The following is a 288,358-nucleotide window of genomic DNA, read 5'->3' on the forward strand; positions in this document are numbered from 1 at the left end:
ACCACACAGACATACTGGCTTGTCCCTGCGTTTGTCAGGTGTATTGAACTGTCTTTTAAGAAACCAATCACATTGTATTGAACTGTACACTGTATTAAACTCTGTATATTTAATGTCCTGTTCCCATTTGATATACACATGAAGTGCACCTTATTTTTTACATTTTCTGAACTTCTGCACATTGACAGATTGCTATTTAGGGACTTGCATATTATTATGCATTAGACTCAGGTAAAAGTAATATCTTCTGTTCATTTATAATGCTTGTGAATTAAATTAACCCATGTAAATTACGGTCCCACATTAAATTTTAAAAATTAAACCATTAAACAATTTGAGTGTTTGAAAGGTTATTTTATGATTAAATGATCTGAATTAATGCAAACACTGAATACTAATAGTATGTGTGAAAAGGGAAACCACTACAAAAATCACTCCTCAGACAACACAATGCCAGAAATAAAGAACATTTTATTTGCAGCAGTTTTATTAATCAGTCAGTAATCAGGACCCACATAGGCTTACACCCCACCCACACAAAGAGCCAGAGAAATCCATGGCTCATGAGAAAATTCAAATGGTAAAAGATTACAAGAATGTCTCCATTTACAAAGCAAAGTTCACTTGATCTAATTAACAGTAAAAGGCTTTAATTTTTTTTTTCATGAATTCTTTGACAGAAGCAGAGACTATAAGGCAATATACTGTAAGAAGATAAATATACATGGGGTCAAATGAACTCAATTCCTGTTCATTTTCATAAGCATACAGTTTAACTGAAGGTGCAAATGTTAAGTCTTTCTAACACCCATGTTCACCTAGCTACTTCCTGTAAATCAGCTACAAGTGTACACTATACTGTCTGCTGAATGACTCAGTACAGAGGATTTCCCCTTGGCTTGTCTACTACAGTGTAAAATTTGTTCAGAGTTAAGATGCACCACAGTAGATAAAGCCTCTCCCAGAGTTCAGCCCATAAAGACTCAAATCACAGGAAAGACTGAGAACTCCACAGTGTATACGACCTTATTGCATTGAAACATTTGGCACAAGAGCAATTCTCAAAGTTTAAAAACAATCTGAATGTGGATAATGTGTATTAATTCCTTGCACACCTTGTGATCAAAAATAAAAGCAACCGAAAACAATATGACGAGCAATAATGACCTTAACAGAAATAAAAAAAATCACACAATGTCTTATATATCTGGTAAAACAGCTACAAGTAAAGTACTGAGTCATTAAATAAATTTAGCTAAAGGCTTGGCGGGGGCTTGGTGATGTATTCTGATTCCTGACCAGCTAACACGTGCGTCCAGCTACCATCAGTGAGCCTCGCACTGATATCAGCTCATACAGCAGGATCACAGTTCATGACTCATAATAAAAATATGGAGGGCCGCGTGTCCTTGGAAGTCTGACACACTGGAATCCAAGCTGGTACGTCTGTGTTTGTGAGTGAAGGAGTGAGTGAGAACAGGGTAAACTGTTGTTAATCTACATGCCAATAGAGCCAGCTCTTTGCATATCAATGTGAGCCCTAACAGCTCAAAAATATATATTTTCATCAAAACAGTGACAAAACACAGTTGTGTCACAAAGTCGAGCATAATATAGGTATATAAATTTAGATTCTGATTGTAGCAGCGACTGGCAGCTAGTGCTGATAAAACTCTACATAATAGAGTAGCATGCTTCTAATCCAAATTCCCTACTAATGTTAACACAACCAAATTTTAAATCTTGAACCAGCCTTACTAATATATTTAATACAGTGATACATTCACAACAGTAGCAACAGTAAAATTATGGAGAAAAGTGTTGAACTGAAATGTCATTTCTTCTGAATAGAATTCTTCTGAATTTATTCTATTCTTTTTTTTTCAAAAAAAAAAAAAAAAACTGCACCAAAAGTTCAACATTTATGACCATAGTACATGTTATTCTTATTTACCTACATTTTGTCATCATTACTTGCAAAAGTTTAACTTTATTTGAACATTATTGAAGTAAATGATACAACACATACTTTGCAGTAGTAAAGTAAAAACAAAGTTCCAAGTTGTTACAGAAAAAAGAAAGTTCAATATGATTATTTTAGGAATCTGTGATATAAATCTACTAGTAGCCATTTGTGTTAAGAACTGCTGGGCAAATAAATGTTGGATTACTGTTCCACTGGGAATAAATGAAGTTACATGAGCATGAATGTGAACATCTGGGTTCATTTTCATAGGAAAAATAGGACAGTAGAAAAATAAAAACTCATATCTTAAACTGTAAAATGCACCTTAAGACGGTCTCATCAAGAGATCTGCGGTTGGAGTGTGCTGAGAGTTTGAACTAGTATTTTAAAGAAGTGAAGAAGAAGGAGTTCAGTGTGTGTGTGTGCATGTACATATGGGGTGTTTTCATGGTTATTTTAAATGGCACCTCAATAGTTTCCAAAACTAGAAAAATACATCTTTTTCATAGATTATTCCTCACTGGGCAAGCACTGGTTATCCAACACTCAACATATTTCATGACTGCTTATTGTAAGTCAACACTCCATGGTCCATGCAATCAAGCAGCTGACTCATACCTGCATAAAACTATTTCACCCTATAATGCAAAGTGTTGCCCTGCAATGGGGGAATAAAACCATTTACAAAACAGGGCCCTAAGGGAGTCTAAACGCTACCCTCATATGCTCCTATACATCAACACGCACAAGGGGGAAATTAGCATCTTTTCTTTGCTGCACGCAGCGCAGGAATAAAACTCTAAATAAAAATCTCTTTGGGCTCTGTTAAAATGTCTTTAGCAAAAGTGTGAAATGCCAAGCCTGAGAGGTTGGACAGCCAGGGAAGTCCCTTCAGTGTCAAGTCAAGAATTGATAGTCAGAGAGACATTTTTCACCCTTCTACATGATGTGATCCACCACAACATGAGGCCCTCTGTCTCAAAACAAACTGACTCATACATATCATGTGAGTGCACACACATCCACACGTGCATTTAGACATGTAATTAAATGTGTGCATGGCTGTACACACAGTCTAACTGAAGAGTTTAATAAAGCAGCCGTGGCAGTAGGGCTTGTCATTCTGCTCCTTAAAGGTGCCCTTGTTGAGCTGCTTGAGGCAGAAAGCGCACACAAAGTGCTCTGGGTGAAACTTCTTGCCCATGGCTGTGATGCAGCGGCCAGTGATGGCCTTCTGGCAGCCAGAGCACAGAGAGCCGCGCCGCTCGTGGTAATGCGACTCGCAATACGGCTGGCCCTCATGGTCAAAGAAACTGCCATTTATGAATGGCGTGAAGCACTCCTGGGAATTAAAAGATGAGAGGAAGAATTTATTATGAGAGGTTGACAGAATGATCCAGTGATTTCTTTTTATTGTAATTCATTACAGATACAAAAAGTGTCTCACCCTGCAGACAAAGCATTCAGGGTGCCAGAGGGAGTTGAGAGCTGAGATGTAGTTCTCCAGAATGGCACGGGCACAACCCCCACATTTAGGGGCAAACATGTCAAAGTAGTCCTTTCTGCAGAAAGCCTTTCCATCCTTCTCATGGAAACCTAGAGGACAGCAAAAAAACACACACTCACCCTCTCTGCATGTTCCTTTTGATAATGAAAATTAAACTCTGCTCTTATTCTACACAAGCCAGGTGATGTGACACAAATGAAAGAGCCGCTGGTTACCTTCTGGTCCAAAAAAGGCTCCACATTGGGCACAGAAGAAGTGCTCTGGATGCCAAGTCTTGTCCAAAGCAGTCACTACTTTCTGTAAAACAAAAGAAGGGATCAATCAATCAATTTCTTCTAAAAGTGTGATCCATTAACACTTAAGTGATTAAGTGATTTCTCATGTTGCTCTAAAGGAAAGTCAGCATTCTGGCATGTGTATCTGTCATTACGGGATAAACTAACACATCAGTGATTCATAGGCCAGTAGAGGGCAGGCGAAGTCCACAGAGACAGTGTGGGAGGTGCTGGAATGCTATGACTGTTTGCTCATGTTTTCCAGGCCTGATAGCATTTTTTAGGAGCTTCATACTCATACTGTGTGACAGATGATTTTAAAACTCCACAATAGTTAAGTTTCTGCAGCAGGCCAGGCATTACTCATTATAAACCACTGTTACCAACCCCTGGACATTTTAAGCCCACAGTTGATTCTTGGCTTTACCACCAGAGGGCGCAATGTTGTCAAAGATTTTTTTAAGGAGAATTTTTTTTTTTTAAGAATAACAACAACAAGCAACATCATTGTCTGTATAGGTAAAAAGGAGCTACTAAAATGACAATATGGCAAGGTATAAAAATATTGAATACTACTGAGTATCACCAAACTCATTACACAACTGAGGAATTCACAATCAAGAAGGATTTAAATGTGGATATGTACGTACAGGCCAGAATTAAAATATTTTTCAAAGGTAGTAATAATCTGAGATGTAGATGACAAAAGGAAGTTCAAAGGTGACTTGAGAAAGAGAGGCAATTTCCACCATGTAGTGATTTTTCCAGCAAGGGACTTAATCCATTAAGTTATGAATAAATAAATATCATTATCCACCCATCCATGCTGGTGTTTGTGTGTGTGTTTGTGTTAATGTATGCATTACTAACATCCAGTATGGGTCCATTACAGTAGTGGCATCTCGGTGAGAACAGACTGTGATAGTCTTTCTCGCAGAAGGGCTGCCCCTCACGCTCAAAGAAGTTTCTGGAGCCTATCTCCTCCTGGCAGTGGGTGCACACAAAGTGCTCGGGGTGCCACGTTCTGCCCATGGCAGTCACCACCTGGAGTGGGGACACACAGTGCATTAAATTGAAATGAGCTGCAAAAGGAAAAGCCTTGCTCAGCAGAGAAAATCGACAGAGCTCTGCATGCAAGACGTAAACGGTAGAAGGCAAAGAGCGGCAGATGTAGACAATAAAACTCAGAGCTTAGAAAATTTTAAATTACAGTTTTTTAATTCCCAGAAAACAAAATCTTTGTGCTTCTTGCGAACGGATGTCTTGATGTGCTTTCCTTTCATCTCACTTGGGACTCTTCAAATTAAAATATTTTTTAAGTCTCATCCTTTCTGATAAGTTGCATGCAAAACCCGCAGGGAATATCCTGTATACTACCTGCTGTCAGAAATAGTCATACAAGTTAAGTGGTAGCACACATGAGAAAAGCTAACCTTGGTTACTCTTAATTCAAAAGCAAAAATGTGGCCTTCACAGAAATGGATTCATGAAGTGAAAGTCTGATAAAACACAGAATGTATGCTGCAAGTTTTATATTACGCCACTTATTGGTTGAATTATTGATAGATTAAGCGGCTTTGACCTCAAGCAATCAGCACCACACCGAGATATGCAGAACATGAGCCAACGCTGTACATCTCATCCAACTTGGGAAAATAAATCTTGACTGCAATCTTCATTTCACCACATTCTTAACAACAAAAAAAAAGCAGCTATAATGATGTTTTATAAGCCTATTGGGTATTTTAAATGATGTTTCAGTTGGTAATTTGTGTGTGCAGACACAAACTTGTGTATGCAATAGGTATCACATGGTATATGTTTAGTATCTGCACAACTGACTTGTTTGATTGTGTATGATTCTGTATTATCATTACCTGTCCAACAATGGGTTTCTTGCAGGCACCACAGACGCCTTTAGCCACAGTCTGGACTCCAAGTCTGTTGAGGTCTGATTGCAGGCTTCCCAGCATGTTGTCCAGCTTGTTGGCTGGTTTGGGTGGACCAGTGGGAGAAGTCTTTCCCTGCGACTGGATCTGATGGAGATGGAAGACCAAAATGGTGTCATTATACCATTCAGATACACAAGGGGTAGACAAATAGTGCCATTTGTCAAATGGCCAAATAATGCCATTGTTGGCGTGGGTGTAATGACCATTGTTCCTCTTTGTTCATTGAAGATTTTTTTGCGTTTCACATTCAGTATACTCTCATCATTTTGGTAATTACCTCATCACATTACATACTTGTGTAAACCTATTGAATCTCCTTTACGTAGCTGTCTTTGTAATTGTGATGTACAATAGTCTCTGCCTGAATGTCTGGTAGTACACAAGGTGAACAATTTCACAGTCACACAATGGTAATATGCTGCACTAAATGCAGGTTGCTATGAGTGCAAATGCTATTGTATAGGAATACCAATCTGTATAGCACTGAATCTAAATGTCATTTGTGTTTAAGGGCACTAAAATTGAATATTGTTTAATAGGGTTTAGACTGAGTTAATGAGCAAGAAGCAGACATCTTCATTTTCATTCCACTGTAAGTCTCTAAAGGCAGTGGTGAATGTACTGTAGAGGATGGTATCACTCCTCTTTGGGGAATACAAAGATTGAGCTGAAGCTGAAATGGAAAAAGAATACCAAGACCCACCTAAATCATGGACAAATTAACCATGACAAAATATGTTCTGATGAAACCCTGATCCATGTTGATGTCTCTTTGGTTATCATATGATTATAATGTGTGTGTGAATGTTTGTCTGGATTAGTAATGCAACTACTGTAACGTAACAGACCTTCTCAGATGGTGTGGTTATTGGAGCTCTTACATTCCACTGAGAGAGAAAATAGCATCTCTGGTCCATGTAGTCTCCCTCACACACACACACAAACATACACACACACACAAACACACACACTGACGCACCCTTTTAACACACGCAAACACAAAATGACCCACCTTACCTTTGACCAAATAAAAATAGCCAGGCTTCTTACTGGGCCTTTGACATACAAAACACTACTTATGTCAATCTAGTACTCCTCAAGTCTTCACCAAAACTACCTCATTGAAGACACTGTGGACTCTGAAAGAGGTGATGGTACATGGCATTCAACATGGACATGCTGGTCCTTAACCTAGTGGGACCTGTTGACGGAAGTCCTGTGAGAGATGCTATAAGTGTGGTGGTAACAGTGCTGTCATGTGGCAGATTAGGTTTCAGTTGCACTGCGAGCCTACCATTCCTGCGCATGACTGGACAGTTAGTGTAACGGGAACATAGGGGGATACACTCAACCCGCCTCTAAGCTCTTAAACTCTCCACTCCACTCTGAACACACATCTCTTGGCGCCATCAGATGTCAGAATTAGAAAATGGGCTCAGTGTCTCTAGCCTGAATGTCAGCACCACTCATAACCTGGACTGACTGGATTTCAGACAAAGCTTTAAAGAGGCTACCTGTTTCCAAGCTGGCATGAAGACCAGATGCCAAAAAAAGACCAAGTGACCAGACAAATTCTGTAGGTCACATAGATACAGAGGCACAACTGACCCACAAGCATGCTCAAGTAAAACAACTCAAAGTAACTCTACAAACCAGAGAAAAGAGTTAAATCATTCCAAGTGTGAAAGAAAGTGGATGATAGAAAGTGGAAAGAGAAGTCAGAGAGAAGGAGAGGGAGAGGTGAGAAAAGGTGAACCGTGCCTGCAGTGGTGGGAAGATGGGGTCGTACTCGGTCTGACAACCCACTGATACAAACTCCTTGGGAGGAGGAGGTGGCGTGACGGGCTTGGGAGGGGGGCTAGGTGATGGTGGGGGCTGGAGAGGGGGAGGTGTGGGCTCCCTGGGGGGAGGTGTAGGCTCCCTCGGGGGAGGAGTAGGCTCCTTGGGAGGGGGAGGAGTAGGCTCCTTGGGAGGGGGAGGAGTAGGCTCCTTGGGAGGTGGAGGGGTAGGTTCTCGAGGAGGAGGAGGGGTTGGAGGGGGAGGAGGTAGTGGTGGAGGAGTCTGCTTGACTGGGGGTAGCTTTTTGGGTGCTGGGGGAGATTGCGGAGGGGGGAGGACTTTTCTCTGTGGGGCAGGTGATTCAGGAGGGATGATGATCTGAGGGAAAGAAGGAGAAAGGAAACAGCCAAGAGAGGAGAGCAAACAAGTAAGGTAAGGTACAAATAAAGGGGTAAGAAAGAAGAAAGGCAAACAGTAAAAGAAACAGTATTCTATGGCAATGTGATATATGTTTAAAATTTGCCAGTTAGTTCCTTGACCATAGGCCAAAAAAACATAAGCAAAACCTTATCCACAGATGGCAGAGCCCTTTCTTCCCGTGCTCGCTGTGGGTTGGACATCACGATGACTCCTTCTGTCAGCCAATCATCTGGCTGTTGTTTACGCCGGCGCTCCACTCGCCCAATTCCCAGTTTCCCCTGCAGCTCCTCAATGAGTCGGTCTTGAGAGTTGCTCTTATTCACAATGACAGGTCCCATTTTACGTCGCAATAGTCCCTCCCTGTACATCGGATGCACATTGGAAGTCTCTTTGGTGCGGCGGATAACCGACTTGAGCTGGAGAGTAGATGATAAGGAGGTGTAGGAAGCTGAGGTTGCACCATTCACCAGAAAGTCCATGTTGAGTTACACACACAGGACAGGCCCAGCGCAGGAAAAACACTCAAGAACGCTCTAGATTATTCTTCTGTCAAAATTCTCAAATTTTTTTTGTCAGGCACGCATGTATCCAATTCAATTTGCTTGCAGAAGCTAAGTACAGCCTTTTATTCAAAATCATTCTCTACTACTACTACTCTGATGTCTGTGGAAAGGCATGCCGGATAACTGAAGTCAAGACAACATAGTCCATCACAAAATGCTTGCACATAAGTCTGCACGTGCCAAACAAGGCCAAGGATCAAAGAAGTATAGTTCTTACATGTTTTATAAATGTTCTTGATTAATGCATATATGCATTTGCCAAAAAGAAATAGAAAAATATCTGCCCTACTGTGGAATCTTCTTGTCAATTGTTTTGTATTGACACAGTCAGTGATTTAAAACACATTGTTTGCATCATTCGTTGGTTGCATAAACATGACAGGCCAGGCCCTGTGACTAACACACCAATGTCGACTGAAGCAAGTAGGGGCGTGCATAGACATCCTTTCAGCCAAGCTTTCAACATCAGCAACAAGAAGCCTCTACAGGGAGACTTCTCCCTCAAGTCATTCTGCAATTGCTAAGCAATGACACTACATGCATCACACCACACAGACAGATGAATTTCTCCTCATCAAAACACTGTGTTTTGTACTTCTGCACAGCTCCTAGAGTGTTTGCAGGAGCTGCTCTCCCAAAATAAGCTTGTTTTAGGAACTAGAGATGCGTTCTGCTTGAACGATCATGTGACAAAGTCATTCTGCCATTACTGTCAGAGATAATTAATATTTTAGGCCACATGGTCAACCAAATAATAGAAAGACCACATGGGGTCCTAAAGCCTCTCCAGCTTCAACACCAGCAGCTTATTTTGGGAGAGTCAAGTTGAGCCTCGTACTTGGCCAGAAGCAGATAGCCGTTCAACAGCAGACGGCTGCTGTGTGGGCAGTTCCAGCATTGCATCTGGTGTCCCGGGGCAGGTGGAGGGGGTGAAACACTCATCTATCCAGCTGGATTCAGTCATGGGTGTCAGGGTTCCCTCTCGGCTGAGATCAGGGTAAATTCCATCTTCCTCCTCCCAAGGTCTATCTTCATCTCCAGACATAAAGGATGCAGGTGGCTGGTTCTCATCAGGTTGGGTGGAGTCAGGGGCTAAGAGTTTGTCTAAGGTATCATCTAATAAAGGCTCCCGACATGGCCATGATAAATCCAGTGCTTCACCTCCCTGCTTTTCTGTAAGAGGGGAAGACTGGCTATTTGATGGCACAGCAGCAAGTGAAACTGGCGAAGCTCTGGGACTACTGCTATCTGAAGCAGTATACGTTTTTTTAATGACTAAAGCAGGACTCTTAGGCGCTGCAGTTTCATTCTTTGGAACTGTTACTGGACTACAAAGCCTTGGAAGTATTACTGGGTACGCATTCTTTTGGACTGTTTCTGGACTAAAACTATTGGGTTCAGTTGTTGAACTAGAGATATAGGGGACTGTCACAGGACTTGTGATCTTTGGAACTGGACTTGAAAGTCTTGGAATTGACACTGGACTAGCACTCTTGGGAACTGTTTCTGGACTAGCATTGTTTGGGATGGTCAATGGACTAGAGGTATTAGGGACTGTCACAGCACTTGCACTATCTGAAACTGGACTTGAAAGCCTCTGAACTGTTACTGGACTAGCTGTCTTTGGCACCGTTTCTGTAGTGGTTGGCGCCGTCATCTGACATTCATTCTCTGCAGCTGCTTCTGGACTATGACTTATGGGTACTGGACTGCAACTTTTAGGGACTGGGCTGGAGCATTTAATGTCAGGTGAACTGGGACTTTTAGCTCTAAGAATGGGACTGAGGTTTTTAGACACAGTGACAGGACTAGGGCTCTTGGAAATGACCGCCGGACTAAAACTCCTGGCAGTGGAGTCTGGACTAGAGCTATTGCCAATAGTAACTGGACTTGAGCTCTTTCCAAATGGACTTGAGGCTTCATTGGTAGAGACTTTAGTGACTGACACATGCGTAGAGCTGTTGACTTCAGTTTGACTAGGTTGCATTAGGGTATTAGAGATACTGAGGGTCTCTACATGTGAGATCTCAGAAGTAACACTGTCAGCATCATCTTTCTGTTGGATCTGGGAGTACTGAATGCTCTTGGACGATGCAATCACTACAGTAGAACCAGTCAAAGATGTAGTGGCTGAACAACCATCTTCATCTATATGGAGTTCCAATGGTAGAGGGGTACAGGAAGGTGTAGTGTCACTAGAGGGTAGAACATTATCCACTGAACCAATATGAGGACTTATAGATGGGGCAGTTAGTGTTTGGACAACCGGTGTACCAGCAACCAATGAGGGTTCTACAGCCTCCTGATTCACAGACAACTGAGAGCCAGACTGTCAGGTGCAATGATGTAATGATTGCAATGTACATACAAACACAAGACACACAATGGTAGAGAAAAGAGAAGAGACCAGGAGAAACACGTTGAGAATGAAGTGTCTCAGTTCACTCAGGTGTCTTATCTCAAAAGTATCTGCTTCTAAAATACTACAAAAAAATTAGTTAAAAATCTTCAAATCTCAAAAATTACTAGAATGCCCATTCCATTGAGTCATTATGGATACAGTACAGTCCACTCTTTACCACAGTCTCAACAAAAATTGTAATGTTCACGAAGATAACATTTATTGCTATGTGTAAATGGGCTTCAATGGGAGGTACATATGTTGATTTTGCTGCATTTGCAATTGCACAGTCATACATTCAAAGCATAATAAAAACTACTATATATGTTATAAATTAGTTTTTCGGTTTGGTGCGAAAAATATTGAAGTATGTTCTGAATTAAAAGCTCTTTCTTCAGTTGAACTAAATAAAAGCCCCAGCCACTATATGACAGTTGCAAAAGTTCACTGAGTGAATTCTGTGCAAGCTTCTGTTGAAGCTTCCTTTCAAGGAAATCTAGTATTTCTCCATTTCTGTGAAACACTGCCAACAACAGCTATCTAAAGTATATATAGTAACATGGTAAAAACCACAAATAAGGAAGAGAAACTGAATAAAAAATAATATAATCCACTGCGTTTTTACACATGAGTATGTAAAAACATGATTGTACACATAAAGTGTGCAATCTCTACCCACTCATAAAACATACTTACATTGCTTTGAACTTTGAAGTCAGACAGGGAGGCCATTAGCTCATCTAGCTCTCGTGTGGCAGAGGATGCAGACATTCTGGCTTGCTGCTGTGCTGGTGTTTCCTCCTGTTCGTCGGACACCACCAAAGGTGTGGGACTAAAGAAGAAAAGATAAACTAAAATTACTGTTTTCACATTAAAATAGAAATATAAAAACATCTACAGTAAAACAGTGCTTTATGTTACCTTAACATATGCAAGCACTTATTTTAACATCCACATACTTTTGTAAAAAGTTGTCACTTACATGGGCGTGGGCACAGAACTTTCCAGCTCATCTAGAAGGCTCTCTACACTTGGTCGTACATCCTCTATTCCTCGAGCTGCCATGCTGCGTTTGGGCTTCTCCAATACAGGTGGAGCTGCCTTTCCTGCAGTAGAGACTCCATTCTCCTGGATATGGTGGATTACGCTGCTGGCAGGCAGCGGTGGAGCTGCCTCTTCTATTGCAGAAAAAAAATATGAATATGATATCAACATAGTTTATCATCATGCAAACTTCAAGACAACAAAATACAGTGGAGGGAAGAGACATTTCTGTGCAACACCACAGAAACAGAGACATCCAAATCAGGTGGTGCCATCTGAGTTTCATCAAATAAATGTAAGTGAACATTTCAAAAATTGCAAAGTAATCTATGTGAGAACCTTCTGTGGCAAAAGCAGGGGTGCTTTGCTGGACAGCGTTGAGCTCCAACAGCAGGCGGTCCAGTTCTGACAGGTTGCTGCCCAAGGATAAGGTCATGGCTGATGAGTCACTACTTTTCTGCTTATTGGGGAAGCTGTACACAATAGAGAGACAAAATTCAGAACTAATTCAGCACTAATATCTATCATTAACAAAGGGCCAAATAATGCAAATGTTATAGACTGAAAATGTTGATATATTTTAATACTGGTATCATTTGAACAGTCAGTGCAGCTCATTTTAGACATTGATGTCTAAAATAAGTATGTTAATTTATACTCCCAGAACATTCTACTCACTTTTAGGTTTAAGTTATTGTGAGACTGCTAATATACTGTTTAACCAACTAATATAGCCTCAAGTCCTACCTGTATACGTGGTCCTCCTCACCAATGGGTTGGGTCGGACTGCTGCTATCTCTAGACCAGGGGCTTCTCTGAGCTGAGTTGAAGGACTGAGGAGAGGAAATGAAGTTTTAATTACTATGAAGTATGCAGAGGACCATTCCTAAATGGAGCAACTAATGTATACAGACTTGTATTCATCAGCAAATGAAAGTGTTTTTTTTACAGTCAGGAATTCATGTTGAACTTAATATCTTGTTAAGGGCATAAACAGTACATGTACAGGTGCATTTACCTCTGTTTCGTCAAGTCCGTTCAGGGTTTGCTCTGAGGGAGTGGGTGGGACTTGGGGTGGAGAGCAGATGTCTTGCTGGGTCTGACCCCCAACAGGGAGGGAATAGGCGTTCTCGTCAGACAGAAACAGTGGGCGCTTTGAAATGTGGGACGTTGTGGACTCAAGGTCCGCCAACAAAGCATCTATGGAAACACAAAATGAAGATTTTATCATCACAGGCCTGAAGACATTCAGACAGGGTTGGAAAATATGACAATTTATACAGTGAAATGACAGAAAAACAATACGTCAACCATGATGATGATATGATTTATTTATGGATTACAGACACAAAAACAAGAATCCAAGGGATAATATGTTAAAGTGAAAACACTTATTTCCAAAAGGGTCCCAAGATGTTAAACCATGATAACATCATCCATATACACAAGACCAAATAATTACAGCTTCTTTCGCAATCATCAAAAACAATGTGCAGTGACATCATTGGGGATTGGAGTTGTAAAACTTGAATCATGCAGACTGTCATAGCCACTCCTTTGGTTACTCATTGACCCTTGACTTCCTAGAGTCTAGACATGTGCTTTAACCCAAGAGTCAACCAGGTATACAGGTATATATATATAATATATATACCTGTATATATATATATAACCAGGTATATATGCTGATATTTACCATCTACACACCAGAAGCTGCTATCTCTGCGTGAAGGGGCTACTTGGTATTTTGAGCAGAATAAAGGCCTTGAAAACAACTACTAATTTAGCAGTCTTAACCAGCAGGTAGAGAGAGACATAACATTATAGGGGATTTAATGAAGTGCACAGACTGTATTACTGAATACTTGGGCTTATTTTAGCGCACTCACTCACCACACCAGTGTTTAGTTTCTCTTGCAGAATTTCACAAGTCCTAAAAAATAAAAGCCCAAATTTAATAACAATCTTGCCCTAATAAGAGATGTCTTATATGAATAAACTCTTTGTACATAACTGCTGTTTGTACATAAATGCATAATTTACCACTACACCAACACATCATAGGCTACGGAGTTCCATTCAAGACCAAAGCCAATAAACCATAGTGAGAACAGCAAATATACAGCTATCATTGTAGAAATTAAGTATTATTCCTTATAGTTGAAAGCTATAATATAAAGCTATAAATATTCAAACTGCACCTCATTCGATGAGCAATTCTGCTTCTACTGCAGTGTTGCCAATTTTGCTAAGGTGTACCAAACAGCAATTACAACTACATCAAGGCTCCATCCTAAAATAAAGCACTGGAGCAGAAAGACAAAACTATAGGTAAAGAAAAATGGAGATGAGACATACCTTAGAAAACGACAAAAAAGTTACACCCAGGGAAGTGGAGAAGAACACAGAGAAAGAAGAAGAGGAAGAGGACAACCCAAACAGACTGTCTGCCAGGCAGGAACTGCCTTTCTTAACTCTACCATCAGTACAGGAGAACAAGAGAGGAGGAGGAGGGGGCTGAGTTGGGTGCAAATGAGAGCAGAGGAGAGGGTCAGGGTAAAGAGGAGAAGGAGGGGTTAAAATGAATGGCAGCAGCTTAGGTTCACCCCCCAGCTATGCCAATTCCAACCTAGCTGCCTGAAAGCTGAAGTAAGAGATACAACTCACGCAAATGACGACCCGCTGGAAACAGTCTCTGACTCAGGAGCTGTCCAACTTTGGCAGACTATGCACGTTACAGCAGATCATGGAATACACGCTGTTGTGAAATAAGGAAAGCTGAGAGCAAGCAGAGCTCTTATCAATAGTGGCATGCCCAACTAAGGGAGTGGTATGACAAAGGTATATAGAGGTATAATCAGCCCCTCCTTCACACTGGTAGCACAAACTGTGCCTCAGTTACTCATGACTCACACTCATAGTTACCACATCTTTTCAGTAATAAAACTTATTGAAGTATCAATTATCTTGACCTTGACTGAGAGGCAATGTTACATTAAATTTAGTCTTTAAATACAGCAAGAATCAGATTATTAAAACAGGATCTCTTTTATAATGTCAAGATTCTGTGTACAACAAGGTTCTATCAGGGACTTTTTAACCTGAAAATTAATGCTTAGTAAACCATAGTATCATCAGTACAGTGGTTATGTGGACTGCAATGTTTCCCAGACAGAGAGGAGACACAGCAGAGGCAGAGCCAGATTCATACCTGATCCACTTGGACCATTAGCATGGCTAACATGCCAGTTGACTGGGTTTCACAGCAGAGAGACTCCTTTCTGGACACAGAAGCCCAGAGACATTCCTCAGAGGTTCATTATGGATACAGCACAGCCCACTGTTTACACTACTGCAGCCAGCACTCTGTGTGTGTGTGTGTGTGTGTGTGTGTGTGTGTGTGTGTGTGCGCGCGCGTGTGTGTGCATCCTCATCTCTTACTTGGTAGTAGCAAGAAAATACACCAAAAGAAGTAAGAAGGCAAAAACAACACAAGCATCATTACTGATAGCCTTTACCAAGTATGGTGTAAAATTTAACATCCATAGATGTTTCAAGCCAACAGCAAGATCAGTATATAGACAGGTGCACTCAATAGTGCAGTCTCTAAGTGCAACTTCTAGTACAGTAGAAGGGGAAGTCAACATGATGATCAATATATACTCTGAGGTTTTACTGGATTTGAAACCTAGAGGTTACCACTTCTTCTTTGCAACATTTCCCACGAAGCTGCTGATTGTTTTTTTATCATTTTAAAATGGCGATATAGGCGTACAGCCTACGCAGAACATCCATCAGCTTATTCTTAGTTATGATTTACAAATTTACACATTAAGAAATACACACTAAAAAAAGATGAGATCAGACTAGATCAGAACAAGTCAAGACATTCATCTAAGATAAAATGAAAACAGGCCAGAACATAATTTAGATTTCATCAGTTACTTCTCAGAAATACTGCATAAATAAATTGCAAACATATCTGGGCACATATCTGTTGCTGATGTCAGAACAAAGTTTTACTGCAGCTGGTGGAGCCCTCATTCACCAGATGTTAGTCCAGATGGTTTACACAAGAGTTGTTAATCAACTTAGCTCTCTAGCTGAACTGGTTTTAACCCTGGTTAAAAAGAATTTGCTGTTCCAAAATACAGTTACTGCTCAAACACAAACCCTCAGGCTAGATGAAATACATATTCTGTTAGGCACTGATTTTAATGTAAATTTTAAGAGGTCTTGCATCAAAATGAAAGCAAGTTAACTGAAATCACAGCTCATTTCCCTCAAAGTGGTTCGAGCACACTCCTAATTAAAAGGATATAGACAATAGAAAGCTAAATAAGAAGACCTAACAGATTCATGATTGCCTGTGTTCACTGAACACTGTGTTAGGCATGCTCTGGCTCATCTGCAAACTACACAAACACACAGAGGTGTGTCAGCCTACTCTGCCAAGAGGACATACCATGACACACAGACTCTACAGCAAAGCACAGTCGAGTTCCCCAGTGACCAAAAATGGAACTACAGTAAAATGAGGAACTCATGAGAGACTCATCTGTATGCTTTGTAAGGAGAGGCAAGAACTTTTGGAGAGTCGAGCATATTTTAGTATTTTATTAGTTAAAAACATGTCAGAGCACTCCCCTCAATTAATTCCACAAGGGATATAATTTCTGTTGGATGTGTTTTAAGAACAAAGCTATGTAAATCCCTTAGAGACCTGAGTTCCCGAGAAGCTGGAGGTTATGAGAGGGTGAAGGATCTAATACTCACCACCTAAAATAGACTACATGTAGATCTAACAAACCACCTACATCAATTAAACACAGTCAGCCCTCTTCAATTGCAGCCAACACACTTTATGAGGACAGAAAAACAACAGCATTCTGTAAGCTTCCATGTCCACACACCACTATGTGTGACACAGTAGGGCACATCTGGGCTGAAACAATGATAAATGGCGGTGAGATAGTGAGTGCAACCAGGGAGCGTGTATGCGTGGCGCAGCAGGCAAATCCTCAGAGGCTAAAATGTGGGTTGACGCAGATTAAGGAGACTCCCTTCCTCCCAGATGAATGGTGTGCATTTTAATTACACCAACGCTGCTCGGCATAAGGGTTCATTACAGGAAAAGGAGAGATAGAAAGAGGAAGAGAGAGGGAGATAAAAAGGGGACTGGGGAGATTGGGGTGGTAGGAGAAGGGTTGAAAAAGAGAGGAAAATGGAAATGAAGGGAGGGGGATGCAGGAAAATGAGGGAATGTAAACGAAACCATTTAACCATTTGAGGAGTCAAATATGTAAACAGCGCAGGGCAGGACAGATGTTGGACAAGCACATATTTGATGTTGATTACAGTCAAAATCAACGTCAAATATGAGTGTGATCTAATTAGACAAAAGAATCCTAAAGCACAACTCTTATTCTATGAGGTTTAATCAATATATGTCCTGGACTTCAACAGGCACAAGCCTTCATTATCCCTGACAGGACATCCTGCCTACTTGACACTGCACACACAGCTTGAGCCCCTATCAGTGCTGACGACTGCATAGAGTGAATCAATGCTGTCTACTACTCAACACATCCACACCGTGTAACATTATCATTGTAGCTCCAGAGACTTTGTTGCTGATAGTGATTCATTACAGGAAATAAGCCCTTATCAAATGCAACGTAACAAGATACCAGCCTTCAACAACCTGCAGGGGGTGATGTCGAGTTGTGTGTGAGAGCCGAGCAAGCCTCTGGCTTTTTCTTCTCAAGGTTGATAGACAGTACAGGCTTGCCAAGCTCATAAATGCCAAGGCATTTACAAAGCTGACACCAGAGTGAAACCAACAAGACTGGATAAATATCAGCTGTAAACCTGCAAGATTGTCTCTGTGCTGCAAGTTCACCTATGTTTTCCTGTGTCCTACTTTCTACACCTCCTTCCCCTTCCCGTATTTTTTCCCCTCTGTATCTGATGTGTTTGCAAGGTGCACACTGGCTGATATGAATTCCTAACATGCCACAGCTCGTCTCCCATATATGAGAGACAGAGAGAAATAGGAGTTGCGCACCAACTGAGCAAGATAGTGTGATAAGGCAGAAAAGAAAGGGCTAAAAGCAAGATAGGACAGATGAAATAAAACAAAAAAATGTCAGCTTTTAGACAAATACATTGTGTGTATAATCTGTTCTCATTAAAAGGGAGAGTCTGAACGTAATATTTCAAAAAATTAGCATGTAAAAACAATCTATTGTGAGCACCAACCCTCGGTTACAAGTCGGTTGCTTCAAACGTGAGTGTACGTCAACCTAAAGTGACAGCCTCATGTTCTGTTGTGAGAGAGATGGCCTTTCAGAGCGACACAATCTGACAGACCATCACAGAGATGATGAATCCCCCTCTTTGCTTGCACCAGATGAAAAAAAATCAGGACAAGATGGGTGCACACTTACGCTTTCCTCCCCTCTGGGCTGGTGTTAGACAGCAGATGGCCTGTGCCTGTGTTCATTTGGAGCGCTTCGGCGGACACCCGAGCACAAAATTAAATCACACTAGAAACACACAAACACACACAGGTGCAACAGTACAACAACACTGTACACAGGTGCCTCTTTAGTTAAGGCTGCCTACACATACCAGAGACAGACTGAGGCATTCAGGCCCACTATAAATACCTTCCCGCCCGACCCTGACCTGTGGGAGTCAAGACATACAGTAGATGATGGATGGTAATGCCGGTCAAAGAAACAGTACAGACCACCCAACCAGCTGATGCTATGTATTAGATTACATTCACTGTACTGCCTCATAGCCATAGTGTAAAGAAAAGCCTGGTTCCAGTTTCCTTACGCTTAAAATCAATGAAATGCTGCTATGGGGTATTAAATGAAAATGGCACCACAGCCCACACTTGCAATAAAGTCATATAACACGACTGCTTACCCAGCAGCTTACGCTCCACTCTAAACTATTCAATACAATTACGACACATGCAATCCATAACTATAGTCAACACTCAGGCCCAGAAAAGTCCGCTAATCAAGATGCTAAGTGATGCAAACCAACTGAATCCCCTGCGAAACAGAGCCAGTGTTGGAAGACACTGCTAGTGATACTGTGGACGTGGTCATATGGGAATTTTCAAATTGTGGAAAATGACACACTCCTGTATGTGTGTAGATAAGACAATATGTGACGTTGAATATGGAGCTAGAGCCAGGAGCCTTCATGCTAAGGTAGTACAAACACTGGAAGCAGGGGGAAACAGCTAGCTTGAATGGCTTTGCCCAAAGTTAAGAAACAGGCCTACAACCTCTCCACCATTAGTCATTTTTACATTTCTGTTTGTGTGTGGATTATGTGATAATTAGTGAGCTTGGTAGGTATATTTTTGAACTTTGAATATAGAACTATCAATGTTTTTCAACAACTTTGGTACATTCTCAAAACTAAAACAAATTGCATTCACCCAGTGCTTTTCAAACTTATGACAAGGGTTCAGCCACAAGTTGACAGTTGACCACAGATGTAGTCATGAATTTGAAACCGCATTGCTTGTCCTTTTCTAACCCGAAAGTAACACCCTATTAGTCTGCTCATGAGTAGGTTTTTTATCCTCATACATATGTACAAAAAAGCTGTTGTGTTGTAGGTGTGAAAGGGAGGGTTCAACTACCCTTCCTCTAACTAATAGTCAACTGCAATAAGGATCTGAAATAAAGAGAGAAATTAAGAGCAGGGTAGCAAGTAAACGCCCTGACTCATGTGGGTGAATAATTGTTGTCTGCAGTTAATCTTTCCTGACAACTTAACTCAAGCCATGCTGCTTCTCTTTTGTACTGTTACAGCAACGATGCCTAAAACAGGATAGTGTGGGATTTTGTTTAATTTATTAGTATTTTGATGTCCTATTACGTCTTGCACCCTCTTAAATCTACTACAAAAGTGAGAGGGAAATCCATATTAGGCACGCCTGGCAATAAAATTTCTTTATTACTTTGTACAGCTCTAGAGCAAAACATACTCACTACAAATCATATCTATCATCACTATGAAGAATTGATTATTTTTGTTTTGTCATCATCATTGTCATTCTGAGGCAGTTTCAGTTATTAACATGCACTTTTCACTTGCTTTCATGTCTCTTTGTAAGTCATTTCTAATAATCTTGCTTAATGTTTTTATACTATCTTTTATGATAAATGTTTTAACTGCTTTTGGTGTTCTGATATGGCTTGTATTGTTTTCTAATCCTTGCTGCAAACCAATTGCCCACAAGGGACACTAAAGAATTACCTAACTTAGCTTAATTGGAGGGAAGAGTAAAATAACTGAATAATGCATCAACCTCTACACATGAATAAAGGGTGTAAATTGAAGGAAAAATGTGAGACAAGAAACTAAAATAATACAAGTTAAAAAGATAAAACACAATCTACTCTTGCTATCGCTCACCTACCCCACCTTTCTCTCCCCCCTCGGTGGAAGGCTTAGAGAGGAACACAAAATGTAGTTTGTGAGCACCGTGGTTTACATATTGCCTGTGTGGTTATTTTTGTGCAATAGACATTGGTGAAAGCATGTTTGTTTTAGCAGTACAGCATTTGTTAGAGAGAGTATGAACAATATTGTAGAGATGTTCATTTTGAAGGGTTTTGTTGAATTGCAGACTTTAACAAAAATGTGCATCTTTATTTTGCTTTTGACGTTCTACACGGAGCACAAAGGAAAAGAGCAGTTTTTCTGAATATCTGCGCAGAGTGAAGTCATTCATCAAGATTTTACAATGGCAAGTGGGAGTGAAACTATCCACTCAACTATTGTTGTGAAACTAAAGACATTTCACCATTCATCCACAGCTTCTTCAGCTCTATTGCCAGACAGGAAATTCCCAGCCTTTGTCCTGTGGTGATACCACTACGCCCACAGAAAGAAGCTGTATTTTTAGGCCACACTAGAGGATGAAACGTGCACCAACAAAATTGGGGTACTGTTTGAACATGACATCCATTCCGTTGGTGATTTACACAGACTTTTAAAATTTTACATCAATACAAATATTGCAAATCAACATCAACATTGACTTTTAGAAGATTCTATCCTTCTTTCTCTGTGATAAAATGTGAAACTTTTAAAAATATACATTAAAATATGTTTATTCTAAAGTAGTACTAGAAGTAGTTTATTCTAAAGTAGATGCCAGAAGGAGTAGACACCATTTTAAAGATTTTAATGTGATAATCATACTTTTTTGTGGAAAAAATACATCAGACACACTTTATTGTTCCAAGCAGAGCATTTTTATACATCTTAATACATGTCTGGAGGATATCTTCGACTCAAGGTCCACTTCCAGAGCTTTCAACTGCGCATACTCCATCCATTTATTAAGAGGATGAAATGTGGTTGAAAGCTCTTGAAAAAAGCTAATAAATGGACTTTGAGTTCAGTTTTTTTTTAGTCTAAATACTATTTATAAGGTCAAGAATGATACTTGATTTTTGAGCCACTTCACTTAGCTTGCTACCATCAATAACCCAGACACGCATAAGTAGCCAAAAATAGATAGCAGGATAGATGGATGGATGGACATCTTTTTCCTCATCTATAATCAGTTCTGTCTGGTTCTGTGTCTTTCCTGGGTTGAAGTAGGTCACAGCACCAGAAACAAGCTGCTCTTTGTCCCCCTCCGGCAGGACAGGGACAGAGGGAAGAGGATGGAGAGGAGAGTTAGTGAGGTCTGCAAAGCAGGCCAAATCATTCCACTGGAAAACAATCAGCTCTATCTGTGCGCCCAAACCCACATATGTATGTGTGTGTGTATATGTGTGTAAAGTCTTGTTAAGCCTACACCCTTATAAACCTGTGGAGGAGTAATCCTGACACAGTGTCACTGATGCTGTCATTAACCCGAGTGGGGTCTAGATTGAGCTTCCTGAATGATCCCCTTTAACAAGCCAGATGCTGACTGTAAATCCAACTGAAGCACAGGCAATCAGAAACACACACACACACACACACACACACATATACACACACATGCTCACTTTCGCTCACATGTGCACACTCACTCGTCCTCCACCCCCCAACCTTCCCGATTCATCAAAGGCCTTCATTGTGGTAGCTTTATATCCCAAATAGGCCAGTACCAGCAGTGTGTTAGTGACTATTTAAACCTGTGCCAAGGCCAGAGGAAACCTGCTGAGCATAAACCCATTTCCTAATAAAATAGCAAAATAAATGTTATCTAAAGCCGCATTCACGTCAACCATACAACCTCTTAGTAAAACAACATTTAAGAGCCAATTAGAGGAAACACAACAGAACCACCCATGTGTATTCAAAAGGCCATCTAACACTGTAAGATATGATGAATAAGCATTTCTTACACTGGAGCAAAGGACCACTATCATTCTACTAACAGCAGTTTCCTTTTGAAACACTGTGAATACTGTGCTTGATTCCTGTTAGTGCTACCAATAAAAGTTTGCAATTACTGTGGCATCATTCACTGTTACGCAAAACTGTTACACCCGCTTGTTTTCCCGATATAGCTCGCATTAGAGGATCAGCGGCATCACATCAACCGAGCTGTCAGTCACTGTTGAACAGAGTGTGGGGATGAGAATCCTACATATTCAGCCGGGAACTCGATTCATCAGAGCACAACAGGATGGCGGAAGGCTGAAGGCTGATAACAGCTTTAGGCGTGATTATACTGTAAGCATATAGTGTAAAGGCTACATTAACATAAATATAGTATGAATTTAATGAACTGCTCTGGTTGCCTGGAGACAAAGTGGGAAACAGCGTGAGAGGGGGGGAAAAAAAGGAATTTTAGGATTTAATGAGGCAAAAAGCAAACCAGTTCCTTCTCCTAAGACATCACATTAAGGAAGTCAACAAAAATAGGACAGGATAAGGCATGTCCACACGTTAGTATGACTAACATTGTGTCTGTGACCTGCAGGAGGCTATTCTGTTGTTGTCGGCACAGAATCCTCATGATTGCCACTACAACGGAGAGGTCAGTAAGGGCACTTCCTGCCATGAAGTATGTGTTTAGCTGAATTATGAGCCACTACTCAGAAAAGGACTCACTGAGCTCAACTGACTTATAGCAGGACACAGGAAAATGACTGCATATACAGTAACTATACAATATAATATGCTGCTAGTCTATAGCCTAAACAGACCAGATTTAGCTTGAATCCATATGAGACGTATGTTTTTTTTGTTTGAAGGCTTATTTCCACATGAACCCTGGTTCTAAAAACCTACAGTAGCTGTCTGGGTATCGACCCTGCAGGCTGTTGTTATGCTGTGCTGGGCCCGTGAGAGATGACATGACGGTTGGCTGAGTGTAGAGCTGTCGCTGCTTAGTCAGCTTCCCTTTCAGAGCTGTCTGTCCACACCAGCAGTCTGTGATCAGGAGCGCGTATGAGTGTTTTGTGTGTCTGTGTATGTGTGCGTACACCATATGTTTCAAAGCCCGGCAGCATTATTTTCATTTTAAAATCGAACAGATGGACAAACCCTGGAGGATGTTACAAGGGATTCTCTCAAGCCTTCGGATGCTACATTGATTCTGTGTGTGATTTATGTGCATGTGTCACGCACAAGAGACTTATCATCTAGTGTAGGCTTGCCCCTTGTTGCGTTAAGCAGAGCGTCACTGGAGATGTAATTCGCAAAACCCACAACCTGCCAGGTTTCTGAGTTCAAGTAAAGAGGAAGTTATGCGGAGGGGGATTTTTAATAATGGGAACTTCCAAGTACAGACTGACTTCAGAATTAGAAATGTATTCCAGTGATTTAGTATTGTACTTCCATAAAGTAGCAGCAGAGGCTAAGAAATAATTACTTTTAGTGCTTAGAATGGGTCAAGCTCCAAAAACGCAGGATCCTACACTTCCTGTAATGCAACTCAGTAACATCTTTTGTTAGACTCTCACTGCCTGGTAAACACAAGTCTTCCAGGCTGGCTTGACTTGGATATGTAAAATTGTCAGATTGCCCCTTTACAGATTAAAGGAAAAATGGCAATTGTTTTCATTAAAATTAATGTAACTGAAAGTCCTGTTAATGACTTCCCCTATAGAGCATAATGTCAATTTTAAAACATGGGTTATGTGTTTGCATAGTCACTCTCTGCAAACAGATTCCTGAAATCTTGAGGTAATTCATCAGTTATTACAATGTAGGCACTGTAGTGTTACTGATGCATTACTGCGTCATAAAGCTAACGGGAATATGAAGGTCAACTATTGTTGAATACAACAGTGAGTGACAAGGTTTTTCTGCCAATAGGGAAAGAGAAGATTAGGTTATTATAGAAACTACGTCCCTCCCTGATAAAGTGACAACCTACCACTCAGGCATGAATGACATGTGTGTCACAGTCTAATATAGTATGTAGAGGATATGACAAATGCCCACATGTATGCTGTCTGACTTTTCTATCGGTGTAAAAACAATGAACCAACCTAAATTTAGACTCAGTTGAGTATCTAGGCTACATCAGATCTCATTTGGAGTTAGTAAAGAAGTACTTCGCCCACTCCATGAGTGACATTTCCAACGCTGCAGCTGCTGCGCTGACAGGGCTCTGGGGAGTCATTTCACTTCAAATGATGCAACTAAAGTGACAGTGGGACAAATCAGTGAGAGAAAAAGAGAGCAGTTACTGTATATGCAGACCTAAAAGGAAATTCTGAAAGGTACTGCTGATCAAAGTCAGTGAAAGGAAGTTAACTTGGGAGGCTATTTGACATTCATGTCTTGTTGGTGCAGGCCCAGAGCAGTGAAGCAAGGAGCAACGCTTGGCAGCGCTGATAGCTGAGGAGGGGAGGTCAGTGAAAGTTTGCCTCGGAACATGCCACAGCATCTTAACTGCAAAGACTGCACAAATAAAAAGAGACATCAGTGACATAAATCTGTCTGTCATACTCAAAAAAGAGAGCTTTTTTGTATAGTAATTCAGATGACTATATCCAACACTGACTACGGAGTAAAAACCCGATAATTTCCAGCCATCAAGCATCACAATGTGCCTTGATCCAAACCTTCCAAAAGGCTAATCTGCTCTCCTACAAACTCAGCCAAGCTCTAAACTGTCAATAGATTGCAGCCTGCAGCTTCCTATGTGGTTCACCACAGGAATGATGGGGAGTGGGAAGAGAGAGGGTGGGGCAGTGCAGTGTTTAAGGAGGATAAATTTTGGCTCAGGCCCAATCCCTGCATGTGGGCCTGATCCACCCTGACGTCCTGCCTGCGAGCAGCACTAGTCTGCTCCCACGGCTTGGTGCTGGAGGAAGCGTGCAGATATAACGGACGAGTGTGTACACATGCAAATCACAGCTTTTCAACTGGAGGGGAAGACGCTGTTAGGAGAAAGCAGACCTGCCGGTGTCGCTCATTTCATGTCAAGGGGGTTGGGGGCAAATGTGGGGATAGTGAAGGTTGTATGAAAATCAAACAATAAAAATGAGGGAAAGGGAACAAAGTGAAAGAGAGGGAAAGAAAGATGTCAGTTGGTTAGTAGAAGGTTTCAAGTTGCTGCTGGCTCAGCTCTTGAGAAAAGGGGCTCTTCTCTGCTAAAAATATATGTAGGATTTGTTGTCCTGGAGGTGGATGAATACCTTCACCGCCTCCCGTCAAGTCTGCTTAAGTTGCTTCTTCCTCTCAGATCTCTGACTGCATTTAACAACTTCAAAGCAGAGCCGGACTTCAATATATTCAATTTTCATTAACTGATGGAGGAAAAGATGCTAGGGGCTGTGCACATTTCCCTCTGTGATTACCATCCCAAGACCATAACGTGCATACACCACTGGTCTGTAGCCTACATTTCTCTAAGTTTGTGTGCCATATGTTTATAGGTCTCTGCTAAAATGATGACAGAATTTACAACCCCGTGACATAGTAATTACACTGGGTTGTGTGACGCTCTTTTTTAAGCAACTACTTTAAGGAAAGCCCTTCACCCACGTAAGCTGAGAGGGTATCCATAAATATTGACTGGATATAGAATGACCCATAGTCTCACCCGCACCACCGAGATGTCACTCACAGAACTGGGTTATGGCCCAGATCAGATACATCCAGATGTTCTGCAGTGGGACAGGATGGTCAAAATTGAAGAAAACACTATACTGAGATTGCTTGTAATGAGCTGCTCTGCTGTAGTTTCTATAAATGAAGCAAGGACACTCTGTATAGCCTTGCCCTGTCTGGAATGGGAATGAATGGGAGTTGTATCCACCTGCAGCTCACAGAGGGTGGTTTTTGGATAGCTTTTACGAGACATTTATCATCTTTGACTTTCCGAATGCATTCTGTGTTATTTTAGCATCCAATGAACCTGACTCCTTAAATGCACTTTACGGATGTCCTGCTAAACTTAACCTAACAGTTACCGGGGTAAAAACTACACAGAACACAAACTTTACAGTCAATGCTTGTAAATTAATACAAACATAGAAACCTCAAATCCTGTCAATACTGTGTGAGCTGCATCTGAGATTTCCCTCTGTGTTTCATTACAGCACACACTTTTACATCACTGACAGGGGGCCTGTGTAGTTGGTTATTTAAATTATTCTACTTTTTAAAAAAAAATAAACTTGTGAAAGATCCTACAAGGTTTGCAGCAGTCTCATTACAACCACTGCACAGTTCAACTCAAGCCAAAAGAGAGAGGCTTGTTATCATGTGGTGTATGGCTTAAGGCAGGAATTTTAAATTACTAAAATAATAGCAAAGAACTGTCACAGAGGAGAACCGGGATATTGTTTGCAGCAACAACAACAACAACAAAAACTGTGCTGAGCTCTAGTCTACACATCCTCCCTGTCACCACAACCTGCCCTTTAGGCATTACATTTTCTGCTGTCACTAAGTGTGCCATAATTCACCGCATTAACCTCATCCTTACAGGCAGGACGACAGACCAGCTCCTCTGCATCAATCTGCTACTGCATGTGTGAGCATCAGCTGAGACAAAGGCTGGAAATGATCTGCTTTAAATGACTACAGGGGATCTGATGATCAAACTGAAAAACAGCCTCCCTCTCTCTTTCTTTCTCTTTCAGTAATGATTGTTTTCATCACTGGAGCCACTGTTGCCATCTCACCTGTGTTAGGGGCAGTTATGTAATCCTGACAGTCAAGTAGGAGGGGCTCAATAGGTCTCATCAAATGTCAGGTGACCCATGGTTCAATTTATATGTATCTGCTAGTATTGAGCATGGAAAAGTTGCGGTAGCCCATATCATGCCTGGTTGAGTGATGTGGAGGAACTAAAAGAGGAATAAGTCGCCCAAAATCACTACCAGTGCAGCTGGCCGGAGCACCGTGTTCACGCAAACACGTTTTAACGTTTCAAATACTGGCTAATAAATATCGCAATGAGCCTGATTGTAACGCTTCCTTATGTCAGCACGCGGGGCCTTTCTAGGCATGTAAGCTCGCGCTGCGCTCAGCTGAACTTAACCTACCTGGACACATTTAACATTGCTGACCCAAACTAACAACTGTAGCTATCGAGCTACTGAAAAAAACACACACACCTTTATTCGGTGAAATGTAGCCTACGTGTTTGCGCTACAACGGCACACAATCACACACGCGCGCTGTTTTAATGTTGCGTTCAAGGCGAGCGAACTTACCTAAATCATCCATGTTGGCCGGAAATCGTTCCAATGCCGAGAGCCGCACCGGGTCCTCCTCTGTCGATCACAGCTGGACTGTAGCCGCCGATTCAGCGCCCGATCACTAAATCTCCGATCACGGATTCCCTGGCTGAATGCGGTGAAGTTCTCAAGTTCCCCTCCTGCTCGGCGAGCCTCAGACACACTCGCAAACACACACACACATAACCAGCTGCCCCCCTGGAGTCTCCAGCAGTCCACAATCCAGCCCCCTGCCTGCCCACCGGCCCCCAACACACAGGGACCGGCGACATCTAGTGGCAGTGGGAGAGTAGAGGAGAAGAAAACAAGAAAAGGGAGAATAGACTTGGGGACTTACATTTCATTTAATGGTGTAATTGGCTGCATTAATGTGCAGGTAAATAGAATTTGTCTTCCAATCGTTTTCTTTATTTCACAATGTACTTTTTTCACATCTAGGTCACATCACAGGTCTACTATTTACCATCTAAATGACAATTTCCCAGTTGCACTACTTGAGTCATTATTTATGCATATATACAGTATATTCGCACAAATATTTGCACAATTCTTTTATATATTCGGAGGTATTGTGATTTACAGTAATGTATGTAGGCTAATGATGTCATCTCTATTTTTTTTCTTTCACAAATTTATGATCAGTCTAGGCTGAGCTTGTGATTTGCAAATTGTTGTAAAATGTATAGACAGTGTTCTTTTTTTAACCACGTTGTATCCTCATTTGATGGTGATCTACTTGGTGGCAAAGAATCCCCCCCCATCCAGCTGTCTCTGACCCCTGACCCCTGATTGTCAGCCTGGACCTCAGCAGACTTTCAACCTGGCCCAGAGGACTTCAGCCAGAGTTGAGGTGACCATCAGCCACTAGTTCAGTCCCCCGCTTAGGGCCACAGTCACACCAGAAATGCAATCTTCTCCATAATTTAGTTACAATTAAAAGACACAATTAGAGGACAGGGTCACTCTGGCACACAATAGCCTTGAACAGCTCTGAGAAAGTTCATGCCTTCCTACCTGCTGTCCATTAAAATGAAATACACACACAATAGGCCTGTAGAAAACAGGCCTTTTCCTTAAATCCACTTCCTACCAACAGTGACCAAAAAAAACAAACAATTTTTCATTTTTTTTTTTATTTCATTCAAGTAAAAATATAACATTTAAAAGTCATACAGTGATAAACTCAACGGAATTCAACTGCATTTCAGCGACTAACCTATTTGAAAATGTGAGAACAGTCTAAGGTTTGTCAGTTGCCAGTTTTTAACCTGAACGCCTTTTAACTGCAAATCACCAAAACCATGCTTAGTAGGTCAGCCTGTAGGCCCATAATACTAACTATCTGAATCTTGCCAATTGTCAAACTTCATTTTGTCTCCAGGCTGATAGTAGGTCGCTCTTCTTTTCACCTGGAAAATTGTGTTATGTCGCGGACATCTTATTTTGTCGCGCAGTGTGATTAGATAGTGTTACTAACGTCGCCATGGAGATAGTAGTTTCCACTAAAGTTCCTTATTGATATTGTGGTCTGTAACTTTAGATAACTTATAACGTCCTTGTGTAATTAGTTCCGGTCGGAATGATACAATGTTACTAAATAAACTGGCTGGAGGATAGCGTCCGGTTACCATGGAGACGACTGAAACCTTTCGCAGAAGCATAAATTGCAAAGGTCGCGCGACCCTTTAATTTCTGTTGAGAGACACTTATCAAAAGTGTCGAGCGACCTTCCATAAATCAGCTGTCCATCAGATCGGAGCTGAGGCTAAATAATGACATGAGCTAAATAAGAACAATCTCTCTATTGAACAATTAGGAAACCCATCTGATAGGCCCTGCTCAACAAAATAACAAAAACTAGTGTAACAAACACATGGACTCTCGCGATCACGCTCTCTCTTTCGCTGTGATTTGTGGTGGGGGGGGGTTTTAATACACGCTCACGCTTTCTTTACCTGTTGCCATGGTGACACGTGACCTTATTCCCAAAACAATAAGTTGCTTCGCAGTTCCTTCATTCCCTTTGTGACGTGTTTCCGTTCTAAGATATTTGATAAGCCATTTTCAGTTAGACACAAGAAGTGCACATTGACAGGTGGTGCAATCTAACACCTTGAGTAGGCTAAGTCATTTTGGAGAGCAAATTAGGGAAACAGCATTTTGACCAACAAAATGGAATTCCATGAGAATACACCAGCTTCGGAGCTCACTGATGAGATGGACGTCCAGGAGCAAACCACCGGCAAGAGCTCTGAAGACATAGCTTTTTCCCCTAAAAAACATGAAAAGGAAACCCAGACCTTGGATGTGTGGCAAGAAATGGAAGATGCCAACAAAATCCTCCAGCAAGAAAAAAAGTCCTGGGAGGCAGAAAAGAAGGCTTTATATCAGGAGTTCATTACACTCACAAGGGACAAGGAAGCTCTACAGGAAGAGATGGACAGGACTATCAAAGTGGTGAAAATGCAATTTAAGGCCTTGGATGAAGAGAGGGAGATCTTGTACAAGGAGAATGTGATCCTGAAAAAACAGAGGCATGCTGAGGAGGATGAAAAAGAAGCCATGCAAGTCAACGAAGCTCTTCAGGGAGAAATCCAGGAGGTTCAAGTGTTGTTCCAAAATGAAAAACAGCAGAGTGACATAAATGAGGCACGGGCCAGAGTTCATACAATGGAGGACACACTTAGAGATCAGCTGGAGGAGATGGAAGCAATTCACGGCTTCGACGAGGTGATTCTGGAGCAGCAAAAACAGGAGCTGGAAGCCCTCCATGAAAAGGTAAGGGAGCTTGAGGAGCTGCTGCAGTGGGAGAGGGACTTGACTATGGAGCAGGAGGAGCAAGACTTGAGGAGTGGACCAGACAGGCTGTCATTATGGCGGAGAATACTTAGGATCTTCATCCCAGGATGGAGGAGGCGCTATGAGAGTGCAGAGACAGTGAGGATCGATGATCTTGAGGAGCAAGCCAGACTGGAGTCCCAGAGGAGGCTATCCACCCAGAGGTTTGTTACTTTCTGCAGGTCGTTGCTCAGGAGGCGGAGGGACGTAGAAGGTGAGAGTGGGAGTTGGGGTAGGGATGTGGGGGCTGCAGGTCAGTCCCAGAGGAATGAGTAATGTTTGTAAACAGCGGGGTTGGGGCTACATACATACTGTACATACATATATACATACACATACACATACATACATACATACATACATACATACATACATACATACATACATACATACATACGTACATCCTGTACATTCATACTGCACATACATACTGTACATACACATATACATACTGTACATACACATATACATACTGTAGATACATGAATACATTCAGACTGTACATACTGTAGATACATGCATACATTCATACTGTACATAGTGTACATACATGCATACATTCATACTGTACATACACACTGTACATAGTGTACATACATGCATAAATTCATACTGTACATACTGTACATACTATGGATACATGCATATATTCATACTGTACATACATACTGTATATACTGTGGATACATGCATACATTCATACTGTATATACATACTGTACATAGTGTACATACAAGCATAAATTCATACTGTACATACTGTACATACATGCATACATTCATACTGTACATACATACTGTATATACTGCACATACATGCATACATTCATACTGTACATACACACTGTACATGGTGTACATACATGCATAAATTCATACTGTACATATTATGGATACATGCATACATTCATACTGTATATACATACTGTATATACTGTGGATACATGCATACATACATACTGTACATAGTGTACATACAAGCATAAATTCATACTGTACATACTATGGATACATGCATACATTGATACTGTACATACATACTGTATATACTGTACATACATGCATACATTCATATTGTACATACATACTGTATATACTGTATATACACACTGTTCATAGTGTACATACATGCATAAATTCATACTGTACATACTGTATATACATGCATACATTCATACTGTACATACATACTGTACATAGTGTACATACAAGCATAAATTCATACTGTACATACTGTACATACTATGGATACATGCATACATTCATACTGTATATACATACTGTATATACTGTGGATACATGCATACATTCATACTGTACATACATACTGTACATAGTGTACATACATGCATAAATTCATACTGTACATACTGTATATACATGTATACATTTATACTGTACATAGTGTACATACAAGTATAAATTCATACTGTACATACATACTGTATATACTGTGGATACATGCATAAATTCATACTGTACATACATACTGTATATACTGTATATACATGCATACATTCATACTGTACATACAAACTGTATATACTGTACATACACACTGTACATAGTGTACATACATGCATAAATTCATACTGTACATACTGTATATACATGCATACATTCATACTGTATATACATACTGTATATACTGTGGCTACATGCATACATTCATACTGTACATACATACTGTACATAGTGTACATAAAAGCATAAATTCATACTGTACATACTGTACATACATGCATACATTCATACTGTACATACATACTGTATATACTGTACATACATGCATACATTCATACTGTACATACACACTGTACATAGTGTACATACATGCATAAATTCATACTGTACATACTATGGATACATGCATACATTCATACTGTACATACACACTGTACATAGTGTACATGCATGCATAAATTCATATTGTACATACATACTGTATATACTGTGGATACATGCATACATTCATACTGTACATAATGTACATACATGCATAAATTCATATTGTACATACTGTATATACGTGCATACATTTATACTGTACGTAGTGTACATACAAGCATAAATTCATACTGTACATACATACTGTATATACTGTGGATACATGCATACATTCATACTGTACATACACACTGTACATGGTGTACATACATGCATACATTCATACTGTATAGTCTGTACATACATGCATACATTCATACTGTACATACATACTGTACATACTGAAGATACATGCATACATTCATACTGTATAGTCTGTACATACATGCATACATTCTGTACATACATAATGTACATACTGAAGATACATGCATACATTCATATTGTACATACACATATACATACTGTGGATACTTTACATACATTCATACTGCACATACATCCTGTACATACACATATACATACTGTACATATATGCATACATTCATACTGCACACACATACATACATGCTGTACATACATTCATACTGCACATACATACTGTTCATACATACATACATACATACATACATACATACATGCATAGATTCATGCTGCACATACATACATACATGCATACTGTTCATACATTCATACTGTTCATACATACATACATACATATGTATTACCAGATGGTAATAGGAGCCACGGATAAGGCTGGAATTTCAAAATAAATTCATTTCAGGTTTCTGCATTTTCAGCAATGCTTTGCAGTTTATTCTTCTTCTGTGTGTTTTTCGGTCGACTACTACTTCTGCATACTTATAGCTACAGAAACCACTCAAATGTTAAACTTGGTCTTTAAGGATATTTATGCTTCTACCTTCTACCTTTTATAATTTTTAAAATATTAAGCTTTTTTTCAACAATTTATTATAACAGCGAAAAACTTTTTTAGCAATGCATTTCAGCTCATAGCTTCTTAGATAATGCAGTTCAGCTTCCAATTCTAGCAATTCATTTCACATTTCTGCATTTTCAGCAATGCTTTGCAACTCTCAGCTCTTTAGGCCAATGCCTTTTCTGTTCCAAAGTGTGATAATAATACAAAGCAGTTCTTAATTTCTTCTTTCAGCCTTTTCAGGCAATTTATTTCAACTTCCAGCTTTGATAGTATTAAAGTTTAACTTCCAGCTTTTCTAGCAATGTATTTCAACTCTTAGCCTCTGTAGTTAATGCAGTTCAGCTTCCAATTCTGCCAGTTTTGCATTTCAGCTTCCAGGTTTTTCAGAAGTGCAATGCAATGCACTTGAGCTCTCAGCTTTTTCAAGCAAAATTCATTTCAGATTTCTACATTTTCAACAATGCTTTGCGATTTATTTCAGCTGTCGGCATTCACATGCATTTTGAATTGAATGCACTTTCAATTAATTAATTGATTAACTGAATGGTTGTGCTTTTTCATGTTGTTCTAATGTTTCCTGAAATGTTTTTTCTTTTTAAAATGCTTTTATGTTTTTTTTGTGTTTTGTGAAGTTTTGTCTTTGCACTATATTGAAGTGTTCCTAATATATATGTTATAATAATATAACAGTCCCCCATATGAGTGCTATTTCCTGTGTCAGTTGTGTTTGACCTAATTGAAGACAAGACCAGCTGTATATATAGTATCAGTCAAAGGTTTAGACATACCTACTCATTTCTGGGTTTTTCTTTATTTTTTTCTATTTTCTACATTGTAGAACAATACTGAAGACATCACCACTATGAAATAATACATATAGAATTATGTAGTGAACAAACCAAAATATCTATCATATTTTAGATTATTCAAAGTAGCCACCTATTGCTTTCATGAAGTTTTGTACACTCTTGGCAATATCTCAACCAGCTTCATGAGGTCGTTACCTGGAATGGTTTTCCAACAGTCTTGAAGGAGTTCCCACATATGCTGAGCAACTGTTGGCTGCTTTTCCTTCACTCTGCAGTCCAACTCATCCCAGACCATCTCAGCTGGGTTAAGGTCAGGTGATTGTGGAGGCCAGGTCATCTGATGCAGCACTCCATCAGTCTGCTTCTTGGTCAAATAGAGCCTGGAGGTGTGTTTTGGGTCATTGTCCTGTTGAAAAACAAACAATGGTCCCACTAAGCACAAACCAGATTGGATGGCGTGTTGCTACAGAATATAGTGGCAGCCATGCTGGTTAAGTGTACCTTGAATTCTGAATAAGTCGCCCACAGTCACCAGCAAAGCCCCCTCACACCATCACACCTCCTTCTCCATGCTTCATGGTGGGAAGCACACATGCAGAAACCATCCGTTCACCTTCTCTGCGTCTCACAAAGACACAATGGTTGGAAATCAAAAATCTCAAATCTGGACTCATCAGACCAAAGTACAGATTTTCACTGGTCTAATGTCCGTTTCCTTGTGTTTCTTGGTCCAAGCAATTCTCTTCTTCTTATTGGTCCCCCTCAGTAGTCGTTTCTTTGCAGCACTTCAACCATGAAGGCCTGATTCATGCAGCCTCCTCTGAACAGTTGATGTTGAGATGTGTCTGCTACTTGAACTCTGGGAAGCACTGGCGGGGTCTCTACTCTGAGATGCCATTGATTGGCAATTTCCAAGGCTGGTAACTATAATGAACTTATCCTCTGCAGTAGAGGTAACTCTCGGTCTTCCTTTCTCATGAGAGCCAGTTCCATCATAGTGTTTGATGGTTTTTGCCACCACTCTTGAAGAAACTTTCAAAGTTCTTGAAATTTTCCGGGTTGACTGACCTTCATGTCTTAAAATAATGATGGACTGTCGTTTCTCTTTACTTAGTTGAGCGGTTCTTGCCATAATATGGATTATTGCAGTAGTTGAATAGGGCTATTTGCTGTACCACTACCTTGGCACATCACAACTGATGGTCTCAAACACATTAGGAAGCCAATAAATTTCACCATTTAACTTTTGATAAGGCACAGCTGGTTGAGATATTGCCAATAGTGTGTGAAGCTGTCATCAAGGCAAACAGTGGCTACTTTGAGGAATCTAAAATATGAAAGATATTTTGGTTTGTTTAATAATTTTTTTGTTTACTACATAATTACATATGTGTTTCATAGTTTTGATGTCTTCAGTATTGTTCTACAATGTAGAAAATAAGAAAGAAAGAAAAACCCTTGAATGAGAAGGTGTGTCCAAACTTTTGACTCATACTGTTTGTTCTGTGGGTTTCAAGACAGTCTGCTCAGAACATATCAGAACTCCAACCAGTGTTAAATTGGCTATAAAATGAAATACAGTACAAATACACAAACTTCTTTAATAGTTCATAGTTTAATAGTCTTCATCTCAGTGGCCTTCATCGGAGTGCACATTCAAAAAAGAAAAAATTAAATAGAACACAGTGGAATAAAATAGAGCAGTAGGAATTAGAATTGAATTGTACTCACGTACACACACACACACACACACACACACACACACACACTGACACCTTACCCATCGGCACTCGCTGACACACTCAGCACAAATCGACAGTTCTCACAGAAGTTTCATCCATCATTTCTCGATGGCGGATATAGACTAAATGCCACTTGAGCTGTATTTAATCTCTATATAAAACTCTCTGAGAAAGTGTTAATTGCACCCTCAGCACATTGTAAAATGCCTCTTGTGACAAATAATTGGTTTAATATTCCTGCAGGGATTTACAATGTGCAGAGCACTACAGTGATATTATTGTGACCTTATCATGGCCTAACAGCTTTTTAATGCATTACCTCACAATTAGATTTCTGTTAAAGCTATCATTTCTAGCTTGCTGCATGATAATTTACCAGGCTGCTGTCTAAGAATTACTCGATAATTCAGATTTATTTGGCCAGTTACATTTGATTGTGGTTGTTGGGTGAGCATTCAGCTCCATTTGATTTATTTATTTTTTTCTTGAATGGCCACTAGAGGGTAGTCATGTAGTTTCACTAAGACAAGGTGTCCCACCACTTATGCATGGCTTGGTTTTTACCCCCATTTGGTTCCAGCATTATCTTATTTCTTGTGCATTTCAGTTATGTTTCTTTGAAAATGTTTTTGGGTCAACTGCTGCAAAAAAGTAAACACTGCAACTAGAATTCCAACATATTTATGATTAGTAGATAAATGCTAATCTTCTAATAACCCTGGCATTTTTACAGCAAGTAAGCATATATATAAACACATACTCTTTTAGAATGTTTATATTTGAAGCTCAGTCGTCACATTATGAAAGATAGACACTTACTGTAGAAAAGATCAATCGATGAAAATATCTTTCTTCTGAGTAAAATATTGTCCTATACTGCCGATTCAAAGAGGATTCAAAGAGGATTTTGTCCCATATTGGGCAGGTAGGTCATCATCCTCTACAAAGATTAATCCCAAAATACATGGAGTTGTGTTAGAACTGCTACCTTCATCATATTGTCATGTCTTTAGACCAAAATGGCAGCAGAATTTCTAGAGGAGCAATACAACGACATCCAGGAGGAAAATGATCAATATAAGCAGCTCATCAGTCAGGAGAAAGAGAATTTGGTCTCTCTGGATAAGGAGGTAAAATACCAAACACACATGTACTGTAGCCTTCTTTGAAAGTTAGACCACCTTAAGGTTTTGGCTTAAAATCAAAGGGGTATATAATGTGTGTCACTTCTAGGCTTATAAGTGTTATTATTATTATTGCATTTCTTGTTATTTTTAACACTTTTATTGTTGAGATATGTTATGATATTATACAATATATTAGTAGTACAAGTCAGTATATATATTCTGTGTAGCAGTAGTGTGATCAGTGATTGCAGAAGCAGTAGCAGTAGTAATATATAAGGTAAACTATTGTGATAGCTATGTGATCAGATATTATGAATTTTGGCATTCAACCATATAATCTTATGTTATTCACTAATTTAACATTAACAGGGTGGCATACAGTGCAGTTTGTAAGTTTTTGGAATTTGTATTGTTTTGGCTGTATTCAAACCCATTGAAGTTGGAATTAAACAATGACAATTAATTTGATTTAAAAAAAATTCAAGGTCTACCTTCAATTCAAGGTCTAATAACTATAGGATTTCTGGAGCTTTCAGCCATATTTCATAGATAGCAAATGGATTTTGCACTGTGGCAAAAACTGAATACCAAGTTGTTATCATGTGGCCTCAGTATGAAACTTCGGCAACTTGCTAGTAGCGGGACCTTGAAATAAATTAATTTTGTCAAAGTAGGCCTACTGTTTCCAAGGCCAAGAATGAACTAAAAAATGAATGAATTAGCTCAAATGACAGAAAACTTTCAGCTTTAGTTTGAGGGTGTTTTTTTTAATTGATGGTCTAAGGATAGAGGGGGAGGAAAATGTGTCATTTGTGATTTTGAGATATATAAATGAAGCTGACTTCACTTGGCTCATAAACAGAGTAGGAATAGTGGTCCCGTCATTGTAGTGATGCACTGTGTAGTGCTGGAGAGGACCATGTATAAAAAAAGTTTCTACATAGTCGAAGCAAAATGGATGTGAACACCTTAAAACGTATATTTTAAGTTCATTGTGTTGGAGTACTGAACAAATATATGTGTCTCTGTCTACATGGTTACAGACTGCACTAAATATATTGTGTCTTGCTCCTGCGTCTCACCAGCTAACTGCAGCAGAGACCAGGATTCAGGAAAAGTTGGCAGTCCCAGGTGGCATCCTCAAAGAAGAGGGGAAACCCCGCCGCCACAGCAAACAAATCCGCATCTTAGAAAACAAACTAAACCAGGTATTATGAAACCACATAATCTCGACTTGTCCTAAACCATAAGCTTGTCACTTGATGCTACAATTCCAGCATCATTCCTACTTATCAGCACCTTAAAGGAATAGTTTGACATTTACGCTTGTTCGCTTTCTTGCTAAGAGTTAGATGAGAAGATTGATACCACTCACACATTTGTATATTTGAGGTAAAGCTATGGTTAGTTAAGCTTAGCACAAAGACTGGAAGCACAGGGCTTGACAAGACTGCAGGCTGTCACTGCACACAGCCAACACATAGTCCAGTGGCAGCCTGTAAAACCACAACTTGCTGTTTTTACACTTTGGTTAAACAGACGTGGTATAATAGTTTGAGTTTTAAAAGTGCTGGTAGGTTGACCTTTTTAAGCCTTTGCACAGAACCAGACTGGCTGTTATCCCTCCCACTCTTTGTGCTAGGTTAAGCATTTTTTACGATTGGTTACATGCATAGTTCAATACTGAGTATGCATCGTCAAAACTCTTCACACAGTCAACACAACAGCAACAATTATGGACCAAACTGTGATGACACTTGTGTTGCTTACACAACACAGCACAACTCAGTGACTACAGCCTTCAAATTTCCTGAATACTTTGTGCACTCAAACACAAACAACCAACAAAACTCTGTGGATCTGCAGCCCATTTTGCAAATGTTTACATAATCACTTCAAATCTCTTGGGTTTATGTTCAAAAACTAACATGACTTCATATAGACAGTTATCTGCCAAATTATAACCACATTGAAATACATCTATATTCCCCCAACCCCTCAGCAAAAAACAAGAAAAAAAGAATAAAGCCCATTGAGGCCTTTCCTGCAGCATTTCTATGATTCATTCCTGTAGAATACACTGCAGTACGTTCTATACATATGGTACAGGTATTCTGTAATAAAAAGTTTGTTCACACAATGTACACATTGTGTGAACAAATGTGTACACACACACACACACACACACACACACACACACACAAAACCTAGAGATCACAAAATGATTTAACTTCAAAGACTGCCATAATAAGTCCATCATGTGTCGCCTGTTGTTAGTGTTTTTTATCTCAGTGTGTTCTGATGGACACATAAGTTGTTGTCATCTGAAATCCAGTGTTAGTGTTTACTGGAAGTATTTGCTTTTGTGTGTTAAATGAATGGTAAAGTTGACTATGTAAACTTTTGAAGATGTGGACACAGTATTGAAGTACATGCATGTAACCAATGGTAAAAAACTGTAAACAGTGGTATCAATCTTTGTATCAAACTCTCAGCAAAGTGAGTAAATGCATTTACCAAAATATCAATCAATTTCAATAACTCATTTAAATGCTCAGACATTAAGTCTTAATGCCTAAACAGGTTTGAGGTGATGCTAAATTCTGTAGTAAATTTTACCTGAAATCTATGAACTCCAATTCTTCACTGGTCTTCTATAGGACACTGTTAAGTTTGATGAGATGCTATGCAGCAACATGGATTACCATAAAGAAATAGCTCACCTGCTGCAGCAGAAGGGCACAGTGTGCAATATCGAAGAGAAATTTAACAGACAGTTGGCCACGCAGCAAGGCATCATGGACAAACTAGGGGAGAAGTCCACCCTCGCTTTCAACCAGAGGTAAGTTTGTATGCGTGTGGAAAACTTTAACTGGTGTATTGGAAGGGTTGAGACATGATATTTTGTGTGTGTGTGTGTGTGTGTGTGTGTGCATGCTACAGGTCAGAGGCACAGACTCGAATGAAGGAATTAGAGGTGAGGGATGGAATTGAGGCGGACACCAAAAGAAAGATGCAGCAGAAGATTCTCAACGTCCACAACACCAAACTGCGCAGTTTCATGGAGAAGAAGTCCCAAGAAATTATTCCTTTGAAAGAGGAGGAAGACTCCAAGACGAGAAGTATAATATTCCACAAGGATCCAGTATAATCACTCCACATAGGAAAATAGCATCTTAATCTTCATCGTTACACTGAGCAATCATACATAATTTAATGTTTTTTTTAAGATATAAACTCATTAGTTTTATTCCATTGGTACAGAGAAACAGCAGCAATATCAGAGTGGAGTTAAGAGGCTGGAGATGTACATGCAGGGACACAGTACGCTGGTGGAGGTCACTGGTGAAAAGGAGCTGTGTCAGATAGGCCAGTTATTTATTCAGAACGAACAGAAGAATTTTGCTCTTATCAACTATATCAACGAGCTGCACAACAGAAAGAATATGATGAAGATCTGCACAGGCACAAAGAAGGCATGTACTTACTCTTGTGAAGCGTCTGGTTGCACAGAAATACACATATGTATGTTTTATTTATGTGCATGTGTTTGTGTCCGTCAGAGCGACATTATGTTCCTTGAGCAAGAAAAGAACACACACGATGAGCAGAATGAGGGCCAGTTCAAGGATTTAGAGGTGAGCCTCACTCTCTGAGCTATACACACACACACACATACGTAATATATGGACCATTTCATAGCTTCAGACATTACTATTTTAAATGGGTCCAGGTTTATTTCCTGTTGCAATGTTTGCTGATGTCTGGAGCCTACTATAATTGTCATAACATATAATTATTTTGTAATGTCAGGTTGCTGGCAAGAGGTGAACTTGGACTCAAGGTGTTTCTTAGCAACGCAAGTCCAGTAAAATGGTCTAAACTTAAATGTTTTCAGGAACAAAGCTTGTACAGATGTATAGGAATAATATAACAGCTCTGTTTGAGCTTGATTCAAATCTAACATCATCCACTCCTGTTTGGTAAGAGAAAGAGGAGATTAGAGAATTTTCTCACTGACTCATGTAAATATATAAAAATCGTCAAATATGAAGAGGTTTCTACTTTCCAAATTTTTTGGATGCAATGATATGTGGTCTATTAGTTTGGCTGTCGGCAAGCCCTAGAGTTCAATTAGTATATTGTTGCCATGTATCCGGATATATGATGTCTCCTTTCATTCTTAAAGAATATAATTTTAATGTTTAATTTATTTCTTTTACAAAGCAGAGCATGGTTCACTCCCATCCTATGAGCTCATACAACTAAATACAGTGCACTGTCAGTCCCCTGATTCATATAACTCCTGTCTAAAAGAGGTCAAAGGGTGGTCAGACACTAATGAATGGAGCAACAGGACATTACAAAGTTACTGTATATACTTTACATGCTAAGTTTGTTCATTTTCCCTTAAAGTTACTGTTGTACTAAACAACCGGCAATTGTGACCAATGTTACAGTCAAGTGCTCCTTGTTTGGTTTTGTCAGCATGGATTTAGAAGACCACAATGGAAATAAGCCTTTCAGGCTTTTCTATGACTTAATCCTTGATGATTGTGACTATTTTAAATCTGTCTGTTTTGGATCATCAAATAAATAAATAAATGCATTCATTGTTCCCCATTGTGTGGTATCATTACAAGACAAAAGAAATGGGCTCTCGTTAAGACGTGTTGCCTGTTTAAAATGCTGTATATCCCAGTGTCTGTAATGTCTCTTTGTTCTAGATATATCTTTATACTTCATGTACAGATAAAATGACATTGGCTCTTAAAAATCAGATAAAGCTGCATTATCTTTCTCTTCCTGTCTCTTTCTGGGCTGTAGTCTGAGTTAGAGAAGTACAGCTGCCTGGCTGACTCTCTGGAGAATCAGTGCGCTCTGGTTCAAGAGGCTCTGGACCAGCTAAAGACTGCCATCACTGGCCTTGTCAGTGAGATAATGCCAACAGCCGTCATTGTCACTTTTGACAACATGGCACACTTCACTAGTAGGTGGAATTGATAACTTTTAATGTCTTACCTGGCACTGAAAATACATTTTCACATTTGGGAGGCATAGATTGATTTTTAATTACATAAAAAACATGCCATTACTATATATGTGTTTTCACCTGATTAAAACAAATCAAGTTTTAAGTGAAAAATGTTTGATTTAAGCTGTCAGCCTAGTACAAACCCTGCGTCCTCCCCAAGTCTGTGAAACTGCTCATTCCTGTTCCTGTTACTTTCTCTCAACTTCAGGTATCCTTGCACAGAGTATTAGTGACCTGATGATCCAGGCCAACACTGAGGAAGATGAGCAGACAGGGTTGCCTCCTCAAAACCTGCTGCTGGCCAATTTTGACTTGCTACCAGGTATGAAACACCTACTCTTTAAGTCCTGCAGGGAAACTGTGAGATAAGATTTCAGAAAGACTGAAGAATTGTAATACTCCTCTTGATCAAATCTAATAATATATTGAGTTTTTAAAGCATAAACTGTACACTGTATGTGTATTTGTTACAGAGGGTGAGGAAGTTGTGGACACCGAGCGCGGCAGGTCTCCTGCGCTCTCGCTCAAGTCTGCCCGATCAGACTGAGAATGGTGCAGTCAAACAGTCTCTTACACACTTGTGATGGCAATAAACACATTTCAGCATAATTTGCTGGTTATTTACTGTATGTAGAACACAGTTTGTTGAATAGGGTTTTTATATTTATGAAACAAAAATCTATTTTAATTGTATAAGTCATACCGAGACAGTCTGTTGCATCTGACATATGAGAACATGAATATTAAAGCTGCATTAACTAATTTTTTGGCCACTAGGGGGCAGATGAGCTGAAAACACAACATCTGGCATATCATCTCCTTATTAGGTCTTTATGGTGCACATGTCAGCAAACAGTTGCCAATTTACACATCCAGTAGACACCAAGCAATATTAGGATTCATGTGGAGTCATGTTTCTGGCCACCTGGTTCTCCTTTGTTTTGATCATCTAACATCTCCTGAGGAAAGTATCTGGCTCTTAAGCTGGCAATTGCTCCACTGTGTTTACCAGCTACTTGCTAACTTTGTGAGCAGTTTGGTGCTGGGCAGGGAATGCATAGTAGGTTAGCAGAGCTGTGTCACCGAAAACAGCTGCCTGCTGCGTGTGGAACAAGCAGCAACTACCATGGCCTGAGGCTGAAGCCAATGCAGAAGTACCTTAAAGTGTAACACCACCAATGGCCACTAGATGCTGGCTGCAAAAAATCTATGGCTCCAATAGACTCCCATTCAAAAAGCGTCAACTTCTTTCTAGAAATACTAAGTCACTCAATTTTTTCAGCAAGCCATTATGGTCTAAATCACTAAATCCGAACACTCTTATAAATGTGCTGGTGGTCATTTTTGAAATTATTGCTCAGTTAATAAGATTCGAAGCCTTATAATAGCTTTGATGTCTGCTGTGTGGGTGTTGATTGACAGTTGTGATTGACAACTCGCTTCCTTGCTGCTCTCCCTGGCTCCTGGACTCAGACTATTGTTGTAATATTTCATGAAGTTTAATGTTACTTGATTATGATAGCTGCCCTGATAACACAGTTTAGCTGAAGTAGCTAATGTTAGACCAGGTGTGCACGGTAAGCCACTGTTCCTTTCGATCCGAGGTAGCATAGCATGTTTCCAGAGTGTGAAAGGTAACACCCTGCACTCCTTATTTGGAAGGTCCTGGCTCTAAATGGAAAAAATGGCCCAGACCATAAGCAGCAACTCTGGGCTTCAAACTGGCTCCAATCTTTATATACAGTCTACGGTGTTGAGTCACAAAACCAAAACAATAAGCTAAAGCGCTTTCGTAGAGCTGAAGGGTACTGCAGAGTTGGGTGATAATTCTTTATGGGTTTGTCAGTACAAATGACCTCTTTGATCCGATTAATATAAAAAAGTATTGATTGGTGGAGCTTCAAGAGAATGGTTTTTCATCTATGCCAGCAGGTACAACTGAGCTTAAAGGGACAATGTGCTATTTTTTCCAGTGCTCAAGTTCCTCTCCCTCAATGGCCACAGTCTGTTCTCAGAGTGGACGCATGATGTGAGCTCAAATGTCCGAGTTGATCCCAGCACATTATCCTTCACCACTCCCTACATTTCTCCTCCCCTCTCCAGAAGACTTTAGTCCGGGGTTGATAAGCCAGCTCCCCCCTGCCCTGCGCACCCCAGCTGGAACAACCAGGGATTTTCACCCCCCACCACCAAGGTCTGGCAAGTGGGGCGGGTACTGTATAAGGTTGGTGTGGATCACTTGGTGCCTGCTGCCCAGCTCCACAGTATAACATTACCCTCCGTGCATCCTCACAGCACTAAAATAACAACAGGGCTTTGTCTCACTAAAGCCCTCTGTTTCAGTAGCCAAACATTTTTCTGTGTGCACACAATACACGTGTGTCCCTCTCTGTGCATGTGTGTGTCTATTTGAGCGCATACACAAACAATGCCACACGCATGTTTCAGATTAATCTCTATGGGATTTCAGAAGACCACCAACGACACATCCACTATTCTCAAGTACACACATTCACTACCTAACATGGAATTAAAAGAGTAGCTAATATAGCCATGCGTTCAAGCAGTAATCCTCTGATCCCATAAACGCCAGGACCACTCACAAGAGTATAAGCTCTTCTGCAGAGTCTATATTGGGTCTGTTGGGGTTTTTTTGCCTCATCATCTTGCTGGAGACTCTTAATTGCTTCAACATCAGAATGAGAAATCAGGCTGGTAACTATCTTTGAAATCTTTTATTAGACGAACATGGACAGACCTATCAAATGGATATTTTCTATGAAAAAAAGGCAAAGTGTTTTTTAAGTCTGTACAAAACCACCAAGAAAAGAATCAAATTAGTCTCAGGTGAATGTGGAAACATACTGGAAGCAAGACAGCTCACTATGTTGCTGCTATCATCTGTCCATTTTTCGGGGCCTGGAAGAGAAATGTATGTCTTGATCCTCTTTTGCTCTTGAGTGAGCACTGTACAGAAACAATGCTGCCAACATAAAAGCTGCATAAATAAACAACAGTCCATATATCACCTCCAGTGGCAGGGGGGCAGTTTCGAGTCATGTACGGGTGAGAGACGGACTTTCTACTTGACAGACACATTGACAAAACAGTTCACTCCTGGTCCTTTTCCTCTCCGTGGGTAATGATGTGAACCAGGTTCTTGTAGTCCAGATTCCCTGCCACATCTGGGGGGAAGGCGGTGAACATCTGCTCCATCTAACCAACAAAAAGCAGATATCACATTTATCAGCTCTTGTGCCCCTCGCAAAAAAACAAAAACAAACCACATCTCTGTGTGGATGAATAGGTGTGATGATGATTCACTGTGGGTTTTTTTGTTTGTTTTTGTGAAAATGTGGTCTGATGTGGATGTAGATGATCGTCATGATGACGTGCTTTTCAGACTCAGACTCACCCACACACACGCAAAGCAATCTGCTATAATAATGATAATTAGTGTAGAAGGACTGCAGTGTACCTCTTCAGGGGAGAATCGGTCTGCTTGTGTTGTCAGCATCTGTGTCACACTGGAGAGGAAAGAGAAAACATTTGATGAGATGGCGAGACCTGTGTTCACACTAGGAGGAAATGTAAAGGTCACAACGCTCTTCACTCATTGTGGATTTCACTGAAAGCCTACATAACACTCCCTTAGATGAATGTTGCATAGAACCGACGTGGTATGTGGAGTGCAGTGTGTCAGGCCACTTACTAGTCCTTCCTCAGCACACCTTTCCCCTCAGGGTCAAAGACTTTAAATGCATTGAGGATGGTCTCTTCTGGATCGGCACCTGGATACATAAAAAAAAAAGCCATTACACTCCTTGCAACATATTTATTTATACTTAAATGACTGCTTTTATGATGAAATATTCATCTTTAGCCTGTGTGATCTTACCTTTCAGCTTCTCACCAAACATGGTGAGGAAGACGGTAAAGTTGATTGGACCAGGAGCCTCTTTGAGCATCTCATCAATCTCTTCCTGTTTCACATTCAGGCGTCCTGTGGCACCAAACATTGAACATTAACATACAATATAAACAGATTCAGTCAAAAATCTGGAAGTTAAATGTTAACAATTGTTGATCTAGGATCTGTTTTGCATTTTAGCTCATCATTGGTCCTAAAATACTGCAGTGTTCTATCTGCTACCAAACAAGGCAAGATGCTAATTGACATGTAGCATGGTTTTAAGACTTTTATATATACAAGGTGATGACAACACACCTAGAGCAGCAAAAGTGTCTCTCAGGTCGTTCTTGTCAATGAAGCCGTCTCTGTTCTGGTCCATGATAGTGAAGGCCTGAGGTCAGCGCACAAGAGAAAGTGAAACAGATGCAAATGACTCTCTCTGCCTTGAGAAGCGACACTTGCAAATAGATTTCTTCCACATGCATTCAGCCCACAGAAGAAAACCCAGCCTCTGTCATAATTCTCTTTAATATTTCTGCGTTCCATCTTTATAGATGAACACTGTTAAGTATTTATAACTTGCGAGTCCCTTGGGGTTTAGACCGGCATCCAGGGCATGCCCAGCAGTTTATCTGCAGCCTAATCACTGATGACACAGTCTGGATGTCTGGACACCACTGACCCTCATACCAACATACCACAAGCCTCACTGCTGCCGAGCAGCAAGAAAACAGACAGGTGGACATACTACAACCATGAACAATGGAAATGGAAAAGATAGATGAGGACAAAGAGGGAAGAAGAAATAGAGACTTCAATGTGTGTAGCTGTATGTTTTTAAGACAGTAACACTTGTATCATAATATGGTGAGATAATATTCATATATTTCCACAAACCTCACATCTCCCTCAGTCAAATCTAATCTACAAATTGGTTCGGTTGCTCTCACCTCTTTGAATTCCTGGATCTGGGCCTGCTCAAACATGGAGAACACATTGGAGTTGGCTCCTTCTGCTGACCTCTTCTTGGCTTTCTTGGGGGCCTTTGACACACAAAAAAGGGGTGAAATAAAGAGATGAAATAAACACTTCCAGCTACTTAATAGAAAGTTACAGGACAAGTCAAGACATTGATAAATTGGCTTTATGATAGAAAATGTTCAGAAAAAGGTGTAAATTGCTTTTGAACAATAACACAAACATTACACTAAATCATAATATATATGTAGAACATCAGAAATAGCAACATTTCCAGCTACCTTTCCTTGAAAACTCCTTTAAAACATTTTTTTTTCATTTATGGTTGCATTTAAGGTAGCTTGTACATTGCTATGCATTCAATGTCAGGTGAGAAGTTGTTAAAAATGAAACTTTTGCAATGGAAAGTTATTTTCCATCCAAAGATGGTGTCATGTTTACTTGGTATCATTGTGATAAACCTGTGAACCTGAGAAAAATCTCTGAAAATGAATTTCTTTATATATTGACTGACTTTCAGAATCTAAACTTTTAAATGATATACAGACAGGAGAACATAATCATTTCACTAAGCGGTCTGTAAAGAGGCAGCATCCTTGAAAAAAAAAAAAAAAAAAATCAGACTTACCATGGCTGAGCAGCTGGGAGGTCAGACCAACAATGATGCCAGTGAACAATGGGGAGATTGTGGGTGGCCTTTTGTAGCCCCAACCCTCAGCTCTACTGGATGATATTTATAAACTATGTCCTCTTTAGGAAGTGACAGGTAAATGATGCTTTGACACACGCTTCATACAGCACATACACTGTATTGTGTGCTCGCAAAAAGTGCGTGCACACCCACAAAGACACACACACCCCCTCTTTAGTAACCACTCACCCCTTGTTGTCATGACTGACATTGGACACAGAGAGCAGAATAACTGGTTTAAAATATCAAGAGCAGACTGAAGGTTAAAGCACTTAATCACTTCAAGCACCCTGATGTTCTCAGACTGTTGTCTTGACTGTCTACACTATAGACAGCAACATTATGAAGTAAATGAAAGTGATGTTTTAAAATCCAGACAAAAAGCAACGAGTATGAGATGTCCTGGATGGGCGGTGTGCAGTATGATTCCTTTTAGTGTAAATGATGAGAAAAATGGAAAAGAGGCCAGACTACCACCACAGTTGGGATAAAGCCACAAAAAGAGCTTACTGAGGCACCATAAGGCAGTTTTCTTCCAGGTGACCAAGTTATTTGACCTCTGAACTACTCCTGAGAGTTGGTCACCGCATACTGTTTGAACACTATCTGAAATCTTTAAAACAGATCATTACGATCATTCACAGTGGGCTTTGAACTGAGTGATCCAGTCCCATCTTTAAACAATGTTAAATTCAAAGTCTAAGGCACTGTTAAGGCTAGGTGGATGCTGAATATTAAGAATTTTATGGACAATTTAACACTGTACTTTGTATTAATTACTAACTTTCACCAACCTTACACATTTCAACCTGTGCACACAATTGCTTCTTGTATTTATTTGATACAGGTTGTGATGATGGTGTGGAAGTCACCAGCTCATTACATATAATTTATAGGCCTGTCAGGGCTGTGTTGCCACCAACCTTAGTGACATTTCTCACATGGTTCTTCACATGTTTGGCGCTGGCCTACCTTTCCCTGACAATAGCCCTGCTACAGCCCGGCACACGGCCACACCATTACATTCTGTAAAGGTAAATGCACTCGTTGACATTCATGCCAATGAAATATTTGACTAGAAACTTTCTCACCACCACTGTCATCTTCTCTAACTGGAGCCAAAAGCAGCCATGGACCAAGATTTAGCAGCAGGATGTGAAACTAAAACTGTTTATAGAACAGCCCCTCTGTCCATAAAACACATCAACATGGGAAGAAATTAGATCCTTTCAAGTCATAAAAAGAAAAAGTAGATTACATAGAGGAAACAGGCCAAGGAAGGAGTAGCACCTTGGGTGTGCAAAGGTGCTACTCCTTTGGTCTACGATCTACTTTGTACTGGGGTGTTAGCACTAAACAGCTTGTGAAACTAAGCTCAGTGATGTCAACAACAGTAGGTGTGACATACTCAAGTTTGACACTGCTAGAACACATCCTTACAATGTAATGTCTGTCTGCACCATTAACAGCTCCTCCAGTATCACTTGAGGCTCCCAGGTCAAGAAAAGTGAGAGTCTGTGAGAATGAGCTGAATGGGTTGGGGTGAGGAGGTGAGGCCACACTTGTGCAATCTATATAAAGGGAGGCGCTGAAAGCCTCCCTGCTCTTGCTTCACTCACTGTCAAAAAAAATGCCGTTGATGACCTAACAGCATATGTCACTGGTGTCATCTCACAGCATGGTGCGGACGAGGAGGTCAGAATTAGCTAAGTTATTGTTAGCCTACGGGGCAGTCGCTATTGTTGAAAACTTGTCTCCTTCAGCTCCTCGGTTTCTGATCCGAGCAGCCGCTGCAGCTACTGTGACTGGAATGACAGGCCTTTGTTGCACAGGCTAAGCGCTGGGATATACACCTATAAATAGACTAACCTCCTCTAACACAATGGACATGGACAAATGGTCACTTCACTGGCAGTCTCAAATGTGAGTGGTGATTAGAAAGCACAAGATAGTAAGGAAAAAAGGCATAACATAAGGGAGGCAAGTTAGAAGTGAAAGACAATGGTTATAATATTTAATATTCTGTGACAAAATCTCTACAGGGAACGCTAATAAAACATTTGTTAGCAGACATCAATATCATATCTAGCGTTACAGCATTATGATTCAAGATCATGTGAAAAGAAATACAAATTAAAAAGAATATAAAAATAAAACAAAACAGGATGGCTAACCCTTTTTTGTATCGAGTTCTATAGAGAGCAGTAGAAAACTTGTGCAATCTGTAGCATTGGGGTGCTTTGTTGAACGTTTGTGACCAATGAATCAGTTCTATCATCTTGGCTTAAATACATTCAGGAAGATTTTATGTCTAAAACGAACCAATCATAGCTTCAGAAAGTTAAAGAAATATCTTCCTATTGAGCGCCCTATAGTTAACTGACACACTGGGCAAGTTAAAGTACAGCATCTAATCTGTGCATATTCTAAACATAACTAAAAAACACAATAATATTCCCTTTTCCAGAGATCAAATTATGATATACAGAAGTAAAATAAGATTTGTCCAAGTGTAAACACCTTGACAATAAGAGCCAAAAATACATTTGGATGTATTTCAGTGTTGGACTGAATGTTTAAATTGCCAAGAGTGGCTTTCTAAAAGAATAAAAAGTAGAGATTTAGTCATCATAATCATGTGAATTTACTGTGCAAATATGAATAATTAAAAAGGAAGGAGATGTTATTTACGTGCTTCATTGTTAAATTATGGAATAAAAATATAACCCAAATGAGGCAGAAGCAGAAGACAACACTCCGTTTCATTTCAGATATACATATCCATGCCATTTACGAATCAGGAAAAAAAAAAGACAAAGATTATTTTCATCTTCACCTTGAACAGTTTGGGTTATATACAATATAAGGGACATTGTACAAAAAGAAATGCTCAAGTACTATGTTGTAAGCTTCAAACATGATCTTTTTTTTCCCCCTCCTCTCATATAATTCAGGACTGAGGTTTGCCTTTGACAGATGGAAGTGCATACACAAGTTGGATCCAGATACAATCACTCACTTGATAGAGGACATTTGGACATATTAAAAGAATACTTATTGGACATTCAAGAGGACAAGTAGCTAATCACTTTTTTTTCTTTAACAAAAATAGACATGGCTTATCCAGCCTTGAAATTCCTTCTCAATATATATAAAATTATGTCTTGTCTATTTACAGTCAAATAGCGTTCTGAAGGATTAGAAAGGTCCTGCTCCATTGCTGCTGGGGATTGTGGGTAGTGCAGTTTTAGTGTCAACCTATCCGAGGATGGACAATCATCTGGTTTGTGGTTTTACAGGGCAAGGAGGCATTATTTATTTAAATTTTGAATGTGTTTGTGCTCCAGCCTGTCACTGTTACAAAGTCTCAACAGAAGACTGAGATTAGCAGAATGATTGTAATTAGCTGATAATGATTGTGTGCTGACATGTCAGCGCAGGGCTGGAGCCAGAAATGCTATGAGATGTACAGTACTCCTGCCCTGTTCTGGAGCTACTGTGGACAGAGCAGAGCGTGGAAAGGAGCCAGTATTTATAGGATAACTACTTTGAGTGAACTGCCATTTTCACTAGTGACTGATTTTGTAAATATTTAGGCATTGACTTGTGGGATAAAGTTGCTACGGCTGTGCTTATCTATCGTAATCACTACTGTCTGGAATAAACTGAAGCTAGCAAAACCCACCGAGTCAGGTCTGAAGTTTAGAACTTGTATCCTATTTTTTTGGGAATCAAATACAGAACAGCTACTCAAATACATTGCAAAAAACCCTGCTCAAAAAGTTGTTAATATGGCATTTTGTTGACCTTTATTGACTCGGGTCAGTTCATGGAGAAAAATAACCTGATTCTAATGACATCTATTTATTTCTCTCGTTCTCTCTCTCCTCTGGCGGCTACAGTTGTTTTCCTCTGTGGGTTTGTCTGCTTAGATGTCAGGCAAAACAGATGTGTGGCAGTGTTTCATCATGAGTTGGTGACATTCTCACTGGTTCTCTTGCTCCCTCATTTCCCTTTCCAAAGATATATTTCTCTGTTCATGCCAGGTATGTGGCTCTGCTGTCTCTCAAACAGATGATTGGTCCCATACCTGTAGAGTAAAGTCAAGAAAATACAGCCAGTTTAATACATAAAGGCAAAAGAAAACAGTTGTTATAATAATTAGAAATATACAAGAATATGACTTAAGTAAACTATATAAAGGAATAGTTTGACATTTTGGGAAATACATTTATTTGCTTTCAGAAGATTGATATCACTCTCTTGTCAGTGCATTAATATGAAGCTACTGCCATTAGACAGTTACCTTAGCTTAGCATAAAGACTTGAAACAAGGGGTAACAGCTAGCCTGGCTCTTTCCAAAGGTAAAAAAATCACCTACCAGCACCTCTAAAGCGCATTACTCATTATGTTAAATCTCGTTTTTTATAAAAAAAAAAAAAACAACACAATTTGTAGTTTTACAGGGCTTATGTCTGACTTCCTGCAGTCTTGTTGTCACTGCGAGGTAGACAAGAAACCATAAGTCACTTCCAGCCAAGACATAGTCCGGCACAAAACCCCCTGTGTAAAACCACAACTTGCTGTTTTTACACTTTGGTGTCTCCCTGTTTCTGGTTTTTATATGCTAAGCTAAGCTAACCGTCTCCTGACACCAGCTTTATATTTAACAGACAGATATGAGAGTGGTATCTATCTTCTTATCTAACTCTTGGCTAGAAAGTGAATGAGCCCACTAACCAATATGTCAAACTACTCCTTTAACAAATTCTCAGAATCAACAAAAGTGAGTGACTTACCTTGTTAACAGGGTTTATGGGTGTGCGTCCAGAGCCGGTATGAAGCCTTTGGCGCTCTTCAAAACGTCCGGGGGACCTCTCCCTACGTACGTCCATCATCCGGCCAGGGGAGCGGTCCATGCGAGGGTCTGCCATGGCCCTGCCCGGGGAGCGCTCTAACCGGGGGTCAGCCATGGCCCTGCCAGGAGACCCCCCGATCCGACTCTCTAGCATCCTGCCTGGAGACTTCTCCCTCTCCAGTGGACGGCTGGGGGACTTGTCACGCCGAAACTCTGTGCGTGCCTCTCGGTAGCGGTGAGGTGTGCCGGGATCTCCGTGGGCATGAGGGTTGGCTGCCAACCTTTTAGAGATGTGCTCATTGTAGGAAGGAGGCCCACGCTTGTTAGGACTGTTAGGGAGGAGACCGAGCATGAAGACTGGCAGGGAGCATTGGTCAAAGGAAGAGGACTTTGCTAGGCGCTGTGGGACTCAGATCGGTCAACTGCTGTGGTGTGGATGATGGACTCTCAATCAAGCTCATTTAATAAGCTGAAGCAAATTGCAATTCATAATTAGAAGAGACAACTACTACTACTCCATTTGGTTTTATAACTGAGAAAATTAGCACAGTGAGCAAGAAAAGCTCCGTTATTAGTGAGCATCAAATCGTAACAGACCAGTCTCACGACATACAAGGAGGAAGTCAATCTTTATTCAACAATTTCCCCTCTACATTTGACAGGAGGCATTTTAAAAAGTAATTTCAATTAAAAACACATACTATCTTAGGATTTGTTACAGATAAAAAATGAACTCTTCCTCCTGCAAAAAACAAAATGTAGGCGTTACTCCTCTTTTACCATCACCACCAATCTTACCATCACCATCTGTAGATGCCAACCTGAGCCCCACAGTGCCAGATAGTCCCACTGACCCTTCAACAACACCAGTGTACGAGGGATAAGGAAGTGTGCTTGGAAATCTCCTACTCTATAGTCTCTGCACAGTAGGACCAGACCTCACCAAAAATAAGTGAACGAAAAATGCTCAAGTAAATTGAGAAATAAATAATTTCATGTCTTTGTCTTATCTTTTACTTTTGTCAGAGGATTTACATTTCATCCACAGGATTTATATTCTTCCTCAGAGGAATTAATTTGACATTGACATTGATTTGTGTCAAGTGCAGATAGTGTTTGTCCGATCTATTTCCCTTCTATAGACAAATAAAGGCACTCTGCATTTTATTTATCGATTTGCAAATTATACAGGTGCCAATCAAACTATTCTGGGTTGTTCCAGATTCCTGATTGGTCAATCAATGTCACAGCTTCTAGTACAAAGTTCAGTTAACTCCAATTATTAATTAACCTCATTCCCTGTTTTTCTCTTTGGATGTCGGATTTATGTCTATTTATCAGATGAGAAGATTTTACCTTCTTTAATAGGGAATTAAGAATTAAACTAGATGCTCCAATATACTGTAGACGAGTCACCACTTTAATTTCCACACTTAAAGTAAATTACCTGGGCCACACCTCAGAAAAATCCTGCTAAAGTAAAAACACTAAGGTGATGGTGAAAGATAAAATAATTTGGAAGAGACATATTTATGGATTATAGTTTCAGTTTCTTTGCGCATTCTATTAATTGATCTATTCAAAGACTTGTTTCTGAATTTATATGAGCATTTAGTTTACCCCCCCCCCCAAATCGGTTGGTCCCCTTACACAGTGCCATTATCAAGAATAGTGAATAGAAGTCAAGGGTATTATATGTATGGAGTTAGATTTACAAAAAAGAAGTGTGAGACAGCTCAAAATGTGCTGTGAGTTTAAAAACAGCAAAAGGCAAGGTGAAATCTGGTGGTGGATTAGAAATACTACCAAACAATGACAGAAATAGAGATTATTTTATCAACTGTAACACAAAAGAATTTGAGCTTGGTAATGTGAGCTCGAACAGTGTTAACAAACAGTCTGCGTGTGTCCTCACCTGCGTCCAGAGCCGTTACGCTGCAGGTCTCCGCCGCCCTCTTGGCTCTGGATCAGGTTGCCCTTGCAGCAAATGACCCGCAGTTTGTTCTGGTATGACGAGGCCAAGTAGATGGCCCCAGAGGAGATGGCTGGGCCAAGGTAGCGTGGGTTTGGGATATCCAGGTGTGCGTATGAGTGGGGTCTGGAAAGAGAGAGGAACATCTTTCAAACAATATGTTGATCATGATGTTAACCAGGAAAAAACAAGTTTGAGCACAATCTGATGCACAGGTGCAGACAGAAGGAGCACAGGGCAATCTTACCCCAGAGCAGCGTGTCCCTGAATCTCAATAACATCCAGAGAGTTGAAGTAGGTCACAAACAGGTAGGGCTCTCTGTAGGCTGAAATGTCAAAAACCCATTTAACATAATTTCATATACTGACCATTAAAGAATTTTTTTTTGAAAATCACATTGAAGATTTACACTAACCAAATGAGAGAGGCAGACGGCTCCATTTGATATCATCAGTTCTACTCCTGCGGCCGTATGCGTCCACAAAGACACCGAACTCTGCAAGAAAAACATTTCAGTTATCACACAAACCTGCATATTTCTAGTTAATGACACTATGAAGCAAAAAAACAAACAAACAACAGTCTTCTATTATAACTAGATGGATAATGCATGTAAACAAAGGCGATTTTTGAGAGCAAAGCAAATATTGATTTGAATAACAAAAACACATGCTCAACTGCATACACAATGTACTGTACATATGTGCCCACACATCAGACAGAAAAACATCTAACCATGGAAACAGAGCAGGTATTCATCCTTCTGTGGAGCCGTGGTAACCTGGATAATGGAGATGGGGAAGCTGTGGGAGGACGCAGCAAACACAGCTGAAGCTAGCGTCACGTCGTTTTTATCCAGGAACTCTGTAGAAAGAACTCAGATCAGTTATTCAGCTTGTCCAGGTGTGAAAGTTGAAGCCTCACAGCGACACAACCTGTGGCAACTTGCTTAGAACACCATGTGGTTGACAAGTAATGATTTTTAAAATATCAATACAAAATTTTATAATGCCACCAACTGATAAATCACAACCTACCTTCCAGCACATACTGCTTCATCTCAATCTCATAGAACTTATTGGTGCCAATAATGATACTGTAGCCGGTGAAGTGAATACAGCTGCAGGGTTCTGATGTCTCAATCTCCTGCAAATACAAACAGAAGTTGAACAGCGACATTTTTTCAATGCCATTCCTCCCTGCACTAAACACTTTGCTACTAAACACATACTTTCCTTCATGACATCATCTATCATCCATCCATCTTTAAGGTCCACTCACCTTTCTGATGCAGAACTTGTTGAGGCTTTCATTAAGTCGCAGAATTGTAATCTTGTTGGGCATAGCAGCACAGATACAGGTCCCATTATCAATCTGTAAAGAAGAAACAACTTTGCAATCAGTACAGCAGTACACATCTGCAATCAGACAATACATTGCTATGCCATTACTGTGATGTTCAGCTCATTAACTCTCACTAAATAACAGTCTAACTAGAATGATTTGGCTCTGTGTAAGTAAGAACAATCCAATCAACCTTTCCAGAGGAGAAGAGGTGGCATCCCTTGACTGTCTCAAAGATGAAGGGGGTGAGGTCAGGTTGAGCTGGGAGATGGGACTGTGACAATGACTGTTTCACCTTCTTGATCTCCACCAAACACAAGGCCCTCTCCTCTCCTGGAAGACGCATCAAACACACACATGTGCGTGTTTAAAGTAATGTATACAGAGAACCACCCACAATGTTTATGCAAAGTTAAAAGATCTGGTAACTAATGCATCAGTGTGTTGAAAAAATTCTAGCTGGCATTAAAAGAAGACTAAAATTATGGACTTATAATTGAGTATAATGGCCTCCATTTACTGTCATGTACTGACCAGTGATCATCAGCAGCTTATCAAGCTCCTTCAGGATCTGGATCTGGAAGACTGAGGTCAGGCCAGGGATGTGGGTCAAAGAGTTCTTTATGACATTTAGAGCATACAAACCCTCCTCAGAGCCGACCAGCACGATCTAAGGGAAAGGACGAGGAAAATCATTAACATGCTTAACATGTGGAATATGCACCAATCAGAGGACCTAATTTGGTTCCTCTCTCTGTGTATTAATGCTACATGTTCTTATCATAGTACCTGGTCAGTGAGAGGCAGAGTGCAGTTGATGTCCAAACGGTCATCACCCTCCAACTTCAGCAGAGAGTTTCCCAGAAGTTTCTGTTAAGGCAAGAAGCAAGAAAACAGAGACATGGAGCAGGGGAAGGATGCGGGTTAGGCAGATCATCAGAAGATCAGAGACAAGACAAGCTGACCCAGCAAGGATGACAGCCAGAGAGCCCTCCCCAACTCCAAATCAGTAGATCCATCCTTAAATATAAGTTGACTTTACACGTGAGCTGAAGATGACGCATTCGGTCAACTACAATCTTTCCTCCAGGTTAGGTAAGGGATTATTTTGTATTTTTCACAACAGTGCCACAGCAATACTCAAATTTTAGTCCTGACAACAAAATTCTACTTTTATTTTCAGACCTCACTTTGCTAAGCAATAATACAATTGTGTACAAAAATTTTTTGTACATTTTTTGTTGTTAACAAAATAAGGCAAACTTATTTAATGTTGTCTTAACACAAACAACCTTATAAGAATGTTCCCTAAATATGACACAGTGTAAAATTTACATAAACATGATTGGAATTAGACAATACATAATCACTGGTTAAGTGAACAAGACTAAGAATTTGACCAAGTATCCAACGCCAACTTTCTGCACTTGGAACAATTCGGTCACTATGTTTATAGCTGTATAACTGTTCACTGGATGACCACAGAAATAACCACTTCATAGCAATAACAGCAAGTAGCTAGTAGAAAGAAGTTTTTTCCCCCTCTTACTGTCAGTGTTCGAAGCTTAGTGGATGCTGTCCAATCCACATCCATTTGTGTAGTTTTGGTCTGGGGCTGTTTTTCATGATTTGGACTAGGCCTCTTTGTTCCAATTAAGATAAATCTTAATTTCACAATATGTATTGATATTTTAGACAATAGTGTTCTTCCAACTTTGTGGCAACAGTGTAGTGAAGGCCTGTTCCTGTTTAAACATTAAAATGATCCTACGTGCATTAAGCCAGATCCATTAAGAAATGGTTTTCTGAGTTTGGTGTGGCAGAACTTGACTGGGCTGCACAGAGCTCTGATCTCAATCCCATCCAACACCTTTGTGAAGAATTGGGACGGAGACTGTAAGCAAAGCTTTATTGTAAAATATCAGTGGCCAACTACACTTATATGCTTTTGTGGCTGAATGGCAGCAAATCCCAGCCAGCCAGGTTCCAAAATCTTGTAAATCACAGAAGAGAAGAGGCTGTTGGAGCAGGAGACCATGGATTTGGAAAGAGATGTTCACCAATTAAATTGGGGCGTTCACATTCTTTTGGTCATGTTATGTTTTCTGCCTTAAGGCGAAAAGTTTCATAATGAATTTTAAACGCATATTTGAAAAAGAAATACAATTAAAAAGGTAGGTGTACACTTTTTGGAAAGGCTGACACAGTTTAGAGAACTTGAATGATGCTTCCAAGGGTCATAAAGTATATTACACTGCCTCTAACACAGCAATAAACACACAAAACACCAAGAGCAGAAGCCTACAGACTATTAGTTAAGATCAAGTTGCTCGGAGTGTGTACGTGTGTGTCTGTGTTTCAGTGAAAGGGGCTAAAGCAGCGCATGACTTTTGCAGAGGCATGCATGACATAGCATATGACACCAGGCCAAAGGTGCACAGCAGTGCCTATTCACATCCATGCACTATGTAATCTTATGAGTGTATGATATACTTGATGTGTGTGTTTGACCACTCAGTGTAACTGCTTTTTTCAAAGGGCAGGGTTACTTCCATTAATCACTTTCAGTAACTCAGCCTGGATCTGTGTAGACCTGCACTGAGCAGCATCAGTGTTGTATGCGCAGATGTGTACAGCTACTGCATGCTCAGCCGGTCGGTTGACTGAAGCCCAAGCATTCGTGCAGCTACTTACTGTACCTGAACCAGAGGGGATAGGTTCTTCTGTCTTTTAGAACCACCTGCCTATAATATGATCCACACAACCGGGTTGAATGGAGGTACACACGCACAGTATAATCACATCAACAAAGACGATGGCAACACAAATAGAAGACGTGGATGTTGAGAACATGCAGAGAGAGAAAGAAGAGGGAGGGGGAGAAAAAGAAGTGAAGGCACTGGCTGATGTTTAATGGAGGCATTCAGTATATTTTACCTAATTTTCACACCAAACAATAAACACCACCCTTGGTTTAAGTTACTATTTGAAATGGGCCTAAAATCAAGTTTGGCCTGTATAAAGGAGATGTTGGACTTGCTGTTACACCTCAGATATGCTACAGAAAATTCAAATTGTGTACCCAATCAGGCAGAACACTTACAGCATCAGCATCCACTTTGTCTTTAGATCCACGGCTACCAGCCACCACAGACTCCAGTACAGCCACCCAGCGCTGCTTGTCAGGGAAGCTGGGAGCCATGAAGTAGAGGGACTGGCCTGGCCAACAGGTGGTGTGGGGATGTGACTCCAGCTTCAGCACATATGGGATGTCTGTGTACACACACAAACACACACTCGGTTGGCTATCTTGTTAACATAACTGTCAACATTTTGTTGTATTTTGGGATTAAAAGTATAGATGGGATAGATGGATTCAATTTGAAATTTGTGGAGAGGAAGACAAACTTAAAATCCTTCAATAGGTCGAGTGTAGCAGGATTAGGTGGTATTGATCTGGTACCTGACTTTGCAGTGTTGATGAGCTCAGAGGCTCCAACAGCTCCATGAACAGTCACCTCTCCATCAGGCAGACAGAGCTCAAACTCCTCCTCAGCCCTAATACAGTCTACAAAGAAAAACATCACATATTTTTCATTGGATACTGCCATTTTGATCTTCATGGTAACACAAAGAGTTAAATGATGACAAACTCTCATTTAGGAATAGATCAGCAACTTTCTGTTTCTAATACCAATAAAAATACAGTCATTAAAAAAAATTAAGCACTGACCTTCTCTGGGCTCAGTATCATAGATGGATACTTTGGTTCCATCTAACACAACATACTTCCTCTCCCAGCCCTGCTGGCCACGCTTACCATTTCTGTGTGAGCAAACACACCAATACACACAGTAGTTCAAATGTTGTGTATACAACATATTGTAGATGGTAACTGTGACAGTAAAGGACTGAATCAGTTACCTAGGCTGCTTCATCCATCCCTCCAAGCGAACATGCCCACTGGCCTCTTTGACCTGCAGTGCAGGAGAGTTTGCCTTCTCTCGGCACAGAGCCTCTGAAAAGTGAGTGGCATACTCAGCTGGCAGGCCGCAGGTGGCCGGAAGACATGGTGAGCATTTGGGATGACACAGGGTGTGGCACTCTACAATAAGACAAAGAGTGGGGTACCAAAAAAATGTAGATTTGGGTTAAATAAAGCTTTCTTATGCGAATAGCTGTTATTCTTTTTATTGCTGTTGTATTTATAATAACCAACAGTGGCAAGATAAAGAACCTCCTAAACCACACTTTAATCTGAACACAGCAGCATGTCATGAAAAACAAATTTTTGTTGACGGAGAGAAAGAGACAAAAGAACTCATGTTACTCATTACTCACTACTCATGTTATAAGAGTGGTAGCCCAACTGGCAACACACCTCTGTGACATCACAGACGTGTTAATAGTGTTTAAAGACAAAATATATGCTGTGCCAAAATTATTTTGGTTAGGGTTTATTGTATGATAATATTTTCATATCTATATTACCAGGATTGTTTTTACACTGCCTCCACACTATTGCTTTGGGAATGTATCAAAATTGATTGCATATTTTATTTTTCCAGGACTCATAACAGTAGGAGTTCCAGTGATAGCCAAAACAAGACAAACCAATTTCCACTATGTGAGGGAGACTAATGTGGTGGCCCTGCTACAAGAACTATTTTTATTATTAGTATTTTGTTAATGCTGACCAATAATTTCTCCTCTGAAATATCTTCACATAGAGTACAGTGTATGACTGGCAACAGTGCAGCATACAGACCTAGACAAGTGGCAGCCTGTCGTCCAAAATGCACAGTGTCCAGGCAGACGGCACACTTGGCAGCCCTCATGTTGAGGCCCACAGTGAAACGATGAGGGATGTTGTGGTGCATTCTCTCCTTCACACGACGACCAAACTCTGCAATTTTAACAGGGAAATGAAGTGGACAGGGATAAGAGTTACTGAAAGAAGGGAAATATAACACCATCTTGTTTTGTTACAGGCTTGATTATTTCAGAAATCAGCAGCAGTTCCATGAGATTCAGTTTTCTCAAGCAACATGGGGCAATTCAAATAATGAGCGAATTATTTTTAATTGCAAGTATGAGGCATATCAATGTTTAAGTATCCTATAATAGTATCATATCAGAATCAGATTGCGCATGCCAATGAGCATGGGATGCATTTAAATGTTTCAGGGTGAAAAACTGCCTATTCTTCCATATGCTATCTAAATCATGACTCCAGGAATGATGCTGAAAAAAAGAAGGAAGAACATTATGTTCAGCTTGACCCTTTGGTCAAGTTACTGTTAGCTTGACAACATGACAATGTGCAGTATATGTGCACACAGTACAACATGCATGTAGAAGAGCACATGCATGTGAGAAGACACAAGATATGACAAACGCGTGGGTGACTGCTAACTTACTTTCAAAGGTGACCCTCCTCTTTTCTGCAAGGAGCAAGAGGAAAGAGACAGAAAGGAGAAAGCAGTCTAACAATAGCTAGGTGAAAGCAAAAAACACAGACAGTCAGGGTTCTAAATCACAAAGCAAGTTTTTGATTTTGATATGATCCTTTGAACTTGCTTTGCAGCTATGAGCTATGCAGCAAAGGTTCATTTTCCATGGTGAAAAATGTAATTTAGCTTTGTGATACTGGAAAGCCCGGATTAAAACCAATGTAACCTGGCTAATCCACTATTCTTACTTTGTGAGACAGGCCCAGGCAGGATTACGATGTTAGCTGGATAAATGCACAGTGACTAAAACCTGAAACGGTGCTTTTTACTTCATCTTCCATGGTTGGTTTGGAGCGAGTTCCAGGTTTAACAAGTACTGAACATAGTTATCCAACATTATTTAACTTCATAATCCTGCTTTGTGAGACAGGCCATAGAAAAAACAAGCACATAAAAACACCACAAAAACAAAATAAGCGAACAGGGAGTCCATTTGTGTTGACACTGATAGCATAAGGGTGAATGCTCCTCTGGGGGCAGCTGTGCAGTTTCAAAACAGGAAATCCAAGGTTCAAATTCAGGCTGATGACCTGGGGTCAGTATTGAGGTTACCTGTGTGCTTGTCTATTAGCCAGTGTGTGTGTGAGACTCACCTTCAGGTGTCTCCTTGCAGCGAGTTGAGGGGTTAAGCAGGCTGCTGGGGTTAGGTTGATGCTCTGGGGATTTGACGATGGCTGACATTAGGATTTGATGGCGGGCCTGAGCCGGTGTAGAAGGAGCCACATGATCCTGGGCTTTGAAATGAGCTGCTGTATTGTCAGAGACAAATAAAACAACCTAATATTAGATCAGTGGTGGTTATAAAGCTGCAAATAATTGGAACCATTACCATAAAACGAATAGAGGTTGAAATGAATCTCATAGGACCTGGCAACTGTAGGTAATGGAGCAAGATGCTGCCATGGTAACTGTCGGCGAACAGCTAGGGGTAGAGGCACATTGCAGTTTTTCCTGATCAGACTTAGTTTGTCATTTCTCATCTCAGATGGTAGACCACAAGGGTTGAATAAATACTTCTGACTCAGTATCAACAATTAAAAGCTCAGTTTCATAGATTTGTAGTATTTATTATAGGACTGATTTAAGTGAACCGTTTGCCCCCTCTTCTTTAAGAGCATCAGAGGATTGCAATGTTGGCTATACAGGAACAAGCCACGCCAGAAATCCTGCTGTAAACAAATGCCATAATATAAGACTGTCCCAAATTTGGTGCATTACCTGTGCTGCCTAACACTAGTAGGACCTACCCTCCTCTCTGAGGGATCGCAGCTCTATCCTCATCTTCTGAAGAGCCTCTTCCAGCTCGGCACACCTTGAACGCTCCTTCTCCAAAGCAAGTTTCATGTCACTGTACTGCATGGGAACTGCTGGCTGGGCCTGGGGAACCAGCGCCCCATTAGTCGTGGTGCCTACATCCTCCCGACGCCGCCCAAATATACCCTGCTCAGAGAGAGAGAGAACCGCAGGGATTTCATTTATAAAGATGGATAGTTAACGTAAATAATATTACACAGTACATGTAAATCTTTAAATTGAAGCTGATTATTAATTGAATATGGCTTACAGTTGGCTTACAGACCTTCTTTTTCTTAGTGGGCTGGTCCATTTTGGCCTGGAGGAAGTCAATGAGTTTGGTCTGTTGGGAGATAGTCCCCTCCATCTTCACCTTCTCATGGGAGTATACAGCCTGCAGAAAGAAAAACAGAATCTCAGAAAAGGAAATACCTTAGAGACAACATGTAAAAGAATTCCCTTTAAAAACATGATATAGGACTCTTTTATCCTCTAGGTCTCCCTGAGATACCCACGTGTGCCAACATCAGTTGCAATATTCTAATATCTAACTATGACTTTGTTTCTCCCAAGAGGCTATAGCATTTCAGAAAATTGTAAAGGTATTGCATTGAGCACCTGTATATTCTCCAGCTGGTACTCCAGATCGGTCCTCTCAGTCTTGAGCATGTCAGTTTGGTCGAGGGCATCCTGGAGGCCCTGAGTAAGACGGAAAATGTGGCTCTTCTGGAGGTCCATCTGCTGCTGCAGCTTCCCTTGCTGCAGAAGACAGACATTCAAATAAGGGAATGTGATATAAAATCAGCCACATTTCATAAACATGAGCATTTAATTAACTCATTTGAGAGAAGATGTGCTCCAAACAGTGGCTTGTTTTTAGTCGAAGTACGTTTCTTTAAACAGTTGTCTAAAAATAGTCTAATAGTCTATTTATGAATACAGGATAACGTGGTCACATTTCACTTTCTACCTCCTCCATCAGCCTCTGTTTCAGCTCTCTCTCAGTCTCCAGTTTCTGCTGCAAGCTGCGGGCGTTCATCTCCAGCATGGCGTGCTTTTTCTCCAGATCATTGAGCTGTGAGAACATATGAGTGCATGTTAAATTGTCACAGCAAAAGGTGAATTCCACAGCCACAAACACAGTATGGATTTTCTCTTTCAGAACCAAAACAAATATGTGTTGACTGTGGCGAGGCCAGATGTTTCACTTAAAGGGACTGAAGAAGAGGTTCAAGTTAGATCAGAGGCAAGACTCAAAAACAGGTGACTCACAGTATCAGACAGACTTTCAGCCTTCAGTCTCTGCTCCTTCAAGGCCTGCTGCAAAGCCAGAATCTCAGCCTTGTGCTCTTTGACCGCCAGTTCTACTGCCTGACGAGACTCACTGCTACGCTGGTCCGCACGCAGCCTGTGAACAGCACCGTAACAAGTCTTACAAAAGCAATACATTTTAATATATATAGAATAACATAGAGCTGTTGTTCTCATATACAATCACAGTGTATGTGCATTTGAACATTACCTGTTTTGCTTCTCATTGTCCAGAAGTCTCTGCAGGTCTCTGGTGCGTCTCTCGGCTTGGCTTTTTTCATCCTCCAGGGCACCTCTCCAAGCCTCCCACTGCCTTTCTTTCTCCAGCAACTCATCATTTAGGGACTCCAGCTCCACCACCTGCTCCTCCAGCATGCTGCATGTGGTCTTCAGTGTCTCAATGTTCTGGGAAGATAAACGAAAGAACAGACTGAAGAGAACATCTTTCACAGTTTTTGGCAAAAACATGTGATTGTTGTCTTACATTTTCATTGACAGCACACTGTCTCAGTATTATGAATATTATGTATCTTTTCTGAACAGAGGTCAAATATTTATGAGGAGCTGCTACAGTCTTCCTACCTGAAAAACATTGGATGCTTTTAACTGTCCAGAAAATCTATGTGAGATAAGCAACTAATTATGTTCAAACACTCTCAACAACTTGTGTGTGTGTGTGTGTGTGTCAGCCTTACCTGTTTCTGGTTGTTAAGGTGCATCTCGCGGTCTGCTACCTCCCTTCTCAGCCGGTCCACCTCCTGGCTGAGCTGCAGCTGGTCCTCCCTCTCATCTGATGCTTCATCAAGTTGTTTGGACAGGTAGAAGTTCTGACGGTTCAACTCAGCATTCTCCTGACTCAGCTGAGTAAGTTGCTCCTCCAGGTCAGTGATCACCTGAGGCAACACAAACAGATAGAGTTGTTAGCCTTGCTAATGGAAATGAACAGTTTAGGTTCTGTCAGAAGAGCCAAAGGGAAAGAATTGTTCAAGTAATAGCACAGCTGGGTTACTGATAGTTTACAGCTTTACAATCCTAGTAGTAAGAGACATATGTTTGGCATGTAGGATTTAGGGAAAGGCTGTTTCATTAAGAGAGTCAAATATAAAATAAGATTTGTTGAACACGTTGTATTAATAAACCATCTGTGTTATCCATGTTATCCATTTATGTGCAGTAAATGTGTATGTTTAAAACTGTTAGTAACTGTAGCTTTTTCCATTATAAAAAACACTTTAATAGGAGGGGATCACCTATGTAGATTCAATCTATGCACTGAAAGGCAGCAGAACTAAAGAAACAGCAGATGTGACATAGTTGTGGTCCTGTGTTATCATGGATGGGCTGTACTATCAATATATATAAAGGATTTTCAAGTGGCAGTGACACTCTTTACCAAATAAATGAAGGAACAAACCAGGGCCCCGTTTCCCAAAAGCATCTTAAAGCTAAGATGATCTTAGTCCCATTATAAGTCTATGGGCTAAGATCATCTTGCCTTAAGGTGCTCTTGGGAAACGAGGCCCATAACTCAAGGATTTAGGCAAACTCTGAACATACCCTATGAAAGAAAGTGGTGTTTCCTTGACAAAAGGTCAAAGGTCTTTTAAAAAACCCATAAAAATTGTCCAAAGGCTGAGGCAGCACTTACTGAGCAGCTGTCTCTTAGGGCATCAAACTTGCGTTGAATTTCGTCTCTGTGATTCTGTGAGAAAGAAGAAGAAATGTCTTAAAATCCAACCAACCCATAGTCTTACATTCCAAAGTGAGGAAAGATGTATTGGTGACAGTGTTATTTAGAATAGATTTATCTGTTGCAAACATGAATATGTGCTTGTTTTGCTTAAGATGAGTAGAATATGAGTGGTTTGGTTTATGTTGCTCATGTTTTGCATCACTTGGTATTGTAAAATGTAAATGACCCATATTTCTAACTTCCTGCATAACACATACTTGTGCTGAATGTACGTGCACCTATATTTCTGTGTGTGACTATAATTGTACTCAGTTTTCTTACCCTGAGGGCGGTGATCTCCTCCTCAGCCTCAGCAGTGGTCTCCTCCAGCTCAGTCTTAGCTTGCTGCAGCTGGCTCTCCAGGGCGAGACGCGCAGCCTGCAGGCTGCTAATCTGGGATTCGCGCTCCTGAAGGGAGAGGGTCAATTCCGACACCTGTCTCTTGATCTCCAGCTTCTCTTCTTCATGTTCTAGGCCCATCTACAACAGAGACGGGACTGGGGTAAACATTTGTGTATGTTGCAGTGTAATTAAGACCTGAAAGTCATCGTAATTGCATATGAGTCATGAGTCTAACCTGCAGATGTAGTAATGCAGATGCAAAAACATTTATAAAATTGAAAATTGCACAGCACAAAGAAACCTAAAACTGTATAGTTAAAAAAAAAAAAAGATAGGTTTGGCAAGTCTTATAATTGGTTAAACAAGTTTTTCTGATTAATACAGAGATAGAACTGCAGATCTCATCTGAAAATACATATTTGTGTGTGTGAGAGGACAGTGTGTGTGTTTATATGTGAGGGCGCACAGAGGCCAGCAATTAGTGCCAATCTATGTTATCACATCTCAGTGGGAAAGAGTGTGTGGAGGTAGAGATATGACATCCAGTCAGCAGGTTGTCCATCAGTAACACCGGCAGACAGCACAACAGGAGCTGAGAGCTCAGGAGGGGTCATTGTGGTCCTCAATTATGTCAAAACTTTTATAGAGTAGGTTTGCTTTGGATGCAGCTAATGGATTTCATGGTGCATTTAAGGGGAGGAGAAATAGTGTTCTCCTAACTTTAAAGAAATGTATTATCAAAGATTTTTAAGTGTCAATAGTGACTAACATCTGAACTAACTGATTCTTCCTTTTCCTTAATTAACTTTAATATTGAATCACATTTGCAATTATTCAGCTTCCACAGGGAGGTCAGAGTGATCGTAAGCCCGCAGAACAGCAACCCAGCGTTGATAGACAATTAGTATCTTGCCCAGAGACGCTTTTTCAGGGCGCATGTTTGCCAACAACTATTAACGGACCAACAATGTCCTGCTTTATTTTCATTTGGTTAAACATATTCTCAGCTATTGACAGCTCCACTGGATCAGTAGATATGGAAAAATTTGTACAAATACAACTACACATTTGCAGAGGTGCCATTACAGACCTACAGTATGTAATTAGCTGTTTATCTGAAAAGGATCTGAGCTCGCTAGCTGATCAGCTGCCTTAATCTCTTTTGTGGATAGTAATGATATAAGGCTATACTGTGTGCTTGTTAAAGTGAATTACTTAATCTTGAGCTAACAGATTTTGTACTGTGCCTCTGCTTTCTGTAGCCTCACCTCCCGTAGCCTGCTCTCCAGCTCCAGTAGACGAGTCCTCTTGGTCTGCTCCTGCTGACTCATCTTCTCCAGGTGCTCCTCCAGTTTGGCATTTTGGGCCTCTAGCTTGCCTGCCTGCGACTCCAAATAGAACTTTTGCTGTCGAAGCTCTGAGATCATCTCCTCCTGGGCTTTCCTGACAAAAATATACACACAAATGTCTATTATATTGTGTGTTCAAGAGCAGAAAGCTTTCATAATGGTTCTGTCCTGTTGCATATCAACATTTAGATTATAAGTGTAAGTGAAATCCAATTTATTATTAGCAGATAAACAATTGAATCAGTGTGATGTGAGACAAAAAGTCACCTTTCTGCTAATGTAGTGTGATATACTGTAGCTAATTTTATCTAAATAAACAAAAAATTTAATTCATTTGGTGACATTTACATTATACTGACAAAGGTACAATAAAATTCCTTAAACAAGTACATTTCTATTTTAAGATTAGTTGAAGCATTTGAAGCATTTTCTGTATTTAACCTAAGAGATGATACATAGTTTAAACACAGGGGAGACAGATCAGTCATGGTGCACAGTCATGTAAGTGCACACTAATGAAGCGATTGGAGACTCGAGGAGACAGAGTCAGTGTGGGAAGGGGCACTCATGAAAGCACAATGTGGGCAGAAGGTCTAGTTAACTCACATATTCTTCTGGGTGTAGATGCTGCTATTAGTGGCCAGCTTGTTAGCCTCTGATAGCTCAGCGATGCGTTGCTCCAGGTTCTTCATCTTGGAATCCATGGCATTAATGGTCTACAGGAAAAGAGAGACACAACAACATGGTGGAAATCACACCCCAAAAAACAGACTCAAATGCAAAGATATATTCATGGCGCACACATATTTCAGCATCACAATTTTTATAGGAAACAGAATGTTTCACTCAACTAAAATCCTATTAGAGTCCATTAAGGTGTTGCCTGAATCTTCTACTGTCAATGTCAGATGACTGGCTCTAAAAGCTTCTTAACTGCCTCAATTCTACCACATTAACCAGATTAGGACTTGAGCCCAGGCTTTACAGTGCAACATGATGTATACTTCAATTTAATCTCTCTTCCAACTTCATTCAAACCAATACATTCAAACCACTGTAATAAATTGCTGTGGAAAGAAATAAATTAAAAACATAGATGAAATCTAGTTGTCAAAGTCTCACAACAGAGACAGGAAAATGACTCAATCATATATTCACAAACAACTTTCATCCACTTAGGCTTACACAAGTGCATTAGACTTGCATAACATCATACAGGAAATAAATCAAAACTAAAAATCAGGTACTTACATACACTGCTGCTGTTTCTAATGTTTCTGTATAATTTAATAAAACAAGATGAAATGAACTTTACATTTTAGCTGGTTTAAATTAAGCTGTATGGGCACTTCGGTATTGAATTTACTTGCAAATGCCACAGTAGATATAATTTGAAAAGGTCGGTGGTGTTTTCTTACCGCTTTCTGTTCACTGATAAGTTTGCAGTTTTCTCTCGACTCCTCCTCCTGCTGAGCTCTTCTAGCCTCGAGGCTCTCCTTGTCAGCCAGGTCTACCTTCATCTGGGCCTCCAGAACCTTGATCAGTCAGAATCAGTAATTATTAGACTAGTCAATGTTGATTTGACAAAAATCCAAATTTAGCTACAAGTCTGTAATCTGCTCTGTGCTAAGGCAATCATTAAAAAATCATACCAAGGCATCGCTAGAAATGTACAACCTGGTGTGGAAGCAATAATTAGTGTGACAGCTCTGACTTACATCCACCACAACACTGATTATAAATGGCAAGACTGACAAGGAATTACTGCAGTAAAATATACAATTTATACAGTATATGAAAAATGTCAGCAGCCTGAAAAATATTAGCTGGCTCACCTTGATCTTGTCCTCATAAAGCCTCTCCTTTTGAACCAGTTGGGTTTCCATCCTCTGAGCTGTCGACTGGGCATCCCTCAGATTGTCCTCCAATTCCTGGGAAAACAAGTTGAATTGAACTGGAGACATTTAACACAATACCACAAATACAAAATACACTACAAATTGCTCACATGGATGTAAATAAATATAATTTAATTTGTGTACCAGCTATTCTAATAAATCTACTGAAATACCAAATACATACACAAAAAAGATAAAAAAACTTGCATTGAAAAGCTGAAAATCCACAAGATGGCTGTAGCGGTGCCTGTTCATGCTGACACTGGTTAAAATATGTGTCTGTTAAAGTCTATGTATGTACTGTCACTAGTTGACTAGTTGCCATTTGTGAGGACTGAGCTAGCAAGGAGCCCTTTAAAGAGAAGTGTGTGCAGTGTGCATGTTTGGGCTCTAAGATAACGAGGGATGAGGATAACTGGGAAAGGACTGGGTGAATAGGATAGGTGGGCAGGGGGTGAAATTAGGGGTGGGGGGTTGTAGAGTATTAGCAAGCCTTATCTGTAGCTCTCTCACCAGGATCTTTTCAGCCATCTGCTGGATCTGCTGGGATTTGGTCTGAATGTCATCTTTCAGCTTATTCTCCCGCCGCTCAACCATCTCCAGCCTCTTTACCTGGTTCTCCAGTGTCTTCCTGCCCTCCTGCTTACACAGCAAAAAAGATAACATAAAGCTAACCACATAAAAAAAAAAACTAACTTGTGTTGGGGGAGGTGTAATTATAGAAACATTATGTAACAAACTAACTTGTAGTATTCAACAAATTTGCATGATTTAGCATTGAGTGTTTAGTCTGGTACCTCTGTCTCTCTCAGGCGCCGTTTGAGTGTATCACTAGAGTCGGTTTTGCCTCGCAGGCGCTCCAGATCTCGCTCCAGTCGCTCTTTGGCCTGCCGGACATTCTGCAGCAGCTCAGTGGCTTCTGTGCTCGCTTTCACTGCCTGGGGGAGGTCAGAAGGTCAAAGGCTCTAAGTGGATCCCAGGACACACTTGCTGATATGCTCAAGCAATTCCTACCCACTGAGATATTGAACAAAGCTACTCTAGGGAATAAATAGGGAATTACAGCACACTGCAGAATAAAACTGCTAAATGCCGTATATACTTATCTTGATCTGCTTTTTTTAGATGACAAATCAAAAAGGTTGAGGTACAAATTATTTTGTCAAAAATTAAATACTTATAAAAAATAAATATATTTAATCACATGATGACAGTAGCTAAGTCATGAATGAATTTACCTTGGACAGTTTGTCCTGGAGCTCTTGGATTTTCACCTGCTGCTCAGAATTAGTCTTAACAAAGAAAGAAAGCACAGTCACATAACTTTAGCATAACCATAGCTCCAGCAATGTAGAGCGATCTGAAAAGGGAAGAACAGCCTGATTCTTTCTTTACCTTCTCAAGTTTGGAGAGAAGCTCCTCCACCTCTGCTTTGCCCTGCTCTTTGGCCTGAAGAACAGACAGCATATAGTAAAGACTGATTAATAAAGTACATTCCACCCACTTTCTAGTGATTGTAATGGCAAAAGGGCAAGAACAGCAACCCAGGAAAAAAATGTCCTCATAATCTTCTTCTAGTTCTTCCTGCAGGATCCCCAAGAGCTTCCAGGCCATGTGTAATCACCCTGGGTTTGCTCTGGAGTCTCCTCACATTCAAGTGTTTTTTTGAGAACACCCTCCAAAAAGGAGGCATTCGGGGAGCTTCTGAACCATTTGACACAAACATCTCAACCGAGGTCTTAAGGGCCCATACCCACGCAATTATTAAGCTCTTCAAATGTAACTGACAGCTTGCTCTATTGTGCATGCCACTCGCACTTGAGTCACACTTCATTCATGTACAAAACTACATCAAACGGCATTGTTCTCAAAAGCCTTCAGCTTTTACTTGGACTATTATGTTTGAATGCTGAGAATCTCTGAATGAATGCTTTTGATGAGTTACAAATACAGACAGGTGTGTAATTTTGACGATGAAAATGAATATGACATAATTGTCGCTTTGAGGTACCAACAATTACAATAGTCGTGTAGCTCAGATGTAATGTCTTTTACAAAAATATTTGGCATTGAAATCCATTATTCTGTCACACTACATATGATATTACTGTCTGAGATGCAGACAGCATTATATTCAATAATACTGTGTTGATGGCATCAAATTTCTTTAGACACAACTTCATATATAGTTTTCCCATGTGCAGTTTTGGCTTATAATATTTTCATATAGGATAAATCTATAGTTTCATATACGATACATCATCATTTTATCAACATATGGTTCTTGCTGTTTTGAGTTACTACTGTTCTTAGCATACAGTACAGTCTGATAGTTTTGTTGCATAAAGTTTTAAGTAGTGTTTGGAAACTTTGGTCACTGGCACTCAAAACCCTGCCACATTTCATTAGTCCTCTATTTATGAACTAGCACAAGTAGTACTCTGCTTCCAGGACAGGAAGTGAATCATCAGCCTGAGACTTTACGTGGACTTTACATGGTTAGCATACCTTCTGGATTCTCTGCTGGTACTCCACAGCTTTCCTTTTGAGATCCTCACTTGTTTGTCTGGAGTCTCTAAGTTCAGATTCGTAGAGGTCGCTGCGGCGTCGGGCAGCTGACAGGTCCTCCTCCAGCTGCCTGATGGTTACCTGCATTTCTTCCAGCTGGGCATGGTATTCCTAAAGACACAGACAGCACACAGTGGTTTATCAATATGGAAAATACACTGCCCTCCAAAACTGTTCTGTTCATTAACAAGAGAGCTCAAGTTTCTTTTGACACTGGACAGACATTTTACTTCACACCTGTTAGATCTTATTTTTACTAAACAATGTAATAATAATAAAAAAATAATTCAATACTGTAATAGCCTACTCATCATCACTGACCTCGGCATTGTGTACTGAACCAAACGCATTGTGACATCTCTATGATTTAGACATTGAAACCTGACTTCAGGGAAGCCTGTGATCACACTCATTTTGTACAAGCCGAAGATGAGTCACTGTTTTCATCTTAAATATTTTAATCATTTATCTGTTTATATTTATTTTGAGAATGTTTTTTCCTGCTCAGTATAGTAAAACTGCTTAGATTTGAAAACATTTTTCAGAAAGGCTAGAACAAAACAAGATTGTCCAACTCTTGAAATGTTCATTTTGCCACATGGTGTTGCAAAATTACTTAAGAAAACAATGTTTCAACAAATGCAGACTTTTAATAAGGTGGAGGTAAATGCTTTGTGCATTTTTCTTTCTAAAAGGTCTTCCCTTTTCTGGATTTTCCTGGGAAAAATCAATTTGATAGATACAACAGCAACAGCAGCAAGCACTTGTTTGGAACAGCCTGAGCAGAGGAACTAAGCCATTATCATGGGCAGCAATTGCTGCCAATGCTACACAGACAAAGATATACAGTTCACAGATCTGCTGACACTGTTTCATTGTGCAGTGATCTATAGAAACTGCAGTGCACTGCAGCAATGACCATCTATCGCCAAAAGTGTCAAAATCAGAGATAACACAGAACTCAAGGATTACCACTTTAAAGCTGTAGTTGGCAACTTTGCACTACAGAGGCTCCAAGTGAAAGTAAAAATAACTGCTTGAGTCTGCGAAAATCTTTGCCAACACAACCATGTTACACTGGTGTTGGTAAACAGCTCATTGTTTGATTTGTCACTTCCTGTGCACCAAGATTTTCTATCAATGACCAAAGAGAAACAGCACTGCAGTGGGTTACAAGGAGAAAAGTATTTGAGTCTTAATTACAAAGGATGACATGTGTTGTCAGCAAAGAATTCATTTAAGTCTATGAGTGTATTTTTATGTAAAATATTTCCTAGTTCAATTTTAAGTTGTACTTCCAATCATAAATGTGAAAATGTGGAAAATTATAAATACTGCGCATCATTCCCCTGGGAGGAGGGTGGGCAAGTGTCTTGACTAATGATCAAAGTCTCCACTTTGGTACCTTGCAGGGATGCCATCTGCAGGGACGACCTTTATGAGTACTGAGGACAAGGGAGTCCTCAGAGGGGAAGCCCTGCCAGTGTAACAGAGACCTGCTGAGAAGGAGTATAATTCCATGGCTAATGCTGCTAATGTGCTAATAAGTTTTACTTACTTACTATAAAGAAGAAACTGGAAAGTAGCAGCGTCTCCTCGCATAAGACGATAGCTTTGCAGTATGGAGGCATTTTTTCCCCCTTTCACTACACATCTCTTATTACAATTTTCTTTGAGTGTTCATAAAAAAATCTGCAAATATACCACATCATTATCACGATGAGAGGGAGGAGACAGAGGATCATTTGAATGAGAAGATTTACATACTTGCTCTTTAATTTCCTGCAGCTTGTTGCTCTGTTCACGGATGTCATGCAGCAGCTGCATGGCCTTGTCATCCTCTCTAGAGACCTCCACACGTGCCTCCTCCAAGCTTCGCTTTAGGCTCTGCAAACCCAGTACACATACACACAAATCAAGGCTGCTGCTGGCCAAAATCGATACTGATTTTTGACACGACACAAAAGTACACCCTGTAAGAAAAAACAAACTTGTTTAAGAGATTTTATTTCTACACATTTTACAAACACGGACACAGTTGGTTGAAAAACTCACACTGCACTCAGTAATGTAGGTGGCGAGGTCTTGCTCCAGGATGCTCCTTTGAGTCTCGGAGGCTTTAAGCTCCACATCCTTCTGGTGGAGCACTGACTCCAGGTCAGTCATTTTACGCTGGAACCTGGAGATCTCCTGCTCCATCTTAATACACCAGAGAAAACAGCAACATCTGTTATTCAATGCCATGTATGAGTCTTGAGCAGGAAGAGGATCTCAGTGAAGGAAATCCCATATTGCCCGTTTCAATGCAACTTTACTGATAATGCATAATTGTGTTGTACATTTGACCCTTTAAATGCTGATGAGGAGGAAAGGAACATACAATGGTGATTTAAATCAGTAAGAAGGGTCCATCAGCCATAGAGTCTGTTGATAGCTGTTTTATTTGTCATCTAACTGAGAATGCTTCAAGAAATGTTGTGCACACAGCAAGGTTAATTTGGCTAATTACAGCACAACCAGAAGCTTACTTGATCTGTGTTAAGCCAGAAAGCCAGAATAAACACAGGACATCTGGTAATAAAACCCATGATGGAACAATTTTTGCTCAATACAAAGTGCTACAATATGGAAATACAAAAACACAATTTCACAGTTTCCAGTCAGCCAACAGTGGTCTTACTCTAGTCCTCTCTTGGCTTGCTTTACAGAAGTGCCCTTGCATTTGAAAATAAGAATGAATTGTTTATCATAAAGGCTAGAGATGAAATATTGTCTCAAAACATGAGTAAAAGCAAAAATAGGCTAAAAGCACACCCCTCACCTTGTGACATTTGTCTTGAGTTTCTTGTAGTTCTTTGCTTTTAAGGTGCAATTTCTTTTCCATGGAGTTGGTCTTAGCAGGAGAGTTGAGGCCTGCTGACACTGACCTGGGGGCAATAACATACGTATTAGTTCTTTAGTTCTTAGCACAAATACTTCATGTCTTACTTACAGGACACAGAGTGACAAACGTCAAAATAAACATGCTCATGTTGTGTGCTTTGCAATTACCAGTGTCATACTTCATTGATTTCTTTACAGATATTTTCCCTATAATTGGACTGTCCATGGAGGCCAAGTACCACATTCTAACAAATCATGAACCACATCATGACAGCAAACATAAATGCTGTTTTTTTAATGTTTTCTTTTGTGTAAGAAAGTATAGAATATTTAAAATATCTAAATGCATCATAATTCATCCTAAGCTGACCAGTAAGATGATGATTGACAGTCTCATATCATGACATAAACTCACATCATGTAACAGCAGCCATGACAGTATCGTAAGTGCAACTAGACTGCTTCAAACGCAGACAAAACACCCACACATCATAAATGAACAACAGACATTGAGAGCATAAAAATATGCACTCACTACAATTTCTTTTGTGAGAAAGAACAGTACTCAAAAGAATACCTAGTAATAACAACAAGGATCCTGACAACAATCAGGAAAACATTCAACAGGACATTTCTGAACTGAGGTGAATATATTTTATTCATTGTGGTTTATTCAGGGTGAAACAGGCTACATGAACAAAACAGCCTTGTGGACCTGGGAGTATTTGCTATTTGCCTGACAAAATAATGTGACAGGAGAATTTGGGCTGTGTTTTGCTTGGGGTTTGTCTACACAGAGCTCTGTACTGAGTAAAATTCATTCATTTCTTGTTTATGTAGGATGATTTCCTATTTTGTTCCCATTCTTTGGAAATAATTTAGAGCACAAAGTACATTTTCACCCCTCTCTTCACCAGAGAAAAGCAACTCTGAATAGAAGTCTTCTAATTGAATGAATGGGTCTGTATGAATGAGTTCGCAAATACCGCAGAGAGATCTTTAATAAAGTTGACTCAGACTGAGTCACAGTGTTAAAAATAGTCACAAAAGCAAACACTGCTCTATGGGCAGAAATATGTGTCACTAGAAACTGAATTTGAATCATTTATATATATATATATATATATATATATATATATATATATATATATTTTAAATTGCTCAACTTGAATAATTGCATTAAACAATACATTTGAGTCACATAGTTAGTTTGAATTTGTATTGTTTAACTTGAATAATTGCATTGAAAAACTGAATCTGAATAGTATAATAAAAGTTTAATTTATTAGTTGGATCTGAATTCCAATAAACTTCAAACTGAATGTAATATTATGAAATTGAATTCCTTTGCTCTGACACTATTTGATCCTCCCTGAAAATTCAACACTTGGTACACTTCCACATTCAGTTCTCACAATTAAAATTAATTTCTAGTAATTCAAATTCAGTTTTTGACATTCAATTTCAGTTAACTGAGACACACATCCGGTCGTTGAGAAAGAGCAATCGAGTGCAGATTCACAGAACTCCTTTTCACATACTGTAATGTGATATCATGGGAGCTAGATATTTTGAAAGCCTGAAGTGTTTTCTCTATTCAACATAAAAATGTCTTGACTTGTGTGCCTGATCCATCACCATGGTAACATTTTGGCCTTTGTGGGCTACTGTTAATATTATCATATCAAAAATGGATCAAGTTCATTTTTAAAATTGTGCAAAAATTCCCTTCAGTTCTCTGGATATGTCGAAGCGTGACCAAAGGCTCGATTCACAGGTTTGTATAAACAAATATATACATGAATCTGTGAACCTGCATTCGATTGCTCTTCCTCAACAACCGGATGTGTGTCTCAGTGAACTGAATTTGAATTGTGAGAACTGAATGTGGGAGTATATAGAGTTAAATTTTCAGTGAGGATCAAATACAGTTTCAGAGCAACTAATTCAATTTCATAATATTACATTCAGTTTCAAACTAATAAATTCCGTTTCAAATTATTCTAGTCAGATTCTGCTTTACAATGCAATTACTCCAGTTAAACAATATCAATGTGTGAGTCAAATTAAGTTTCTGTGTTTCTGACACATATTTCTGCTCCCTTCACTTCTCTGCATTGAGAAACATCCCCTAGTATATACTGTATATATGGAGAGAGAGTATATAGACATGCACACACATTTGGCTCAAATAACCAACAAAAACAGCAACACCCAAACCAGGCTTTTCATAGGAATCTAGATTAAATTAAAAAGTGGTCCAGTTAGCTGAATCTATTGCCAATTAAAAATTGATGTTGGACATCAAAATTCATAAAGTTCTCCAGTGCCTAGTTGAACAGTTTAGGGAGCTACTGTACAGATAATATGGCAGTTTAAAGGTCTTTAGCTGGGAGTTTTCTGCATTGAGTTGCATATTTTTCCCATTTACCAGTTTCTTTCTAAAAACATTTCACAAACAAAGAGAGTTTTATCTCCAAATTGCCCATATATAAGAATGTGTTTATCTGGTTAGACCTGTTAAAGGCCTGCAAGGCTAAAAAACCTATTCAGAACTTACCCTGCCCCCCATAATCCTGTGCAGGATAAGTGAATATAGAGGATGGATGGATATCTTCTTTACAATCCTGGATGGATCCTGGATCCATCCAGGATGGCTCATACTTTAATTGTTCTAATCATCATGTAGGCAGAATAGAAAATAAATATTCTGACCAAAGACAAAATGCAAGGCTACACTTTTCATAGCTGAGGAATATAGCAGTTGTCATGTCTCTTACTATGGAGGGAAAATAAATGAGTAGCCAGTGCAGACTGCATTATTGAAGAGAATCAAAGAAAGATGGGGATTCAGGGAAAGTACGAAAGTCAAAGGCTTAGCGGCACTTATCAAGTACACAAACAGGGTTGCAAATAAAGGGAATTTTCTGGGGAACCATCAATCTGAAAACTGAAAAATTACCACTCAGGTAACCCTCACATTTAATATACTATTCATAGTTTGTATGAGATCAATATATAGTACTGTTAGACACTAGTGTGTAAACATATCGTAATTTTTGATTAATGTTTCTGAATAATTGGGTCATGTAATTGACCAGACACGCAAGTAAAACCACTTCATTCACTCAGTGGACAGTAGCCTAATTTGTAATTTCAATGTCATGCTTAAACTGAGCTAATAAAACACACAATAATTAAGTGGAAGAAATCAACAGACAAAGAAACCATCTTCATTCATGCAAATATTTTGACAGTGTATCAAATGGAGTGGATGATGCAAAGTTAAATCTTTGTGTTCAATCTTGTTTTAGTACAAAGATTGTGTTTATGTTTTAATGCTTTGTTTGTTGTTGGACAAACTGTATTTAAATAAAGTATACAAAAATTAGTTAACATCATGTAAACAAAAATCACATTTGTTGAAATGTAACAATGAGGGGAAATTATATGCAATAATCCATCAAATGGATCTCTTTTATAAACATGTCTAAAGTCTGATTTTTAGAGCAAAATTTGAACATATGGATGGAAAAAAACACAACACACTGACAAATTTGTTATTCTCAAAAATCTTACCGCTATCATGTAAATGCAGTGTGGGTGATTAAAATCAAATGTGTTTATCTGCTGTGGAGCATATACTGTGTGTGCTCAGCAATTTGGGCATTACATTTAGATTTTTTTCTGATGTATAACTGGAGATTTTGGCCTGATGGTGGCACTAAAGGAAAGAACAGGATGGCGTTAAAACATATGGAATCATCATCAAAGACCATGAATACCCTCAGAATATTTCTTGGAAATCGGGCCATTAGTTTCTGAGATACCTTACAAAAGTCAGATAAGTCACCTAAATCATTAGGACTCCTCTGGGGACTATGAATACCCTTACCATGGCCATCTGGCAGTATCCATTCATGGTAATCTGGCCAGTAGCTGTCAAGATATCCTGTTCTTGACCACCAAAGTGTTGGATGACTAACCACTCAGACTGACCATGGACACTGTTGTCCTTTTGCCCATTCACTAGTGGGCATTAAAACAAAAATACTCACAACCTGGGAAAAATATTAACAGTAGTAATTTTCCAACTTACTTCTGAATTTCCAATGCTACCTAAAAAATCCTCAAAAGGCAGATATTCCTGGAAGTTCATGTGCCTATATAGAAGCCCTGTTGCAAAGAACAATAGAGTAGAGTAGAGAAATCTTTATTATTCTCACTGGGGCTATGCATTTTGCAGCAAACAGTTAAAAAGCATAAAGAACATTGAGTCTTAAAACACATACAGCTAAAGGAACATAAACAACATTAAGATTAAGTCGTAAAACACATACAGCTAAAAGGAAATACAGTTTCAGTACTATATAGCCAGAACATACAAAAGTGTCTATCAGACATAACAGTAACACAAACAATATCAGGGTTAATCAGTCCTAGTCCACATACCCTCCAGCTACAAGTTCAAACTGTGGATAGCCTCTGGGACAAAAGAGCGACCATATCTATTCCTGCTGCAACTAGGCATGCTGTACCTACACCCAGTGGGAAGGAGGGAAGACTCAGAATAAAGAGGGTATAGAGGGTCCTAAAGAATATCCTGAGCTTTCCTAATGACTCTCTTCTGATGAACAAGACAGAGGTCATTCAGTCAATTACAGCCAGTGATTTTAGAGCTCATCCTCACAATTTTCCTGAAAATATTCTTATTTGTCAGGTTTAGGTTACCTAAACAGCAAATAAAAGCAAAAGGTAAAGACTGACTCAATACAAGATGAGTAAAATATTTTCAAAAGTGATTTGTCTACCTTAAAACTGCTCAGCTTCCTTAAAAAAGAATAAGAATAAGTTGTAACCTTTATTTAAGACTGCCTTCATATTAGGCTCAAAGCTCATCCACAATTGTCCCCAGATATTTATACTGGCTAACCACCTCTACCTCTTCACCATTTATAAGGGTAGGTGATGGGGGCAAGTCTCATCGTCTTTGAGAAGACTCACTATAACAGAGTCATCTGCAAATTTGATGATATATCTGGACTCATGTTGGCTAAAACTATCATTGGTGTACAAAACAAACAGTTGGGATGAGAGAACGCACCCCTGTGGTGAACCAGTGGAAGACTTACAAACACTAGAGAGGGCCCCATTTACTTTCACCCTCTGGGAATGGTCAGTTAAAAAGCTCATAAGCCAGCATATACTATTAAAATCTGGAGCAAAGTTCTTCACAAGCCTGAGTGCAAGAATGAAGGGCTGTATGCCATTAAAGGCAGAAGAAAAGTCAATAAAAAAGAAACCTAGCATAGTTCTGACTACCTTCTAGTCATAGTAAGGATCTCGTTTCTAACAATCCTCTCAAAAGCCTTCATAGTCAGAAACATAAGGGACACAGGATGATAATCATTTGGTGATTTGGGAGTCCTAACCTTGGCCATTGGCACAACAAAGGAGTCTTTCCATATTTTTGGAACATCTCTCTGAAGAAATGGACACTGAAATATAAAAGAAAGAATGCCACATAATTTCCTGGCACAGTTATTGAGTAGCCTGCCTCCAATGCCATCGGGGCCGGGACTTTTCCACTCTTTAGTGTGCATGAGAGATTTCAGCATTTCTCCTCATCAATGATTATACTGCTCTCAGGGGGCTCTGGTATCATCCCTAAAAGCTAGATGTTCATTTTTAAAATCATGCTCATCAAAATGTAAGTAAAAATGATTCAGTTCATCTGCCAGCACTCTATCAGGTCTGTCAGATAAAACAGCTTTCTTCCCTTTCTCTCCACCATTGACTTGATCCCTTCTCATGCAAAACAGGAGTTACTCTTGCCAAGTTCTTTCTCTAATTTGTCTTTATATTTCAGCTTAGCTTTCCTTATTTCCGTTTTCACATTTTTAGCTGCCTGAGCTCTTTGGGTGGCATCCCCCTTTATAAATGATATGATTCAAAACAGATTTGACAGATTTAGTTATTGAAGGCTTGTTGTTAGGGAACAACACATTTCAGATATCTTTAAATTTCAGGCAAGCTGTTAAGGAGATTTTGTTGTTGAGTTTTACTAATGAGGACTAAGACAGACAAGTTCACACAGAATGAAAAAAAAAGAATATCAGGAACCCCCAAAACACATTATTAGCATTTCATTATGCCTGGCTCTGGGCTCATTTCTCTCTCCCTTTTTGTATTGTAATGAACATTGTGTAGACGCATATGCACACACACACACACACACACACACACACACACACACACACACACACACACACACACACACACAAATTTGACACATCCTAGGAGTGTTGATGTCCTCTTAATCAAATGCAGCAAAGAAAATGACTGGCTTCAGTTAAAAACCATGAACAGATGACTGATGGTGTAACAGCAAGGGACAGGAACATTAGAAGACGGAGAAAATAAGAGGAGGAGATGAGACGGGTAAAGATGGGGGTGGGGACTGGGAGGAAAAAAAAAAAAAAAACATCACGGTAGTAACCATAGAAATAGATTCTCTCCCCCAATCTGAGCTCTCATCCTTTTTCCTGTCTAATCTGCTAACACTTTTTCCTTCCTTTTCTGTTGCTGCTGCTGTCATGATCCGCAGTCTCCAGTACCATTAACCTACTAGAACACTGCCATGGGGCTACAGAAAAGAAACCCATCCTCTTGCATTATTGTCAGAGGTTAAGAAGCCAAACACCATTAGGGATAATTACAGTCCCAAAACCTATGCTATAAAAGTCAGGAGCCCATTATGCTGCACAGTAACAGAGAGAGCACAACAGCAGCGAGGGTGGGAGTGTGTCTATGTGTGGGGTTCCACCTCTCAGCAAACCTCATTGACACACTCAGCCGCATACCAATCAGCACAGATGGCAAGATAACGCCAGCTCACAGCCTCTGGTCCATTCATTTGATCTATCTATGCATCAGATCAACTATGTCTGATTCCAAAGCACAAAAACAGGAATCAGAAGAAGAGACCACCAGAGAACAGGGGGATCCCTCCCTCCCCTCTCTCATTCCTTGTCTGACACAGCATATGGCCAAACCCATTTTAGCCCCAACAGGCACAACACTAATGACAGGGACACAACACCAACTGCCCAGGGCACCACACTAGGTCACCTGAAACAAGGCTACCCGGAATTTGTTGCCATGGTAATGAGGAGTCTAATGGCAGAGCAGCAGCCAATGGTAGCATGAGGTCTCTAACCAACAAAGGTGTGTTAGAGAGGTGTATGCGAGAGGTCTCTGCACTGACTACAGGAAAATGAGAGGGAGTCTTTGAAAAAAAGCCAAACAATACATAGTAAACAGGTAGCACTTACTCCGTTTTGGCCAATGTTGTTAACGCTCTGCTGAAGAACCAGCCTAGAAAGGGCAGATCCTGGCCCTGGAAGCCCGCTGGCAGAGCTCCTCGCTGGGCTGCTGAGGCTGGCCGGGGGGCTGCCTGCTCCGGCTCCTCAAAATTAGAGGTGTCATCTTCAGCGTGCAACGCAGGAACGAAAGGCGGGAGAACTGCAGGAGAAAGGATGAGAGGAGGGAGTAAGAGAGGGCAAGGAGAATGGGAGCAATGACGAACAAGGTAGTAAAAAAAAAAATTGGGAGAAAAAAAAACACAACGAGGAGAAAGGGGAGAGAAAGGAAAGGAGGAGGAACAGAGCAGAGCGGTGGAAGCCTAGAGTGCGGTAAGTCGCGCGTTGATGCACATGCTGCCTCTGTCCCTCCCTCCCTCCTTCTCTCATACACACATGCTCACTCGCTCTCCCTCACTGCAGCAGACCAGGCTAATCAGCTGGAGCCAAAGCTGAAACATAAAGCTCTATCTGTGTCCAATTATTAATAAAATAGAGCTGTGTTTTCAATAAACATTATGTATGTGATTCTATTTTTTTATATTTTATTTGATATTTATTACTTAAAGGAAAAAAAAAAAAATCAATAAATCAATTATCATTTGGAAAAAATCAATAAATCCTCCTCTTTCCATACGCACAAAAAGCTCCTATATTCCAAACACTGTATCATAGTCTACTAAAAATCGTGGATTGTTAACAAACAACTAGATTAATTAATATTTGGTGTTGATATGAATATTATAGCACCAATACAGCTCAGAGGAAATGACTCAGAATTACAAAAAGAGGTGTTAATTCATCTGAAGACATGAGCTGTTCTGCGCAGCAAAATAAACTCTCATCACCCCTGCAGCTACACATATGAATTACAGAACCTCCGTAGAGCTGCGGTTCTTTAATGTGACCATGCTTCACTGAAAATGTCCATTAATGTGAGTGTTATGGGTGTTATTTTCCCACAGCTGGTCAGGTGAAAATGTCAAACTCTTTGTCATTCAATGCAGTCTCACATCTGATGGCAACAATGACGTCCAACAGTCGCACATGTATTTCCACCACAGAGTGTGTGTCTGGTGTCGCTAGCATAAAAGATTTGTGCTGCGTCTACTGAGAAGCAGATGAGTTGCAGATCTTTACTCAGTCTGCCTCGCTTCTAGTCTCTGCCTCCCTCCCTTTCTCCCCTTCAGGAAAGAGCTGGCCTACTGCCAACGGCACACAGAATCTCATTATTTTACTACCCACAACACCACTGGCAACGCAATTGCTGTTTGTTGTCCATGCGCAACCACACGCACCCAGTACACTTAAGTATATTATAAACAACATTTATATTTGACAACTGGTCATATATCATCTGTCCAGTAACGTGATTACAGCGACACTGTGTCATTTCAAGCCAAATTGAGCATTTTGACTAAAAACAACAACAAAAAAAAACAGGAGAACAAAGTCTCAAGGGAGAGAAATCTATTCACCTTGTCTTAAGTTGTTCCAGTCTACACTGGCGAAAAAGGAGTGACAGCGTAGTCCCTGGAACCCCAGTCGCTCTTTGGCTCCACATAGCAAGTTCTGCACCAGGTCTACAAACTGTTTACTGGCCCGCGGCTCCTGAGGAAACTTTAGAAAATGCTGCAGGCAAACGTGGACAAAGATTTATTACAAAATGCATAGATACATTTATCTGGAATCCTTTAACATATCAGATATGAGCATACAGTCCATGTACCTGGAAATTGAGGATGTTGTGAATGGTCCTTGTAGAAGTGCCATCAGAAAAAGGAGACCTGGCATAGATCATCTCATAGGCTATGACCCCAAGGGACCACCAGTCACACTCTACCCCATATGTGCTGTGAAAGCCCCCATTCATGGCTGCCAGGACCTCAGGGGAGAGGAAGTCCTGGGTCCCAACAGGCACTGTGGGAGCTGCCACCTGAAAACACGTCAATCAAATATGATGATGTCACTGTCAAGAATACTGAAGTTGAGTCGTAGAGCGAACTCTATAATCTACTTACTGTTTTGTTAGCAGTCAGCCTGGCAGCTGATCCAAAGTCTGCCAGCTTAATGTGACCGGTCCGATCGATGAGAACGTTCTCTGGTTTGACATCTCTGCAAGTGGATAGTTTAGAAGAGATTTGATACTGCTTTTACAGAGCTGTTTGTTGCCTGAGTACTGTAATATGTCTCCTGTTCTGATGATAATTGAATACATTTGTAAACTCCAGCAATGTTTTGTATTACATAACAGCACACTGGAGGGCTCTAGGTTAAATACAATGCTACATTTTTCATGTCCAGTTAGAATTTTCCTGAATTGTGTGCATGTGGCGCTCCAGGGAAAACAAAAGACGAACAAGGAATTATTTCGTGGGGATCTAAGAGTAGAAGTAGCAGTTTAGGATTATGTTATTACGTTATTCTTCAAAGCCATGAGTGGCCTGTCCTCTGGCTCTGACATTGGATTCAGTAGCTGGTTTCTCACCTGTGGATGTAGCCTAGCTGGTGGACAGCATGAATGGCCTCTACCAGTTCAGACAAATAGAACTGAGCCATGGACTCGTCAAACTGATCCTCATATCGGTTTAGCAGGGACATCAGGTCTCCACCTGGCAAGTACTCCATCGCCTGAAGACACATTTGTATGCAGTCAGGAATTGGCAGCTTAAAACTGTGACCAACACTTGGAACTTGAATGAATGTGTGTTTGAATATGATTAAAATTAACAGGTATCACAGGCTGTTGAAACATTTATGAATGCCTATAAATAGGCCTATATTTAGAAAAAAAAAGCAACAAGTGTAGGATCACATGTCTGAGCTTACATCAAAGCCCTATTCAGCTTAAGCGTATAGGGTAGTTCTCATTATAGATTCAGTTATGTAACACCGGATACTATTGCCGATTTATCTGTGATGCTGCAGTCAAACGATTGGTCTTCAAAATCTAAAAATACACGAACAATAACTGCAAAATCCTTGAGTATCAAGTGTGTCTGTGACCATAAGCAACAAGCAGACATGTGTTTTTTCAGTCAAATCAACATGCTATGGCAAAAAAAGATAAAGATTCAGCATTCTTAAAGTTTGGTAATACAAATCAAAATTGGTCATGTTGACTTTCTCTTTTCTGCTGTCTGCATCCTGAGATGAAAGGCATTGGTCAGGGTGATTTGAGCTATACGATGGCAACTATACAGCCATAACAGATGAGAGCCCCTAGTGCATGAATGGTCGACGAGTCTGAATGAACGGGAGCATTCTCCAGTGTTACCTAGCAACAGGGAGACTGGGTGCCTTTCTGACACACGGATAAAGATGGATGCTTTGTATTTTCCTCCATGCTCAGTTAGGGAGCAGAGTGAGACGGGGGGGAGTGAAAAGAGAGGGGGAGGAAGAATGGAGACAGACATGAGGAGGGCATGATGCAAGGTATACTGATATAAGGGAGAATGAGTGAAATAATAACAAAGGGCAGTAAATAGTTAAATAAATATAAGGCTTGGTTAGGCAGGAAAGGCTATTTTGGACAAGCTAAGCCAGTCTTACAGGTAATCAGAAAATCTAGATTCTTTGTGACACTGGACGCTCTCTGTGAGGAGCAAATTGACACTGTGTTTCATGGTTAAAGATTAGACTATTAGACGAAAACTAACATTTTAGGAAATATGTCTCATTAGATTAACTTTTTAACCAGAGTCAAATGAGAAGATCTATAATATATTAATTCTATGTACCCACATTAAGTACCGACATCCAGGTTGTGTTTTACCCATAGGTGAAACGGTTAGCATACTAACTACTAACTAACTGTCAGTGATATATGTTTCCTCAGCTTTTTCCCCAGACATGCTTTCTTGCATGAAAGACTGCAGTTTTAGGAGCAGTTAGCTAATGCAATGGAGCAATTTATCTAGCAACAACAGTCCTGTCCAGCTCAGGGATGGCAGCTTTGGACAGTTTCAGTTACCTGAACAAAACCCAAGTTTCTCTTATATGTATTAGTGGCTAGCCTGATGCCATGAAAAACTTTTTAAGTTCTTGGAAGATTTTTTTTTTCTCTTTCGAAGGTTAACTATTTCCTCCTGCTTCAAAGCATTTCCTCTATACACAAGTTGTTCCTTTCATTGCTCACTTCAGATCGCTTCCTGTAGCAGCTCATGTACTATTCTGACTGATCCCACTGTTCTATGAGTCACATACTGGAGACCTCAGCTGTGAAGGAAAATGAAAAAATGTGCATCTTCACACAAATCCATAGCTTTCTTGTACACAGCTTTACATGGAAACAAAAATGCTATGGTGGAGTTAAACTAGATTAACATGTCTTGAACCTTCTCTGTACTGGAATAATAGATAAAATGTATATTCTCTCACCTGACTAACTTTGATGGTAAACAAGCGTATTTCCCAAAATGTTAAGAAATTCTAAACATAAGTACATTATGAATATGAAGAACATGTAAAGGGGTATAACTTAACTAAAGTAACTATCAAACATAAAATAATACAATTACTACTAGCAGAGGGCTCAGAGTAAACAACCACTTTTGGCCACTGCTGCTACACATTTTCAGCTTGGTTGAATAAATACAATTGAAGATTTTGACACAAATCTGCAGCCTTGCTTGTAAGCAATGGCTGAGCCAGGAACCACAGTGGTATCAAAAGTCTCTCTTGGTTAGTATACATCAATTAAATGGACACCTTGATAGCTCAAGGGCCTGTAACTGTAGGCAATTCAGCGTATATTACACCGAGTAAGTACTATACCTTCTAGGCCATTTCCTTTGCATGTTTATAAACTGACTCCCATTTCGTCCATTGAAAGATATTAAATTGGAGTAAACATGTTAGAGGAATAATATTCTTCTAACAAGGAGGCATTAAATGCTCAATAGTAATTTCAATCCGCCCTTGAGGTTGAAGACAAACTGCAGTCTCACCAGGTAGACATGATCTTTATCCTGGAAAGCGTGGAGAAGCTGTGGGATCCAGGGACTGCTGTTCAGAGCCAGAATCCTCCGCTCCTCTTCATGAAAAACCACCTGAGAAGAATGTATGAATACATGCAATCAGCAGCTATACATGAATTACATTCAACAGCAGTGCTGCACAAATTGTTATTGTGATCAGCCACATAAACTCATCTATCTAAAACACTGAGAATGTACTACCTTTAAAGTTTTAATGGCTTTTAAATGCAATCCAAACTTTTACTATTTTTTAAGCACATATAAAACTTTGTAATAAGAGATCGTGCCCTTCCTTTTCTTCTTGCTGCTTGTTTTATATGCAAGATTTCATTTAAAGTTATGTAATAATGTTCACAGGTGGCATGAACAAATCATTTCTTTTAAATACAAGTTGTTCATTGTATTGCTCACTTCAGCTTGCTTCCTGTTGCAACTCATGTACTATTCTGTCTGAAATCTGCTCCATTAGTCACATGCCAGAGAGCACAGCTGTGAAATAATGTACCCAGATTTTGTTCTGTTGAGTTCAGCCCTACAGCACCATCCAGTGGGCTTGCATGGGGGACAATGCAACAATAAAAAACATCACTTTTCTCAGTCCTACAGATATGTAACTTAAGGAATAAATGCAAAGCAGCGCACATTAATGAAAATAGGGCTTTTCCTCTTGTTCATCTCATTCATGATTCTTTGGTGACAAACAGCACAATTTTTGGTCAGCGTCCATGTTAATCAAAAAAAATATTTAGTTTATCATGTGTGTATGAAATGTTTCTAAAGTAATTATGAACATTTATATTTCAGATCTCTAAACTATAAGTCCAGCAGCAGCTGAGTATGCTAAATTCATGGTTTAATCTCTTGGTATTGGTTGAAAAACAGCCTCAGACAAAATAATGAGGACTGGCTAAATGAAATTAATTAAATGTAAAATGACTCTCTAAAATGTATTTTCTACATTTTACAATCCTGTCACAATGTTTTAACTTAATAAAACCATATGAATCTTACATTTTCTTGGGTCCGTAAAACTGTCTTGTTCATGACCTTCAGTGCACAAACATCCCCAGTGGCCTTCTCCCGGACCACTTGGACTTCAGCAAAGTGACCACGACCCACCACTGCACGTACTTCAAAGTCATGAAGCCCAGGCTGCAAAGCCCGTAGCTCTGAGACCACTTCAGAAACTGTTTCACAGACACACACAAACACACAGACGTTTGTTTCAGAGAGATATACACAGACATATTAGAAAAAAAAAACATTGGTATATGTGTTGCAAGAGTCTAGCTGGCTGGTATTGAGAATAATATAGACTATGTCCAGTATTACTTTTATGGTAGATATCCGTTAATGTGGAATCTGCACTTATTTACACTAATTAGCTACATGTTTTGGGGGATTTATTGACAATATTACATATAAGACTTTGCCAGGGATAGAAGAATAAATTCCTGGACTTATTGCCACTGGTGTTGTCCCTAGTGTTGACACAGTCCACCAACCGTTATCAAGATGAAGATCTGGCATTTGATGTCTGTTTGACATTAATATTGTATTGAAAATATAATAAGGAAGGAACTAGAAAACTGAAATCATATGAACAAACAATTGGTACAGCAGACAAGACAACCAAAATGACTGAAGTACTTTACACTGTGACAAAAGTAAACTAGACACAGAATAAAAGTATCATGTTCAACAACAATAGCAAAGCCACTCAATTGCACTGAAATCTGTCTGAAAAGTTGTACCAACAACATCAACTGATACTGTACAATGCAGACTGTATCAGTTGATGTTGTGACTAGAAAAATACTAGTCAAGTCAGTTTTATTTGTATAGCCTTATATCACAGATCACAAACTTGCCTCAGGGGCCTTTACAATCTGTACAGCAATACAACATCATCTGTCCTTAGAACTTTGATTTGAAGAAAGAAAAACTCTGTTCAAAACACCTTTAATGGGGGGAAAATGGAAGACACCTAAGGAAGAGCAACAGAGGAGGGATCCCTCTCCCAGGATGGACAATAGATGTTGTGTGCACAGAATAGAACAAAAATAAAAATAAACAACAAGAAATCCTACATATTGTGTAAAATGTACAGTATGCTTACACTTGTTGACAAAGTTGGCCACATGGTGTATCTTCATGAGCTCTGGAGAGCTGCACTCTTGGTACAGTAGTAGCAGAGCCTCCAGTAAGTCTTCCCGACCCAGATTACATCCTCCCTGCTGCCCACACAGGCTGACTCGGCCCTGGGAACAATGCACAAACACAGGAAAGAGGAAGTCAGCTACTGACAGTTACTATGGCTGTTTTTACACAACGCATACATTGTGTACAGTTACATACTTTGTGTTCTTACCTGAAACACCTGATTAAGTCGTGAGCTGCGGCTGGTGATGGGGTCCGAGGAGCTTGGCAGCATTTTCAGGCTTCCCTGACTCACGTATTTAAACTTCAACATGGCTGCTTAACAACAGATAACCTGAGCGAAAAGACACATATTCGGTCGAAGTGACAGGAAGTTTGCAATTAAGTGCAGTACGACGGTTGTATGATGTTATAAACAGGCCAAGAAAAAACACAGGGACAACAAAATGTCAACAATACGTCCCTTTAGCATGCTAAACTGACGTTGGCTAACGTTTGTTTGCTAAGTACGCTAACAAAAACGTTGACGCCACACACATTCAGTTATATCTACAGAGACAAAAGAGTACAGTATGAGCTTACTCACCAGGCTGCCATGCAGGTAGTTACAACTCTTTTGTTAATTTACAGGGATACATTGATGAGCAAAGCAGCACAACTGTTCTCCTCTCGGTCAAACATTATTTCCGGTAAACTTTCAAATTTTGCGCGTTCCCTGCCCACCTCTCGAGCATGGTGAATGAAGCTGCGTTTGATTGGATAGATAGATCTGTCTGGGCGGGTCCAGTTGGTGTGTTTAACCAATGGTTTCAGCCCGTGCTTCACCATATCGAGGAGAGCCTCTGATGAAAGCGTCTTTAAAAAAAAAAGGATAATTGTTCTTTGAAAATAACATTACCACAAATTTTAAAGGGTTGCACCATCTCCTTGATAGATAGATAGATAGATAGATAGATAGATAGATAGATAGATAGATAGATACTTTATTGATCCCAAAGTGAAATTAAAATGTAATAGCAGCCAACAATGAGGTAAAAAACAACAACAACAATGAAGTAAGTAAGTGTTCATTATCCCAATCTGTACAACTTTGCTGAATTTGGTTAATGTGGAGAATTACATTAAAGAGGTATGGCAGTTAATAAGTGATATGGTGGTGTTTTACTAATGGCCACAAGGTGGGGCTGTTGGTGCCATGACTTAGTATGTCATGGAGATTCTCATGGAGAACTTGTGTACCAAGTTTAATTTTATTAAAGGACAGTAGAATTGCAGAAATATAATTTTATAATGTGACTTTAGCACCTCTCTGAGTACCATTGTATGAAATGTTACACACTTGTGCAATGTGACTGTATGTACAACTTTTCCAAATGTGGTTGCAATCCAATATAATATTGAAGAGTTATGGCCCTTTAAGTGCATCAGGCCACGCCTTCAAAAGTTTGGTAACCAATTACAGACAAATGTTAAGTGATACCCTAAAACGAACTCATAAGTTTCGTTCGGGGTAAACTAAATATGGTATGTACCAAGTTAGGTGAAGATTAGATGAAATATGTGCCAAAAGAAACAGAAAATGTGCTTACCAAAAAATCTAAAATGGCGGAAAATCTCTCTAGCCCCACAGGGGCGTGGCCTATATCAGTCGAATCAGCTTCATCCAAGGAGCACACTGTGCAAATACTGTTTTGCCACGCCTCACAGTTCATGAGTTATTTGCGAAAACATAAAACACGTAATAACTGACCACATGGTGGTGCTAAAGGTACTATATTTTAATATGTTAAGCATTTCCACATCAGGAAGCTGTCCATAAAGCACTTTTAGTTTTTGAGATATCAACTTTAAAACATTACTCCCACAGTAGTGTCCTTAAAGAGCTGATATTTGAATGGTTTGAATAGTAAATTCCCATGTCTTTGAAAAACCATACCCCAGTTTATAATGCAGGCTTTCCTTTATAAATTTGAAGTCTGCAAGTCCGAGCCATTTTCTCAGACTTGACAGCTTCTCCAGAGCCACAGAGGACATTATACAACTTCTTTACAGGCTGAGTAATACTCCTCATGGCAAGTATAGCCTACTATCCTGTATGCATAAAATCAGTAGAGTGCTGATTCAACCATACTACTATTATCACAGTCTTTTTGCTGCTATTTTCCAGTCTGAACTATCAGTGTTCCTCCTTATCAGCTTTCTTAATTAATTCATAATTATACTCTCAGTACAACTGATTTCTGGTATTCCTTTATGCAAAATAAATAACATGCAATAATTTGCGGATAACCAAAATCAGGGCCAAAACCTTTATTTTCAACAGAGATACATGTTTCATTATGGTCAGTTCCAGTTCAAAATGTCATATTCAGATAGCCTAGACTAACAGTGGGTGTGGAGGAGAGACTGGGGACTGGCCAGCTGCCTTCAGCTTGTCCCAGTTGCTGTAGGAGGTGCTGGAGGTGTGGCATTAAGGTTGGGGTTGGGTTGGGGGTTTGGGATTGGGAACAGGTTGAGGGTCAGGGGTAGGGTTGGGAGTGGGGCTGGGATCTGGGTTAGGTGTAGGGTCAGGAACAGGTGCAGGGGCAATGTAGCACCCCTTCTTGTGCCACTGCATGTCCCGCACACGTCGGACGGACTGGATCTGAGGTGCAGTGGCTCCCCAATCATTCCAGTGCTTGAAGTCTCCATGCTCAAACACATACTGGCGCCCTCTGTAGCCTGGATACATGTATCCCACCCACCTTTAGAGAGAAGATACAGAGCACTGAATAACATTTCCAGGACAGTCAACAAGATTACATGACAATGAGATGAGATACTCTTAAAAAACAAAATAGTTATTGGACTTTATATTGTTAACTACAAGTTTCACCATGCCAAATTGGGAGTTTGACTTTAATTGGTATTACAGTGCAGTGGGTGTGATCCATGCTGACAACTACTATAATATCAATGACTGAGGAGGTTACAGCTTACGTTCCATTGATGGCCTTAGCACTGGCCACACGGTCCTGGAAACCATGAGCCCACAGACTGGGAACGTCATCATCAACAATCTCCATCTTTCTGCCTTCAAAGCCTGCATTCTCAAACAGGTGGAGCTTGTGATCTGCACTGTCCTGGAGAGAGAAACAGCATGTTTGCACTTGTTTTGCAGAATGTTGCATCTGCTAACATTGCAATGACAGTTGAAATGGTGGTGCTTCCTTGCAAACAAGTAAGTCTACAGTCAGTAGTGAGTGACTAGTAAGTGTTATCATGAATACTGACCACTTTCAGGGGCCTGAAAGAGCTCAGGTTGTAGGTACTCAGGCAGTTGGTCCAGGTGCTCCAGCGAGGATACTCTCCTTTCTCCAAAATAAACTGCTCTCCTGCAAAACCTGGACGCTCAAATCCCACCCATCTGAAGTATGGAGCAAACACATTCATACAAAGCAAGGGAAAAAACTAGTAAATATGATGTGGATGCTGTAAAAAATGTTTCACTGATGAATGACTGGATGAAGGGAAACACTTACGGTCCTGACTCAACGATGACTGAGCCAACTCTCTGTGTCTTCTCCAACACATCTTTACATTCACCAGACAACTCCACCTTCTTTCCACGGAAGTTCTCGAATTCAAAAACTGCCAACTACAAGACAGGAACAGAGGAGTCAGTGACGTGTAATTTCTGCCATCAGTGAAGTCCAAATTCCATGATATTTTCTGACTCGTTTAAATTTCAACACATACATTTATTTGTGCAGTGTGATGTGTGAAATCACCAATTAGATACCTTATATGTGGCTCCAGCTCCTCCTTGGCCCTTCTCGACAGGCAGCTGGTCTGGGGTTCCCTGCTGTTCTGTCATTTTCCCTCTATAAAGCACAAAAATACCACTATAAGTGGCAAGATCAAATATATTAATAGAAGAACATAGATTTGTGCATCAGTGGAAACATTTAACTTCAAAACATGGTCAAGTACAACAGCTACTAAGACAAAATGTCTCTACTTCTCTATAAATCTATCAGCACAACATTTGCAAACTTTTACTTGTTCATTTCACTCAAATCCTAGTTTTGTCAGCTGTATATGTAAGAATAACATATTAATAGTGCACAAAAAAAAACTTAAGAAGCAAGCATTTGGATGCAGATAGAAGAGGGAGTAGGGAGAGAGTAAAAGCGAAAGGCCTGTCCGGGAAAGGGATGATCTTTTTTTTTTTTACCTGGATGGCTTGTGCTTCACTGCACCACGTACAAGCCACGCTCTCCGTCTTTCCTTTTTCTTTTCTCTTTCTTTCCTTTCTGTCTCAGTGTGAGGGTGTGTGGGTGTGGAGGCCTGGCGAGCGGTTGGTGGAGGCCAGGGGGGTATTTATGGTTTATTTCTGGCCACAGCAGCAAAAAGCCTGTTGATGCAGCAAGTCTGTCGCACCCATTGTGTCCATCACACTGCTTCTCAATAGGCTTGCCCTCTGTCCCTGGCACACTGGCAAACGCTGCCCAGTTCGGCCCATGCTGCCATCCTGACCATGATCCTATAGTGGGCACACACACTGACTGCCAGCCAAGAGAATGAGCAGAGATCAGTCTCACTCAGCACTATTGGCCCCACCCAGCTATCTTGCTCTCCACTCTCCTGTCTTCTACCTGTTTCTTTACCTTTCTCTTCATCCACCGTTCAAATCGCTGCATCCAACTTCCAGCTTTTTTATTGTATCATTCACCAATTGTATTTCCATATTTGGATTTTTCTTGTCTTTCCTTAAATACATAAATTACCTTTGGCATAACCAAAAACTATAACAGGAGCAGAAAGTGTGCTTGTAAAGCATGAATGAGACTATATGTTATGTTGTGTCTTTATGCTCCACGGACACCTACTATGTGCAATAAGCAGTGCAAGTTTTCTATAAAAAACACACAAACACACTCAATTGCATTTCATAGAAAAAGTTTTAATAAAATTCCCCAAATTTCCTCTTATCACACATATATTGATGATCAATGATTACAGCAATGACAAAGGTTATTTTTTACCATTAAAAACAAAGGCACTTAAAATAATTTCAAGCAGATTAACACTTTTTTGGGGATTTTACAAAACACACATCCCAGATTCTGTCATATCATCCAAACATCCTTAAATTTTCTCCCAGCTCATCGTTGATATAGTAACAAGGCCAGCTATTGGGCATTTTTATAAAATTAGGGAGTACATCTTTAAGTTTTGTTACATCTTATTTAAAGGAGAACACAGACATCAATTGTGTAGCAAAAATAAACATTTCCTTTGACCCTGTTATTACAGTTAGGTACTTGGTCATGCTATTGCTTAGATTTACTGTATGGACGGTAATTATTTATAATTTTTCTTTTTTTTATAATTCAAATTTTTATCTATTTTTTTGGAGCAGTGCAGCATATCATAGAGCAGATACAGTACAGGACATTTACACAGAACATCCCCTCAACATAAAATAAAACCATGGACACAAAACATGTACCGTCATTAATTAACGTATTTACATTCTATTGTAGAGTCAGTTTAACATGCAACCAAAATGGAACTCATGTCTCTGTTGTCCCCCCCCCCCCCACAATTAATTTTTCCCAACATATGATGAAATCTTAATCATTTCATCAATCCATTCCTTCACAGCCAGACACCAAGGGCTCTTCCAATTTTGCAGTATAAGTCTTGAAGCTGTTATAAGACCAACTTTTAAAATATTGACTTTGTTATTCATTATATTAGGTATCATTGTCTTGTCGCCAAGGAGACAAAACAGTGGGTGAAGAGGCAGAGTGGAAACCAACCAATTCCCCAATATCTCTGAGGTTTTACACCAGAATGGGTGAACCATGGAACAGATCATGTGCAAATATGTGCCCAGTTTGCTCTTACACTTCCAGCATTGATTGTTATCAGCAGTTCCCATTTTGTGAAGTCTAGCTGGTGTCCAGCAATATCTGTGCACTATTTTATATTGAATACATTTCCCTCTAGCTTCTTTGATGTTTTTTCCTACATTTGTTATAATATCTGACCATTCATTGTCTTCAATATAAGTTGCAGGGTCCTTTTGCCATATTACTTATTATAGGAATCACCCATGGAGTGTTTGAACACTTTGTAAAACACTGAAGTTTTATGAACATCATGAGGTAACGTGAAGTATTCAGTTAAAGGGTTACTTAGTGGTTCACTGTTCTTGAATATACTAACAAATACAGTGTCTCATTTGTAAATATTTCCAGAAATTCCCTTTACTTTCCAGTACACCACTCTTTTCCCAATGTGTATTTTAGGGTTATTCCAGAGGGAGGACTATGACTGGTTTAAATGCCACATTCTACAAGCTTTATGGATTTAACTCCACACACTCCTTGAGTAAGACAGTATGGGATTTAGATTTTCCACTTGTTGTGAAAGAATGGTAATATGGTGCAACCAGGCTTTGTTCTATAGTTACCCAGTTTGGTTGTATTGAAAGATAGATTATACGACCTCACATCTGGTAAACCCAGTCCTCCTTTGTCTCTGCCCATACTCTTATCCCATAGAAAATTGTTGTGCTGCTTATGAATCAAATCAGAGATCTTTAAAGGAAGCAGCATAGAGAGATAATTAAACTGAGGAGCTACAACCATTTTGACTACATTCACTTTACCCCAAAGTCCCAGTCCTCCCCATTTATCCAGAATATTTTTTTAGTTTGCCCAGTAGTGGGTCATAATTTAAGGTAATTATTTCATCCAGATTCAGACTGACTTTAAGCCCTGGATACTTCATTCCATCTGGCAACCATTTAAACTTTAACTGAGACACTGGATTTGAATCACAAGATTTTGACAATGGCATAGCCTCAGATTTACTGCAGTTGATTTTGTAATCATGCAACTCAGAATATAACTGGATAGTGTTCATTAATGTGGGTAGAGAGTTGGAGGGGTTGCTAATAAGTAATAAAATATCATCAGCATAAAGCATCAGCTCATTTTCCTTTCCAGCTCCCTCCACCCCTCTAATATTTGGATCTGCTCTAATCATGATTGTCAAAGGTTCCAAGAAAGTTGTGAATAACAACAGAGAGAGGGGGCAACCTTGGCGTGTTCCTTGTGAAATGTTGAAGGATGAGAAAATTATGCCATTTGTAGGAACAGCAGCCTTAGGGTTTTTATACACAGTACTGATCCATGATGAAAAGACAGAGCCAAACCCAAAGAATGACTGAGCCGTACATAGCAATCTCCATTCTACCCTGTCGAGAGCCTTTTCGGCATCCAGGGAGATGGCAGTGACTGGGACACTACTCTGAGGAGTTCTACCATATTAAATGTAGTAATCTCCTTAAATTGTCAGCTGAGGACCTTCCTTTGATGAAGCCAACTTGGTCAGTATTAATTATAGATGGCAACACTTTCTCTAATCATGAAGCTAATACTTTAGCCAGTATTTTACAGTCCACATTAATTAAGCTTATAGGTCTATAATTTAAGGGATCCACTGCATCTCTCTCTCTCTCTCTCTTTTTTTTTTTTTTTTTAGAATTAATGATATTAGTGCGTCATTAAAGATATTAGGCAAAGACTCCAAATTAAATGCTTCCAGATTAACTTTTGTCAAGATAGGAGCCAATATGTTTTATAATATTCAATGGGAAAACTGTCCACACCTAGAGACTTTCCCATTGTCATAGTTGGAATGGCTCATCTAACTTCGTCTTCAGTAATTGGTGCATCCAAGGATTCTACTTGTTGTTGAGATAATTTCTACAATTTTATGTATAGAAAAAAACTGATTCAGCTTCTGCTGATCATGGCTTGATGGTGACGTATATAAATGTTCATAGAATTTAGGTGATGATACTAATGCATCCCCCTTCTTAATTAGTTATAATGCTATTCATGGCCTATTATTTTAATTGTAGTGCCAATAGCTTACCAGCTTTGTCGACCCCATTGTAGAAATTTCTTCTTAATCTAAATAATGCATTTTCTGCTTTTTTGTTATATACATTATTTAATTTAAACTTCTGATTGTACAAATCTTTATATATATCACCTGTATATGGTCTTGATAGGACCTTTTCCAATGTGGTTACTTCCGCTTCCAACTTTGTTATTTGGCCCATACATTCTTTTTTCCTTTTAGATGTTTGTACAATTAATTTTCTTTTCATATATGCCTTGGATGCCTGCCATACCGAAGACAACTCCTCTGTGATCCCTACATTTAATTTGAAAAACATAGTCAGGTCCTCAGCCAACTTTTCACTGAGCACCTCATAGTTTAAAAGTATAGTGTTCATTCCCATCTATCCCTCCTTCCTGTCAATTTGAGTTTCAACTGGTGCATGATCAGATAGTGCTATTGGGCCAGTTTTACAGTCTATCACCTGTTCAATAATGGATTTGGATGGGAGAAAGAAATCTACTCTAGAGTAGGATTTATGTCAGTGAGAAAATATATCCATATATCCACCAGACCTAAATCATCTGTGAGCGTACGTATGGCAGCCCTATCCCTCAGTACCAGTAATGTCTGAAATTTGCTTTTATCAATAACAGGGTCCATCCCTTGATTAAAATCTCCTGCCAAAATAATTTATCCTTCTTTTGTGCCCTAAATTTTGTTCAGCTCATTGATAAGTCAGGATCTTCCTTATTAGGTGCATTTATATTACAAACTACCACTTTCACCCTGTTAATAAGGGCATCTATACAAATTATCCTCCCTTTGTCCTTAAATTCACCAAGCAGTACAAAACTAAGTTTTTTGTTAATTAGAATCATTACTCCATTTTTTGGGGTAATGATTCTTAATTAATAATTATCATTTTCTTAAAGTGCTAGGTAGGTTTACTTGAGACGATCTGTGATTGGTAAAATAATGTAAAAGGCATTTTGTACAATTTATACTAAACACACACAAGGTGAAATCCATATTCAGTATTTCCTGTACATATGTGTGTGTTTGAGTGTGTGTAAAGGCAGATACCCAGCTGAAGGCCTAGTGTCATCAGTCCCTGTCAGTAAATGATGGACTTACACAGCCAAACAAAGCAATGAAACACTAAGACAATCCATGGCTTTGTTCTACATTACATTAGGGCATTCAGCCTCCATTGAGCCTCTATACAACAGTTGATAAAACATTTACTTGGCATAAACACATCACAGTCTTGGCACATAGCCTTGGCACCATTTTCCATTTACAAGATGAAAAGTACTTGATGTCCTCTATGTTCAACGAAAGCCTGAATTCCCCTTCTACATATCTCAGTAAAGGTCCAAAATAAGGCACTCAAAGTGCAAAATGGAGCAATCATGGCAAGGTGTCTGTCAGCAGCAATATCTGAGATTGATTGATTCTTGCTCAAGAGCAACAGCACAACGGCTCCTAAAGGGAACAAAATATACAGTAAGTTCAGAGAGATGTTTCAAAACCACGGAACACATCTACTGTATTTAATATAGTCAGAATTTATCACATATGTATTGGATTGTTTTTTGTGTAAATACTCTAGCATATACTCTACCATGAATACATTAATTTTTAGCACAAGTGGCACTTAAATCCAAAACCTTGTTACATTCTTGTGCCCTTTTCCCTAAGCTATAATCAGAACAGTAAATGTGAGAGCAAAATATAGCTACAAGCAGCAATTCCACAGGCAAGTAAAAGTGCATCAAGCAGCATAAACTTAACACTGATGGCTTCTTACTCACTGAGCAATTTTAACCATGATAGGAGAAAACGCTGCAGATATATGGCCCACTTCCTGTTTGTGTCTTTGCTGTCAGTTTAGTCATTGTTGCACTTAATAACATGATTTCTCTTGACAGAATTTCAGCGAAGTTTAAAACATTCACTCTCTATTATATGCAAACTATTCAACATTATGATTCACACTCAAATCCATTCTTGAAAGTTATGTAATCACTCTTAATTCAGAGTATTTGCGTTTTGTCAAAAATTCCATGCTCATTTTTGGTTGATCCTAGAATGAAGTCCTATGATCTACATTTTGACATGCACTTTGTGGGTTATGAATGCTCTAATGTGTATAAAGATTCTGTTGTCAAGCCATAGGAAAGTCATACAAAATATTTGTTTGTTTTTTTCCAAGTGAACACTGGATCATCTTTATATAAGAAGAACTAAAATGTGTCTCTGACTACCAAGAATGTTGGTGAAATGAGAAAAAAGAAAAAACTAGAAATATTGCCTCCCAGTTGTATGCCTACGCCAACCAAGTTGCAGTTTACATCCATGTCTGTCCAGACTCATATAATATTTGTAGTGAAGAATTTGAAGGAATTTAATAAAAGGTACTAAGTATATTTTCCTTGTATGTGTTCACATGTTTGGCCAATAAAGCTGATCCTGATAAAGTTGTAGCCATGACAGTTGACGATGCTTCAGATATGGATGTTGCTGCAAAAACGCTACAAATTCTAAAACATGGATGCTTCACACACATTTTCAACCTGGCAGCACAGAAGATCTTTACAATCACCACAGTTTCAAGGTGGACACCCAAGATTAGTGTCATCAGTTCAGTATCTCACCAAATGTGAAATATGGTCACAATCTCCCCTTCTGTGCCTGAGTTATGGTGTTGAATAATGGCCAGAAAAGTATTTTTGCATAACATTATGATGTCACAGTGAAGTTGACCTTTGACCTTTTGGGTACAAATGTCATCACTTCATCATTTTATCGTATTAGATATTTGTGTGAAACTTTGTCATAATTAGTGTACCAATTCTTGAGTTATGGCCAAAAACATGTTTTGTGAGGTCACAGTGACCTTGACCTTTGACCACCAAATTCTAATCAGTTCATCCTTGAGTCCGAGTGGATATTTTTGGCAAATTTGAAGAAATTCCCTCAAGGTGTTACTGAGATATCGCGTTCACGAGAATGGGATGGACGGACAACCTGAAAACATAATGCCTCCAGCCATGTCTGTCACCAGCACGGAGGCATAAAAAGAGCTATGTTGATATAAGAAAATGTGATGGTTGTATTGACCATAAAATGTAAGACTACAATAACATCAGGTGCTTGGCCTCCTGACAATAATTTTCATCAACATGATATTAATAATATTGATTCAATTCCCACGTGAAACCCAAGAAAAGCTCTACACAGGTGCTAAAGAGGAAACGGTGTGGGGTGAAAGGCAGGGAAATATCTTGGACATGCTGCCAGTCTATCACAGGGCGACAACAGAACTCTCCATTTCTACAGCAAGATTTAAATTGTATTATATGGTAAAGATTCTATGTCTCTAGTATTTTAATTCTCGCCCTAATACTTACTTGGGCTATGCTTCACCTTCATGTTGACTGAGACGCTTCTTAGACTTCAGTTCTTTCAGCCAAGCGGGAGAGGAGATGGCACTGAATAACACACAGAATCAATATTTCAGTAATTTTCTCTAAACATATTTGCATGGATCTCATCTTTTGCAGGATATGAGTGTGCCATCATGCTTTGTTCTTACCCTCCATCCGTGCCGCCTATGGGCGGCAGCACTCGTGCGGCGCCTGCAAGATGTGCAGCAGAGCGAGGAGAGCGGGACAATTGTGAGGGAGATGGTGATAACTCCTCATTTGGACTTTCCCTTTCTTGTCTGCCCTTGTCTTCTGTTTCTTCTCCTCCTCCAGTTCCTCCTCCACTTGTTCTTTTTTTTATCTGAGCCTTGGCAAGCGAGTTAAATACATGTTACTCAGTGTCAATTCTACCCTTTTACACATTGTTATCTATTATAAAAACATAGTGTATTTAAACTCTCCTCAAACTCCGAGAGAACTTACAATTAGGGCTGCAGGGTTCAAGCCAGGAAATATGGGGACTCTCTGAGAGGTGGGAGGAGGAGAACAGACTATCTTCTGTTTAGGCTGTTCCTCCTCAGAGTCTGACTCCCTTCGCTTGGAAGGTATCTCCTTTTCAACTGAAAAATATAGTTAACACATCAAGACATGCCGTCAGTCAAGATTCCCAGACTGCTCTTTGACTAGAGTGGATATGTTTGGTGGAAATATTGCTTGTTTACTTTGAAACAAAAGAATCATGGAGCTCCAGCTCTATGTGTAGATTAAAAAACATTATGGATGCTATAATAACCTGTCGAGTCACGGAACTTCCAGTCCTGACCGTCCGTTTGAGTCAATCCTGCATGGAGTGAGCGTGACGGACGTGTTCGAATTCGCCTCTTACCCAGATCTGCCTTGGACTTCTGCGCACTGGTGTCGAGGAGAGGAGTGGTGCTCTGTGCACAGACACACGCACATATATAGTATAGCAGTATAGCAAGAAATGAATAGACACTGTATTCATGGATGCTTATTAATGCGCCACCACGCTACAACAATACACATGCAAGAACACACATTTCTTTGAGATAGATATGCAAAGTAACAACCAAACTATATGTTAATGTCTGTAGCGAATGATACAGACATCAACAGTCATGATTCATGAATGGGGAAAGTTGATAATAAATAGTCACCAACCTCAGGGAATGGAGACAGCTCTGGTTCTCTTTGAAAATCACTGATATCAACATCTTCAGAGGAGACCTCAGGAAATTGGTCAGCGGCAGGCTTTGGACTTAGGAGAAAGAAAGCTATTTAGAATAATGTGTGAACACATATTAAAATGAGAAGACTTATGTTATTGTTGAGATGCTTTCAGTTCAATCTTGAGAGTTATTTTCATCCAATTGAACAACCTCAACTCTTCTGTGTTTCTGTGTTGTGCTCTATAAACCACAAGGGGGCACAGGGAGCTCAACTCTAGAAAGTACTTGATAGCACAGTTTAGTGTGCAGCTGCACTTGGTTATGTTATCAAAGGAGTTAAGTTTCAGAAACAGAAATCTTTATATTGTATGTTTCATTTGGTTTAATATTGGAGTCCAAATCACCCATGGAGCTGAAGTTATTTGAAATTAATATGACACTCTCAAAGGCAGACTAGCAATTATGGTTCCTTAATCACAGTGTGTTATTATTGGTTACACTACAAGCTCCACTGATTGTACTAAGAAACCAGAGCTAAACTTGGCCCTCCAAACTGCACCTCCTGGCTATTTACTTTAAGACTTCAATGTGAGATAGCCATAGGGCCTCTGTTTGCAGGTGTACTCAGTTTGAATCAAATCATGTATGTCAATGTGGAGCCACACCTTCAGCACATGACACAAAGACTGATCACATGAACCTGTCAAGTCCTGTCTGTGTCCAACAGTGAAGATAAATGAAATGGAGCCACTGATATCAATCTATAGTCCACAGTAAGTAGAGTTTGTATTGTATTATACCACCACCTCTTACCTACCTGTCAGATTCAGATGTCGGTTCACAGGCCCCATTCTGTTGGTCTGGCTCACCGTCTATCAAAGCATCAGTGTCTTTGTCTTCACCGCCTGTACGATAACTGTTAAGTTGAGTCTTAGAGACAGAGAGAGAGACATTCAATTAAATTGGTTAATGAGCAAAAAAGCAGATCATACAAAAAAGAGAAAAAAGACAGTAAACAATGAAGGAAGACAACATTAGTGTGTTTGACATTTCATTTTTCTGTTGGCCCTGCTGTTTTATTATGTGAAATGAAATGATGTTTTGGTCTTTCTGTAAATCTGCATATTAGAACTTCACACGGTGCAGCTGAGGCAGGGAGAAATAGGACTGTGTGCCGAGCCAAGATCACTAACTACAGAGGGAGAGAGGACTAAGGACCAGCCAAGCATGCATCTTTTAATGAGCTGGTCACAGAGGCTGGGCTGTCCTCAATAAACACCATGAGCTTGTGTATGCACACACATGCACACACACACTCACACACACACACACACACACACACACACACACACACACACACACTGGCATACATACCTATATCCGTGTACACAGACACCCCCAAAACACACTCATGCTGTCACGCCCACCTGCTGGAATGCATGGGTGCACACACACACACACACACACACACACACACACACACACACACAAAAGCAACTACTGAGCACCTCCTCACAAACATTCCTTTAAGCTCACTTCACATTTTGTCAAGGGGCACATCCCACTGTTCTGTTGTCTGATATTGTCACCTGGATACAGAACAACACTTGTGTAAACACTGCTGGCTTCTGTATGATTTCATAAACATCTCAAATACTTCATAAGGCCATTTATTACTCAGGAGTCATAGAGCAGCTTCATTTGCACAATGCCTGTTATCGGGAAGCATTGCAGCATGGACGGATAGACTCATAGTGATTTTCATATAACCACAGACTGTGTTTAGTTGCAGAGAAAAACAAAGTCTGCTCCAAAGGCAACACAAAGCGTGAACTACTTCAGAGTGGAAGAATTGCTCCACATTCCTCCAAAAGAAGATTGACACATCATGTGACTCTGACACCTGCCTTCCATATTATTCAAAAAATCTTCTGAAGAAACCAAAGAAGAACTTAATCCATTTTCTAAATAATTCCTGTTGCCAGTGGAACAAGTATGCAATAATGAATTGGCAAGTGTATCTCAGTCTGATCAGTGGATTTAAATTGGAACAATCAATCTGTTTTACTTAAATTGATGTTTCAGAAATGACTCTGCCACAGAGAAAATGTATAATATACCCAGGGATTAAAATATTATGCCTTAAAGCATGAAAAAGCCCTTGGGGGCAGTGCAACAAGCACTATGTATATAGTGCTATGTATATGTATATATATATATATAAACAATGCTCTGAAAGATGCTAACATGCTCCCAAATGTTGGGAACTGCAGAGTTGGTGATAATTCTTTGTGGGTTTGTCCCTACAAGCGACACCTTTCACACTACACACAGTTATTTGAGCCGTTCAATTTGAAAATATATGTTAATGCAGCTTTAATCTGCATATGCACAGACTCTATCATCTAATGCTGTTACATTCCTTATTTTACTAGTAATAACAGAACATTCTAGGACTACTGTAACGCAACTCAACAACAACTTCTATAAGTGCAAACATAAGTACCAGATATGTTAAAAGCTTCACCTTTAAGCTACAGTTAACACTTTGTGTATGTGTGAGTGTGTGAGTACAGTATGCACTCCGGAGGGCGGAGGATGTGCAAGTCACGACAGAGTTAGCTTCATTATAGTTTACCACCATCACATTTTTGTCACAGTCAATGGAATGTGTAGGATAGCTTGTTTACAACATAGTGGAGAGGATAACATCCTGAAGATGCCACAAGCACAACTAACCACAACTCTAATCCAGGGTAACAGATCGAGACTGTCAACAAAACATCGCATCTAATGAGGGAAGCGATGCATCATCAAATTAAGAGTGGAAATAGCCTGCAGGTTCTTTTTTTTCCTTTCAGTCTTTGTCTCCAATGCATGTTCACACAAACACACATTCACACAAATTAATGTGCACACATGTATGCTGCAGCCACTGTTAACAATTAAAAACTAACAAGATGGACTTTATCATGTGTATGTCTAAAAAACAGTTTGGAACCCAAAGTTATTGTAGTTAATCTCCAAACCAGATGGTGATAAATGCAGTGTTGAAATAAACATCAGATATGTGTATTTGCTCTTATTCTCTTTTCGGTAGTGTGCCAAAGTTTTTTAAACAAAATGTTACATTGAAGGCAATTTAATCATTAAAATCTACAATAATTCTTGTGTTTCATCTTTACAGTCAATTTCAGAGTAGTAAGAAATGCTATGCTATGTAATATATTAACTATGTATATTATATTCATTTATATCATTAGTAGTGGTAGGATAGTGTTCATACTGTAGTGTTCAAAAATAAGTGATTAATTATTCCTATCAATTGAAGTTGAAATCCGGTATTGGCAATGCCCAGATAAGCAGATGAAAATGGATGGCTGTACGGACGGATATTTGTCACATTTTCAGTGAAATGTGATAAGATACTGTCATGACTCAAGTGAAAGCAAATGTGAGCAGCTTCAACAACAGGCAGATGTAGATAAACCGCACATAGACAGCTACAGTTGGATGAAACTTGTCTAACTGTGTCACACTTTGTTTTAGTCCTCTGCTTTATCTCTGACCCACACCACAGACAGAGAGGGAAAGGGCATGCATGTGCTCTGATAAAACACTACATTTGGACAACTTTATCAGATAACCGCGTCCTTCCTGAAACAGACAGGCCAATGCCTACTGCGCTCCCTATTTACATTTGCATGGTTATCTGTTAACAAATGGGCTTGTACACATTTGGCTAGGGAATGAGTTGCATGGAGCTTTGGTGTAAACTATGAAAAGTACCTGAAGCCCTCTCTCAAGTCGTTAACCCAGGCCTTAAAATCTGTTGGTACATTCATCATTGAATCTAATTTCCGCTGACCTCCCTGTTAATGCATTGAAGAGGTAATTTCCATTGACCTAAAGTCCATGAAAACTAGCTAGTCAAGGTTATTAATATAATATCTGATTTTCATTAAACCATTCTGTTCATTAGACCTGGATGTGATAAGAGCAGAATATCGTAGAGCATTCATTGACATTTTCTGGGTTACTATATCAGCTCTTACTGAGCAGGTTTGAGTGGCTCTCCTGTGCAGAGTCTGCCGGCTTCTGAGGGAGAGACGGCCCAGGGATCTCCTGCTACGTCTGGCGAAGCTACGAAGTGGCGACATGGCTCTCTGAAACCTTCCCTCTCCATCTCCACTTTCTTCCTCCTCTTTATCTTCATCTTCCTCTTCCTGCTTCTCTTCTGCGTTGCCCCAGACCAGCTGCAGAGCTCCTTGCAAGGAGCGTCGTACGCTTCCCACCCAGCCCGCCACCTGCAGCTGGGCGGCTGACAGTTTCCCTCCAAAGTACTGCATGGTTGAAAGGCTCACACAGCTGGTCGTCCTGGTAGTAGGGTCACCATGGGAACTGGGTCATCGGAGAAACTGAAGTTCAGCTTTGTTAGAGATGAAGGGATTGTGTGGGTGAGTCAGAAAGCTGGGTCTATGATCTGGCTTTTAGTTGTCATTTTCAGCAAGCAGAAGGTAAAGAGAGCACAAATTGTCCTTTGTGGAAAAAAGGCTTCTGATGTCATACAAAATGAGATATAGTCCACCTTTCACTTCCATCCCCGCTGTCCATATTTTTATGGTTCAGGTTACACAAACTTCCTGGAACAGTCAATTATTTGCTGTCAGTAAAGAAGTAAATAGTCTGACCAGCCATGTGTTTGCACGCTGACAACACTATTCCACTGCAGCATTCACTGTGATGGATGTTACACCTTAAAAAGCAGCGTCCTGAAGAAAGACTTTCCTATCATCACCATCATCCATTGCGGTGAGGTTATCATCCACTTAAAAGACATTGACCGAAGTCCCAATCAATAAAAGTCCTTTTGTCGCTACCTTTGAAGTAAAAATAGCAAAGAAGCTTTCAGTCCTGCAGACAAGAACTTTAACGGTTACCTCTTTTCATGAGCACCCTCTTTTTCTCTTTTGCTGAGACTTGACTCAGCCACAGTCAAGCCTGTTTGCCTGTGTACCAACATCCCAGTTCATATTGTGACTCCATTTTCCATTCAGAAAGAAAAAAAAAGCAGCGTGGGAAATATCTGCCACTCAAAACATCCAAAGCCAGGTACAGAGAGGTGGATAACCCCTTTATCTCCTCTAGACCTGAGTGATTTCAGAGAGAGTCAAAACAAAGCTGAGGTCTGTGCTCAGAAATGGAAAATCCCGAGGGGAGGAAGGTGCGGCAGGCTTGGCCAAGGTGCTTTCTGTACCTCCCTCTGCTGCTCTCTTCCCCTAGGTAAATGCAGGTTACTGAATGAACCAGGTCTTTGTGTGACGACAAGGCAGAGAGAATAGTAGGAAACAGGAAGACTACTGGAAAGTTGAGAGAAAATTGGAGCGACAGGGAGCACTAGATGACTGAAAGAATGGACAGTGGACAAGTGAACTTTCTTGTCTGTGGATTAGCCCATCCTCTTTTGTGTGTATGTGTGCCAGAAAGTGTGTGTGTGTGTGTCGGGGGGTGACGGGCTCTCTCAAAACAGGGTGGAGAGATTGAGTAGAGAGACAGAAAGAGAGCAAATAGGTGCACCATGTATGGTCATTCTGACATGTACCCTGTTGGCAAGATCCAAATGAGGACATGATGACCACATACCACTTAGGCCCTACTCACTATGACATCAATCCATCCACCCGTCTGTCTTTTAGTCGGTAGCCTGAATGAGGGTGCACGGTCGGCTGCTCAGCTTGTGTTTGCCAAGTAAACATTTTACTCATTCTAACCCAGTCCAAATGAAAAGCTTTTCTCTGCCTAATTAATTTTACACACAATAGTGTCTTTGCTGTGGGATTTTCTCTTGCAGCCATAAAATGGCTAGCAAATCACTATTATCATGTTTTATTTATCAAATGACATATGGTGGCCATATTATAACATTGTAAGGTACATAATATGACATAGGGTAGTTGGATTCTGTGGTGCAGGATAAGGAAGTGCAATTTTTAAGAGCAGCAGTGCCACTCAGTGGTGAAACTGCCACCATACACACACAAGTCATGACCACCAAAACAACTATACCACTAGCTTTACGGTAGGAGTGGTTATGTACAATGTAGCTCATTGCTAACAATATGGTTTGTTTCCTAAAGCACGTGCACAGAAACAAAATCACAATGATGCACACATACACACACAGTTCAGTGCTCCAAGGTTTAAGTGTTTTCATTAACCCTGCAAAAAATGTTGCATGTTCAAACAGGCCGTGAACCGATCTGTCTTGACTGGCACGAGCCTCTCAGCTGTTCTTTCAGTCTTATGTACTCTCATTAGGTGCATCAACAACTCTTTGCTTTGTTCACCTTGAATTGTTTCTGTTTATTGCCTTCTCTCTTCTCACAGTTAAGTCTTAAATATTGTACTTGACAATGCAATTTAAATTGTGTGGAAGCTGTAGGTATATTACTAAGCTGCAATCATCACTTTGCTTTCTATTATTTCTAACAACTAAACAACTAAAATTTCCCAGCATTAGCAACTGACTATCACCCTCCCATCTGACTCAATCTATAGTTTTTAAAGCAGTACACTAGTGATGTTTATTTGTTGGTCCACCCAGAAGTTGGCTCGGACATTGTTTATTGACTGCAGTACTAATATAGCTTCAAAGGGTCCAAGGTGAACTGACTGTAAACTGACATAAAATAAGTTCTGTATTTGAAGCTGCCTTACGTTATCTATGTATCTTATCACACGCATATCAACAAAAAAAGTTAATAGTTGTGTATTTGTAAGATAACGACCTACAGGAGTGGTCAAAGTCTTCAGTCACAAACACTTAAAGGTTCTCCAGTTACAGGCTTAACTAAAGTCTTCAGAAGTGACTTAAACCTAGAGTTCGACATGAACTACAAACTTTCTCATTCACAGGAATGCGTGGAGCTGCAGAAGGTGTGCACATCTATCTTTAAAGAATGAAACCACTTTCAAATGTAATCATGTGTACTCATCATCTGGTGTATTAAAATTCTGCATTGATTAATTCAGTAAATAGTGGTTAAAAAAAGGCCGGTTACTGCAATCCAACATCAGAAATAAATCTAACAAGTACAAGATGGAACCCTCAAAAAGGTGCAAACTGCTGAGTTGGCTCTCTTTGCAAAACCACTAGCACGTCTGAGGTAACACTTCTATCTACGAAGACTCACCCACAGCTGCTGAAAGTAACCCATCCAAGATGCCCATGTGAAATAATCCATTGCTCTTTCACACTTTACAACTTCTCTTTTTCTTTTGAACTTTTTCTCTTAAAAAAAAAAAGTTTTCTCTATGCGCAAATAAGAACAAAATGAAAGTAGCAAATGGTGCAATAGCTGCAAAGGAAGTCCTAACCTCATTTCCTGTTAGTCATTACCACACACTACAGTAAGTGCACCATCAGATTTAGAGTACAGAGTTCATAAAGAGTGGCCTGGCAGATTCAGCAAACATTAGGAGACTGAATGTACTGGAGTCCTGCCTTTGCACATAACTGTAAATATATATAAAACACGGAAAAATAACTCAATCTTAACTTGATATCAACTTCAGGGGTAGTAATTTAAGATCACAAATTCAGAACCAGGCTTACTCATAGCAGTTTTTTTTTTTTATTGTCACACCTCCAAAGTCAACACTTATCTTTCTCTAACACTTTGTTCTCTGATATATAGTTAACCGACAGAAATAAGCTCTCACTGTGGGCAAAGGCAGATCATACGCCTGACACATTGCACATAGGTGTGGATGTCAGGCCATGCTTGTTTCATTACTCAGTGTCACACCTACACACACATGCATATGCCATGTACGCACTCACGCAAACATACAGTCTTAAGTCATGACTTTATCAGGCTGGATCGAGTATAACGAGATGTTGTTATGCTTGCCACAGGAATGGCAATGTGTTCCTGCAGGTAAGGAGTGTGGCTGCTGGGCTGATATGAATCAGTGGTAAAATAACCACATTTCCATGTACACTCCTGTCTCTGTTCTTAACATTTCTACGTAATTGGACACTTCAGCCTTTCATATGCTGTTTTGCACATATTAGATGTAAGTAGAGTATAACCACAGTGCGTGTTAAAATCAATCAAACATGGATAAAAAATCAAGTTGCAATCCAAATTATATTTACTGTACCTCCTGCTTGTCATCTTCTTCCCCTTCATCTCTATTTGTCTCCACCTCTTCCTCCTTCTCCATCTCCTTCTCCTCCTCCTCCTCTGGATTCTCCTGGGCTGGTGTAGGCCCTGGGCTGTCTGGTTTTTCCAGCTGCTCTGGTACATTCCTTTCCTGAGTTTTGACTTCCAGGGGCACCAGCGCTTCCATCTCTTCATCCCGAGAGTACAAAGAGGTGGTCTGGACAGGACTAGTCTCTATTTTAGCCCGTGAGCCCCATCTCTTTGGTTTGACTGAAAAATCGTCAAAATCCACCTCGTGATGTGGGTTTCTGACAGAGAAGTCATCATAGACAACTTCCATTTGACTCTCTGTGAGCTCATAGGTTTGTCCTGAAGGGGTTTGAGGTTCAGAGTCAAAGCTGATTAAATTTAGCTCTGGCTCGTCCACTGACATCTCTCGTTCCCCGTCTTCCTCCTTTTGCAAATTGGTCAACATAAGTTCCTCCCTTTCTCTCTCCATTCTTAGTTTTTCTTCCAGTTCTTCCGCTCGCTTTCTTTCCAATTCTTCTTGACGTTTTCTCTCCAGCTCTTCTGCTCTTTCTTTCTCTATCTGTCTCTTTCTCTCCATCTCTCTCTGTCTCTCCATTTCTATTTGCCTCATTTTCTCCATCTCTTCTTTTTCTTGCTGCCTTTTCCTCTCAAGCTCCATTCTCATTCTCTCCTCCTCCTCCACCTCTCTCTGTCTCTCCCTCATCCTCTCTTCTTCTTTCCGCCTCTCCTCCTCTCTCAATCTTACTTTCTCCATCTCCTCTTGTCTGAGTCTCTCCTCTTTCTGCCTCGCCCTCTCTCCATCTTCCTCTTTCTGTCTCTGCCACATCAACTCCAACTCTTCCTCTTTCTTCTTCTCTTCATCCTCTCCTCTCCTCAATTCCTCTGTTTTGTTCAGCCCCTCTTTTTCCAAATCTTCCTCTCTCTGCTTATCTTCAGTAATTTCCTCCTCTCTCAGTTTTCCCTCCAATTTGTGCTCCTCGTTGTCATGAATCAATTTCTCCTCCTCTCTCAGCCTCTGTTTTTCTTTTTCCTCCCTCAATCTCTCCTCTTTCCTCTCCTCCTCTTTCAGTCTCTCCTTCTCTCTCTCCTCCTGGTCTTGTTTAAGTATCTCTTCCTTCTGCTTCGCCCTCTCTCTTTCCTCTTCTCTCTGTCTCTGCCACATCAACTCCATCTGTTTTTCCCTTTCCATCTCCTCCTCTCTCAGCCTTTCCCTTTCCCTCTCCTCTTCTTTTGACCTTTCTCTCTCCCATTCCTCCATTCTCTGTCTCTCCTTTTCTTCCTCTTTCAGCTTTTCTCTTTCCTTTTCCTCTTCTCTTATTTTCTCCTCTTCCCTCATCTGCCTGGCCTTTTCTTCTTCTTCTTCTTCTTTTTGTTTCTTCTCCTCCTCTAACATTAGTCTTTCCTTTTCCTTTAAGCTTTCCTCTGCTTTCCTTCTTTTTTCAAACTCTAAATGTTTCAGCCGATCTTCTTCTTGCCTTTGGACCTCATCGTCCTTGTTCTGAAGAATTCCTACTCTTCTATTGGCAGGCACTGAACCAGGAAGGTCCTCCTCATCCTCAGGAGCCTCATCTTCTGCTTTGGATTCAGTCTCTGGACACAGGCGTACTGGAGGTCCACCGTCATCTCTCTCCACCACACCAAAGTGAACAGAGCGACGCCTGATGTTGTCCCCCTTTGGAGCGTGCGGAGCACTTTCGCTTGCAGCTGAGGATCCCTCGTCAGTGACAGTGTGGGTTGCAGGTGGGCTGTGAGCACGTAGTTGAACATCACCCTCTGTTGATTTGCTCTGTTCACACTCTCCTGATGTCTCTGATGATGTTTCTGACGACTTCACTTCAGGAGGAGCATCTTTTGATGTGTCCAGTGGGCTCTCTGCAGGTTGTTCAGCAGGGGAGATCTTTGAGGGTGGATCCGCAGCCTCTGCGGACGATGTCCCTGTTACAGGGAGTTCGACAGGAGGCCTTTTGGGTGTTTTCCCTGCTGATGGAACAGTTACTGGATCAAAGCTGTGAAAGAGATAAGAATCACAGTTGTTCAGGTTAATAACTGAGAGTTTATGACCCTGATCCAAACATATCTGATCACACAAGGTCACATTAAAGGGTCACTTATCTCTAGTGATGATTTTAATCAGATAGTTTTGGTTTTATTTGCCAGTTTATGAGATATTCATGAGATTTCTACCTCTAACTTACCAAAATGAAACTGGATTTCGTTTGTGATGCTCAGATCATTGAAAATTTACATTTTAAAAAATCAATAGCAACTTTCTTCTCCAGAAATACATGATAATCCATAGAGCACACTGTCAACTGTTTTCATAGTGACTATTTATTTGGTAGAAAGCAGTTGATGAATGAAAGCTGTTGACAGTGAAACCTTTCTCCAAAACAGTGAGGACACTGCTCCTGTAAAGACATGTTGCTGTCATTTTTCTCATTTTTCAGTAGCAGCAGATGGATATCTCAAAACCTGGACAAAAACAAAACTACCTGATTGGTATGATACTAGGGGTAATTGTGAAAATGGGTGAACTGACCCTTTAATAGTGAGGTTTGTGCTAGATTTTGGAGTATTGACATCCAATCTCAAATTATTTGAGGTGGCCTGGTTTGCACTCTTATCCAAATTTAGTTATTTGTGGGCATAAATCTGGCCACAATCTTGATACCGCAAGCAATATGACTCATTTACCACACCCCTATTAATGTCTAAACACAGTGCACATTGAAATGATGTGTAGAAAATAAGTCATTTTAGCTGACACTCAAACTTTCCTGTCTCCACAGTTCCAGACTTGCACTCCTCTCAGCATGATTTTTTCACAGAAACTGGGATACACTGTGGAAAACACTGCAGAAACCTTCCACACTCAAGACAAGCAAGCGACAAAAGCAACATAAGGCTTCCACTGGCGCTGCAGTCTAAATACTATATGTCTGCTGCAGGATCTGGCACAAAAGATGCAATTGAAGAGAAAACTATCCCTGGCCAGTAATAGCAAGCCATAATATGTGCCATTAACCCTAAAATAAACGTTTTGCTTGATTGCACTTGCAAGAGAATGTTCTTTTCATTGTATTCATGCCTAGTCAAGTCACGAAATAGCACACTGGAAAAAAGCTCACTAACCTCTTTGGGCGAATTCGGGGTACAACCTGTGGCTTCTTCTCGTTCTTCGGACCTTCAGAACCTGTTTCCACCCTCCAGTTTTTAATTCGCTCCTTCACACCTCCTACACCATTTATGATTTCTGGCTCCTCTTTCTTCACAACGACCTCTGGCCTGGACGACGAGTCAAACAGAAGACTGATTCTGCGTTTTATACTGCCTCCTCCACTGTATTCCTCCTTCAGTTTGCCTTCGTCACTCTCTCTGCTGGGCGGCTCTGATGTTGTCAGGCTCTGCTTTGGATCGGGGGGCACTGGCTGGTTTGCATCGTCTTTGCTGGTGGTTGTAGAGATGGTTATATGGGGCTGGGGGGGCAGAGATAGACCACCTGACTCAAACTTTGAGGTAAGCTCCATGGATAGACGCTTCCTGCTGTTGCCCCATCGATTTTTTGTATTGGTTGTGGAAGAATCGTCACCCCCTGATTCTTCAAGCTTTTGGACAACAGGCATCTGAGTTTCATCTTCCTTCTTTTTTTCGTCTTTCTGTTCTGAGTTAGTTACAACATCTGTGGAGGTATTGTGGTTCCTTTGGGTGACATCTTCTTTCTGGATTGGCTCAGATTTGGATATCTGCTTGGGTGGAGCACTTTGTGAAGCTGGATCTGATTTCCCTGGAGCTACACTAGAATCAGGAGTATCCTCTCCATGCGGACATGTTTTCTTCTCCTCTGTTGTTTTTGGTTGATCTTTGGTGTGCACACTTACAGAGCCGAGTTTGGAATCAGAAGTAGCGGGCTGTTGAGGTGGTTTCTGAGCAGTGGTGGTCAGAGTGGCTTCGGGGACACCTGGAGCCTCAGATTTACCAGTCTGGTGTGTTGTTGCTTTAGAAAGTGAGGTGACCGTCTTTGGAGCATGGATGGAGCGAATGGTGGTGTTCTGCTGCAGAGAGAAGGGCTTGGGAGTGAGCCGAGGTTTGGGGGCCAGTTTGGGTTTTGGGGCGCCTTCAGTCCGGGAAGCCTCAATGGAGCTCTCCATAACTGAGTTGCTAAAAGAGGACAGAAGAAGAGGAGAGGAAGGGTTTACATACAGGAAAATACATATTTAGACTGAAAAAAACATCACTCTCAGCTGAAACAAAGCCGTGATCACATTGTTACAAAGAAGCCTTGAAAAGTCTGGTCGGTTCAGATTTTTGAAAGCACATTACTACTGCAGAGGCAGCTAATCAATCATACTGAACAAACACAAGAAACTATGAAGTTGCTCTGCTCACATCCTCACATTTCTTACTATTATGGTACACTTTTATAAAACATTAATGCTACTTTCATTGCTAATGGTATTACTAGATGTTAACATTTACAGATGGGAAGTGTGATATAACTGTTATACAATACGAATTTCACAGTTTTGTCATTTCTAACCACACTGAAGTTGAAAAGTAACTATGCAGGAAACAGTGAAGTCAAGGAGGAGAACAACAGAGACTGGAGCAGCTCTGATGAGTCATCACACACATCCACAATATGATCTGCACCAGAAATGACACAATCGCATCAGATCTTTCTCAACTCAACTGAGACCACTGAGAGGTAAACAAGTTTAGACCGTTCTCAGACCGTCACATGAGCACTTTGGTCAGTGCTAATAACTTCAACAAAAGAAAGGCCATATTTACACACCATGTGAAAAAAAGATAACAGTAAGGTTGCCGAATCTGTAACAGTAAATACCACAGGCATTGTATGCAGCATGTCATCTGGTTTGACCTGTAAGAGTTTTGCACAAACCGGTAACTCCACGCCCCACAGTTTAATACTGTGCAGCTCCCAATAATGTGTCAGCAAAATCCTTACTCTATCACTCTCACAATATCAGTCTTTAGCTGGTTTGCATAAACAGTTTTGATTCCATAACACTTAGGTATTTTTTTTTTTGTGCAAGAGATAGGGTTTCGTGATGGACTTTTTGGTGCATTGCTCAAACACACACCTCTGGGTGTGCATGATATTGTGTAATGGGATCCTAAAGCTGTGCACACCACCCAGTTAAATTCAACATGTCTGTTCTCCCTTCTTTTCCTTACAGATGAACACCTGAGAAACAAACACTGTCTAGCAGGTAAAGCTGCAGCTGATTGATGATGATTCCTGTTGTTTTTAGGCAACATTCATGGATTGCACTGAAAATCATTCTGTAGCACTTGGCTTACTGGCCATTTAGTTTCTTTATCTTTGTTTGCCTTCAGCGTCTGTTATCCTGCCAAGGCTGCACTCCATTCCTTTCGTTTGGATGTTTACTGTATCATTAATCTTTAAGTGATGCTGTGAGAAGTTAATGAACTAAGCTGTTTATGAGCCAAACATCGCGATATAATTGCTTGTAACACGCATTAAACACTGACATTATCGTTATTTTAGCGCCAATATCTGATTATGGTTAGTTAATAAGTTACTAATAAACGCGTCAACAGTGAACTCCCAGTCGTTGAACCAGCAGTGTCCTCTCAGACTGGACAACGGAAACTGGGATAAATAAATGTAACTTTAATTCAAGCCAGGCTGTCAGCCTTGTGAATAAAACCATCTGCTGCTTTTGTAAGATGCGGAAACTCATATTGAGAATATTTACAAAGCTTGTAAAACAGTACAACTCATGACTGGTCACAAAAATTGTGCACCTGCTGTAAACATCAGCTTTACGAACTTTCCACCGCTTGAAAATTTCTTGAGCAGTTATATATCGAAATATATATGTTATTTTACCTTTTGTTTTCACACAGTCATACAGGTGGAGGAAGGAAGGAAGCGGGAAAAAGTTACAAAAGAAAATGTTCCTCAGTTTTCCGCGATCGTCTCGCCTGCTGAGCTGTTGTCAGAGTGTTTTTTTCTCAATTCATTCACACCAACAAGACGTCAGACCGCTCCTACGGCCAGCAGACAGACAGATATTCTCCGCCCGCCGCAGGTGGAGCCACGCTGCTGCTCCGGGGTCAAGTCACATGCATAGAGACATGAAGAGGTGACGATTTATTTCAGGGCAAAAGCGCACCAAAAAGAGCTCAGCTGCACAGATAATTGTGCAAAAAGTGTAGCATCGGAAATGCACTACTGAACTGATGTTTTGTGTTTTCATTGCCATAATTAAATAAGATCTTCACTGAGAGGATGTTGTCTCTGTAGTGAGTCACGGAGTCAGTTATGTATAAAGTGGTTTCACTGGGTTAGAGCAGGAGCTTGTTTCCTGGCCACAAGCAGGTCCAATAATGAAAGTGAAAAGCTGAGTGTGAGTCGAGGGAAGGTTTAAACTGCAATTTGTACTTTTCTGTTGTTTCAAACTACACTAAAAATGACCAACATTGTTTATTGTGAAGCTGTTTTATTTAGTTGTTGCAGTGAAAATGTCTTTCACCACCCAGGTAATTGATGAATATGTTTACTGACAAAGAAATTATGATGAGTGGTGAAATGGTCTACGTAATATTTAACATCACTATGTTTTATTTGTTGCGATAATAATATGTTATTGTTGTGTATTTGCACATCTCGCAGGTAAAGTGTGTGTAAAATAGCTTAAATGTCTTGCATACTGGTTTTTTGAACTGCTGTAGCCTACTTTTCACTATATCATACTCCTAGGGACACTTATGTTACTAAACTATCACAACAACTGGGAACTGAGATGAACAATCAGGGCTCTGGTGCCTATGGACCAGGACTGAAAACTACTGGAAATGGCAATTATACCAAAAAGTAGCCTAAGTGATTCATTTAATAAGAGAGGGTCAACCCATAATGCTCAGGTTTGGCTTAAAACACCCCACCCCCCTTCCCCCCCAAAAAAAAATCACATCTACATATCATCTAGCCCTATATCATATATCATCATATATCTGTAATATGAAATGAAAACAAAATGTAAAATTAGGCCAATGTTTCTTTTGAAAAGTCTTACCGGATGTTCAGTTCGAATCCCTTGGAGCTTGACAGTAGCACGCAGCTCAGTGTGGACTGGATAAACGGGTTCTGCTCAGTGCGCACAGTCTCTTCACCAGAGTGAAAATGAATTGGTCAGCTTACACAGCTCTCACTGCTTCAGGGAGAGTGCTGAGGCTACCTGGGGCATCTTAACAATAGGAAGCGCCCATCACCTCTTACGCAGTAAACACTCATTTGCATAACACCTGGGTCTTTCAATTTGCGTTGCCTGCGCATTTGAGCAGGAAACACCAGTGAAATGTGACCTTTGAGCAAGTCGGACAAATAGACTAAGATGTCTATCACTAGTATATTTACTTTATTTCAAGCTAAAGGCTACTTCACATTTTAGAGGAAATGACTTTAATTTTTTTTGGCCCACTCCTTTGTTATCTCACAGCTGTTTACTACTTCTCAGATTATGATTTGCATGAAAACACAAAGGCCTGTAGGTTTACACTAATAAAATGTGTAGGTTCCCAGCCTTTTTGGCGCTTAACTTCTGACAAAAGTGACTAGTAGTTGTGGCCCCTTTTGTCACATTTCAGATGTCTGAGTTGTAAAGTTCAAATAAAGTGATTTCCTCATTCAACTTCTCAGATAATTTCATTTAAATACTTGGTCAATGATAGAGGATGCCAAATATTTCACACACACACACACACACACACACACACACACAAATAATAAAATAAAAAAATAAATAAAATGAGGGAAAAGATCAGAAAATCATGTCAACCACAAGTTTAATCGTGTGACACTTTAGAGGGGGCCCGACCCCTTCGTTGGGAACTTGACATAACAACAATACTCTTCTTCTTTTTATTTTTATTTTTATTGTTATTATTATTGTTGTTGTTGTTGCTGTTGTTGTTATCATCATTATTAAATAGGACATATTTCAGTAGCTGGGCTTAGTGATCTGAACTATGTCTATCGCCCCCTGGTGGTCGTCCCGGGGACCCTCTTCACACCCTCCTCTGGCTCACCGGACGAGTTGTCATGGCAACTGTACAGCATGTGCTTACAAAAACAAGCGCTTGACCGTTCACCGACACTTCTTTCGACATTCGACATCTACGACGCCATCTTCTTCTTCTTCTTCTTCTCGCATTTACTACCAGAGAAGAAAACAGAAGATATTTCTCCAAACAGAGGGGAGCCGAGGAGAGTCAAAGATGAGCGGAGCCAAAGCCCGCAGCGACGCAGCGCCTGTTGCTGAAAATGTCTCCGGCGGCGGGCACGGTACTGCGGCTCCTCCGCGGGACCGCAAGCCCGGCGGAGGTGTTCTGAAGAGGCTCAAGTCCCGGAGGAGCCAGGTGGAAAGCAGGCCCGTCACGGAGGAGGACCTGCGGACACAGAGTGGTCATATCACGCCGGAGGATGTGCTAGGACTGCGGGTGGCTACGCGAGGTTTGGCTCCCTCTCTAGTGCCTCTTGTTGTTGGCTGACACAGTCGCTTTTTACAGCCTGAATGGACTCACTGACGCTCATTTTACTGCCAGTGGTGAATTGAGAATGTGAACATAATGTAACCGAGTCAGTCTACAGGATACATTAACAAAATAAATATTACAATACATGCAATTAGAGGAAATTACGTCTAGGTATTCAGGCTTACATGGCTGTTATTTGAAATCAAAACAAGATAAACAAAGCAATAGTATAATTAGCTATGTGAGAGAATACATGTCTGACGTCACAAAAATGTTGGACGTCATCCGCCACTCATGGAAAAAAACGTTTCTATTTTAAGCAGCTTAACCCGGAATTTAACAATAGGAGGCGTTTGAGAGACAAAGCTTCTCTGTGGTGTCACTTTATATTTTACTATGATCCTAATAACTTCACATTGAATCACTGGGAAATTATTCAATAATGTCGTATGTAAATGACCTGATTTAGCACTGCTGTGACATCACAACCTGGACTGATGAATTTACACACAAAAAAGAGTAAATTCATCAGTGGTGAAGCCTACAGTTACAGCTGGAGGTGATATAAAATATGTGACAGGAAATGACAAGTTGTTGATAATAAATTGAGCACTTTATTTCTTTCTTATCTAATTTTCAGTCTGTGACATTGTTAAATCGTGAATTCATCATTTTCAATTGTCAAATTTCAATTGCTGTCTTTCAAAATACAGCAGGGGCATCACAGTAAATTGGCCTCATATGTTTCTTTTTGCTGTATGACTGCTGCAATTAAATACACAAAAGCCAGTGATCATTTAAGTCTGTTTTATTGTATCTTGTGCATATGTGTATCTAAGCAAAACTGCATGTTTGTGTACAAGCAAAATTCTGTCATCACACTGTTTTGCATGTTATCTTTGTGCACGTCACAACAGAACAGCATGAGCTTTAACAATGCAAACATTAATCACCATGACCTGGAAATCATTTAAATGTTTATAACTCCTGTCATCTGTCTGTCGTTGTTGCAGGGTACCTCTGTAAACCCGAGGACAATATTTATAACATTGACTTTGTGCGCTTTAAGATCAGAGACCTGGAGACTGGCACTGTCCTGTTTGAGATTGCCAAGCCACCACACACAGGTACTGTGTCTTAGCTCACTCCTTGTGCTTTCTCTGCATGTGTTGTATGCTCTGTTATCAATGTGTATCTTTTGACTGTGAAGGATCTGGCTCTCGAGGGCTTAAAAATGAAGTTTACCAGGTTCAGAAACATCCAGCGCTGGCCGTTGTGATGAGAAATAGTCCTCAGTATAAGTGATATAAAATGTTTTTGCTCCAATGTTGTGGGTCTCAGAGGAAGATGAGGAGAACAGAGAAGGAGATGTCAGCGCGGGCCGATTTGTACGCTACCAGTTCACCCCAGCCTTCCTGCGACTGAGGACTGTGGGAGCTACGTGAGTGACTCGCACGTCACCAACACATAACTAAGACAAACACACTCACCTGTCAAACAATGAAAACAATCACATCATTGTCTTCTGTCAGCTAACACACACTCACTGATGGTGTGTACCTGTGCAGTAGGACTGTATTAACTTTGTCATTACTCAAGAGCAGACCTACTGTCGCAACCATTGACTGTATATACAGACAATGGTTGCAACGTCTCCCTTTTCTCCATGTTATCCAATCAGGGTGGAATTCACCGTTGGAAACCGGCCTCTAAACAACTTCCGCATGATCGAGAGGCACTATTTCCGTGATCACCTGCTGAAGAGCTTCGACTTTGACTTTGGCTTCTGTATCCCGAACAGCCGCAATACTTGTGAGCACATCTATGAGTTCCCTCAGCTGTCTGAGAGCTTGGGTGAGTCTGCTTTTCCAAACCCATAACCATTATGGGTGAGACCTAAAAATGCCATGAATATGATTTGGTCACTGTAGCGTGAAAGAGATTGTGTCACCTTTTCAAAATGTTAAATATCTAGGAGAAGAAATACCAAAGCCCAAATACCAAACAGATGATGTTGACAATCTTATTAGATTTTTAAGCACCTTGCTGTGGTAAATGTGCATAGTTATGACAGAAGGTGATTTTCTACTAAAGGTTCATATTTTTTCAAGTCTATCGTAATACAACACCCACATGCCATATTTATGTTGAAAGAGTTATTAGTTGCTGCAATCGTTCCTCTTCTCCTCCCTTCTGTGCAAAAATGCATCCTAAAGTTCAGCCAAACATAATATGATTCTCTGTCAGTCTGACTTATCCAAATCAAATTCTATCTGTGTTATGCTATCTCCCCCCTGGCAGACGGTGTAGGTTGATTGCTGGTGTTTCGTCCCAACAACAAACCTACATGTCACTACCTGAAAAATATACTTCTGCTGCAGCACACTAAACACAAAGAGGGATGATTACATTCACTAATACCTCTTTAAATGTACATAATCGTATTAAGACAGACTTCTGAAGCTGTCCTTTCATGCTGTCACATAAAAAGTTCATATAAAACCACTCATGTTATGTGATTACAAGTATGTTCTCATAAATATTTGAGATCGCTCTATGTATTTTATTAAATGCCTGCCTACAGTAGCACAACTGGTTTTATCATGACATGTCAATGATATCATCATTGTGATTATGGAGAGACATTTGTATCACGGGTTAGCGCTTGTGGCTCCAGTGTTTATCAAAGATCTAAAACTCACAGGCTTTCCCACTGAGCTACAGAGCTAACTAAGCATCTGAATATTTCAGGTGCTCAATCAGTAATACTAACACAATCATTTTAGGTTTTATACAGTTGGTCCTAATTGCATGGATATGTCTGTTGTTGGGTTTGTCGGGATTACTGACATGCACATGTCTGTTTTTCAGTCCGTCAGATGGTGGAGTGTCCTTATGAGACCCGTTCAGACAGCTTCTATTTCGTGGAGAACAGACTGGTCATGCACAACAAGGCAGACTATGCTTATAACGGAGGACAATGATATCTGCCTGTTAGCATGCAAACACACACACATAAACATGTGCATGCACACACACGCGTACTCACATTTATAGATATACATATACACACATGCATGCACATGGCTGAACATACGTACAGTTCACACACAGATACATGCACAAACAGCTAAAGACAGAGTTGAGTTGCCTCATATGTTTATAAAGATGAATTGCCATTCATTGCTATCATTTTCAGGAGATGTATTTGATATTGCAGGAGGTCAATATCAGTCTTTGCTCTGAAATACAAATAAACAGGAAGCCTCTGTTGGAAAGAGGTTAAAAATTGGTTAATTTATCTGTTTTAATTATGGACAGATCTATTTGAAACCAAGAGGGGACACATCACTCTAGTGGCCATGTGATGTGTCTCAAACAGAGCAAATGGTTGTTAGATAGACGGTTAGTCTCCTCTTAGCAATTTTAAAAGTGTCCTACCACCCCCTCTACACACGCACGGACACACATATACCCACACACTCAATCCCCAAGTGACACACATAGTGTTTACGCAGTGTTTGTCAGAAGCAGCTGTTCTCAGAGCTACCGCCTCCACAATCCACTCCAGACAATATCGGGGGAGAAAGAGAGAAACCATCCACAAAAACACTCCTGTCAAACACACATGGTCACTCTTGCGATCCCCTCCCCACCTCCCTCTCCTCTCTCGCTTTCATACGCACACAGACACACCAACAAGAGTACTGTATAAGAGTTTGATCAAACGTTTCTGAGATTAGCATCATTATTTTTATGTTTTTTCTGACTGGAAACTGGAAATAGATGAGGTAACAGTGAATTGTAACCTTTAACTGCAACCAAACAAAAGATGATAAACTCATATAATGAACTGTCAAAAAAGGAAATTGCAAGTATGAAATACTCATTAGTTCTGAGAGGAGCTGATATGATCTGATATCATAATGCATGTGATGATATGTACAGAAAAGTGATGAAATGAAAAACAAGTGTGAAGTCTTGGTCCAAGGAGAAGGTTGGGCCTACTTATTTTAAAGTAAAATCTTCTCCTTCCCCATCTTAGATGAATTAGCCGTTTTTTAAAAATCATTCCATCATCAAGCACGTCTTAAAAGAATCAAGTTGGACTTTGTCTGGAAATTGAGTGGTCTTTCTTCTAGCTAGATAGTGTACATCCTCCATCTCTCTTTGTACTTTGTAAACTTTGGTGTTCAAGGTTAAAGGTGGTGTTTGTAAAAATAAATAATATATATATATATAAATATAGTTTGTAAAAAGTGAAATAATCAAATAAATGTACATTTTGAGATATAAGAGTGTGAGTGTGATGCTTATTTCATTTGTGATCATGGGAAGAGTTCAGTTGATTTTGGTGCGAGGACAAGAAGTCCCAGAAGTGGCCACCAGGAGGGGTTATATTATAGTTTTAAATGTGTGCCACTGGTTTCAGTTTAGTTTCATGTTTGACTGTTAAAAAACAGAGATCACAGCAGCAGTTTTTAGAATTATTATGGGACATGTTGACTTTCTTATCTGCTATCTGCTGTTGAATTGCTTCAGATGGGGTCATGGTCTGATCCCTTTATATTCTATGGTTTCAATACAGAGGGGACACAACAGTGATAAAATCATTTTAATTCCACATCATTACTTTATCTACAGGCCACATGTGATGAGCTAAGTTAACACGCAATGCATTTTGAAATTTGTTCGGGATTGTTACACTTTGATCATCCATTTTTGGAGTCTTGTGGGATTTAAACCAAATCTGAGTCTCTCTCTGTTTATTCTTTCTCAGGCTGTTTCTTCCTATCTCCGTGTTCATCTCTTGATCTCTCAGCCCCTTTCAGTTTCCATCTCTCTTTCCAGCTCTCATGCCCAAAATCTCATGCTCTTTTCTTTTGCCTCTCTTTTCTGTTTCTCTCTCTCCACACCTATGCAGTTCTCCCTCCCTCGCTCTGTTTTTCCCCTTTTCTTTCCTCCTCTCTCACCTGGTAACCAGACCTCTGGAGAGAAGTGTTGAGTTTCCACTTTCCCAGAGAAGAGGACAATCTGAGCCACACAAAGATCCACAATGGACCCCCTCTGCTCTCTCCTCCCTTCACTCTGTCACTGCACAGCTGCACACACATACTGTACCCACACACACACACAAACATACACTGAAGTATATAAGAATACACACACCTTCTGCTTGTCAATTTCCCTTTCCCCATTCAGTTTATTCTTTCACTCTTGTCTTCACGCACCTTTCTTTCCTTTTCATCATTTCTCCAACTAAATCCCTTCTATTAAACTTCTGTGTCTGTTCTGTCTCCACATGCAACTTGGTGTTCTCACTGACACATACAGCTGTATAAAGTATTTGTCAAATATTATTAATTATCACCTTTGTCTGTTCCTTGAGTACAACCTTAGTAAAGCTAAGATTCAAGTTGATTTAATTACTGAAAAATCAATGTAAAACTTTGCATGGTTACATCAGATTGGGGCTATGAGATGAATAGCCAATTATAAGATCTGTTGGAGTCCCTATCAATCAAATTGGTAAAAATCCTAAATTTATTATCTGGAATCTTTGTTTTTGTGAGGCTATGCAAACAGAAAGCAGTAATATGTTTGATATAATTAAATTTCTTCAGAGTAATAAAGCATTTGGGGTCACTTGGGGACAGCAGAATTCATCTGTAAACACAACACTGACATATTATCACCTTATAAAGATGTGGCAAATGTGTTAGCATATGTGTCAGTTGCCTATTTACACATCCAGGACATATGGAGCAACATTAGTATTCATTCTGAGTTATGTTTGTAGCCACCCAACGAATGTAAGTCCAGTATTCAGTCTCTTTTTAGCTCCGTTTTGTTCTCCAACAACTCCAGAGAAAAATATCTGGTTCCTTAACTGCCACATGCTACACTATGTTCACCAGCTATCCGCTAACTTTGTCCGCCATTTGGTCCTGGGCAGATAGTATACAATGATGCTGATGAGAGCAGTGAGACTCAACCAAAGTTAAAGTTTTGTAAAACCAAAACAATAAGCTAAAAGAAGCTAAAGCGCTCTTGTAGAGCTGAGGGGAACTGCAAAGTCTGGAGATAATTCTCTGTGAGTTTATCACTATGAACTGCTGCTTTCACAGTACACATAGTTATTTGATCCATTGTTACTGTAATACAGAAATATTGATTAGTGCAGCTTTAATGGTAAAAATTAACTTTATAAACACATTAATTACAAGGTGCAGTTTAGTTACACTAGCCATTTGTCTTTGGAGAAGTCTGTTATGTTTATTATGTGTATTTTCCTACATATCAATAGAGATATGGTTTGATAATCTCACAATTCACCATCAAAACCTTCAAACAACAAATGAAAAAGTATGACGTGAAGACCTAATATGTCAGCTGTTGATTAGACCACAAAGCAGGATGCAATATTACTGTGAGCTCATAAATCAATAATCACAGCCTTTCATCAGGCTGTCGGGCCTGCACACTGCAGCACACACGTAAAGCAGCTCTACTGTTCTGAACCACGTGTTGGTATGATATGAATCTCAAAATATACTGTATGTAAGTATATAATTAGTGTCCACAACAGTAAATACACACACACACGCACACACTTTCCAACTTTCCAGGGATGATTTGTTTTCCCAAGCCTTCGTGGAATACATTTTCAGCAGTTGGTTGTGGATCGACACGCACGCACCGGAAACAATCGGACAGGTGGGATAAATCAACCTCATTCACCCCTCCCACTATAGACACATACACACACACACACACACCTATCTTTGTAACTGGCTCTCCCATATATCCTGTTCAGAGAATCAGACAACATTGAGATTAGGAGTGAGAAGCACTGGTTTATTGAGGTTCCCCTGAAACACACACACACACACACACGCACACACACACACACACACACACACGCACACATACACACACACACATCTACACTGAGCCATGGGGACAGGGGGGACAGTGGTCTCCTATAAATAGCAGCTAGGAATGGCGTTGATAGGTCCTGTGAAAAGAAATGGAGGGGGGAGTGGAAAAAGGATTAAAAGAGATACAGGGACGCAACTCCACTTGTTCGTGTGTGTGTGTGTGTGTGTGTCTGTAAGGTAGGGAGGCGGTATGGATTTCTTGCCACCAACAGAACTCTTAGACCACCCCCCTCCCCTAAAAAGAAAAAATCACCATTCATCCACTCTCTCTGCCCCTGTCTCTCTTACATATACACCTCATCCTCTCCTCTTTCTCTTTTTTTTCTCTCTCGTCCTGCTCCAAGGCTCTGGTGTGAAATCCATTGTGTGTTAACACTACATTACCCACAGCACATCTTCCGATAAAGAGACGATGAGTCACTGCACAATCCTTTCTCTTAGGTCGGCACACGACGGTGGACTCCAAGATGGTCGTGACTCCATCTGCATGTGTCATGATGTCATTTCCAGTTAATGCATAGTGATATCATCTCATCCCTGAAACAGGCCAGGGCGGACTTTAAGTTGCAAACATGAAGGATGGTGCATAAAAATAAAAATATGAATATCCTTTTAAGTTCATAAAGGCTCATTCATCTTTACTACTACTACTACTACTACTACTACATTTTTGGTGTCAACCAAGAAAGTACGCTCTAAAAAGTGTACATCAAAGTGTTCCTTTTTTAACTTAGTGTCATTTCTAAGTCAATCTCACGGATGCTGTAATTTAATGCCATGCCAATAAAAGCTTTGCAGATATGATAATTAGTTATCTTGGAGTTTATAATGCACTCAGTAGAACAGTGATGGATAGAGAGTCCTTTAACAAACTGTGATTCCCATACCAATTTCCATGGTGGCAAGTGCAGTATTGACAATCTGTCTTTAAGTGTTAGGTCTCTGCTGATTTGTAACCAGAAGCCTTTGTGTCACTTCTATGTTGTGTATGTGTGTGTGTGCTGACTGTGTGGTATTAGAGCGTAGATCTCTGCTGCTGCTTACACTCATACAGCCGACAGACAGACAGAAATAGTCCTGTGTCATCAGGGTAAATAGGTTGTGGTCTGTTTGTGCTCGCAGACGACTTTGGAAGCCTCTTGGAGCCTTCAAGCACCATCAGTCCAGCTTGTTTTGTGTGCGCACGATTAATAAAAGGTTAACTCAGCCCTCAGTCAACTGTTGAAGAGGCCGGTAAATCTCCCCCACAATCTCTTCCTTCCTCTCCCTTTCTCTCCTCCCTTTGTCTCTCTCCCTTTGCCACACCTTCCCCTGGGGGATGGAGGGATTGTGATCGGAGAACGGAGGTGGGGCTCCTGGCTCAAACCACAGGTGTGCTTGTTTCCTCCCCTCTCCTCTCTCATGTAATGATTTCTTTGGCTTGCCACCTGCCAGGTGGAAAAAACACCCACAGCAAATGGAGTGCTTTAAAATGGCCTCCTGGCTTCCGCCTTAAAAGACTCTTTTGCTTGTTCTGTTTGTCTTTTATCCGACAACAAACATTCCATTTGTATCCTTTTTCATTATCCATTGCCTGCATTTAATTCAACGAGGTCTTACTGGAACTACTTGTTGCCTGTTTACATTTTGCATTACATGCAAATGATAGCCTATGAAGCTGCTGCTGAAGCATACAGCTACTAGCTTTACAAGTGATCAGAAGTTGGCTTTCTAACTCTTTTCTCTTGAGTCTCCTCCTCAGCTCTCTTTCAAACTGCCTCGAGGGTGGTGGAGAGCAGGTCCCAGGCCCTGGCAGGTCAAAGGTCGCTCACAGACAATGGATTCCCACTCTGGGTCAGCTGTGGTCAAGGAAACAAAAGGGTTGAAGGCCTGGTTTGGACAAACTATTGCAGTGTTTCAAGGTGGCGGAGTGACAACCGAGGGAGGGAGATGGGATAGAGAAAAGGCAGAAATAAAAAGTGCAACATGAGCATAGTGAAAACCTTTTACACCCCCACACACAAAACAATGTAAATTTTGCTTTCATGCATACCTCACCAGACTTAAAAAGCTGAAAAACTGAGCCCTTGAAACAAGTTAGCCAAAGTTTTAAAAACAAGAAATTCCTCAAAATCTCATGTATTTGTTGTGCTTGAATTAATAATCACTTACAAAAAAAGTTACTCACTTTAATATTCTAAATAGAAGTAAAGCCGAGTGTTCCTGCTTTATTATATATTTTAACATCGCTCTAACTTGTTCCTTCCCCTCCCCCACGCCGCTGTCTTTCTCACTCTTTTTTATTCAGTGCCATTGATCATGCATGCAGAAATTCAGCACGCCCAACCGCGGCTCTAGCCAGGATAGGTTAGCTAGTGCAAGGCCCTGTCCTACATACTGTTCTCTCGCTATGGTCCACCAGGCCACAGTCACACCCTCCCCCTGATCTGCCTCTCCTCACTGACTTCCCCCACTGCCATACACACAAACACCCTGCGGCCCGTCTCGGAGCGCACACCAGCACATGCACGGATCATCATGTGGTGCTGGGAATGTTAACTCATCATTTGCAAAAAAGTTTTAGGCAGGTGCACGGTGAATGTGATCGTTTTTGGGCTCATTTCTGATTCGGCCCCAGTTCTAACTTGCTACACGTGCGCCGACAAATGATTGTTTGATGTGCAGGGACATTTTCTGCTACTGTAATATCATTACAGCAACACAGATTACATTTTATCTGGCCCAGAAAAGCCCCAAAAACCTACATGATCTCACTGGTTTAAGAAATAGTTTTGCTTGCATTATGTGCATGCTGTGAACTTTTGGTTTTTCTGCATATCAAATAAGGCCACAATCTGATGAGTTAAGCAAGTGCATTTCACATAAGAGCACTTCACTTGTTTCACTTTTGTCAGAGCAGCTGAGGTACGTGACGAAACTGCTCAGCTGACAGGGCTTGCCTCGGCCGAGAGAGTGGCTGATTTAGAATTTAGAGGTAATGCTGCTAATCTGCCACTTAGCTGGTTAGTACTGCCTGTCACATGGGGGCGAGAGAGGGGGTTAGAGTGGGTAAGACCAGGTTTAGATGAGGGTTGGTAAAGCCTGGAGTAAGGTTAGATGGAGTTGAAATATAACTGGGTAAGAACTGGATGTAGAGGACTGATCGCAGCTGTTTTTTGATGTGATGGATTAGGATGAGAGCTGGGCAGTAGGCACAGGTGGGCTGAAGGTTGTATGAGTTTTTGACCAGGCAGGAGTGACTGATGGATAGGGAGGCCCTAAAAAAGGCTGGTTGCATGAGGTTTTGTTGGGGTGTGATGAGAATGAGACCAGGAAGTGATGAAAAAAACAGTTTAGGTTAAAATTTGATTTCGATGGAGAATACATGGAGAATCACATCACATTACATCATGGAAGGTCAAATCCCATCACGTGACATCATATAATATCACATTACAATGTATCACATATAATAAATAATACAAGAACACATTACATTACATCACATAATACCAAATCACATTGCATCATATAAGATCATAAGCATTACATCACGTTTAACATCAGTATTGCAATATCATATGGGACACATAATGTAACATAACATTCATTTCTGTGACCTCTTTCAGAAAACTGGATCTTACTGACCTCCATGCAATCTAAAATTATAAGAATGACCTCATATCCAATTAGATGTTTTTATTTACAGTGATCTTGTGTATTGGCTAAATAGGTTGGAAGAAAATATCCACATTACAGAAGCCTCATTTCACCCAAAGCTTGACCTTGCACCGCAGGAAGACGTCATTTCATGGTATTTTTCAATAGCCTCCTTAAAAACCTATGTTGTACAGATGCCTGTGAATGCTAGCCATGTATGATACCCTATAGATTATCTTCTAACATGTTTTATGTTTTGATCTGCCTTTTTTTCATTATAACGCTACAGTATTGTATTGAGAAAAGCTGCTGTAGATCTCAACATTCAAAAACGCTTTTAATGGGCCATGCTGTTGTGATCAACCAATGACATGAACGGCGGGGAAACACTACAGAGAGAGCGCCACTGGCAGCATGAATAAAGGCAGGCAACGTGCAGGAGGGAGGGAGGGAGGTCCGAGGCTGGGGTAGGCTACGGGAAAACGAGGTAGAGGCGGAGTCTCTCTCTGAGCGTGCATGCATGCCTGTGTGTGTGTGTGTGTGTTTCCTCGCTCACCCCTCCTCCCTCTAACCACCCCACCCCCACCTCCCCTGCCCCCCCCCCCTCCCTCTCCCCTCCCCTCTCCTCTCCTCCCCTCCCCTCGGCTGCCCGCCCCTGAGTCTGGAGCAGCAGCAGCAGTGGAGCTTCACTGCCTCTCCTCGCCTCACAGTGCGGGAATATACCAGCGGAGAGCAGAATGGATACGGAAGGGAGCCAGAGCAGCCTGTCCTCCAGCACGGACAACTCCCCCCACGACCCCTGGTAACAGCCTCAGCCTGCCCGCCTGCCTTTTGCTCGCCTCTCGGCCCGGTTTGAGTTCACCTTGGACTTTAGTTGAGTTCAGTGCGGGAGCAGAGCCGCGCCGAGACAAAAGACAAGCACGCTGTGTGTGTGTGTGTGTATGTGTGTGTATGTGTGTGTGTGTGTCTCGCTCTCTCTGCATGCATGTGTGTATGTGTGTGTGTGCGCGCGTGTGTGTGGGATGGATCCACTCAGTGGAGGAGACACAGACGCACCGCTGCTCCCCGCTTGTTTTTCCCCTCTTGTTTGTTTATTTATCTCGGTTTTCCTCCAAAAGGCCACATTGCAACTTCTCCTCCATCATCTGGAAAATCCTCTCCTTTTTTTCCTCCTCCTCTAGGGGATTATAACGGCCCGACTGGCCGATTGGTGACTTCGCAACATGGCCGATGCTTTCTTCTTACTTTATTGATGCTATATTATACATAATAGCTCCGGTTTTCCCCCTCCATAATGCATGTGTTGTGCTCGAAAAGACGCGTGTTATTCTGTGTGACTTACAGCTTGTATTTCTCTCATTCAGCAAAATGTTCATCGGGGGTCTGAGTTGGCAGACAACACAAGGTGAGCTGTCCCGCACGCTACTTTAATAAGTCTGAATGAAAGCCTCCTGTTTTCCTCTTTACGTGGCTACATTATAGCACCCATATTGCATGAGAGGCTTCCCGAAGTTAAGGAGAAACACTGCAAATAGTTAAATCAAAGCCTCCTATTCAATAAGGATCAGCTCTTAGGATTTAGATTTGCCGAGACGCAGGGAGATTAACACTGGAAATGCGTGCACATACAACGACTTGTCTGTCTTTTCTTGTGCACTTATTACACTAATAACAGTGGAAGGGCATTTCTAGTAAAAGCGGTCGATTATTCATCGCCAAAACCAGAAGTTCAGACCATATTGATGCCCACGCTCGTGGGTTGTTTTCCTTATTGTTGCTCTCAGCTACACTCCGCTGAATCCATTCATTTATTTTAAGACCCATGAGCGCAGGCTGGTGTACGAATACAGTTTATTCCTGTTGCGATGGCCTGTGTTATTATCCTGCTGCTGCTGCTGCTGTGTCAAAACAGCAATCGTCACCAAGTGTAGCTTTGTTTGTGGTCTGCAGGGCCTAATGGGCTATTATGCTGAATGGCCAGATAGCCATAGGCTACTATCTCTGAGGGCTGGAGGGACACAAACACAACGTGGTCCGTCCCGACCCCATTGTCTCTCTTCAGCCACTGCCAGCCCATCACCTCACCAGGGCCTGTTAGAGCAAGTCAAAATAGCATCCCTGGATGTAGCTGTTTAATAATATTCCCTCGCTGTCTCTGCAGAGGGATTGAAGGAGTACTTCTGCAAATTTGGCGAGGTGAAGGAGTGTATGGTGATGCGGGATCCCGTTACCAAGAGGTCGAGGTAAGAAGGAGGCGTGTGCGCTTCCCCGTCCTATCACTGGATGCCCCCATGCGATTCCACGCCTTTCCATGACACTGTTAAGCCGCCGTGAGTTTGCATTTTGATTTTGTGACTTGAATTGCTGCTATTTTTTTTTAATCTTTTGCAGGGGGTTCGGGTTTGTAACATACGCAGAGCAAGCTGGTGTGGAAAAGGTTTTGGCGCAAAACAGACACGAGTTGGATTCCAAAACGGTGAGTTTTGCCCTTTTTGAAGAGTTGGATGGTGCCAGTAAAGTTGTCTTGGGTAACTTTTCCAATTAGGATTTTGTGTAGTATGTTTTTTTCCCCCTTCGGTGCATTTTGCCTCCCACCGTATGGCTTGTAAAGTTGAGGAGTGCGTTTTGGAGCAGCCTCCTCCTCCTCCTTCTCTCTCTCTCCCTCTCTCTCTCTCTCTCTCTGCTCATTTCCCCCTCCAAATCCCGGTTCAGGGCGCCAACATGAAAGCGTTCTTTCTTGGTCTTCATTGCCATGGTTACCTGGGGACCTGAATGGGGTAGGAGCCCCTGCAAAACCCTCACAGGGTTTATGCAGAGAGCTCACAAGTTGTTTTTTTTCATATATAACAGCACAGTTTTCTAGTGGCAACTCTGTCGATTCTCAGAGAGAGAGATTAAAAAAAAAGTTTGTGGAAAGGAAACAGTTGGTTCCCAAACTGATGTCAGGGGAAGCTCTGTGAGGTCCACATGAGTCTAAATTTAAATATTGATGTAGACACTGAGGTTTGTTGAGATTTGTGTTTGAACGTCTACTCTGATCAGGGGTTTCTCTGTAATTTCCCCTCCTACACTTCTGACACATGAAAATTCAAATGTGGGTGAATGGGACAAATCGTTTACCAAATAGAGATAAGAACACATAATATGCTTGTGTTTAGCTAAATGCTGGATACTTATAGAAGGCGCCTTGTCATGAAAAGTACGTAAATCCCTGTGGTTTGTAGATGTGGTGTCACAGAGCTGCTGACTCAGATTTAAATATCTATGAAGGTGTGAATATTGCTGTCTTGGTCATGTAGATTTGTTGTAGGAATGGGGACTGGGTGTGTCTTTCTTTCGTCAGCTTGTGGCCTTCCCTAACCACACACACACACTCTCACACACACACACACACACACACACACACACACACACACAATAGGATCATTTGAGAGTGAAAATCGGTGGCACAGAAAGGCAGCAGAGCCCAGGGGTGGAGAAAGGTAGAGTTGGTTAGTTGTTGGAGCAAGCCTGTTGCTGGGGGTGACGCCAGCCACAGGAGACAGTGCAGGAACTGCACAGCCTGATGGGATTTATGTCTCCATAACAACTTCTTGGCTATTTTGCATTAACTTAAGACACTCTGCTCGGTTGGGTAGCAGAGCCCTAACACACATACAGTAATGCTTGTCAGCTCAGACCTTTATACTTAGTTTATGTGTACGCAAAATTGAGATATTATCTGTGTTTTTTGGTGAGATGATTAATATTTAGAAAGTTTGAATTGAAAAGTTGGAGCTTTACTCTGTTGTGAGTGATTACAAAAAAAGTGTTGCTGCTGGTAATCTGTGTCAAATTTTTCAGTTAGCTTGGAAATAACTTCTAAGCAACTGTAAAGTGTTACTTCATGAGTCATATTACCTCTTAAAACTAGATGCTGCCTGAGTCCTTGAAAGCTAGACCAAGTGTGTGTGTGTGTGTGTGTGTGTGTGTGTGTGTATGTGTGATGTGAACACTTGGTTTGGAGGGGGAGGCTTTTGGAAGCTCCACTTGGCAGGCCACTGGTGGGGTTAGGCGTTGCCCTATTATAAACCGAAATACGGCGTAAGGCTAAACAATAATAATGTTAACGGCCCAAATGCAGCTTTAGGATCTCAGGTTGTTGTGGCAGCAGTCTGCGGAGGAAGCATGTTTGTAGTAGCATTTATCCAACCACGCGTTTTGAGCGAGGGTATGGTTGCCATTTTGTCGTTCCATTTTGGAAATAGGAGGCCAGATTTTTGTTTTCATTCGTTTGCAAATCTCAGATTTGCTGTATAGTTAAAGTCGATAATGACTTTAGGCTGGGTTTTTTATTGTGTATAGTATAACGCTATATAAAATATAATTGATCCAAAATAACAGAATACAAAACAAAACAACTCGTTCTTTGCCTCAACCATTGTATAAGGTAGTAGTTACGTTCTAAGTATTTATGAATAAAACCTTAAAAGAGTTAATTTTGTTGTTCAAAGCAGCTTTAGGTCAACTGTGGATCAGAAAAGAGTATTTAAAAAAAAACTTACGTAGCTTTTTCTTCACACCTGTCCTTTTAAAAATGATTTTCTCTCTTTATATTAATTTCTATATTTTCTGTACACATTGTGTGTCTGCCTGACTCCTGGACATCCCCCTCTCTCCTTCCACAGTTAGAGAAGGATAACTATTGTTTGATCAGCATGAGATGTGAGAAAGACATTCCTCCCTGGAATGAGGAAGAATATTCGATGCTCTGATTTTTTTTTTTTTCATTTTTAAGCCGGGCCTTTGGTGTGTGTGAGACGCTACAAAGCACAAAGCCGGAAGGAGAAAGACGAGGAATTTGAATGAAAGAGATGTAACAGTGCAACAGGGTGCTGTGTAAGGACACATAGGGTGAGAAGTGAACCACATTAACTGGTGCAAGGTCCATAGCACTGTGGTTAAAACTGGTTACATGTGTTATTAAACATTTACAGTCCTGTTCCATCCAGTCTGGTCTTATTCAACCTTAGAAAAGGAAAGACACAGGCCAAGTACTGGTTTTAACTACTGTCAATACCTGTGTACCTAAACAATGAAAATACAACAAATGAGAGGTTATGTATTGTTTTTAGAGTGAGGTCTGTTGAAGTTGTTGTTTTGGTTGGAGGTTAGATTTCCTGCCGGGGCAGAGTATGGCCTGAGGGCAGTAGTGTGCCGTTGTATTTCTCTGGACACAGAAGAAGGGCACAACTGGTATTTGTTTTCTCGGAGAAATACTTCACTGGAACCAGTTACGGAAAAGAGAAAAGGCGAGATCAGATACTCTGTGAAACGCTGCCACTTCTTATACGCTTGGATTAGGCCCGAATTATTTTGGATTCCGGCGTGTTATTATTAAATGTGGACTTGCAAGAGTTTTCAGATGAGAAAAATGGTCATTTGTGTGATATGTGATTTGGATTTACAGATTTCTTTGCTTGACTAATTCAGGCAAATATATGATGGATTATTGTGCACTTTTTAGTTCAGATAAATAAACACTCTTTAGCCATCTTCATAGCGCAGTGGACCGTACTTGTCTTACCCACTTTATGTGTTGTAATTTAGCAATTTTTATATTTTAAAGGCCCAATGCAAAATGAAGAGAATGCTGAAATATTACTCAGAATGAAAATATCTTTTAGAGAAGGGAATGGTGCAAAATAAGGAACATGAAGTATGTAGTAATCAAATGATCCTTTGTTTGCTTTTTAGACTTTTTACACCAAGTAAACAGGAATGCCCTTTTCAGAGTGTGGTACAGTAGGTGGTAATTGCTACTTTTGGCACGAATGTCTGTTTGTGAAGGTAATAGTCTGCATGGTGCTAATATAGCTGCTTTCATCTATAGCCATGCACTGTAACAACATATGTTAGTGCCAGCCTCTGTGGACCACTGGCACCGCAGCCTGCTACTGGTCTAACACCTGGTTAGTGGGGAGTTGAGGTGCTAGCGCTAGCTCCTAGCTCCTGACTGGAGATTAGCTGTTAATGCTGACGTGGACAAGACTGGAGAGGGGGATGGAGAAGGTGGAAGTGAAGAGAGAGAGAGCGAGAGAGAAAGGGAGGCCCAGCTTCTGTGCTGTAATTAGTATAGATCTGAAAAGCAACTAATCGGATTGAAGGAAACAAACTGGATTGGGCTTCCGAGGTCCATACGCGGCCTTAGATCCAAGGGATAAAGCCTGGACCTGCTCTGAAGGTGGATCCAGGGCGCTCTTTGGGCCCCACACCACCACTACTACCACACACACCCGGCCTGGAGAGGCGAGGCTCTCTATAGCAGGGTTACAGGGGTAGGGGTAGGGTTGGGGTTGTGTGTGTGGGGGGGGTCCTCATTAGTGAGCTTCGTTAACTAATTACTGTGCCATTGTTCAGCTGTGCAGAATGACCCTGCTGGCCTGAGCCCAAACCAAGTCTCTCTCTCTCGCTGTGCATGCATTGACATGCCAACTCCTTTTATCTCCTCTCGTGTTCATAGCTTTTTGTTTAGCTTATATTGATTATATTGCTATAATGGGGCAGCCTGTGGTGCCTCCTATCAATATGTGCGTTGGCCATTTTGTTACAAGAATGTCTTGGCAGGTTGACTGGTGTGTCCGAGCTCGGATGTTTCTATATGTAACTGTGATACAGTGAGCATGGTTGTAAAGTATGTGTACGGAAATACAGTTGTCGTCAGTAGTGGAAGAGGTGTATTAATATATATGTGTGTGTGTGTGTATTCTCGCCTATTAAATTACATGTGTGTGACATTGTATACATGTGTTGGTGTTTATGTTTGTGCTACATTATGTGGGTGCTTGTGAGTGTATGTATGTGTGCCTGTGGGGGTAGCACGGGAGCCCCAGTTCCTCTACGGGCCCATCTGTTTTGTACTCTTTGTCCTGTTAATTAATGAAATCAGAGGGGCTGCCTGCTGGGACGGCCCCGCTGCACCGCTACACTGGACAGGCCCACTTTCTCATGGGCTGACTCCTGTTTTCCAAATGAATGCCTCCTCTTTCTCCCTGTGCTTTTTCTTTTTCACTCCTTCCCTCTCTCCTGCTCTCTATTTATCTTTCTATCTATTAGGGTACAGGGTGGAAGCTGTTTTTTTTTTGTTGTTGTTGTTGCACGCAACATTTTGTGTATTGACTTGACGTTGAATTTTTTATTTTTGTTTTCCAGTTTGTTACACTGGTGGACGCGCTGGGCCACGTGAGGTGACTATTGGTCGTAGATTAGTCTAGTCTTAAAAAGCTAAACCACTAAAATCATATTCTAGGCTCTGCCGTCACTATGCTACTTAGATTGAGCGGAGGTTGGATGTCATGAAGCAGGATGTTAGTCAGACCATTTCATGAACACTCAGTCATAACTCTGTCAGTTTAGGAAGAAAACCTTTTTTCTTCCTTGAAAGGTTTGTTAACATTATTCACGATTAGCTACATTTCAACCGGCCTGATTGAGACCGCTACATTGTCGAGCCACTTCTCCAATGTCAAGCCTCTCGAAGAGCTATTTCTGAGTGTTGCAAACAGTGACCTGGCTAAGTCATTTTACTTTTGCTTTGTGGCCTATCTGTCTTCCTCGAGGCTAATCCACCAGTCTGATAGATGCTTTAGTTTTCATTTATTACAGCCTTCCTCTTGAGTACAGCCAGATGTAGAAATTACATGTTAGATATATTCTGTTATTTCGCTGAAGTGGAATGATTTTTTAACAGCATGGCATGACTGTAGCCGTAGTAGCACTACTACAGATATTGCATTAGGCCTAACCTAGTCTAGTTGGTAACCTTCTGTATCTTAGGCTATTTCTAAGAGCTCCTGATCAATTAAAAGCTATGAAATATTGGTGTTTTGTCAACACGTGAAGTAAATGATTAAATATCCCATGAAAAAATATAAATTTGTCAACCATAAGGTTTTTCTGTGCTATTTACACTGTGGTGTTTTTCTTTTTAATATCTGTCTGTGCTACATAATTGCCTCGGGGCAGCTCCTGTCCTGTAGTCTTGTAAAAACACTTGAAGGCAGGTGGGCTGACCTGAACAGGAGAGGCTCTTACCTCTCAGCAGTTTCAGGTCGGAAAACACGCCGGCCATGTTGCCTGTATTTCCCGAGCAGTTTACACCTATATGTTTTGTAATCAAGAAGTTTTATTATGATAAAAATACGTACATAGCACAACACAGTATTTAATGATGACTAAGTATATTACTGCCTGCTTTCCAGGCTTCCAGTGTGATTCTGTCTCAGCGTTGTGCTTTAGAGGTCACTGCCTTGTGTGTTTGCATATTGTATATTTTGACCATAAAATACATTTATAGTATTAAAACATTTCATTTTAGGGGTACAGTAACAGTGGAGACTTGTAACATATAGAAATAGATATCTGTATTGTTATTTATTTGTGTTTTTTTTCTCATCCTTTCTGTTAAATCATAACAGCAAGATCATATAGTTGGCACATACATCCCTTGTGTTGGTAATCATACTGCATGACATCTATAATGTTAAATTTGGCCCACTAAGCACAGACCCTGCGAGGAATGCTGTGTTGTCATTGTTTGTGAGTGCGTTCTGTTGTTGCACTGCTGTTGCAGTGAGCCGACGGTGGCTTTGCGTGTCCTTGTCACCTTTGTCTTTGTGTTCAGACCAGCTGGAGGTGACATGACTCTTTTCGTTTTTGTCCCACTTCAAGGTGCAAAGGCCTTCTGCAATCTCTCCCAAGGACGCTGCAGCTGCATCTTAGTTACACAGCGCTGTGCTCTCGAAACAGTGGTAAATCTTAGGCACTTAAAGGTCCTCGAAGGATATTTTTGTCTGTAGATTTGTCATCAGAAACAGGGAATTATCGGAAGGAAGAGATGAAAGGATTGTTTGAATATTGAATGAAAGCCCTCCCTTGTATTGTGTGCATTGTTCTCATTATAAGTACTTATTTCTGGCGGTTTGATAGGCTGCTTTTAGTTGCCAATATCAATTCAATACCTCTGATAGCGGCTGTGTGAGACACAAGGGGTTTTTCTTCACACATCCAATTATTAGAACAAAGATGGAACTCTAAGACCATAATACACTACAAGGTCCTGTGACCTAAAATCATCTCTCTTGTTGGCTTGAGTGAGAGTAACACGAGATTCCACACAAATTTAAAATGCCAGGCCAGGCTTTGCATATTTAGCATTATTAAAGGCCAGCTCATTCAAAACTCATTTGCTTCTAATTTTATCTGTAACCTTGACCACTGCTGAGACATTCCACTGGGGAGAAATATGGATACAGTCAAATCTGGCTAATCCAAAATGGAGGTTGCCTGGATTTGTGAGATTTAAAAAATATATATCCATCGGAAATGTATTCAGAATATTACACACTCATTTTGGATTCCAGACCGCCCTGTCTAGTTTGTGGTTAAGATGCATCTAGTTGTGTCTCGACACACAAGTAAAAATAATTCACGCAATTCAGAGACTGTACGTATTCACGTCTTTCTGTGTGTTTTGTTCCCAGCGCCTGTTTGTTTGGGTGGTGTGTTTGGACTTTTGGGGGCTTGCATCAACAAGGGTCTACTATACATACTCACTGATTAGCATACGTTCTATTTCTGGACGTTTTGGCCTTCAGATGGGTTCAGACTTAGAGGCTCAGTGTTTTAACTCATTCTGGTTAGTTAACAGTGTGATAATTCATTGATCCCTGGAGGGAAATTCACTCAACTAAAGCAGGGTCACATACTGAAAAACATATCTGGAGTAGTAGAGAGTTGGTGTTTTTGCTCAAAGGAACTTGAGCAGGTCAGATGCATTCGAGCGGTGGGTGCTCTGGTTAAGAGGAGGTCTACCTTGCAGTCTCAGAAGAGACATGACATTTCATTTTCTCTTTTTTTTAACCTTAATATTCATTTGGGATTCCAAGAAACCCTGGACCCTCTTCACAGTAACAGTTCAAAAACATACTTGATGTTCTTTATACTTAATGACTTTTCCTAATTTTATAAGAATTTCTTATAAACATGAATTGCTGACATGTTTCAGATGTTTGCTACAGAAAATTATTTATCACTTCTGGTTGAGATCTCCTAGACCCCAACTGTAAAACATAGTTGAATACACCAGATTTTCACATGCTCTACACCTGTGAGTGGTTTACAGTAGGGCTGCAACTAACAATTATTTTATTGTTGATTAATCTGATGATTATTTTCTCGATCAATCATTTAGTCTATAAAATGATAATGAAAAATGCCTGTTGTAATTTTCCACAGCCTGCAGTGACGTCTTCAAATGCCTTGTTTCATCTGACAGACAATCTATAACCCAAAGATATTCAATTTATAATTATATAAAACTGAGAAAAGAAGCAAATCTTCACATTTGAGAAGCTAGAACCAGCAAATGTTTGGCATTTTTGCTTAAAAAATTACTTAATTGTTTATTCGATTATCAAAATGGTTGCCGATTAATTTTCTTTCGATTGACTAATTGATTAATCGACTAATCGTTGCTGCTCTAGTCAACTGTACTTTTTATGCAGCACTTTCCCTGACAAAGGGAAATAGACTTCACTATGTAGGTTAACATACTGTACATTTCTATGTTTGTGAATGGCCTTTTGGCAAACTAAATTATATTTATGTATAGCCCATATGATATATAAGTACTTTGTACATATTGGGTTTCAATAAGGTTAGAAGAAAAGAAGAAAAAAAATTGTTTTGCAATTACTATTGTTATTTTTACACACACAGAAATGGGATCTGTGGGACACCAAACAATGAGGAAGTAAAGACGTCAACAAAACACAACGGTTAAATTCACAGTTGCATCCTCCTAACAGAATTATGTTAATATCTGTAATACAGTGGTGCCGACCTACACGATCACATTCACATTAGGAACGCTTGAGATGTTTTTTCTCTACTTTTACCAGTTTGTAAACGCTTATCTTAACTCGTGTCTCAACTCATGTCTCCCCCACAGATCGACCCAAAGGTGGCTTTTCCACGCCGGGCCCAGCCCAAGGTGAGTGAACCCTGAAGGGGTTAACACCAAGGAAGAGTAGTGATGATGTCATGTGTCACCCCTAATCACTCAGACCTGGTTGGCTGGGATTAGAGTCGGGCACGTGACCAAAGAGGAGCGGCAATCCACTTGTCCATCCTGACACCCTGACCCTGTACTCTGACCCCACCAACCCCCTGACCATCAGTAGCCAACTTCTTACACACACGCACGCACGCACACACACACACGCATGCACACTTTGTATCCTGGCACACACTTGAACGCATTCTCACAGACAGTACTCACCTGTACACACATGCACACCTCTGTGCCCTAAATGTTGCAGACCTTAAACTCAACTGAATTAGGTTGAATGCTCAGAAGAGCTTTCAGAAACCTCTGCGATTAGATAAACACCAACAAACACAAAGTCTCTTTATCACCACCATCTACCCCCTGCCTAATGTGATTAGTGGTAAACGATGCTTCTTCCTCTCCTCTGTTGCTAGCTGGTGACCAGGACAAAGAAGATCTTTGTTGGCGGACTGTCAGTCAATACCACCATCGAAGATGTGAAGCAATACTTCGACCAGTTTGGAAAGGTAAACTACACACAGAGACAAATCTGGTATCTATTTGTAGCCATGAGGAGCTCCTGTCTTTTAGATTCTCTAAATGGACTGTTCACCTTTGATAGATTATATTCATCTGTTGGCCCTATCCATCTTTAACCTTTTCTTTTTAAATTTATAAATTACAGAGCGTTTTAATCCCTTTTCCCTTTTCATTTGAGTATAGCAAGACAAAAGGTGCAAAGAGAGCCTAATTTCAGAGAAACTGTGAGGGAAAAAAAGGCAGATGTTGAAAGTGAAAGTGAGGACTGATGGAAAAGAAAGACAAAAAGCTGTGTGGTCAGTGATGGTTCTGCTCTGCCAGCTACAGTATGAAGTTGTTTGTTAGTTTATCTCTTGTTAGCAGTTTTGCTCTTTTTTTCTGATTTGTTTTTGGCTTCAACATTCAAACTGCTCAGCTCCTTTGAATGAAATTTGGTGAAAAGCAAACACATGCTGTGGAGACAGATGAGTGGCCGGGGAGAGGGAGGGAGAAAAAAAAAAAAAGCAGCCAGAGGAGGGGACGAGAAGAGGGAGATGGCGGGGGACTGAAAGGGAAGAAGCAACCCCCCATAGAGCGAGAGGGAGGGGAACTCGGAAGGGTTGAAGGGCAGAGAAAAGGAGGAATGTTGAGACAGTGAGGAAGAAAAGTGACTATGAAAGGGGGAAAAACACCAATCTGATGGGCCATAAATGCACCAAAGTATCCTTCATGCGTAAAATGTTGGGTTACTTTTTAGCTAACTACACTTTAGTGGGTTTGGGGAGTGTGTTTGAGGAGAGTTCAGGCTCTTCATTATTAACTAATCAAATGCAACAGCTGCTCCTGTAACACCACCCCCCCCCCCCATCCCCCCACCCTTCTCCAACCCCACCTTACCCAAAATCAGTACCTCAGACTCCCCTCCCATCACACACAAACACCCTGCTCCAGTCCCTCTCAGCTTGTTGCCGTGGTGACCTGCTTTTGCCCATTGTCCCGCTGTAATCCAGTGTTTTTGTGTGTGTGTGTGTGTGTGTTTCCTTTTAAAAAAAAAAAAAAAAAATGTGTGCGAAGTGTGAATGTGTATTTGCATTAATGGAAAGAAGGGTGTGTGTGCATATAAAAGTGTGACATCGCAAACAGAGGCGAGCTTGCATACATTTGTACAGATACAGACAGTGAGACTCACACGCAGGACAGAGTCTAAAAATGAACATCACCTCATGATGTAGGCCTAATGGGTTGGAAGAAATTAACAGCACAAACCTCCTTCTGCCTCGTGTCGGGCATTGTTTTCTCTCAGTTGGCCTTTGACTCATGTTTGGGGGTATTACCATATTTTGGGTGCCGGTTTAAATTGCAATGAAGTCTTCTAATTCTGTGCCGGTTCATCCTGGTCGATCTGGATTACAAGTGTGGCCATCACAACATTTTAACTCGTTGTAAGGTGGATGTTGTGACACGTGTCACGCTTCCTGACTCTGTTTTTTTTTTTTTTTCCTTTTTTAAATGGCTGTTTGCAGCTGTGTGCCGAATCAGTTCTCCCTGGTGATTACAGACACTCATATCTAAGACAGCACTCCCTCCGCAGGATGAGGGAATATTTGGACTGTTTGGACACGTGAGACCAAAGCTGTATCATGGATAGCGCCAATCCCACAGTGCATTCCTGCTGAGCGGGAGGTATTTCTTGTTTATTATCTGAGCCTGGTTACAAGGTGCAGGTTGGGATGGAGTAGGACTCAGTGTCCTGTTTATTTTCATACTGTGGCACCGCCTCAGAAAGAAAACACAGAATGCACTATGCATTTTCTGCACCTCTTTGATACGCGCTGAAGTTTGTTTTTTTGAAGTGCACTTCTGAAAGTACACCTACGCAAACTTCATCAGACTGGTCTGCTCAGTTGAGACGTCAGGTGTCGTGGACCAAACCGAGGCATGTGTGTTTGTGTGTGGTTTCCTAACTGAACAAATCTGAGCCCCCGTTGCTTAATGTCCCCAGGCCTGTAAGACTGCAGCCGCCATGTTTGTCTGAGAAATGAGTCAGAATCCTGAGGTGAAGGTCTTGTAATCCCACTCAACCTGGTGCAGAGTTAAGAACACCCTCCTTCCTTTTTTTGCCAAGGCTGAAGAACTGTAGAGGCTGTTTGATGTGAGAAATGTGTTTTAAACTGGAAATCAGGCATGCAGTTGGGTAATTTGATAATTAGCATTTCAGGCATTTCGGTCATACTGTACAGTCAATTATGTTTAATCCCAAAGGAAATCCCTGTTTTCATGCCTTTTATCCTGCCTCTCTGCATTCCTGAAAGTACCATAATATGAAAAACCATTAAAACCCCCCCTTTTTTCAAACTCTCCTAAAATAAAATGACAGAATAGGCTGGAGCGGTAAGCAGAGGAAGGAGTGGATAAGATGAAAAATGCAGCATGGACAGGGCAGACGGGAAAAGTTGGGACTCCACTCACCCATATGAGCTGGCGATTAGGAGGCTTGACTGAACACTTTGTCTGCTGGCCTGTTTAGAGAGATGGCCAGAGAGAGAGAGAGAGAGAATGAAAGAGGGAGATGTGAGGAGACAGCAGGGAAAAATGTGAATGCCACCTTTCATAATCTTGTAAAGAAAAAAAAAGCATAATGGACTTGTCAGCAAACACTTGTTCTTCAGACAAATAGCAGCACACTTGACACACAAAAAAAAGATATTTTTAATTCTGCACCCTGAAGCTGCTCAGGATCACAGCTGACCCTCATCTCGGTACATCTGAGAATGTCAGAACTTCATGAGAATATGACCTTAACTTTTCTTCACTCCCCGCATGCATGCTGAGTAGTTAGCGACTGAGCCACCGCTAAGCCAATCTCAGACCCCCACAGCTATCCAATCAGATTGTCTTACAGCACCCTGGGCAGTGGACATCGGAGATCGTCTTCTTATTGGTTTTGGCAAGGGCAAGGGGCTGGTGTGCGACCACAGCATAAGCCCGCACACGTGACAGAATCCTTTCCAAGTCGGCACACCATTGTGTTCTCATTGAAGACAATTATACTGAGCATATTTAGCACGGGGCTACATGTGCTCAAAAATTTCAGCTACAAGGTCTCCTCAGGGCTGGCAGCGCTTACCATCCGGTCATCCTTCCAGAATAAATGCTAATGCTAACAGGGGGGGCTAGCTGTGCATGTAACTCTACTCTTATGATAACATGTTGGCTTGCAGCTGTCTACTTACTGTCCTGTTCCCTGGCTCTCTGCTGTGTCATTGAGTTTGGAAGACCGGAAGGGTGGAAGGCATGAGGGGAGAGGAGGGGAGAGGTGGGGAGGGAGGGGGGGGGGGGGAATAAAAACTGAATGAAGGACAGAGAGAGGAGGGGGTGCTCTCTCTCCCTCTCTCTCTCTCACTGTGTGTGGGTGCTATATGTTGAGAGGGATGAGAGCTAAAAGGGTCAGGGAGGTTGTAGAAGCAACCTTGATCCTCTGCATTTCCATCATGGCCACATTTAGGAATGAAAATGCACTGTTTCACTTTTGTAAGCACACACACACGAACACAGACCTCTCAATCGGACTTGAAGTGGCGGGTGTGTTTTTCATCTGAGGTAAAGGTTAGAAATCGAATTGGCCTGGTCATCCAGAGGCCTCTGCCACTCATGTTACACTGGTTTGAGTTTCAGTGCCGCTGCCTAATGAAAATAGCCTTGTAGTCATACTCCACATGTGTCTCCACGTGACTGTGATGTAGAAGAGCTGTGTTGCAGATTTTTTGGGATGTTGTCGCAAGGCTTTTTTTTTTTTTTCTTTCTTTCTCGGTTGTCACTTAACGACCAGAGTTATTTCCACAAGCGATCCCAGCCTTGGCTTCCCTGTCTGTCTCTTCATGCTGCCAGAGCTTGAGCAGAAGCTGCTAACTTTTCCTGCCAGTGAAGGACAAGTGAGAGAGGGAGGGAGGGAGGGAGGAAAGAGGGTGAAGAGGGGGGAGGAGGTGGAGGAGGAGGAGGAGGAGGAGGAGGAATATGAATAGGGCAGTGGAGTGAGTGCAAAAAGGGAAAGTGGAGGGAGAAGGAGAATAAAAGGTGAGCGTTTTGACAAAGCCCCTAGTTCACTTTGTTCTCTCTTTCTCTCTCTCTGATCTGAAATGTTCACTGACACATTTTTTATCCTCCATCAAAACTTTAAAATTATCACCCCATTAGTCGTCACTGTTTCTCCTTTTCTGTCACATACTTTCTCTCCCTCTCTTTTCCTCCTTTCTCTCCATTCTATTCATTGAAATGAGTTGGGTCGGGGGTGGTGGGGGGTGGTGGTGGTGGTGGGGGCAAGTTCTTCTAATTGAAATTCTTTACAAGGTCTCCATGGGAATAGTAAACTTTGTGGAGAGGGAAAGAAAGACAGCAAGGGTTGAACGAATGAAAGGGGGAAAAAAAAGAAGGAGAGAGAGAGAGCAGGACAGAGTTTGTGAGAACTCAAGAGAAAGACAGAGAGATACAGCAGAGAATGGGAAAGAATTTCCTCCAGTGCCTCATGAACAGGGAACATTCACTCTTTTTCACATTGATAGATTGTATTTCATTTTATTTTTGTACAGCACCCCCTCCACCCCCCCCCCCCCCCCTCCCTCACTTGCCCATCGCTCTCTTCCTTTCTCTGCCCCTCATTCTTCCTTTTTCTTTTCTCCTTTGTCACCTGTCACCCCTCCCTCTCTCCCCTCCACCCTCTCCATCTGTTTCCCCCTCTTACTCCAATGCTAAAGAGGGACAATTGCACCCCATGCTGTGTAATGATGTGTGTGTGTCTGTGTGTCTGTGTGTGTGTGTGTGTGTGTGTGTGTTAATATTTCGAAGCTCATCTATTCTTCGCTTTGTTCTCACAGGTTGATGATGCCATGCTTATGTTTGACAAAACAACCAACAGACACAGAGGTACGTATAGCAAGTTACACACACACACACACACACACTCACATTATGTTAATTTGTATTGACACACTAAATGGGACATCTAGAAACACGTCCTCATAACAGAAAGGAGAAACAGCGTGATAGAGTCACTTGCGTGCAGAGAGGTGAACCTCCATGGAAAAAAATGGATGATTTTTTTTCTCCAATCACATTCTTTTGTCTTTCCTCCACTCTCGCCTCCCCCTGTTTCACTTATCTCTGTCCTTTCTCGGCGAGTCAGAAGTGCAGCGCCCGCTGAGGGTCACGATACCGGGTCAGATTGGTTATAGGGGAGGATGTAACTTAACGAGACAAGTGAAGAAAGAAGGGAGAAGGTGGTGGGGAAGGAAAGGAAGGAAGGTAATTGAGCGTGGTTGAAAAAATTTGGGTGTGGTAGAAGACGGTTAATCTGGGGTCCATTTTTGATGAACTGAACCACACCCATCCCAGCTCCTCCATATTGCCAACAGCTGATTGACAGGCGAGCCATGCAAGGTTTGTCTCATGACGGTAGCCACTTGTGTTAGAAATGACTGGTGAAGAAGGCTGAGGAAGAGGTTGGAACTTGGACTGCAGTCACTTGTCTATTCCTCTTGTCTATTTAATCAATCTGATTTCCCAGTCTTATTATATCTGCTTGCATTTAGACCTGTAGAGTTTTTTTAAGTTCCTGGGATATTGAAGGTGGTCTGTAAAAATATTCTGCTTGTATTTCACATCGTAGAGAACTCCTCCGAAATAAAATTCTGGGTTTTTACAACATTTTGTATCAGACTTATTGCTGAGAACTGGTGTCTCCGCTACACATTCAAGTGTTGGAATAATGTTTGTGTGTCTTCCAGGCTTTGGCTTTGTTACATTTGAGAATGAAGACGTGGTGGAGAAAGTGTGCGAGATCCACTTCCATGAGATCAACAACAAAATGGTACGCATGTGAGCTGAAACACAGTTCAACATGTTGGAGGTTTTGATTTAAGAACATATTAATTTTAAGAGTAAATATTCAGTTTATGTCATACCTCTCAAACTACTGTATAAAGATTTGGGCTTGAATTGCATTGTGTTGTGAAATTAGTTTATGAATTATGTTGTATAGCTTTATTTTTATTTCCTACGTTTTAGGTTGAGTGTAAGAAAGCACAACCCAAGGAAGTGATGATGCCAACAGGCTCAGCCAGAGGCCGTTCCAGAGTGATGCCCTATGGGATGGACGCCTTCATGCTGGGCATTGGCATGCTAGGTAAGATTCAGAAAGCACATATACTTTACCATACTATACAGTACAATATATATAGTACAATGTATATATATGTACATAACAAAAGCAAACAAGTCAATCATACATAAGTCTTCTTGAAGGTTATAGGGAGTTGTGGTGGAGAGCAGAAGAGAAGCTAAAGTTTCCTAACACAATGTAAACACTGACATTTAAAGGGCAGCTTTATCAGTATTTAATATATATTTAAAGTCACAATTAATCATTTATTTAACCATATAAATGAAAAGTATATTTACACGTATTATTTAGTTACAGTTGAAACATGAGCATTTTTTGCATTTTCCAAATTATTGGAATTCAAATATAGTCCTGCTTACATACGGCATCAGAAAGGTTTGATGGCCATTTTAACGTGGCTAAATAATAATACCAATTTTTTTCTGGAAAGCAACTTGCTGGACACACATGAACACTTCCACCTTTTCATTTGTGATAAATATTTGTCTGCACCAGATGTAGCTCTTGTGATATTCTTTGCCTTCACCCATGAAATGTTGAAGAACTTGACTTGAACTAAAATTTGCATCTAATTTCTTTTATATTATTCACATTTATCTGCTGTGAGTAAAAATACACGTATGATGTATCTGAAATTTAGAGGTCACAGACTGAGGGGCGATACATCTCCACACACTAGAGTAAAATTCTCATTGAGAAAACAAACTGAGATGTGTGTCATTTGTGGTGCTTTGGCGCCATCTACTGGACATTTACATCACAATAATGTGTCCTGTGGCTCCCATAATAGTCTCAGTGATGGCTGGCTGTGTGGGTGTGGATCACACTAATCGGGACTGATTAGTCCATAATTCAACTTTTGGTGACCCTGACTCTCACCACAGGAAACTATGGTGAACTACCTGGACTATTACATCATTGGTCAGCACATATGTGAAGGAATCAGACTAAAATGGTCCACATGTTGACACTTTCCTCCAGAGCGTCACTTGTATACAAACTTTACAGCGACTAAAGAAAATTTGAGCCTTTACAGCTAAATTGCCAGTATGCCACACTGTATACATTATTATTTGACGATTTTGTATTAGCTTTTGGCAATAATCAGATTGACTTTGAGGTAGTTCCAAAACTAATCCTGGCTGGATCAATGGCTATAAAAGCTTTATGATGAAAAACAATAAAATATTACTGCTAGTTTAATTTTCTTCAGGTGAAAACTGATTTTCTGTTACTGCTCTACACAGTGTATGCTAAAGAGGTAGCTGTACAAAACACTAACTGATCAAACTGGTTTGTGGTGATGATTTTGATGTCTATGTATTCATTCATGATTCATATGTTGACTAGTAGAAGATATGTCGCATAGATCGTCCTTATATCTTTTTTGCAGCCAAATCAATTGCGTTGATGAATGTTTATGTTTTTCCTGACAGGCTACCCAGGTTTCCAGACTACTACCTACACCAGCCGCAGTTACTCTGGTATTGCTCCTGGTTACACCTACCAGTTCCCAGGTAGGTCTGTTAACATCTAACACCTAATGTCACTTTGTACAGCTTCGCCAACAAGGAGAGAAGAAAGGCTAAAGGATACAGGCTGAGACATGAAGTTGATTCAGCTGTGAGCACTGAGGTCATGAAATGTGTTGGAACTACAAAGGCCATGTGGATCTCTCTCTCTCTCTCTACACACACACACACACACACACGCACACACACACACACACACACACACTTAATACAAACTTACCTCCAGCAGAGTCTCTGGCTGCTTGTAAATTTAAGAGTGTGATTTTTAAATTGTTACTTTATGTCCTTTTAAAACCCTCTTTCCTCCTGCAAAATATCTCTACATGTCTCAAATCTCATTGGTTGATGTTTTTTTCCTTTTGTTTGTATTATTTGCTTGTTTTCTTCTTATATTCTTCTCTGTTTATTTGATCTACTTACGTAACCTTCTTTCACTCGGCTGTATCGCCCCTCCTTTTCCTCTGCTCCCGCCTTCCTGCCTGTCCCTACAATAGATATTTACTCCTCAAACTTTACTTTCTGTGCTTGTGCGTCCATATCAGCGCCCTGCTGTGGCTAAATGTCTGTATGTGTGTGTGGCTTTGTAGTCTGGCCGGTGGATGGTGACTGTATTTACAAAGCGCTCTCTCTTGACCTTCTCTGTTTCTAGAATTCCATTTAGAGAGGACCCCCCTCCTGACATCATCCCACCCCCCTGAGCTGGCAGGTCAGTGGTTCCTCACTCCTCCACAGGCCCCTATGAGGAAAAAAAAAGCTATTTTACAGCAGAAAAACTGACTGAGAACCTTCATAGATGCACTGTAGAACAAAAGCTACGCTGATCACGGATCAGTTTGGCTTCACAGGTCTAAGGCTGCATGTTCATGGTCCTTTTATGCTCCTCTTTTACATTTAATGTTGTATTTAGTTTAATTGTAGGCTTATTAGAGTAATAGTTTGACATTTTGGGAAATACTCATATTTGATTTCTTGTCAAGATTTAGGTGAGAAGATTGATGTCACTCTCATGTCTGTACTCTAAACATGAAGCTACTGCCATCAGCTAGTTAGCTTAGCTTAGCACAAAGAGTGGAAACAGGGAGAAACAGCTAGCCTGGCTCTGTCCAAATGTAATAAAACAAGCCTACCATCACTTCTAAAGCTTACTAATTGTAAATATCTTGTTTTGTACAAAAACCAATGTGCAAACACGACACATTCAGGTTTTACGGGCGATTACTGGCACATACGACACATATGCTAATCTAAGCTCACCAGCTGCTGGCTGTAATTTCTTATGAAGCAAACAGGTATGAGACAGGAATCAATCTTCTCATCTAACTCTCTGTAAGAAAGTGAATAAGCATGTTCTATTCATTTAAGTTACATGTCACATGGGGGGGTAAGTACTTGTTTTTGTTCATAATAAAATTAGCATTATTTGTGGTCTACTCGACCTCTCTGGCCTTAAGAATCAAAACCTTTTTCATAAAATTTTCTTTCTGCTAATTTGTGTTTATTGGGTAGCATTTTTGATACACACTTCAGATATTACATATTTTTTCTTCAAAACATAGAATAAGAAAGATCTTTGCTCCTCACCATGGGTGCCTGGTCATGTTTTGAAATGAGGGAACAAACTTGGAAAAATACATAAATGATAGGGGGGGTCTGGGGTCCTCCCCAAGAAAAAAAAAAGTAATTTAAAACAAATTTCCTGCATTTCTACACCACCTAATCTTTTGGATTAAGTCAAGAAACAGCCACCTGCTCTAGTCTAGATTAGTTAGATTGAGGGTGCTATGAAAACCAGGAATACATCAAGAACAGTTTATAATTGGGTGGATCAGAACAGGAAGTGATTTTCAGAAGAATGGGTATTTCATATTTAAAATTATATTTATAAAAACATGTAGCCTAAAATGTCAGTAGGTTGCAGGCTACTAGACCATCTTCAAGGTCAAACAAGGACAAACCATTTTTATAAATGAAATAGCCTTACAACATACCACAATATGATTTGTATAATTAAACCTGGTTAAACAATGTTAAACGTGAGGGTTGCTATTCTCAATACTCACAAGGCATCTTCAAAGTCTAACAACTACAACAAAGTACAAACAATTTGAATGAATGAAATTGCCTCACTACTATCCTAAAAACCTATTATTGGGAATTGCGAGAAAGTTTCAGAGTGACATAGACACGGAGCGTCCCTGTAACCATAGTAACTGACTCCTGCCTGTGTGCGCACGGCGCTAGAGGTGAGGGAGAGATGCTGTGCTGCTGCCAGAGGAGCCGCTGACTGAGATTACTCTGAGCAGCATGCAAGGGAATACATTACAATATAATAGATTTGTGTATATTTCTGGCTTTTCCCCTGATGATCTGAATAACTCAGTGCTGCACGGTGCTGCTGTTGTGCTGTGCTGCTCTGTCTTGTCTGTCAGATAGGAAAAAGCTTTGTTGTTTTCTGCCATTAATCCAGTCAGTTGTTTTGTTTTCAGCTGTTGTGAAATTGCATCCTTAGAAAGGTGTGTGATTCTGTGACTTTATAAATGATCTTTTAACTAACAATAAGCTTTCTGGCCGTGGATCCTTATCAACAAACAGCTACTGCAGCTCTGTCTTCACACTGCCATCTAGAGGCTCCGAGTTGTACTTGCATCTTTAAATGGAGACGTCATCCTCCTTGTTTTTTTGCAACAGTATTATTTTGCTTCACATTTAAAGAGACAAAAATCAGTTGTTCTGATGTTTAATCGGGGTAGTTGGGTTTCCATCAGATGTATGTAAATCAGAGGACAGATGTTTGAGCAGATGTCAGTTCAACAGATGTGGAGCTGTGGATTGTTACTCATGATTTGATACTATAGCCATCCACAATGACAAGTGCAGTAATTTAGTCTGTTTGTTACCCTCAGCCATTCCCCTGACTGCATATGGACCAATGGCAGCAGCCGCAGCAGCAGCAGTAGTTAGAGGTACGTGTGTGTGTTTGTGTATGTAAGACATGCTGAGACAGAGAATGTGTGTAGCCTACTTGTGCATATGCATATACTTGTATTCTTGCCTTAGGTAAAGTGTGTCTACAATGGCCTGCTTTGACAAATAAAAGTGTATTTTTAGACATGTGTGTGTAAAGCCCTCTAGTGTTTAAGCTTGACTTGTCTCCTCTGTCTGGTAGGCTCCACCCCTTCACGCACAGCTGGTTTCCTGGGCACCAGCAGCCCCGGACCAATGGCTGACTTGTATGCTGCAGCCAATCAGGACTCAGGAGTCAGCAGCTACATCAGTGCCGCTAGCCCCGCCCCCAGCACAGGGTTCGGCCACGGTCTAGGGGTAGGTCTCTCACCCCCTTGTCGACTCCCACACACACACACACACACACACACACACACATTTGAATACATGCATGACTGCACATATTTATTCACAAAGCTAATAGCACATGTGTTCATTCTAGTCTTTGTGTCCTCAGGGTCCTCTGATTGCTACTGCGTTCACTAACGGCTACCACTGAGAAGACTCAGGTCAAAGAAGATGGGAGGGCTTCTCCTCTGCTGATGAGCCAATCAAAATGCTGGCTGCCCACTGATGGCACAACCTGATTGGCAGGGCCACAGGCTCTACCAAGCTCTCTTGGCTCCCTGTGGCTCCACCCACCGACTGAATATCTTTTTAAAACCTGAACTCTGTTTTGCTGTACTAATCTCACTTCAACATAACTTCCCCGTCTCTCTCCTCTTTTGTCCTCATATAGCCTAATAATTAGACCCCTCTCCCCCTGATATCCGTTATTTTTTTTTTGAAGCTGAGAAAAGAAAACTGCAAAAAAACAAAAAACAAAAAAACAAAAAAATCTCTGAGGAAAAATTTGTCATCTTTGACAAAGGCACAGAGGACTTATTTTTAGTTTTTTTTTATTATTATTATTTTATTTCAATGTGATACGTTGTTTCATCGTGAAATCCTTGAAAGCTGTTACCGATGTGAACAGAGGGAGAAAAATAAGATGGGTCTTTGTCCGAGAGGCATTTTTAACAAAGGAAGAACAAATCCAACAGCAAGTCCCTTTTTTAAGCGTCACGGAAACATGAAACAACAACAACAACAACAAAAATGTATATTTTGGTAGTCTTTAAAAACAAACCTTTGTAATATTGTTATTAATATTGACATAATAATGATAATCTGTGAGGTATTTTATTCTGTAATTGGTTTTAAAGCAATGTTTTTATGTCTTCCTGTAAGATATTGTACATAGACGTTGGGGTTGGGGGTGGGATTACTGAACCGGCTGGCATGTCATTGGTTGGTTTGGAAAGGGTTAACAGCGATCTGACTGGATGTCATCTACTGCTATGTGTGGTCATCTCACTTCTTTTATTAGTACACGTATGGTTTATGTGTACGTTGTTGGCCAGTCCGCTCCAGCGCTGGTTCAGTGCGGCGCTGTCGACGATAGCTGTTGAGAAATAAACTTCCAGGAGTTTGTCTGGCATATTCGTTCGGTTAAAATAACAGTTTTTGTTTGAAAAGTCATCACTTTGTTCGCTTTGCTTCTTGAAAAAGCAACTATGACTTTTTCATTTTAACACCACGATGAACCACATTTCTTGTATCTTCACATGAAAACTACTTAAGATTAAGATGGTGGACTAAGGAAGAATTACAACCTTAAACAGGAGAGATCAGGGGTTCACGGGGTCGGGGGTTGACTTGACTTCCTCTTTTTTGAAAATATTATATATATTTTTTTGCGCAATTCACTTCTTAATGTTTTTTGTTTATTGTTTTCTTTTTTAAAAATTCTTTTTATGCGGTGTTCTCCGCCGTGAAAAAAAAATGAAGGACATTCTCAGAGAAGCAATTGTAGAAAACATCACGACCATGTTCTGTCCTCTGATCACTATTGAAGGTGCATGTGATTGCGTCTGAGTGTGTGTGAGTGAGTGTTTGTGCGCATACATCAAGGTGTAAAATGGAACTACTTTTTGGCAAACGAAGGAGCATTTCGATTGCCTTTTTTTTTTTTTTTTTTGGTACTGAAAAGATCGCCCTGTTCCATTTTGGCTCATCTGCTCTTCTCCCCTGCCTCCCTCCCATTTCATATTTAGTTTGAATGAATTTGTGCTTCTCTGGATCCGACATGTTATTGTTTATATACAGTTGCTGCTCTGTAGTGGTGAACAGAGGGGGGTTTGGGCAGGGAACCAGAAATGGAACAGGGTCTGCTCCCAGTCGGTTCTGATACAGGACCTCAGTGCAGACAACACTGGCTGGCAGGAAAAGTCAAAAAGCTTGAACAAATTCAACAAGTGCAAAAACAAGTAGCCTGTTTGTTCAGCCTTCTTGCTGCAGCCTGTTTGACGTTCAGCACAGCGAGACACTTGAAGCAGAGGACTTCCTGATCCAGCCAGTAGTTCCTCTGTCAGACCATCTGGGACATGACATAAAACTACTGCTGGACACCAACACTGTAACTTTTTAACTTACAATAAAGCAATAAGTTATTTTTTACCTTACAAATGAAAATAGTACTATTATTGGTAATAGCAGACGACGTGTGGATAATTCTGCGGCTTATTTTCAGAAAAAAAAAAAGAAACTATATTTTTCTGTTTTGAGATCTTGCTCCCCTTGTATATTGATTTTAATGATGTCTTTTGTTGTGTTGATGTAAGGAAAAGGGCCAATGCTTTGAATGGAGCTTGTAGCTCTACATGAGCTCGGTTAAAGTTAAAGATTTGGGATGTCCCCCGCCAAGCTTTACAGCAATGCTTTTCTTTTTTCCTTGTTTTTTTCTGATAATTTCAATTTTAAAATCCTAATAAATTATTCTAAAGCATTTGACTGTGGTTTCTTTTCTTTTTTTTTTTTTTTTACCATACTGAGCAGTGGCATTTAACATTTCTGATTTTCTGTTAGTTGTAACATAAAAAAGCTGTGTTGCAGCATGACATACACTAGTTATTTTCTTCAAACAAAAAACTTTAAAAAAGTATAAGGAAGAACTTTATTGTGAAACCAGTGTGTTTAGGCTTGTGGTCCACAAGACCCTGAAAACATTCTTTCTCAATCAGCTTCTTACTAAAGCAATGGTGTCCAACATGAAGACTAACTTTTCTGTTGAAGTTCAAACAGTTTTGGTTATTTCACAAATATCCTACAGATTTCTGTATTTGTGTTTTTGTCTGAGCCCTTTCACTGGTTTGAAACGGGCAGTTGGAAAGATGTGATGTCACACATTTCTGTGCACCAATCAGGAATCGAATGTATCATTTAAAACAAATTGTATCGACCGTTGTTGGTATTTGCCGCCAGCACTGTTTATCAGTTCTGATAACACCACACGACACAGTCCTGATGATGCAGATAGGATTAGTTTTTGAGGGTTAAACTCATATTAGATGATACCTTACTTAAACTTAAACTTTGATTGTTGCACATTTAGCAATGAATATTTAATGTTATATGGAAATAATTAAGATTTGAAAACTGATTTTTAGGGCCTTTAAGATCTTCATCTTCCATGCACCATGGAAATAGAAGAAATTGTGCCATAAATACCTACTCTACAAACAAAAATTTGCCAGCAGGATCATTTGAAAGATGCTATGACTCCATAACATTTCCACACAACAAAAGACACTTGTGACAGATATCTTCTGTGCCTTCAACCAGTGTTTCGTCTATGCTGCCCTGTCTGTTCACAGCTCCTGTGTCTCTGGTGCCTGCACCTCTAAGACCAGGGGTGCGCCCTTGGTTTTGGTTTTTGTCTCTGCCCTGAAATAATCCATGCCACTGGGGTCCAAAAATACAAATTAAGTCTAAAAGGTACAGTTGCCTTCTCATCAGAGCTCTCTCACCTCAAACAAAGTTCAAACCACATGTTCAAGTATGATCCTGTGTTTTGTGAAATACTGCCTAAAGAGAGATGGTGATAATTAAATGCCAGGTTTAAAAAGTGAAAATCAACAAACAAAAGGGATGTAAAGACGCAGTAAATGTTCAGGGAGGACATGTTTGTCACATGCAGCCTCATAGTTTAAGTTGCGTTTTCATCTGTTTGGAACTATGATAATTAAACGATGACGTACAACAAAGAAAGAGCGGTGCACGATGCAGCAGAGTCTCTGACTCTTGTATACTCTTTGTAGTGAACTGTGTTAACAGCACTCAAACATCACATCACACTGTTGAGGGTGATGATTTTCATGTATCAGCATGTTATGTACTTCTGTGAGGTGCCAGCAGTGGTAAACAGAGTCTGATCTCTCACACTTCATCTCAGGGCAGGGTCCTGGATGAAGGCCAGTGGGGTTAGTGATCCTCTCCCCTCTCTCACCTCTCTCATGCTCCCTCTCTCCCTACAAAGTCAATTTTTTATGGCTTACAAAGGACTACCAACACACAACACATCAGACTTTTAAACCTCTGGCTTTAAATCTTTTCTGGTTAAAGTTGGATTTAAACTCCTCCATTGCTTTTGTGACTTTTCACCTTCTCTAATTTGGGTGTTTTGTCTTCCTCTGTGACTGTGTTAAATTGCTGGCGGGTATAATGGCTCTAGGAGTGTTCAATTCGCAAGGGAAAAGCTCCCTGAGTGGGAGCACATCTTTTGACCATAGTTCTATAGAGGAACAGGAACCTCCACCTCCACTCCGTAGCTACCTTTGTTTGACTATATTCACCTGCTTTTGTCCTGCGCACCCTGTCAACATCGTGGCCCTGGTCTTCTCTATCATGGTAAGCATGGACTGTTTATTTTGGATAAGCTGATATGTCACAATGTAACAGTGTGTATCTTTAGGTAGAAAATGTCAGCAAGAATAAACATTTCTTGTGTTTTCAGAGGGTTTATAGTTACAAAGTGTTCTGACATGTTGTGCTATGAGTGAACATGTTGGACACTACGATGTAACCCAGTCACACACAGCTGCTCTGCCCATCAAACAAACCTACTTGTGCTTCCTTTTTGGAAAATGAAACAGGATTTCCATGTTGCACACTGATGATATAAACATTAAGTTAGTGGCCAAACCACAGACTAGACTGTTAGCAGTGTATTCTGTTACCAGACTGTCTGTAGTTTTAATAATATTCAAAAGAACACACAATTTAACCATTAAACCATGTGACAAAACCAGTTAGTGTTTGCTGCCACAACTGTTAGAAAGATTCAGATGATACTTTAAAGTTTCCAAAATTTGGTTATTTTAAAAGTTTTACAGTGGTTTCTTCTTCCAGTCTAGGAACAGCTATTATGACGGTGACTACGATGGCTCCCGGCGGCTTGGCAAGAACGCCCTCTATGTTGCTATTGCCTCCATCATCATCGGCCTCCTCATCGTTGCCATCACCTGCATCGTGCATTTTACCACCGTAAGGCTTTCTTTCTTCTTTCTCTCACAGATTTATCTGGGGATCGAACCACCAACCTTTTCTGTAACCTTCTCTCTCATCCCAATGGTATTATCTCTCAGAAGTAGAACCTTTTGCTACAAAGCTGATTCTTTCCTGTTGTGAACAGGGTTGCGCCTCTTTGGTATTTTTCTTAAGAGGATAAAAGTGTTTTAAGTAATTTCCCAATAATCCTTATTTTGAGAAGAGTTGATAGTTCCTCCTGTTTTCTGCCATTAAACAATCTTTCCTTGTGCTGCAAAGCAAAGCAGCAATTTTGTGCTAAATTTGCCAATGTTACATGTACTATTATTATTATTAATTTTTATGCAATATACTGTATGTACCCAGGACTCCCTGGAAAGCAGCATTGATATTGAGTAGATTATCCTAGTGAAATAAAGTAATTTGGAATAAAATGCAGCGCAGAGGTGGAAAAGAGAGCAAAAGAGAGGGTTAAAGGGTGGCATACACACTAACATGCTTATGAAGACTTTATAATTATAATTAACTTACAATTATGTTGGACAAATGACCTCAAACATTCTGTTTCTATTGACAGTAAACTGCAAATGATATTTGTGTTACATACATATGTTTCTCTTTGTGGTCCAGATGGAGTTTTAGCACTGTAGAAGTGGAGAGAGGGGGGAGAAGACAAATGAGACAAATTTCTCAGAGGACATGATGACATGAGCTTATCTCTGGATGGGCTCAGACGGCTGCTTCAAACCATCTTAAAGGACTCTGACTTTACTCATGTTTACAGTTGTGCGATTCAATTTGTGCATCCGGACTTCTCATATTTCCTGTTCTCCATGCGGACAATCAAGGACTATATGATCTGTTGAATCCATATACATTTCAGTCATTAATTTTAGTGATTCAGAGTTAAACTGGCAGCTTCAACAAATGTGTAGGGAAATCCACAGTTCAGAGCTATTTTTTGTTTTTGCTGTGACCCAGATGTGAAAAAATGTATTTTCACTGTTGTTTTTTTGCTCAATTAAATGCTGCTAAACATATAATAAACTGTTTATAGCTTTATCAGAATACATATTTTATCCATAACTTATTCTGCAGGAGTGAATTTTAAAAAAAGAAACAAACAAAACAACCACTTTTATTTACTGTCATTTGCCTAATATTCTTAAACTTTGTTAGAAATATTAGATGTAGATGTCTGTGCTACAACATTTTTATTTGTGATTATGATATTGTGTCTGCCTGTGCTAACAAAACTTATTTTATTAAATATAAATTTATACGTATTAAAAAAACACTTATTTCTCATCTGTGACAAAAGAAATTTATCAAGATTTCAATGTTCTTTGATGACAACAGAAAAATTGTTAATTAGTTTCAAACACATTTTTGGAAATTTTCCTGCTGTACATGAAGAATTACTGTATAAACAAACTTGTCTATCATTCATGTTGTCCTCTACTTTCATTTCTAGCAACATATTTAACACTCACTCAGACCTAATCTTGGTAACTGCAGGAAATATTTCGCTTGTTAGATAATTTCTTCCTTGTTAATGACAGAATGATTCCTGCTGTCATGTTATCTGACTCGTGCCGCGCTGACTGACATGGCGTGGCTCCAGACTGTGCTGAATTTGGCATCAAAGCTATTACCTAAAAGTAAACACATATGAGAAGATCATGTTATGTGTTTATGCGATAGATCAACATACACCCCCTCTACTGTTTTTAATCATTTACACTCTCAATTACAGCATATTTACAATGAGACTTTCATGCAATTTTGATTTGTTATTATTTTTATTACGGTTACTAGAATTATTTGCAGAAACAGACTAAGCATATTTGAAATGATTCTTTTTCACATTAGTTCCCCTGGAAACCTCCTTGAACCCCGAACGACAATCTGCAGCGCCGAGAAGTTTTTTGTAGTTTGATATGTAATAGTATACCAGCAACTAAATATAGCAGATTTCCCCTCCTTGATGCAGGTTGCCCCATCTGTCGTATGTTCAAGCAGAAGTGACTCAGTTGTGAGTTGATTCAAAAGTGGCCTAAAAAGTGGGAGAAGATAAAGTGATGATTCAGATTCAGTTCAAGGAGGAGGGTCTCGATCCCGTTTGTCAGTTTCAATCTAATATCAGAACTCATCTCAGTTTTTTCATTGTCGCTATTGAACAACAACACTTTAAAGCTTTCCACAGCTCTCTGTGCGTTAACAACGTCCTTCATGGACCCTGGCGGTCATACAAATGACACATACTGTGCATGCTGTACACAAAACACAATAAAATGTTGTACTGTCTGTGTCCTCATATTTGATTTGTAGTCAAGCATCTGATATAACAGGCCTGCTGCCAGGTTTCAGCCATTATTCTAATGCACTTGGACAAATCAGTTTTGGCAGTAATCTTGCACCATTAACTCCCATTACTTGAAAGAGAAATACAGCGTGTTTGTAGTGCCACCTCTTTGATGTCACACCAAAGCAAAACTTGAGAGAACAAGAGATGAAAAATGAAATGAGTGCAGGGATTAGGCGACTTGAAAGCACTTAGTAAAATTATCAAGGGATCAAGGTAGACTCTCTGACAGGAAGCTGATTTCTGTACTGAGTAATGAGGCTTGTTTGTGTTGTATTTCACACAAATGAAACGAATGAATGAAGTTTTCATTTAGTTTTTTTTTTCATGCTACATTACATTACATTACATTCTAGCTTTTATTGCTCTGCACCAGAGTGATGAATTGTAGTCTTTTCCAGCTTGCCTTCACAGCGTCAGCTCACCTGAAGCTGTGCTGTTGTGTTGCTGGCTGCACGACAGCTAATGTGCTTGGAGAGCACTCTGTGACTCACATGAAGTGCTCACAAATAGGCCTCTCAAACCAGCTGCCTCCATTAGCGCCACATAGAGACTCCATGCGAACATATCCCATGACACATTCCTACCAGGGAGCTGCAGTTTGATCCAGTTTGAATAAATGAAAGAGATAACTGTGGGAATGATGCAGAGCGGACAGGGAAACATAAACATGCATTCAGGTACCTGATACACAAGATACTAAAGGTCCCTCAAGATTCACTTTTAGGATTTATTCTACTTTTAACAAGGAAATACTGTTTTTAATAAACTTTGAGATTTCTATTGGATTCTACACCACAGCCATTACAGTAGAATTGTATTGTGACACACGGGAACCAAAAGGAAGCTTGAATACTGATACAAGCTGTTGTTTTGTTTATGCAGTTTGACAGTCATTTGAGAAACTGTCGTCATGTACTTGTAGCTGTCTGCACATTACGTGCTTTTCACTTTCTTCATAAAGGTGTTGACACAATATTTTGACACCAACGTCTACACCAATATCGCATATGTCGACCCATATCTTTGTCCTATCAAAATGGGGCCCGCTACTGATTATTATAGATGCTAATAACAGTTTCGCTGGATGGTTGTTAAGTGAAATCCGATGAGCGTGTTGGCTTATGTAGAATAATTTCATTAGTCATGGTGTGCTGCTGTGCTCATGAAATGCTACTGTAAAAATGGTTGTGACAAACATAATCAACTTTTATGTTTTAAAATATTTTTAATAATATGAATTTAGGAGATTTCTAACTATAATATGATGCTATTAGAGCCCCAATACTTATTTGCAAAAAGTTTGCTTCAATTTAGGATTATAAAAATAGGACAAGACACTATCTCAGGGGTATGAAACTCAAACAGTCTGAGACGTCAGCTGGGTTGAAATGAATAAAATTCTTAAAGTCAAAACCTGCATTTCAACCGTTTTTTGATTTGTTACTATTTCCAACACTTTGCAGAGTCAAATAAAACAGCATAGTCTGTATGCTTGTCTCCAGATGTCTTCCAGTGGCAGCTACGTTTGAACACTTGACGTGACAACACTGACTGATCCTTCTCTCTTAAGCCTATTCCTCAAATCAGGAGGAATAAATTACTTCATAGTGATTATAAAAATGCATGTACTGAGCATCCAGTGATAAGCTGCTGTCTTTTTCTGTTCAGGGGACCAATATGTGGAGCTTCTTACCCACAGGGATCATGACAGGGATCATTTTAAACTCAAGTTGAAACAGTTTTGAAACAGTAGTCATAAAGGACCTGGTTATTGTCATGGAGCTTTGTGGTAATGTTATTGTATAATTGTTTGTGTCTTGTGCTGTTGTATGTTTTTATTTGTTGAGTTTTGTGTATTTTAAAAGCCCATCTAGGGACAGAGATTGTTAACTAGCTTTGGCTATAATGCTGTGGTATATGGCATTGTTTCCTGCTATATATATGTCCCTATACAAATAAACATTAAATTATAGAAAACAAGTTTTTCTATTATTATTGATTGTTTCTATATTCAGTGTATTTGGCGTTTAAAGATCCCCTCCACTCATTTATTTAGACGTATAAAAATACTCTGCTTGGAACAATGAGTGTCTGATATGGTTTTTCCACAAAATAATATATGATTACTATGTTTAAAATCTTTAAATGGCATCTACAAAATCTGTACATCTAAAAAATCCAGAAACTTTCCACTGTCAGCAGATGAATGTGAAAACAACCATTAAGTGTCAAACTCCACATATACATCATTCTGCACAGAGAAGCTCAAACATCAAACTGTAGGAACAAGTAGAAAAACATATTTTTGAGAGGAGGGGGACTTTAAATAAGAAATTTGCTTCAGTGTTTGCATATATTCTCTGTAGATGCTTTGGCAAAGTGTAGCTTTTCCTTTATTGTGATATTTTTATGACCTTGAATAATGCATTATACCTATTCACCCTATTGTAGTTGCAGTCTACTATATTTAGAAATCAGTGTATCATAGACAGTAACCTATAAAGAAATGTCCTTTTCTGGCTGTCTGCTGCAATTTGTCCCCTGTATTGAATGACCTTTGAAAACACGCATGTGATAGAAACCTCATTGTAATAATCTGGGTCATGACTGTGTGGCCAATGAGCATTAGAAAAGTATGGATATTCAATCTTTGTCATCACAAATTACATCTGTGAACAAATGATATCTCTTAATGACAATGTGATGATGGTTAATAATGTACAGTATGTAGTAATTGTTAATAATGTATGTAGTAATGGCATCGCTATTTATAACACGCTGTGAGTGTGTGAGACAGACTGAGCATGTATTCCTGCTGCCAAGTCAACAACACACCCCTGCCTTCTACCTCACTGACTGAATTACACTTTACACTGAAGATAGCACAGGATGAAATTAAGCACATTGTTTTACATGTGATCTACCAAGACTTTTATAAATTCAAAACGGCATCCTTTCTAAAAAGATTTTTGGGTACTTTATTTCCAAGTTATGCTTAACTTAACATGTGTAGGTGTGTTTCATTCAAGTTCTCTTTGCAGCAGTCACTGATGCCTGTTAAATGTATATTAATCAACAATTGTTCTGTAGTGAGGTGGTTTAATTACAGGTTCACATTTAGTCAGGCTGTGGATTACAGCTCTGACAGACCTTGATGCTGATTCATTCGAGTTTAGATATGATATGACACATGGCTTATGTGTTCTAAAATCCCTGAATAAATCTGCGGGATTTGCATGAGGAATTTTGCCATAATGAAATTCCGTATCAAGCAACGGTTCAAAGGAAATGAATCACAGCTGTCTGAAATAACAAGTAGCTTTTGAAACAAGCACAAAAACAAAATTGTTAGAGTTCAGTTTATGTGACTCAAGTTTTGGTCAGCTCAGACAAAAATGGTGTAGAATTTCCTACACAGGTGAAAGTTATATTTTAGTGTTGGTTTCACAGATGATAGGGACACATCATTATGCACTTCGTGTATATTTAAAAAAAGTAACTAAGTAGTTGATGGTGAGCAGCCACAGCAGCGAGTTCAGCTCCTCATTATGTTTCATCTATTCAGAATATATTCAATAAAGAAATAATTTATTCAAGACAGTGGTTTGATAAGCATCTCGAGTTCATAACTTTAAACTATTTTTTGACAGCTCTTTTATATAACGATAAACAATTTAACACTGATTCAGTTACACTTTGATACAACCCTTGGTAATATAAAGCTCATGAAGGAGGTTATTAATTTAGTTGCAAAATGTTTTGCAGCCATTTAAGCTATAGCATCTTTTGATTGTGAAACTATTTGCCATGTTTCAATTAGGAGAAGGTCACAGTTAAAAATCGGTAAATCTTGCTGAGGCCTGGAATACATTTATTTCAACCAGGAGAGACAGTGAATGAGGTAAAGATAATTGTTTATTATAACAGATGATGTAGTGGTAATTAAGTTTTGGTCAGGAAAGTCTTTGGCATTTAGACTCTACAGGGAGATTTTTAATTGAGGGGCCTTATCTGGCATAATCTACTAATCTACTATTATAAATGTAATTATGAGCATGACACAGTAAAATTTAGAGCTTGAGTGATTATAAATGCATGGTGGTGCAGTGGTTGGGACTGTCGCCTCACAGCGAGAGGGTTCTGGGTTCAAACCCACTGAATGGCTGGGCCCAGAGAGTGGAATTTGCATGTTCTCCTTGTGCCTGCATGAGTTCTCTCCGGATACTCTGGCTTCCTCCCACAGACCAAAAACATGCAGGTTAGGTTAATTGGTGACTCTAAATTGCCTGTAGGTGTGAATAGTTGTCTGTCTTTATACTATATGTTAGCCCTGTGATTGACTGGCGACCTGTTTCCCTGATCCACCGCGACCCTCTAGAGGATAAGTGGTAAAGAAAATGGATGGATGAATGATTATAAATATGGAAAGTGTACCATAAAGGAATAGACAGAAACAAAACACAGCCAGCAATGACTTGAACAGCTAACAATTTTGAGCTTAGCCAGCAACGGCTAGCGCTCAGGAATGACTTAAAATGATTAGGCTTCAGCGGTAATAAGACATTGATGACCTGAAATTCAGCAATGATTGGACCTGGCCAAAAAAGATCAGCATTGACCTGAAAATGAGTAATTAGAGGATGCAGCTAAATAATAGACGAGACAAAACACAAAACCACCAACCACCAGTTATATGCAATTGCTTACCATAAGCTGTTGAGGCTTTAGAGATCTTTGAGCTTTAATGATTGCAGTGACGCACATGGGAATCATAGGCAGAAGATGACCATCGTCCCAGTTGTTGAAGGGAAGCTGTTGATAGACCTTGCATGGCTGCAGACGTTTCTGCACCTATTCTAAACGGATGACCTGATTAATGCTTTAGAGGTATGTTACATCTCAGAAGAATCTGCTCTAAATGAAAGCTAAACCAAGATTTGCATATGGGATTGTTATCTGGGGTCAGAAAGAGAGGGGCACCAGGGTTAGAGAAAGGCTTATTTTTTTAAAAAAATATTTACACATTGATTTAAAAGAACAGAACTGAGAATCACTTCCAGCTTTAGAGTGTTTAACGAAAAGACTAAAGAAATCTGGGTGCAAAGTTAAATCTGCAAAGGCAACATCTTTAGCTGGATCAAATGAATTTGAAGAAGTGGTAATTTCATCACTCCTTAAAAACCCATGAAAAGCTAATAAAACAGAACAATCCAAGAGAGAGTCGACATAGGGAGATAAATGACCATGTCTCAAGAGTGACAAAACATTTTATGCAAGATGGAAAGAGTAATAGGGAGTCTATTATCAATGCTAGAAGGGGAAACTTTTGAAGTGCCTTTAAGTAACAGTTTAATGGCTGGATTGGAGAATAGGCTGGGGAAAGATGGATCAAAACATCTACCATTAAACTAAATTTTCGACCTCAAGCGAGGAGAGATGTTGGCTCCAAAGGGAACATAAGGCCTATCTAGCATAGAAGCAGAGATAGCAGAGGCCAGGGAATGCTGTAGCATGTCTGGGGCATTTACGGTGAAAATGGATGGCTGAGGTGCAGGTGCCGGCATATAAATCAATGGGATTTGAGAGGCAGTAAACACTGCAGAGGAAGATGATGAGGTTTGGGCATTCTCCAGACACCGGAGGCAAGCATCAATTGCATGAATACCATTTACTAGAGACTGGAGAGTTGATGTGAGGGCATTATCTTATGGATGAAGGGCAGCATTTGGTTGATCAGGAAGAGCAGAGCTGGCAGAGACATTCTTACACTTGGCTTGAGGAGCTAGATGATGTGTTTTCTTTGTGCGTTTGCGACCAGGTGCTGCTGTAGGGCCAGAGGTTGCATGGGGGCTCATCCTCAGCTGGTGTTTTGCAAACCACTTCATTAGCCAAGTCATGAAGCTGCAAGAGCTCCAGACCAGGTGCCGGAGTAATACCCTGAGCTTTTGACATCTCCAGAATTTCTGAACCTGATTCCCCTTGACGAGTAGCAATCCGAGCACTGCACCGAGTTGCCAATGAGGTAGAAGCCGATTCAGATAAGTCAGCATCGATCAGTTCCGTTTTTGATTCTGACATAAAATAAGATGACAGCCCGAGAATAAGCAGCAAAGCGAATTGTTAACTCGCCATACATGACCTGCACAATGACAGATAAGCATATAACAGCAGCATGAACGCACTAAAGGCAGAAAGAGAAACATATATATAAATGTAGATATATAGATAAATGTGAACAGCTAATGTGAACAGCTGATAGCTATATTGACAGCCCCAGTCAATGACATCAAGGGAAATTATGAGTGAGCATGCGTGAGATGGCAGTATAAAATGAGAAATATAACTACAGGCCTATGCATACAAAAAATAGTCTTCCTGACTGAACTTTTGCTAAAACTCCATTTGTATGCAGGTCAACATTGAGTTTCTCCAAGTTTTCATCTGAATTCCATTTGCAGTCTCAGACCTGCTGCTGAGCTATAAGTGACATCTCGACTCAAAGAAAGTCATAAACTCACTGGTCAAATGGTGTCATATGAGGACTGCAGCAGACTGGATAAAAAAAAACTTTCCTCTGCAGGTCTGAATTCACTGTGAAGTACTTGAAGTCTCTGGATACCCATCATATCCAAGCCAAAGTTTGTCAAAGAAGTTGGTGCAATTTAAGTTGATCTCCCTAAAAACAAACCCCCTGCTGATACTATTTTCTGCAGTATTACCAATCTAAAGTTTGAGCAGCAGTCTAAATCCGGGAGTGAAACAAGTAAAGAAAGGCTTCCCTCTCACATATTTTCAGTTCTATTTTTGGTGATTTTAATAATCATTCCACAGGTGTGTGGAATTTATACTTATGGCAACAGATGACAGATGAAAGTGTTAGAAATCTTATGTGTGGCTGTTACAGGTATGCACAGCTATCCTCTTTCTTTTCCTGGTCCTCTTGCCTCTTTCGCTCTGGGAGGAGCTACTCTTAAGAATATGTCAGTGTGCCGTGAACATGTTATGGGAGCTGAAAGAGAGTTACAGTATGTCCTGCCTACGCACAGCCAAGGTGCCAATCTGTTTTGCATCAGCTTCTCTCTCTTAGTGATAACTGACTTCAAACTCAAATCCAGGCATTTTGAGCTATTTGTGACTGTGTATGTGTGAGAATGGGAGAGACGGGGTGACAGCGTCCCCAGAAAAATAGCCTTAACTGTAACATCAGTCTAAATCATGCTTATTTTAACACTAGTGTGTGTCTTTTGGGTTACATTATGTCATTAAACCTGCAATGCAGAACTTTTACACATAAACGAATGTCTGTTACATTCAAGCCCTTGCCAAATGAGTTCAAACAATACTGATCAAGCCTATCACTGCCAGTTAAATCTCTCTGTATTTCACAATATAACGAGTTTTTAAGTCTCATGTTGGATGTGAAATTCCATGTCCGTTAATGGTGTGGCTCCAAACGTTACTGGACTGAATGGATCAAATTCTGTTGGTGAAACAAGTCATTTCGTGGGGGTTGTGTCATGCTTAAAACAATTTATCCACCATTTTATAGCTGCAACAGTAGATTATGACCAGTATGTTCTGGCCATAAGGCATACTGGGACAAATCCCAGTGGGCCTTCAAAAAATATGTTTTTGGGCCAGTGGACCATCAAAACATATCCGTTTTTACCGGCCCTCTCTGTGTGCCTGTAATTGGGGGTGTGCATGAATGCGTGCTGCATGGCTGTTAGGCCGTATTCAGACCAAATCAGGCGTTATGGTCAACCCATCACAGGGTTGAGCGGAGGTGTGTGGGCGTGTTTTTGCTCTAGAACGTAACTGCTGTAAAACAATCAGAAAATAACGTTTTATTGATCTGATTCACCGGCTTTCTTGCCACCACCGCTACCTCTCTTCATTCACTCTCTAGCTCACTCGAACACAGCTGCTCTCTCTCTCTCTCTCTCCCCCTGGTGCTCTCAGCTCTCTCTCTTTTTCTCATCTTTCTCAAAATGAGTCGGGAGGCCGACAGCAAGATCTAACTTTACTTTTAACGTTATCAAGTGAAGAGAAATGTCCTCCCCTCCTCCTAGTTACATCTTTGTAGCGCCCACCTTTACTCTCACTGCCAGAAGAGGGAGACATAAGTCCCGCACTCCAGCTTTAATCACAGTTTTGTTTTCAATATAATTGAAAGATATTGCTATTGAAGTCATGTTTAACAGTACTTCTATCTTTGCTGTGCTCCCACAGCACTACAGGGAAGCCTCAGATTCTTGATTTTTCCTGTGAAGCCTGTTAGCCAACAGAGTTGTTTTCCAGAGTCAATTCAAAGTTGCACTATGAAACTGTTCTGCACCTGCCAGTAATAATATTTCTGGCCTGTAGAGGGGCCACAAGCAAAATGTTCCAAGGTGTTCCTCTAAGCAGTCAGCAACCATGGGTTTCAATAGGCAGATTGTATATTTTCAATCTCGTCACTAGGTCATGACCTGTCTCTTACAGAGCAGTACATCTCTCTGTCTACTGAGGTTGGCTGGCATAAGCAGCTGTCTTGATAAGGCTGACTGTGTCCTCTGGCAACCAAAGTTGGGTGGAGACATGCCGTGCTTTGTGCAGACGGTCAGACTGGTCTCCTCGTAGAATGGATAGCATGTGACCTGTGTATAGACTATGTGACTTCAGTTAACTTTTAGTCAGCATAGTGACTTGTTTATAGTTCAATACCCAATAGAGGCATAGATGAGTAAAGAATAACCTAATTTGGACAGGTAGTAAGGGTAAGGATTTGGTGAAGAGTTTAAATACTCTTGTCCAGATGTAGACTGCAGAACTGAGTGGCACTGCACAGTGTTTTCACTTGTACTGTAACTCTGTTCTCCTTGATCGAGCTTCAATAAATGTTCCCGCATAAGAAATCCCTGTCTCCTCACAATATCTTCACTTTGGGTTACACAGCTCTCCATCAGTTCCTTCACTAATAGAGGAACAAAAATAGTAGGAAAATTCTACAGACAGTCTGAACACATAACAACAACCCATGGAGGATTCTTAGGAAATGAAAAAAACAACCATAGTGGGTTACGCCTCAATATATTAATCTTTTGTCTCTCTTTCAGCAAGTCATGATGCCACAATGCTCTGTAAATTAGCAAAGTCATTCACAGAAAACAGTAAAGTGAGATTCTTCCTTATTTCACCTGTGCCTGAAACATCACTAATCCTATTATTTTCTCTGAGAGGACTGAATTAAATATATCATTTCTGTTCGGAAACTTCTTATGTGACATTTCATTGATATTTAAAATAAACCAAACTTTCAACGTCTTCCACACTAGCCAGATACAGGTTTATGGCCTCACACAGAGAAAACACTGTTCTGTCATTTTTTTCTCCCTCCAAATAACTTGTACGAAATAAGATCCCATGAGAGGGATCATTGTGACAGACAGGGAGGAACCATAAATCTAAAACCTCAGAAACCTCAGATGAAAACATCCCAGAGCTTTCATTAGCAACAGAAAATCATCTCCTGTACTGTACATTCCACACATGCTGCAATACTAATTGTTGCACTCTCTGCTTTGTCAGCTGCTTTTCAGTCTTGAATGTGTCAAGATCAAATTGTAAGTGTATGGTGTTACTTACTTACTGGAAACCCTGACACTGTGATGACTCTGCAGCTCAGTTAGATCTGAAGCAGGCCTCATATCAGAGTATCGATCAGAGGAGTTAAAAGAAAGGCTTACTGCATGTCCTGACATCAGAAAGTTTATAATATGATCTAAGTTATTTCTAACTTGCAAGCTTGCAGTAATGCCACTTCATTAATATCTGAAATCTCGCACAACATGTTAAAAATGTCTGCAAATTACCCCCATAAGGCTATCCATTCATCATTAACATGCATCATTAACAGGACCAACGGAGGCATGGTGGGAGTGGAGAAAATAGAATAATCATCAAAATGGAAGAACAAAACAGAACCAATCATCATACTTGGACCGCCAGGGAAAAGTTCCAATTTCAGGAAACACACACTTGCCTTTTCCTGCATGTATCATTTGCACTATTTGCGAGAAGCAGAAAAACAATTCCCTTGATTGAGCCTTAATTGAGGCTCCTCTCATAACAGCGCAGTATGCCTCCCTCTGTTCCCAGTCCTGTGCTGAACAGCTGAAATAATTTATTTGGCCATACTCTGTACTGCGATGCAAGGCGGTAGTCATTGTTTTGGCTGACAGGCAGCTTTGCTTGTTCTCCGTAACAACCTCCAGTCCCCCCCCCCCGCTCCTGTCTGCAGCAGGAACCCTGTGTAATTACATCCAAACCATTCCCCTTCTCCCATACGCTTGATATCACTGCTGACATCTACTAACACAGCCCCTCCTCTACTTCTCTCTCTCTCTCTGCTATTGGAGATCTCTCTCACAAGCAGTGTGCAGTCCTGCCTTGTCTTCAGCTGTGTGTGTAGTGCAGTGGAGCAGATGGGGAAGGAGAGGAAGAGAGGGAGACAGAGGCACAGATGAGAGGAAAGGGGAAAGAGCATGGCAGACAGCTGAAGAAGGAACTTATATCCATGTGAACAGAACTACCACAACGGAGACTGTACAGCCGGATATTGATTCAGAGGACAAACTGCTGGCTGAGTCTGTGAGGTAAGTGAACAACTAGTATAAATCTACGACTCTGCTCTGACATGTGATAATATGAACAGTATGATAAACCAAATTTATCTGACTGTTCATTGTTATTAGAGGGATAACTGAGCCTCTTAAAATGTGACATAATTAGACAGTGAATGATGCACAAGGGGAATCTCTTGTTGTGACTGCTACATCTTCAGACTCTCAGGGGAAGTTTTGTCATGAATAAAAATCCTCCTTAATCTCGTAAGAGTGAAAGAACGGAGGCTCCTTTCCACCTGAGGGTTGAAGGCTGCACCACAGCCAGATCAAACGTTCTGTGACTTTATCAAATCCACCTGTCACACTTTGTGGGCAACCAGCTTTTCCATTACACCATGTGAAGGTATGGGATGAATTCCCAGAGGGTTGGGGAATCTTATTAGCAGATCAGACTGATTGATAAAAGGCATGTGTGTGATTATGCTATCATTTGCATGTGGATGTTGTTTTTTTAAGTAAAGCTTTCTAGCAGGGTTTACCAACAGTTTGGTAAACCTTTTTGTGAGCGTATGACAGCGTGTAACCCAGATAAGGAAAGAAACAAACGGATTAAAGACTGACTGATAGGAAGAGAGAGATTTAAGTGAGTCAAGTGAGTAATTCACCTGGGGTTATATCCTTGTGGTTCACAGGGTTTGTAGAGAGGATAGAGTGTTTTCTCACAGCAAGTGACTGCACTATTTACCACCTATTTTAGAATGCAGAGCAATCCTCAGTTGAGAACTAGGGCCGCCCTTCTTAAGCGCCAAAGATATTTAAGGTCATTAAAAACTCACCAATATATTTGTCACAAACAAAATTTCCTACTCTGTGCTGTGCTGCAGATCTCCTTTATAGTCATTTTTATATCTTTATGAAGCCATATTATTTTAACAATCAGTTACTCCAAATTCCATTGGTGAGAATGCACATCACAGTAACATCTCAGATCATTCCATTAATCTAACCCGATAATTTCTTCAATAGAATATGAAACATTCACATTATTACAGTATTACGCCATCAATGTTGCCATTGTCAGAATAAGAAATATTTTGTCCTTTCTATCTTCAATCCAACTGGTCACAAGTTGCTAAGCAAGTATTTTTTCTGATGTTGTTTGCATCTTTAATGTGGGTTTTTTTTTTTTTTAATGAATTGAAAATGATGAGAATTGAAAAGCACTCTCTGGCTCACTCACTGTGGCATAAGTTAATTGTTATTCACATTATGAGTGCTATTCCAATGTAAATTTATGGATATGCTAATTTACCAAATGGCAAAATAATAGCATTTCATTTTCAGTCTAGATCCTGATATTGTGAATCCATATTAGCATATGGCCCGCCTGTGCTACAGATGTTAATTTGAAGGATTTTGTGAAGAAAGGTGAGCTCATCAAATACTGAGTGGCATGGTGCATGTAAAAACAAACCCTGGCAGCATCTGATTTGATGTAGAATTTGGGCTTATTTTGATGAATTAATGAGCACAGAACAAGGTGCAGTCACACTTTTGAGATGTAGTTAAAGGCATGCGGTGCACCAGGCACACATGGAAAGTGGATAAGGAGGAATCTATTGTCATATTGTCATCGTATCGTATAAGGAACTTATTCAAGGCTAGTAACAATCATGCTGTTGATATCATCACTTTAAAAGCAATGCATTCCCCCAACATACTGACAGTTAGTCAGTTGATGTCGTCCAGATCAGCATCTTTTAAAAGGAAAGCAATATTCTTGTCTGTCACTTGTCTGTGAAAATACAGCAATCTAATATGAATGTTATGTGGTTATTTTGCAGCAGCAAGAGGTAGTTGTGTCAAATTTAACACAGTGGATCTGGTCATTTAAATATGCACATTACATGCTGCAGATGGAGCGCATACTTTATCTCTGTCTTCATATGACCGTACAGTCAGTCAACCATCATATAGTCCACAAGCAGCATATAGATGACAGATGCAGCTAAGAATCCGCTGTTCATCTATACCAGTGATGATGCAACCAAAGACTCCACCCACTGATTAGTACATCTTCAAGTAGAGGGGAAAGAACTCATTAGTATTGTCATCTGCTGTGGTGATCGGTTGGAATGAAAACCTGCAGACGGTTGGATCAGCACGGCATATGGTTGGCCTCCCCTGATCTATACTCTGCTCTACTGTCCTTACTGCTACAATAAGAACATAAAAGGTGCTTGTGCAATTTTAAAGCAGTCTGTACTTAAGGCACAAATTGCAGTCACTGTTTATTTCCTATGACACCCGCTACTTTGCTTGTACTTTTACACTGGTGCAGGGTGAGATATTGAAACAGTACATAGGCGCAGACACACAAAAAATACCCTTTACTCAGAAAAATGCAGTTTTGCAAAGATGGGGTTCATGCACTCATAAACATGTAAATTTAATGGGGCGCCCTCATGACTTCGTGTTTAAGAGTCAGCTGATCGTTAGCTGCAATGTCCCCTGTTACGAGTCCAGCTGGGGACCTGTGTTACATCTATTGTCCCTCCTCATTCATTGTCTCTGTACACTGTATGTAATAACTATGCCCCAAAATTTAAAACCAACAGAAAATGAAATTAATAATATATATCTGTTAACTTTTTTTTATTTGGTCAATTTCTGTTTGACACAGAACACCAAAAATATATGCACTGAAAGATTTCCTCAAATCGATTTTTCATCACCAGCTAAGAGGCAGTCATGTGAAAGACCAATGGTGCTTTTCTCTCACTGTGCATCTGATGAATGTTGATGCGTTGCGTTATGAAGAATGATATGTTAACTGGCTGACACGCAGCTTGTTCTTATGTCCCATCTCAGACTCCATTTGTGTTAAATTATTCCTAATTGTTCTGTTTGTTCCTCTCTTACAGACACTGGCAGACACCCACTGGAATCGAAAGCAGTGTTTTGATAGCGCACACTGCTATGAAATCAACATTGCCAGAAAATGCTGCGAGACTCATCTGTATGGTGGAAAGGTGGCATGTCACCCTAAAGAAGCTAAAAACAAAAACAGAGCTTTGAGGAATAGACATTCTTCTCGGCGGTGAAAGAAACAGGCAGACTTTTCTGCTGTTGTCTAATCTAAATATTCAGCAAAACGCAATGTGCACGGTGCCAAGGAACACTCCCCCTTTAACACTCACAATACATATTGATTTTTTTGCAAAAGGCATTTAACTATAAAATGGAATTACAATCCATAAAGTCCATCACATAAGTCATCATAAACCTATGGATTCAAGATTAATTCTTGATTCTAGAAATACAGCTCAAGACATAGGTGATGCTCAGTCTCACTCAGTCCCTATTAATGGACTAAATACATCATGGAACCTACTTAAAGCTGGAGTGCGGGACTTTTACGTATAAATGAATGTCCACTACATTCAAGCCCTTGCCGAACGAGTTCACACAATGCTGGTAAATCACTGCCAGGTAAATCTCTCTGTATTTTATAGTATACCAGAGTTTTTAATCCGGTCTGTGGTGACTTTCGTGCACTGGGCCACCGTAAGTGATGTGTTTTACGTCACCCAGCAATGACTGGTGTGCCAGAGCTGAGGGGCGCCCCCTAATGCATGTGCACCAGAGACTTCCGCCGGCTGAGCTGGCAAACTTCTGGTTTAGCCCTCTGCTAACCTGAAGGATAAAATGGGATAAAATAATTTAATCGTGCAGCTCTTCTAGACTTTCCAAATGTTATCAGACTGAATGGATAAAATTCTGATAGTAAAACAAGTCATTTTGCTTGGATTGTGACGCTCAAAACAATTTATCCACTGTTTTACAGCTGCAACAGTAGCAGCTCACACATGTACTCTTAGAGCTGTAGCTACTTCCAGGTAACTACTATTCACTCTAACAGAAAGGGGAGACAAAGGTTCCGCATTGCAAGTTTGAAATTTAAAATATAAGCTGACAGACACTGGACACTGCAGTCCAGTCTTCATTATGGAATCTGAAGGGAGTACGACAGGACTGTCCACAGCTGCATTGGTGGCCATAGCCTGCAACACATTTGTTGCCATCCTCCTCCTTCTCCTGTGTCTTATCCTTTACCGAGCCTGCAGGGTCCCTTCCAGCCCAGAGAGCCTGCCGGTGCTGGCTCCGAGTGAAGGAGGAATCCAGCAGATGAACGAGCACAAGTACCTGTTGACCTGACTGCAGAGCGATGAGTCAAATGTAGTGACGAGTGATGGCCAAGGTGCACTCCCCCACAGAAGAGGGGACTGAGGAACTGACTGCAAGCAATAATCAGGCTTGTCCTTCATAGCTTTTAAAGTCAGCTGCCTATTGGATGGCAGAGCCATTGGGTGTGATGTCAGAAATGGCTGTGCCTCACAAAGATAGCAAGGATGAATTGTGGCGGAGTGAGCAAACTATTTATAAGCAGCCATCACTTGTCAGATCTTGTCCTTGGTTTTTGGCAAAGCGCATGGAGGAGTGCTGATGTGAATGTATACATTTGAGGCGCACACACAGCCTGAGGAAAAGGACATGGGCACATGGATGGATGCAGGTTACACAGAAACAGAGAGAATGGAATGTTCAGTACACAAAGAGTGGATAGCCTGTTGTTGGATGTTTCTAAATATATCCTTTCATTTCATACTCTCTTCTGAAAACAGAGAAAGCCAGTCTATCGCAGAAAACAGGGACTTGAGCCTGTGTCGAGTGTGTGTCACTGTCACTCATAAATACCAGCGATCTGTGAGGCATAACGCCTTGCTGAGGGTGTTACATAAGGACAAGAGAGGCTTAGTTGAGATTTGTGTCCTCTTCGATACTGACATCTGTTTGTGGCTGTCCGTGATGGCCCAATCACTCTGGACTGGTGAGAGGACTCATGCAGAAGGGATTTATTGTATGGAATCCTACAGATTGCAAAGAAGCGGTCAGGTTTTCACCACACATTAGTACCTAAACATTTAAATTGTACCGCTGGTTCTTCAACTTCAGACTCAACAAGGCATGCTGTAGTGTTCAAAGATTTATGATGTGTATTTTAAACTTTAGAGTACCTTTCAGGCATTTAGCTGATGTCAGTATAACTGTGTGAAGCCACTGTGCTCCCAACTGGTTGTATGAAGAGGATAAGGTGACAGACAGCAATGCACGCCAGACCAAGACTGCCTGCAAAGGAGGGTCTTGGTCTGCTTCCAAGCAAACTCTGTTGCAGTGCGTTTGTGGTGTGAACCACAGGATTTCCTGATGGTACAAATGATTTTAGCATGAATTCAAAAGATAAACTACTATCAAATCTTCTAATCTAAATCTTCTGGCCGTGAACTCTCAAAAAAGCAAACTTATAACCATTTTTGTATAAGCCATGTACATGCAAATCATTTGGTAACTGTGGAAATGTGAATGCTCATCAGTACATAAGAGTGGGGATTTTCCCTGATAAATCAGAAAGTGAACAGGAGTTAAAGCAGAGGTGTCTTGAGCTTGTGTCCTAATCTGTGATTTGGCGGTTCCTTATTTAAAAGTAAGTGACACATCACACAGTAACTATTTAACCCGTAATATTACAGTAAAAGACGCCTGTTTTTGGCCTCTATCTGGTTGCTACTGTTCATAAAATGAGGTTGAGTCACAACTACAGGTGTGAAAGCACCCTTAGATCATCAGAATAATTTAAAATATGCTATATTGCTATATACACAAATATGCTACACCTAATGGCTCTATAAACAATCTAAAAAAAACATAATAACAAATAACTCCTGGTACATCACATACTGATAATACATTACAGGAAGCCACTTGACTATTCTTCCACCCAACCCAAATGAGATTCATGTGGCTACAACAATCTACAAAAGTGCAACATATAAACATAAAGACATCTGACTAGCCGTAGAACAAACAGCTCTTTGGTTAACCCTGGAGTATGCTTCCAATTACTGCAGTGATGACGTAACTGTTGCAGCTGTATTCTCATTACTAACGCGGTCATTTGTTACGCATTGTCTGTAAAAATGATGTGATTTAAAAGCCCTCTCTTGCTAAACTTGTTGAGATGAAATAATGAATCACACTTACGGGAGAGAGTGCTGCATGTGTTCGTGGGAAGACATGAAGGGCAGAGAAGCTCTCTGTGGCAAAGAGAAAAAGAAAGAGAGCCCTAGACACTGTGGAAGCATTTGATTCCAGTAGAGCAACGGAGCAATGGGTGGTACTTTACTGAAGGACAAGATCATTATGACAGAGAGGAGCGGAGAAAAAGGCCAAATAAAGACACACACCGCCATGACTCAAAGCAAAGTTCTCCACGTAGATGGGATATTAAAAGGCTTCTAGCTCATCTCTGGATGGCTGCCCAGGATGACTGCGTGTGCCAGCCAAGATAAGTCGCTGGGATATGGTCCATAAATGCTCAATCTATTATGCTAATTTATCTCCTTGTTCACTTTCAGTAACTCTTCCCCCCCTTCACTTTTTAACTTAATCAACTTGTACAATCCACATGGAATGGGTATAATAAATCCCTGCAGACTTCTTCTGAAGAGGTCAGCCAATTCTAATGTTGCCTGTCTAATATGTATCAAATACTGCAGTATAATAAATGCATTATTAATTGAACATGAATGATTTATTAACAGCTAAAAGAGAGCAGAGGAAAACATTTTTAATAAACATATACAAATTGTTTTCTTGTCATGTCGACATTGTTACTGATGCACAAACTGAGCAAAAGAAGTGTGACTTTTATGAATAAGAGTAAAAGATTGTACCATTTTGCTGTGTTGGTGAGAGAAGCCATGGTGGCTGCTTTAAACTGTGTTTTGCTCTGGTTCCCTCAGCAGACTGAGTAGCTTCTCCATCTTGGCTACTTCCACTTCTGGACCCTTAGGCAGCTCCTGACCCTTCTTCCCCTATACACACACAGACATACAGAAATCAGAATTTACTTGACCTTATGCTTACCAAGCACTGAAAGAGACCACAAACCCAGCAGGCAGGCAGTTAACATGAGGAGAACACAACTCAATCAGACAGAATTTGAAATGGATGCAAGGACAACAGTAGCAGAACGGTTATATTACTGCATTATATAATCGTTTCTTTCCACCATATTGGGAAATGTGCCTTGAAGACATCAAGCTGCTGCCTAAATAGCAGCATTGCAAACAGTATATACAAAGGGATCTTCCAAAGTTGTGGTGTGCGAATGTTAAATACTCCTGTGCGTAGAAAAGCACAGCTGCTTAAGAGCCATATTATGGCTTAAGATTTAAGTCTTGTGTAGCTGCAGGAGTTCACTCTGCTTCTGCGAGTGGATATTTAACAGGGCTCTCCTTATCAAGGCTCACTCAATATTGTTACAGGATTTCCTCAGACTGAATTGGACTTTGATTGAAGAAGCCTGATACAATCTTGAAAGTTCACTTGATTTAACCATTTTAATCAGGAAATAACACATTTGACTTTTGGGAATTTAGGAGGCAACCTGCATTACAGCTTATACCACTGAAAAAAAAGAAAAAAGCACAGGTGTAACTAATAACATTAACGACACACCAAAGCCATGGTGGAACTGAAACAACAAAATATAATGCAGCCATCATTTGTATTATTAGTTACATGTGGGCTGTTCCTGCTATGATATCACATATCATGTCTTGCGAAAAAGGTCAACATGAAGGATAAAAATGTTTAAAATGTCAGCCTGCATACTAACAGGCTTTGTAGTTTTGAGTGCGGTGTTGATGGACACTATTTATCCCACAATGCAATAAACAATGTAAATACACAGCGACAAAAAACTAGACGGTCTGCTCAGTTACAACAAAACACTTATAGTGTATTGAATTTAGTTTGATGTCTGTCTGTGCACCTTTTATCACATCTTGATAGTGCAAAACAATAAAATCCAATAAATCATAGTAACTACCAAACCAGTGCACTATTAACATTAGTACATGTGAATAATGTAGTGTTTATAGTATTAGTATGGAATTGGGACTTAGTGACTGATATGAAAAGGGTGCCGCAACACTTTTGTACAAATGAGGGGTGACATGCTAACTCCTCCTTTGAATATCAAAAAAGTTTCAAGTGCTGCAGTCTGCTTATATAACACTCACCTTCTATTTACATCTATATTTATATTTTGGCTAAACTAATTTGAAGTCTGAAATGGATACAGCGAGGGGGCTGATCCAGACAGACGAGTGAGCACCAAATCCCGATGCAACATAATATCTCTGTGATGATGAATGGCTCAATAAAGCCTCCTACACAGCAGAGAGAAAGGCTGACTAGACACAAACCTGCACTTAAAATGAATAAAAACTTCAAAGTTAATCAAAATCATATAAATTTGTTATATCTCAACATGTCAACCTGGGTTCTAAATTCCTATTTTACCCTGCTAGTTTGCTTACTGCAGCAGTAAAATCCTAGACCTGCTCTGTCTATGAACTTCCTCTGTATTAAAGTAATGCATACAGATAAGAAGCCTTGGTTGTGTTTTAAGGCTCAGAATATTGTTGCTCCTTGTTTTCTGGTGCTCAAATGTAAATGCTATGATAGAAGTTAGTTTCTGGGAGGCAATAGTGATAAATAGACTATCACAAAATAATGCATAATGCTGCTTTTAAATTGCATTGATTTGTGGCAATAAAGAGTGAGGTCAATGACCAATGAGACTAACACATTCATGTTGCACACAGTTGAAGAGAACAGTATACAGAAACAGACAGGGATCATTTACTGCTAGTGGCCAAAGTACACTAAGTACACATGTCTAAAGTACGCTATTATGTGCACTTTTAGTTACCAAAACCTCAGACTTCCAAACACATAAAGAGTGGCACTGGTGAGCACTATGGGATTTAGACACTTGGTTAAACACTGACCCTCCACAACAACACTACATACCTTAAGGCGTACACAATCCAATGTGTGCAGCACAACAGAACATAGACGTATCATCACCTCATTACTGAATGTAGCCCTCAGGCTTACAACTGGGAAATAACTGCTCAGATCAGCACAATGGACAGCGCTCACGGCATTATAGAGCACACTTCAGCGTGGTACAATCTCCAGTGATTTTCTTTTTCATGCATGAGCTACAACTCCTTACCTCTCTGACCCTGGAAGATCAAAATAATCAATTAAAAACTATTTGAAAAGCACCACAAGACAAGAGAGGCCAAGTGGACTGGTTTAGTGAGAATAAGAAAGCCAAGACGTTGGCTTGTATTGTCACAGTTATTCAGTTTGGATTACTAGACCACTGTGCCAGTGTTTTGGGTATGTTAATGTGCCACCATGGCAATTGTGCTGGTTTTAGTGGGATGCTGTGCCAATTTTATAGAACATATTATTGATAATATTTGCAGTGAGTGTTTTTGCCTGATGCTTATTTGCCACATTGGGTTACAAAATGCTCTGAGCACTGTCAGTGGTGATGAACTGTGCAATTATTTCCCAAATGTATGCTCTCGGGATACAGTCTGAGGTCGTTAATGAGGTGGCACTGGGTTTGTGTATTTGTGGTCATGCTGAACTCATACAAACTGTGTTTATGTGTGTGGTTGAAGGAGAACAGTTTATGTGTGGGGCACCCAGGTCCAGCGATGACATGTATAATGCACAAAGATGTGCAGTGACTATAAATACGTGTTACTCCAGTTATTATAATTTCTTCTAGTTTACATGCACTGACATGAGCAACCTAAAGGACAACTGGAGAGGCTGCAGAGCAAAGCTGACTGTAAATGGGCCCTCATTAAAGTGTTGTGACTCACTGTGCCATTTGGTTTCCTCTTGTGTTTAGTAAGGCCGGTGATTACTCCACAGCTCATTAACCATCATGTCATCAGTGGCAACAGTTATGCGGCAGGCATCTTAAACCAGTGGGCCACCGAACACTCCATTTTATCTTAATTTCCAAATTGATTTTCAGCAAAAATTTCCAATAAATAATAATTTCTGTTCTGCTTCTCCTTCTAGTGATATTTTCCAACAAGCTTATTTAATTACAAAGAACACTTGACTTCTCTGTGGCTAATTGTTAACTGGCCTAAATGAGAAAGGGATAGAGAAATACAGGCGATTAGTGATGCTGATAATGAGCTGCTGAGAAGAGGGGGAGAACTGTGGCCTTCATTCCATTGTTATTTAGTGAAATTAGCTTGATGTCAGGACTGAGTAAAGAATGAATCATCCGATTGGCTTTCATTGATGTGGAACATCAACAGATTGTTTAAGGATAAAAGGATAAGTAGGGTGAAAGAACACAACAGGCTGTAAAAGTGGAATGAAGAAGACACTACTCCAAAGTGGTTGAAGATTTGGTACCTAATGTGTACAAACTCTATTTGTATGTGCCAATAGAGCCTAATTAAAGACAAAGTAGCAAGAATGGCATGGAATGGCAAGGCAGTTGCATTTGGAAAAATAGGTTTATCTACTCCTCACTCACAGGCAGGCTTAAAATGAAAGTAACTCTGGAGTAAATAAAATCAAATGATTGTAATGTAATTGAAAGATAAAGTCTATCTCTGGGAACTTGATTAGAGTCTTACCTTGGGTTTCTTCCGGAGGTTAGGGGAGAGTTTGAGGCTGGTGACATAGCCTCGGTCATCGCCCACTATGATGATAGGATAAATGGGATTAAACTCAACGTGAGTCAGCTTGGTCTTCTTTTTGGACACCACTGGCTGCTGGCAGATAGCCTCGTATTTGTTGACGTTGAGGTCAAAAACATGAACCTGAAAAAGATGAGTGATCACACCACTTAATGTGTTTATCAGTCTTTTCTTTTCCACATTTTTGGCTGGACCGCAACAGCAAGGCCAGCCCCACACATATGGTTGTCCATGAGTGAGTGAGTGAGTGAGTGAGTGAGTGAGTGAGGGAGTGGGTGGGTGAGTGAGTGAGTGAGTGAGTGAGTGAGTGATGCAGTTACACCACTGGTCGGCCGGCCGTGTGTTGGAGTTTCCCCATTGGCCATTGCTCTTCCAAAATGAATTGGTGTTAACAGTTTTTTATTACGTCATCAGGGGGCCTTTACAGCGCTTCCACTCATAGCTCTGTTTGCACGGGACAAGTATTACATGGGGACCTCATGTGACTGAGAAATGACCCCCTCTCCCCCCACGTCTGTGTTTCATGTGGTGCATTTGCATGAGTTAAGTGAAGTCTGTATTTTACTCAAATTTACTGGCCTTATCCCGCTGGATATGCGTGACAACTTGACAAGCTGCAAACTTTTACAGTCTTGTCTGTAAATGACCTAAATGCATAACTGTGATGGAAACAGAGGACATCAGCGCGACGCAGAGCGACTGTTTCCTGCTCCAAGCTCTCAGCTCTGGTGTTGAATGCAGAGAAGTCGGCTAAACTCCTGTTTATACAGACACATACCAGTGTCTCTGCTGTCTCCTCCTCTACCTCCAGTTTGATCGATTCTTCGGCTGACAGCGCTGTCAGCAGCTGGCAGGAGAGATGCTCTCCGGTGCATTTTGATTTTATAACTGAACTAAATACCAGGACGCAAACTTTTTATTTCTTTTGACATTTTCACATGACAAACGATGAACAGCATTAAAATACGAGTCTTGCAGGTGAAACATGAGACTCATGTAGGCTGTTATATCAGTTTAGTGCAGGTGTGCTTGCTGTAACTGCAGTAACCGGCAGAGGGTATTCCCAGTAATTCAATGAGTGTGCACTTCTGTCCATATGTGTGTATGTATTTGTGTGTGTGTACTAGCAGCCCCAATACACAATCATAGGCATCTTTATCCAGAAGAAACCAGATCACAGATATTCTTCTTTGTGCCTAAGTGCATTTGGATGATCTTTCGACAACAAATGAGCCCACTGCAAAGCGCAGCCCACTCCTTTTATCAGAAAGATGACTGTGCCCGGGCCTCTAGGGTTCACGCTGTCTGTACCAGCTACACACAAAGCATCACAGCCATCCCTTGAAACTAATCATCATATTCTATCAGGGTAAGACTTTCGGTAACCTCCATTACTATAGCCATTAGCTACAGTGTTTTTATTGTTGATATATAAGCCCTATTAGTCATGACTGATTTCGGTACGCCATGAGAACATCTGCAAATTGTGCAACAACATAGGGCAGAGAGACGTTTTAATGTATAAAATAATTGCCTATAATGTATCAAAATAAATTAATTAGAGTTTTAAGTTTAATATATCAACAAATGTATTTAATCCACTGCAAACTGTTAGGGAGGATATGATATCAGTTGTGCAAAGAGCATTGTCAAAAAATTATGAATACAATTTCTCCCAGCAAAGTGAGTTACAAATGCAAAAATGTATTTCATCAATTTAGGTTGGTTAAGTGTCAGTCCTTAAAATCTCTCATAAGCTGAAAAAGGCATACTAACTGAAATATGTGGCAGTCCAAGCGCAGCAGGTGAAGACAAGCTGTACAAAGAGCACATATAGATTTGGAGACTAATCACCAGGGAATAAGCCTGGATTTATTATTTGCTCCTGACACTTTAGTTCCTGTCATCTCAGATGGAGAGACAAGGACAGAGAGAATGGAAAGATATTTGTATGCACTGCACAACTCTGTGTCATTCTTACACCTCAGCCTGCCAGGCAGGTCATTATACTTATGAACACATGTACACACACACACACACACACACACACACACACACACGTAAAATATTGTGCCTTTGACATTTTGCAGTGTGGCAGCAGCAGCAGTAAATACATGTCAAGGAGCGCACAACTCATGCTGAGTCACACAATCTCTATCAGAAACTTGTCACAGAAAACGACAAATGTACTGCAGAGAATCTGCTGTCCTGGGGGAAGATTATGCTGATTAATGATGAGTGATGAAGTCAGTCGAACTTCATCAGACAGTCAACTGATTAAGTTACACCATCGGTTGGCGGAACTTCATCAGTTGGCTGAGTTTCGCCACTTCCTGTATCCATTGTTTCAAATTTAAAAGCCCTCTAGCATTTCATAAATGGTCCAGCCACATACTATGTTTTGACCTGGTCTTCTTTAAGAAAAAATGGACCAGCCACACTGACCTTGATCCACTCCAATTTAATATTCTTGTCCTTCCTGCTAATTTGAAAAGAGAGGATATTGTGCTTGTGGAATGTATGCCAACTGATGAGCTTTTAATGAGATTTTTAATAGCTGCTGAAAACTGCTTTTGATCCAGTTTCAGAAAATAAATTACAATACACATGAGACCTAATATGCTTTCTAACAAAGTCATTTAATTTAATTTTATTTCTTTAGAAGATATTTACAATTTAACAAAGTGCTTATACACTATAAAAATGGGAAATTTGATTTATAGATGTGAATTTGCTGTGAAATCTGATGTTTCCTTGCTTCCATGTCTTATCAAGACTGATGTTTGACTGTGTAATAATTTGCATAATGGTGGGTAAACTACAGAATGTATTCTGCCTGTGGTGACTGAAGACTGGCATTGGAGAGGACAGGAAACACATACACACACTATCACATAAGGTGTCTCTCATATTGCTCAGCTCTCATTTCCTCTCTGTCACTCTCACTCGACTTCATTTGGCACACTGGACAGGAAATGTGACAGACACAACACCGTGGACTTTTATAGCGTGGCACAGACTGGTGCGAAGACAAACAGATGGGGACAGCTTGCAGCCATACTAAGAAAATATGTAGAGATAAGCAACACGGCATCCACTGAAATTACTTTTGGCTAGAATCAATAACCACTGGCAGGGCAGGAAGCTGCCTTTGTTACAAGAGACTGTGTTTGAACAAACTGCCTGAGGCTATTCTGCATTAATCTGAGGTTTATCCCATGACCATGGCAAGGGTTTAGTCAGCTGAGTCCATAACTATATTATAGGGGTGATAATGAAGTAGGAAGCAGGTGGTAGATGGTGCAGCTGTTTGTCATTTCATGTGTTCTGTCAGGTAAATGTCACCCTTATGTTATCAAAGGTACACAGCAGATGTGTGGTGGTAATAATCACAGCCTTCACACAAAGCACTCAATAAATCCTCATATAAATCAGCCTGTATCACCTGGAGCCATGAAAATATCTTATATTTCAAATGTCATGATGTAGACATCTATCAATAAGTACACATGTAGACATTAAGATATGAAAACCAAGTAAAACCACTAATAAGGCAAATCACTTCAATGTACAATCCATAATGTCAGATGTTTTATAAATCTCAGTAGATCGTGCACTGAAGCCTTCACTAGACCTTTCAAAAGGCCATAATAAGCAAATAAAGTTCTAACTGCTAAACTACAAAGTCAAGCTGTGTGTTAGAAAATATAGGTTTAAAATAAATGACTCTTACTGTTCCATCTGTAGTGACAGCAGCAAATACAGTGGAGGAGTATGGAGACCAGGCAACATCACCAACAGCTGCATTCAGGTCAAAGGTGAACATGGGAGTGCTGGAAAAACACAGACACAAGGTCAGACAGTAAATCTCTAGTTGTTCATTATACTGCATGAAATTCTATGTGCTTCCGAAATTCAATGTCATCCGGACCAAACAAGAACTCTTACTCATCAGATAAAGTTGGTGTTTTAAATAGGGTCTAGAGTCTAGAGTCTAGAGTCTAGAGCAGGGCTATTCAATTACAAATTGGGCAAGAATTTTAAAACAGGAAATGTAGATGGGCACATTTTCAGCAGCCCATTTCTTTTTAAAAAAGTCTCATTTTGAAATCTATCATAATAACAATCTGGCCCGTCAGTGGCCAGAACAAGCACTTTTAGTAATTGAGTCGTGCGGGTGTATGTGGTTTGTCCAAGTGGTGTTGCTGTACCTAGCGGACCCACTCGCGCATGCGTGACTCACATCTCTGGCTGGCTCAGATCCAGTAGTAACAGGTGGAATATATTTCTCAAGCTGGTTTTGTTTCCTGACTACACAATAACATTGATATTAACAAATATTTTTTAAAAATAATATTACAATTAAAATATTAAATTCGTATTAAAATAGTCTAATTAATTCAACCTTGCTGGGCCACTTGGAGGTTGCCTCTGTGCCGGATGTGGCCCGTGGGCCGCCAATTGAATAGGCTGGGTCTAGAGTATAACTGAGACTGTTTGCACAATCAGTCTATCTTTTGTTTGATTCTGCATTATAGAAATAAAAAACAGTACACTTCATTTCTATGTTCTTGGCATTGGTACATTTGTGATTTCTTCCTATAAATTTCCAGTGGTGGAGAACCATCTTTAGACTGTCGTCCATGTTCATCAGTTAAAAAATGTCCAGACACTGATGCCTCATTAGAGCCTGGCAGAGAAAATACGAGATGAAACAAAGGGCTCCTGCACACTGTCTCTTCATATTATTAACTTGTCAAACACCACTGAAAGCTAGATAAAGAAATGAAATATTTCTATCAGACACATACAGGTCTTCTTCAAATATTAAGGAGGGAGTTTGTGTTTATGTGTGTGTGAGAGAGAGAGACAGAGTAAGCAAAACTATTTCTTTTGATAGGTTGTAACTTTGATAACACAGTAGGCCAGACTTACAAATATGAAAGCGATTTGCACTAATACTCTGTGGGTAATTATTTATAATAATAATAATTATTATTCATTTACTAGAGCAACAACTAATTATGCAATCAGCAACTAACTAAGACAGCCTTCAGTCTTCTGGGCACATTCTGTGAGCTTATAAGGTAACTCTCCTTCCCCCCTCTGTTTGGATTGGACACATATTGTATTAATTTATAACATTCATTTATGTATTATTTATCGTTTTGGAACTATTTCAGTATATTTAGTATATATTTTTTGAGGTGTGCTCACACTCCAACCACTGAGATTTTTAAAGAATATTGGTGGGTTAAATTTCATACCTACCCACCACAACCTCCCTTGAATACAATATATTCACACATTTGCACAAGATGTGGCGTATTTTCAGCACAAAACTGTATGAACCTTAGTAAATATACCAGAATGCACAATCAACCAACTCTTGCCATTATTCGCACCGGCCTCCCTTATTGATTTTGTGGAAGATGTGCCTCAGATGACAGACAAACTCTGCTTCCATGCTGGTGAGCCTGTTTGATAAATAACATGCCCACTGGTAGGTATAGAATATATCTGAAATTAGATGCAAAAGGCTGATAAATCTGGCCCAGGGTCTTTCAGGAGAGGGTTTTTATAGCAGAATGACACTGCACATACTGTAAATCCAGAGTCAGAGCAATTGGAATTCATAAATTGTGTCCAAGTTATCACTAGGCAGAGGTGCAGATTCGTCAAGCTAACCTTTTCTGTGATTAATAGACTTGATGCAACTCTCTTCTATTACTAAAAGCCCTTCAGTTCATTCAACACTGGCTAACAACGTATGACAGTTTTACAGGCTATAGCAGCCACAGCCATCAAACAAAAGAAGCAGTTACTAGTGTAGGCTTTCACGCTTCAGAACAGTATGGTAAAGAGTTTGTGAAAAGTTGTTTGATCCAGCCAGACCATCTCTGAGAAACAATATGTCCTGTATCTATAAGATGTTATGGATCATTCCTGAAAACGCTGCCTCTCATAATGGGTGGATGATTACTATCATTATTCAGTCAAGCTGGCTGTGCTGACAAGAAGTGGGAGGCATGTGAGTTAGTCAAATAAGCCAGGAAAGTCATACTGGGTCCATGATGAGAATAAGAAAGTAATGAAGATAAATATACTATATTATTGTGCAAAGATTATGAGAATTTTCATTACCTTGTCCCTTCTTCACTGAATGTACAAACACATTTATACACAGAGCATTAGGTATATATATTACCAAGGTAATATAACATCAACAAACAGTCCACTAAACTGTTGATAAACTGATATAACAATAAAAACTGAAAATTGCTGGATATCCTGGAATTAACAATTAGCCAATGGACTCAGATCACTTTTTTCTATGTATTTTTATACATCTTTTATACATCCCCCTTTTCACCCAATTTGAAATGGAAAATTTCCCGTGCACTGCAGTTGTTGTCACTGCTGAACTCCCACCGTCGCCCCAGGGAGTATACAGCCAGTCATATGTCAAGGTCAACACACATGGAGTCATAAGCTTCTTCCTGTCACCCACCAGGGAGGAGCTTCACAGGGAGACTGTAACACTCATAGAGACAGAGATCTCACCCTCCTCTGCAAAGGTACCCAAGCCAACCAGTAGGACTCACAAGTACAGCAACAAATGCGTGATCCCTCACCATCTTCCCACTGATCAACACTGCCAGTTAAGTCAGAGGCAGCGCTGTTGGAGATTAAACCCTGGACTCTGTGACGGTGGTGAAGTGTTATTACTGAACTCACCCAAAAGCCACAGTTTTTTGTCTATAGACTTCTAGATACAAAAAGTCCATAGACAAACACCAATGTAGAAATGCAATAAATGCACAGAGATGGAAATAAAAAAGAAGGTTTCTGTAGATGAAAAACTAGCTAAAATACGGATAAACTTGAACAATCATTTTTACAGCTGTGGTAAAATATATAGTATCTAATATGAAGATGTAATTTCTAGCTGCAAGTATTCCCTCTTTCACTCTATCAGTTGTCTTACTTGATGGTATGGTCCCAGATCTTGACAGTCCAGTCTGAACTGCAAGAGATGAAAACCTTCGGGTGGAAGTGGTTCCACTTTACTGCATCCACTGCCATACTGTGGGCATCATAGGTCTCCAGGAACTGGCTAGAGTAAGTCTTGGAGCACTGGGGAATGATAGAAAAGTATTAATTTGGTCCAAAGTAGATGGTGTAAACTCAAGCTTTCTCTTAATATTTTAAAGATAGTCTTCAGTGACTCAATCCTTTCATTACTTGCTTGTGGCAACTGAATTGAACCATGTCTGAAACACTAATTGAAAGATTATTGGATTGTTTAGAAACGTATGTGTTATTCCTCATTTTTGTTGGTAAGGATATATGTGCACTGAAAAACTCTTTCAGGGTATTTCAGTGATTTAATTGCACTTCCATAAGGTTGGGGGAAAAAGGAATTGTGAACACTGAAGCAGCAGAGGCTGAGATGTCCTGACTTTTAGCCCCTTGAATGTGTCATAAATGAAGTAGCAGTCCCCAAGCAGAGATAACCCTGGTGACATCACTGGGACTTTTCTTACAGCACCACAGAAAAGAATATACAACTGTTTTCACAGGTTGAGTTGTAGTGTTGCTTATGAAAAAATGTAAAAGAATGACAAGGACATGATTTAAGTTTGTTCAACTGATTTTGTTTTCTAAGAAAATCTGAGGAGAACTTTAAAAATAAAGGATGCTTTAAGTATCTTGGCACATGTAAGTTGCCATTGACAACCGGCCAGAAGCACAACATGCTTGATAGTTCCAAGACAAAGAGAGTAATAAAGTCCTCTGTGGTTCAATGTTGAATTGCCCTTTAAATTTCCACGGTTTGTATTGCTGTGTTAGATTGCAGGGATAAATTAACTGGACAATCCAGGACTAAACAAGCTTTATGGCTTGTGGGGACAGCTGTTGCATTACTGAGCGCTGACAGTTGATTGCTGACCTGCAGCTACGTAGGTGAAAGATTTTTAATCAGTCCTCCTCTCCACGGGGATTGTGTGTCACTGAACCTTGAGGTGACAGACAGCATATTTCACCATACACACAATGGGGGTGTGTCTGCCTACATTAGAGCTACGTGAGTACGGTGATTTCACAGGAGTGCAGCCAAAGTGTGTGTTCTCTTACACTCAGCATGTATCTAAGCCATAGAGAGTAAACATGTTAGTCCTTTCTCCACTGTGTGTATTCCTGTCACAAAGCTCAAAAATTCTACGTTAGGAAACTTAAGGTAGTATGTGTAATTTCTGTCTGATGCAAGAACAAACTGTAACACTGATATCACTGACAACACAAAAGTCAAGTAAACAGAAACTAATGAGCATGTCAAGTCATGAAGCACTGTTGATTTTAAGATGCAACAGAGCATCACCAAGCAAGTCTTAACTGATACACCATACACTCCTAATCATAATTAATGAAAAGAAAAAAAACACTGCTTATGCACCACGGTGTTAAGAAATCCTTATCAGAATAATATGGTTGTTTTATCTTTTTATTGTAGTAAAAGGTCACCCAATGCGATGGTTTATCTCTTTTATATGACTTTAATTGTTTTTGGGGCGACAGCGAAGTTCAGTAACACAGATGTTGGACCTACACAGACAATACTTGTTTGCAGGTTACAGCTATTGTTGCTTTTGGTCTCTTTGGTGGGTCTTCAGGGTCAATTGTTGATAATGATAAAAAGATTATACATCACTACCAGCCAGGAATGAACATAAATTCATTATTATTCCTTATTATTTTTATGGCCACGGGAGATAGACTTCCCTCCATTACTAGGTTTACTTTTATAAAGATCAGCCAATTTCAGTGATGTGTGCATTAGCCAGTGAGCTATTTAAACACTTTTATGTAATTAAATCAATATGATGGGGGCACAGTAACTGCAAACGAATTAGACTTTTATGAGTGTCTTTGTGGCTAACAGTAACAAGAACATGAAGAAGAAAAGCATAGAGAAGGTGGGAGGCCAGCCAAAAACACCCAGCTGCCTGATGAGGACAGGGAGAGCCTCCGCTTAAGGAGACTCATTAAACGCGTAATGTCAAGACTGAGGGGCTCCCAGCGGACCACATGGACATGCACATATGGACAATCAAACACGCACATGCGCACGCACACACACACACACACACACAGACACAGACACAGCCACACACACACACACACACGCACTATTAATGGAGCACTATTAATGGAAACTTTCTAGCTTGTGTACCCTCTGGGGTGCAAGCCCAGCAGGATATCTGTAAGTGCACCACAGACAAAATGAGCTTGTATTTTTCAGGGCAGATTACTGGGAGACAGCCCCAAGATAATCCTAAAGTCATTAAGGGGTAGTACAGAGAGACAACAACAACTGAACAACATCAGCAGCATTTTTGCATCAAAAGTCATTCAAATAAACTTAACAATGCATACAATTAATCATTGTCAAAATTGCAGAGGGAGATTTTAAAATATGTTTAAATTTCCATATGTATATTATCTGTCGTCACTCTTCGTTATTGAGGTTTTGGAAGACTTTATTGGCATTGTCAATCAGGCCAGATGTGACCTGTCAAGCCAATTTTGCACAACAAAATCATGTCTAACATAAAGATTGATTTCAAGACCAAATAGTGCAAAAGATAGTCAAAATAGAACTGAAACATCAAATTATAGTCAACAAAACAGATGAACAATACTGCTACTGAGAGGATTCAGGCAGAGGGAATGAGAAAGATACCTAATTAAGACACTTGTGTCTGAATGAATGAAAAGTTAAGTAATTTTTTGTATACTAGCTGCAGTAAATGTAGTATAGTAGTGGTGGTGTATGTAATACACAGAATACATAGAGTACTTAGTTTCAAGTATCTGCTGAAAAGACCTAAAATGTATATAATAATGTAAAATACACAAAATCTGCACTAAAAGGGAACCTTTCATATTTTTCAACCTGGACCCTTTTTGTGTCTAAGTGACTAATGAGGACAACAATTTTTGAAATTGGTCCAGTATTGAGCGAGAGCTCTTTAGCCAGCAGCCACGAAACGGGCTGCAATGTAAGCCTTTGGGACAATAGCGCCCTGTCAATGTACATCCACTAAATGTTCTTGTTTTTACCACTGACAGGCTCAGATTATTATAAGTGTCTGACAACATTATGGAAAGGACCATAGAAAGAAATAAAATGTCTTTCTTTATCTTGATCCGGTCTTTTTGTTATCGTGTCTAACCAAGTCTCGCTCTAGGAGTCTTGTTCTGAAATCTTGATCTTGTAGAAATCTACTAAATATTCAGCCATAACAGAGTTGGAGAGAGTGCTTGGAGGAGTTTGTTGTGTTGGAGTACAGATAGCGTAGCTTAGTATTATCTAAAAGATTTTCAAAGTCATGGCTGAATATTTAACTGATTTTGACAACAACTCAAGAATGAGACTTGGTTAGACACAATAACAAACAGACAAGAGAAAGATAAAGAAAAACATTTTATTACTCTGTATGGTCCTTTTCATAATGTTGTCAGACACTTATAATAACAATCTGAGCCTGTCAGTGGTAAAAACAAGCACTTTTAGTGGACGTACACATCGCGGCTGCCGGCTGAAGAACTCTTGCTCGATACTGGACCAGTTTAAAAAATTGTTGTCCCCATTAATCACTCAGACACAAAATAATGGGAAAATAGGGTCCAGGTTGAAAAATACCAAAACTTCCTTTTAAGGGAAACCATCGACACAGTCCTTTAACATACTTAAATTAGGTGAACAAGTTGCACACATATTTTAATGTATTATTATAGATGATTGTCCTATATTTGTCTATTGCTATATATCTGTGTATATCATATCACTGGTACTATGTCAAATTAGCTAATTAATTATCTAATTAACTAACCTTAATAATTAATTAATTAATTAATTAATTAAATATTTCTGTTATTGTATCACAAATAATGCCGTTTTACCCTCCCCACTGGAGATTTGACTGCCTATGTGGGTCACGTCAGCAACACACTTGATGTAATTTTAGATGTGACCTATGTCATCCAGCCAAATCTAGGACAGTGGAATACTTGATACATACCTTGTGTATTTTTCCCTCCTCAGTGCCAACTAGGAAGAGATAGTCGATCTGTTTATGGAAGTCAAACGATGTACCACATGCTGCAGACAAGAGGTATCAAGCACTTAAATTAGCCACACGTTGTTACAGACACTGGCCCGATGTACTGGACAAATGAAAATCTGAAGAGATATAACATAATATTTAAAGTGTAGCACATGCATATAGTCTTATATACATACACATGATGACACAACACCAAGTGAGAGAGACCTTACCGATGCTGGGCTGCTGTGTACCTTCTAGTCCTTCGAAAACAGCACCATTCAGTGACAGTCTGATAATGTCTGTAAAGACCAGTTCATTCTGCAAGCATGCAAGCGCACTGTGATGCAGTAGTAGATATATACACACATACACAGTTCATACATAAAGTATTTGATTAGCAAGCATCTTGAAAGTTGGAATGTGTATTCTGTTGAGATAAAAGCAGATGAGAGTCAAAGAGAGAATATCTTTAAATAAATATACTGTATATAGGAGTAGATTTTCTTGGCTAACCTTGACAAGTGTCCAAGACACAACTCGGCCATCAGATGACACAGAATAGAAATTGTGATTGTTGTCCATGTCATCATTCTGCCAGCGTACCTGAATGAAAAACAACAAAATACTAAATAAATCACTGAAAAGAGAAGAAAATGGTTGGTGTATGTGTTTGAGTTGTGTTATGTGTTTGATCAAAATATTATCTAACATTATCTGACAAAGAAGTTCAATTAATACAGTGTTTCCTTTATTCTCCAGCACATGAAATTATTTGTTGAGTGCAGCATTGAAGTCCACTTTCACTCAAAACTAACTGGTTTGGGATAGCTCTAAAAATGGCAAACCTACCATGAGAACACACAAATTTAGAGAAGACAGTGCAAGGGTGGAGTCGCTGGAATTGAATGAACAACACACACACACCCTGAACTCCAATCACCCTATCTACCTCTGCCTCTTCACCCTTCCTCACCTGCCAGACAGGGTCAGTGTGCTTGCCAGTCTTAGCAGTACTCTTATACACAGGCTCCAGTCCCTCCTCCTTCAAGTTGTAGACAGCCACACAGCCGTTGTAGAAACCTACCACCACCAGGTAGGAATGCTGCTCATGGATGTCGAGGCACAGGATGCTAGAATTGGTGGGGTAGATATACTCTGGGAAGGCAGAATTCTTCAATGAGTAGAAGACAAGCATGCCATGCCCCTGTTTACTGAAGTCATCTAGCCAGGAGAGGGACAAAGGATAAGGGAGAGTGGATGGGAGGACACAAAAGAGATCAGGTCAAATACTACTAGAACTATGCCTTCTAGAGAGTGATAATTAAAAATCTGATTTAATTAGATAAATGATGGCATGCAATCAGATATTTACATAACTGCTGACTTATGAATCCTGAATTTTCCTGTATACTTACAGGATCCCATTCCCACAGCAAAAAGGTCCTGATATTTCTGATTCCTGTTGAGGAAAGATGCATACATCGGTCATCCTCCTTTCTTGTAACAACAAGGGGGACACAATGTCACAATGAGGTATGCAATAGAGGTAGAGGTGCACCATCACATTTAGTTTTAGAGTTGTTAAGCAAACATACCAGCAGAGGGCAGTGACAGACAGTCTTTTGGCTTTGTCATACTGGAACTTCCACAAAGGAAGCAGGGTGCCCTCCTGGTCCCTGAACTCATCAGAGGCATCCTCAAAGTATTTGAAATCTGAAAGTAGGGCAGAGAGGAGAGGAGAGGAGAGGAGAGGAGAGGAGAGAAGAGAAGAGAAGAGAAGAGAAGAGAAGAGAAGAGAAGAGAAGAGAAGTGTGACAGTTTAAAGTATCAGTATTATTGTGGTTTATTATACTGTCACTTGACATGTTTAATAGAATGTACCTTGAGCTATGTCATCAAATGTATTCTGATTGACCATTCGTTCAAAGATCTTGGTTGCCTTGGCCACTTTGGTGATGTCGTCGCTCTATAAAGGAAACATGGCATAATTTGGGCTGGAAATACTGAAAGAACGCACTGTAAACACGGCTATATTCTTAACAAATTTTCACTTCTCATCAAAATATTGTAGAATACAATACAACACTACTGTGATTATAATGGTCGAGTAATAGTTCAAGAGTTCAAGGTAACAATTATCATTCGACAGCCATGAGCAATGGATTGTATTGTACATGTGGTGTGTTTCTAATCTATGATGCATGTCCAATCGGAAAATCAAACACATGACAGCTTGAAGCGTTACACACTGAAATTGAATGTCACAGCAAAACAATGTATACAGATCTGTTAATACTATATAGATTAATAGTTGTATATATAATAAATATACAGGACAGAGGCAGAAACCTTAATATCAGATATAAATGTACAAGGATGCATATATTAGATACGTATGTATAAATATAGTCAGGAAAGTTGGTGAGCAGGCAAATTACCTGAGTTTCCATCATCATCATCTTCTTCTTACTTCTGTCACCATCTTTCTTTGGTGGTACAGCTTTCAGCTTCTCTTTGTTTTTTTCTTGTTTCTGCAGCTCCTCCACATACGCATCATAGATCTCCCACTGTAAAGAGAAAGTGGAGTTATTACATTCAACCCATATAAGCACAAATATCCACTGATGCTCAACAGTGTAGAAACAAGTCTGGCCTAAACATTTCTTTTAAACTAGTCAGGGAATTCACAAACCTGATTAGCTGTGGCAGAGAAAATGCTGCGTGGAGGAGGTTCTGTCTGGCAACTTCTCTCCTGCAGGAAAATAAAAATGACTCAGCTGAAACTCTTGGGGCACTAGGCTATGAATATTTTATTATATGCACTTCAATATCAAAACTTCCCTTTTGTGAAAGTTAGATATCTCAGCCATTATGTAAAATACTGTATGTGTGTCATAAGACATAAGGTGCCCCTCTACTAGGTGACTGGCTGCTCCTTCCTACCCTCAGTGGGTTATTGAGGGTTTGGGAGGCCCTCTCACTGAAGTTGAACTGGTTAGTAACTTTTGGCTCCTTCTTGTCTGTTTTGGAGGCAACGCTGTCTGGTCTGTCTTCTTCCCCAGCTTCCTCCACCTCCCCTCCATCCTCTACAGGTGTAGCCTATGGAAAACCGACAGAGAGAAGTTTTGTTGTTCAGATCATGCTCTTGACCAATTGACCTTGGACAATGCAACAAACATATTTTACCGGGGTTTCTGGTTTCTCCTCATCAGGCTCTGCTCCAGCGTTGACTGTTGGAGTCTCTGGACACATCAGAAACATCAAATCATAATTTGACAAATGAGGACATCACTTATAAGCACAGTTGTTACAGTTTGTAAAAACATTCATCGTTTTATTTTGAATGCAGGGCATTTCTTGAATGTGATGGCATATGTTGTAAGTGACACCTTGTGGTACCAGCTATGCACTACACCAAAGGACAAGAACCAGTATAACAAAGACATGCTACGAAAACACACAGTGGAACTGTCACACTGTGCAGTTGTTATGAATGACATAACAATTTTGGGTTTGAATATCAAACAAAAGCATTACTGAGCTCTGTAAACACAGAATATTATCGTAACATGTTTCAGTAACTACCCTCAGGGAGACCCTCCTTGGCCCTCAGTCTTCGAGCCTCATCTGAGTCTTGATGCAGGAGACTGCCCTCCAAGACAAAGTGAACAGCCATCTGATCCACAACACTGATAGGCTTGTAGGAACGTTCCTGGGAAACACAACAGGCAATGAGGTAAGGAATGGCAAGCAGAGAAACCTGTTTGTTTTGTTTGGTTGTGGTTAGGAAAGAAGAAAATGTGTATTAATTCACACGGTATCCAAGAAATCTTTATAATTAGCACAGGAACATTGGTTAAAGGTAACCATTGTGTTTAAAATGTGAGGGGCTGACAGGTACACAAGACCATCTGCCTTTCTCATTCTACAATATGAATTGGCTTCAGTATGGCAGTGATGCCTGTACCTACAGCCAGTGATGTGAAGTTATAAGCTTGGTTGTAACTTCTTTACCTTGAAGCTGTAGCGGACAATGTTTTGGGGGGCATGTGGGTTGTTTGCAGTCAGGATCCTTGTGATTTCCTCTTTCAGCTCCTAGTGATATTATAGATAAAGTGGAGAGCTAAAAGCACATGCTACACATTCATTTGGCAGAGGTACTGGTTGCAAAAACAGTGACCAAAAGACAATAATGAACAATTCAAGTTGGAAAAAGGAATTAAGCAACAGCAACAAAGTCTAAGCCTCATTTAGCTGTCTTGAACTTGAGCAATGAACATCTCTGTTCTCTTACAGCCTCAGTGAGCTCCAGTTGGTCTGCAGGTTTAATGAGTGCTTTTCCATGAGACCACTCGTCCCATCCATCACCATTCTCCACACCCTCTTCCTCATCCTGTCACGTTACATGGAGAAGTTTTTCATGTCTTGGTTAAATTTAAAAATCACATTATGTTGTAATAGCATGTGTGTTTCTCATAGTTCTCCCATCTATAGCCAGACAGATGCCAAAATACATAACTGTTGTCAGTTTATGGAGTTGTGTAATAGGCTTGTCGTGACTCAGACAGTACCCACCTTTTTCTTGCTTGCAGCTTTGGTTGGCTTTGCACCAGGTGCCTTCTGGACATTTGAGCCCTGTGTGAAAACAGATGACAACTAAATGGTTAGCTTGAGCATTGTGGAGAAACACTGTTTGCTTTCTTAAAGTCGATAGCACAACTTTTACTTAGCTAACATTATTCAGTTATTGAGACATAGAGCTATCACTTTGCTAACTACGTAGACATTTAGCTAACGTTACCTTTCTCACAGATGCTGCAGCGTTACTGTTTGGCCCAGGCATTGCGAAAAGAGTCAATAGTTTAGGTACTTAGCTTACCAATAGTTTAGGTATTTAACTTAAGATAATATGTTTTTTTCGACATAAAGTATTACGGAAACTTTTAAATAGTGAACAACAACAAACAAAAGAAGACTCGCTTTCCAGCAGCTGCCTGCTGCTGTATATAGGTTACCAAGACAACCAGCCGTCCAGGTTGGTCACTCAAAGAGGGTTAAGATAGTAATGAAGTCAAGATAGTACCCTTCAGGTGGAGCCCACCCGTCGAGTTTCCGTCGTTTTTTAGTGAATTATATGGTATTTATATTGTATCAGTTAAGAGTCTGAAAGCTACTTGCCAGATTTAACTTTTGAAACAGGGTTTAACCCTCATAATGGGGTTCTTCCTATGTTTTTGAGTAAGGGCGACGGGGTGAACGCAGTCAATTGTGGAGTGACACAAATATACGAAAGCTTGGAAGGCAATTAATGATTATTTCAATTGCAAAATGCAGTTTTCATTCATAATTTGAAAACAAGTAAGGACTTGTCTAAATGTCTGTATTATATATTTACAGACACGGATTTGCTTCAATTCGCGTTTCAATATGATCTTCTCTGTGATTGGACAGATTTGTCATGAATATTCTATAAACCCGGAAGTGGGGCGGTGCTGCTGTTTTGCAGTGTCGAGTCACCTCTGTCAGGATGGAGGAAAACGAACTGCTACAATGCTGAATAATAACGAAGGATCCCGTCAACGGAGCATCATAAACCGGGACACTTAGACAAAAGTCGCCGTTTATCTTCACTGCTGCATCGTTTCCACTAACGCTTTGCCAAAATGATGGAAGAAATCGACAGGTTCCAAGTACCTCCAGTCAACGGAGAGACACAGCCTTTGGTAAGAAAGACAAAAACACATATGCAAATCATTTCTATTGAAGGCAACGGGTTTTTTTTTATTTCGTCTGGGTGGTTCATCGTGACAGCTGTGCTACAATCAGCGTGTGAGCTGACCGACAGCAACCGACAGCTTTGGCACAAACTGAATCTATGAGATGCGTTATATTGATTATCTGCGGATAAAATAATAGCGGCTAAATCTCCCCCCACTGAATGATTACACGAACGAGGCATTTAATTATTGAATATTATATAAACTTTCATCTTACTGGATCATAGCAATTCAACTACGCACTTAACTGAAACATACATAAAATAAATCCACGTCAGTATGCGCTTGTTTACATCAGTAGCAGGCATAGCTCACAGCTTTTACATTTCGTCATTTGGTGACGTGTTATTTGGGTTATTTGGGTGTTTCGGGATGCACTGCAAGCCCAAATGGTAGCGTGAGTAGGAGCCCTGTGTCCAAAGCTCATACTGCAGGCTGCAGCAATGATCACTCAGGCTCAGGCAGGCCCACTGTAACAGAATATCCTTCCTTCCATGAAATGTCATATGACAAGTTTCACATGCTAGAAAATTAGAATTGATATACTCCAATACTAGGAAGTCATCAGTGTTTTCTGTGCCTTATTCTTTATAACTTAAGGGTATATCTGTCAGTGTTTGAATGCCATTATTATACAGGCCTACTGAGCACACTGTACAAGATCTGAAATTATATGTCATGGTCACCAAAAATGAACAAATCTGCTGCTCTTATTCCCTACATTTAATGTTTTGCTAATCTTCTATTTCAGCAATGCAGTTTATCATTACCATAGACCCTCCACACTTCAAACAAAGTAGTCTCAAACGGCTGTCCCTTTTTAAGTATTTGCCTTAGGGGAGTTTAGGCAAAAGCAGAGCTCCAAGTTTTACTGTTCATATCACACCCATGCTTCTCCAGCCATACTACCTTGGGGCTTAACTCCAGCAGAAATCACAGAAGAAAATGCGTTCTCCGGAACAGAAATTCTGCTTTATTATGCAGCAGCAATTGCCTCTCCTCCATAAAGATTTGATCAGTCTCTTCTCATGTGTCATCCAGTGAGATTTCTGTGGAGTTGTATCCAATATCAGAGATACTTGGCTTTGAGAGGCAAGTGGCTGCAGTGTGTCTGTTGTCAGCACGAAGCCTAAAACTCTTGGAAAAAAAACGCATAGTTTATTTTTTACCACTTCATGTAATTAGTCTGCTTGAGTCCAACAGCACTGTGGGTATCTTCTCGTTATCTTATCTTATTTGACACACTTAACATTTAAACCATATCTGATTATATCAGAATCGCAGTTGCTGTGGCACACATGGTTGTGCATTTTAATGCTAATAACTTCATTGTAATTCCTAAACCGCATGAATCAACTTGGCACCTGCCTCCTTGTCGGGAATCAATTTCACACGAATCACACCAGCTTTAAAGAATTTTGAGTGATATAAATTATTGACTTATAGCCTATCATCAATGAAAGCTTAAGATCAAGCTTAAGATTATGAAATATGTATACTTGAAAATTAAATTTTAATTAGCAGTTAATTTTCTGAAAGAAACATTGTATCTCAACAACTACTTTTACAGAGCATCTCATTACTTAGCACATGGACGAGTGATCAGAAAATGATTGCTGCAGTCAAAATCTAATCATGACAGATTGCTTTGCAACACATTGAGACTGTAATATAGCCCAGTTGCCACTGTCACGTATAAGTATTGCTCGCAAGTGTTTTAACGGTCACCTGATGCATCCATCTTCACTGCTATTGGCCAGTGGGAGGCCATGATGTATAATCCTACCAATCACTTGGTGTCTGTGCTGTGTCAGCAACCTTGTGGCTCTTCATCATCGGAGGCAGTAAAGGAGTCGCTAACAGGAGGACAGGCTGATGAAACTGATACACAGAGAGGTCATTTCATTTATATGATGTTGTATGTGTGTGGGCCTATGAGTGAGTGTACAGTATGTGTATGTGAATGCAGGTTGAAGGTCAGGGCAACAGACTGTGTTTTTACTTTTAATACATAAAAATCTATGTGGCACCCCAAGTGCCATAGGTCAGGTTTTAATCATTTGTTAGTGACTGTCAACACTCAGCACATGGTCTTACAGGCAAGTATATGCTCTTAATGTATGTTTTAAGTGCCAGAGCATAGTACCCAAAAATAAGGTAATGATAATAAACCATAGGGCTACAAGGACTTCATTTTAAAATCGTTTCCAGGTTTAGGAACTTTAAGTTGCATTTCTTCACGCCAAACATTAGACTGTTATACTTTAAGCTGCTATATTATACATATAACGTGTTTATTGTGGGGTACCTGCTATTTGCTATCAGTAATTATGCTGTCTTATACTCAAGAAGTGTCAGGGAATTCTGTCACAAACAGCTTAATTCTCGATCCCTTTCATAATTCACAGACAGTTCTGCATAACATTTCAAAGGGATGTATTTGACAGACGATATGACCCTGTCTCATCACAGAGTCTTTCAGTGGTGGAAGGAAAGTGTGAAAAACAAGAATGAAAAAAATCCTGCGGGTAAGCCTAATGATGCCAGGGAGGGGCCTGCCACAGAACAGAAAGAGCTCATGTTTGTGCTTGTTATGGTGGGAATACCTCATCTGTTTGCTGTGCTTTGCCACTGTATTCAGTGTTGCAGCTCGCATTAATTATTCCAGCTAAGTGAATAATGCCTCATGACCAGATGAGGATGAGACTGTTGTATCCAGTAAAGGTACGCTTAGCCATTTTGGACTGCAGTCAAAGAAGAAAAACCCTCAGCCTGTCTTTCTATTTTTACCCTTTACCTTTTCAGCAGGGCTGGGAGATATCACAATATTTTTGACCAAATACCTCGGTATCGACATTGCAACAATATTGTAGGGATGACTATTGGTGCTGTCACAAAATATATACACAATGAGATTTTTGATAAAAAATCATCAGTCATACGGATGTAATGACTAATATAATGACTAATATAATGTGGATATAAAGACAATAATAGAACAGCTAGAACAGTCTGGCAAGTTAAGAAAATGACATCACTTTACTGTAATGCAGCCTTTAAAACCAGGAATAGACAACACTTACGCTATATCACATATCAAAATATTGATATATTGCCCCGCCCTACTTCACAGTGATTACATGTGCAAATAAAATAGTGCATATCTATGCTGTTTTACAAGACTGAGTATTGGCAGCATGTTTTTAAAAGTGTTACATGAAAATCGATATGCAAAACAAGCTTCTCACTGTCCCTGCTAAATACTCATGAATTTTTCATCAGGCCCTGTGAGATTGATGAACTCATGGATTTGGCCTAAATTCCTGTAGTATTTCACAATAATACCATGAAATATATTTGATGAAATAGATTCGTGTGTATCTGTGTCTAGATCAATTTATTTAGTAATCCCCTCACGCAATCTTCAAAGACACTTCAGTGTTTTCAGTGTTTTTTATCAGTTGCCAACATGCCTACGCCTGTTATGTGACACACAACATTTTGACTATAAAATCATTTTACATGACTGAAATATTTAGACACTTCAGTACTGTACTTTACTGCAGTATACAGCTGCAGTCTGAACATAAATGGAACTTAACTGTAAGTTTTAGCTCCAGTCATTTAAGTACTTAGAGGATCCTTTAAAAATAGCAGCTTTTTCTCTGAGGAGAATATAGGGTTATTGAGAGCCGACTGCCTGGTAGCCTTCGTCCATGTGGCCTGTGGAGTCCTACAGAATGCAACAAGGGGAGGCCTGTAGGATGAACATAATGTGGAGCTCTGTCAGCAGAGCAGGCCAAGCGCAACCCAGCTCCCCTCTCTCAATCTGGGGAAACCTTGGCTCCAACAGCAACCCCCTCTGTTCTCCCACGGCCTCCTCCCCATGCCATCACTGCTCGCACATAAAAGAGACGGAGCCAGCGACATAGGAAGAACACTCAAGCCTATTGATGCAGCAAAATAGTAGTCAACAGGCAAGGGAAATCTCGCTGGGGTATTTGACACAAGCATGATATAAAGGGAACTGATTTTCTTAGGCAACGTTTACTGTTAGCCTGGTGATAAATCACAGGCACTTACGGTGCTGAGTTGATTGTGCCCCCAGGACTGTGTTCAATTTCAGGTTGCCAAAGGGAGTATAGCACAAGTTGACTGGAATTGTATTACTAGAAAATAAGTTTGAGTCCAGGTTTATTAGCAGTGACACAACTAGGATTGTGAAGAAACAGGGACTATGGTATATACTGCACATCTCATTTTTATGGAATGAGATTATACTAAAATAAAATATCACTTATTGTTTTTGATTTACTGGTTTGAATCAAAGCTAACATGCTTGGTTGTCTCTTTTCTTTTTCTAGGATCCAGCAGCATCCTCCACCTCCGAGGCAGATGCTGACACCAAGGGAGAGACTGTGGCTATGAACTATAAGCCCTCACCACTGCAAGTCCAAATAGGTATCACAACCATCACACTGAAAATGAGCATGTGACAGAATGCCAGACTTAAGATTTGATGAGATAACAGCAGCAAAAAAATGGAGAACCTTTGCACAATGTAAATCATATTAAACATTAGTGTCATTTGTCACTGCAGGCCTTCCATAGATACCACAGTGTGCAGGTTTGCTAAACTCCATCATAAGAGGTCAAAATAAGTACAAAACATTCTGTTCAACATCAGTTTATATACAGAACCAAAAGATATTCAGTAGAAGTATTGTATGACAGTTGAATTATATTCCCCAGCCTCCCAATATCTCTTCTATCAGAGGTGTTGGAACATTTCTGAGCTGCCTCTGTTATTGTACTGCCACAACACTGTGAACGCCTTTGTTGCACTCAGTATTCCTCATTTTTATTTAGTCCTAAGGGCTCTGTTCCAAAATAGCTGGCTGAAAAATATTGCTCCTGAAACTCACCAAAACATAAATGTTCCATCCTCCAAAACCTGTTTTGAAACTAAAATTTGAAAGATTGGCAACCCCAAATGTTTTTAACTGGAACTTCTTGAAATCCATATTTTCATGATATCTGTGAATACACTAATGTGCCAATAAAGACTAAATTTCTGTGTTGATTCGGATTTTAGCAACTACAGCCACTGGCAGCATGCAGGGTAGAAACCATATTGAAGTCATGTGATCATGACTTTAATATGGATAGTTTCCTATACTGTTTTTTGTTTAGACATATTTGATAGTCATTGACATTGATAGTCATGAAGTTGAGGTTTATTGATGCTTTTACTGATGACCTCACATCCTGTGGTTGCCCAGAGAAACAGAGGGACCTTGCCAGGAAGGGATCAGTGAAGAATGGCACTGTGGGCAGTCCTGTCAATCAACAACCTAAGAAGAATGCCAGGACAAGGTAACAGCCTAAACCGCCTGTTTGTTTCTCTGTTATGTTGACCAACTCAACTACAAATGTTACACTTTGCATTAATTAGCATCACAAGCAATATGTTTTTGTATCTTCTGCTTTCCATTCAATGCAAAACACCACAACCAACTGAAATGCAAAACATGAGGACAGCAAAGCCGCTACTGAAAGCTTTATTTACTGCTAGCCTTCTGTGGACGCCATCAGACTTTATAACACAAACAGTGCGCAACAAGGCTTCTTGGAGAAGGAGAATTTGTTGTGTTCCATGAGTGTGGATGGTGATAATGGAGTCAAAGCACTAAGCAAAAACCCAGTACAACCTCACAGTATTGACAACTGGCTCATCTGTCTAATCCCACTGCCTGCTGGATTAGTGGAAATATATGAAAGGCTACCAACTGGTCTGAACCCCGAGTCTCTGAAGCAGAAAGATAATCTGGCAACGCCTGCAGTCTGAAGGCCACAGATTTGCCCCATTTTTTTTCTCTTTTTGTGGCCTTTAAGGAGAATACCATACTCAGAACAATTATCAAGTACACACCCTCCATGATTTGAAATATTTATGTAAGAATATACTATGCTACTTTGTGAAAATTATTCAAGACATTCCCGCATGGGATTCAAACGGTCTTCACATGCATGAGGGATTCACAGGAAATAATGCAGCATGTAATCCAGTGATCACAGTCAGTGCTAACCTGGGTAATAAATAAACTGCATTTCCTCTGACTTGCTTCATGTTATCCTTACTCTCAAATATCTGTAGCGGCATCAGAAACCTGTTGGAGAAAGCACAAGCAGCTCTTGCAGTCCCATTTCTTAGGAGATGCACATCATAGACTACGATGTAGCTAGTATAATATAAAGCTGTTATCTTTTTCAGGTTGGTGGTACCAAACAAAGGCTACTCCTCCTTGGACCAGAGCCCAGATGAGAAGCCCCTTGTAGCACTGGACACTGACAGGTATGTGCAGTTTCTTCTCATCAGCTTCTACAACACTAAAAGATACCACAGTTAAAAGAACAAACATTTCAGAAACAGACGAGCCTGCCTAAAAGGAGGGGAAAAGCAGAAATTGGCTAACTTACTCTGTCATGATGGTACATTAATCCATCGAGCAACTTGAGAGAGTTCTTAACAGACGGGATCCTAAAAAGGGGCAAAGCTTCTACCAGGGCACAGGATTAGCGGATAGCGGGGTGAGGATTTGGACGGGGAAAAGCGGCTCAGAGGGAGCGCTTGCTTCCACGCTGTAACAGCAGGTCTGCATTTGACACAGATGAGTCCCACCCTTTGTGCCCTTTGTGCTACATGAGGGAGACTCTCCCGTGTGAAATGAGCCCTCTGGTAACCAGTCAACCTTACATCATGGATTGCATCATATCGTTCTGTGACAGGATTTCTGACTCACAGCCACACAGGACACCCATTTGTTTATTGTCCACATTTAGCTTCACGTGCACACACATTGCACAGTGCTACTCTGTTCTATGTACGTAGGCTGCATGAAAGGCTGATTAATTATTTAGGAATCAAGAGACTGCAGCAGATCGTTTTTACAAGCTTAAATGTTAAATCTGTTTACCTTAGAAATGTCACCACTTTATGTTCACAAATGACCCTGTCTACCAAATCAAATATGACATACAACTTTTAAATAATATGAGCAATTTTACAGTGTATTACTATTGTTTCAACCCTCATCTTTTGAGGTGCTTGTATCTAACTGCTGATGTCTCTATTTTTTACAGTGACGATGACTTTGACATGTCCAGATACTCGTCATCAGGATACTCCTCAGCCGAGGTGAGATGTCTGAGGGACCAGGTATCTATACACACATTATATTGTAGTTGATACAGTGTCATTTGGTGAAACCACAAACATCACTACCTGATCACCCAATCCCATCGTCACATCGGTTCCACCAGGTACATGTGCACCCATTGCACCATTGTAATACCCAAGTTTTTATAATCACTGTCATCTGTAATGATTTAGCTATAATTGTCATCCAAAGAGGTTGTTCCTTGTTATTTTTGTCCTCTTGGAATGTTTTTTTGTTTTTCTTGCCTCATTCCATTATCACCAAAGACCCGATTGTACTCTGTTGCTTTTCTGTTTATGTAAAAACATAATTAATTAGGCTCTCACTGTGTTTTTGAACATATATGATGAATGTTTTTAGAATCAGAATTCTAGCTAATTTCATTAACAAGCTCATTCCTGGCTTTAGGATTTTGCAAAAACTTCCTGAAGCTCTGCTGATACTCTGTCTCCTCTTTTGCTTCTACAGCAGATCAACCAGGACCTGAACATCCAACTCCTGAAGGATGGGTACCGGCTTGATGAGATCCCGGATGACGAAGACTTGGATCTGATCCCCCCGAAAGCAGTCAACCCCACCTGCATGTGCTGCCAGGCTGCTCCCTCCACAGCCTGTCAAATCCAGTAGCACCACCACCCCCCCCACCCCTTCAAAAAAAAAAAAAAAATCTCCTGTCTGCCACCTGCACTGAAGCCAACTTCCTACTAGAGTGGCAGTAAGAAGGAGTTGAAAAACTATCGGCTGGCACAAAAGGAAAACAAGGGTTTGTAAATGTTACAGTAAGCGATGGAAACAGGTCAAGTCTTGAGGAAAGAGTCAATGTACAGCATCTTGTGCACGTTCCTCCTATGGTAGGATCTGTGCATCTTACTTCTGCGTTGTTGGTTCAGCGGGGGCTCGACTGATGGCCTAAACATTACCTCCAAGGAAAACATGTTACTTTTGCTTCTCCTTCGCTTGAATTCCATCCCATGGTTGTGGATATTTTGGTTTACAAGGACCATGAAGGATCGTGCGACATCGCAGAAGAACAGAACCAACAAAATGGCATGACAGGAACTCAACAAAAATGGTGACAAAGTGTGATTACTGCTGCAGTACACCATTCAAGGAGTCTATTGCTCTACTGCTGGTGTAACACTGATGGTCAGATTCAATGGACAAGAAGCTTAGGAGATTGGAAGTTTCTTAGTGGCCATTGTCTTTTGTCTTCTCTCCTTTCTTTCAGCCAGTCTGCTTTGTCTTCCTGTGTATATACGTGTCAAACATGAAAATGATGTGTGTGAGTGTGTATGAGTGTGTGTCTGAAATTATGTCCAGGATAGTAGTGCTAAACCATCAAGCTGCTGATAAAACACTAGCACGTACAGTCACGACACTAAGGTAGTCAATTCCAGTTTTTTTTTTTGTAATATCTGTCTGTTACACCAAGGTTGTACTGCTTATTGTTTAATATTCGGTTAAAAGAAACTGAAAACAAATTGTTTTGCATGTTGCCTGTTAACACTGTGTTCTAATGATCAGCCTGTGCAGAAAATTTTTCCAGTTTTTATTGACCCCTAAACACATCCTTGTGCTGATGAGACATTATGTGAGGTGTGCTTTAAAAAAAACCAACATAAAATTAGCAATATTTAGGTTCACCTACTGTAATGTCAGAAGATGTAGAGAAACAATTATTTAGAAATAGTGGCAGAACAGCTCATGGGGTAGTGTGTACCTCCTTTGTGTTTGTCCACATAAGCCCCAGACATGAGTGGATCACAAAGGACGTCACTACCAGTGAATGTGGTTACAGAATAGTGAATGAATATAATATAAATGGTCGTACCTGGTATGGATTCTGAAGAATGTCATTAAAGTGATTCCATATTGCCTGGATGGGAATGAAATAGGATTTTTTTCATATCAAGGGAAGTAAAACATGTTTTCATTTCTTTAAGTTTTTTTATTAAGTGTATTTGTTTTGTATGGTTATATATTTACGCATACCTAATTTGGGGCCTGTATATGTAGCACCTGACACAGCTGTGTATTGTCGAGGCTTTATACTAATGGATGTTTTCCATGATGTTGACAAGGAAGTAGTTCTTGCTGTTTTAGAAGTACTGAATTCATAAGATTTATTGGTCATGTTTACATCACTCTAAAGACATCTGTGGAGCTTCACAGACATCAATTATTTTCACACTCATGCGTGATGTATCTGCTCTGACACAAATGACAGTAGAAGATCAGTGGTGGGTTTCCCAGAAACACTTAAACAATTAGAGTTTTTTGAGAGCGATGAGAGCACATTTTGACACTTGGAAAAACAAATTTCTCTTGATTTAGCTCGTATGTGTGCACTTTACACTGTGGTGTAAGTTATTCTCTGTGTAACATTCAGATCATTCTGTTGACTCAAGTACAAAGGGATTTGTAATTAGGATGTGAAGATATTTTTGAAATACAGTGTGCATATATAATGTAGAATGTTATTTTGACGATCTTTGTAGATATATTGCAGTGTTTTGGGAAACCTTGCATTCATTCTTCAACTGTTATTCTGCTGATTTTATTAGTACATTTACAACGTTTACATTTTTATGGAAATCTATACAGAAACAACATGTTTTTGTGATTCACTGAATAGGAACAGTGTGTAATCTATGACTCCAAAAGGACCCCATTTCTTAGAGGTTTTTTATTATTTGGAAAGGTGCCAGATCAGCAAGCATATGTGCAGTCAAGAGGAGAAGACATGTTTTTGCTCTCGTTAAATGAACGAATTAATGGTACTGTGTGTAGAGAGTAAACCAAACTAAAAACCTATTGGGAAAGAGAAAACACAATGTTAATTATAAATGTCAAACTGTTGTTAGATAAGTAAACCATCCATACAAATCTGTGAATCTGTAAGAAAGAAAAGCTCCTTTTTCCTCATCACTAATATCCATGATACAGCCTGAATGTTTCTATAGCATTTGAGTTACAAAAGCACACAAACATAAAAAAATCTGCATTTATTTTGCAAATGAGGTGCCATGTGTGTAGATGATAAAATTATTTGCATTATGTTGAAAAAAGACATGAGTAGGAGTACAGACGTTTGTGTAAGATAAAGTGGTCAGGACAGCTGTTTGCTGGGGAGAGAGTTGGACCAGTAGCTGTGTACAGCTAACATTTACATTTAGGGACTGACTGTGTGAGTGACTATGGTGCTGGATTTTTTTTCTCTACCATATGCATCATTCTAATGGATTCACACAGTCATCTTCTATTGAGTGTACTACATCTGGCCAATGTCGTTTAGCTTCACTAACCTCTTGAGTTAAAAGTCCAAAAGTAATGCATTGTAACAAAAGATATTTATTTGCAGTTGTGTGTTTTAACTTATTTTTCAAGTATGGGAAATAATTCATATACAGACAGATGGTTTTTGTTGGTCAGATGCTTATTATGATGATTGTGATCGGTCCCATTTAGATTTTAACAGTGTTAAAAGTTCTGTGTATAGTGCCGAAATATCAAAAAATAAATATTAGATATCTGAAATGTGACGTTCCCATGTGTGTCTATGATTGTACCTTTTTTTGCTCGGTGTCATAAAACTGCCATTTATTTTTAAACAATATTTTCCTCCCATTACCGTATTTATCCGTCTCTCCATGTTCTGTATCCTCTCATTTCTTGGGGTCAGTGGGTGCATGGAGCCTTTATCACGGATGGATCATGAGTCAGTAAACGTATTCATGCCTACAGTGTGTGCAGTTCAGAGTTCCTAATTCAAATGTATGTCTTTGAGAGAAAACCTGAAAACCGAGAGGAAACTTACATTAACACAGATTATCACTACAGTTGATTGGAAGGCAAAATTTCTTTTATAAAATACAAAATTGCTGTTTAACATCAACCAGAAATACTGAAGCCTGGAAAAATATTTGTCACATTATGTCTTCAGTTTCAACATCATCCTCTTGTTTTTCTCAAGCGCTCCCAGTCCAACACTTTTTCAGACTGCTTCCAACTGTTGTCCCTGTGGTAGATGAAAGAAATAGCTGCTGTATGAAACAGTTTGCCTGACTCCCACACAGAATCTCTGCTGGGGATGTGTTATTAGCTACTGAAGTGGCCATGCAGGAATGGATAGATAGATAGAGGAATAGTGAGTGTGAAGGGTGGGGGGTTGGGTGTTTGTGATTAGCCTTGAGTTGATCCTTCGGGAGCAGATGGTGAATGGTGGCTTACGACTCAAGTCCCAGGAGCTAGTTTGTGTCCACGCTGCAAGGAGTAGCATTGAAGTTGAGAAACACGTAGTAAAAAAGCTCATGAGACAGGACTGCAGGAAAACAGGAAACAGGTGAGGAACTTTTTCATACCTCAGAATGATGCAGGTTGATCATAGTGGACTTTATAGTTATAGAAATGTTTTATTGTAAAGTGTTTGAGTCTCCTTCTGGACAGTTGGTTGAGATTATGGTACAACTGTATCTAGAACAAGGATGGCAGATCTTCAGTCACCAATTCTTAATGTTTCTATTTCCAAAGGATATCTGTAATAGGGTCTGCAAAAATGAGAGATGATGTAATAAGCTATTCTAACATATATAATTTGGGTGAACATCATCATCTTTACTGCTCTATTCCTGGTAGTCTACCTACCTAGTCTGGTGTATGAAGCCTAACATCAACCTTCCTTTATAGACTGACAGTATAACAAAATCCAGGCAGGACGTGACATCATGTTTCTGAGGGACCTGAGCTTTGCTGCTGTTCTGCTGCTGCTGCTCTCTGTCCAGTCTCTGCATGGCTCTGCTCTTTCTGCTGTATCCTCCTATGAGTTCACTGCCTACAGGATGCAACAGTTCAACCTGGTACAACAAAAGCATGGTGAGTTCAGTGATAGATTTTCCCCATGAGCTGTTCTGCTGCACAGTTGGACATATTTTAATTCTGAGAAAGTTAGACTCTCAGTTCCAACTCAGCTCAGATATTATTGGAATTTTCATGGAGTATATCATTTAAAAATGTGTAGAACAAATCATAGTCTTAAAACCAAGGATGGGATAATTAGCTTTGTGTCAGAAGAAACACCAAAAAGTCTTGGGTACTGTCACATTGGCCTACTTAAGTTGGATCAGTGACTGAAGACGGTTGGATTTTCTGAATAATACATATTACACTTAAGATAACACTGACACCACATGCTTATCACATTTGTATAATCCTTTTAATGGTAATGAAGTTTATATGTTCTTGTGACCTCTTGAGACTTTCATTATGAAGCCTCGGCTGAAAATTGTTGTCATTTTTCCCATGTCATTTTTTTGGATGCTGAGGTTGCCGTGGGGCCATTGTGGTGGCAGAGGCACGCTCAGCCGACGAGCCGGTGCTGACCCGCCGCTGTGTCATCATGAAGGTGCCGGACTTCACCACAGAAAAATACCTCGAGGCCCAGAGACAAAATGCTGCTGCCATACTGATCCTGTTGCCCAGAAATATCTCCAGCGTCCCTCATGATACAGTGCAGGTAACAGATTTATCCCAAAACATTCATTGTGCTCTGGGGTAAGCTATGAAGGAACAAAGAAAAGAATTACAACATCTTTTATCAGACACTAATCATATAATATTATATCAGTGCTCCAAGGAATCAGTTAACTGCTTGCAGGATTACTGTCATAGAAATCTTTCCTGTTCTACTTCAGTGATTTGTACCATATAAAATAATTTTACCTAGACAATTGCTTCTCCTCACACAGTTGTTTCAACAATCTCTTTTTCTCTCCCAGTCCTTCATGGTAAGTGAGAGCGAGGCCTTGCTGAAAGAGACCCTCATGCCTGTGTATGTGGTGCCTGAGGATGAACAACTGCTCTACATGTATGAGGAGGTCAAGCAGGCTGCAGCCACCCGGACCTCCTCAATATTTATCCGAGGTGAGAGATACAAGAGGATAAATGGATGTGTTGTGTGCTACTGTGGATGGATGGACAATTCATAGTGGGTGGCATGACGATTTGAATGAAAGAGACAGTTATGTTAAAAAGAATAGATAAAAAAAGATGGATATGGATATGTAAGGAAGGTATATTTGATAACAAATATGGTCAAAGATTATAGAAAAAAAATCTAGGGCCAAATTTGCACAATGGATACAAAAGGCTGAAGAGATTATAATGAAAAAGCAGATATAAAAACTGAAAAAATAATGCAGCATGTCTTTTTTATTCAACCTTTTATGATGTTTTTATTTTTATTTTTCGGCAGTCCTTCGAAGTATGGTCACAGCTACAGCCTTTCAGATCTTAGTGAGCAACAATGCCCCTATTAAGGCCATCACGGACAACGCTATAGTCACACTGGAGGTGAGTGTGAAAACTCAAGACTTTTTATGCAGTAAAGAGAAGTAAAAACCCTATAATGACATTCTCAAAATTTCAGTCCAACCTGATTATTTTGACTTGGGCCTTAACTGTCTATTACGCATTATATCTGGTGATGTGTATTACAGGGAGTGCTTCCTGGAGCAGGGGAGGATGCACCCACTATTGTCATCACTGCCCACTATGATTCCTATGGGCTGGCACCAGTGAGTCATAAAAATGAGAAAACACTTCATTGTAATGTGTCTGTGACAGTTTCCAAAGCTCTACCCTACTTAACACATTCCCATTTCCTCATGTTCATGTTGATTCAGTGTTAATGTGTATGTTTGCATTTGTGTGTAATGCAGTGGTTGTCTTATGGAGCAGACTCTAACGGCAGCGGGGTCACCATCCTACTAGAGTTGGCACGTCTCTTCCAGAAGCTTTATAGTAGCCCAAGTACCAGACCACCGTGAGTTACAGGTCCCCCATACAGTAGTGGACAAAACATGTTATTCTATGAATATTTTGCCTAAAGTGCTCACCATAATGTAACCACTTAATGCTATGCAAACACACATTTTTATTATGCATGGTGCCGGGCAGAAAAAACACCCCAAACTGTGCTAAAAACTGTGTTGTGTTCTCAAGTGAGCTGTACACTATAAAAGTCTGATTTGATAAACTAACATAAACCATGTCGTGACTATCTCGTTATCTGAAAAAATGGCTCCTATCTGGTTGGCAGGTAATAAGTCCATTATTGATTAAAATGCTTGATTGATTTTCAGTTTTCTTTTTGGTGTTTTAGATATCATTTAATGTTCTCCCTAACTGGAGGAGGAAAACACAACTTCCTTGGCACAAAGAGATGGATTGAAGAAAATCTGGACCATGCTGGTGAGTTTTGAGGCTTATGTTGTGTTGAAACATGTAGAAAGTAGTCTACACTATCATAGGCCTAACTGAACATGAGCGGTCCCGTTTGTTAATTTATTTTATCCAAACTTTTTCTCACCAGAGTCCAGCTTGCTCCATGACAATGTGGCATTCGTTTTGTGTTTGGATACACTGGCCAATGGCGATGAGCTGTACATGCATGTGTCCCGCCCTCCTAAATCTGACACTCCCATGCACTCCTTCATTCAACATCTGGAGGAGGTAAACAACTTCACGTATAGGTGAAAAATATGGATATATTTTATCAATCTGCATGACCTTTTGCACTTACATTTTCGGGATCTTCCCCAGGTGGTTTCCTCCAGATTTCCCTGGGTGAAGATTGGGTTGGTCCATAAGAAGATCAATCTTGTGGAGTCCACAGTAGCCTGGGAGCATGAACGCTACAGCCTGCGCAGGATCCCAGGCTTCACATTGTCTCATCTGGAAGACCCCAAATCTGAGCTCCGTGGCTCTGTACTAGACACCATGTGGGTAGATATTTTAATTATTTAAAGGCCTCATTCATCCTGAGAGAATATAGAAACATAATTTGAGGAGATAGATCCAAGTTGCCTTAGTTTCCTGATTATTTTCATGTGAATATCTCCTCACAGGTCACAAGTGGACTTCAGGAAACTTAAGCGTAATGGCATCCTCATAGCAGAAGCACTGGCTCGGTATATGTTCAATCTCTCAGACAAGGTGCATGGAAACTGAATACATATACCTGAATACAGACACTGTGTTTTTATCATTTGTTCTTTTGTTCTTTTATAGCATGTTAATGTGTGATTACTCTGTGTTATCTCCCACAAGGGTTCACCAAAAGATGTGCAGGTTTTCAGGGGCCAAATGGTAAGATCCTGGTTATCTTTAGTCACTTGGTAAAGATTAGTGCTGACCTCTGGTGTTAATTTATAGGCATTACATGGTGTTTGTGTCTTGTGAATTTGATTTGCTTGGAGATTTATTTCAAAAAACAACTGCCAATTATTTAAAATATATTTCAGGAGTGTAAATGGTTTACAGTAGAGAAAGTTCATCACATAGTTACCACGTTATGGCAAAGTTTTTAAAAGATTAGTTTCTACTAGTAATCATAATAGTGATCTGAATTCTAGTTTTGGTCGTTTATTGTTAACTAGAATCAGATTCATTTGAAAAATCAGGACAGCTGGACAGTGACTTTTATTTCTATGTGATACTACAGATGATTCCCAATTTTTTTCTTTCTGTGAATCCATGTCCAAATCCTTGATACAGGACTTCCAGGACAGTCGTATGTCAAGTCTGATGGCCTTCCTGACGTCAGTCCCTCGAGCCACCCAGCTGCTGGATAAGGAGCCCAGTCACATCCTGCTTGTCAACTCACTGGAACATGAGTTCAAACGCTACTTACAGCAAGTCCACAGACACACCTTCCGACAGGACAAAAGGTAACATTTAGTGGTAGAAGTATTAAACACATATAGTATCTTACCAGCACTCACTTCTGCTGGACCTGTATATTTTCGCTATTGATTAACTACATTTAACACTTTTCCACACAGGGACCCTGATATTACCTTTTTTGATCAAATGAACCAACCGATAGTGATGTACAGGTAAATATCTGTTTTCATTTGCCCTTTTGTATGTGTGTGTTAATTTCAAAAAGACATATGGACACTGACACTGTTTCCTTTCAGAGTGAAACCTGCAGCTTTTGATCTTTTCCTGGGTGGCTGCATTGCTGCGTATTTGGGCATCGTTTACTACACAATCCAGGTTTGTTAATGTAGTGTTGCATTACTTCCTGGCATAGCATATTGCCTTGTATGCTGTCATTCTTGAGCAAAGCACAGACACACACAGCAGGTAGACAACACTTGATATATCAGGCTTGTTTTCTTGAAGATTCTGTCTGTTCTCTTTTACAGAATTTTGGCTATCTCTACACAAAGCTGAAAGCGGCAGTGAAATCCAAGCACCAGTAAATAAAATTCTGAATACTGATTCTATGACAAGGCCTTTGAAGTCTGCCTTGCACATGTTAGACTTCTGCTTCACTGGCTGTGCAGCACATGAAAGCAATATGAGAAGAAGACTGATCATATGCACAACTTATAAACAGTGCATTTGCTTTGAAATGTATATTGTTTTAAAGATGTTTGTACCTTTCATTATTCATAAATCCACTGTATTGTAAATCATCTCTTACTGGAACAGACTGGACTTTGTTGTTTGGAGGACATGTAAACAAAATAAATAAAGGACGAGTTTGGGGATGTGTCTTGCTTCAAAGTATACTGAAGAAGGGAACACAAACCGCAGCTTGGATTTGATTTGAGCACCATTGAAGGACGTTCCTGCCACATCATTACTATGATTCTCCCTGTCCTCTGCTTTGCATCTGTTGACATGGATTTGACTGGGCTTAACATGACTGTCAAACAAGGACCAGTCATTGCAAAGAGATGAACAGCCAGTTCCTGTCACAGACTACTCAGTGCAATCGGTTGAGACACAAAGGCACCCTACAGCGTTTGGTAAATTATTGATGCTCATGTGGAATGCTGACAGTGAATAGAGGTGACCCTGGATGGTGGTGGGAGATGAGGCAAAATCCCATCCCTTCAGTGGTTTGTTCCAGTTCTGTAAGATCTGATAAGACTGAGTCTGTTTTAACTACAAGGAGGCTAAACAGATGGGGGTTGTGCATAGTGTTTGAGATCAGTGCTGGCTAGTTTGTAAAAGGCCCCTGGGAGGGAAGTAGGTCATGGATAGTGACCCCAGGTATGTGTGTCTCTGCAGGGGGTTTAGGAGGATTAGTGGCTGAGTGCTCAGGTAGCACAAAGAGTTGTTCTGGTTCAGCAAGGATGCTCTTAACCTGTCTCTATTTCCAACATGCTAGATTCACCACAATAGCTGCAGGTTAAACAAAAAGTTTTCACTGTCTGTTTGGTCATCGACTAAGATCTATGCAGGATTTATGGCTACTGATGTGTGTAGAAATACTGTAACAGGACACATGAACACACAGAACCAGTAAATTATGTCAGCAAAATTGGTTGCATGCTCAAGGCAGTGACAATTTTGAGCAGAAAAAACCAAACCACATATACTGGGTAAAATTTCCATAAAAGGAAAATGTGAAAATAAAAGAAGAACAGGTACACATGATTGAAAGGGAGGAGCCAGCAGGTGACAGGGGAGGAGAAAGATGTTCATAACTTTCAGGCAGACTGCAGAGAAGCAGTGGAAAATAAGTGCACTTAAAGCGAAGATGGCTCCCCAGCTCTACATCACTATGTACAAAGAGCAGTTCGCCTCTCCTGGCAGAGCAAAACGGGCACAACTTCGACCCTCGTCTGCACACCGCAGGAACAACCCCCAGCCACGGCCGGTAAGATGCAAAGCCTGCTGTACCACATACATGAACTGAAGGATTTTAAGGTCAGAGTAATTATCATACAGGCTCAAAAAGGAAAAGATGTAGAATTTCTTAAGTAAAAAATAGTCTCCAATTCATGAAAGTGGTTGTCCTTCAATCTGTGTCATTTAACAAATAGTGAAAAATGATTTAACAAATAAAAATAAACATTTCAAAGTGGTGCATTTAAGGTCAGACTTGAGTCACTTATTATTGACATTCTCTTTATTGCTTTTCATTTAGTCGTCTAAAGTGTCTTACACTAATTGGCAGTTGGTTGTTTACATTTCCCTGTGCTTGGTGAAAGCTGTATCCCATCTATTATTCAGTATTTCCTCCATGCCTATTTATTTATCCAGACATGGAGTAAACAGAGCTGAAAGGAGTTTTATACTGTACAGTCACCCTACTGTAAAGAAAAAAAAGCCTAATGACTGTACAACAGAGGTGACCATAACGCATTGAAAAAGAAGCCAAAATACAATTTACAGTTTGAGCAATACTGCCTCACTTAATGTATCAATGATAATGGTAATGGTGTATGCAACGGTAGTAATACAGATCATTAAGATTAAAAAAACCCTTCTAGGAGGAATTTTGATGGTATTTTGAATACGTAATGCTTTTTTACATTCTTGCAGTACAATGAAGTTGTAATGACAGAGAAATAAGAGAGAAATAATCTTGGATGAGGTGTATTGAATGAGGATAAAGAATAAGAAGATAAAAATAAGAATATTAGCTACACATTAAAATGATGTGTCTGTGAAGATTTGCCATATTATATGTCATTTGACAGTGTACATTACAAATAAACAGGAATGTTCAGTCTAGCTAACAGTGAGGAGCAGAGATGATCTGTAACAGTGATATCCAGTTTTTTATTCTTCTTATCTTCTACTTCTTCCTCTTGTATTTCTATTAATGCTTGTCCTCTTGCCTTCCCAGGACTTTCTGTTTCCCCGGAGTCCTCAACCCAGCTACAGTTCATCCCATACAGTGGACATTGGCCGTCCTCTCTTCCCCCCTGTCAGACATTTGTCTTTCCATTGTCCAGTTAAGACTGACAACTCTTTAAACACTGTGGACACAAGCAAAGTACAGCACATGCCCCCTGTCAACACATCCACAGCACAAGCTCTGCCCTCTGCTGATGGACTGCACAAACTACAGCTCACTGAGCCTCCTGCTGGCACTGGCACTCAGCTCCATGCAGCATTGAAGAATCCACCAAGGTGACAATCAATCAGATCAATCTATGGCTCAAAGATAATTCTAAAGAAATACTAATCCTGTTTTTTTTATCTGCATTAGAATGGATAATCACAGGAATGTCCATCTACTTTCAGCACAGCAGCTCAGGTGAGAGACTGACCTCTGACTTCTTCTTGTGGCCTTTGAACTTTATTTAATCACCAGGACAAAGGGAAAATTCAATCAGGCTGACTTTACAAGTTACTCTGCTGATACAGAGATAAAGGAAATGTTGTCCTAAAAATAAGAAGTGAGCGATTCTATAAGTCCTACACTGCTATTGCGATAATAATTATTTTTGACAGGCAACATGCAGGCGCTCAGCTTCAGACAAGACCCCAAACCAGCAACCCTCCTGCAGCTCAACACCATCTTCCACGAGCACAGTACAGAAGGTCTTGTTCTAACAGCATTCTGGATTATAGGTGCATATTGAACTTCCTCGTATAAAAAAATCTTGTCTATATGAATCACTCAAACACATGACAGAACAGAACAGATGACTGGAAAAGATGTCTTTGTGTGCCATAAATAGTAACCACTTTTACTCCCATGATTTCTCAACAGCGCATGCTACAGCTGTTTCCATGTGGTGAAGCCCTACCAAGCTGGACACTACATCATACACCCAGAGTTTGTGTCTGAATGCCTTCGTTAGGACTATTAGAGCACTGTCTTCTGAAGTGGGGAACTGAGGACCTGCAGTGGATCTGGGGATTGAGGGGTTTCCCAGCAAAATGAGGGCTCATTAACCACACTATTGTTTAATTCTCTAATAATTAACCCAGTGAGAGAAGCTGTATGAATGAATAATATAACTGTAGGCTGCACTCTCACCACTACTATCTCCCTACATACAGCATGGACACTTTTACAATTCAGTACTAAATCAGCAGCAAGAAATCTTCCATTAAGGGGCTTGTGGTGATCAAATCAAATGAGGCACTTTGGCCCAAATGTGTATCTGTCTGTGACATAAATTTTTTATTCTACTATTAGAGAGGTAATTTTCCACATGTGATATATGAATTCTTTATTACCTGTAGGGAGAGTTAAACAGAAACAGTACTGCAAACAATGAAACTTTACTCAGGGGTATTACAGACTTATTGTAGTCATTATTATCAAGATACCATATGGCAGACAGAATATACCACCAGTGCAAACAAAGGTCATTATAAACACCATATTGCATATACAAGTCCCCATAGAAATACCTTTTTTTCTGCTATTTCTTTCTATTTTTTCAGTTCTTAAAAATCTAGTTTTTGGCATATTTCCACCCCAGTATACCACCAGTGTGTTATGTAAAGTTAATCAACCAGTGTGATGTGTTATGTCAAACTGTAATCTGTGCAGAATAAGAAAATAAAGAGTACTACTCCTACTGGACTACATTTCCCAGGCTGTGATGGGCGTAGACAAGGCGGATACGCAACAACATGCCTTGATGCCGTTTTTTTTCTGTAAACTGTGACAAACAAGTTGTGGTGGGATCTGCTGAGAGGTAGGGAGAAACTTTTTTTTTAATGAACTAACATCTGAAAAGAAAATGGAATAAGCATAAGCAATAATTATAGGCGGTTTTGCACACGTATTCCATGTTATTTCCACTCCGTTAACTTTCTCGTACCACCCACCAGGGCGCACAACAACGACGTGTCTATACATCGGATTATATGTAGCCTAGAAGTTGTAGAGACTTTAGAAATTTTCTGCACGGTTAATTTCTTGTAAATATGTGTTTGTGTGCATTAATTGTGCGTCAGTCTGTAATAAACAAAATTTACGTAAAAGTGTAACATCTTAACACAGTCTCTATCCGAAATAGCCACACCAAATGTAAAGATCGTGACTGTGCAGCGTTACTGTTCGCCTACATACTTACATTTAGCCATTATCAGCACGTTGCCATGCGCTACGCACGCACGCACACACACACATACACACGCACGCGCGCACACTTTTGAGGTAGTGAGCCTTTCTCAGACTTCTGTTCTGACTGTATCAGCATTTCTGTGTTTATTTTTCACCATGTCAGAATAGATAGTGAATCGGCTGAAATGGCAGATATTAAGCCCCTCTGATCACACATAAACAAAGAAATGCCTTAGTCTGAAAATGTTCTGCCCTTTTCACACTCTCTCAATGACAAAAACATGGTTGAGTAAGAGCTTTTTTCTGTTTAGAAATGCCACTATATGCGTGAAAAGCAAAAAACTTCCACGTTTTAATCTGTGTGTGTGAAGGAATTGTGCTGAAACCTAACTGAGTGGTCTGAAAATCAATCAGCAACATTTTTGATAATTGGTTAAATCATTTTTTAATGCAAAAATTCAAAAAAGTCTTTGCCTTCAGCTTCTGTACTGGTTCCAAATGTGAATATTTGCTGGTTTTCTGAGTCATTCATGATAATGAATTTATGAATATTTTTGGGCTGTTGGTTGAACAAGAGAAGCAATTTTCAGACATCACTTTAAGCTCTGGAAAACTGTAGCAGAAATAACATTTTAGAATTAATGTGTCATCAATTAATAAAGAAAATAAACATCAAGTAAATTGATAATGAAAATAATCATAGTTACTTGCAGCCCTTTATTGTGATAACTGTAATAATAAAGTAATAGATGGTTATTGGTTATGTTCCTCCATCCCTGTATCTTGCACTTTTCCATAAGAAAAAATAAAAAATGACCCAATATTTAGAATAGACCCGATATACAGTAGCCTAAATCTTCTCCTGACTTTCCTCGTTAATTTCCCTACCTGAGTCCAGCAACTGGAGTGCATCTCCAAGGAACCAACAGTTAGTTCTCTGTTAATTAATGATGGGCTGATGTTATCATTCGTTGTTGGGGGAAATCTATACTAAGGGTAGTTGAACACAGAATTAGTCAATTAGATTGCTAATTAATAGCAATCATTTTTTATTATCGACCGCTGCTGCTTGGGCAGACCATGAGGGTCAATTGCAGTTAGGGCCAGTCATCAAACAGGGAAGCTGGAGAGGACTGAACTCCCTTCGGTCTGCTGTGCATTCTAATCTAATCTATTCTGATCAGCTAAAGCCACAATAACTAACATCAACCAGTTAATTACCCATAAGATTAAGTTCCTTTTGCGTTCCTGCTCGGAGGGACGCAGTAATCTCTGAGTGCAATAGATATGGATACGTGTCTTTCTGTTTCTGTTTGATTCCTTGCCAGGGTTGTCAAAATGTCTGTTTTTTGGCTAGAGTGAAACAGGTTACTTCCAGCTTTGGTTAGTCTTGCTTGATGGAGCACAAAGTTTAGTATGCTTCCCTCTTCCCCCTCACATTGGCAGAGCTCTAAGGCCAAAATCCCCTTTTCTGCTTCTCTTCTTCCTTACATACAAATGAGTATTCTTTCAGTCGAACTCATATGTTAGAATTGCTTCTGTGAAAGTCCATTTTATCCTCTTATGGGTAATTGGCAGTAGATTTGTTTTGTTAAGTCTCAAACACATCTTTAAAGTTTACATCCTGACAGCATAATACCTCTAACTGCTGTGAAATCACTTTGTGCAGCAATGCAGAGCACGTAAGAAAATGCTAGAAATGTAATGGAGGCTTTGAACTGACAAGGAAACAATATTGACAGTGAGACATTGACATCTTGAATTCTCTGACTGGGGCTGTTTTCTTGTCTCTGATACTTAAGTGAGTTTAAGGCCAATTTATTCTGACTAACCACAATTGGTAAACAACATACAAAAGCTCCAGCAACAAAGAAACTTATTGTATTAACTAAAATCATTAAAAGAAGTGTCACTGTAATATAAGAAGAGCTGGACACAGAATTTTGAAAGTTTGTTATCTCTCTCAGGCAGGCAAACAGACATAACGACGGGGCCAGAGTGCAACAGAAGAGATTCCCTGGAAAATATTTTTATGTAGAACATCAGCTCAAGTATTTGCCCAGTGAACAGCACAAGTCATGTACCAAGTTGTACCAGGAGGAGCTGGAGGCACAATTACAGATGTTATCCCCAAGCAGAAACACACCAAGGACACTCGACCCTTAGTCGGAGCTGGAGTAATCGGCCTTGTGCTGGTGATTGCAGCAGTGACTGCATGGTGTTATTACATAGCCTCTCTACGCAAAGCTGAGCTGCTTAAGACTCAGCTGTTGGATCTGAATAAAGATGGCTACATTATCCGCAACAAAGGAGGGTCTATTGTTTTCAGAATGGATTTCAGGTTGGTATTTCTTGCTATTTCTTGTAATTGCTACCTGATTTATCTGTATGTATACGTATTTCAGAAACATCATACATTTAATGTAAAATGTGGAAATAAAAATGTCACCATCTCCAATGTGCAATAAAATAAAGGTTTTGTTTTTAATAATTCAACTCATGTTGAACACAAGTGCTCATTTTAAACATGTCTTGATCTACTATTATTTAACTGAAACAAAACAGAAATGTGAGTAGTGTCTTGAGAGTGATAGCAGAATGTAATTATGTTTGAATCTTGGCAGGTCAGGGACATTGGATTTGGATTCTTGCTCTAAAGAAGGGGAGATTTTGAGCTGTGGACGCACCACTGACAGAAAACTGAATTTCTTTATTGAGACGGTGAGACCCAAAGACACAGTACAATGCTATCGTGTGCGTTGGGAGGAACTGGTTCCTGACATTCCTGTTGAGCATGCCATGACATACAAGTTTGCACACTGGTATGGTGGTGCAGTGTCAGCAATTCAGCACTGGCCTATTTCCATCTCTGGCCAACAGGCTCCCAAACCTTTTGTTACTAGTGATATCTACTCAAACCGCAATGAATTTGGTGGAATTTTGGAGAGTTATTGGCTTTCATCCAATGCTACCGCCATCAAGATCAATAATTCTGTGCCCTTCCACCTGGGCTGGAATGACACAGAGAGGACTATGTACTTCCAGGCGCGATACAATGACAGTCCCTTCAAGCCAGACCCAGGGGAGGCTCCGTGTGCTGAACTTAGCTACAGAGTATGTGTGGGCTTGGATGTGACATCCATACACAAGTACATGGTCCGCAGATACTTCAACAAACCAAACAAAGTGCCCGCCAAAGCCATGTTTCGCCATCCTATTTGGTCCACTTGGGCGCTACATAAGACTGATATTGATCAAGAGAAACTTTTGACGTATGCTGCCAACATACGAAAGTATAATTTTAACTGCAGCCACCTGGAACTAGATGACCGCTACACTAGTCGCTATGGGGAATTTGAGTTTGACATAACAAAGTTCCCCAATGCCTCAGCCATGTTCCAAAAGCTGAAATCAGATGGATTTCTCATGTCACTTTGGATTCACCCTTTTGTTAACTATGACTCAGAAAACTTCCATACCTGTGTAAAGAGGGGGCTGTTTGTCCGGGAGCCTACAGGCCGGCTGCCAGCCTTGGTGCGCTGGTGGAATGGCATTGGCGGCATTTTGGACTTCACAAATCCAGAAGCTCGTGATTGGTTTTCCTCCCAGCTACGTTCCCTGCGCTCAAAGTATGGGGTGTCATCTTTTAAATTTGACGCAGGTGAGACCAACTACTTACCATGGAAATTTAGTACCAGATATCCCATTCGGGACCCAAGTTTTTTCACAAGACGTTACACAGAGATGGCCATCCCCTACAATGATAGAGCTGAGCTGCGTAGTGGCTACCAATCTCAGAACATCTCCTGCTTCTTCAGACCTATTGACAGGGACTCTGTGTGGGGGTATGAGTTGGGGCTCAAATCTCTTATTCCCACAGTGCTCACCATCAGCATTCTCGGCTATCAGTTTATTCTGCCTGACATGATCGGAGGGAATGCCTATCTGAACCGCACAGATGGAGATCGTGCATTGCCTGATCGAGAACTCTATATCCGCTGGCTGGAGCTGTCAGCTTTCATGCCCTCTATGCAGTTTTCTATTCCACCATGGGAATATGACAACGAGGTGGTTGAAATTGCACGGAAATACACAGCTCTCCATCAGAGCATTGTAGCGCCACGGGTCCTGGAGCTGGCTGGTGAGGTGCTGGACACTGGTGACCCAATCATACGGCCCCTGTGGTGGATTGCCACAGGTGATGAGACAGCCTATAAAATAGACTCCCAGTTCCTGATTGGGGATGACCTCATGGTAGCACCTGTTTTAGAGCCTGGAAAGCAAGAGCGTGATATCTACCTTCCAGCTGGCCATTGGAGAAGCTACAAGGGGGAGAGATTTGATATCAAGGAGCCACTGCACCTCACAGACTATCCTGTAGACCTGGATGAAATTGCTTACTTTGTTTGGGTGTAGCAAGAAGAGATTGTAAAGCTGAACAGGCTCCAATCTGCTTGTGAGACAAGCTTTTATGCTTGACAGACGAGACATTGGAAATGGCTGTTTTTTGTGGAGCTTTTTTGCAACAAAATATTGAGGCTTTTAAAGCAGATTTAAAATTTAGCACCGCTTTGCATAACAAATGTGAAATTGTTGTTTAAAAATGCTTAAAACTTCATCTTAATTTTTTAAATTGTCATTTCATTTAAACTAATTGGTGTTGTATTTCCTTTGCATCTTTTGTGGTTTAATGGAAAGATAGCTATGTAATGTCATGTATGAAGTCATATATGAATTATTTTTAAAAAAGGGAATAGGCAAACTGTGAATTGAATAAGGCATAAATGCTATAAAGTATATAGAAAATGTGTATAAAAATGTATATATATAAAGTGCTACAGCAAACCTAAATTTAAGCCAAACAGATTGTAACATGGGAGGATGATAAAAGTGGTGTCATTATTGTCATAAGGCGGACAGTAGGCTACATAAAACCCTCTCTATATATAGTATGTATATATCAATCAGTTCTCAGTTAAACTGATCTGTCCTACTTTTCCTTTGACACTGATGACTCTTCCTCTCTCCTCCGAGTTGCTTTTCAGGAAGTCAGGTTTTATGCTTCACTTATCAGGATGAATGCTGGAAGTTTAATCATTACATAGTCCATGTGCTCTCATTTGTGAAACACAGTGTCATGTAACTACTCTTAGCCTAGAAGAAGATGGATTTTATTGGGCACTAAATATTTTATGCTCACCCTCAGGTAACAGCTCTCTCAGGCTGTAGAGTGTTCGAAGTGTCTGACAACTATTTTCATTGTGCTTTGCTGACTCCAAATGCAGCTAAATAACTAACGATACTGTAATGTCTAATGACCACATCCAAAATATGGAGCATCTCTTAAGGAGGATTTTTTAAAATTTTTGATTTCTGAAACATAATAACCTAATGTTTTTGTTTCTTTATATCTACTTGATATGCAATATGGAAGTCTATAAATGCAGTTAATTTAGCAGCATTTAATTCTCAAATTAAATTGTACAGTGTATTTTGTCATCATGTGTTTTGTTAATGTGAATATTATTTAACTGCAGTGATATCTCAACGTGCCATGTGTTACTACCACATAATGTATTTGATATGTTGCTATGCTATACATTTCTTATTGTTGTTGATTATTATTTAATGTTATTGGTGAGTTAACCCTTTAGGGACAGAGTGTACTACAAATGCCACAGAATTTCATCTCCTGTTAACATCTTTAACCATAACATTTTTAAAAAAAAATGTTCCATGCTGCACAAAAAAACCCACTGAAAACACTTTTTCCACAGTTGTAGATCAAAGTACACGAACTATATCATGTATCTTGTTATCTTGAGATGAAACTGATATTGATCTTCTCATCAAACTCTGGGAAAGGCAGCAAGCATATTTCTTTGAGTGACATCTCACAAAGTAAATTCAGTAAAGAAAATTATTGGTAACATGGTCTAGCTATACCTGGGTTACAAATTTAAAAATTATACCATTATGACATGTTTTTTGTTTGTTTATTTTGTCGTGAAATTGGTGAGTTTGATTGTGGTGCAGTGAAGCCAATGAGCTCATATTTTTTCTTTAAATCTTTACACATTTTTGAAACAAAAAAGGATTCTGAATCCCTCCCTTTAATTTTAACATGAAAATGAATGTTTATTTTATTGCATCAAATTATTTTCACTTTTAAGTTCCTGTGGTTCCTGTGTTAGCATTTTTAAAAATATGTTTATATGCATTTTGATTGTTTTTGAAGCTGCAATGGATAAATATTGCGTCCTTGTGAAGTAAGGATCAGGCGACGTCCACTAATGGTGCAATGTTCCAATTTTTCAATTTGTTTTAATGCTGTCTCACCTGTTAGGGAGTTGCATGCTGACTGTTTGCTTTGACATGTGGCTTACATGTTGACCTCAGTGGATTTTGTTTGTGCCTTTTGACATAGTTTCATCATAACAACATTACCTATTTATAGCAGTTCTCACTCAGCATCTTGGCCAGGCTAACCTCTAAGGTTATTCCTGTCTCAGAGGGTCATGCTCTATGACAAGACTGAGAGGCTGTATCTTGGACTGAATGTTTCTTTGCTTTTGGCTCTTTTGACCCTGTGTGTGCTGCTTCCCTCGAGTTATTATAACTGAAGAATGGCACCATTTGCATGTGACTAAAGGGCAGCATTCATTTCAGCAAGTATGTATATTTTGTATGTCGTTTTGTATGAATGTATTAAAAGAAATCTGGTTTGACTTTTGTCTGTTTCTTAGCATTTCTGTTCTGCTTAGTTTGCATTAAACACAGTAATCATTGTTTTAAAAATAAATGTCACATGGCACATAAAGCTCAATTACTGCATTGTCACCACAGCTACCATTTCCAGACAACTGAATTGTAAATTCACTGCTCTAAAAGCGGTCAATAATACCTGACTGTCTTTTTACACACACCAAAAAATAAAAACAAGAAAAACCCAAAAAACAAGGATATGAAATTCAGGTCAGTAAGCTGACCGTGCAATCAGTGAGCCAATAACAACCTGTAACCTTTCATGAGTCTGCATCATATGAAAACTAATGTGCCTATCAAATCAGTATTGAAAGATACACCCTTGAGGGACTTTTCCAACTTTTTGATGCCTAGCTCATCACAGGGCAGTAATGACAAGGTGATGAAACAATTGTGCAGGTTATTTGGAGGCTGCGTTGAGATCAATAAATCATCTGGTGGTTCATGATGTGAGGCCAGAGAGCAACTGATATAAAAGTGTAAGACTAGACACCAAGAATAAAAAATATAAACTGACTACGTAGGCGATAATAACAGTAGATATTAGAATTACATCGCATTAAGCGTGATTGTTCTTTTTGAGTTCAATTGACCTGGCAGGACCATTTCTTACAGCTATAGTCGATCTTTCATATGTTTGGGGAATTTATTCCATTACACAGCAGCGGGATATGCTTCAGAACTACTTCACTTTATTTGCCAATGCCTCATCTTTCTTCAAAATTGATCTTGACTTGCAGCCTGTGCGGGGAGGACATACATTTATTGATTAGCTGTCTGTGTGTTGCTGGGATCAATAATATTTGTCAGTTTGCTTTCTGCAATCATATTGTTTGGTTCTACCCATCTTTTCATAGACTGGACAAATAATTTATGTAGGAGCTTTAGGAGGAAATGGGAGATCTGTAGATGGAGAGTTGGAAAACAGAATAGAATTATAAAGATCACTTTATGCCCAAACAATAGTTGATTAATTATATTAGCACCTAGTTCAGTGTGTGAAGGCACACGCATTATTAATTCCACTATTTGATGAATTTGTCGGCTTAAAAAAGGAGAAAATGCACATTTAACTGTGGAGACACACGACAGTATCACACTATAAGAGATACATAAAAGGTAAAAATGTTTCAGTGTTTATTAAAATAAATATGAAAATTCATAGGTAGATTTGTCCAAGAACTGATATTTAAATTTTCACAGATACTGGAAACTAACTGAAGACAAGCTGTGGTTGTTCACGTGGTGCTACAGACGTCCAGGAGGGTGCAGTGTAGCTTCATTGATGAATTCTTTCTCTGACATGTCAGTGGACCATGGTCCAGATGTTATATGCACAAGACACACACACATACACACACACACACACACACACACCAAGCAGGACACAAAACTGGCAGAGTACTTCCCCCTTCCTTCCCCACCTGTGAGCCCACCTGCGTGTCCATCTGCAGAGGAGAGACACCAGTTGTTGTGGTTAGGAGCCAGTGTGTCTCAAGTACTGTAACTTCCCATATCCTCCTTCTATGGGCCTGTCTGCTGTCTGTCCTCCCCTTTAAGGCATATGCATTATGAAGAGAGAACAAAGAGGTGCTCCGAAGAACAACCTTAAAAACACTGCTGACTCAAATATGTCAAAAATAGATGCATCATTTGCAATTTCCCACTTACTTTCCTAACTGGACTAATGGTTAACATCATCAGTTATTGGAAATATCTGACACTACTCACAATGAATGGTTTGCATGATCAAGTATAAGTGTAAAAAGGGATTATAGGTGGCATATGTTCAAGTGAAAACATTTGACATTACATTGAATACACATAAGCAAGATAGCAAATTTGTTTTTTCCTAATGTGAACAAACACTTTACAAACACCTTTTTTTTTTTTTTACATACATATAAGTGTGATCACTTGTTTGTGATAATAATATAATAATAATTCTAGATATTCACTATAGTCAATATAAGCCAAAATGAGAGGCAGACAAACAATGATGAATAAGCTTCAGTGTTATTAGAAAAGATTTCTGGCTCTTTGGAGCTAAGTATGAGCATTTATTGTAGATAACCACAGGGGAAATAAAACCCCATGGCCGTCTTGTGTGAAGTGAGAATCTTTGTCCTTAACCCAAGATTTTCACTCCGTAACTAGAATGACCTTGCATCTGGTGCTGCCATGGCTTGTCTGACAGGAATATGTCTGTCCTCGCTAGGTAACAAATGAACCCAACCAAGCCAGGAGCATGCCTCTGGCATTACAGAGACAGAGATAGTCGGTGCTGACTGGTAGAAGCATTTGTTAACTTTGGCACTGGATATTATAGGATGTTGTGATAGTATAGTACAGTGTCTAAGTCCACTTACATATTTGTTTTTATAACTTACGACCTCATGTTTTTACTGCTATTTGTTAAATGTGTTTTTTTTTTCTCTTGGTATATACTTGTGCTTCTTTCTTTTTTGTTTATTTCTAACGCCTTTGCTGACTTTGCACCTGTAATTGCAAATTTGTTGTTTGAGACAATGACAATTAAGGTCTCTTGAATCTTGAGTCTAAAATGGTGACAGATATGCAGACACAATTAAATCGTAAAATTAAAGACTGTGGTGAGCAAGTTAGGAGGACAACAGGGAGAGCACTTCCTCTGTTCCTTGGGGGGGGGGGGGGTGTAAGAGGTTGAACGAAATGTCAGGCACCGAGGAGCAGATGCATAATTGAAACATTGCGTTGTGGCTGCAACCGTGCACAAGGTTGTTTGATTGATACCGTTTTAGAACACTCCTGTCCCCTCATGCTCATGGGGTTTACCTGGGGAGAAACCAGGGGAGGGGGAAAGGTGCTTAGGTGGCTCATCTGGGTTTTGGAGGAAAATTGGTGCCATCCATCAAACACTGCATTTAACAAACGCTAACGCAGGCCTGGCCAACAAAGGATTCGTATATAAGGCAGCGAACCGGGAAACATGTGAGGTGCAGGGACTGGTGAGGGTCTATCAATCAGCCAGTCAGCTCCTTTATTTAACAAGTGAGGGCCACAGACCCCGAGGGCCACACTCCATATTCTGGCTGGTTGGGCTTGCAGTCTTCCCCTGTAAAAAGTAGAAAAAAGGGGAGGAGAGGGATGAAGAGAGGAAGGAAAGAGGGGCATGAAGGGATTGGGGTTGGGGGGTGATGGAGGTGTAGAAGGGTTTGGCCCGTGTCCCCTGGCGTGCCGGTGCGCTTCATCTTCTCAGTGCAAGGGCCTGGAACTGCAGCTTGATGGGATTTTCAGCCCTGTGGCCTCCGCTGTCCCAGCATCCATCTGGAGGGCTGCCGTGTGCACAGCGGAAAGCCAGCCACTCAGCGACACAGCCATAAAGAACAACCCGTAGGCCAGCCAATGCCACTGATCTGAGGCTCGCAGCTCTGTTCAGTGGACAGGCCAACACTCAGTGGCACACACTCCTGTCAGGGACACAGGCTGATCCCTAAGCTACTGTGTGCTCAGTGGAACAGAAGACACGCTCTGTGAGGCAGCCCACATCCGACCACTGACTCCTTCAAAGCTTAGAAAATTGGAATGGAACAAGCACTTCACTATTCAGCAGTCTTAATGGTGTGGAGAGGACTATCTCCCCCTCTCTCATTTTTTCTGTCTCTGTGTGTGTCACAGCAATTGAATATACACTCCTTATTTTTGCATTACACGACTTTTGACTTTTTATCATGATTTTACAGGGCATTGAGTACATTCAGAATCTGATCAAGAAAAGCAGCAGAGGCCATAGTGGCCTCTTGTAGAAAATGCAAATGTCAGTGGTCGCACAGATATCACAATCTATGGTTGGCCATAATAAAACCTTGCCTTAAAACAATGCTTCCTTTGCATGTTCAATATGACACAGATTCCATTTCTACGGAGAAGTTCAATTTAATACCACAACGCACTGGAACCAGAACAATAATATCAGCGATATATAATTGAAAATCAAGACCAAATATGCAAAGACAATCATTACTGTCTCTCATTATTGGATCCAATTTATGTATGCCCCAGGGGACAGAGTAGCAAATAATGGATTGGTACTGTGGAGTGCTGAGATACTGTATGCTCCATATTGGTGGTGAATGTGCACGAGATTCAGCTTGATATAACTGATACAACTGTGGAAAGATTGGATTGAAAATGTTTTTGTTTCTCCTCAGGGCTATGTGGCATCATTAGCATATTTTTTTCTCTCTTGATGACTGTAAATTCAGTGAATGTAGCCCTGTGGTGGGTAAGGTGGGCAGACGGCAGACTGTATAAATAAACAGTCTGTGTGAGGGCAGCACTGTGGCCCCCACCTGCCCACCATCAATCAATATTACAGCGGCCACTGGCAGCCCAATCGCCCTTTTATAGGCTTGTGAAATGATCAAACATCTGCTCATAACCATGCTTCATATATAGATGGATCATACATACAATATCAAATCCAGCATGATGTCATCCTGCACAACAGGACATAACAATGACAATACAGTACATTTATCCAAAAGTGTGTACAAAGTGTGGCGGATTAACAGTGGGTAGGTAGAGAAGGGATAAGCAGCCTTGAGGCAGATCACATCAATAACAAGATTGACAGTGGACTTTTTAAGGCTCACTAAATACTGTGGGTCAATAAAGCCAAAAAGGATAACACATTTCTGATGCTGTTCGTCATCTTGTTGTTTACCTATAATCACATGCTGTCCTGTTTTTGTGGGAAAGCAAAAGTCATTGTCAACTATTTCCTTGCTTACTTTTTAAAATTTGGCCATGTTGATGGAAGCTCGGTGAACATGATAAAAGTTGAGGCCAGTAACTAGTTTGGCAGCTGTAGTAGACAAAGGTTGTGAGGGCCTGGTCCATGGAGAGGGAGAATGAATCCAAGTGGTCCAAGGTTAATGGTGGCTTGGAACAAAATGGATTCAGTGCCAGGGGCGTGCTGACAGGTGATTTGACGTGAGTGAAGGCGGGCCATCAATCTCCCGTTGGCCCCTCTGACCCTCCCCTGCCCAGCCATAACAGCTAGGGGGCGCCAGGTGTCATGGTGCCCTGACCTGTGCAGGTCTCCAGATAGCCCACCTGCTGTCTGCCTAAAGCTCCCCCTACGGCTAGAAGAGTCTCCCATCACTTCACGCTTGGCTGGCATGATGAAACTGTGATTGGAAGATAGTGAACTGTGACAGGCAGTGGTAGACTCAAAGTCTTCTAGCCAAATTCAAACCATTCGCTCCAGGTTTCCTTTTACAGCCCGCTTTTCTCTTGAATTGTTCTGACAATTTAATGGTGCAAAAATGATAATCTGCCAGCCTGTCTTTAATATGCTTTCATGCCCCTTGTGGCTATTGTCTCGTGTACTGCAGAATAAAGGGATTTTGTAACTCATTCAACCTGAGAAGAAATATCAAGTAAGGTATGCTGAGGCAAAAAATACTTTGTGTAGGATGAGTGTCATTATGTGGATGTGTATCTTAGTGTGTGTACATGCTCTCCACCTGGCAATGCCCCCCCTCTACCCCCTCCAACCCCCCACCCCCCAGGGAGGCTCAGCTTCACGTTTAAACCTGACATAAATTCCCTGTCACAAATCCCTGGGGCAGCCAGGCTTGTAGGCACAAAAGCAAATATTTCCGCTCCTGATCATGGCCAATCCCTTTTAACATCCCCACCCACTGCAGCCTCCTCCCCACCCTCCTCTGAACCTACCCTAGCACCGCAAGCCAGCCATTTGTCACAAAGTAATTATAGAATTATCGATTGGCAAGCAATTAACACCTTTCTTCTCTTTTTCCACCCTCTTCGCTGCCCCACCCAATCCCCCCCTCCACGCCATTCTTTAATTTGAACTCGGAGAGAGAAAGAATAAGAAGAGGGGAAAAAGCCGTGGGAGTAACACATTTAATCCTGCTGGCATTTCCTAGTTCTCCTCAAATTAATAGGACGACAGGGACAAAATAGCTTTTCTCTTTCTTCCTCTGTTTCCTCTGTTATTCTTCTCCTTATCTTGCCTACTGATCTATCTTTAACAGACAGGGAGCTGCTTAGAGTGCAGCCAAAAACTATATTCTAGCTGGGATGAATGAATCCGCCATTAAACCTCATTTCAAAAAGAACACCTTACATTCTTCATAACAATCACATACTGTAGCTCCTGATATGATCGCAGTATTGCTACTGTTGAACTCTAACCAGTGCAGGCTATTCTTTTCATATTTGGCAGCCTTTACTTTTACTCTCTTCATCTTGCCCTGTTCTCCAGCTGCCACTGGTAGTAGTGGTCCAGATGGACATGCGGGGGAACAGTGCTAGAACCTCCGGCTGGCAGGCGTCTGAGTCAGGATGGATGTCATGGAACATCACCATAGTAACATATGGATAGGGACAGGGGAGTTGATTCCCCTTCTGGCAAGTTTGATAACGTCTTCCCTTTCGGTTTATCCATCCCTGTCTCCCCACATCTCGTCTGACTTTCAGATTCTGCTGGTGTCCACTAACAGAGATTTAATGTCATTGAGATACTTCATTTTTTCTTTTACAGTTTATTTCCTATTTTTATACTAGTATATTTTGTCTCAATGGAGCATAATATGTATTCTTAAACTGTGGAGCAGATCCAAAATGGGTCACAGCTCTACTTTTAGTGCGTTCCCACAAAGTAAAAGTACCAATAAATATTAATGAGTCTGTATCCTTGGATGAGAGACTAAATTTCTAATTTGGGTCCTGCACTGAAAAAGAACCCCTCAGTTAAAGGATTTCATTTTACTCTGCTTTTTCCAATTCAGGGGCAAAGCTACATCTAAATTACTATTTGTTTGTCATCACACCAGCGTTAGTTGTGGATTGTTATTTTTTCCTGTTGTGAGCAGATGAGATAGAGCTTCTGTTGTCACCCATCATGTCAGTTTTGACAAAATTAGTCATCATACAAATGATAGAAATTAAGTGAAGTTTTATTTTTGTAAAGAGTTGAACTGTGTGCATGCAGCTGATAAGAGTAAGTATTTCTCAGTTTTAAGCCGGCTTGGACTAGATTTTTTTAGTCTGGGTTCTGAATACCCCTATGCACATTAAGACAAATACAAAAAAATTATTTGCAAATGCAACCATACAGTTTCACCTGAGGCCTTCTCTTCCCCTCTAAAAAATCTGCTAACCTAATGTGAGTGGCATTCATTTGACAGCAATTTAGGAACAATTTGAAGTCATTGAGGGACCTTTCTCTTTCATGCTGTAGTGTTGATCAATAACTCCCCTCAGGATGTTATTCAAACACGCATAGAGCAATATTCCTTCCTGAAAAACACTGTGATATTGACCTGTTTTTCCTGCCCTGCAGCCCTTCTTATTTTCTCAAAGAAGGTGTAACCCAGGAGACAGACATTGTTGTGGCCCTACGCTCTATGCAGGTTTTCTGGCTTTTCTGGCTCTAACACCATGACTCGCTGTCACCGTTTCTTCAAAGCCTCCTCACACTTTTGCTATGCATTCATGTACCGTTGACATAGGAGAGTTTTAAAGGAAACGCAAGACATTTGCCTTGGCTTGTTTGTCTGTATTAGTTTTTGCATTAGACATGAATTACATTCAGAAATTTTGGGATTATTTGAATAAACATTATCAACATAATGTTATCATCATTATATTTGCATTATAAACTATACAAAGCCATTCAAAATCCAACCAATCCACAATCTCAAATTTAGTCATCCATGGTATAATCTGTACTGGTATATATGGTTTGTTAACTTTGCTACACTAATCAATATTTTTCCTAATTTTATGACAATGGAAAAAATGTGCAATGTGAAAGGGGTCACATTGTGAGCCTCAAATAATTACTGAAGACTCCCCTTAACATTTATATGTCTTTTATATAGCTTATTATTCTGGCCCGCCTCATTTCCAGCAGCAGCAGGATGCAGCAAAAAAGCTCTGATAAACCCGCTGTACGCGACCTGTCCAGCACCACACAGCAGATAGCCAAAGCTAGCAACTAGCTAGTGAGCATATTGAAGTATTTAGCTGCTAACAGATATTTCATCAGTTGGTGGAGTCCAAAACAGAGCTGAAAGAAGAGTGAATTTTGGACTTACATTTGCCAGATGGCCAGAAACATCAGCAATCACTCCAAATGATTGCTAATGTCACTCCATGTTTGCTGGATGTATAAAAATACAAATATTTGTTATCACACCAAAAAATCTATTAATGCTGGCTTAAAGCTGCATCAACCAACCACTCCCATCATAAAGCCTTTAGTCCATCACATTCTTTTGGCCAAGATATGGCTAAGATGCTAAAACAACAAATCATTTTCAAGGCAGAAATCTTGACTTATCGTGGCAGGAAAAGGACATTTTTATCTTGACAATGTTACTAATAACATTAGCTATAACCATTCAAAAAGGACATTTTTGAGTGCTTGCCCTACTTATTTGTAAATGCTCTACTTCCTTCAGTTATTTGTTTTCTTTGGCTCCTGTCCTTTCATGCTGGCCAGGAAGTGTGCAGTTGGCTTGTGTGAGCTTGCTGGTAGTGATGGGCAGATTGATATCAAAAGTATTGATCCATGCAATACCCATGTCATTTTTCAAAGGATTAGGATCAATATATTAAATATAAACTATTAAGTCTCCCATCTCTGTTTTGCAAAATCATACTGATTCTTAATTTTATTCCATTTCCTGTGAAATTGTTACCAAACCACATGATTATCATCACCATATATTCAAAGAAGAGATTAGCTGTTGTAGTCTACCAAATTACCTTCCACTCACAGAATCACCACAGTCAGCCCTTAGTGGTAGAGGTAAAACCAAAAAAATTGTTCAAACAATTAATCAGGAGATTGAGTATACCAACTTGTTGGTCAAAACAAAAGAGAAAGGATGAGAAAGAAGACCCATTGTGCCCAGCAAATGTTTACCAATGTATGCCTCTCAGAAAGGCACAGAGTATTCTGGTAGGCTTAATGTGTGAATTCATCCCATTCTTCAAGGTAACACAATGTCAAATCCAAATTAACCTATCCACAGGACTGTTGTCGTAGAGCTGAAGACATTTCGCGACTCATCCCAGGCCTTAAAACCTCTGTGATTTGTTCATACTGTGATGTCACATGAAAAAGGCTGAGGTCACATGATAGTGGTAAGGTGACATGGCAGTCATTTGTGAGCCACTGGAGTAAGCATTTCAGACTGAAAACAGCCCTGCATTAAAAAAATGCAGGGGGCTGCAAAACTAGAGTAGCCTTGCATGATTCACAGTTCAAAAAAATCCTTATTTATCTTATACTGGCCTTTTATGCAGCCCCGCAGTTCAGTCTCTGTCTGAAACAGGCTGTATGTCCTGTCTCTTTAAGGCCCCCTTCCCAATGAGCCAACTCTGCTCTGATTGTTTAGCTTCTGGAAGCTGCATCATTGCCGACTTCTGCCGGCTCTGGAGGCTACATAAACAAACTATTGTAGCAGGATTTCACTTCTTTTTCTTCTTCTTTACTCCTAATGTTAACTTTTCAAATCCATCCATACATGTTCGAGCACAAATCTGATCCAGAATATGAGAGTGGACAGCATAAACATCTGCAGCAACAAAGATTACAGCAGGACGTCTCTGTTTGGTAAATGTTGTTATTGTTATTGTGTCACATAACAGTGTAAGTTACATGTGGGAAATGCGCTAAAATGGAAAACGTCTGCTGTCAGGAAATAACAAAAGTAACTTAGCTGGTAAAATGTTATTCTGCTGTTGACAAATGACTTTATAGAATCTCCCTGCACCATGCGCGCTGTGCCTGAAGCAGATGACCTATAAAGAACTCCATCACGAGATGACGTCAACTCATGCCAAAAGTAGAAAAAACCGTTGGAAACCAAGCATTCAGAGCAGTCTGAAGCCTGACCTTTTTGCTCACAGGGATTACTTTTATGTACTGTACGTTTACCTCATAATTTGAAACTTTGGCCATGTTTAATATGAACATTCGACATTGTAACACTATATATATGACAGAAAAGAAGGAAACGCATAATATGTCCCCTGTAAGATACTGGTGAGACAATGAAATACGATCCAGGAAGTATAGTTGGAGAAATGGATCAATGTGTTTAAAGGCTTTTCAGACACCAAAACACTGCACTACACAGACAAGATTTTACAACTCTTGGAAGTTAAGATGATTGCGGGCTAAACAGTACAAACTAATCCATCAGGAATGTGCACTTGCATGTATATGATTGGCCAATTCGGTGCCTTGTCGGATGACATCACATCGCAGCAAAAGTTGAGTCCGGTTCAAATTTTTGCCTGACAACCCTACGTTGTTTTGCTGGAGCTTACTGTGTTGGTATGCCTGCTACATTGATGAACTTCCCACATTCAAATGAATGAGAAGGTTGTGATTTTTCCACGCAGGGCTAATGTTGGTCTGAACATGGCCTAAGTCTTCACTTTTGCTTGGTGGTGCAAGATGAGTTACATCCAATTTATTTACACTGCTCTGCATGGGTGGTTTTTTACCCACCCATCTCAATTTCAAGGCTCCCCCTTTTTTTCAGGGAGACAATACAGTCAAGGACTGCCTGCTTGTAAAATTGATGTGTTTTGTGAAAGCCACCACATTGCAGGTTTATAAGTGAAAACAAATATGTGTCATTCAGTGGTGGAAGAAGCACTGTGATGTTTTACTTAAGTAAAAGTAGCAATATTGGCAGCAAAATGTACTTAAAGTATCAAAAATAAAAGTACTCATTATGCAAAATTGCCCCATTCAGTGTTATAAATATAATATATATACTGTGTACTGTATGTCAGTGGAATTACTCATTCATTGGCATGTACACATAAGCAGCATTTTAATGTTCTCAAGATATATCTAATGTTAACAACTTGGCCTTAACATACTGTTGGCTAGTCAAATTAATTGCTACCTCAAAAAATACTGATCAGAAAAGTAGTTTGTAACTATAGCTGTAAAATAGCAGTAGTGGAGTAACTACTACAAATTTCCCACTGACATGTACTAGAGTAGAAGTGCAAATTAGCATAAAATGGAACTACTCAAGTAAACTACAAGTACCTCAAAGCTATACTTAAGTACAGTACTTGAGTAAATGTACTTTGTTACATTCCACCACTGGTGTCATTTGCATGTCTGAAGCAGTGGCTTGAAGCCCCTGTCCTATTTCTAATGTCTTTCTCTTCACTTTCTACATGTACAAATTAGGTACTGTGTGGGACACAGGTGAATAGCAAAGCCATGTTTTTGCCTATAGAAAAATAATCACTATATTTCTGCAATGCAATATGTTGAAATCGACACAGGTCATCATTCTACCTGATCTCATTCTTGTGATGTCATCCATCACTACTTAACGGCTATGAGTAACCCACAGATTTATACAAACTGACATTGGTTTTACCTTTGTTGTTTCGGTGTTCCAAAACAATGGCAACCACACTATGCACAGTGTAATGTTGATTCTCAGTGGTATCAGCAGTAGTAGCAGGTCTTTTGCATTACAGGGAGTCATTTGAATTCTTTTGAATATTAAAAGATATTTCTTTATTTAACTGAAATCCACAACTGTTTTAATCTTTCAAACCTGGCAGTAATGCACACTGAAAAGTTCAATCAATTCATGTTATGAGCTGCCGTTACAAAATAGGTTTAAAGTGAGACTATGTAACTTATGAAACTTAGGAAATCACATATTCCTATAAAAGCTCTCTATTAGACAGTGACAAAGCTCTAACCAAAAACAGGTCAGAAGCAATTAGCTGAATTGTGAGGGTTAAGCATCAATGAAGTTGATCAGTCTGCCACTGTATACTGTGTGGGCTTTGTATAATGACTTGTTTATTTGTTTTATGTAATGGACGAAAGGAGAATACGGTATCAGTGCACTGACCAGACAGGTGGTTAGAATATCATTCATCCTCTTTATTTCATTATAATGACTTAATGAGTTAGTGCCTTGTGAATTTGTTTAATGAGGATAAGAAAGGGCTAGTCGAGCAACAGGTTGGCCTTCAGTAGGCAGACACACTGAATGGATAATAGAGTTGTGGGATCGTTGGGTGGAAAGGGGGCTCGCTGGCAGAATGGAGGACCACGGTGCTGGTCTTGTTCCCAGTCGGGCCAGGACCTGTGAGCACAAGGTGGACACCCCTCATCAGCCCCCGTCCCCACCTCTACACTTGCCTTCCAGGCTCTCATTTTCCACATGATTAGCTTGCCACCTGTCCTCCGGCTGGCCCTTGGCCTCCAGGCCGTCCGCGTCACGGCACCATTTAGCACTGGCAAGATTTTCACTGAGACATGCTTCGTCACCATGGAGCTGTGGGAAAGGACATCTCAAAATTATGCATGAATTTATGTTTTTATACTTGTGTGCGTTGAGTAGAAAGTTCTGTTAAAACTTTTTAATCAAGTAACTGATCAGTTTCTCTCCATGTTTTTATTTTTACACATATTATCTCTCCTTAGATGTTTCACTCATGAAACTTGAGGTTTATAGATTTACAAGTCAACCAACAGCAAAGTTTGAGCAGAAAAAAACAAGACTATACAGCACACTGATGATCTTGGTAACATTTACCTGCAGTTACTTCAGTTTTAGATGACAGTCGTGTCAGTGTAGTTCTTTTATGAATCAGTGGAAGGCACTGTTTACTACAGAATATCTGCTCTATAAGCTCCATAGCTGAGCTGACTGCTGAACAGTCATACCTCTTAATGCTGCTGCTGCACAGATGACAAATGTAATGGATTCATTGGCCCAATATCACCATGTCTTAATGCATAAAGGATTGTATTGTGAAGCAAGAACAAGAAAGATTCACTAACAGTCGTCTAAATTGTTGACCTCATTCTCAAATCTAATTAATTAGTATCACTAATTATCTCTCATTAATACAATACTTCTTATTACTTGAGCTATGAGACTAATCATAACCTTCATCTCTAATCTTCAAACCATTGGTCAAAGTTAGTCTCCCAGTAGGAAATACAGTTGAATCCTGATTATGTTAAAGGTGTGTTTCTTGTGCAAACTGACAGAAGGTGATTTTATTCCTCTCCTCTGAATACATTTTCCACCTGTTTGAACCTGTTGTGTGATGCACAGTGGCACGGTGCGACACACTGTGTTATCCCTTGGTAATTCAGCCCGCTGGTAATACATTTATGCTCCGCCAGAGCAAGGGATTGGCCCTGACCCATGTTGGCCTTGCCTCTGATGTTGGTGGCTTTAGACAGCAGGTACAAAGAGAGGGTTACTAAAGAGGGATGGAGGTCATTGTGTGTTAAAAGAGAAACCTCCTCCACTTAAAATTATGTCAAGCCAGTACATTAATACACTGTGGATCTCCATGTTCTTTCTCAGGCCTGCATGATCTTACGTAATAACCCACTGAAATTTTATTACCACAGTTTGAGTTAAAAAAGATGGATCTTTATGAATATTTGACAAGGTTAATTCTAGTGTTTGCCTTTTGACAAAAGTTTCAACAACCATTTAAAATTATTCGTAGTTTAGAATTTAACAAATTGTGGAAAAGAGGGTTGCTATACCACAACTGATGAAATGGCATCAGCACAATAAAAGTATCTATTGTGAGAAGCATTAAAATGTATTTATGTACTGTATGTTGTTTACGTCATGTCACTGGGTCTGTGGAGTTTGTGTGCAGTTTGCTGATTAGAGTCTTCATATTTGGAGACATGACACAAATCCTCACATCAGCCTATTCGATACAAATTCAGGCTTAATTGAACACAGGTGGGAGTTTCGCAGCAGGGAACATGAGAGAGAAAGAGAGGGAAAAAAAGGGAGGAGGAGGGCGTCAGACAGAGTAAAGTTTTTCAAGTCTTTGTCCCTCCTCAATTTGCATGCCTAATGAAGCTGAGCAGGAGTTAATAGCGGGTGTAATGACTTCTGACTGGCTGGGCTGTGGGCTGCTGGAACAGGGAAGGGCTCCGAATGGCTAACTGTGGAGCAAGATGGGCAGAGGCAGGTAAGGAAACACGGTGTGGGTGACAGACGGGAAGCTGGACTAACTTCTTGTGCAAACTCTGAGGAACTTTACTCAGCAATTCATATGTGTGTTGATGTTTTTGTCAAAGATTTGAATTGTTATATATCATACTATATGTTATATAGTATGAGCACACGTGTTTATTTCAGGTAGATTATTTCAGGAAAGAAAGTGAATAAAGTTTTTTAGCAACTTTCTGGAGCAGATGCCAACTCTAACAGAAATAAAATACAGACACAACAGGGCAGCTAAGACATTACACATTCAGACGTTGTGGGAATTCAGCAGAAGTCTATTGGACTACCCTGCATGTTAAAAAATTACGCAAGAGGGGTACCCAGTGCATTAAAAAATGACGCCATGGGGTCCTGACCAAGCTTTCAATATGTGACGAGTCAGGAGTGAGAACAGGCTGGACATGCTGAAGTCTTTTAGAAGATGAAAACCAGTGAGTCAAAGTAGGCATAAGTATTCTAGCAAGGTAAAGAAACTATCTTACTGTATCTGACTGAGTGAAACACTTTATGACATGAATACAGTTCATGTTATCATTGCTCTTTTATCACATCTCCTACTAGCAGTCTGATGTACCCCTTAATACAGTTTATACTTTTTTTCAATTCATGCTCTATAGTAATTTTCTTGTAATTTGAAATTTTTGTAACACAGTCACATGGATGCACCTTCCTTTACACCCACCTGTAGTATTTTCATTGCGTGTAATTTATAGTTTAGTGACATTTGCATGTGTATATTTTCATCGACTTTATTGTATATTCTCCCTCTCTCTCTCTCTCTACCCATAAGCCCACACTTAACACATTTCCCTAACTTGCCATGCTGTGAATGCTGTAAAATACAATCTATTGCTTGATGTTGAAAAATAAATACATTTCCACCATTATAGAAACCTTCTACACTCTGATATTTCTTTCTCTATTGCCTAGATTAGCCTTGCTGTTAGCTGAAAGGCTCTGTTTCAACCAAAGACAACATAAAAAATTAATATGGCAGACACTAGATGGCAAACCAGACATTTCTTCTCAGTGTGATTACTGCAATAGGTGAGGAAGCCATTGCAAAAGTTCAAATATTTTAGCTTTTTCACATCTCAGTTATCCAAATTCACCTCCTATTTTAACAAGAACACTACAGGTTCTTATGAAAAGCCTTCTTTACACATTACTGTACTATGTCTGAGTACATCTGAGAGCTTTTACTTAATTGGATACCAGTTACATACAACAATTTAATACAATGCCTGGAATTTCTAGGGACATAGTACAGAGACAAAAATAAGAGGAAATGAAAAACTTTTAAAGAGCAAAATTTGGCAATCGAGACAGCAAATATTTCCACAGCTGTCAGAATCTTTTTTCTTCTTTTGCATCTTCAAGCTGATGTGTTTTCCTGCTTTTTTGGCGCATCTCACAGAGGATTCAGGTTGGCACCATCACCCACACTGGCCACAGCGTGCCAACACTTTTGCTGGCCGTAGGACACACACACACATGCACACGTGTGCACACACGCACACACACACTCAGTCCTGATGGCCACAGATGTAGCGGTGACCAGCCCATCTCCACCAGGTGTTGCTTTATAGCTGTGTCACTTTGAGCCTGACTCCATCTGCCACACACAGCAGGCAAGAAAAAAAAAATCCAAAAACAAACTGCTTTTCACACCATGCACACATGCACATATGCACATATAAACATTAATAAACTCATAGTAGATTATGTGTGTAGATTATGTGTATTCCATTCTTTCATTATATCACATCGCATGTGCTTGCACATACAGTATATGAACACAGAAATGCATGATCTGTTTGGCACAGATTAAATGCAATTCACTCTATATTCATTTTTCTTTCAAACATGGATGCAGTTGAATTTCATGATGGTTGTCTCTTCATTGTGTTTCTGTTTATCTTGGTTCCATTCATTTCCTTCCTGTAATATTGCAAAGATCCCCAGCCACATATCAGTCTTTGCTGTATGACTGGTGGTTGTTAGTGATCTATTTTGACCATAAAACATTCCTGTTCAACAAGCTACATATCCATCAGTCACTTTTATTAAGCTTCAGTGCAAGTAAAGCACAGATCTGAAGATGATTTTTAGGTCACATAACTGTACATGCCCCAGATTTCATTAAAAAGGCAGTTTTTCTCAGATAATGTTTTCTTTTTTTTATCATTTATGATTATGGATTCAAGATACCAGAAGTTCACTGAGGCATTGGCATAGCATTGCCTGTTTTATTATCATAATTGTATAATCATAATTAATCACGCTCTCCAGTATCACAATAATGTTGTTTACTTGCAAAACTGAACCTGGGATCTCAGTCACAAACATCCTATCCTAATAGCATTGTTTAGGCTCAGCGATCTGTCATCCCACCAACAGGTAATATGATAGTAGAGGAAACAGGCAGCACAATTAGATTTGTGTTGAACAGTGGGGCGTGTTTTTCTCCACCGCATGCTTGAATTTTTAATCACAGTTGTTCTATTTTGGAAAACACCTGCCTTGACACAGCGTTCCGCAGTCTGCGAAAGAGCAAAAGGTCGACCCCTAAAAGTGATCAAGAGATGGAGATACTCATCACTGACTCATGCATATTTATGCTTTATTTAATTATATGTAATGAGAGGGTGTATTTGATCTGCACAGTGCTCTTAATCAAAGGCTTGGGATGATTTTCTAGTCTACCAGAGACAGACATCTTCCAAGTGTTTATGGTAATTTGATATTTGCTATGTGGGCTTGGGGCTTATGTGGGTCTAACTGTTCAGATTCCTCACTAGTAACCTTATATATATATATATATATATATATATAAAAAAAAATCTTGAAATTTAAGAACCAAAAGTTTCTCCCAGTTTATAGTGAATATATTGGTTGCATTTTGTTACCAGCAAAAACAAAAATTACAAAATGAAAACCATATGTAAACTGATTTTTCTGTTGGAACAGGAGTAACCCTTTATTTCAACAATGTATTTTTACCCCAGCAGAGATATCTTTGTGAAGACAGTTCAGTTAAGTCGGTCAGTGTTCAGAAACACCTGAAGTGTTTACTGAAGTGTTACTGTATCTCTGTTTTGACCTACAGTGGAAGTGTCATTTTACAATGGAAAACTTGGAGGGTTCAGAGAGGTTGACACAGTTTATGACAAATCAACAACAGACCCACTTTTCAAAAGGCAATTATCATTCTGCAGTAACTGTTTCATTTAAACTGGGCTCACAGTAAGTGTACATGTAGAGTATTGCAGTATAATAGAGTAACAACTTTAGACATTGGTTGATCTATCACTGCAAATGTTTTCCATGTATTTTCCTTGAGTCTGTAACGTGCTTCAAGTCCAGTGTTTTTTGGGCTTTTTTAAGAAAACTATTTTATCCAAATATTTTCAGCTTTTATTCAGCTTTTATTTTCAGCTCTTATCTATGCCAAAATACCAAACACGTTTGATAGACAATATTACTGTATTTAAACAAGAGTTTATCAGTCCACCAAATACTCCACTGGTTGCCTGGCAACCTCATTGGGACCAAGACTCCTGGAGGTCACTGCACCCAGCTGAAACAGTAACTCCCTGTAAAGCTACAAATTGTTGTTTTTATATTGATGTTTGTGTACAGATTAAACTATCACGTTAATTAGTGAGCACCAGTCTACAGTCTCATCTTTACTGAATTCCTGAATATACAGCAACAGTGACTGTTGACTGTATTTAGTGCTTTAGAGTAACAAAAAGGAGTTCTAGTAGGCTGTGGTTTTGACACAATCATGATCATCAACTTCAATTCACCTGAAAATATTGCCACATTTTTTTAAATCACTGAAACAATTCTGACTTAAATCGATTGGAGATTATTGATTTCATTTTTGGCATGCTTGCCTTCGTCTGAGTAGTTGGGATAACAAGTTTAATTTCTTTCTGTAGTTAGCAGTCTTTTATTTTTATCTTTTGCCAGAGCTGCCGCAGTTACCGCGGTAACGCAATCATGTCATGCTTGACGCTTGACATCATGAAATAAAGTTTTTCACCCAATAGCAGCATCACATTTATTCCAGACAAGCTGCCATTGCTCTTTCTGTAAACAAAAAATGCTTCCCCCTGTGCCCTGGATGATTTCTCTCAGAAAGATTCTTGCATTGTGTTTAGAACAACAAGCATAAAAACTTTCATTAGATGGGTAAAGGCTGGATGACTATTGTATTGATCAAAGATAGAAAGTGGTAAAAAAACCAATATCAAAACATGCTGATTATTGGTTTACTTAATGGTTCATCTGGCATTTGAGCTGTTTGGCACATCAGAAAGAGACGAAGGACATGTGCCTGTCCCATCTGTGGTAGCCAGTTCATCTTTCTAACACTCTTTTATCTCTTACCTGCTTCCACTGTTAGAAGTGTTCCTTAATCTAGCCTTGCTTGCAACCTGTCTCTGTCTCTTTCTTCCCCTGCATCTGTCCCCATGTCTGTCTGCCAGCCCTACCTCCCGCTTTCACCCTACCCCCCCGTCCTCCGTCATGAGGAGATGAATGGTGCTCTGTCACTCGCCAGGCTCTTCAGAGGGCCGGCGCTCCATATGAGGAAAGTGCCAGTCATTAACAGGAGGGGGAGGAGGGAGAGAGGCAGGATGAAAAATGAGTTCATTTACGGGCAAGTCCTGTGAGCCGCGTAACGTCAGCAGCAGCAGCAGCAACCCCCCTTCACTTTCTCCTCCCTTCTTCCTCCCATCACTTTCTGTAGGTGCCCAGTGGGGGAGTGTGGAGGGTGAGGGGCGGGGGTGTGGAGGAAGGAGGAGGAGGAGGGGAGAAGTTACTCAGCAGATTTTCAGCCCAGTAAAAAAGGTGGCCACTATGTGAGAAGAGGCAGACACAAGATTAAGGAAGGTAAATTCGGGAGGGAAGAGTCCAAGCGCAAAGGAAACGAGGGGAGGCATTAGCAGGTGGGGGATTAGACGTGGCCTCATTATTCAGACTGGAAGGGCCAGGAGGATTTTTAGCCAAAGATTAATGCCTCTGGTCACAGCTAAGTACAGCATGAAATCTAAAATGCTAGGTCAAACTGTCTTTAACCATATGTAGAGGTTTAGAAGTCAACTGTTACCTGTTGGAACTGTAAAAATCATTTAATGCAGAAATTATATTTAGATATTATATAAAACAGTAATGTAGGGGGGGTGCTGCTGAGAATCCTATGGAGTAGGACGTGTGTTTAAAGTCTCCCGCAGATTTCGATTAAAATTGTTATTCATCAGTGCTTTTTTGAAAAATTTTTGAGGAAAGGTATTCCAGCAAGTTTTGTGCTGGCTATTTGATCTTTTGGATGAGTTATTATGGCCAGTAAAAATGCCAGATCTGGTGTTCCGGCCCAACAACAGAGGACTAGTCCGCAGGTAATGACCATGGCTACAAGTACCTCGACTTCGCTCCATGGCTCTACCTTGCCAAAGGCAGGACATTATCGACGCAGGGTTCTTGAAGCTAGAATTATTAACCTCCTTGAGACAGGACATTGCAGAGATTTTTAAAACTCTGAGCGACATTGGGGGATGATTTGTCCACAATCAGAGCTCACCTACAATCAGTGAAAACACAACTCGTGAATGATAAAGCTTCTCCGGATGCTGAGTTGGCCACAGTCAAAGGAACTATGGGGGGAACAGAGGAGTCGCCTTCTGCCTGTACAGATGACATTGTTGAGCATTTAGCTGCTGAGTTTTCTAACTTGGAATTTAAGTATGAGGACCTTGAACCCAGATTGCGCTGCAACAACATAAGAATAGTGGGGGTTCCTGAGGAGACGGTTGTCAATACCACTGCTGTCACCACCCTGCTTAAGGACATGTTCAAGCTGGACAAAGAGCCTCTGCGCACAAAACTGCCCAGCCAAAGCCGAGCCCTGGTGAGTGACTGCGATCCATCATCACCAGGTTCCATTACTACAACAACTATGCAGATGTTTTATGGCGTGCAAGAGATGTTCGACAGATCAATACTGGGGATGTGAGGATCTCTGTTTTTCCTGACCATCCTGCCAAGATGGCCTGGGCCCGGGTGGCCTTCAACAAAGTCAGGAAACAGCTGGGTGGTGTGGAGGGGGCTTGCTATGGTCTTTTCTACCCTACACATCTCCGGATCAGCTATAAAAGTGTCGAAAAAGGCCTTGATTTGGCAGAGGACGCCAAAGCCTACGTTAAGAAGATGAAGATTGGGTGATGTTTCTACACAATACGTTGCAATAATGTCATGCCTTCATGCCTTCAATTTATATTTAAATACTTGTTTACATTTTATGTATATTTACATTTAATTATTTGTTTACTCTTGTTTATTAGTTGCTCCTATGTGCTATGTATTTTTATCTCTACAAGCAGGGTAAATTGAAACTGATGTGTGATAATGCCTTATTTCGCACTAATATTATGCCTCCAAAGATATAATAAGATATAATAACCCAGGTGTTCATATTTTACATCTTTTTGAATTGTTCATGTCATACACATCCTAATATTACATTCTATTATATTTATGTCTAAGCCAATATGAGGTATTTTAGTATTAGTTGTGCCTATTACTACACATTTTGGAGTCTGTGGGAGTTATCTTTTCGGTTTAGCTCAGTTTACTCCCCAAGCTGGTGCCATGGTTATGTGGCAACAATTGTTTTCCCTTTTCTTACACTGCTGTCTCCCTTTTGGAGACTTTTTTGGTGTGTTTGTGTGTGTGTGTGTGTGTATGGGGGTATGTGTGTGTTGGTGGGGGGAACCCCTATTCGTTTTCTCAGTTGGAACATACACTGTATGGGTAATCAAAGTAAAAGATCCAAGGTTTTTTGTCATCTGAAACGGCTTAACTTTAACACAGTGTTTTTGCAGGAGACTCATCTTAGACTTAAAGATCATCATAGGCTCTAATCTTCTTGGATAGGTCTACCGGTCCACTTTTAATTCTAAAGCTAGAGGGGTTGCTATTTTAATCAATGAAAGAATTCTGTTTTTTATCCTGATGTTATTGCTGGTAAAAATGGCAGATATCCTATAATTGCAGTTGTACATTAATGCAAACAAAGGTGTTGCTGGTAAATGTCTATGCACCTAACTTTGATGATGTTGAATTTTCTAATAGATTACTTAGTAATATACCTCATTAAAATACCCATTTGTGAAATTTTAGGAGGTGATCTGAATTGTGTTTGACCCAATGTTAGATCATTCTAGTCCCCACACTATATCCCAGTCAGCTATGTTTAAATCTTTTTCTGATTTCATGACCCAGAATTGTTGGTTGACCCTTGGAGACTTCATAATCCCTCAGCCAAAAAGTTCTCTTTCCTTTTCTGAGGTACATCAGTCATATTCAAGAATAGATTATTTCTTCATAGATAATGGTCTAAACTTGTGTATTCCCCTGACTGATCAAGCATTCTAATATCTGACCATTCACTATTATTTCTAGATATTCAGTTATCTACACAATAATCTATTTCCCTCCTTTGGAGATTCAACTCCTTATTGTTGGCAGCTAAAACTTGTGATTTTGTTTCAAATTCTATTGATGATTGATAGAGGACAAATTATTTCATATTCCTCAGATTGTAATAAAAAAATGAAATACCAGGCTTATAGAACTTACATCTGCTATTAATAGCCTTGATCAAGAATGCACATCTGATCCTTCTCCAGAACTATTTAAGAAGCGTCTTTATCTTTAGACGGAGTTCGATCTTATTTCTCCCAGGAGTGCTCAGCGACTGCTATTACAAACTCGTACTTATTATGAACATGGTAACAAAGAAAATTGATTACTGGCACACCAGTTGAAACATCAGTTCACCTCATGTTTTATACCTCAAATTAATAATGATTCTAACATAACTGTTAAAGATCCTGTGGAAATGAATGCCACATTTAAATAATTTTCTTATTCCCTGTAAAAATCAGAATTTCTTACAGATACAACCAGAATGAATCAGTTCCTGGCTAATCTTGGAAATCCTACCGTTGATTCTGACCATGCAAAAGAATTGGATGCCCCACTTTCCCTTGAAGAATTACGTTTTTCAATTAAAGCAATGCAATCTAATAAAGCCCCAGGTCCTGATGGATTTCCAATAGAGTTTTTAAAGAAATTTATTGATAAGTTGGCACCTTTACTTCTGTTGATGTTTAATGAATCTTTGGAATGGTTTGTTACCTCCAACACTGACACAAGCTTCAATAGCTCTTCTTTTGAAAAATGTCTACTGAATGCTGATGTAAAAGTTCTGGCCAAAACTATCTTTCTCCGTTTAGAGAGGGTTTTGCCTAGTATTATTTCTGAGGAACAGAATGGTTTAATTAAGGGATGTCATTTATTTTTTAACACTTGTACTCTTTTAAATATAATTCATTCATCATATTCTGATAATTTACCTGAGATTTACCTCATTAGATGCTGAGAAGGCATTTGATAGGGTAGAGTTGGGGTACCTATTCACAGTATTAAAGAAATATGATTTTGGGGATAAATTGAGTGAGATTACTATACACATCACCACAAACTAGTGTTCAAACAAGTGATATTCGTTCAGCATACTTTGCACTAGAACATGGTACACATAAAGGCTGCTCTCTATCGCTATCTCTCTTCACTTTGGCTATTGAACCACTGGCCATCTCATTACAATCCTCCACTTTTGTTAAAGGTCGTATTTGTAACAGTGTTGAATATCAATTATCATTGTATGTGGATGACTTGTTGCTGTCTGTGACTGATCTGCATCTTGTTGTCTGTGTATTCTGTCTGTTCTGGTTACTTTCGGTTCTTTTTCTTCAAAAGAGTGAATATTACCCCATTATCACAGCAGGTTTGCAACTTCAGCAAGCTGACTTGCCTTTTTAATGTCTCTCATTCTGGATTCAAGTATCTTGGTATCAGTGTGACATGTACATTCTCAGGTCTTTTGTCTGCCAACTTTACCCCACTTATAACCACAGTGAAATCTGGTTTTCAGAGATGGAATAATCTGCGTCTTTCTTTGACTGGGAAGATCGTTAAAATGAATTTTTGCCTAAATTTCGTTACTTGTTTCAATCGATTCCCTTATTCTTACCTAAACATTACTCATTACTCCAAAGATGTAAGTTCAGTGGTGGTCTTGCCCTACTGAACTTTCAAATCTATTACTGGGCTACACACATTCATAAAGTACATTGTTGGGTTGATTTCCTTATTTAGTTTGGTGCAAACTAGAAGCCCAGTCCTGCTGTCCTTCATCCGCTGCCCTTATATATTCCTCACTTCCAACCAAGATTTCAATGTATAACACTTCAAATTTGTAGCTGCATCTCCTCTAGGTCCATTATGTAACAATCATCATCATATTTGGATTCCACTTTTTCAGTATGGCATTGTAAAGGTATACAATGTTATCTTGATTTGTACTCAGATGGTATTTTTAACAGCTTTACCAGTTTGTCATCACTATATGGATTGCCTGCTGTTGCCAACTGTTGTTTAGGTACTTCAAAGTTAGACATTTCTACTTCAAATTCACAAAGAATGGATTGTGCCCGCAAATAGCACCGTGAATTGCGCAGTATTTGCACCTGCAATCTGCCCCGTTTTAAGGACCTATTCACAAATGATTTTGTGCTAATGATATGCCAGCACAAACATGCCCCTAAAGTTTTGCAGCTGAGTGCAATTTGCCCTTGTTTTGTGTCTGTTTGAGCGAGCTGAGTGGTTTCCAGGATTTTCTCCACATTTCAGCACACAGTATAGTCCATAATGAAAACTGCAGAGAAAGCAAAATTCTCAAATTGCATGTCTTTAATTAACAAAGGTGTGTGCACACAGAACCCTCCACAATCACGAACCAACTTTAATGTATTTTGCTTCTTTTACTTCTCTAGTATTTTGTGTCTATAACATAATCTGCTGAAATGTCAGAATACAGCTACTAATGTGACTCAGGCAGGTCTGAAATGTGTTGGATTAATGTTTGAATCTTACAATAATGTTGTTCAGGTGTCACTGAATGTATCTGGGATTTCACAGAAACATCAGTACTGATGTTCTGTTTGTTGCTCACAGCTGGCTGTGTGTCACAGCTGGCTATAAGATGAGTGCATCCCCAAACTTAGAAAGAGGCTGTGCGCATTTACGCACACGGCACACACGGTAACGTCATTAACACAAGATCGGTCAGGATCTGACTGTAATTAATGTTCTGTGTTTTGCTACACATCTACACAGGTCAGCTGTTACACACAGATTCCAGGTTTATACAGTGAAACAGTATGTAATAAAGCAGCCCTTATGGATAAATCCTGAGCTCCATCAGAGCTGTCAGGACATTTTTTTTTTTTAAGTAGCTGAAAGTCCGAGATAAGCCTAAAACCCCATACCCACTTGATCCCCCGAGTGTCTGACTGAAGATTTCGCCCTTGATATCATTCAATATCAATTCAATATCATTCAAGCCTCACAAGCCTGAAGATTTGAAGAGAGAGAGAGAGAGAGAGAGAGAGAGGAGTGTGCACGCATTTAACACCAACTATCTGATATCTGATGACGCTAAAAACTCCATCCTCATTGCATGTGGCAATTAGTGCTGGTCTTTGTGAATTTTTGCAATGATGCTTATTTGCATAGAAAGGGGGAAAGGGGTCAATTTTGCGTATGGACATTACCTAATTTACATACATGCAAATGGCACAGGCACACCATGACGCGATTTTCTTGGCAGCGCAGTTTGCGATGCATTTCACCCTTTATGAGTTCTTGGTGAATTACATGCTGTCTTTTTGTCTCATTTGCACAGGTTTAGTGTCTGCAAAAGCCACGCAATCCTTTTGTGGATTTGGCCCTTTGTTTCTGAATGTTTTTGTAATTTTCCCTTTTCACCTCTTTAACAATCATGGGATGGTTTTTTTTTTACTTTCAAGACGCAAATGAAGTTTCAGAGATCTATAACCACATTCTGGACCTTTGTGATCAGTCCAACTCTAAAACAAGGGCTGCTTGGGAGGGATAACTGGGACTTCAACTTAGTGAGGAGTGGCTGAAGAAAGTTGTAGGTGGGCTAGGTACTGTCCCATCTTGTGCTTGTCTTGCACTGAGATGCGATAGATGTTTGAACCTACATTGTCATTTGACCTGAAGAAGAAATACACATTTGGGTAGAGACTTGATAATCAAGTGACGTCTGGGAACAACCCTTTGATCAACAAGATGCCAACTGTGTGTCTTTCCTGCCTTTGACCCCTGCTGATTTGACCTTTTTGATCCTGTCTGAATGCAACACACACACCCCTGTTCCAGCCCCTTGATTTCATCTGTCTGGATTAAATCACTTCTACCACAGCAAACTTTGAACAAGGACTTGAGTGAATTTCTTCAACAGACCCATATGTTTTTTCTTCTGTCCACGGTTACATAATTTTTGGTCCTGTTATTGTAATATTATGTCTGCTGTAATGAGAATACATCTACAGCCCTGTCCATTGATTGCCATCTTTGGGACCCCAGATGAGTCAGGTGGATTAAATTCTGTGCAAAAAGAAATTATTAATTTCATATCTTCACTAGCCAGACATCGTCTGCTCCTACAGTGGAAATCTCCTAACCCTCCCTCCGTTTCACAGTGGCTCAAAGATACTGTGTTCTTTCTCAAACTTGAGAAAATTAAACATACAATGAAAGGATATACTGATAAGTTTTTTCAAAAATGGCAACCTTTTTTTTTTATCATACTTTACAGACTTGCATGTCCTGTTGGACTATGGGCTGATTTATTAAATTTTGATATGTGTATTTGTACTCTTCACTCTAATGAGCCAGGGTGGGGTGTGTGAATGTTGGTGTGTTTGGGTTCTTGGGGTTTTGTACTTTGGTTCTTTTTTCTTTTGGTTTTATTCCTTTTTCTCTTTGATGTGTACAATTTGAGTTCTTCTTACTACAATTTTTCTTTTTTATGTTAAAAAAAATCTAAAATGTAAATCCACATACTCATTGTTATGTCATCTAATACTGTTTTTGTTAAAAATGTTTTGCAGAAAAAACCCCCACCAATGTATGTCTTTAGTTGATATGTAGGCTGATCTGAACAACATTTCTGAATGTGTTTGTAAATGTACAATAACAATAATGCTACATGTGGTCAGAAAATTTAAAGCATTTTTGTGTTTTAGCTATAATACAATGCAAAAAATACCTTTCACTAGATGGTAGATTAAACATCAAATGCAAAAGAATGAAAGAATGAAATATGTTAAACCATAAAATATATGTTAAACTGTAAAATATGACTTGTATGCGGTCATAAAATCCGTAACAGCTTCTCTGAAAATCTTTCTTCTTGTGTATGACACTTCACTGCTTACTCTGGCCTTGTGTATCCAGAAGAAAAACAGCATATTAAAGCAAGAAACAACATAGGCCTATTAGATTATATCTTTCTTCACAATCACCAGTTCCTTGAATCAGTCTTTCCAAATGTACACAAAATGAACCAACAATGGTCAATTAGTTTATTTGACAGAAACAAGTGAAGTAAAGTCATTAATGAAACAATTTTTGTTCTCTACAAATGCTTTTCAGCAAATTTTATTTGAAGTTATGGATGTAATTACTGTGTGTGTGCAGATGTGTAACAGGCTGTCTACACTGGCAGGTTTCCATGGTGTTTTTTGACCTTAAGAACAAATACGCTTAATTTTTTATCAATGCGGTGCCCATACCAGCTGTGTAACAGCTTGCACTTTACTAACATTTTATGCGCGTAGCTGTCCACTTTCCTGTGTGGCTGCATTGATTGGGGAAAATACTTCTGGACACTTTGTACTTTATATTTACAGTGCAACATTTAATTTCAAATGGTGATTTTAAGTCAGAATTCAAACCACCTCACTATTAATGGACAAGAGGGCCAGTACATAGCCCCTTTAGGCTTGGGTCAAGTTGTTGACCTCTAAGGACTTTTTTTTTAGAATTTTAAGAGAATCAATAAAATTTAATATCTAAAAATGGTCATATCTACACATCTAATAACTTCGTAAATGCAGTCTTGGACTTGGAAACTTGACCTACATTAGTCCATGGCAACCAAACCACAGATACAGTACTCACAGCTTTGAATATTTAATTATTTGGAATTTTTTTTGAGCTAGTAAAAAATCCAGATTGTTCTCATATTTCCCCCATATCTTGTAAAACTGTTATTTCCTATCGTCAACTGAAGGCAGCATAACATTTAATTTGTTAGGGTGACTCTATTACAATTTATGCCCAGCAGGAGCAGTATGTCACTGTCAGCTCAGCATATGAAAGGCAGGTCTTGCCTTCATGGGCTCCTCATAAACTCGTGACTTTGGAAGTCATAATTATGACTGGCCGTGCATTCAAGTGCTTCAGGCCAACATAAACAAAGAAGATGGATGCAGATGTTTGGTTGTTGTGGATATGAGCACTGGAAAAAGAGACAATAATGTATCAGGTAGAACGTGCAGTAACAGAATAACATTAATGTAATTTGCTGTTTAAAATCACTAAAAGGGTTGTAGAGTGATGGCAACACATACCTCTGCAACGTCATAACTGAGGGCAGTGTAACAGCTGGTGGTTTTATGACCACCAACTCTGCAACCCGCGCAGCATGGAAAATTTCATAAATGTATTTATGAGTGACGCCCACCAGCGCTGATGTGCATCACTTAGAAATATATTTCTAGCAGTGGACACATAGAGAATGAACTGTTGTGGTAGAAAGATAAACTTCTGACATGTGACGAAATGACAAGAGTCTACAGCCATGTGAAGCTGTAGCTACTTAGGTGCAGCAGCACTTTGAGCTAGCTAGCTTTGAGCAGCTATAATGTTTGTCATATTACCCATAGTAGCATACTAACATCTGCTAATTAGCACTAAAAACAGCAAGTAAAGCTGAGACTGATGGGAATGGTATTAATTTTGCAGGTATTTGATTGTTTAGTAGTATTTGAAAGTTATTACAATTCATCCTGAGGGGGAAATGAGTGTCTGAACAAAATAACAGGGCAATCTATTCCACTTTGTTGAGACATTCATACTCTCACGGTGGTGCCATAAGAAAAATCAGGGAATAACTAAAGTCATTAGGATTCATTGTCTGGAAACCATGAATGTTTGTAAGAAATTTTGTGCAATCCATCTTGTAGATGTTATAAAGGGGAAACTTTGATTTGGTAGCACTAGAGTAAAAGTCAGGATCACCTTAGAATTCATCCTCCACTTAGAAGAACAGTTCACTAATAATATCAAACCAAATATTAACTTTGTCAATCACCAAACATGGAAATATATTCAATATTAGATATTAGATGATAGATGATAGATATTTCATACTGGACTAAAGTGGTGGACTGACCAATTGACATCCATAGAGCATCACCACTAGTGTGGCCAAAAAACCCCAGTTCAAAGTTTAACCAGCCAAACAGGAAAACTCACACTCCCATGAAACATGATAAATGTAGAGTTATAGCATTACAACCCATCTGCAACAATCAGTAGCACTACACAAATTATCAATCAAAAGTAATGCTAATGACTTACAGTTTAGCGACAGACTAACCCTAATACTTTCACCCTGCAAACTGTGCATTTGGTATACTTACAGTGTAACAAAGCAAAAGAACAACCCACTGAGTATTTACCAGCTGTATTGGCACTGAACTGTAGCTGACCCCCTGCTCTGAAGCACCTGGAAGGAGAGAGCATAAAGAAAATCTCTCAGTTGGGATCCATAAAGTGTCACATCATTATTTTTGTAGAAGTTCTAGTCTTTACTGCATGTTGCCTTCCCTTTCACCGCTGTTGCACTGGTCACTGGTAAGAGAACTGAAATGATATTCATTCTTCCTCGGTCAGATTATTGTATAACAATTTTTTGTATTATTGTAGATATTCAAAGTGAAAGTGTACAGTTTCCTAATGCACCAATGAGGAACCTCAAAGTGTTTTAAGGTGGCTGTGGCTGTACTAATAATAAAACTCTCTTGATAGTGATGTCTAGACAGCTGTTGAACATAAGGAGTGCTTTTGCATCATTTCAACACATCAACTATAAATCTCTCAGATTTTGATACTTGCCCATAATACCTCTCATTGAAACAATCTGAAGATAATGTTGATCCATATCAAATGAAGGCCCTAAAATATGACTGTTTGATTACAAGCCTAATAAAGATTTGATTTGCTGTCTTGTTATGTTCTGTAGACAGTGAAGAAATAGGATAAAAAAAAGAGATAAATGGAGAGAGACTTATTACGCACAGAGAAATGAAGGGCCTTTTCAGTGAAACCGCTGAGGTGAGAACACATCGCAGGTGTGTTGTGCTTTGTGTGTGGTGGTGTTCCTCCGTAATTTAATTTCATACATCATAAATGCCACTTTGACACTTAGTCAGGCGTGTGGCGACATGAAAGCGGAATCCATAAATTAAATCAAAGCCATTTCCACTTTTCTCTCGGTCCAACTTCTTCCTGATTTACTCTGCTTGGCCGGAAAAGACCGAGGTGTTGGAGTGCTGATTAATGCTGCTCTTTGAATTTTGAGCTCAGTCATGGTAGTTTGTGTTAGTTAGAGCTCACACATATGCCTGCATGTAGCCAGACAGACTTACAGATGAAGACGAAGACAGACCGAATATAAAAAAAAGGAAACAAAGAAGAGAAGATCAAGCCTTGATCTACTGACTTAAAACTGCATTTCCAAAAAACTTCTCTGTGTCCAACTAGCCCTGTACCAACCTGAATAATATACTTTTCTTGAAAATTCTGTTTCATTCCCATATCTTCGCTCACTAAGAAGACTCCCTTCATCAAATGTAAATGCAATACAAAGTTTGGAACACTGGGACTTGTGGATACTGGGAGAGTACAATATCTCTTTTTCTGTATCTCCTTTCATCAGCATCATGCTGCTGTGATACACAAGCCTTTGCACTTCAATAGGCTACACTTCTGTGAATGATTGTGAATGCTTCATGGTGCTTGACTAATAGCACTAAGCTTTTTGACAATGGTCTTAAGTGCATCATAGATCTTCAGTTTATCACCGCTGTGTTCAGAATGAATTTTTGCCACTCACAAGCCAATACTCCTCCTCTGCAGGAATGGCGAACCTGTGTTTATGAGTGAATTTCCCCCAGGGCTCTGCCATTAGGTGCTGTTGATTTCCTCCAGCACTGTTTAATTTCAGGCTCCAATTGGAAGTACACATTAAAAGTTAATGGGTAAGGTGGCTATTGATTTTAAGATAAATAACACACATAACAATACAGGCCACCTTTTGATTTTCATTTACCTTTTCATTACTTCATACCCCTCTGTCTTGGTTTACGGCATAGTTCAGCCTTTCTCATCGGGTGGGTTGTCTGCTCTGCTCTTCATTGTAAATGTCCTCTTTCTGTTTTTCTTTTCCACAAATCACAAGTCATCCTGTGTCTTCACAATTTTATAGTTTCCTCTTTTTGCTTATTTTGCCGGTTTATCAGTGAGATAGACCTGCTGTGAAGAAAACCTGCCCCAGAGCATTGAGGCCACATGTGCGTTGTGGCCGGTGCAGCTGCGTCTCGGCTCGCGCTGCTGGCTGCTCCCAGCCTGTACCCAGCCTGTACCCAGTGGTCTGTCAGGCAGCGAAGCAGGGGAAACGGTGGGATAAATGATTATTTATGATCTGCCACCTCCCATCCTCTCAGCTATCCCCAGGCCCCATTCATTACTGCTGCAGGCTGCCACTGTGTGGGAGAAAACACACACACACACACACGCACACACACACACACACACACACACTCACACACACACACACAGACACACACGCACACACACACACACGCACACACACACGCATGCACACACATAAACACAACAAACACAAACACAAATGCTAAGTAGTGTGTGCACACATACACTGCGCACAGTGGATACTGTGCTCAAGCAAACAAAAACACACACAGTCTTTTTCCCACATCTCATTCTTTCCAGTTAAAAGCAACATATCTCAGACACAGTTTGTTATCGTGTCGTTTTCACCATCATCCACAACAGAAGCATGTATGCAACTCGCCAAACTTTCCTCCTGCAGTGTGCTGTCCTTTGAGAAGCAAAGATATCATCCCATTCGCTGCATTGAAAATCAGATCTTACACTTCTCACGTTCCCTGCTTGGCATTAAGTGGCGCATGGCTGATGAGTCTCAGTGGTATTTGTCTCTCTCTCCATGCATCATGTTTTTCATTGTGCCAAACTTCCAGCAGCTGGACCTAATAAATCCTGGGAAAACCCAGAGAGCTCAAGGTAGCCTAAATAATTGATCAGACTGAGCATGCGGCCTGGCAGGCAGCTTGCCTAATATACAAGGAAATCACAATAAGACAGAGAGCACTATATGTCCATGTTTGCTTGTGTGTTTGCGTGCAAGCGTGTGTGCGTGAGTTTGTGTTTATTCTTTGTGAGGCTTCACCACAAAATCAATAACGCAGGAGGATTTTTGTAATACAAATGTTAAAGCAACATGAACGCATGAAAGCACATCCAAACACACACAGAATGAAGCAACCATGCTCTCTTTCCCTGCCTTACAGATGCAAACACACACAGTCAGTGAACATATACACAGACACACACAGTCTTGCTTCTCTGTACAGTGATTTTTTCCCCCCTCTTTAAGGAAAACGAGCAAGTGAAAGCAAGGCAGTCCCTGAGAGGAGCTTTGACATGTCAGTGTATTAGGCTGTGAGACCTGCAGAACACAGGCTATTTCATGTTTTAAAAGCTCTGTGTGACGTCTTGTCTATAAAGAAGAGAGTTAGGGCATGCTTTAAATGGAATATACATCACATACATCAAGAACTTGTTAAGAGAATGTATATATAAGTCCCAAGGCTAAAGTGATATGTTACAGCAAGTCCATTTAGCTCAAAATACATTGTTGCACACTGGACACTGTAATTGTCCACTGGGCATTGGAGACCATAGTCTGTTGAGCCTATAGGTGGAACCCTACCATGATAACTCACATTAACTGTCCACAGCTGACCATTTAAAAGGGGGAGGGAGAGGGGAGTCTCGGAGCGTGGTGTGTACAGATGATGAATCAATATATTGGATGATAATATATGAAGGGGAGAAGACATGTGCAAAATGACGCTCCATTAGGGGGCCATCAAAAGGGTCTTTCCCAGGGAGGAGGAATTGAACAACATTTGTCAGGGTCTGCAGATGGATGGGTGCTCTCTACATAAGCCCCCTGACTCATCTACTGCCTCTTTATTACTCCTCAGAATAAATCTCTTTGAGTCTTTTCGTGATGTGTGTTTGGTGATCTGTGAAGTTTCAGGGGCACTCCGGGTCTGTGAAAACAGTGGTAAACTTTCCAAAGTTTGAACAAAAAATAAACCTGCTCATGTCATCACGTCCACATTGGAAGATTTCAGGAGGTAGTGTGCCCCTTGTAGGGGGTGGAGGTTGGGGTGGTGTATGCATAGCATTTGTGCCTTTTTATCAGGAATATCTCAACATTTTGGTAAATATGAGAGTGGTATTGATCTTTTCATCTAACTCTCAGCAAGAAAGCAAATAAGGATATTTCCACAAATGTCAATGGAACCATAACCACAATCTTTCCCTAACATTAACCACAATGTCGTTGCCATGTGCAGTTACTGTAGAAAGTACAATTTTCAGAAGCATTGGCATTGAACGTAAAAACAAACCTGGGGTTTTGCAGAATCATCCAATACTGACGTTCGTGTATGGTGATAGTGTTGCTTGGTTGCTAACCGGTAAATTAGTAACCATAGTTAATTCAAGGGAATGCAAAGGGAGTGTGTAATGTCTGTCTATGTATATGTATAATGTCTGTCAAACCATTCAACATCTCAACTCAGATCTCAACAGAAACTCCAGTTCTTTCTGTTAGTTACCACCAGTTGTTCTCCTTTTAACTCTCATCTTTGTACATTTATGGAGCAGTTTCATGAAGGCCCGGGATTGGCACAAATTTTTTGCTGAAGTTGAAACATTTTCAGACTTGTCTGTGTAATGTAAATTGTCTTTCTGCTTACTTTGTATGCAATCACGCCACCACTAAAATTCGCTGTTCTGTCTAAACGCACAGTTACCCAGCAAACATTGTTCGGACAGCGACGTTGTGTCCCTGGCCAAAAATGATTTTGGTCAGATGCCAAAAACAGCAACATGCACATGAAACAAGTTGGGTAAGTTTGCTTTTATATTGGCGTGTATGTTCTATAACGCTCATGTTGATGAAGAGTTCAGTGATTTAAAGCCTCGGTTTGCCTCACAGAGTTCTGATGAGGACTGTCAAGCTATTTATATCCTGGAGTTAGCATGAGCATTAGCATTAGCCTACTTCAGTGCCTCAATGGAAACACAGTCTATGGATAGAGACTTGAAAAAAGTGAATTAGATAGAATTAAAAGAGTTAAGAATTCAAATTGTTACATTATCTACAAGAAGCTGTACTTTTGATGATCATTTTTTTCTGTGTTGTTTTTCCTAATAAAATACTTTTGCACGTCAATATTGAAGTGTGTTTCTTTTAAAAATTGTGCATATGTCTTGTATTAACTAAAATACTTAATGTGTTTGCTGTGTGTCTGTTTTATATTATTACCAGGATTATCATTTATGTATTTTTCATTTATTATCAGGATTATCTTGAAAGTGACACATTGTTAAGATGTATAACAGACGTCTGGGTCAGGCAGGATGTTGGTTAATCTGGACATACATGATGTATAAAGCTGCCGAATGCACACTGTGTATATAAACTTTAGCAGAATAGCTGAACAGGCCCATTCCTGATAACATATTTCAACGCTGTGATAACAAGGTCCCGGACATTGGTACAACTTCCACTTTTGAACCATAACGGGACGTCTTGATTGGACTTTCAAACAATGGTCATTCAGTGTCTGAATGTTTGCTGGGTATGCCTTCACGCAGTTGTAAAGCTGATGTTTCCTCAATTAAAGTGATGCTATTAGAAAGTTGACATAATTGCCCATTTATAATATGCCTCCAAACTTAACTGTGCTCCCTCCCTCCTGTTGAGAACACCTGGCAGTGAGTGATACAGTAAAGCAATAGGCTGCAGGAGAAAAGACTCATTGTCACCTTGTTTATATCCTCTTTCCCACCAGGACGACCCATTAATAATTACACGCAAACTCCCTCTGGCTTAAAATCTTTCTTGCTCTCTCCTTCCCCTCTCACTTTCCGTCTCTCCTTTGATTTTCTCTCCTCTGCATGTCAACACAGTCAGGTCCCTTGGCACCGACAGAGCTATCCGCTGTCGCATCCTCCCTCCCTCTGCCCTGTCCCATTACAATGACAATAACAGATAAGAATATTTATTATGTTGGCTCACCACTCCCCGTTCCTCCAAACATCTCTCAGGGGAGCGGCTCCTCACTATCACCCTCAAAAGCCTCATTCAGTTAACAGAAAAAAACACATCCACCCCTGGCCTTGATGCTTTCCTTTATCAGTCCAATGAAAGGAGAGCCAGAGCATGAAGGCGTCTCATCTCCACTGCTCCTTTTCTTCTCTCTCAACTCTCCCTCCCCACTTTTAATTTTCATCTCTCTTTTCCTACTCATTTCAGAAAAAAAGGGAAGGAAAAGAAGGAGGGAGGGAGTGAGGGAGAGCAAATGAGAGTGGGACGCTGGCTTGTGATAACTGCCATGCAGAATGGACATCTCCCTTGTTTATTGGCTTTTGAAATTCAATCCATTGTCTGGGACGGGAAGTGATAAAGGGAGTGGAAATACAGACGCTCTTATCATGCCAGCTCAGTGAAAGAAACTTTTTTTCCCTCCTCCAGATGCCTCCGTTTGTTGTGGGGTACGTTTGTTGTGTGCGCATCGCCACATCTGAATAATGGTTTCTGAAAAATGCATTCATTCAGCTGATTATTTGGACCCGGCTATGCCACTTACTATTGTATCGCATCGTTGTGTGTAGTCATCACATTTAGAAGAGGCACACAATTGAGAGTGGTCACACTTGTCTCATAGGCTTTTCCCTGGATGTGTCATATTTAAAGGTTGAAAATGCTCTTGTTCCCCAGATACTGAGTATGTCGAACAGTCCGTGAATGTTGTGGCCATTTTGTTGACCACACTGACCTTTCAGCGCTTTTATAGTCCTGACTTATCATGTCACTGAAGTCCGTTGTCATTGTGGTTGACTTTTATTCTAAACTGTACCAATTTAGATGTTACCTTCAACAGATTTAGCTGGTTCTGACTAGTTTGAGCTTCATCCACAACCAAGTTGTTACTGCTAAAGCAGATAGGGGAAATCAACAATATAATTTGGTGTGTAATATGATAAATCTGTGCAATAACACTCCTGAGTTGTGAAAGTTTACAACAAAGCTCTTCTAAGAGTGTAGAAATTAACCAATTCAAATCATTGTAATGGGATTAATGTGTAAGATATGTTGGAATTGTGACTGTATACTGTAATAGTGATGTCATTTACTCTGTTTTGTCTGTTGCTGAGTCTGTCAGTGTTGTCAGTCCGGTGAGGCTGAATGACACTTACCTGTCTGTTGTTACCTCCAAGTAAACAAACCTTTTTATGCTCATTTGCTGAATATACTGGTTTTCTGTAAGGAAAGTTGTGAAAATGCACCAAAAAAACCCACCAAAAATTGCTTGTGTGAAATGACTTTTATTTATTTTAGTTTGGAAAAATGTATAAATGTGGCAGTACTTCTCAAGCAGCAGTAGAATATATAAAATATAAGATGAATAAAAATAAATAAATCACCAGTATGAGATGTCATGGACTTGCTACAGAGAGTCCCTGCTTACCCTCTTCACCTGCTACCAGCAATGAAAAGCAGATCGTTATGGTCTTTCATGCTGCAGCTCTTCATGGTTAATTGATTACTGAGGAAGCGTTTGCATTGAAGGTACAGTTTAATCATAGCAGCAATACATTAAAAAAGAATTTTAATGTACTGTATTTGTTGAATTCAAGTTGAACTTTTTTGACATTCCAACACACATATTAGATAACTTGATTATCAAATCATGAATACCATTTAATTACTCCCTTATATATTGATTGGTTTATTTGTTGTTTGAATGATTAGGACTAATAAAGATCCTTGGAGCCTGTTGAGTTATTAAATTAGTGCACCATATTGCATTAAGGCAGGTCTAAATGAAATAGTATTAAATATAAAATAATATAAAATAAATACAAAATATAAAATATCTAAAATATAAATAGGGCACAGTTGTTGATTTGATGCCCACCCACAACATCTTTAAACATATCTATGAGTTTTATATGATGCAGTTACTATGCAGCAATGAATATTTAATCACTCACCTGTGGGGATTATAAACAGAACAATACTCAATACAATATTCATGAATACTTTTAAATAGACATTCTGCGTTTGTATATTATATGAGCAATATCCACTTTGCACTGCATAGAAAGAAATAAAAAGAATGTAAAATAGCCAAAGAGATAGTCACCGAGAGAGCTCCTATCAGTTTAAATCAAGTAGGATTTAAAGCATTACCAAAGGCTTAGCTTTATTACCAAGCATCCTTCTCTGCTTCTTTTAGAAGACAATAGTGAAATTGTGTTTTTTTCCCCCCGATCCCAGTGGCTTTAATCCCGTTGATAGGAAGTTTGTTTATGTTTGGCAGTGATTCATAATTTTGTGCAGAGTGTGTTTGCCCAGCTTGGCACCTGCTGGTCCCAGCAAAGTCTCAGAGGAATCCCAGCAGGTAACATCAGTCATTAAACTCTCTTGTAGGCCAAAACAGTTGCCTGCTATTTTTAATATAAAAGACCTTAAACAAGGAGCTGAAGACAAAACTACTTTCACAAAAAATGTCTTTTCAGGGGCCACATTGGATCGAGCAATGTGACAAAACTAAAATGTATCACACTTTCTCTAAGCCTCTCTTCATAGCCTGGTTACCTGCTATTCCCTCCATGTCTGCTGTGGGGCTCTGTCGCACAGGAAATCACACCATACTCTCTCTCTCTCCATTTCACCTTCCCTCTCTCACTCGCACTCTTCCTCTCTTTTCTCCACTCCCCATTTCCTTTGTCATACATGCCTCTGATCCTTTCTCAGTCAACAGGGAGACTTTTAGCTCCTTTTTCTTCATGCAAGTCCTTGACATGTTGCAGATGTGTCTCCAGACTGACTGGATATGAGACTAGAAAATATGATGTGATGGTATTAATATGAAATATGTTTGAGCTGTAATTCATTTTCAATTAAAACTTATTAAAACTTCACTGCTGAAAATGTACACAGTTACTGCAGTGATGAGGTGCAGCGGCACATCTTCAACCAGCCAAAAACTGCTCATGTCACTCTACTTTTCATTACCCTCCAGTGGCTTCCTGTTGCTGCTCGCATTAAATTCAAGTGAGCAATGCTCTCCTGTAGAGTGGCCACTAGCACGACACCAACCTGAACTCCCTCATTCAGGTTTATGGGCCTGCTAGTTCACTACGATCTGCAAATGAAGACAACTAGACCTTCTGTCACTGCGAGGCAGGAAATCTCAATCAAACTCTTCTCCTGTGTTGTCCCTCGGTGGTGAAACGAGCTACCTCGGTCATCAGAATCCCTTTCTGTCTTCAAAAATTGCTTGAAAACCTTCTGAAAAGTCTCTTCTGAGAGCACTAATCACCTAATATGCTTATATATGCTTCTATCCATCTCTCTTCCAAAAAAAGAAAAAAAAAATGTATGCACTTATGTCTTAATGGACCTGCAACCTTGTGGCACTTGTGTCAGGGGGAACATGAAACTGAGTGTTGCAGCACTTATTCAGGGAAGCTTCTTCTGGGTCCATGGTGGCTTGGATTGTACCTCATTTGTAAGTCGCTTTGGACAAAATTGTCTGCCAAATGAATAAATGTAAATGTAAAGTGATAACCCTGTTTTGCATAATAATTATAGTAATATTACTACTAATAATAAACATAATTTGTATAGCTCTTTTTTTAAAGAACACTTAACTACACCTAACAGCCAAATATAGTATATATGAGTGTTGATGAGGTCTTTAATTGGATGGTTAAGAGGAGATTTGTTCCAAAATCCCTGGACACTGCTCATGGGCACAAGGTGTTGCGTTACGGTTCCATAGAAAATGGTACAGTGTTAAGAAGACTTAAGTATTAATTACCCTATTAACTACATAGGATTCACTGTCTATATCGGGTCAGCCTCTTGTGCTGAAGCAAGCTGTGGAATTAACAGAGGGCTGCATTAATCCCCTCTTATTTTCCACATCAGCACTGGCGCATCTGAAAAACATGGTCCATTCAGGCGTTAATTACATAAAGTTCAGCGATGTGTGCGTGTGTGTGAGTGTGTGTGTGTGTGTGTGTGTGAGAGAGAGAGTGTGGGGAAGGCCATTTGTTTTCTAGACGACATCAGCAGTGAAACACATTAATCAATTAGTCTTAGGTGATAAACACACGAAGCGCACCGTCACGTTTCACATGGGATTCCCGGGTTTCAAGGTTGCTGCTGTCCACTGACAAGCGCACACTTTCTATGCACACAAACACATACTGTAGTGTACATGCAGACACACTCACAGATCTAATTAAAAGCATTGTCCTGAATAGATCTGATTCCAGTTCAGTGTGGTTAACAGTCCTTCATGGATAAATAATGAGCTACTGCCGACGGAGGGAGAACACTTCAACCCTTTAACTCCCCAGCTCTGCTGCTGGACTGCAGCAGGACTCCTTCAGGAGTTACTCTGGTGATCGGTACTGTATTTCTCCATGACAGAAGGAGTAAGTGTAACTGTAAAGAATTACCCCAGGTACAGAGTTAGGTGGTGATGTGACATTCAGTGTTACAATAATGAGTTGTGTGACAAAGTATAATTTAAATAAAGTAAGTGATTACTTTGATAATCATTCACCCTGCTGTACATATAGAGTAGAAGCAGAGATGAAATTCTCCAGTTATAATAGACATCACCCTCTCTTGACTTGAGCACACACTGAGTTTCCAATATGGCAGAAAAGTTGTTTTTCTCTAGTGAAAGTGTTCCTGTACTACCATTTATCAAGCCAAAAGGAAAAGGAAATACAGCAGTTCCATTTGGTGACCCAGGTTAGCCGTGAGGAAAAGTCATCCAATTTCTGAAGGTAAGGCAGAATACAACTGCCAACATAATACAGCTAATACGATGTGTAGGCTACAGCAACAGAATAAATAATATGTAATATAAGGCAACTACAGAAATTGTATTACTAATGTTATGAGAAACAATAAAAAACCCTTTATTTGTATGTAACCTTTTATGCAGAAATCCAGCCCAAAGTGCATCACAAAACAGGATTAAAAAATAATGTTACGCAGGAATCAAAATGTTGATGACAATACCATAAAACATTAAAAATCAAAGCTGATATGTGAGGGTGCTATATGTAAGGCTGTATAAAAGGAAATTAAAAGGAATTTAAAATCATAATTCAGTGTAACGAGCAGAGGGGTAATGTAATCACTTTTTTTTATATTATTCTGAATTAGCTATTTTCTTAAAGGTAAAAAGAAAACTGCTGTTATGTCTGTGACTCCTAATAAAAGCATGTATTAGCATTTCAGCATTGCATTTTTAAACTGAATTAAAAAAAAACTTTAGCAAGGTTCCCTACACTGTAGATGAAGAAGAGACGTTTTTGTGATTTTGTTAAAAATCTTTTTGGACAGACAGCCAAACACTGATCACAGAACATGTTCAATTTGTTAGACACGCTATTTCTTTATTTCAGCAATGATGCTCAAATTACTATTAAGTTACTCCTATGTGTCACTGAAAAGTCAACAGAGTCAATGGCCCAACGCACCGACATAGGTGTTGTCAATACCCTGGCTGATTAGACCTCTAGTCAGATGGAAGCTGGGTGGGGATACTGTATGCTGGTAATTGTGTTGTGTCACTGAAGACATTTTGACAGTAGGAAAAACACAGCTGTAAATAATAAAACTAATGGTGGCTTTAGTTTTGGGGTTCTGCTATTGTGCATGTTGGCTCAACATCACGCTGTCATGGCTTACTGAGACACTTGAATAGAACGTTGCCATCGTTAATGTTATTAGCAATACCTGTGCTTTTCCTACTGTTACAAGTCAAAACATCTGCTGTGAAAGAAGCTTATATGACAGTGTAGGTGTACCCCCCCCAACCATGCAAAGACTAACAGAGGGGTGAGGGAGGTGTCAATCAAGTAGAGTTTGTATGTGCCCACTCAGTCCTGAGAAGAGCTCTAATCAGGTAACATGAGTGAAAACACCTGTGTGTGTTAACCATGGTTGTGTAGTTGTTTCAGGGTTACAGTCTGTAGAGGTGCAACAAATAGTGAAGTCACACTTTTTATAACCTGATAATTAGTTCAGCATCAACACTGGATTCACTTATAATGGACACGGAATTATAAACTTCCTCTATCACTGTTGGTTAGAATAGAAGAATGATAAGACTGTAAAATAAAGACAATAAGAAAGAAAAGCAGAGAGAGTGACTGAGTGTGCCCCATTAGGGAGGAAGGGCATTTGGTTATTGGTCTCAGCAACCCTGGGGATGGACCCTGCCTGCAGTGATTGGAGTGAATTTTCTGCCTGGGCTATCGACAGCGGAGCCGTCGGAAAATAGGAAAATAAAGCAGGACAATCTCCACCTGTCTGTTTGTCTGTCTGTTAGTGGAGATAAAAAACGTGTGACTCGGGCTGTGTGTGCAGTGCCTCTTCCTTTAACATATTTTCCTCTCTGTGCCTGTCGGAGCAGCAGGGCCACTTTGATCAGAGTGTTATCTGCACCGCTGCGGCCTAATCCGTGTATTTGCTCCGAGTCTTAGCTGGATCACCGCGCTCAAATCAAAGCACTACAGAGTCAGACCAGGGGAGGACGGAGACATGCTGGAACACACACTTTCCAACACTCACAGTCATACTGTATGCACACACACTCTCAAACACACTTTAAAAAATCAACAGAGGGCCACAAACCACCTCATGTGGTCATCAGATTCAATAGGCCTATTGATAACTGAATTTGTGCGATCAAAGCCACAAACAAATTCAAATACATGCACATACAGGTACATGAAAGTGTTTTGTTTGAGCAATAACAAACAGTTAAGCTTTAACTGCATACACAATGTTATGGTAACAGGTAATATCTGAAACTGTTAACCACAGTTGTATCAAGAAACACTTGGGGAAAAACATTTTGCTTACCCTAAATTATAAAGTACTGCTAATTGCAACACAACCGCCTATACTACATTATAAGACAATCAAAAGATGATTTTGTGCAGCTCCTCACACAGAACAGTCATTTCTACTCTTTGCATCTTAATGACACTCAAAATTCATTAAACCATCTCCTGCTAAAGAGTCCTGCAGATTATTTTTGCTATAAAATAACTAAGTATCTAAATATCTGGAGCCCTATGAAGATTTAATGAATATTTTTGCTAAACTCCAGTTGTGTCATTGACCATTTCACACTTGTTACCATTTGACTATTGTCTATTTCACAGCCAGTGTTCAGCAATTTCTTTTAGCAGGCATTAACCTGCACTACAACCTTGAATTAACTTCATGCAAAGCAAATTTCGTCTTCTGACTTGTGATAATAGCATAAATGAAAGAAACAAACAAGAAAATCAAGGGTACAGTATTTCTACATCATAAATTAAAGAGCAATGACCAAAACAAACTCATTTAGCAAATAGTCTATAAATGGAGTCGACGTGTGGCAGCTCAGTTATTATATCAAACACTTTGACTGCCAAATCATTTCTAGAATGCCCTTTATTTAGTAGATAATCCCATACCCTTCTGTGTGACCTCCCAAAGGAAGCAATACACACAGAGTGATAGAAAAACAAAAGCAGAGAGGGAGAAAGCAGAGCTTGTGAGATAATGAAATAACTTATGGAGATGTGCCTCCCTCTTGGAAAGAGAAGGAGGTTGAGAGAGAGGTAATTGCTCTGGGCTCATACTACCTGGAGTTTAGGTCGGGCTGAGGGCAAGGGATGCTTTATAAGACCTCCTCCTGTTGGACACAGGTTACTGGAAATATAGACAAGATGGAGGCCATTACTTCCAGGATGCAAGGGTGGAGTTAGGGATTTTCTGCTCCAGTTAAATATTCAATTTGTGTACTAGTCTCAATCTAATTACAAGTTAAATCTTATGTGGTCAAAAGCTCAAATTGGTCCACTCATGCAGATGAAGTCTGGTCAAAGTGATACATTTACTTTCAGTCCTGCATTACCTGGGCTATACTGTACTACTCTTATTGTCAATAAATTCTATCAAAAGACTAAACTTAACTTTGAATACTGTGTAGAATACTATGTGTGGAATATTGCTGAACTTATACTTTAAAGCTATAATATGTAACTATTTCGCATTAAAATGTCTAAAAACAACTGGACCTATGTTATATATTTTGTTGAGTTGTGCACTTACATTACCCCAAATGTTTCCAACAATTTTCAAACCCAGAGAAATCAGTAATTTTAATCAAGGTAATGGTCCATTTCATTTGGTCGCTGTAAATGGTGTCAACCCCCTCTACCATAGAGTATACGTGCACAAGATGCATGCGTCGGCGTTGTGGTTGCCCCTCACAATAGCGTCTACCAAAGAGTATACGCATACAAGATAATACATTGACGTTGTGGTTATCCGCCAGAAACTCTCATAAATGGACTTTTCTTCAGTTTTAAGCCACATTTTTACGATAAACTTTTTAGATCTTGGTAGTTTTTAACTATATCTTTTAACATCTGGATTTTAAATTATCAGAGAAACAAGCTGAGCAAACGTTAGCAGCAGCTCGGGTCACACAGAGCCCCTACTGGACTTCCTCTGTTCGCTGAACAGCATCGGAGAAACCCTGATTTTTTATGTGAAACTGTTTCTTTCAGTGTTTTTACCTGTTTCAATCACCAGGTCTGTTTGTTGTGGAGAGGAGGAGACCTCTGCGGATAATTTAGCTCCCGGTAAAAACATCCTGAACAATGAACACTGAAGTAATCCTATCCCAGAGAAGCTGGTTGTTTAACAACTCTCATAATCCCTTGCTACTTCACAATGTCATCAAACTCCATCTTTTGTTATTGTTTTGATTGAGAGACCCCTAGTGGCAGAAATGACATATTGTGTATTTAAGGTTTGCTTAGTTTTAAGCACAACTACTTGGCTAACATTAGGGAAAGATTGTGGTCATGGTTAAAAGAAAACAATGCTAAATGTTGGTAGGAAAGAGGATTCAAACAGACATCTCTCATGTCAAAGTCACTTAAGCATCCAACCTGACCTCCTCCCCATGAGGCTTTGTGGTACAATAACATGCTACAGTATATTTCACCTTTGCTTCTGACAGACAAGAATTATAATTCACATGGCTACAAGAAGGTCTTGTCAGGAAAATGTTAATATGGTTCATCTCAGGCGTTTGAACAAACCACCAATGCTGGTTTTCTAGTGAGGACAGTCTGACAATTAAGTTTAAATTAATACAGTAATTAAATACTGATAATAATTCTCGCCACACCTGTTGGTGGAAATCCCAAGTGCTTCCTGGTGATGATGAGAGCAGCGCTGAGGCAAACTTTGATGCTGAGCTTTCTGATCCCCGCGAGACTTCCATGTTAATAAATGAGATCTCCTGCAAAGCAATGCTTCTTTAACCCTATGTATTATGTATGAGGCAAAAGGAGAACGGCACTAAAAAGGAGGAATCATCTAGGCACACATAAGTGCCAGAATCCAATCTCAGCTCCATTAGTGCAGGACAAATCCTATACAGTGAGAAGGGGTCTCCATATGTTTCCATGAGGGAGCTCAGGAAGCCATTATGGAAATGAAAGGGGACAAATCACACGATACAGATCACTGGGTAAAGCAGGAACAAAATCATGGTGCAGTATACTTTGGACGGGTAGGCTCAACAAAAGAAGGCTGAAACCTGAACCGTTTCCTCTGCAGACTTCTAATAAACTCTCACAGCGAAGAGGACAGTGTGAGAATTCCATTAGTTCACATTTGTGTCATCTTGTATCTACAAATGATGCTGTTTTGTTGTTCTGCAGATCAGAGATAACAGCCCTTCCCTTACTTTTTCATAGCGCAGGCATCTTCCACATGACATACTAAGGTTTAGCAGCACGGCGTCTTATTTGATCATGTGTCAACACATTATCACCATCTCTTCATCTTGGCAACGCACAGAACTCATTCTAAGTACGCTCGGAGTCACAACTACTGCAGAAGTTTATGGTGGGAGACAATTTATCTGTGTTTTCCAATGAGTTAGCATCCCCTCCAAGCGTATGCTCCATCACTGTAGATACAGATCCTTACAAACAATCTCCCAAATGCTAATTGAGGTAATTAAAGCCGCAGCATCCAGAGGAAACAGGTGCAGGTGGTAAGCATTATTCATGTCCCCTTGCCCTTGGAGGTAACCCTCTCAATCTATTGAGGAAAACAAGACAGACAATGGTGCAGTTTTTGCACTGTTTTCTTTGTTAAGGTGAGCACACAAGAAGGTATATTTCCCACTAGTGTGAGAGTGTCATTGTTAGTGTGTATGACAACAATAGATAAGTAATCTTCCCACTTCAATATCAATGGGCCTCATTCATAAACAGTGCATATGCACAAATCTGTGCTTAAACCATGTGTACAAATGTTTTAAGCACAAGACTGGGATTCATCAATATGTTCCTACCTGAATTTGTTCTTACTCTGCGAACAAATTTAGAACCGCCTTAGACCATGAATACGGAGAAATCATAAACGTCTCACGGTCTTAAAACATGATATAGTCAATATTTATTCAATGTAAACAGTATAGTAGAACGACAATTATTTAATTATTTACAATGACTGGGCCTATAACATTTAAAAGTGTGAAATTGCAATAATACACAATTTGTTTACTAATTATAAAATTAATAGCCAAACCATTGTAATCTGTAAATCATCATCATAAATGTAATGAAATTCCTGTCCTGTTCCTACTTTTAGATGACAATAGCTTATATATTGGAATTTCCATACTGGAATGTGACACCGATTAATTTCCCCATCAGATTTGGTCATGATATATGCAGCTGGTTAACCAACACCTGTTCAGTGTCCTCACAGCCTGACAGTTCAGTAGTGGCACATAGAGGCGCTCTGCTTTTGCTACATCACAACCTGTTTTGGACAGAGACAAAAAACGATACGCACCTGGCGCAGCAGTAGAGATTTATTTAGATCAATTCCACAGATCTACACATTTACCAACTTTTTATTTTGTTACGGATGTATTTCATGATAGTGGTGCAACAGGTATGCAGGCTGTATACAGGATTCACAAGGGTACAGGATTTGGGCTCCAAATGGTTTTGCCAATGATACTTTTACTAGCCAACATTTTTACCATCATGGCCCTCTTTGTAATGAATGACAGCTCTCTCTGCTGCTACACTGCTAATTATGAATCATTCAATTTAGAATGATTCTGATTCACTAACGTACGCACAGTGGTAAGAACAAAACTGGTGTGCATGTGTCATGAATCTGACGACAATTTCGCGTGCACACTTATTTTGTGTTCAAAGTAAGAACATTTCTACGCACATATTGGTGAATGAGGCCCAATGTCTTTTGAAACACACATTTTCCTTGAGCTCTGTGTGCAGTAACTTCATCAACATTAATGCAGACTTTCTGAACAGAATGTTCTTTCTTTGGTTGCTGCACTGTAGGTATGACAGGCATCTAAATATGGCAAAGCCAGCGGCACCATGCACATTCAGTTCCCAAGGAAACAATTACATAATTAAGAAAATGACAAGTTGCTCCTTTAAGAGTCAAATACTTTTTTGAAAAGAAATGGGAGAGGTAATTTTCATGGCTATCATTATCCCTCACCTCCTCAGCTCCCACCTCAAAAATGTCCTTCAATTTGTCAAGATTTTTTTTTTTTTTTTTTTTTTTTTTTTTTTTTAGGAAATGCAAATGCCCTCGTCCTAAATGTCAGAGTTAGGTAGCGATGGCGGTGGGGGTCTGACATCATTACAGAGGCCTTGTTTATATCAGACAGTGATTAGATTAATACTCATTAGAGAATATTTGTGTCTGCACCCTTCCTGTCCCCCCCAGGCAACCAGGCAACAGGAACCATAGCAATTAAAAATGGGAAACTGTCATCCTCTATCACCCTGCAGATGTGTCGGCCCTCGAAGAAAACACACATATACAACATACACACGAGTAGGAGAATAGACACAAACTCCCTGATCAAACATATATTAGATTTAACATAAACTCACTGACTTAAACCAATAGTGCCATCAAGTTCTTCTCTCACTACTGCTATTTGTTTCTTAAATACATTTTGCATCTCTGCAGCAAAAACGTGGTCCAAAAAAGACGATATTGCAACATTATCAGAAACTGCTACATGACCTACAGTCCTGAATAATTGGAATAATCATGCCTGTTAAAATTTCACCCGCCTGGTGTTGTAGGCAGTAACAGAGAATTTATCAAGCATTTATTTCCTTTCTGTTCCAGTTTCTCCATGCAAAGCTTTTTTTTTTGTCTTCCTTGGCATGAAGAGGCCTTTCATTTCCTGCATTCACACCCCTTCCCCAAATCCATATCACTCTAATTTGAACTAAGATGTAAAAATGGAAGCTAATTTAAATTTTGTCACAGTTCCCTTTGCTTTTGGGGGCATTTCTGTTGCATCTTGATGGTGAAATGCCAAGCAAATAAATGAGATACACAGTTTTAAAATCCATAATTTTGTTCAGATGAAATCTTTGTGCTGAGTCTAACTGAATGCCACTGTGGCTTGCATGTCAAGTTTATTGTGTGCCTTAAAAGTGCCTTAAGTATGTAAATAGATCATGAAACTATGCTTGCACTTTATGTGCATTTGATCCTCATTATGCTCTGTTTTCCATCTCCTGAGACGCTTGTGAAAAATAATGATCTTGATGACCGCTGCATAATTAGGGCTTGGAAAGTCACCATTGCCTCTGTGACACCATCGCTAACTCTATCATTATAATTGAATATATTCAAGGCACTTTTGAATCATTTTAGCTGGCGTTTGGTGCTCCATTAGCTATGGGTTATGATGATCATTAGGATAAAAGGAGGTTACTTTAACACGCCCGTGTTCTGAGTGTTTGGCCTAAAGGGACGAACTTCAGAAAATTGTCACTCAATCAAAGACTAAGGGAAACTTTGTGCTCGGTCTGAGGCGACTTTAATTATGCCTGTCGTAAAGCCCCCATTTCCCTTCACTACGGAGGAGACGAAACTCTGATCTCATCTGTCTGGAAAAAGGTTCCTCAGATGTTTGTCATGAGATGGCTGCTGGCTGCTGCTGCTTCCTGTGAGCATATGTGAATCAGCCGGTCTCTGTCTGTCTCCTATTCTGTCTGTCAGTCTCCCCTCTCTGCCTAATTATCCAAGGTGCCAGCATCTCTGCTGTGCATTCCCCTCCGTTTTTCCACTTCTCCTTCCCTTCTCTTTACGCCCTGCCTCTTCTGCAAAACCTCTGAAACAAACCGAGCTGAAGGGAAAACAGCGGAGGTATTGTGTTGAGACAGATTCAGTTCTTGTAAAAAGACGGCAGATACAATGAAACATGAAAGAGATGGGGACAAAATTTAAAATTTAATGTTCCAACATCTGGGAGTTTTCACTGATAACAAGAAGGACCAGACTCTATTGGTTGATTGGCTTTTTGAAAAGCTGCAATGACAGTTTCTTTTTGATGACATGGCTATGAGCTGATATGGCTTGATGTAAATAAAACTCCAAAAGGGCCTAAATGGAGTAATTTCCTTGAGTTGTTGCTGGTAATGAGAGAAATGACTTTTGGCTTTCATCAAAGGTTATTGTGTAGTCATTTAGTGTAACAGCTTTGTTTATAAGGGAACTGAAGTTTTTATTGTTGTTATACGGTAAAGTGCTGTCATTAGTGCCTCTTGGATCAATATGCTCTTAACACAATGTCCATATTCACCTGAGTACAAGGGGCTTTAAGAGAGGTGTTATTGAAGCAATAATGGCCAAAAAGACACTTGTGACCAACTGCATGTCTTTTTGACACTACAATCAAACCCTCAACAAAATTGGCTCGGTCAAAATGATATCGAGTGAGTTACCCACTAACCAGGCAATTTCAGACCCATGAATAATTAAGAAAGAAAAACTAAGAGAAGAAACACGTAACATGATGTGGGATTTACACTCAGAGCACTGCATGAGTGCATAGAAATATACTGTGAGTAGAAGCTTGGATGTTTTATCAAAGCTTTGTTTTTTCCACTTCTTTTGTTGTTGGCAGTCTTAAGGCAGTGATTCCTTTTTTTCCAAGAGTGAATTAGGTTGAAAGTCACAGAGGCTCAGGTTGTTGTCCATAGTCATTAGAGCTGGTCGCTGGCCCTGGGTTAAGACCTGTCCCACTCTGCTGACAGGCTCAATACCAGGCAGACACATGTGTCCATATCAGTTTTTCTACAGCTCAAAATTGCCATCGCTTCTGGTAAAAACTTTCTTCTTTAACCAAGCTCATGGTCAAAAAATCTAACAATAATGTGTACAAAGCTTGGTTGTGTCCTTTAGTTTGCTCTTTATGTGACATTTAGGCACATGAAGGCAAATGTTATTATTGTAGGAGTGCAAACGGCCATGGGGAATAAAACACTCAATGATAAAATTGAAGCAATTTTTAAAAAAAAGTGTAGATTGTGGTGCAGATTGTAGAAACATAAGTACACTCCATGTTTTCAAGGAGTTCACTTGTGTTTCCGTCACATGCACAAAGAGCAACTTTTGTGGCTTGTTGGGTGAATCACACACTCACACAGTTCTTTTCAGAATCCACAGCAGGTTTAGGTTTAGGTTTTCCTCTTTTACACTGATATTGATTTTTCCTCTGGTGGAGATTCAAATAATTTTTAGATCTGGCCTAGGGTGCCACCTAGCACTGCATTTATGATTTTGTATAGGCTTGCTATCAACACTACTTAAGTCTCAGATAAAATAACTACAATGTAGAGGGGAAACTTTAGAGGGCAAATGTGAACTGGACTTGTCTTATCAGACCTGCAGACATAAGACAGTGATAGAGATCTTGATACCAGCTCTGAGGTGGGTCTACTGGGCATAACAAAACCTTCCACCTGCTTCAGCAGATATAATTAGCTTTGGGTTTGGGATGAACTGGCAAATCGTGTTCTTTTATGGTCTTTTCTTCTCGTGTCCTTCCCCTTCTCTTCCTCCCACCCCTTTCTCCTCCACTTTTTCCTCTGAATTGCTGCCAAGCTCTGTTTGCCTCGGTAATTAGGAGCCAGAGCGTGCTTTCACGACTCCATTATGAAAACAGCAAATGGTCCAGTGGTTTATTGATAAAGCATTACACTCTGCTGCAATACTGTATGGAGATGTACAGGGAGCCTGCAGCCTTTTCAGGTGGACCACCGGTACAGGCTCCCCCACTGCCAGATGAAATATCATAATGCTATAATAGCGCTATCACACACCCCATAGAATACACGACTGAAATGCTGGAATACAGCACGGCAGCTGCATTAGTGAAATTTAATGCAAAAAAAAACAACAGCAACAACAACATGAGCCATGCCATGCTCTTTCAAATGGAGAAAATGACCACAGAAAAAAATATAGCCAATCTAATCTGCAGCAGAAAGAGACAGTCGAAGAGGTAATTTCGCCCAGCAATATGCGAGGACAGCTATTTAAATGTGTTGTTGGCGCTCCAATCAGGTTTCCCAGGGTGCCGTGATATTTAAAAGTGACACGGGTGACCCTCCACATTTGCGGGGTGTCATCATGCATCAATCGGCAAGGTGTATATCAAAGCTGCCCGTAATGGTGTGTGCATTGGGATTTATATTTCCAATTAAATCTGCAAATTATATGATTATCCGCTGCACCGTGCCGAGGCCATTTTGGAAACGGACTGTGCTGTTCATTTTGTTTTCATACAAAGATAATAGTGCCAGTGGCAAACCCGCTTGTGCAGTGAGAATATTAATGCCCGTGGCCTTGTCACACACCTGCACGTGTGTTCACAGGCAGGCTCAAGGCGCCCATACACACATATACAAAAACATACACAAGCCATCGTAGTCCTGCAGAAACACACAGACGTTCTCTTGCGATGAACTAACAGCTCTGTAATTTTTTTTTCTCTTTTTCTGTCAATTAACCTTGTAGAGAGACAGTATGTAAGTCCTTATTAGCTGAGATCCAGCACCTGCTGCAGACTTTAATTGCCTGTGAAAATGATATCAGACCAAGGATCTGCCTGATAAACCTACATGTCGATCTGTCAGACACCGAGGCCTCTCTGATGGCCGATACGGGTCTCAAAAACAATCACATGCATGTAGACTCGCTCACACATATCCACACAAACACACACATACACACACGCATTCACACATGCACACACACACAAACACCACCACTCATTGGGTGTGAATTATTGATTTGAACATGTCAGCTAAGAGACAGCGCAGACCGCCACTGTGGGAAAAGGAAGGATATTTTGCTATTGCTTTGCTATGCTTGACTGCCAAGACCGTGTTCACCAGAAAGTTTCCACTTTCTGAATGTTTACAGAGCGATGCCTAACAATGCCCTAAGACAGAAAGAACTGCAAGAGTTTAAGGATGCTGGATGAGTTGTACAATCATGAAGGAGGAAGGATATTGAAAGGCACAGGAGACTGTGAGAGTTGGAAAAGAGAGAGAGAGAAATGAGACTAAAGAGGAAGGAGGAAAGCGAGAAGGAGAGAGAAAGAGTGAAAACTTTTCCTCACAGGCTATTTGTATATGCATCTCTGGGGTGCCATTTTAGCTTCCAATATTTTATCCTGAGTAAAATGCTGTGGGAGTATTAACTGAGTTGCCATTGCATTCCCCTCTTTTATTACTTTTCAGCATTGCACCATAAGAAAGGAACCAGTTATGGCTATAATTTGGTAAGGCTGAGAAATGCTTTAAAAGCAAAATGTAGTCCTATCACTTTAAGATTCAGTTTCCATTGGACTATTTCATTCCAAAATGCAATATTCACTATCTGAAAAAACTGAGACATATTTATACCAGGTAAATGCTGGCCGAGAGTAATCCATGTTATGGTTACAATTCAGGCTACAAGGATATGAGACTTGTTTTGGAAGATATACTTATCTGTGTTTTACAAATAATGACAGCTGAATTCCAGTTATCAGAACTTTGTAAAACACAGTGAATCCTTTTGGAATAAACATTTTAAATGTTCAAATTTCTAATTCAATGTCTTGCCTAAACCTAACCACACATGGGACTCTGGTGTGAACCTCAGTTTCTAATTCTCTGTGGATTACATGAAACACCTTTCACATTACACATCATGATTTGACCCATTGGTAATACATTGATTAGTGCTACTTTGATCTGGACATGCATCTCTCTTTGAGTTCTGACTCTACAAGTTTGTTTACTGCAGCCAAATCTCTACATTTTATTGAGTTGAATCACTTCACCAGACGCATCGTAAACACATGGATGCACACAAAGTGCAAAGAGTGTGTGTTGAAGTCTCGCTGATGAGATGTTGAAGTGAAAAGCCTCATTCAGAACTTTTTGGCGAGCATTTCAACATACCTCTTGTTTATGCAACAGAAGTGATTTATGAAGTAGAAAATTTGAATGTGCAAGTAACTAAATGAGAGAATGGAGGAGAGAAACAGCTTGCCATCCTTCCTGATGATAATCTCCTCCGTGCTAATGCACATCTCAATATCCCAGGCAACACAAGTCAGATTGTAGTTTCTGACAAGTATGGATTGCATAACAGCAGCTGGCTAATCCTCACCCTACAGGCACATGAGCATATCTCCCCTCTAATTAGATTTATTTGCTGGTTTCATGGGACTTGTCTTTACCATTACCATTAGGTTCTCTGGTGAAAGATGTCATTGAAATTCTCTCCTAAATTTAGTGGATTTCTACTGATTTCCATGGGCACAAATTAAGATGAAGGGTGCTGGAAGATGAAGAAGAGGAGGTATATTACATAAATATATATATTTATATATATATATATATATATATATATATATATATATATGGTATATTGTTGATATGTGGTGCCTATTTATTTATTCTAGCTAACCAAGACACTTCAAAATTGTGTCCTTGTTTCTGTAATACAGTACACCTCACAGTAGACTGTATGTCGCTGTTCTTGGATCAGCATAATGGCAGTATATAGTGCAGTGTGTAAGAGTTGGTACAGTGACATGGGTTTTATTGTTTTGGCTTTACTCCAACACTAGATTTGAAATGAAACATTGACTTTAAGGTTAAAGTGCTGACTTTCAGCTTTTTAAAATTATTTGAGGGTTCACATCTACATCTGGTGACCAGCCCTTTTTTACACTAGGGGGAATATGTATGAAAAGGGCTCCCATTTCTCTATGGTTCATCAGATGTGGATGTAAACACCATCAAATTAAAGCTGGAAATCAGCACTTTAATCTCACAGTTACTGGTGTTCATTTCAAATCCACGGTGCTGGAGTTCAGAGCCAAAATAATACTGTCCTAACCCCTACAGACTGCACTGTGTGTTATCAATATTTGATCCTATACTAACTACATTGATAGAATTATATAGAGGTGTGGTACAACAGTTTATTTGCACGTCGGGAGAGAATCCTTTGCCGAGGTCAGCGAAGTTAGAGAGAAAATTAAGACAATTAGACATTCTTACAAACACTGCAATGAGAGATGAGAACCTGTAGGTAAATGGCTGCATTCATATAGCAATATTATCCAAAGCGCTTTACAATGTTTCACTCATTCACACACACACTCACACACTGATGGTGGCTGCCATGCAAGGTGCTGGCACAACCATTGTGATCAGTCTGTATTAAGTAAGGACAGTCTGACATGTGGGCAGGAGGAGTCGGGGATAGAACCACCGACCAACCTTCTGATTAGTGGATGATCTGCTACCTGCTGGGCCACAGCCACCCCATGTAGGGGAAATGTGATTTTCAATTCAAACCCAAGGAACCCAGCAGATATTATTTTATATATTTTTTGAAATTCACATGCACAAGTAATTAATTTATACCCTTCTCAGAACTTGAGCTTTTAAATGACTAAATTATGTCTTTTTTTACTTCATTCACTTACTGCAGGTTTTTTTTGTTATGGAGTCTCCTCAGGCAACCAGCAGAGACTCCAGGAAGTTACTGTAATAGTCCTGCACATAACATACGGATCCATTTTACATGGATTAAACAAACAAGACATAGCTAATTTGTGAGCTTTCGAGGTGCTGGTATATGCGACTTTTGTTACCTACAGACAGCCAGGCTAGCTGTTTTCCAGTTTTTATGCTAAGCTAACTGGCTGCTGGCTCCAGGTACATGTTTACCATACAGACATCACAGTGGTAAGTGGTATCAATCTTCTCATCTAATACTCAGCAAGAATGTGAATAATCATATTTACCAGCATGTAAAACCAAATGTAATTGTGGTTAGTCTTGTTAGTTAGTCAGGAGGATCACGCGTTAGCAGCATGCTAGAGACTTTGTTTTAGTGTAGAGGTGTCCTTGAAATTACTGAATAAATTCCCTCATATTAACAGTTTTAAGTTGACACATTCATCCCATCAGTGTGTGTATCTTTGATCCTCTCTTTCTCATGCAGGTTTGACGCTACGCTTGACTTACCCATGTTCCCATATTATATTAGTAAACAAACATTTGCTGCTGCTCTTAATATTATACTGTTTTGGCATTGATACAAGACATTAGAAGACTTCAGTATGTTGTACTGGAATGATGAAATGAACAGGAGTTGGTACAAGACATGCGCCAATAGATGTCACTCAAACTGACTTTGGAGAGCTACAGTATGATAATTGAACTTCACAAAGTGAGAACAAAATGTTTTTTCCAAAGATTTAATTCTTTGTTTTCTGAGATGTTTCTGGAGCTGTCTCACCAGTGCTCAATTTGTTTCAGTTTTATTTCGGCTGTGAGTCGCATTTCCATTTCTATCTGCATTACTTTGTTGGAGAATATGTCCATCAACAAGACATTTAAAAAATCAAGTGAATTCAATATGCATGCAGACATCTTTGAAGATAATTTTGTCATTTCAATGTGAACTATAGAATTAGTATGTTGTGTGGAATTGAGACACAGTAGTATGTACACTATCTGCCTGTCTTTGACATCCCTATTATGTATTTAAGGGTTAGTGTATTCAGGGGTATAATTTTACCAATGATGCCTGCTGGGCAGTTCAGAGTACCCTGTAATATTAGGGTTGGGGTAGGGTGATTTGCTACAGCCCCTGCAGCCTTCTAATGTATGGTGCTCTACACAAAGCTGGAAAGTACTTTCCTTAGCTTGTTCATTTTGAGTTCACCGTATTTGGGCAGCAGAAGTGATGTCAGGTATGTGAAGTCAAAATGATTTTACTTCAGTGGTGGGTGCAGAGAGCAAATGCTATTCAAACATGCACCTTTCAAAACCTTCTTTCCATGGAAACATCTTCGAAAAGTGTTTTGGAAAAAATATAGTGCTGTGGACTTCGCAATTAGAGCTAACCCTGGCCCCGCTGTGAGTGAAAAGCAGTTTTAGCCTTGCACTGACCTTCCAGTGGGGATTAGTCTGTACGGAGTCTGGCTAGATAAGCTAGATCTGTCAAAACAGGGCATATCTAGCTCATGTCTCAGGGCAAGGCAAGTTTATTTGTATAGTACATTTCATCAACAAGGCAATTCAAAGTGCTTTACATGGAACATTAAAAGTATTAAGATAGAATGCAAAAGAAACACATAATAAAAGGACATTTAAATACAGTTAAAAATAGCTATAATAGAGTTAAGAGAGTTAAGAGAATAGAAAATAAAAATAAGCTAAAATAGAATAAGACAGATCAAATATGAGAATAAAAGTTACAGTGCAGTGCAAGAAATGAATCCAAAGCCTCAAATTTGATTTAATAAAAGGCAGCAGCAAACAGAATCTTCAGCCTTGATTTAAAAGAAGTGAGTTTTCTGCAGTTTTCTGGGAGTTTGTTACAGATATGTGGTGGCAGCACATCTTCCCAATATAGTACCACTGTACCTGTAATAGTCCTCTCTTGTTTTAGTAGAATTAAAGTAAACTAGTAATATATGAGGTCATTTTAGGTAAAGCCAGAGTCATTTTTTCTTTATCTAAATCTCTCCCAAAGATAATCTAACCATCCCAACTCACGGCTGAACAGGAGGACTCAGATTGTGCAAAATGATAAAACTCAAGGGAGGAGAGGTTCGGAGTGAGAAATGTAGAGGGCAGGGGCTGCGCTGGAGACTTGATAGATTCAATTTTATGGCTAAGAGGAATTTGAAAATTCATCACATATGGGGTAGAGATCATTGCAAACCTGCCATCTGCACCTTTTTTCTTCTGACTTGAATAAGTAGCAGAAAAAAAAAAGAGACACGACTCCACCCCTCTGCAAAAGCCTGGCGGCGTACAGGAAAAATAAGCACATTTACAGCAACAAATTTCACACGTTTGGTCGTGGCGTTAAAGGATTAGGATCTGCAGATGAACTAACTGACTGGATTAGTGCTCTTGTTGCCAATGCCTGCTTTTTACTTCTAATCTGGAGGCATTGTGAGTGAGGGAGCAGAAATGCTCAAAAAAACAGAGCAAGGCAGCCGTGCTTCAGATCCCATCACAGTGCGCTGTGATACGAAACATGACTTTCTGCGATTAAGCAGTCATGGAGCATGCTGTTGTATCTCTCCAACACTCTGCCAGGAATAAATAGACCACCAGAGCTATAGTTGTTACGACCAAAGCATGTAATGTAGCATATGAAACGAGTGCAGGGCCCATATGTATTTAAGGCCAGGTAGTACACAGCTTGAACGATACGAATCTGTGCTCAGTGTGTATAGACGAGGTATGTGTGCGTACGTGTGACCGCATGTGAAGATAATTGTTAACTGAAGGGTAAACATCATTTCAGCAGAAAGAAGCCGATGAGAGCGTCATCCAACGATTGTCATCTGCCTCTATTTCACTTCATCTCCATCTCAACCTGTTGGTGTGACTTCTGCCCTCTCGCCTGTGTAGCCATGGAGATCTGGTGTATAATTAAAAATATCCTCCCTCCTCTGGCTATTCACTTACCGCTCTCAATTAGCAGCTGTTGGATCTGGCCGGGTTGATGTTGGGTGTTGCACACTGCAACGCTGAGCTTTACATGTTTGCTTTAGTGTGTGTTTTGTACAGTGCATGACAAAGACTGTGAGCAAATTTGGAGATAGAATGAAAGAATGTTTCTGTGAACTATGTGTACATTGTGGATACTTTTGAGCCTGTAATGCTGCATTTAAATCACAGCATGAGTGTTATTTTTTGTTAATAGAATAGGCTAGTTTGTTATCATTTCTATTTCTGGTCTTTCAAGTTTTGCAGGAAGCATTCCATGGTTTTACTTTTCAACCCCTTTGGAAGAAATGCTGTGCAGGTCCAAAATTGCCCTCTTCTCCATTTATAGGAGGCTGTGTAGCATGCACTCCCTGCTTCGTTAAGGCAAAGTAAATGTGCAAGCACTTGCTCAGATTGCTCCCCAGTGTATTTGGCATCCCTTGTGATGAAGAATGAATCAGTGTATCGCAGAAACGTTGCCTGCATTTATTATGCATTATCACCTGGATCAGGATTATCATTTTTCACTGTGTCACAGCAGTCTCTTTGTGTTTAAAAATGCTCTTTCTGTTTAAAAAACCTGATTGACACTACATTTCCAATTAAGCTTGAATTCCATGCCCTGCAAATCTACATTTTACTCCATGTAGGTCTATTTATCTCCGAATCTCTCCAAACTCTTTCCTGTGATCGTCACTCAGGTGCACTCAGGGACAGAAAGCCTGTCAGAGTCAAAACGTTTTGGTGTAAGCTAATCGCTGTGGGAGTTTCATACGTCAGTCACAGCACCCTCGACGCTATTGTTGGTGTGTCTAATTAACACTCCTGTGTGGTGCTGATGCTCCACACTACCTGTGCTGAGACACCTGTCCTGTGACAAACATTGCATACAGCAGAGGATGATTGTCAACAGACATTTTATTCGGCATGCAGTTTTTAAAAATGCCACTGCTCAACACTTGTTTTGTTCATGTTAGGATGAGAGGCAGCAGGTGTTTGAGGGAGGCTCAGCAGGTATGACACAGTGCTGCCTAGGGGTGCTGCTGGTGTTGATAGGTCCACATGCATAATACTACACAGAAACAGATGGATGAGGGTATGACAAAGTCTGGCGGATGACAGAAATGAAATTGGTAATGTCAGAGATTTAATATATTTTCTTTAAAAAATGTTCCCCTCCTTCTGCCGAAAGAATATAATGATGCTTTCTTGCCAAGAGGTTTGTCAGGGAAGATGCTTCTGAATTTGCATTTATATTTTACAGCAAGACTTATCATAATCATCATGCTGCTGAACAAGATTAACCACAAGAGTACAACGAAGGGAGGAGGGCAAAGATGTTCTGCATGTGTGCTCATGTAAATAGCCGGGAATGTTATCAGTTCCACAATGTTTTTAATCATGTTTTTTAATCACACTTTTTGTGTGTTGTGGGTGATGGGTGTATCTGTGATTGTGCATGCTTGTGTGCCCTGTTGTGTGCTTTTACCAGTCATGCCAGCTTGCTCTGACCCCAGTGACCCAGTGTCCCTGGCTCTGTTCCAGGTAGCCTGCAGTCCCATCCTCTCTGCCTGCATAGTCTCACACAACACCTCAACTCATTGCTCAGCAATGGCCATTTTTTCTGCTGGCACAACTTAAATTGAGGCATAGCAGCTACACGTACCATTCTCAATCTCACTTGTCATTTTAAGATCTTGCTGTCTAGAAAGGAGTTAACAACTGCTTACATGCTGCTTTGCTGTCTGCTGATGTGTTATTTTGCTCTGAGTCTGGATGCTTTAATATTATTTTTATGATATCTGATCTGTCTGCCATCTTTAATTTATCTGCTGCTCTGTTTTGTCTGCACACACTGGTGGTGCCTTCACTATTGTTTATGTAATACCTGTAAATGGCACACAACCTTGTCTTTTTGTGTGCTTATTTTCATGAATGCATTTATGAACCAACACTTACTCTTTTAAATGGCACTGACTGACAGATGTTTTTAAAGTCATGCCCAGTGATTAGAGTTTAAAGGCATAAAGGTGCAAGATGGCACATTTATGGAAACGTTTATTAATATTTGCATGACTTTAAAGGATACATCTGGAGTTATTCTATATCTCCATTATTGTCAGAAAATCACATGGAAAGACCTAAACCACTGTGTTAGTCTATCCTCCAATACTTTCCCATTTCCTCAGCCTGTCAGTGGCTCTCACCCATAAGCTCTCTCATTCCTATTGAAGATGTAATTCTTCCGTGGTCTGCCCAGACAAATCACAGACACATCTTAGCTTGACATAGGACCGTGCTTGACCATGTTTGTAACACAAACTGTTTTGGTTGCTGCAACTTGAAATTTTGTTGTATAACTGAGCTAACAGTACTGTTAAGCAAAGTGAGCTAACTTTAGCTTTATCTGCCCTGTCGGAAGCAGCAACCACACACGACATCTTGACACCTGTTAACCCTCCAGAAAAGCACCAGTTTTATCACACTTTCTCCCAGGATCGACACATGTCTGCAACTCTGCCTCGACTGTCTTTATTTGATGTACTGTACCAGAGTTAGCTTATAGCTAATTTTCATATGCAGTCCCTTTAGGCAGGTCACAATTAAAACATATAACAGCACAATAACAAACAGTACAAAGCAAAAAGCACACAGGACACATTATACAAAATACAAAGCACACACAATAGCACATGACATACACTCACAATGTCAACTAGAAATGACTAATGTATTTCCTCCAATGTGTGCTACAGGTATTGGTAAACGGCACAATGCTTTCATGCAGTCAGTGGAGTTTTGGTCTCAGTCATCCTCAAGTGCAGCAGAGAGAGGTCATGGTTTCAGAACTGACAACTTTTTCATCCCACAATCGTCCATGTTTCCAACAGTAAAAAGAGCTATATCAGGCTTTTTCTACACATACAATACTTATTAGTAGGATCAATTCATTGTTGGTTTTGGTCTTTTCATGGCATTCATGGGATTTGTTGACAGAAAAACATACCAGGCTTATCCTTGAAAAATGTACTATTGAATGGCTGGCCACAAAGTAGCTACCAAGACCTTTAACTATATCTCTTCCACAAACACAGCTATTCGCCACCCTCTAAACCCTGCCAACTACTCTTAACGCCTTCAGATCGGTTAGAATCATGAGTATCAGAGTGGCAAGTTGCTCTCTTTTGGTGACAGCCAAAGATGAATCATTTAAAGTGGTTGTGTGCGGCCTCACAGAGCAGTGTTTTCTGGACTATTAGCTACACAAGCAGCATTAGGCAGATGAGGCAGACTCTCCTCATATCTCACCACACGCCTGAGGCAACAGACAGAGGGAGAGACTTCAAAGTCTTCAGATAGGCAGATAAACACCTCATGCTGAACTTGAGGAACCTTGACAGATTTAATAGAGCAAAAGGACCTGTGCCTGGTCACTGATGGACAATTTGCCTCTAGCTTAATTTGGTCAACAATTTATTGATTATGATTAAATAGACAGATAAATATGCATTGACTTTTTTGGGCAAAAACTTTTCAGCATAATAAAATATACTTATGTTTTTTGCCAAAGGTTTTGCAGTCAACCCCTATTTACATACTTTGTCCTTTCTCACAAGACCTGTGCTGTGTTTGTGTGTTTTGCAGAATTGAGGGGAAGATGCTGTGCTGCTAAACATGGGATGTGGGGTTGTGTGTAGGGAAGGCATGGTGAAGGGGGAAGGGTGAAGAGGTTAGTCTGTTTATGTGAGTGCATGTGTGGAAGTGCGTGTGTGTGCATGGGTAGTTGTTGCTGGGGGGTTGGTTGCCTGTGGGACCTGCCTCTCAGTGTAATTGAAAAATGTGACCTGGAAAATGTTTGCCCAGCGGAGCATGAAAGTTACCTCCACAGCGACGGTGGCGTGCTCAGAGGCAGCTCACCTGGCCCCTGACAGGGAGAGCCCTGTATTGGGTGGGAGCTCACGTTAAGAGCCACTTTATCCCTCCACCACAAGCAGAAAAATGAATTATTTAATAGTATTAAAGAATCCCAGATTGACCAGAAAAAAATGCAAAAAATTCATGCAGAATCTCCACCTATAAGCTGTGAAAAGACTGACCTCAACAAGGACGCTTGGTGAGCCTCTCTTAAAGTGGGTGTATGTGTAATTTAAGGTGCATATTTCAAGTAATCGTCACAGAAAATAAAAATATCAATACTCAAAACATTTTCATTGAAAAACATGTGACCCTCACATCCTCTGAATTTAAAAGTGTTGCTGTATAATCTGTACAGGAAAAGAGGTGGAGAACAACATTCTTGTGTCTCAGCATATCTGACAGTTATTAAGGTGGTGATAAAATGCAATCAAAAACCCAACCTCCATCCTGCACACTCAGGGTCCTCTGAGTCATTTTCATTAACCCACAACCATTATTTCAACAAACATGCATCTTCATACCTCGACAGGTATGAAGATGCATGAGTGTGGCCACTGTACTTCAGCAATGTAGACAGACTAAATGAATATATAGAAGTGTAGAGTCAGCACAGGATGGAGGCTTGATGTACATTGTAAATAGTATTGAGACTGGCCAACAGCTGAGCATAGTTTTGTGTAATAAAGTGAATGAGCAACACTGACAAGTTCAAAGTAAGAATGTACCTGGGGATGGAAACTGAACAGGGACAAGGGAACAGCAGTGGTAAACAAGGATATTGTCAGTGAGCAATCTAAAGTGTCTTAGTAGATGAGCATTCACCCCAATCACCCAACAGCTTGTGGGGATACATACCAAGCAGATGACTGCAAAGCAGATGTAAACGGTGGCAGAGTCTTTGAACAAAAACATGCAGATAGCCTATAATAGGAAGCCAGTTGTTTAAAACTGCAATGAAGAAGCATCTGTTTACATTTTCTGTCTCGGTTGCTGAGGTTTCTTTTTAAACAGTGATCCAAAATGTGAGTACAGTTCTGCAACTGAAGCACAAATTTAGGATAATGTTAGTACTTCAGAATGCCCTGGGGACAGTTTTACCTCATTGTTGTTGGTCTGCAGTGAAAATGTCATCAGCTGACTAGGTAACAGGATTGTGAATGTATTATTTACTGAGATGAAAATTTAAAATGGGATTGCAGACAAATGTATTCCATAAACCTGATCAGCCTCTCAACAGTGATGGATGGAGATGGAGTGTCGCCAACTATGGTAAAACCACCATTTCTTTGTTTCACTATTATAGGAAGATGGGAATAACAATACAAATTTCAGCTTAAAGGGCAGGTGCATTATTTTTTGAGTTTTTGAGGTTTTTATATCATTCTGTAGCTTCTCATTAGCATTCCATATGTATTCAAATCCAAAAATTCAAATTTTGGTTGAAGTACGTATGTTTTAGCTTCAAAATGCCATTTTCTCAAGCCCTTCTTAATCTACTTTAATTAATATATAACCTCATTAAGTGGGCACCACCTCCTAAGGGGACACTTTAATGTCTAGAGGAAACATTAAACCCTCAATTCAATTCTTAATTTGATCAATTAATCAGTCTCAAAATTGTAAGCTCTTTTCAAAGCAGTGACCTCTGTTTACTCTGCTCTCCCAAGAAAAAACAACTTCTTAGGATAAATGAAGACACTTGTTAATAGTTAACATCTTGGGGATGCATCATAAAGCGCAGGATAATAAAGAAAAAGAATAATAAGGCCTTTAAATTATAATAAAATAAAACAATAGAAAGAAATAAAGAAAAATAAAATAAAGAAATTTGTTTAGAAATAGCGGCTTGAGGCTAGCGTATTGCAACGGGTAATGCTAAAGGAAATGTAACTCAACTTCTCTAGAGAAATTATCTTTTTAATTTTAACGTCATTTGACATCAACCCTTAATCACAAAGCCATGTTATGCCTTACTGTTGACAAAGAGATGTAGTTGGTGTCGTCTCAGCAGGTTCGGGTTTGTGTTGGTCAAGCTGTAGTTAGCGGTGGTGTAGAGTCACCAGCCAGGTTTAGTAGTTGCACAGCCCAGATCGAGCTGTGGGCAGTGGGCAAGTCTTTGTGGATGCAGCGGTGTTGAACCTCCGGTGAAACGGGTCAACCTTGTTTCAGACCGACTGGGGAAGAGTTTCTGTCGGCTTAACACCCAGTTTAGCTGCACTGCTGTCAGCGAGCAGGCTGAGATCCAGTTTAAGCGTCAAACTGTCTTCTTCAAAGCCACAATTCAGGTTTTCACTGGCTTGTTGTAATCTTAGTTTAATGCCGAATAAACTTTCCTGATTACACTCAAATCTTTATTCAGTAGCGGATACTTTAAAAATCAGTGTGACTTCAAAAGCAAACACTATTTGTGGAAACATGAGACTTAATGTTACAAATAAAACAAAACAAACTGAACTTGTTTTAATAAAAACGTAACATACCGCGCTTACTGGGTGAAAAAAAGAGAAAAGAAACATCTTAACAGGAGAATTATGTCTTGGCTCATGAGTTTCTGGAGACCAGCTCAACTGAGCTCTGTCAAACTTTCTGTTTATAATTTTAGTCAAAACAGGCAGAGTTTTGGGTGTGTTTTAAACATTTTTGCACCGAATTTCTGATGAATATTCATTTTGTTTGTTTTGGGACTTTAAGGTGTGTCTGGCTTTGACTTGAGATGATAAATTTTCTACACTGGGGAATTGAGTTTTGAGTTTTAAATGCAAAATTCACACTTCAGAGTCACTATTGTCTGAATACTTCATGTCACATTGTAAACTATTGTAAAACCATTCACAAGAAACAGTTCAGCATTATACATTCATTTTATAATAACTCAATCCTTCCTATTAACATACCAAACATTAACATTCATATTAACACTTCCCTTGATGTTTAGACATTCAGCCTTCATTGATTAAACCTTGAAATGTAAGTTTAAAGCAGCAATAATGTGACTATGAGCATAACATTTGTAGTGAC

General features: G+C 40.0%; 14 protein-coding genes across 25 annotated transcripts; 8 read left to right on the forward strand and 6 right to left on the reverse strand.

The window, feature by feature from the left end:
* Nucleotides 1-451: 451 nt before the first annotated feature.
* On the reverse strand, nucleotides 452-27,776 carry LOC137181853 (paxillin-like). Of its 2 annotated transcripts, XM_067587917.1 has the most exons (14): nucleotides 27,573-27,776; nucleotides 12,926-13,107; nucleotides 12,655-12,740; nucleotides 12,247-12,380; nucleotides 11,846-12,041; nucleotides 11,560-11,695; nucleotides 9,301-10,791; nucleotides 8,046-8,315; nucleotides 7,462-7,857; nucleotides 5,626-5,784; nucleotides 4,619-4,792; nucleotides 3,689-3,770; nucleotides 3,414-3,562; nucleotides 452-3,308 (listed from the first exon to the last, which is right to left on the reverse strand). In XM_067587917.1, exons 1-14 carry the CDS (start codon nucleotides 27,583-27,585, stop codon nucleotides 3,042-3,044), a joined length of 3,735 nt encoding a protein of 1,244 aa, XP_067444018.1. In that variant the 5' UTR covers nucleotides 27,586-27,776; the 3' UTR covers nucleotides 452-3,041. The 2 variants fall into 2 exon arrangements, with proteins under 2 accessions (XP_067444018.1, XP_067444019.1); XM_067587918.1 differs by lacking the exons at nucleotides 7,462-7,857; nucleotides 8,046-8,315; nucleotides 9,301-10,791 and having other exon boundaries at nucleotides 27,573-27,754.
* A 1,781-nt stretch (nucleotides 27,777-29,557) lies between these two features.
* On the forward strand, nucleotides 29,558-35,514 carry LOC137181856 (golgin subfamily A member 6-like protein 22). Its single transcript, XM_067587922.1, has one exon. The coding sequence runs from the start codon at nucleotides 29,769-29,771 to the stop codon at nucleotides 30,708-30,710; it is 942 nt and encodes a 313-aa protein (XP_067444023.1). The 5' UTR covers nucleotides 29,558-29,768; the 3' UTR covers nucleotides 30,711-35,514.
* A 244-nt stretch (nucleotides 35,515-35,758) lies between these two features.
* LOC137182284 (coiled-coil domain-containing protein 63-like) lies at nucleotides 35,759-42,601 on the forward strand. Its single transcript, XM_067588606.1, has 9 exons — nucleotides 35,759-36,739; nucleotides 36,828-36,944; nucleotides 38,027-38,149; nucleotides 39,602-39,783; nucleotides 39,885-40,063; nucleotides 40,206-40,579; nucleotides 41,769-41,931; nucleotides 42,185-42,298; nucleotides 42,450-42,601. Exons 2-9 carry the CDS (start codon nucleotides 36,834-36,836, stop codon nucleotides 42,521-42,523), a joined length of 1,320 nt encoding a protein of 439 aa, XP_067444707.1. The 5' UTR covers nucleotides 35,759-36,739; nucleotides 36,828-36,833; the 3' UTR covers nucleotides 42,524-42,601.
* A 2,095-nt stretch (nucleotides 42,602-44,696) lies between these two features.
* myl2a (myosin, light chain 2a, regulatory, cardiac, slow) lies at nucleotides 44,697-48,435 on the reverse strand. The gene is made up of 7 exons (XM_067587934.1): nucleotides 47,496-48,435; nucleotides 46,840-46,932; nucleotides 46,205-46,280; nucleotides 45,875-45,979; nucleotides 45,689-45,767; nucleotides 45,455-45,503; nucleotides 44,697-45,192 (listed from the first exon to the last, which is right to left on the reverse strand). The coding sequence occupies exons 1-7, from the start codon at nucleotides 47,496-47,498 to the stop codon at nucleotides 45,088-45,090; spliced, it is 510 nt and encodes a 169-aa protein (XP_067444035.1). The 5' UTR covers nucleotides 47,499-48,435; the 3' UTR covers nucleotides 44,697-45,087.
* Nucleotides 48,436-49,543: 1,108 nt separating this feature from the next.
* cita (citron rho-interacting serine/threonine kinase a) lies at nucleotides 49,544-89,858 on the reverse strand. 8 transcript variants are annotated; one of them, XM_067587926.1, is made up of 49 exons: nucleotides 89,710-89,858; nucleotides 89,335-89,457; nucleotides 89,083-89,224; nucleotides 87,975-88,150; nucleotides 86,934-87,035; nucleotides 84,473-84,615; nucleotides 84,006-84,099; nucleotides 83,714-83,920; nucleotides 83,463-83,616; nucleotides 81,958-82,147; nucleotides 74,562-74,667; nucleotides 73,796-73,939; nucleotides 73,508-73,627; nucleotides 71,681-71,851; nucleotides 70,568-70,621; nucleotides 70,411-70,464; nucleotides 69,970-70,110; nucleotides 69,686-69,811; nucleotides 69,110-69,205; nucleotides 68,693-68,809; nucleotides 67,881-67,990; nucleotides 67,194-67,368; nucleotides 65,866-66,063; nucleotides 65,500-65,553; nucleotides 64,547-64,744; nucleotides 64,063-64,256; nucleotides 63,813-63,948; nucleotides 63,511-63,615; nucleotides 63,159-63,299; nucleotides 62,827-62,934; nucleotides 62,495-62,687; nucleotides 61,841-61,996; nucleotides 60,503-60,640; nucleotides 59,659-59,839; nucleotides 59,468-59,559; nucleotides 59,198-59,302; nucleotides 58,838-59,007; nucleotides 58,434-58,478; nucleotides 56,524-56,604; nucleotides 56,269-56,404; nucleotides 55,928-56,067; nucleotides 55,672-55,764; nucleotides 55,428-55,536; nucleotides 55,126-55,254; nucleotides 54,806-54,886; nucleotides 54,637-54,715; nucleotides 54,333-54,515; nucleotides 52,359-52,746; nucleotides 49,544-51,648 (listed from the first exon to the last, which is right to left on the reverse strand). In XM_067587926.1, exons 2-49 carry the CDS (start codon nucleotides 89,434-89,436, stop codon nucleotides 51,625-51,627), a joined length of 6,381 nt encoding a protein of 2,126 aa, XP_067444027.1. In that variant the 5' UTR covers nucleotides 89,437-89,457; nucleotides 89,710-89,858; the 3' UTR covers nucleotides 49,544-51,624. The 8 variants fall into 8 exon arrangements, with proteins under 8 accessions (XP_067444027.1, XP_067444025.1, XP_067444026.1 ...); XM_067587924.1 differs by having other exon boundaries at nucleotides 62,812-62,934; XM_067587925.1 differs by having other exon boundaries at nucleotides 69,686-69,814.
* A 1,573-nt stretch (nucleotides 89,859-91,431) lies between these two features.
* On the reverse strand, nucleotides 91,432-93,302 carry LOC137181860 (beta-crystallin B3-like). The gene is made up of 5 exons (XM_067587933.1): nucleotides 92,905-93,302; nucleotides 92,645-92,760; nucleotides 92,397-92,529; nucleotides 92,103-92,245; nucleotides 91,432-91,867 (listed from the first exon to the last, which is right to left on the reverse strand). The coding sequence occupies exons 1-5, from the start codon at nucleotides 92,977-92,979 to the stop codon at nucleotides 91,594-91,596; spliced, it is 741 nt and encodes a 246-aa protein (XP_067444034.1). The 5' UTR covers nucleotides 92,980-93,302; the 3' UTR covers nucleotides 91,432-91,593.
* A 745-nt stretch (nucleotides 93,303-94,047) lies between these two features.
* On the reverse strand, nucleotides 94,048-115,940 carry LOC137181859 (trichohyalin-like). The gene is made up of 10 exons (XM_067587932.1): nucleotides 115,726-115,940; nucleotides 112,980-114,005; nucleotides 109,816-111,853; nucleotides 102,467-102,579; nucleotides 101,642-101,738; nucleotides 101,253-101,397; nucleotides 100,943-101,079; nucleotides 100,630-100,826; nucleotides 100,445-100,525; nucleotides 94,048-98,516 (listed from the first exon to the last, which is right to left on the reverse strand). The coding sequence occupies exons 2-9, from the start codon at nucleotides 113,993-113,995 to the stop codon at nucleotides 100,450-100,452; spliced, it is 3,819 nt and encodes a 1,272-aa protein (XP_067444033.1). The 5' UTR covers nucleotides 113,996-114,005; nucleotides 115,726-115,940; the 3' UTR covers nucleotides 94,048-98,516; nucleotides 100,445-100,449.
* A 1,985-nt stretch (nucleotides 115,941-117,925) lies between these two features.
* On the forward strand, nucleotides 117,926-122,669 carry LOC137181862 (protein unc-119 homolog B-like). Its single transcript, XM_067587935.1, has 5 exons — nucleotides 117,926-118,350; nucleotides 119,387-119,500; nucleotides 119,715-119,814; nucleotides 120,055-120,227; nucleotides 121,245-122,669. The coding sequence occupies exons 1-5, from the start codon at nucleotides 118,116-118,118 to the stop codon at nucleotides 121,355-121,357; spliced, it is 735 nt and encodes a 244-aa protein (XP_067444036.1). The 5' UTR covers nucleotides 117,926-118,115; the 3' UTR covers nucleotides 121,358-122,669.
* Nucleotides 122,670-129,597: 6,928 nt separating this feature from the next.
* Nucleotides 129,598-154,098, forward strand: LOC137181864 (RNA-binding protein Musashi homolog 1-like). The gene is made up of 14 exons (XM_067587936.1): nucleotides 129,598-129,755; nucleotides 130,318-130,358; nucleotides 131,115-131,196; nucleotides 131,345-131,429; nucleotides 139,944-139,985; nucleotides 140,477-140,569; nucleotides 145,433-145,481; nucleotides 146,342-146,424; nucleotides 146,622-146,739; nucleotides 148,173-148,253; nucleotides 148,918-148,974; nucleotides 151,172-151,231; nucleotides 151,435-151,589; nucleotides 151,729-154,098. The coding sequence occupies exons 1-14, from the start codon at nucleotides 129,691-129,693 to the stop codon at nucleotides 151,768-151,770; spliced, it is 1,053 nt and encodes a 350-aa protein (XP_067444037.1). The 5' UTR covers nucleotides 129,598-129,690; the 3' UTR covers nucleotides 151,771-154,098.
* A 1,484-nt stretch (nucleotides 154,099-155,582) lies between these two features.
* On the forward strand, nucleotides 155,583-158,083 carry LOC137181867 (transmembrane protein 233-like). The gene is made up of 3 exons (XM_067587941.1): nucleotides 155,583-155,999; nucleotides 156,501-156,635; nucleotides 157,269-158,083. Exons 1-3 carry the CDS (start codon nucleotides 155,814-155,816, stop codon nucleotides 157,278-157,280), a joined length of 333 nt encoding a protein of 110 aa, XP_067444042.1. The 5' UTR covers nucleotides 155,583-155,813; the 3' UTR covers nucleotides 157,281-158,083.
* On the reverse strand, nucleotides 157,949-196,382 carry dnai1.2 (dynein, axonemal, intermediate chain 1, paralog 2). Of its 3 annotated transcripts, XR_010928196.1 has the most exons (23): nucleotides 196,190-196,382; nucleotides 195,964-196,023; nucleotides 195,683-195,781; nucleotides 195,403-195,483; nucleotides 194,974-195,100; nucleotides 194,575-194,630; nucleotides 194,332-194,487; nucleotides 194,081-194,140; nucleotides 193,827-193,955; nucleotides 193,270-193,354; nucleotides 192,984-193,101; nucleotides 192,804-192,847; nucleotides 192,362-192,609; nucleotides 191,902-191,991; nucleotides 191,619-191,706; nucleotides 191,362-191,441; nucleotides 187,263-187,411; nucleotides 184,008-184,107; nucleotides 180,212-180,397; nucleotides 176,408-176,548; nucleotides 175,716-175,768; nucleotides 174,692-174,878; nucleotides 174,466-174,544 (listed from the first exon to the last, which is right to left on the reverse strand). XR_010928196.1 is itself a non-coding variant. In XM_067587937.1 (21 exons), the coding sequence occupies exons 1-20, from the start codon at nucleotides 196,229-196,231 to the stop codon at nucleotides 176,447-176,449; spliced, it is 2,100 nt and encodes a 699-aa protein (XP_067444038.1). In that variant the 5' UTR covers nucleotides 196,232-196,382; the 3' UTR covers nucleotides 157,949-158,293; nucleotides 176,408-176,446. The 3 variants fall into 3 exon arrangements, 1 of the variants encoding a protein (XP_067444038.1); XR_010928197.1 differs by lacking the exons at nucleotides 174,466-174,544; nucleotides 174,692-174,878 and adding an exon at nucleotides 157,949-158,293; XM_067587937.1 differs by lacking the exons at nucleotides 174,466-174,544; nucleotides 174,692-174,878; nucleotides 175,716-175,768 and adding an exon at nucleotides 157,949-158,293.
* Nucleotides 196,383-196,527: 145 nt separating this feature from the next.
* Nucleotides 196,528-207,922, forward strand: fam219aa (family with sequence similarity 219 member Aa). Of its 2 annotated transcripts, none has more exons than XM_067587939.1 (6): nucleotides 196,528-197,111; nucleotides 201,530-201,626; nucleotides 202,448-202,541; nucleotides 203,440-203,520; nucleotides 204,309-204,384; nucleotides 204,854-207,922. In XM_067587939.1, exons 1-6 carry the CDS (start codon nucleotides 197,052-197,054, stop codon nucleotides 205,010-205,012), a joined length of 567 nt encoding a protein of 188 aa, XP_067444040.1. In that variant the 5' UTR covers nucleotides 196,528-197,051; the 3' UTR covers nucleotides 205,013-207,922. The 2 variants fall into 2 exon arrangements, with proteins under 2 accessions (XP_067444040.1, XP_067444041.1); XM_067587940.1 differs by having other exon boundaries at nucleotides 204,309-204,363.
* A 669-nt stretch (nucleotides 207,923-208,591) lies between these two features.
* Nucleotides 208,592-213,940, forward strand: zgc:109965 (Nicalin-1-like). The gene is made up of 16 exons (XM_067588607.1): nucleotides 208,592-208,727; nucleotides 209,072-209,257; nucleotides 209,707-209,897; nucleotides 210,160-210,304; nucleotides 210,636-210,733; nucleotides 210,880-210,957; nucleotides 211,102-211,205; nucleotides 211,545-211,633; nucleotides 211,755-211,894; nucleotides 211,985-212,163; nucleotides 212,290-212,377; nucleotides 212,492-212,530; nucleotides 212,939-213,111; nucleotides 213,226-213,279; nucleotides 213,364-213,442; nucleotides 213,595-213,940. Exons 2-16 carry the CDS (start codon nucleotides 209,110-209,112, stop codon nucleotides 213,649-213,651), a joined length of 1,662 nt encoding a protein of 553 aa, XP_067444708.1. The 5' UTR covers nucleotides 208,592-208,727; nucleotides 209,072-209,109; the 3' UTR covers nucleotides 213,652-213,940.
* Nucleotides 213,941-217,734: 3,794 nt separating this feature from the next.
* Nucleotides 217,735-224,947, forward strand: myorg (myogenesis regulating glycosidase). The gene is made up of 3 exons (XM_067587942.1): nucleotides 217,735-217,848; nucleotides 220,187-220,560; nucleotides 220,844-224,947. The coding sequence occupies exons 2-3, from the start codon at nucleotides 220,298-220,300 to the stop codon at nucleotides 222,633-222,635; spliced, it is 2,055 nt and encodes a 684-aa protein (XP_067444043.1). The 5' UTR covers nucleotides 217,735-217,848; nucleotides 220,187-220,297; the 3' UTR covers nucleotides 222,636-224,947.
* Nucleotides 224,948-288,358: the final 63,411 nt, after the last annotated feature.

The sequence above is a fragment of the Thunnus thynnus genome, chromosome 4, assembly GCF_963924715.1.
Source record: "Thunnus thynnus chromosome 4, fThuThy2.1, whole genome shotgun sequence".
NCBI classification, from domain to species: domain Eukaryota; kingdom Metazoa; phylum Chordata; class Actinopteri; order Scombriformes; family Scombridae; genus Thunnus; species Thunnus thynnus.

Bases quoted from the DNA above. Each gene is read 5' to 3' on its own strand.
- LOC137181853 (XM_067587917.1), bottom strand. The intron at 7,858-8,045 runs GTTTTGCTTATG...TCTTTCCCTCAG, and splicing joins CTCTGCCATCTGTGGATAAG to ATCATCATCCCTCCTGAATC. The intron at 3,309-3,413 runs GTGAGACACTTT...TTTAATTCCCAG, and splicing joins CTGAATGCTTTGTCTGCAGG to GAGTGCTTCACGCCATTCAT.
- LOC137181856 (XM_067587922.1), top strand. From the start codon at position 29,769: ATGGAATTCCATGAGAATACACCAGCTTCGGAGCTCACTGATGAGATG.
- LOC137182284 (XM_067588606.1), top strand. From the start codon at position 36,834: ATGGCAGCAGAATTTCTAGAGGAGCAATACAACGACATCCAGGAGGAA. The intron at 39,784-39,884 runs GTAAGTTTGTAT...TGCATGCTACAG, and splicing joins ACCCTCGCTTTCAACCAGAG to GTCAGAGGCACAGACTCGAA. The intron at 41,932-42,184 runs GTAGGTGGAATT...TCTCAACTTCAG, and splicing joins CAACATGGCACACTTCACTA to GTATCCTTGCACAGAGTATT.
- myl2a (XM_067587934.1), bottom strand. The intron at 46,281-46,839 runs GTGAGAGCAACC...CGCTGACCTCAG, and splicing joins AGATCCAGGAATTCAAAGAG to GCCTTCACTATCATGGACCA. The intron at 45,980-46,204 runs GTGTGTTGTCAT...TTGGTGCCACAG, and splicing joins AGACACTTTTGCTGCTCTAG to GACGCCTGAATGTGAAACAG.
- cita (XM_067587923.1), bottom strand. From the start codon at position 89,436: ATGTTGAAGTTTAAATACGTGAGTCAGGGAAGCCTGAAAATGCTGCCA. The intron at 84,100-84,472 runs GTGAGAAACCAG...ATCCACTTGCAG, and splicing joins CAGCTAGGCTACATCCACAG to AGATGTCAAACCAGAGAACG. The intron at 68,810-69,109 runs GTGAGCCAGCTA...TGACTGATCAAG, and splicing joins TTTATGAGGACAAGATCAAG to GTTCTGGAGGCCCAGATGAA.
- LOC137181860 (XM_067587933.1), bottom strand. From the start codon at position 92,979: ATGACAGAACAGCAGGGAACCCCAGACCAGCTGCCTGTCGAGAAGGGC. The intron at 92,761-92,904 runs GTATCTAATTGG...CCTGTCTTGTAG, and splicing joins GAGCTGGAGCCACATATAAG to TTGGCAGTTTTTGAATTCGA. The intron at 92,530-92,644 runs GTAAGTGTTTCC...TCCATACTTCAG, and splicing joins GTCATCGTTGAGTCAGGACC to ATGGGTGGGATTTGAGCGTC.
- LOC137181859 (XM_067587932.1), bottom strand. From the start codon at position 113,995: ATGGAGAGCTCCATTGAGGCTTCCCGGACTGAAGGCGCCCCAAAACCC. The intron at 102,580-109,815 runs GTACAGTAAATA...TCTGTCTCTAAG, and splicing joins AAGAAGATGACAAGCAGGAG to ACTCAACTTAACAGTTATCG. The intron at 101,739-102,466 runs GTAGGTAAGAGG...CTTTCTCCTAAG, and splicing joins CCGACATCTGAATCTGACAG to TCCAAAGCCTGCCGCTGACC.
- LOC137181862 (XM_067587935.1), top strand. From the start codon at position 118,116: ATGAGCGGAGCCAAAGCCCGCAGCGACGCAGCGCCTGTTGCTGAAAAT. The intron at 118,351-119,386 runs GTTTGGCTCCCT...TCGTTGTTGCAG, and splicing joins ACTGCGGGTGGCTACGCGAG to GGTACCTCTGTAAACCCGAG. The intron at 119,501-119,714 runs GTACTGTGTCTT...TGTGGGTCTCAG, and splicing joins TGCCAAGCCACCACACACAG to AGGAAGATGAGGAGAACAGA.
- LOC137181864 (XM_067587936.1), top strand. From the start codon at position 129,691: ATGGATACGGAAGGGAGCCAGAGCAGCCTGTCCTCCAGCACGGACAAC. The intron at 139,986-140,476 runs GTGAGTGAACCC...CTCTGTTGCTAG, and splicing joins CACGCCGGGCCCAGCCCAAG to CTGGTGACCAGGACAAAGAA. The intron at 151,232-151,434 runs GTACGTGTGTGT...TCTGTCTGGTAG, and splicing joins AGCAGCAGCAGTAGTTAGAG to GCTCCACCCCTTCACGCACA.
- LOC137181867 (XM_067587941.1), top strand. From the start codon at position 155,814: ATGGCTCTAGGAGTGTTCAATTCGCAAGGGAAAAGCTCCCTGAGTGGG. The intron at 156,000-156,500 runs GTAAGCATGGAC...TTCTTCTTCCAG, and splicing joins CCCTGGTCTTCTCTATCATG to TCTAGGAACAGCTATTATGA.
- dnai1.2 (XM_067587937.1), bottom strand. From the start codon at position 196,231: ATGCCTGGGCCAAACAGTAACGCTGCAGCATCTGTGAGAAAG. The intron at 194,141-194,331 runs GTAGGAAGGAGC...ATTTTCCTGCAG, and splicing joins CCCTCAATAACCCACTGAGG to GAGAGAAGTTGCCAGACAGA. The intron at 184,108-187,262 runs GTAAGACAACTG...GTGTTTTTCCAG, and splicing joins ATCTGGGACCATACCATCAA to CACTCCCATGTTCACCTTTG.
- fam219aa (XM_067587939.1), top strand. From the start codon at position 197,052: ATGATGGAAGAAATCGACAGGTTCCAAGTACCTCCAGTCAACGGAGAG. The intron at 197,112-201,529 runs GTAAGAAAGACA...TTCTTTTTCTAG, and splicing joins ACGGAGAGACACAGCCTTTG to GATCCAGCAGCATCCTCCAC. The intron at 201,627-202,447 runs GTATCACAACCA...GTGGTTGCCCAG, and splicing joins ACCACTGCAAGTCCAAATAG to AGAAACAGAGGGACCTTGCC.
- zgc:109965 (XM_067588607.1), top strand. From the start codon at position 209,110: ATGTTTCTGAGGGACCTGAGCTTTGCTGCTGTTCTGCTGCTGCTGCTC. The intron at 212,164-212,289 runs GTGGGTAGATAT...ATCTCCTCACAG, and splicing joins GGCTCTGTACTAGACACCAT to GTCACAAGTGGACTTCAGGA. The intron at 212,531-212,938 runs GTAAGATCCTGG...TCCTTGATACAG, and splicing joins AGGTTTTCAGGGGCCAAATG to GACTTCCAGGACAGTCGTAT.
- myorg (XM_067587942.1), top strand. From the start codon at position 220,298: ATGTACCAAGTTGTACCAGGAGGAGCTGGAGGCACAATTACAGATGTT. The intron at 220,561-220,843 runs GTTGGTATTTCT...GAATCTTGGCAG, and splicing joins GTTTTCAGAATGGATTTCAG to GTCAGGGACATTGGATTTGG.